The sequence below is a fragment of the Scardinius erythrophthalmus genome, assembly GCF_964197995.2.
Source record: "Scardinius erythrophthalmus genome assembly, chromosome: 4".
Taxonomy (NCBI): Eukaryota; Metazoa; Chordata; class Actinopteri; order Cypriniformes; family Leuciscidae; genus Scardinius; species Scardinius erythrophthalmus.
Window position 1 is genome coordinate 13,185,503 of NC_138224.1, and position 262,158 is coordinate 13,447,660.

The 262,158-nt window shown below is 38.5% G+C and overlaps 13 protein-coding genes across 26 annotated transcripts in view; 8 read left to right on the forward strand and 5 right to left on the reverse strand.

The window, feature by feature from the left end:
• Positions 1 to 399: 399 nt before the first annotated feature.
• On the forward strand, positions 400 to 6,919 carry dnai7 (dynein axonemal intermediate chain 7; the record flags this gene model as incomplete). Its single annotated transcript, XM_081362639.1, has 16 exons — positions 400 to 444; positions 716 to 733; positions 1,032 to 1,119; positions 1,204 to 1,295; positions 1,442 to 1,546; positions 1,633 to 1,770; positions 3,106 to 3,240; positions 3,325 to 3,428; positions 3,503 to 3,800; positions 3,886 to 3,994; positions 4,806 to 4,969; positions 5,061 to 5,235; positions 5,352 to 5,566; positions 6,149 to 6,307; positions 6,427 to 6,540; positions 6,644 to 6,919. The coding sequence occupies 16 exons, from the start codon at positions 400 to 402 to the stop codon at positions 6,917 to 6,919; spliced, it is 2,235 nt and encodes a 744-aa protein (XP_081218765.1).
• A 1,137-nt stretch (positions 6,920 to 8,056) lies between these two features.
• On the reverse strand, positions 8,057 to 32,544 carry lrmp (lymphoid-restricted membrane protein). 6 transcript variants are annotated; one of them, XM_081362858.1, is made up of 38 exons: positions 32,279 to 32,494; positions 31,085 to 31,737; positions 30,875 to 30,985; positions 29,007 to 29,187; positions 28,504 to 28,562; positions 28,223 to 28,298; positions 24,957 to 25,115; positions 24,736 to 24,853; positions 24,421 to 24,471; positions 24,220 to 24,297; positions 24,067 to 24,123; positions 23,784 to 23,843; positions 23,437 to 23,501; positions 23,196 to 23,289; positions 22,557 to 22,694; positions 22,270 to 22,371; positions 21,664 to 21,815; positions 20,382 to 20,493; positions 19,499 to 19,823; positions 18,890 to 18,942; positions 18,195 to 18,282; positions 17,842 to 17,992; positions 17,332 to 17,410; positions 14,501 to 14,547; positions 14,269 to 14,351; positions 13,320 to 13,516; positions 13,033 to 13,108; positions 12,885 to 12,942; positions 12,743 to 12,770; positions 12,180 to 12,320; positions 11,819 to 11,953; positions 11,578 to 11,722; positions 11,448 to 11,491; positions 11,298 to 11,366; positions 11,165 to 11,217; positions 10,775 to 10,861; positions 10,498 to 10,617; positions 8,057 to 8,938 (listed from the first exon to the last, which is right to left on the reverse strand). In XM_081362858.1, the coding sequence occupies exons 2-38, from the start codon at positions 31,704 to 31,706 to the stop codon at positions 8,680 to 8,682; spliced, it is 4,473 nt and encodes a 1,490-aa protein (XP_081218984.1). In that variant the 5' UTR covers positions 31,707 to 31,737; positions 32,279 to 32,494; the 3' UTR covers positions 8,057 to 8,679. The 6 variants fall into 6 exon arrangements, with proteins under 6 accessions (XP_081218984.1, XP_081218985.1, XP_081218986.1 ...); XM_081362859.1 differs by lacking the exon at positions 10,498 to 10,617 and having other exon boundaries at positions 32,485 to 32,541; XM_081362860.1 differs by lacking the exon at positions 10,498 to 10,617.
• A 5,388-nt stretch (positions 32,545 to 37,932) lies between these two features.
• On the forward strand, positions 37,933 to 43,117 carry bcat1 (branched chain amino-acid transaminase 1, cytosolic). The gene is made up of 9 exons (XM_081363135.1): positions 37,933 to 38,058; positions 38,160 to 38,270; positions 38,377 to 38,496; positions 39,456 to 39,616; positions 40,021 to 40,163; positions 40,499 to 40,584; positions 41,272 to 41,412; positions 41,583 to 41,657; positions 42,501 to 43,117. The coding sequence occupies exons 1-9, from the start codon at positions 37,948 to 37,950 to the stop codon at positions 42,537 to 42,539; spliced, it is 987 nt and encodes a 328-aa protein (XP_081219261.1). The 5' UTR covers positions 37,933 to 37,947; the 3' UTR covers positions 42,540 to 43,117.
• Positions 43,118 to 56,690: 13,573 nt separating this feature from the next.
• igf1 (insulin-like growth factor 1) lies at positions 56,691 to 69,273 on the forward strand. Its single transcript, XM_081364044.1, has 5 exons — positions 56,691 to 56,957; positions 58,221 to 58,380; positions 65,409 to 65,590; positions 65,820 to 65,855; positions 67,511 to 69,273. Exons 1-5 carry the CDS (start codon positions 56,910 to 56,912, stop codon positions 67,568 to 67,570), a joined length of 486 nt encoding a protein of 161 aa, XP_081220170.1. The 5' UTR covers positions 56,691 to 56,909; the 3' UTR covers positions 67,571 to 69,273.
• Positions 69,274 to 77,931: 8,658 nt separating this feature from the next.
• Positions 77,932 to 80,044, forward strand: pmch (pro-melanin-concentrating hormone; the record flags this gene model as incomplete). The annotated part of the gene is made up of 3 exons (XM_081362742.1): positions 77,932 to 78,180; positions 79,260 to 79,428; positions 79,995 to 80,044. 3 exons carry the CDS (start codon positions 77,932 to 77,934, stop codon positions 80,042 to 80,044), a joined length of 468 nt encoding a protein of 155 aa, XP_081218868.1.
• Positions 80,045 to 80,138: 94 nt separating this feature from the next.
• On the reverse strand, positions 80,139 to 95,224 carry parpbp (PARP1 binding protein). 2 transcript variants are annotated; one of them, XM_081363079.1, is made up of 11 exons: positions 94,986 to 95,224; positions 93,236 to 93,407; positions 92,020 to 92,253; positions 91,800 to 91,910; positions 89,473 to 89,643; positions 89,194 to 89,348; positions 86,892 to 87,069; positions 86,630 to 86,811; positions 85,840 to 85,921; positions 81,999 to 82,194; positions 80,139 to 80,881 (listed from the first exon to the last, which is right to left on the reverse strand). In XM_081363079.1, exons 2-11 carry the CDS (start codon positions 93,383 to 93,385, stop codon positions 80,577 to 80,579), a joined length of 1,764 nt encoding a protein of 587 aa, XP_081219205.1. In that variant the 5' UTR covers positions 93,386 to 93,407; positions 94,986 to 95,224; the 3' UTR covers positions 80,139 to 80,576. The 2 variants fall into 2 exon arrangements, with proteins under 2 accessions (XP_081219205.1, XP_081219206.1); XM_081363080.1 differs by lacking the exon at positions 94,986 to 95,224 and adding an exon at positions 93,630 to 93,730.
• On the forward strand, positions 93,803 to 109,792 carry nup37 (nucleoporin 37). 4 transcript variants are annotated; one of them, XM_081363081.1, is made up of 10 exons: positions 93,803 to 94,445; positions 94,839 to 95,047; positions 101,718 to 101,842; positions 103,168 to 103,240; positions 103,580 to 103,674; positions 108,558 to 108,648; positions 108,809 to 108,990; positions 109,296 to 109,346; positions 109,430 to 109,523; positions 109,602 to 109,792. In XM_081363081.1, the coding sequence occupies exons 2-10, from the start codon at positions 94,892 to 94,894 to the stop codon at positions 109,713 to 109,715; spliced, it is 981 nt and encodes a 326-aa protein (XP_081219207.1). In that variant the 5' UTR covers positions 93,803 to 94,445; positions 94,839 to 94,891; the 3' UTR covers positions 109,716 to 109,792. The 4 variants fall into 4 exon arrangements, with proteins under 4 accessions (XP_081219207.1, XP_081219208.1, XP_081219209.1 ...); XM_081363082.1 differs by having other exon boundaries at positions 94,319 to 94,445; positions 94,876 to 95,047; XM_081363083.1 differs by having other exon boundaries at positions 94,354 to 94,645.
• A 6,122-nt stretch (positions 109,793 to 115,914) lies between these two features.
• th2 (tyrosine hydroxylase 2) lies at positions 115,915 to 122,443 on the reverse strand (the record flags this gene model as incomplete). The annotated part of the gene is made up of 12 exons (XM_081363397.1): positions 115,915 to 116,277; positions 116,363 to 116,496; positions 116,878 to 116,973; positions 117,244 to 117,300; positions 117,434 to 117,503; positions 119,911 to 120,046; positions 120,141 to 120,286; positions 120,379 to 120,429; positions 120,835 to 120,902; positions 121,018 to 121,106; positions 121,207 to 121,384; positions 122,213 to 122,443. The coding sequence occupies 12 exons, from the start codon at positions 122,441 to 122,443 to the stop codon at positions 116,112 to 116,114; spliced, it is 1,422 nt and encodes a 473-aa protein (XP_081219523.1). The 3' UTR covers positions 115,915 to 116,111.
• Positions 122,444 to 123,067: 624 nt separating this feature from the next.
• Positions 123,068 to 139,637, reverse strand: pah (phenylalanine hydroxylase). The gene is made up of 13 exons (XM_081362720.1): positions 139,528 to 139,637; positions 138,271 to 138,387; positions 133,762 to 133,945; positions 131,274 to 131,362; positions 130,259 to 130,326; positions 128,555 to 128,751; positions 128,297 to 128,432; positions 128,110 to 128,179; positions 125,748 to 125,804; positions 125,522 to 125,617; positions 125,183 to 125,316; positions 124,981 to 125,096; positions 123,068 to 123,821 (listed from the first exon to the last, which is right to left on the reverse strand). The coding sequence occupies exons 1-13, from the start codon at positions 139,570 to 139,572 to the stop codon at positions 123,778 to 123,780; spliced, it is 1,353 nt and encodes a 450-aa protein (XP_081218846.1). The 5' UTR covers positions 139,573 to 139,637; the 3' UTR covers positions 123,068 to 123,777.
• A 4,328-nt stretch (positions 139,638 to 143,965) lies between these two features.
• Positions 143,966 to 145,757, forward strand: ascl1a (achaete-scute family bHLH transcription factor 1a). The gene is made up of 2 exons (XM_081362721.1): positions 143,966 to 144,823; positions 144,922 to 145,757. Exon 1 carries the CDS (start codon positions 144,220 to 144,222, stop codon positions 144,808 to 144,810), a length of 591 nt encoding a protein of 196 aa, XP_081218847.1. The 5' UTR covers positions 143,966 to 144,219; the 3' UTR covers positions 144,811 to 144,823; positions 144,922 to 145,757.
• A 69,096-nt stretch (positions 145,758 to 214,853) lies between these two features.
• Positions 214,854 to 223,390, forward strand: recql (RecQ helicase-like). 5 transcript variants are annotated; one of them, XM_081363675.1, is made up of 16 exons: positions 214,854 to 215,168; positions 215,657 to 215,707; positions 216,103 to 216,321; positions 216,555 to 216,734; positions 216,825 to 216,931; positions 217,020 to 217,218; positions 217,294 to 217,460; positions 217,552 to 217,627; positions 217,953 to 218,101; positions 218,189 to 218,306; positions 218,716 to 218,854; positions 219,749 to 219,840; positions 220,374 to 220,590; positions 220,668 to 220,794; positions 222,208 to 222,347; positions 222,701 to 223,390. In XM_081363675.1, exons 2-15 carry the CDS (start codon positions 215,692 to 215,694, stop codon positions 222,322 to 222,324), a joined length of 1,923 nt encoding a protein of 640 aa, XP_081219801.1. In that variant the 5' UTR covers positions 214,854 to 215,168; positions 215,657 to 215,691; the 3' UTR covers positions 222,325 to 222,347; positions 222,701 to 223,390. The 5 variants fall into 5 exon arrangements, with proteins under 5 accessions (XP_081219801.1, XP_081219800.1, XP_081219799.1 ...); XM_081363674.1 differs by having other exon boundaries at positions 215,078 to 215,168; positions 217,953 to 218,306; XM_081363673.1 differs by lacking the exon at positions 222,208 to 222,347 and having other exon boundaries at positions 215,078 to 215,168.
• Positions 223,391 to 223,766: 376 nt separating this feature from the next.
• itfg2 (integrin alpha FG-GAP repeat containing 2) lies at positions 223,767 to 238,875 on the forward strand. The gene is made up of 12 exons (XM_081363677.1): positions 223,767 to 224,042; positions 224,225 to 224,320; positions 224,405 to 224,446; positions 225,392 to 225,566; positions 225,651 to 225,790; positions 225,870 to 226,018; positions 226,108 to 226,202; positions 227,101 to 227,154; positions 227,460 to 227,551; positions 228,644 to 228,761; positions 236,985 to 237,158; positions 238,562 to 238,875. The coding sequence occupies exons 1-12, from the start codon at positions 223,947 to 223,949 to the stop codon at positions 238,639 to 238,641; spliced, it is 1,311 nt and encodes a 436-aa protein (XP_081219803.1). The 5' UTR covers positions 223,767 to 223,946; the 3' UTR covers positions 238,642 to 238,875.
• A 9,941-nt stretch (positions 238,876 to 248,816) lies between these two features.
• The window catches only part of nrip2 (nuclear receptor interacting protein 2), a 26,642-nt gene continuing 13,300 nt past the window's right edge, over positions 248,817 to 262,158 (reverse strand). The window contains exons 2-6 of the mRNA XM_081363579.1: positions 261,292 to 261,654; positions 255,909 to 255,991; positions 255,497 to 255,624; positions 254,510 to 254,562; positions 248,817 to 250,618 (exon numbers count right to left, since the gene is read on the reverse strand). Of these exons, the coding sequence (XP_081219705.1) occupies positions 250,499 to 250,618; positions 254,510 to 254,562; positions 255,497 to 255,624; positions 255,909 to 255,991; positions 261,292 to 261,654 (747 nt within the window). The 3' untranslated portion in view covers positions 248,817 to 250,498. The remainder of the gene's footprint in view (positions 250,619 to 254,509; positions 254,563 to 255,496; positions 255,625 to 255,908; positions 255,992 to 261,291; positions 261,655 to 262,158) is intronic.

Consider the following 262,158-nt stretch of genomic DNA (forward strand, 5'->3'; position numbering starts at 1 on the left):
CAGCATTTGTTATCAATAGTAAATTAGCTTGCCTAACAACAAAGTAGCGTAGCAAACATAGAGTAGCATTAATACCATCCATGTAGAGAAGATTCAAAAAGTCTTTGTGCTCAAAAAAACAAAGACGACAGACTCATCTTGTGCGCCATCTTGTGTGAAGAAGACAATACTACTGCTAAAGTCAAATTATTAAATGTGTCCAGGAGATGACAATATTGACAAGCTTTCATACAAGCTTAGTTTTTGCAAAATGAACAAAACTCTATTGGACTACTGTATCAGGACGTTGAGTACACTTTTAATGGTTGTTTGTAAGTTCTTCCCCATGATATTTGTATTTTTCTATCAGACGTTTCCCGCTTGTAAGTGATTGTTTTCTATCTCTCGTGCGCCATTGCCATGGTGACCAGACGCCTGCCTGCTACCCGAGAGCTTTTCAACATGGTAAGTCAAGGTTTCCCAATGTTTTTAAGAAAGAAAAAATGTTAAAGCAACAAAATATAAGCACATATGTGCTATAAAGTCTATGTTCAGTATATTAATAATGGCTGCTTATTTAATGAAACATAAAAAGCAAAAGCGAAGTGTCGAGACAAAATGTGAACTTAGCATTGACATATGTTAGCAATGCCTGTCTGATTTTATACTTACCTTTGACTTTTTGTCTGTGATGTTTTCCCTTTAATTCATTTATTTCTCATTTGTTCTTCTACAGCCACCAAAGGATGGAAAAGTATGTTTTTTTTTTTTTTTTGGAAATCTATATTTATAACAGCTTTCAAGCTCAAATTAGTTTTATTTTATTAACATTCTAAATGTGTTTTTTTTTGTCAGGTAGGCTTGTAGGTGTATTTTTAAAAATAAAATCTGTATAATAACATCTCTTCACTTACTAATTTGTTTTATTAGAAAGTTGTGTTAAACTATAATTGCAGCTATAAACTTTAAGCTGAAAAATTGTTTCATTAAAAAGGAAAGAAATAATTTGCTCACTTTACACAGCATAAATAACTTGCATCTTTTATATCCAGTCTGCAAAAAAGAAAGGAGGAAAAATCAGCAAGGCTGAGAGGGAGAGATTGCAGAGAGAGGCAGATGAACAAAGATTGAGAGAGGAAGGTATATCTGCAGCATTAAAGTAATTTAATTTTAAATTAGTTTTTTGATTGATAACAAATCTGTATACTTCGTTTTGTCCTGTAGAAGAAGCTCGTCTCGTTGCTGAACGTGAGGAGAATGAACGGCTGGAGAGGGAGCGAATAGAACAAGAGAAACAACAGCTACTTGAGTTAAAGGTCTGATGAACTTTCATTTGAACATTCACAGTTGTGTTGCAGACATTTACCTGCAGGCTTTAGTGCATATGCAGCTGTCTGTACTGATGGATTGTGTGTGACAAGTTTGGATGTAATGATTGATTAACGCCTGTCAATGTCCACAGGACAGAGAGCGCAGAGAGGACGAGCTGAATGAACTGCGGCACATTCTAGATGAGAATCACTCTGCAGTCACCACGTGGGAATCAGAATGCAGGAACAAAGCTAAGGTAAGACTCATGTAGCTTTATCTCAGGGTAATTCTGAGGCTACTAAAAGTGTGTTACAGGATGATTTGTTTTCTGGTATTTTCTAGTGGGAGCGTTACATGCGTTGCGACGGCAGTCCGGATCCAGCTGTGCAGCCGGAAATCAACTCCTTCATCAGTTTGTGGAGAGAAGACTCTGAAACCCAAATCGAGAAGGTCTTGGAAAACTGTGCTCTGGCTCTTCAGGTGAGACCAGCTCTCTGGATGTTTTATTTCCTTCTGGGAAATGATACAAAAGCTGATGAAATGTCAGACGTAAGGGCCGTTCACAACAAGGATGCAGAGGTGGCCTTTGCAAATCGGAGGCCCATTTCAAAGAAACAGGCCCCCCATCATTCAGTCAAACAATTTATTAAAAACACAAAAACAGACAATGTTCTAATGCTGCGTTCCAGACAGGTTTTTGAGCACGTAAATCACGACTTCAAACCACGACTCACGACTTTGTAGCGTTCCAGGCCAGTCACGCCAAACTACCATGATCAATGCTGTCAAGTTCAGGTTTACGTCACCTTAACATTTCCATGCGGCAATACACTTTCACGACATACTTATTGTTTCAGACACATAACATTGTAATACATAATCGTGTGTGTATTATTATCATTATTATTATATTATTATTAATTTGACTGCAACGTTATATTGTCCTAAAGTGTATTCTCACCGTGCACCTCCTGGAGAAACACTGCATCTGTAGGGGCTGCCATTGTTGTTTTGTATGGTTTCGCGTGCTATGTGACGTCAGAGCTCGTAACTGGGAGTACATCGATCTAGTACGATTTCACCGGTGGGAAGTAACGGGTTTGACTGCCGTTCCAGTGCACTTTCACGGGTATAAGGTTGGAAAAACACGGGTAAAAGGTTGCCTGGAACGCACCATAAGACTAAAATAAAAGTCACCTAACATTAACTTCTTGTTTATTGTATGAAATCAATAGGCTATCACATTTTGCAATTGTGCTGATATTCGAGAAAACAGCACTCTATAGCCTATCCTGTTATAAATATTAAAAACAAGAACTCATACAAGTACACAAGAATGCTAGGCAGTTCCATAGCAGTGGAATGAAATAAATGCAAGGTCTATACACAAGTTTTTTTAAACTTGCTTTAACTTAAGCGTCGCATTTTTTAGAATGTAGCGTCATGAGCGAGAGACATGAAAGCAATGGAACAATCAAACATGGAAAACAATGGAAAAGCAGCACAGTGGAATGCAAAAACATGTTATGTGTGAATGGCCCCTTAAAAAAAAGAGAATGTTACTGTCCATTGGTGTGGATCCTGCTTATCGTTATAGCAATCTTTATAGTTATCATTCTTTGGCCTTTACTGTACATTGAAACATGGGTATTTAGAGACCACAATGTAAGGGTGGGTTTTTGTGACTCACGCTATTAAGCAACTCACTTAACCACACAATCAACCACATTGCCCTGGCAACATTGTAGCATCATAGTGGTGAGTTTGCATAGGCATGTTTTCTTCAGAAAATCTAAAACAATTTCTTTTGGACAGTTGATAGACGAACTGGACTTCCTCTTGAGTGAGGGTCCTGAGCCATGCACTGCTCAACAGTATCAAGAAACAGTCATTTGTCTACAGAGTATCAACCTCTCCAAACTCAACCAGGCCACTGAGGAGCTACTTAAGGTGTGAGTTCTTCTAAGATCTTCCCATGCAGCTTACTTCTATTTCAACACATATTGGATATAATGTGTTTTGCTCCCCGTCCAGTTTGCAAATTCTAGTCCTGACATTGAGAGTGGCAACATGCAGACTGTAGTCCAGGACGACAATATTACTCTTTGTCTGTGGGCCAACCTCAACAAAAATCCAAGGTTTGTCAGTCTTCATGGTGAAATTTAGGCACTATTGTAGGATAAAGGAAATACTTGACAATCCATGTGTCCAGGTTTAAAGGTTACCGGTTCGAGGAGGTGGGTCTGGGTTTCGAGCTGCCGAAGCCTCTGGCTGTGAGTGACATCGCTGTTCGGATCCTTCACACACGCTATGACCACCTGTCCCACCACAGCGAGCGTGAACAGATCCAGAGGAGGAGATCCATGATGGAGGGCTTTCTCACTGGAGGGCCATCTGAGAGTGCTGCAGAGGTGCAAGATGGGAAGATAGAGGGAGAGGGAGATGAGGGAGAAAGCTCAAAGCAGGTGGAGGAAGAGAGCCGTTCAGTCAGATCAGAGAGCAGGAAGAGGGTGAGTGAGGCTTTGATCTTGTGCACACTACTTGTTTTCTAGTGGATTCTGCCGCTGACAATATTAATGTGTGTCCATGTGTCAGAGTGCTGTGAGTGTGATCTCATCTAAGGAGGGGAGGAAGAGCTCTTCAATCAAGCTGTTAGAGGAAGGAGAAAGTCAGATGGAGGGAATCGCTACAAGTTTAGAAGCTGGTTTGGTCCCTTCCATTTATCGTCTTTCACTTCCTGATTTTCCTCATTTCTTTCCTTCTTTTATTATATGAGGATGAAATCTTTATCACGTAAAAAAACTAAATATATCATTTGTATATAATTTATATAAATTGAATTGTTCCATATTTGAAAAAAAATGTACTTAAAGCTCCTGTTTAATAGTAAAAATATGCACATCAGAGTTATAATAATAACATATTAATGGGCCAAATGCAATGCGTTTAATATTATCAGACATAGCAGAATAATTATTTTTTTGTGGTTATTATTAATTATTATGTATGTGGACACTGCTGCCACGATTTTATAAAAGCAATAAACCACTGAAGGATGTTCATAGTCTACCTCACAAAAGCATGAATTGCATGTGACTGCGTGAGTTCGAGTTGAGATCTATATTAATATGTACATGCTATGCTATGTATGTTGCTTTGCATACAAAGCCTTAGTTACACTACGGAACTGTATTAAGTGGCAAATTATGTTTTTTTTCTAATTATTAATATTATTTAACTATGCTTTGCATGGCACCTTAAAACCCTGCTTACTTGTACTTGGGTATTAAAATTTTACCCAATAAAAATGTCAAATTATTTTGATGTTAGGATGATATCCAATTAATCATTGGTCAAAATGCTATACTACTTTTAATTAAATAAAAATAAAAACATACTGCAAGTTAATTTAGGCATCACAACAGTATAACAAAGTATGATGATGGAATTTAATTTTGAGATCTGCTAAAGATTACAGTGTGTTATTAAACTAATCTTTATTAAATTGTCTCTAGATCAAAATGGCTCCAACCCATCACAAGCTGAACTGGTGTTTGACAGTGCTGACATACATATAGTGGATCTGCAACAGTTCACACCCTTGGGCGGAGTCTTCTACTTTGATGTCTTCCATCTACCACCCCAGTCTCATATAGTGAAGGGCTGGGAAATGAGAGAGGTACATCTTGGGATGTAACCAGGGACACTCTGCAAGAGATCATAGAAAGTAATTTTCATTAATAATCATTTGCTGTTGTGCTTCTTCATAGTTGTTAGAGACCGGTCTCCAGGTGTTCCCCTATCCCACAGAGCAGAGCTCTACCTCAGTGAGGCTGGATGAACACAGTAGCACTGTTGTCTCATTGCCTGTAGAGGTCACTGTAGCTCTTCCTGACTCAATAATGTTTCTGGAGGGTCCACAAGTGGCACGCTGGGATCCCATCGGTGAACAATTTACACCACACGTACAGTATATGCAACAATAGATTTTATATTGTATACATTCATATCTTAATACAGTATTTTAACTCATGCTTGTAATTGCTCACCGTTTTCTGCAGGCCAACACTGGCGGACGGACTGCATCTCTGAGACAAATTATGATGCAGAGACCCGGAGCATCTCCTTTCAGATGAATGCATTCTATGCCTTCACATTACTACAAGAGTATTACGCTAATATGCCTTTCCAGTCATGGGAGCTGAGGCCTCTGGGCCAAGACTCAGCATTGTTCACAATCACTGGAGCTCTTACTGAAGTCAGCATCACCATCAAGGCAATAGAGGCCCTGTTCAATCATATCCAAGATATATAAAAACATGTGCCAAATTCTTAGAAATGTTCTCTTAGTATTTGTGTTGGTTTCAACTTAAAATTGTATAAAACAAGACAAAACTAGCATTAAATAATAAGTTAAAACAACTAAAAATCAAGATATTTCTTAGTATTTAGTTATTTTTAAAACAAATATACATATTTCTAGATATCCCTTATTATACTTATTTTGTATTTTCATCAAATATTTAAACTTTTTAAAAAATGTCCCCTACCTGTCTCTGCATGTTGATTCTACTACTTTAATTTGATTTGGAGGACAAAGTGTTTCAAATATTAACAAGAAGCAAAGTTGTTTTATTAAAATACATGCTTGTCACAGATGTTACATGACACAAAATTACTCCATGTATGAATTACATTACAATTACAGAAAAAAAGAATCCTGTCATTGAGACATTTAATTTAGCTAAGCCTTCATTTCAAGGCCATATTGTTTTCGATACATACTGAAGGCCCAAAAAAATGTTTTGCCCTCTGTGTGCAATCACCAGCACTGATCAATAGCTTTTTTGTTCCTCAGGGTAAGCAGTGTATGCTGCAAATGGAGGAGACAAAAGACCTGGATCATATTCTAGGGAAGTGGATGAGCCCCTCAGAACTGCAGAAGGCCATGAGGAGAGCTGGGATCAATATATTTGTGAATGAGTATTCAGACAAGTACGTCAGCATCAACTCAAAGGTAACAAAGGGGCTGAATTGCCTTGGACCCAATTCAGTAATTAACTGTTAAACAGACCAGTTATATCAAAACCCAGCTTTGAGCTTACTATATATTTTTATACATTTTCTCATTTTTAGGACCCATTAATAGAGCACACAGTGTATGAACAGATGGCCCTAATGTCCTCAGCTGTGGCTTTTTCCTGGAGCCGCTGGAACACACAATGCGGACAAGAGCACCTTGTTCTTCAGGTATGTTATACACACCTACAGTATAAATAGACTGAAGCCCTATTGAACTACTGTATATGTTCTTTTTAAGCAGGCAGTACCTCTAACCTTTTGACTCTGGTAGGCGTGTGAACAGCTGGAAGCGGTGCCAGTGGCTGAGGAGATGTGGTCTCTTTACTTGCTGGGTGCTCAGAGGAACCAGCATCTTAAGATGAAGGAGCATGACATCAGCTTCTCTGCTGAACTGGCCGAGGGCAGCGAGTTCCACTCCACCTTTCTGCACATGCTCAGACAGGACATGAGCATCGAGGGACAAGCTAGAGTCCGTCAGTCTCACTATCTCTACACAGACACCATACAGAGGCTCTTGTGTGCAACACGTGTCCTCACATATTCCTGAGATTAGAAAACACATCCAGGAACAGGCAACACACATGCACACTAATATCTAAAACATTTGACACCTGTTTTGAACTTGTGATAGTCATTGCAATATGTTGAGGATATGAAATTACACTCAGCATACTTCTCTTTATAACCAGCAAGTGGAGCCAAATGATCTTGAATGTTTCTGATACCAGCAAAAATATTAAGAAATATGTAAAAGAAATAAATATAAGATCTCAGATCACTGACCACTGGGCTAAATCATTGACGTTGAGGAAATGTTTATAGAATATAACATGTGAATATAAACTCCCTATAATAAAGTAAATTTTAATCAAATTGATTTTAAATAAAGAAATTACAAAAAGGAGATAAAGTAATAAAATTCTGAAAGGGCATTAAGATTAAGATATTTTTAGCAGTGTGAATGTACACTGAACAAAATTATAAACGCAAAACTTTTGTTTTTGCCCCCATTTTCATGAAGTTCAAAGATCTAAGACTTTTTCTATGTACACCTTAGGCCTATTTCTCTCAAATACTGTTCACAAATCTGTCTAAATTGGTGTTAGTGAGCACTTCTCCTTTGCCAAGATAATCCATCCACCTCACAGGTGTGGCATATCAAGATGCTGATTAGACAGCATGATTATTGCACAGGTGTGCCTTAGGCTGGCCACAATAAAAGGCCACTCTAAAATGTGAAGTTTGTGCCGAAAACCAGTCAGTATCTGGTGTGACCACCATTTGCCTATAATATATATATATATATATATATATATATATATATATATATATATATATATATATATATATATAAACTTAAATGCTTAATTCTTACAGGAATACGGTCACAATGCAAAAACATCCTTAAAAACAAGCTTCATAAATATAAATTATATTAAAATATATATATTATATCTTAGATACAGCATCTTTTGATTTGGGGCTGAAACATGACTCTGACATGTTTTGGTGAGATTCTCCCAAATAAGATTAATAGATTGTTATACTCATGTTGAATTATGTACTATTTGTAGGGCATACAACAAGTAGGACATACCCAAATGTGAGTATTACATGTAACAGACTGACTGAAGCCACATGATCCATTTAGCTTGTTTTCCTGCAATAAATAGTGATATTATTTGGATCAGTTTCTTTTATTGTGCAAAGTTTCTCTCCCCCCCTCTTTGGAACATACAAAAGTGAACATTAAACAAACACCAAACCAACAGCTTAATAAGGTTAAAAATTATGTGTTTGTAACAATTAATAATATGGGGAAAACAATCTACTGCATAAAACTGTAAAACAATAAGTTAACAAAAAGAAAAAAAAAATATTTTTTTAAAATCTCAATACTCTTTCAAACTTCCCATAAAAATACACTGATCAATTTCAAAATGTTTTAAAAAAAAGTCAGCCTTTTCGGGCAACCTATATATAATGTCCGACATTCACACTGTTGCAGTCTGCTCATCTCACTCCAATCCAAATATTCACTGTGTGATTGGCTGGCACTGAGTGTCTCATATAAATGCCTACAACATACATGGCCAACACAAAGGTTTGTGTACACAGCATCCAAGCAGTCTGCAGTTTTCAGCGTATCTCTCTCAAGATGCCCACATTTCTCTTTACCTTCAGTAAGTAATGATCACAAAGAGTTCTGTTAGAAGGACAGGCAGCAGTGTTGCATCACAGCTAGTGTAGCCGGAGGAGTTTCTGAATGTCAGGACCGGCTACTCCAGCCTTGCAGATGCCCAGGTGTCACACAGGGGGCTGGGCGTTGTGCCTCAGCCCAGTATAGGGCCACAGAAGCTGCTGGATGGTCATCCAGGAGTCCCCGGTGCCCACAGGTGCTGCATCTACTGCAGGCTGTAACATCAGGCTTGCCAAGAGGGCCAGTAGAACAGCTAGAACTACAAACAAGGCCACCCAAATCCAAATGCCCCTGGTGCCTCTGGACACTGCAGGCCGCCCCTCTATCAGACTGGGTGGAGCGTGATCTGTTGGGCTGGGGCTGGGACTGGGATGGAGAGTGAAAGAAATGTTTAAAGAAAAGTACAAAAGCATACCTTCAACAAAAAGAAGCAAGGCGTTTTCTTATGCTAAACCAGGAAAGAGCAAGTAAAATGTTCATGGTATTGTAATTAGCTGCAGAACACTTTAAACAGTAGATATCTTTAGGCCAGTAAAATACTCTGTACAAGCAATGAACAGCAACCATTTCATTCATTAGGAATCAATAACACATGAAATTGAGCTGCTTTAGCTAGAAGCGTTTACATACACATACTTGTATAGAGTATGTTCTGAGCCTTATTATTAGAAAATGTACAAAGCAGGTCATAAAAAGCAACAAATTCTATTAAAAAAAAGTCAGTCTGAATGGGTGAGACGGCTGAGGCGACCTGAAGAGAATAAGTTGAACATTTAAAGGAATGTGAAAACCGACAGCTGTTGCTGAAAGCAATGTTTTACCAAGCACATGATAAACAAGATAAATATGAATGTTCTGTGAGAGACCGATACTTATAAAAGGTCAGGCCGGGTAGTCTGCCAACACTTTAACATGTTGAGTTCAGCCAATAATTGACTGGCCGATTAACAGAAGCAGTTTCAAAATATACCAGCTAGGTCAATTTCTTGACTTTCATTCTTGAATTTTGAAAAGTGTTTTATTGCTTTTCATATTTTTATATTATATATACACACTGCACTTAAAAAGTTTGGAGTCTCTTATGCTCACAAAGATCAAATATATAGTAAAAATAGTAAGATAGTAAAATATTATTACAATTTAAAATAACTTTTCTATTTTAAATTATTAGATGTAATTTATTCCTGTGATCAAAGTTAAATTTTCAGCATCATTACTCCAGTCTTCAGTGTCACATGATCCAACAAAAAACAATCTAATATGCTGCTTTGATGTCCAAGAGACATTTCTTATTATCAGTTTTGAAACCAGTTGTGCTGATTAATATTTTTGTGAAAATCAAGTTCATAGTAACAATTTATTTGAAATAGAAATCTTTTTAACATTATAAGAGCATGTTTTACAGTCATTTTAAATCAATTTAATGCATTTAATGCATAAAAAAAATCTTACTGACCCCAAACTTTTGAACAGTAGTATACATACATAAATATATCCAACCTTATCTCTAATTATCGGTCTACCACTCATCCTGTTTTCAAGAAAATACCCCAGAGAATGTCAGCACACAACTGTGGGATCAAAGTACACTGGCAAATTTGCAAATGCCCACAACTGTCCACCAATGTGGAGAAAAAAATATTTCCGAGAACTTTGTCTTCTCTCTGAAACCACAGGTTGGCTGATTAGATTACTTGCTGCAAACCGAAGCAGAAGACATGCAGTGTGTCATAATGTGTGTTAAAGATATGCAAAGCTAACGAACATTACGGGTGTCCAGAGTCCATTCAGAACATGAAGTTACTTTCCTAGCTTAGCTGTAAGAGCAAAAGGCAGTGACATTATTGACAGAAACCCCTCAATTTGTAGTAGATAATGCCTGGATGCTGAAGCAGAGAAATAATGGATGCGGAAGATACACTAACGTCTTAGTTGGCATTATGAAGGAGGTGATTTTGATGCCTAGTTCTGTTAGGCTAGTCCTTCTTTCCGCTTGTTCCTCTTTCTGCTCCTCCTCTGAGTGAGAGTCTGTTTCATATCCATACCTGTGCAAAGTTTACACTGTACTGACCCATCTTGGCTCAAGGTCTCCATTTTGGGTCTGCATGACAACTTTTTGATGGCACATTTGCTTTATGATTTTAACATGAAATCGCTGCAAAAGACGAACGGTACACAACAGTTCTTCACGCGTGACCTTACCTATTCATCAGAGTGGGCTCGTCAATGTCAGCCCAAGTACCAGAGCTAACGAAGCGCTTTAGAGGTGGCCTCTTGGCTGTCATGATCCTGTAAAGCGGTTGACACACAGCCATGACATCCTTTCTCGTAGTGCAAAGAAGTGTAGAAGTTTATAAAAACAATCGGCATGCAACTCCAGTAGAGGTCATGGGTTCGATTTCCAGAGAACATACTGATAAGTGTGTAATTTCAATGCACTTTAGGTAGCTTTTTAATAAAAGTGTCTGCCAAATGAATAAATGTTGCTCTGAGAAGTCTTGGGTCACAATAACCCTTGTTTTGGGGGACAAAGTTAAAGGCTGTTGTGTTTTGTGGACCATGCAATCTCAAAAACAGCATCTGTACACTTACCATGGTGACCGACGAGAAAGTCTCTCGACCTCAGCCTCTGCCATGTCTTTGGGCTGTGAATTAGAAACCTCTGTTTATTCAGATGTTCCACTTCTCTCTAACAAAAACATCTCAAAAGCACTGGACTACCCACCATGTCAAAATGAGTCTGTCCTCCAACGCTGCGGGGAATAGTAGCTATACTGATGCGTCGGCTAGTGGTCTAGGGACAAAACACAAATATCAGTAAACTCTACAAGCTGATCCATGATTTTAACATGGTGTGTTTTGTTCTAAAACTCACTTTGAACATGTTTGAGGCTGACTGCTTCTTGTTTCTAAAATCATCTGCAAGTATAAAATAAATCCCATGTGACACAAAAGAGACTGGTATTATTACTTTTTTTATTATAATTATTTTTGTAGTGACTAACCCCTCTCAGAGGACCCAAATGGCCTCTCGTTCGGTGTGAGGTTCTCCCTGAGCTCCAACAGCTCTGCATGCTCCTTGGTGTACATCCTCCTCAAATTCTCCACATGCTGAATCATCACCTCCACCGTTTTACCCACTCTGGTCTCCTATACATGCAAGGAAGCAGAAATGTAAACAAGCAAGCTTCGTTGCTAACTTTGGCTTTAGTGGGCTATTTCAACACTCTGGTTCAACACACAAACCTGATGAATGGCCCCAAGCATCTCTGAACGGCTAGACACTCTGGTCATGGACTGGATGAGGATCTCAAGGTTCTTCTGCAGACGATGAATGATCTCCATGGACTGGTTATCCTCCTCACACCGTGGGATCAGGGCCTATAAAACAAAACACAATGTAATATTAAAGCTAATTCAAACGGGAATTTATATCATATTTGGGAAGAAATTACACTTCCATAATAATTTTCTGTTGGGAGCTGAAAATTCATTGTGCCGAGCATAAGACTATTTGCTAACATTGACAAAATAGACTGCCTCTAAATGTATTTTCTAAAGAATAAAAATGATTTTATGCCTGCAGAAAAAAGACAAAATCACAGACCTGCAGTAGACCTTTACAACTGTTCACTTCTTTGCGGACATTCTCCTCAGCCAGGTCCCGTGAGCGTTCCTCCAGGCGTAGCCTCTTCTCCAGGGTGAAGATGTCACATTTGAAGCCCAGAGAGAGACGGTGGAACTCCGCCTGGAGGAGAGCACACAGTAAACACTTTAAAAACGGTTTATGCTTTTGCAAATATTTTTGCTTATTCACTAGATTAGAATGTAGTTCAGGTCTGTTTAAAACATATACCATTATAAAAATTCTGCCGAACTCCTTGAAATTTCCCGCCACAACTATTATAAATGCGTAAAAAGGCGTTTAGATGTGGGTCTAGTTATGAGCTACCAATGTAAATTAAGATACAAAAATACCTTCAACATAACACTGCCATTTGATCTGAAGTCATCAATAATTACTATTATGTATTTGTTAATGACGTGTAGCTGTCGGCATATTCTCCTAAGGTATATTATTTATATCACTTTTTATTTTAAAAAATATATACATTTTCACACTCTACACATTGACATGGGACTGGATAAAAAAAAAAAAAAACACCTTACCTCAATTTCTTTGTCACTTGTCAACAGGCTGCAGATGAAATGCACATTTCAGATTAATGGGAACATGAATACGTCAAGTGAATCATGCTTGAATCAGATTAAAAATGTATGGATATCAATTCAGTACACAAAGCATTATAACCTGTTCTTGTCATCTTTGGTGGAATCGCTGGCATTTTCAGAGATGACAGATGTGTCACCTGAGGGCGGAGGAGGAGATTGACATTGAGGAAAGACAAGATAATATCTTAAGTAGAACTGGATGAGAAAGATAGTTTATCAACAGGCACCTTTTTCTGTGGCCACTGAAGGCTCATCGTCCTCCTGAGCTTTTTGTTCCTCAATGGCTTCCATACTGCGCACTTCCTGTAAGAGAAGGCATGTCAACTTCAGCACATTTACTACAGTAGTTTACACTGGGCATCAGATGGCATACTATAAATGTTGATTAATAAGATCACAAACCTCTTGTGTAATTAAAAGTATTTCATGAAAGTATCTGGAACAGCAGGTAGGACTGCATTCACCTGACTACATTTTGTTTAGTTAAATACATGCTGGTGAGAGTGGCTCTTACCTTCTTGAGCTTGTTCCTTAGATTCGAGGGGTCTTTTTTGGAGCCTTGTGCATCAGGAACTGTGGGAAGATTTCCTTCACTGGCAGCAGAGCCAAAGGTTATGTCTTTTGCTTTTTCAGAAGGACCCTTTGATGAGTCAGGTGAGGCTGTTGAGTTTGATTCAGATGTGACCACTGTCCTTTTACTGTCTGTCTTGTCTAAAAAGGAATAAAGAAAGGAGAAGGGACATTTATCATTAATTGTATCATTTAGAGACATTTAGAGAGAGAGAGAGAGAGAGAGAGAGAGAGAGAGAGGAGAGAGAGAGAGAGAGAAGAGAGAGAAGAGAGAGAAGAGAGAGAGAGAGAGAGAGAGAGAGAGAGAGAATTCATTTTAATTTAGCAATTTTTCTCTTCTTTTCTTTTTTCTTTTAAATATTTCTATTTAGCTTTAGGTTATATTTCATTTTTAGTTTTAGTCCTTCAATTTAAAACTTATTTCTGTTAGTTGCCAAGGCAATATTTCTAGTTAAGTTTGTTTTATAATATTTATATTTTAAGCTAGTGTTATTAGAGGTTCTTTATTGGTTGGTCACAATACCACATTTATTTAAAAAGCAAAATATAAATTTAAAAATGAACATTGGCATGCATTCTTCAAGTATTGGTCAATTATTTGCACATTGCTTCAGGTTTTCTAACTAAACATCCAAGTAACAGTCAGTAATGAAAACAAATAAATGAAAAACAGTTGTAGGGTTTCTCTTTATCTTGTCAGTATTGCTCAACAATTAATTTTAACATCAAAAATAGGTAATGGCAAATCTGTCTTTACATTAACAGACTTGGATGCCAAAATGATTAGCTTCTCGGTACTATTCTGTTCTATCTTTTTTTGTATTAAATTGATGCTGAAATACGGATGCATGTGACATCCTTACTTCATGCGTCAACAGGGAACTTCCTCCTACCTGGTGAGTTAACCCCAGTTGATGTCACCTCCACTGCCTCTGGCATGGCCTCCTCTTCCTCTGCTACTGGCAATAAGAGACTTCTAAACAAATAAATAACAATAAACAATACAACAATTATTTAAGATATGCATTTTACAACACTAACACACTCAGACCACCGATCTCTGCGATTCAAGTGCATAATAAATGTACTGAAAAATAATACATTTCATAAAGAGGAAATACTCACTTGTCCGATTTTGCAGACACTTTAGAAAGCTGTCCCTCGCTCAGTCTCTATAGGTGACAACAGCATGACATTATGACCAGTGACACTCTGAGCAGCAATATACATACATATACACTTGTGAAAACCACTATCTTGTGCAAATAAGAATCGTACATGCACACAGTTCCATACCTGTCCCATGACATGGCAGATGAAATATAAGAGCTACACTCTGCTTTACAGAGAGAGAAGTGCTAGATACTTACATAATGTGTATGAGAGCTCTACAGCTGGCAGGGAAAGAGAGAGAGGATGGTAAAGACAGGAAGAGAGGGAGAGGGAGTGACAGAAAGAGAGGGAGGGGGAGAGCACTTGTACTGGCAGAGTTCATTGAAGTGGGAGTGAAAAAGTGCTATACTTGTTCCAAACATACTGATGAAAATCCACACACAAAGCCTGGGCAACATATTTTATCTATCAAGTTCATTAACCAGAAGCAAGATAACAATCAAACAACCAACAAATAACAACAAAAAATGGTTGCAGGTCTGTTCCGGTTGAGTCACAGTTACCGAGGAAGAAACAAATGCATAATTTATTGGTTAGTTGAAAAGTTAGAATAGAAAAATAATTAGGTTTATGAAAAGATTTCCATATGAAAATAATGACGTCAGAGGCTGAGCACCCAATCTGTCATTTAGTAGAAGCTAGCCAAATTAGGCAGATCGCACTTGATGTCCAGTCAAATATCTAGGTACTGAATCAAAAACCAGTTTGGGTATGTCATTTCTGGGGATTTTTCAAAAGTGGGGTTGCAGCTTAACAGGTTAAAGGAGAACTCCGGTCAATTTTAACATTGAGCTCATTTTTTTGTAAATTTGGAGTGCTGTCAATACAGAGAACAACGACAAAAATCGGTGTTGCCTACACCGAGTTATTCTATTTTTAAAATTTGCACCCTGTTGACTTCAATGGGGCAAGTACTAAACCTGCTTTTAGCCTCTTAACATCCTTGATGTGTCATAACAAGTGCACAGAAAATGTGAGTGATTCCTTCTGAGTGAACACGAGTGGATCTGACTGCAGTAGATGTGAAAGAAATGTATAAAAATGATGTTATTTAAGCCAGCGCAAATACCTGTTTACATCCTGTTTTTCGGTTGAAGTCCAAAGTAGTCGATTGCCGAGTTCACGCGCATAGGTTTAGTTACCTATGATCACGCGCGTGAACTCGGCAATTGATTACTGTGGACTTCAACCGAAAAACAGGATGTAAACAGGTATTTCCGCTGGCTTAAATAACATCATTTTTATTCATATCTTTCACATCTACTGCAGTCAGATCCACTCGTGTTCACTCAGAAGGAATCACTCACATTTTCTGTGCACTTGTAATGACACATCAAGGATGTTAAGAGGCTAAAAGCAGGTTTAGTACTTGCCCTATTGAAGTCAACAAGGTGCAAATTTTAAAAATAGAATAACTCGGTGTTGGCACCACCGATTTTTGTAGTTGTTCTCTGTATTGACAGCACTCCAAATGTACAATAAAATGAGCTCAATGTTAAAATTGACCAGAGTTGTCCTTTAAGAACCACTTATATACACTACAGTTCAAAAGTTTGGGGTCGATAATACTTGTTCCATGTTTTTATAAGAAGGCTCTTATGCTTACCTGACTGCATTTATTTGATCAAAAGTACAGTAACATTGTGAGATATATATATAAAAAAAAATCTGATTTCTGAGGGGTCATGTGACAGAAGTATGGCTGGAGAATGGCTGCTGTTTATACACACACATATATACATATATATTGACAATGTTGAAGACGGTTGTGCTGCTTACTATTTTTTGTGGAAACCATTATCATTTTGTTTCAGAATTCTTTGATGAATGGAATGTTCAAAAGAACAGCATTTATTTGAAATAGAAATCTTTTGTAACATTATAAAGGTCGTTATGGCAATTTATCATCAATTTACTAAGCATTCTTGACTAAGATTATTAATGTCTTTCAAAAACAAGAGAATATTACTGACCACAAACGTTTGAACAGTAGTGAAAAGCAGCCAGCTTTTCTGTATTCAGGCAGGACTTGAATACGAGGCTTTTCCATAAAACCATACCGGACTAATATTAGCTATAGGACCTTCTATTTCTCTTACTTGCACTAATACTGTATGCTACAGTACATATTCATAGAGGTCTAACACTGCCCACTCTCTATGAACTGAAAAGCAGAAAAGCCCTCAGATGAAGTGCAGATTATTTTGGTAGCACTCCAATTTCACCTGAATATCTCCCATCTTATCATTATAAGTTAACAAATTCCACGAGACAGAGTCAACAATGAGGCAATTAGTACAGTGCATATATCAGAGAATAATGCTTGGCTTTGCAGGTTAATAAAATAGTTCGCATCTGTCTCTGGACAAACAAGCAGGCAAATTACACTTACAAAACTACGCTGTCAGATGACAGATGCTTATATAAAATTGCAAAGCAGCTCACACAAAGCAATTCTAAACACAGAAAGCCCAAGAACATCACATCGATAAGAGAGTGGGCACATCCTCTCATGAGCAGTAATTCCTGCTTACCGCCATCCAGAACCCTCTCAATCGGCCAACTGCGGTCTTTCCTTTACGGCACAACAGAAATGTAAGCCTAGCTACTCTCTCACTACACTGGACTGATAAACAGGAAGTCTTTAGCAATTGAACATGACAAGAGAAAAGGGCAAAACTACAAAGTAAGAGAAACACAAAAGGGGAAGTGAAAGAAATGGCTGGCTGCGTTACAAACGCAACAAGTTTCCCCATTGGTTTCCTCAGCTTCCTCACACTGACCTGCGAGTCACTCATGTCAGCTGTGGCGGCCGCACGTTCTGCCTCACGTCCTCCGTTTGTGGCTGCAAACTGCTGGGTCCTGACCCAGGAGAAAAGAAAAAGGTTTTACCAAATTGGTCGGTTTTTTTCGTTTTTTGTTTTTTTAGGATGCAGCTGCTCTCAGTAAGTGCAACATTGGTACGTACACTCCATCAGTGTGTAGACAGGGCGTCTGTGCGAGCCTGGCCACACAGGTGCATGGTGAGCATGCAAAGCGAGACTCTGTCAGTAGTAATAACTCCTTAATAAGTCTACACAAAACAGCCCAACACACAGGAAGAGGACACGCATTTGACTAGCAAATGTGATCTTTGGGTGTGTGGGAGGCATTTCGAATAAAAGTAGACCATAATTTCTTTTTTGTGAATCATTAACTAGCACTTCATAGCAGTGCGCCAGAGAAAATCCACAAACAAATGCTGATGTATGGAAATTGTATGTGCACAATAAAAGGGTGCGGGGTACCCTCACCTTCCCGTAATGGAATCACCAACTTCAGGCTGGCCCGCGGAGACAGATACCATCTCAGAGGTCACAAAAGAGGAAAGTTCAGTAGATGAAACGAGATCTTTGACTGAGGTCACCTGTTCAAGGGATGTCTCGGAGCTCAAAGATGGGTCATCTGAAGTGAGAGTGGTAGAAGTGTGTGAGGACATACAATATTCAATAAAATAAAGTCACCTTGATATAAAAGTTTTAATTTTGTGTAATGAAAATCATTTAATTCAATTCAAATGACAAATGAAATATATTTCACTAATGTATGTTACTAAAATAATAGTGAGCATTAAGCAGAGAAGGACAGTGAGAGGAAGAGCTCTTACCAGCACACTGACTGTGGGTGTGAGGCAGAGGAGCAGCCTGCCCGTGGGCGTCCTCAGGCCCAATGCATTCTGGGAGTCTGTCTTCCTCCTGCAGCAGCCAGGAAAAGATTCAGAAGGCCAGTGAAAATCAAGAGAGAGAGAACGACTCCCCAAAGACGACATATTGTCTTTGGATACTTTTAAATGATGGGCGAAAATCCACACTTCAGACATTTGCAATGCAAATTGTGACAAGTTTATTCAGGTGTGATGTGCAACACTGTCAATGTGTGTCTGTGAGTGTACACTTGTTCTAAGTGTCATCCAATTTCCCGCTAGCACTTAGGAAGCAGCATTCCCTAGTTAAACTCCATCCCCCTGACAGCAGTCAGTCACATGTTTGACCATGCCAAACACTAATTGTCCATGACATCAAAAAGAACAATGCAGCTTGGCAAGCCTAACAGATCACAAGGTCACTAAAAAAATGTGTTTTTTAATTTCATGGTCAGGCACTCTGAAAAAGCTTTTTTTAAACCAAATGTATGAAACGCTTTGAACTTGTATATATAAATGTGCATATAATGGTTAATCTGGCATCACTGCATCATAAGATATGATCACAAGAATGATAACATATTTACACAATTATTTAATTTTCTGGTAGTTTGTAAAGAGGGATTATGGGAAATGAAGATGAGAAAACACAAATCTACCTTTAGAGATGTGCAAGGCCTCTGTATTCCCCCCACACCCTTAAATGGAGTTTCTGAAAGAGAGAGAGAAAATGGCATTTTCTAGTCATGTCATGTGTAGTATGAAATGACCCGTCTCTGATGGTTAGTCGGCAGTCATGCGGCGAAGGATGTGGAGAGAATAAGGTCACATAGTTTGTACTACTGACCAAAGATGGCAGAACAAGTGGAGAAGAAAAGCCAAAAAAAGGTCTGACCCTGCTTTTCCAGCTTGGGTTTAAGATTCAGGGATGGCTGCCTGCCCTGTGTGACTAGGGATTAAGGAAGGATTATATAGCCTGACGAATCTGACGGAGGCCTGTTGTCCTCTAGATGTGACCATTTCCACTAGACAACTATGAAGTCTCACACTACGAGACTAATTGAGATCACAGATTCACATCCAAAACTATTCTTCTTTAGAGGAAAACCCTATCATTTAGGTCTGTTTCTCCATTTTACCATTTATAAAACCTTCTTTATCTTGCAATTTCAGACGGTAACTTTAAAACTTCTTCAGAATCTTGTTTTCAAACTAAACTGAATCCTACTATGGGAAAAATAACCCTTGCTAATTAACAAATTTCTCACCTTGAGATTCGTCGTCAGTGCTGTCATCTGGTAGAATCGTCTGAGAAATTGTGAAGTCTCTTTGTAGCTCTTCGGTTTCTACTCCAGAATCCTGTGTTGCTTCACCTTCTTCGGCAGTCCTTATCGTGATCGTCTCCTTGTCCCTCACAGACTCTGTGTGCTCCTCCTCTTCTTCCTCCTGTTTCAGGGCCTGTAGTTCCTCTTCATCACAACAGAGCTCCTGAAGCATCTCCTGGTTAGGTCCGCGCTCTTGTAAAGGAGGTGACTCAGACAGCACATATTCCTCATCCCGTTCAAGAGAGGGGCCATCCAGCTCTTCCACAACCTGAAGATACACAAGTCACATGTCATCAGGTGGTGATAAAAGCTCTACACAAACACTATAATAAAACTAGGTGGGCTTCCCCAGCCTACCTTTTGGAGCCTTTGGAACAATATGCATTGTAATACATACAAATAAAGTGGATTGGAAAATAATAAAAGTGAACCAAACTCAAGACATGTGGCAAGTTCTAAACATAAGAACATTGTGGGGTAGTTGGTAAACGGCATTTAATCTCTTGAGATAGGTTCAAGAAGAAGTCAAGATTCAAACTGGCTCACAAACCACACTTGCCGCCTACACACAAAGCTCCAGGCATCTTGTAATGAGACTGTAAAAGTACCCATCTGTGATCTGCAGATTCTCGCAAAAAAAAAAAAAAAAAAATTATATATATATATATATATATATATATATATATATATATATATATATATATATATATATATTTCTTTTTTTCCCAAGGCTGAATCTAAATCTGTCATGAGTTTTAAAGCCTACATATGCTGAAGCATATGCAGGCAGTGAAAGTGAAAGCAATTGTTTGATGAGCCTCAATACCTGCTGTAGGTGATCCGGTGTTTGGCTGCTGGCCTCTCTGCTGTCCAGCGGAGCCTTTAGTCGGTCGAGTTCCTCTCGCAACTGCTGCTTCTGGTTCTCTTGTTCTTGTACCCTAAAAAGGCAGAATTCACAAAAATCCAAAGATCGTCTTTCCCCAACTAAACACAGTAAAATACAACTTATGCACTAAAGAATAATGTGACACAAAAACACAATTATTCTGGTTACTGAAAAGCACTGCACATGAGACAATGTTAGTAAAAAGATAAAGAAGAGACTGTAGATGGTTCGCACTCTGAAAAACTAGACAAAGTCTTTAACAAAAAAAATCAATTATTTTAATAGAGCAAGAGCAGACGTTTCAGCCATCCAGCTATTCTCAATGCTCATAATCAGATAAAAAAAGAATCATATCTTGACTCCTGTATTCAAAGCCTATTTGTGAGGTGCCTAAAGTTTCTACTATTACACAGACCAAACTAGATTTCATAGCAGCCTGAAAACATTCTAATAAGCACCATCCCCACAAATCCTCAGTACAAGTCTGAACTGTTCACAAGTCCTTCAAAAGCGAAAGTCGGACATACTATACCCAATCCGCAGGCCCAAGCAGTGTCCCATTGCTCCTTTACCCCAATCTTAGAGCACCACTAGACGGTGCAACACCCTAACTTCCCTGGCTTCTCACAACAGCCTTTGCCTTTTATTCACACTACGCTGAGTGCCATAGCCTTGAAAACAGTGTTATGTCAGATGAGACACCAATGAACCAAAAACAGCTTGAGGGGGGTCAACCAGAACAGCCCCTTGACAAATGCTTTCAGAGACATTCACACAGACATGGACTAAATTGGTAAAGCCTTGCTCCATAATCCTTCCACTGCCTAGAATGGGGTGATGTTTCAATCTGAATATACTAAAAAAAAATTTTTTTTAAAGTGCACTTACATATGCATTAAAATAATTGCTATTTGCAATCTAAAGGCTTCCATAGTCTGTTAACTGTATGATCAAGCTGGTGTTTTGTACTACCAATATCCACTGATAAAATCAAAATCTAAGTCTAAATTAAAGGGATAGTTAAATTCTGTCATCATTTATTCACCCTCAAGTTGTTCCAAACCTGTATTGCGTATCCGTTTCAAAATTCCAGATCACAAAGATTTCTATTTCTAAGATTTCTAACGGTAAATGTGAGTAGAAAATACAGAGAAAAAAAACTAATATTATTTATTAAGATAGCTAATGAAAACCATCTCTGCTACCGACTCAGTCCACTCACTTGACAGACAGGTGCAGGATCTCAGTACGAGAACGTCGCATGTTGCTGGCCATCTTCAGAAGCTCCCTCTCTAGAGAGTCTGTGTACTGGTCCAGTTGCTCCAGACTGCGGGTCCAGTCACTCCTCCTCTGCTCAAACTGCACCTCCAGGCCCTGCAGCAGTTCACAAGATCAACAAAAAAAAAAAAATACAATAGACAGTGTACCATTAAGTCATTAATACCAGCTAAATCATACTGAATGTGAAAAAAAATATCAGTTTCATTAAAGACCTCTTAAGGAGAGTCACAGAGTTACTCTGACCCGACACACTACCCCTGTGCATCGTGGGAATTGGAGTGAGAGAAATATTGGCCTATATAGTTGACCACCAGGGACTGCACGTAATGATGCGGTCCGCTGAATACACACAATAAGAGTGATCATGTCCAGCCAGGCAGTTATGCAATGTGGTAGATAAAGGCTCAGATAAGGGAAAATGAGTACTTGTATAATTTTCAAGAGCCAATGTGGATCTCTATATAATGGTATCATGATTAGTTATTTACATACTGCATGTGCATAACTTTTTTTTTTATACAGTCCGATTTGGCTGAAATCCTTTCACCTGTATCTTGAGGTTAGTGTTGGCCTCCTGAGTTTCACTGTTCTCTGTAAGGCCTCTGAATGCTGTGAGAAAGGACACGCCGACTTCCTTAAACTCCCTCTTCTGGAACGATTCATGTTTGATACACTGTGAACATTCTATATCATTATGGACCAAGATCATACAAAACTAAATTCAGGTGTCTGGTGATGGAGAGCTGGCAAAATTAACCCCAGATTAACTGTGCAGGTGAGGGTTTGCTGTAAAACTGTGTGTGTGTGATGGCTGGTTAGTTTGGTTTAGTTTACCAGTCTGCTAGTCAGAGTTTTGAACTCCAGAGACAGCTGCTCCGGAGTCGGGCCTTGGAGGAGCAGCAGAACCTCACGATCTAGAGTCTCATCCAGAGAAGATGTAAAACAGACAGAGGATGACAGATGCTCCAAACCCTACACAAACACACACACACACACACACACACACACACTTAATGTCAGCAATGTGTAATACATTTTATGTCAATATATTCAATTATTAAATATATTATATATATTTTTTAAATATTATTTCTATTTATTGAATAAAATACAATTTAATACAATACATTTTCAAACATATAGAGAAAATTTTTTTTTTTTTTTTTTTGTGTGTGTGTTAAGTTATCACCAATTACGATTATGAAATACTCCACAGACAAAAAGATAATAAAAAAGAAACTTGTGAAATAAAGCACATGTAGACAGACTCATTGTAAAGCCTGAAGTTTGGTTTAAAGCAAAAAGAGGGTGTGGATTACTGAGTGCACACTGTGGCAGTGGAGTGGGAGAGAGTGGGCGGACAGAGAACAGCACATGAGTGCTGGTGGGAGTGGAGAGAAAGAAACACTCCAAATCATGGACGGGACAAAGACCAACAAGGGAATAGCAAACACACAAAAAAACACTACAAACCTCCACGGGATTCTGTGCCAGTGCCAACTCTGTCTGAAGAGAGCCTGAACTCATCTGATTGAGTCTGTAGGCCACAGAGAGAGAGAGACCCGGGCTGCAAACCCATACACACACAGTTAGAGGAACATGTGAAGGAACTGCTGAAGTTTGTATAATGAAGTATAATGTATCCCACTAATAAGCTCAACTAAAGCTAATATTTTCATTGACATGGGTTATGTGCACTTCATAGAGCTCTTACATTGTCATATCAGGCTGCATCATCTGCATTTGACTCTCCAGTTTGTTTTTGTCTGCTCTCAGCAGCTGAAGTAAGCAAAATGAACATACACAATTCAATACAACACTCTGGAATAAATTATTTCGCTCACACCGATTATCATATGCACACTTGCTTATCTAGAAATATTTTTTAGGTTTTGAGGTCCCTAAAATGCTTGTGTGTAGAACTACTTTCTTAAACCACTGATTCAGCATCCTGTCTGTGTGCGCGTGTGCGCGTGTGCGCGTGTGTGTGCCCATGTGTGAGAGAGAGATAGAGATAGAGATAGAGAGAGAGAGATAGAGAGAGATAGAGAGAGAGATCACCTCTGTAACTGAGGAATACTCCACAATGGCCACCTTCAGTTCATCTATCCGTTTATTTTTCTGGAGGAGAAAGAGTTCTACTATAATAATGGACAATAAAATTTAACATGATTGCAGGTTGTATAAACATACCAAATTAATAATGGTGACACTAAATGATTCTTAGTAATGACTAAAGCAAAGCCTCAATTCTTCTATAAAGTTATTCAAACGACTTCATTTGTCCGTTAAGATTGACGTTTCATTTCAAACTTTGTTTTCGCGATACGCAAGATGGACTGACCTCCTGAATTATCGACTCCTTGTCAGCCAAAATAGCATCAAATGAATGAACTTGGACCTGTGGGTGTAAGAAAGCATTTACCAATGACAGAGCTAAATGCTTATTTTAGCATAAAAGACCAAGCAGGAGTAAGTAAAATAAAAAAGGGCCTACCTGAAGGTCAGCATTCAGGTCACAGAGGTCACCCATCTTTTTCTGAAGCTCCTCTGCCTCCAGTGTGACTTTCATGTTCTTAATGTGGGTTGAAGGAGAAATGTGAAGGAAGGAAGACAGACAAATAAAATGGAATTATAGATGAGTGAGGATCATTAAGTGAGACTACTTAAATTAATGTGTAGATATATAGGGCCATACTTCCTCTTGTAGATCAGCAATCTTGGATATGAGACTCTGGTTTTCCCGTTCCTGTGGGAAGCCAGAACAAAGGGTTAAAAATGTGTTCATGTTTGTTCTAATAATATATAATGTCAATGTCAATATTACCAGTGTGATAGTGTTCATCTGGCAACCAGATTTGTTTACTCTGAATGATTTAATATCCTTGGGGTATGTAATATTACTAGCCATCTAATTAGAAGCATTATCTGTTTGCACTAGTTTATGAAAGTCTCATAACTTGGCTTCTTAACATCTGAGCTGCCATCAAGGTGAGAGGGTCTTGTGCCTCACCATCTGCTTTCTTTGAGCTGAGGCCTGAGCTCGACTCTCTTCTGAAGAGGTCAGGCTGAGCTTCATCTCCTCAACTTCCTCTTTAAGCATATTCTCCTTCTGTAATAACTGCTGCCCCCTGCAGGATCAAAAATAAGGGACGGGAGTGAAGAGGTGAGAATTGATGATGATGAAGGGATTTGATCTTTCAGAGGTTAAGATAAGCAAGACAAAGTCAGTACATTTTAGCTTGTGCTTTGAGGTCTTCATTTTCCTCGATGAGTTTCTGGTTGGTGTCTTCCATGTTTTCAACCGTCTGCTTCAGTTTACGAACCTCTTCCTGCAGCTTTTGGTTATTTAGTTGCAGATCTGCCACACAGAAGACCAGATCTGATGTCTCCCTGTACAATACAAACACAAAATAATTCAGAATGCATATTTATGTACTTAAATATAATATATATTCAATCAGCTTTATATTTAGATTTCCAACTTTTGTATAAATAAGCATTTAAGCATAAGCCTTTAAAGATCAAAAGGTTTTTAAGATCATGAAAATCAAATCGATTCAAGTGTGCCCAAAGATTTGATTGATACAGTTGATACAGTCTCACAAACAACATGAGCACTACTGTTAACTATGAGGCGCCACGTAGGATTTAAATCAAACTTCGCTTATCAATACATACATAACACACGTGCATATACACCTATAAATTACTCGCATATACATGTATACTATTGGATGTTCAAAATACATATATGAAATACACGTGCACACTAATATGAAATCCATACCAATACATATTATGTTAGTAATGAATGCATATACACTTGTGAATAACTTGCATATACATATAAACTTGACGCACGCATACACCTATAAATACTCGCATATACATATAAACTTCCATGCATATACACCTATAAACACTCGCACATACATATAAACTTCCATGCATATACACCTATAAACACTCGCACATACATATAAACTTCCATGCATATACACCTATAAACACTCGCATATACATATAAACTTCCATGCATATACACCTATAAACACTCGCATATACATATAAACTTCCATGCATATACACCTATAAACACTCGCATATACATATAAACTCGATGCGCGCATACACATCCATAAAACACTCGCGCATACATATAAAATAAAACGTGGATGCATGCTTTGTGTAGGCTATATATGCGAGTGATTTCATATGTGGATGTGCGTGAACTTTTCAGTGTAAAAGGAAGGCATTTCAGTGTAAAAGGAAGTCATTTGTGCGTACACGGAATTAACCTGCCTTTTTGATAGTTTGTTTTCCAATTTGAAATGAAATAAGCATAAACGAGAAAACGGCCTTTATTCGATTTTTTCGTAAAAAAAAAAAAAAAAAGCCTAAAGCCTCTTACGTTGTTGATTTATATTCCAAACAAGAATTCGACAGCTCGCAATGTTTTTCTTACAAAAACCTCATCATTTTGCAGGACAATTGTCTACTACAGTATACAACACAGATTGAAGGGTGCCAATAATTCTGTGGTGATATACAACATGCTTTAAGAAAAGTTTATTTCCATCACACTGTAAAGTGTTTTTAGATATTATAGATTACATATACCAAAGATTTTACATATAAACTGGGTCAGCATACTGTTAATTACAGTTAGAGTACCATGGGAAGTAGGGGTGCTGATGTGACCCCTGGAGTGGAGCCCATATAAAGAAATATGGTTGGGGATAAAAGTTCACACAAACAAAACCAAAAAACTGTGGTGTTTAGCCTATAGGCATACATATTACGTGTGTTTGTTTTTATTTATGCAGTATTATAAAATACCCATATTATAACAAATAAATATATTTTGGAAATTGCCCTTTAAAACGAAAGCTCAGTTTGTGGTTCACAATTACTTGATTAAAAACAACACAAACAATAAAACAAAGACAAAGTCACTTAGATTAAACACTTTTTTATTGATTTTTTTGTTAACAGAAGTTATATCTAGCACCTTTAATTGCCTTCGCCGTCCTGTCAATCATCTGTCTCATTCTCGCGGGTCGCAGATATGATTACAGTTTCAGTAAAACTGTATTTCACCATCATCGGTACCCACCCTCAGCAATCGCATTACAGTATTTGCAATCACCATCCCGTTTCAAAACGGAGCGTCTAAAAGAAAAGTTCTGACTGCTGCCTGAACATTGGTCAGTGAGCCTCTCCCGCTCGGCGCTGTCAAGCGCAGCTTCACCACACAGATTTAACTCCGCACAGCTAAATAAAACAGGCTGGTGGCAGACTAATAATTAATATCTCTGATGTAAAGATTTCTGTGAAACGCGTAAAGTTGCACAGAAGAAAGCCCAATAGGACCTGCCCTGTACAGTTTAAGAATCTGTAGCCATAGTAGAGGACTCTTATTTTGTAGAACAGACCCGAGCAACAACTGATGACGTCACATGCTCAGACTTGCTTGACCAATCGGCAGAAGGGGGCGTGTCAGGCCGCCCACATGTGGAAAACTAATTTTGAAGTAATTTGTTCGTTTTTTGCCTGAGAACTAAAAAAATGAAAAATCAAGCCGAAATCTCATTTTTTTCGTTTTTTTTTTTTTTTAACGAAAAAACGAATAAAGGGGCCGTTTTCTCGTTTATGCTTATTTCATTTCAAATTGGAAAACAAACTATCAAAATGACACAAATGACTTTTACACTGAAATGCCTTCCGGTTACACTGAAATGCCTTCCTTTTACACTGAAATGCCTTCCGGTTACACTGAAATGCCTTCCGTTTGCACTGAAAAGTTCACGCACATACACATATGAAATCACTCGCATATACATATATACACAAAGCACACATCCACGTTATGTATGCGCGAGTGTTTTATGGATGTGTATGCGCGCATCGAGTTTATATGTATGTGCAAGTGTTTATAGGTGTATATGCATGGAAGTTTATATGTATATGCGAGTGTTTATAGGTGTATATGCATGGAAGTTTATATGTATGTGCGAGTGTTTATAGGTGTATATGCATGGAAGTTTATATGTATGTGCGAGTGTTTATAGGTGTATATGCATGGAAGTTTGTATGTATGTGCGAGTGTTTATAGGTGTATATGCATGGAAGTTTATATGTATATGCGAGTGTTTATATGTTTATATGCATGGAAGTTTATATATGTATATGCGAGTATTTATAGGTGTATGCGTGCGTCAAGTTTATATGTATATGCAAGTTATTCACAAGTGTATATGCATTCATGACTAACATAATATGTATTGGTATGGATTTCAGATTAGTGTGCACGTGTATTTCATATATGTATTTTGAACATCCAATAGTATACATGTATATGCGAGTAATTTATAGGTGTATGTGTGCACGTGTGTTATGTATGTATTGATAAGCGAAGTTTGATTTAAATCCTACGTGGCGCCTCATAGTTAACGCTTTATCTCTCATAAACAAACAACTCGCACTCCTAAACTTACAGGTCAGCTCTGGAGGCTTCCCCCCCAAATGCTTCTAGACTACCTGAGGTCATATTCAGTAGAGCAGATCTCCTAGCTAAAGGAAACAAGAGGTGATTGAAACAAACTCATAATAATAAAAAACACACATACATACATACATACATATGTGTGTGTGTGTGTGTGTGTGTGTGTGTGTGTGTGTGTGTGTGTGTGTGTGTGTGTGTGTGTGTGTGTGTGTGTGTGTGTGTGTAACATATCAACAACATGAGCATTCTGATAAACTCTTAAGAAAATCTCACCTGATAAACTGTCCCGTAGTTTAAATGATTCCTGTTGGGTGTCATTCTTTGAGTCCGTCCTAAATGAAAAGGGGAAATTTGAGTTGGATTTTTATCTCCAAAAAAAAACTGTCATGGGGAAAATTTTACGAAGAAAGTAAAGGCCATTTGATCAAAACTGATTGTGGATTGATAGCAGACTGATGAAAATCTGCAATGTGTCTTTGGTGGGGTTGGCAATATCTACAAAAGGCATAGCCTACCGCATAAAGTTGTTGGCAACTGACCAAAACATTCAGCAAAATGAACAGGAGTTCAACAACCAGCATATTTCTTGTTTTTTTGTCCTGTGCAATATTTTCCCAACCTTTTTTGGCACTGCTCTATCAATAAGGCTAAAACACCCCTTCATGGACACAAAACCAGAAATGTGCAGTTATAAAATTTAACACTACTATTAATATTATTAAAATGGCCATTATTACAGTAATTCACTGTTCTAAATCATGAGCATGTCTTCATACCCCTGGTTGCGACAGTCATCAATCCACTCCTTCATGATGGCATGGAACGTGTCCTGGTCTATGGAGATGTCCTTGTGCTCTGGGTCCAGCATATTGCAGAGCTCCTCTAGTCCGCTGTCCTCTGAACTGCGGCAGGTGGTGTGTCTCAAGAAGTCCACAATGTGCGATACATAAACCTTACCTGCAACAGAGGACTCTGTGTTACTATGGTTACAGTGGCTAGAGTCACAGAAGACCTGGGTCTTGTCAGATGCCATCCCAGCAAGAAAGTTTGCAAATCAACACCTACTTGTTCTGAGTCACCATGATCGTGTGTCTGAACATATCAAAGCTGTATATATAAAAGTCCACCGCTATCAGCGTTTTTAACAGGTTGTAAAAAAAAAAAAAAAAAAAACTTTTTGCATTCATTTACACAGCAAAAAGCATTCATGAGAAGAATGGCTGTAAATAAAAAACGCTTTTGTTCTCTTTTAGCTTATCGGTCTGATCACCACAAACAGCACATAAGGTCAGAGACATCATGAGGAGAGAGCAGGACTTCTTTGAGGACAGATCAGAAGGCCTTTGCCTCCAAGCATGAATGCTGAAAAGCTCTTAGAGGTTACTTTAGTTTAAATAAAACAAAACCACAGGCATTTTAATGTTATTCCTTAGCAGGTTGTAAAGCTGACTAATATCTGTGAAACAGGGGGGAGCAGTAAAAGTCCACTAAATATCAAAGCACGGTTGTCTTCAATGCACAATTCTGGTATTTATGTGAGCACATTAGTGAAATTTCATGTGCAAAAAAATTATGTTTTTATATTTCTGTTGAAATCACTTAGGCTAAGACCACCTGTGGTGAAAATCAAGTTTTTAATGTGTATATGTCTATGTGGTGTTTTTAATATGCTTTAAGACAAACCATGTACAAAATCATAAGTCAACACCATTGCTGAGTTTTTTCTCTTTATAACTGCAATGAACCAAAGACAGTCTCAAAAACGGTTTGAAATCGCTGGTGTTTCTGACTACCTTGTAACCAATCACGTCAACGTGTGATCGTCAGAGTGGATCTCAGAGCTGGTGTGAGGTGGGGCTAATTTGCATATTCATAGAACCTCATACACTAAATGAGTTACATTCAAGCTATTTTAAGGCCTAAAGAAATCATTTAAGAAAAAGTAATTTTGGTGGGCTTAGGGGATAACAAATATGAACTACAGGTGGACTTTAAAGGTGCATTAAGCAGGTCTCTGAGTTTTTGCAGAACTATGCCCCCTCTGGCGGCAAGCGAAACTGCAACCAGAGGTGTGCACGCTCACGGACAAAAGTTTTCTTTTTTTTATCTTACGTGGAGTTTGCGTTGGTGTTTGAAATGAACTATAAGCAGGTCTCTTACAATCCATCTTCTACGGAGAATGCCGGCGAATACACAAACCTGCCAGGCATAGCTATGTGAGCGTGCCGTGAACGCGCATGACGTCACGCCCAGTCTAAAATTCCGGCCCGAATCCCTCTTATTTATTTTACTTTACAGGATTATAGAGACAATCTCAGTGATCAGAGAAGGGCTCATTCAGCCCATCAGGCAATTGTTTAAGCATGTATGGATTAGAAAACGGGTATTTTTAACATGAAAAGTTGCTTAATGCACCTTTAAGCTGTGTGGGCTATTGGATAATATTAAACAACAGGAAAATAAATATTTAGGCAAAGTTTACCAAACTTGCATTGAAGCTTGGCAACATTCAGTCAATTCCAGACTGATAAAGTCAAGTCCTGGCCTTAATTTTCTTGTTAAATATCTTGTTACACAAATTACGTTAGTAAATGGGTTTAAAAAAAAAAAACTGTACTAAACAGTCCCAAACAGATGTAAATACCTCTGCATTGTGTGTCACAGGCCTGAAAAATGGTGTCCAACAGGTCTTCCTCGCATATCAGACTGACCTCAGCCATGCTCTCCTTCTTGGGCTCAGAGGGACACAGAGATCCTGTTCAAAACCAATGAAAAGACAAAAAAACAGTTAGCGCTACTAACAAAACATTTACGAAATTAAAAAGAGAATAAAAAAAAAGAGGTGGTTCATTACCCTCGCCCAGTGAAAGTCTCTTGACCACAAGGGCCGGGTAAGTCAGTTCACCATCCATGTTAGAAATATCAGAAGAGAAGTTCAGGTTATACGAGAACAAGCCGGGAGTTGGGATCTTCGAAGTCTTCACCTCCGTGTCGGGCCCCTCTAGCAGGGTTTGTGTGGAGTAGCGTGGGGTAAAGTTGAAGTAATTGTCCCCAGTCTGGGCTGCTGGGGTGGAGCAGTTGCGCCGAAATGGCCGGCTGTACGTTGATGAGGTTCTCCTCTCCCCAAGCGTGCCTAACGTGCCCAGCGTGCTGGTGATGGTATAGGTGGCATTGGCAGGGGTGATGGGAGCACGAGGGGTGTTGGAGGAAGACCCCAGTCCGGGGGAAGCTGTGGGGGTCCGCATGTCCGCAGAGGAATCGCAGTCAGTCTCTCCGTCCGGTCGGACAGTACGCTTCTTCAGGATGGCCTCCAGGTTGAAGCGCTGCCCCGAGTGAGGGCTGTCGTAGCTGCTAGACTGAAACTTAGGAATTTGAAAGGGTGAGTTAACCTCTTGATCTCGCCGCTTGATGGTCTGCAGCCTGCGGCAGATGCTGTCCCTGGGGTTGTGCCGTCTCGGAGTCACTCCAACATCCATTTAGGAGTGGGAAAAGAGAGAAAGCCTCAATCTACAGGAGGGATATGAGTTAATTAGTTCAAAGCTTAAAACAGAGTGAATAGTATTTGGCAGGTCATGTGATCTCAAAATGGTTATATATATATATATATATATATATATATATATATATATATATATATATATATATATATATATAGTTTAATACATGTCAATCACGTCCACACAAACATGTATAGATAGATAGATAGATAGATAGATAGATAGATAGATAGATAGATAGATAGATAGATAGATAGATAGATAGATAGATAGATAGATAGATAGATAGATAGATACACAAAACACATAAAAGATTGTTAATAAACTGATTTATGAATGTATCGTTACAATATACAATACCAATGTTTCATACATTTTTAACGGTCACTAACGTTACGTTTTTTGTTTTTTTTTTCTGGATGACGTCTTAATGTTGTAAAAAACGGCCATCAGTAAAAACCTAACACACTTATGTTAAATTTTTCCTAAGTATGATCTCGTGGATAAAAACATAACTATCAAAAACAGACAAGCAAAAAAAGCAAACCAACCTGTCAAAATCCGACTATTCGGGAATCCAACAACAACATGTAAACTTTATATAACGTACAAACCGAGAAACGCAAACCGTTTCTGTCACTTTTAAGGTGAAAATAAAGGCCACCTTCAATTTCATGTGGTGTCTCTGTTATCTTTTGAGGGCATTTATACGTGACAATCAAATATTGGAAAGCTAATGTTGAAAAACCAAACACACCTGAATCAGTTCAAATGTTGCCGCCGCGGTCGGTTCACAAATAAGTGCGTCAGAAGCGTCACACAGCTGATCGAAGGCCGTATTAAAATCTGCGGCGCACTGACACCGTGCGTCCAATGATGGAACTGCAACTGACAGAGGCTGAATAACAGAGCATTGATTCCTCATATTTTCACTTAAATTAATGGGCCTATTATTAAAAATGTAATCAAGTAAACGCATATTTAACGTATGCTATATAAATATATATTATAGATATAACAATTACTGTGCCTTTATTAAAAATGTAGAATCCAATAAACGCATTACATAAGATCCTATATATGTGCACCACGTGCATATAGTATAGATGTAACTAAATTAGACCCATGGAAACCTATTTATTGTCAGTTCAGGTATTCTGCATTCCCCCCTCTGCCAATGCCATGCATAATGACAAAGAGGTGTTAAAAAAAGTGCTGTTTTGTTGCAGGTTGCAATTGAGTACCTTGGGAGAAATAATAGATCATTAAAAAAGGGGTCCATTACCCCAGGGGACTTCAGTACCCTATCCTGTGCCGTGTTTAAATATATTAATGTCCATGTTCACTTTCAACTACCAATAATTTCCCATATTTTCTACCAAAAGTTTTTTTCTCAGTTCACACAATCAAAAGAATTTCTAATGGTGGCACATACATGCATTTCTATACTTCTTCTTTTCTTTTCTTTTCTTTTTTTTAAACATGCTTTGTTTGTTTTGGCACACTGGCTATGATATGGTGTGATCTGTAAGAGGTTTACAGACGGCGCACATTCATCATGGCGAGCGTTGCATCAGCCACGAGCGCAACATCATCTCATTCTTACAAGGTAAAAGAGCGCGCGCATTCATTAGCGTTTCAACCTTCAAGTGTCTGATAAATATGTTTAAACCCCGTCATATTTTACATACAACCGCCGCCGCGTATGACTGAAAATGCTCGCTCGGTGGGCATGCACTTTAAACGAGAGATTAACAAAAATCTCTCTGTCTTTCGCATTTTCAACGCATTATTCTGTATTGTATTGAAATAAATAACAACGCAGGAGTATATTTTGTTACATAGAAAATATGTCATGTTATATAACGTAGCCTATGTAGCCTATTTTCTCTACTGGTTATATGCATGCGTTCGTCAGATGCACGTTGTGGTTACGCGCATGATGCCGTCTATTGATAGGCATACGTCACTGGACTAGGCTCATAATAACCATAGCTCATAACATGGGGAAGCAAAGTCCTCTCTAATGGTTTTTATTTTAGTCAAATATAAAAATATGTTCCAGTTACATTTGATGATTTACAGGTTAAAGGCACTTACCTTACGCTATCAATAATAAGCTATTACGATTTTTGTATTCATTTTTTTTTTTTGGGGGGGGGGGTTCTTCTTCTTTTTACCGTGGTTGATATATAAAAACTCTTTCAAGCACATTTATATGTTAATTGTTCCTTGGCTATTGTTTTAACGGTCGCGTGCTTTTCAGACCATTAAGCAACAAATCTTCTGTAAACATTGCAAGTGAAGGACACATGGAGGTGCGCCTTTGATTCAGTCCATCTGATTGGTCACTAAAAACGACTCACTCACTCAGATCATTTTTATTTTTCAACTCAAGCCACTTTAAGTTCATTCATTTCATGACGGAACGTGATGATGTCTGAGTGGGTGAGTTCATCAGGGGTGTAAAGCATAGGCCTACTTCATTGTAGCTAACTTGTTAAGGTAATATTTTGGTGGAGATTTTAGTGGAGCAGGGGTATATTTTAAAAATGCTTTTACTCCTTACAGTTTAATTTAGACCTCCAAAGTAAAAGGTCAAATTTAGAAGGTCATCATGACTTTCTAACTTTATTATTACACATAAGCATTATTTTGTAGGCTAATTAACTTGAGTAGGCCTATTATTGAAACTGAATGCTTGTATTCTTGCTCAATACATTTCTAAGGCAAAAATTATACTTTTTAGTTTTTACTCATTAGTTTAGACCTCCAAAGTCCAAATGACACTTTGTATTTCAACAAAAACAACGTTTCGTTCTTGTGAGGAAACATCTTATTCACACAGCCCAGTCTTTGATGAAGTTATAATTATGCATGTTGCTGAAGACTGGGTTTGCCATTTTTCTATAAACAGCTATACTAATTATAAAGGTCTCGGTTTCAGTTTCAGGACAGAGGTCAGGACATTCTTGTCGTCTTCACTTCTTCAGTCTGTTTTCCAAGCTTTTTAGTTTCACTAAAGTATGTTAGTATGTAGTAGTAAAGTTCAGTATGTATGGTTTTAGCTGGATATTTAGATTTTTAAATAGAATTACATTTTGATGTAAGTATATGTAATTATCCATACTTACAGTTGTTTTTATATCTCAGCTCTTATCAGATATATGTAGTAGTATGCATCACATGCATACTCAATTATAATAAGACATGAAGATGACTCAGTTAATCTTAAGAATTATGTGATATACTAGATATTTTGTAAGGGCATGAAAATGAAAGACCAACATTGATCATTCTGGTTTAGAGAAGCCCTTAAATTAACATTCCTTTACTTTTTAAGGCGTTCCTTTACTTTTTAAGGCAGGCCTATTTAAAGTGCCAGAGAACTTTAGAAATGTATCATATTGGAAATTAAATAATCTGATTGCATATCCCAGCTTTAACTATGCTTATGCTTATTATATTTTAATACATGTTGAATGTTTGTTTCCTTTTAGGAGCTTGAGAATAATCTGGCTGACAATGCCTCTAGCTTTAAGGTATGGTATACTATACACATATTACAGATTGCCATACTGTAAAATACAGCACTTGCCTTAAACATGGTGTCCAGTGGCTTCATTCTGATGTTTGATTGATACTCTACACAGTTAGAAACTCTCCTCCTCCTCAGTCAAATCTTGATTCCTCAGATAAATCCACTTTTGTTCTGGTGTTATGGTCGTATCAGTGTCCACATACTGTTTCTAAAACGTTCTCAACATAGCAAAGGAGCATTTTGAGTCCGAGTGTCTTGTGTTGGATTGTGGTAGACCTCTTTCATAGATGGCATATTTTGGCTTTCATGACTCCAAAATGTGACCTTGGACCCCTCTTTTTGGCAGTTAGCAGAAGGGCCCTTGCTCTTCCAAGAGGTCCCGTGCTGAGTAAAACAGAATCCAGTCTCTCAGATCACTGTAAGCCCTGTCAATCAAGCTTGGCTTGGCTTTGGACATGCCCTCTGTCTCTACCTTTCTCTGACTCAGGTGGTGATTAAGGTCTTTTCAACACATGCTAAATCACACCATTGCCTTAAAGACAACATGGAATTGTCTGATATCTGCAATCATGCCTCAGGCTCACATAAGGAGTCCATTTTTGGATGAGAGAATATCTCATTTTAAAACAGTATATTGTAACTTTGGGTCAGTTTTTTCTCTATGTTACAATTAATGGGGAGTGAAGATTCCAAGCTTCAAAATGGAAATGATACAACTTCAAAATGTGCTACATTTTAAACTCTTTAAAGTCATATGTGACCCCTGGACCACAAAACCAGTCACATGGCTACATTTTTTTAAATTGAGATTTATACATCACCTGAAAGCTGAATAAATAAGCTTTTCATTGATGTATGGTTAGGATAGGACAATATTTGGCCGAGATACAACTATTGTTGTGAAAATCTGGAATCTGAGGGTGCAAAAAAATCGTAACATTGAGAAAATTGCCTTTAAAGTTGTCCATTTATGTTCGCGATTGTGCTGCATTCACTCACAAAAATAAATGTTTTCTATATTTACGATAGGAAATTTACAAAATATCTTCATGGAGCATGATCTTTACTTAATATCCGAATGATTTTTGCCATAAAAGAAAAATCGATAATTTTGACCAATACAAAATATACCTTGCAACATGTGACTGGTTTTGTGATCCAGGGTCACATATAATAGCTGTGTGTGTGGAACAGATTGAAATTTAAGTCAGTGAGTTGAACTTGAACAAATCATTCAATCCAGATCAGTTGATTTAATGAAAGTCCACGAATCAGGCATTTATATTTTAAATAGGGCACACTTGAAATATACGGTATGATACTGAGATATTTGCATCCTTGCTCAAGTCCCTATTCATTGTAATTGCTTGGGAAAGAGCAACAAGTACATTCTGCAGAATGTCTCTTTTTTGTGTTTAAGAGACTAATTAATTGCTCGAAAAAATATGAGATTGGTGGAAATTTATATCTCGATGCATTTTGCATTCAACACTGCACTCACTTTGTTCACAAAAGTCAAAGAGTTTTTCTCAATCTCTTATCATTTCCATCACTAGGTCTGCGTTTTTGGAAAAGTTTTCCAAGCGAACACAAAAGTGAACCCAAATTTTTTTTTTTAAATGCGACAGTTTTGAAAGTGAACACAAAAGCATTGAAATATAATTTTGTCCTCCAATCTCATATCTTTTCCATCATCATGTGCTCACTGGGGCTCTGTATGATGGATCGCACTGACATTTTTGGGCGGACTATTTCTTTGAGACTGCATGCTCTTAATTTAATCATTTCAAGAGCACATAGCATTAGTTGAATATCAGATGTCATTAAACAGAAATAAGTGTTTGTCTATTGATGAGGATAATCGCATTTAAGCCTCTTGAAGGGACTGAGGACTGTAGTGGATGAGGTCACACAAGACACTGAAGGCGGTGAATTGATGATGGCCACACTGCAGCTCTCACTACAGTGTAAACTAAACGAAATGATAGATTTTCAAGAAAGCAATGTGTCTTATTCTAAGTAAAAGTACTAATTAGACCTGAAAACACTGTCATCGATGACAAGCACTTCTGTTGACCATTATAAATCCGCCACATGATTGCTCTCCAGACTCAGCTGAGATTACAGACAGTTGTTCAATTGGATCTAGCATATTTATAGTCAGGTACTCACAAAGCACTCATAAACTGAGGTGTCAGACAGCACAGTCTTCATATTAGCACTGATTTACGAGTCAGCACCTTGAAAATGAAGCACCTCAGATATGCATTGTCTCAAGAGCTGATATTATTTAAATTGATAGTCCATGAATTAGACAGATGTCCAAAACTGCAGGACAGATAGACAGACAGACAGACAGACAGACAGAGAGAGATAGATAGATAGATAGATAGATAGATAGATAGATAGATAGATAGATAGATAGATAGATAGTTAGTGCATTTCCGTCAGGGAGAGAGATCCATAGAACTAAATAGAGGGATAGAGGGATGGCTTTCACAGACTGACCCTGTTCTGTGTCTGTACAAAGGTCTTGGTTGGTGTATTATGTCATCTGATGCTGATTATTTTTGGCCGCATTCTGTTTAGGCCGCAGACACAGTGACACAGTTAGCAAAGACCCATAAGCCAAAACCTGATCTGAATGGCCTGATGTTTGGGACTGTTTTCACTGACCACATGCTGACCATCGAGTGGAGTCTTGAGGAAGGCTGGCAAAAGCCGCATATCCAGCCTTTTGGGAACCTGTCCATACATCCAGGCTGTTCTGCCTTGCATTACGCTATACAGGTGTGTCCTCGTCATCTGTGTGGTTAGACATCAAATAAAATCATTTGACTTCCACGCCTATTTATGATTTATGTTAAAATGTAAATGCGTACTGTGTGCAGCTTTTTGAGGGTATGAAGGCGTACCGGGGGCCAGATAACAAAGTGCGCCTCTTCAGACCCATGATGAACATGAAGCGGATGCAGAAGTCCGCCCACAGGGCCTGTCTGCCTGTAAGATCGACATCTCTCCCCTTTTTACTCCATCACATTCAGTATATAATTACGATAGTGACACTAAACTGCAGTTCTGTTTCTCAATTTCTTTGTTTATCTGTAGAGTTTTGATGGTGCAGAGTTGTTGGAGTGCATCAGGAAGTTGGTGGAGGTGGATCAGGACTGGGTTCCTAACTCAGACTCAGCCAGTTTGTACATCCGCCCCACCTTCCTGGGCACAGAGGTTATAGCTACACAAAACCACCATTCTTGCAATAAACTCATTATTTTCAGATTTTCATTTCTTGTATATTTTAAATATACTAAGGTCTGAACATGCATTTATGATTTTTTTCCATTTAAAATGGAGTCTAAAAGGAAAAGTGTTAATTATGTCAATCAGAACACAAATATACAAGATTTATTATTTATTTGTTAATGAATTCTGCTTAATATACCTGATTATAGTTAATTAATATCTAAAATAAATAATGATATTTATTTATTTTATTTATTTGCTCTCATAGTATAACACTTGTTTAAGTTTGCTCATACATTTGTGTATTTATTTATGTATTTTTATTCTGTTGCTCTGACAATATTTTGCCACAATACAAAAATTATACATTTATTTAAATTATGTACTTTTTTTAATTTAACCCCAAAAAATGACAAAAGTATTGGAATGTAAAATAATAATTTATTGAATATAATGATTTTATCATTTTAACTGCTGGTAATTTAGTGTAATATTATACTGTAAAAAAATATAACTACAACGCCATAATATATGTTCATGGATATAAATCTATGCAGTGTTGGGGTAGTAACGCATTTCAAGTAACTTGAGTTATGTAATCGGATTACTTTTTTCAAGTAACTAGTAAAGTTTACAACAAAATTTCATAATAAAGTAACACAAGTTACTTTGTTTTCCCATTATTGATTGAGAGCTCTCTTGTCCCCATGTTGGGAAAAATCAGGAGTAACGTAACGCATTACTTTTCTTAAAAAGTAACTAAGTAACATGATTAGTTACTTTTTAAGGGAGTAACGCAATATTGTAATGCATTACTTTTCAAAGTAACTTTCCCCAACACTGAATCCATGACAGCTATAAATTCAAAAACCTATACATTTGCATTACATGAACACATGAAGGCTTGTAACCAATATTCTCTTTACATATGCATGTGTGAACAGCCCACCCTTGGTGTGAAGAAGCCCTCTAGTGCATTGCTGTTCGTCATCCTCAGTCCTGTGGGCTCTTACTTCAGCACAGGAGCTAAACCAGTGTCTCTGTGGGCCGACTCTAAATACATCCGAGCTTGGAGAGGAGGGACAGGAGACTGCAAGATGGGAGGGTAAGCAACTCAACAAGAGATATTTCACTGTTTGTTTGTGTGTCTACATGACTCAGTATTTTACTACAAAACACTCATTCATAAATGAATGAGGAGCACTGTTGCACACTCATTGGCACGTTCTTACCCTTGAACCAAATCCTGTAAGCTTGGTTTAATTTTGAAAGCCTCATAGTAAACTTTCGGATTTGTGTGTGCTAATAGCCACGTTTTAAGTCTGTGATATTTGGCTCACGTGGCTCAAAACTTCTCACATGAGAACAGAACTACAGTAGTTTTAGCAATGCAGCCAGTGCTTTAACAGCCTCTGAAGGGAGGATGATGCAACGGGACAATATGGTTTTGCAAGGTGAAGATCTCCGATTGTGAAGAAGATACGATGTGTGAAACCTGCATTTTTTTAGGAACTATGGAGCATCTATCTATGCCCAGTATGAGGCAGTGGATTACGGCTGTCAGCAGGTTCTGTGGCTTTATGGGGACAACCATCAGATCACAGAGGTCGGCACCATGAACCTTTTCCTCTACTGGATCAATGAGAAAGGAGGTGATGACTGTTGATAATCAAACATTTGTGAAAAGTTACTCTTTCACTCTGTGTTTTGATAGATTGTGTATGTATATTTGCTTTAACAGGCAATATAGAGTATGCGGAAGTCAAAGTATATGGAGCTCAATGTAAATTTGCAGGACCTTCAAAAGGCTACAAATCAATAAGGATTTATATTCTCATTCTCTTGCTTGGTGCAGATCACTAAAGACCTCTAGTGGTCAAAAGGAAAGCGACAATTCAAAACAACTTTGCCATGTGTTTATAAGAGACACAAATGTTATTTAAGCAAACCTTTAGAATGGAAAACCTATGGATTTTTTTTTTTCCAGAGGAGGAGCTTGCAACACCACCTCTAGATGGCATAATTCTGCCAGGCGTTACACGGCAAAGCATCCTAGAACTTGCTCGCAAATGGGTAAAAACTGTCAAAACCATACTGTCAGATACAAAATGTGCAAAAATGTATCTTCAAGGGTACAACAGCTTGTCACTGGGGTGGGGAATTATTACCTTTAAAAAGGGACCACTTTGTACCTTATCTACCATTAAAATGTGCATATTAGTACCTTAGACTAGTAATATCTACCCTACTATGAACCTTTTAGGGGTAAATAAAAGGTAATACAGTATAAAGTTAATAAGGCGCAAAAATAAGCTATAAAGTTGTCTCTTTAAGGGTACTGCACCAGTGAAATGCTGTTGTACCGTTAAAGGTGTCACAGCCATAATTGGAGAGTTGTGAGGCAGGATCTAAGCACAGCAGTCACTTTATTCACTATTTAATCAGACCAATCAGCACACAGGAGAACAGGACTAACACAACCAAATTAACATAGACGCGAACAGACAAAAAACAACTGAGGGCTATTTATACACAGGTTAAGGGAAGGGAGAAAACAAGGAGCAGGTGAAATTAATCAGTTAACAAATGAGTAACCATAGAAACAAATGGGAACATACTTAGAAACCAAAACAAGAACTAACACATGAAAAATAGAATCACGTGATAAAAGTTATTTTTGCATATATTTTTTATTCTTTTTTGTGTTTTTGTCTTGCATATGCTTGGTTCAAATTGTTTGTTTTTCATTTTTATGAACAGGGTGAGTTTAAAGTGTCCGAGCGCTATTTGACCATGGCCAATCTTCAGCAGGCTTTGGAGGAAAACCGAGTGAGAGAGATGTTTGGTTCTGGAACAGCTTGTGTCGTTAGTCCAGTTGGCAGGATCTTATATCAGGGAGAGGTGAGTTTAGTTTGTTTTGGATGGTAAGAGCACCGCACGCTAGTTCATTATCAAAATATGTAGGCGAATGAACAGATATCCACTTCTGGGTCAAAAACTAGGCCAATTTTCTTTTCTTTTTTGCTAAGATTTTCCACATGTTTTTCTTATACTAATCTTCTACCCATTAGAATCTACATATTCCATGTGAGGGAAGCCTCCCTCCACTTGCCTCCAGACTGTTAAAGGAGCTCACAGATATTCAGGTAAGACACCACACACACACACACACACACACACACACACACACACACACACACACACACACACACACACACACACACACACACACACACACACACACACACACACACACACACACACACACACACACTGCAATGTTTTATAGCCCTATATAATGTATACTGTTTAGTAATCAGTACTGCACAGGTAAAACATATCTCCTCTCTGGATATGTCTTGAGCTGCATTGTTGATAACACTTTCTTCAACTTAGCTTAATGACCTGAATGAAAAGCAAAATAAAAAACAGTGAAATCAGTGAAATAGAAATAAAGCAAAATAGATTGTCATTCAGTGTTATATTAACTGGAAAACAAATACATTCATACTTGGTTAGTTTAGAAATTGTGTCTTTTCAATTCAATTTTCAATTATTTTACTGCCATGCATGGGGATATTTTGTTTAGATTTTTCCTGTAGTTTGCAGTTTATTTATTTATTCCTTCATTCAGTCTGCATAATATACCTGTTAATATTTAAGTAATATATAATATTAATAATAATAACATATAATAATATAAATATTTGCATATTTTTTAAGTTTTCTCATACATACTAACCCATAGATTTTTGTTCATTTGTTGTGCTGGTCATCATGAACCACCCAAAAAATGGTGGCTAAGAATTGGGATATTTTTGTTTTTTTAGGTTTTTAATTTAATGTATTCTCGCAAACAACTCTTAACAAGAATAATAATTTAAAAAAATGAACCCCACTTTTCTATACCCCCATCCCAACCCACGTGGGACAAATAGAATTATGAGGTTTTGTGTGTGATATTTTGTAACATATTTGCCTTGTTGCAGTATGGACGGACCCCCAGTGACTGGTCTTGCGTCGTATAAAGGAACCTCACTGTTGTCAACGTACACAAGCTCTTCAACACATTTTAAGACATGCACATTATACAACAAAAGCTTTATTTGTGGATACATGGAACAATTACCTGCCACGTAGATGTATTTTTGGTTTTGAACAAAGTTTACCAGCTAACTAAAATCTAGACTAGCAATATTGTGTTGCTCTTTATGAGACTACACCACTCAGATGCCTCTATATGGTCACATTTTCTCAATACAGTTTATTCTAATAATCAGTAATAAGCAAATAACAGTTCGTGACCAGCTGTTTCATTAATAATATAGCTGAGGTGTATGAGATATTTCCTCACTGTATAGTTTATTGATGCTGTTGATAATATGATAATATGCCATTTCTGTCGTATTGCACAAGCTCTTTAAATTTCTGAAAGACATTTATAGATATTTTAAGGGAGTGTGTTTTTGTGGTAGAACTTTATTTTTTAAAGAAATTTCAATGTTTAATGTGTATACCACCAAGAAATGTTTATGTTGTAATGTTTAATAGCTGATAATAGTGATTATTACAGATATTGTGTTTAAAACTCTTCCAGTCTATGTGCACAAGCTTAGAGTTTTATTATATTTGATGGAGAACATTTTTGCACCGTTCTCAAAAAAGGGAACCTTAAAATCCACATTATATTTGTTTGTAGATGCTTGTATGATCAAACAAACTGATCCCTCATTTAATATGAAATATACATTAGATTTTAACAGTTACATAAGCACAACTATATGATAGACATTTAGAGATGCGTAATATTATAGATATAGTATTGAGTATTTTGTGATGTGAAACCAGAAATATATATATAACATGAATGCATCATAATATTTGTTTGTTTGTTTAATATACCTGATAATATTTAATTAATGTATAAAATAATAATAACATTTAATAAAATATATTTATAATAATATTTATATAATATAATAAAAAACACTTGCATGTTTATTTTATTTTATTTGCTTTCATATTGTGGAACACTTGGTTAAGTTTGTTCATACATTACTGTTTCATATACCATTCTTTTTTCTAAGCAAGTGCATTATGAGTGTGTGTATATAGTTCACCCATATATGAGGGAGAAAAGTGCTGGGACTGTATTGTGAAGATACATGAGAGAGTTTGAGCTCCTCTCAATCACACTTTTTTTTGCTACTCTGTCTTGTGAACACACTTTACACACATTCATCATTATTTAGCATGCCCTATAGTTACCTTAGACTTCATTAATGCCTCTCTTCCTCATACACATAACATGACATGAAAATAATATATCCTCTTTAAGTAGCCTAGTACACATCTCACATTTCAGAAAATAAGTTCTCAAATTCCTTTCTATATATGCTGTTTTTCCTTAGTATAACTCTCCTCCTTTTAAATTGCTTTTAATCACTATAAGTATCGATATATAAATTAAGTGTCTTGGACTTGGTTGAGGGAAACTTCTCAGATAAAGTTAGCATAGACGGTAGTAAGGTAATTAGAGTTGAAGTAGCCTACCAGAAAATGTGGCTGTAAAATTTGGTCAGGTAAAATGCGACTAAATAATTATTTTTATTTTTGCAATGTGTAACGTTTTTTCAACTAAATGGGTATTACAATTTGTCAGAGACATTAGTCAGGTGTAAATCATTAAATCACTGATAGTAGCAAAAAGGAAGGCATTGCAATTGTGATTTCCTCCTTTTTTCTCTTTGTTTCTGTCCGTCTTTTCAGCTCAATAATTGTATAATCATTTAATGAAGATGACGTCTATAATAATAATAATTAAATAATAATAATAAGAAGAAGAAGAAATAAGAAAGATGCAGTACCATCTTTCTGCACAAGATGGCGTAATATAACAAATGTTGTAAAGCGCTAATGATTGTCTAGTGGATTTCATCCATTCCTATTAATCATATTTATAGGCATGCATGCAGTGAGGTGCTAGTGAGCAGGTGTGTGTATATATATATATATATATATATATATATATATATATATATATATATATATATATATATATATATATATATATATATATATATATATATATATATATATATATATATATATATATATATATAGCTAAATAAATAAATATATATAGCCTATATATATATAGTAAAATAAATAAATTGGTAGGGACTTCCCGGTGGGCACTTCAACCTGAATGCACACAGACTCATGGGGACTTGTGTCACAGTGGGGACCTAAATAGAGGTCCCCATGGGTACACAAGCTTATAAATCATACAGAATGAGTTTTTTTGGAAATGTAAAAATGCAGAACGTTTTCTGTGATGGGTAGGTGTAGGGGTAGGGGTAGTGTAAGGAGATAGAATATACCGTTTGTACAGTATAAAAACCATTAAGTCTATGGAGAGTCCCCACAAAGATAGTGAACCTGTGTGTGTGTGTGTGTGTGTGTGTGTGTGTGTGTGTGTGTGTGTGTGTGTGTGTGTGTGTGTGTGTGTGTGTGTGTGAGAGAGAGAGAGAGAGAGAGAGAGAGAGTGATGTTTCACTTTGTCGTTTGTCATCTAGAATAAAACATTATTTCAAGTGAAAAAAAAAAATATATATATATATATATATATTATGCAAATTAAGACCGAATTCTTGTTTGCCAGTAAAATTGACTATAGACTTTAGCCTTAATAGCCTCCACTAACCTCCAAGATGGCTCTGGTTTATGGTTACATAAAAAATGTGAAGCTGGTTTCAGTGACCTTAATCATTCTCGAACTGTGAAATAATGCTCTTGCCTTTAGAAAAGGAGACAGAAATCAAAATGGACCTGAAGGAGACTTGATCCAGAGCGTGCTGCGGGATCAGATCACTTTTTTAAGCAGAAGCATATTGATTTATATGGAGCTGTAATTGCTACAATATGTTCTGGATGACTCCCCCATAATTGAGGCCTGGCAAAGACGCACTCCTGGAAATGCCCAGTGCCAGGCAGCGGGTAAAGAGACACCCCACCCAATCCCCTGTGCCAGCAAGAGGGGAGAGCATCCCCAACCCTGCCCCATCTTCATTTACGGCAGAGGTTTCCCTGTTCACATGGTTCAGTGAGCATCTACTCATATGATAAAGGGCAAGAATTTGGCAGTGTTTGTAAAAGCTGAAACTTGCAGTCCATTGATAAGATTGTACTTTCATTGCACCTTACAAAGCTGGCATGGGTTTGTTATAATGGCCTGTGCTTTCTTGTTGCACTATATAATGAACATAAAAACTAGTAGATACTGTACAGTAGTTTTCATTAATAATCAAGTGGTGACAAAATTAAATAAAAAATGCACCAAATTAATATTAGGCTAATAAAATAATATTAAATAATACAAATATTTTCTAAACAAGTTCAATGGGATGCATATTAGCTACATAAAATTAATATGCCTATTTATTTTATTTTTATTTTGTTTTTCCAAATGTTCCTATATGAACAGATTTGCGGTTTATTTTGCAATTAGTATCAGTGAAGTGTTTCTTATTTTCTTTTTCTTTCCGAAGATAGCGACACACACATCGACATTAAGCTTGGGTGTGGAAAAATCAAGTCAAACGTTTTACACAGATGACATTCCCAGGCGGGACCCACCATGACTTTGTTCTTAATGTATGAAATAGTGGTAAGAAGTTTCCCATAAACCTTTTGATTTCACCACTTTCTAACATGGAAACCCAACATGGACGTCAGTCGGAGGAGGATTTTTAAACAGACTCAAAACTTGATACCGCATAGCAACACTGAATGGCAAAACATAACATTTGACTGATGACAGTTTGATAACACATCATGAAATAAGCTACAAGAGAAACAAATCATTGCACAAAGACACAAACTCTCTTTCTCTCTGTCTCACCCACTCAGAGGCTTCCATTTTATGAAATTCCAACAAGAAAGCATTGTGTCCAGTTTTTATTAATGGTAGCTGACAGATGATGGCAGTCCTTGTCTCGCATGCTAAATGAAGGACCGCGTTTACACAAATGTCAATGCATTATGGAAATGGATCGTATTGAGTTACTTAATCAGAAAGGTCCTTTGTGTTGTGTGTATAGATGCCTGGTGGAAAGACATTTCACATATTACAGGAATAATCAACTTAATTAGCAATACGTGCATTTTGAATCCATTATTTTTTTACACAATTGTATTATTCATATATGTATTATTCGCTTTAAAAAGTACAACTGAGAGATATTCTCCACAAAATATGGTAACATTTCAAGCATTGTGGGATGCCATTTTGCACCCTGTAGGCTTTACCGTTAACAACAACACATAGGCCTATATAATCAACTGATATAAATCGATGAAATATCTTGTTGAACACAGTTTTCTTGTATTGATGCATTTCCTGTTTAAACTAGAAGTGTGATTTGCTAGTTTGGCTGCAGGTGGTATTAGGGGGCGGGGCATTCTCATTCTAGAAAACATTTGATTGGATAAAAATCTGTGTAGTACAACATGAGTCATCAACATCAAAACTTTCTAGTGTTGCGAGCACCCACTGCACCGCATATTATTGCATCTAAATGGTTCAGGGCCAACATGAAATGCTCCTCCTTCAGATTATTTGATATTGTTCCTGAATGAAGCAGCGGGCACCACCATCTCAACATCTACTCAGCAGGCTAGGCAGGTTGAGCCAGACAGATAACACTGACAGGCATTGTCTCTATAGAGTCTGAAGGGGGGGGGGGGGCTTTTTTCATGGTCAGTGGGTTCACACAGACGGGCAGGCAGACGGCTCCAAAGAAGAGCAAGCTGGCAGAGGTACAGTGAATTTAAGTGCTGCCCAGTGCGGAGCAAGGAGAGAGAGAAGGTCAGCCCACTGCACCAGACTTGCTTAGACACACAGCAAGGCATCAGCACAAAACCCACTGTATTACTTTACATGTAGCCGTCTCACAGTACTGGGGGGGTTGGGGGGGAGAGGGAGGGGTAAGTCATTCATTCTGTAAATACGATCTTGTGGCTTGAACTCAGCTTACTGTTACTCTCCATTCACAGCTGTTGTGGAGAAGAACCACATTCAAAGGGTTTATCCTTAAGTACTTCTAGTGATTGCGTGACTTCTCTCAAATGATACATGGCTGTGCATATAAAGTAGGCCTACAATACAAAAAAAAAGAGATCTCTCCAACTAAAAAATGTTCGGTGACTGAGTCCATCTAAAATTTCTAGTTGGCTTAAACATGCACTCATGCAGTTTTTTGGTTGATGTTGTGCTTGCAAATATAACATTCGTATTGGAATTATTTAAGCCTACTTGATATTGACACCTGGTGGAGTGAATGTAGAAGTCACCCATGCCATTGCAGAAATGTTCGATTCAAAGCCACAAAATACCATAATAGTATGCAAGTAGTATTCAGCTAGTCATGTGATTTCAAAATTGCCACCTCCTCAAGGTGACCTGCTCCATGTAAATTGAAATACCTTTCTCATCTCATGTTAATGTTCACGATTTTAAACATATTATTCAATAGTGCTATTCTATAATGTACTTTAAAATACTTAAGTGCGAACTGAATGTAATGATTTAATGTTAATTCAATGAAAATATATTATAGCTTAAATTTAAATGAAATGCAATTAGCTGAATTTAAGAATTAGAATTTTAGTACATCTTTATATGATATTTCATGTACTGACAAGTATTTATGGTAAACTAAAATAAACTTTAATGCCATTTCTATTAAAACTCGAATGTGATGTATTTAAATATATTTGTAATTACACATTTGTAATGATGAAGTTGCAATTTTGTTCTTTTAAAACATATTAACTTAATATCAAATAACACACTACATTTAAAATTATAATTAATTTAGTCAACCCATCAAAATAAGGGATGAATAACTTCTTTAAAGTATGACAAAAAATATTAAAACAAAACGATTTAAAATGTACTTTAAAGTAAAACGTTAAAGTGACTTTTTTAATAATGTACTTAAGTGTGTTAAGATAGTCATGAAAGTGTACTCTCTTTAAGTAGACTTTTTATTTTGTTGATATTATATTATCTGCAAGTAAAGTAAATACTTTTAAAGGAGAACTCCGGTCAATTTTAACATTAAGCTCATTTTTTTGTAAATTTGGAGTGCTGTCAGTACAGAGAACAACGACAAAAATCGGTGTTGCCTACACCGTGTTATCCTCTTTTTAAAATTTGCACCCTGTTGACTTCAATGGGGCAAGTTTTAAACCTGCTTTTAGCCTCTTAACATCCTTTATGTGTCATTACAAGTGCACAGGTCATGTGAGTGATTCCTTCGGGGTGAACGCGGGTTAATCTGACTGCAGTAGATGTGAAAGATATGAATAAAAATGATGTTTATTCAGCCAGCGCACATACCTGTATTTTCTTCCTGTTTTCGGTCAAAGGCCACAGTAGTCGATTGTCGAGTTCACGCGCGTGATCATAGGTACTAAACCTATGCGCGTGAACTCGACAATCGATTACTGTGGACTTCGACCGAAAACAGGAAGAAAATACAGGTATGTGCGCTGGCTGAATAAACATCATTTTTATTCATATCTTTCACATCTACTGCAGTCAGATTAACCCGCGTTCACCCTGAAGGAATCACTCACATTGGCTGTGCACTTGTAATGACACATCAAGGATGTTAAGAGGCTAAAAGCAGGTTTAAAACTTGCCCCATTGAAGTCAACAGGGTGCAAATTTTAAAAAGAGGATAACACTGTGTAGGCAACACCGATTCTTGTCGTTGTTCTCTGTACTGACAGCACTCCAAATTTACAAAAAAATGAGCTCAATGTTAAAATTGACCGGAGTTCTCCTTTAAGATTTGAAGTGCAGATTCAAGTGCACTTCTTTTTCAGAAGGATGGGATTTGAACCCATGACCTTGCCAATAGCACCATGCTGTCACAGTGTCTGGTTTGTGTTCCCTGGGTAACCACTAGATGTCCTCCTTCCCCACGGTGTCTGTCACTTTCTGAACTACATTCCCCACGATCCTTGTTTCTTCATTGCACTCAGCTGTCCCTTGTCATTAATCAATGCACTCAGCCAATTCCCCATTAGCATTGTCATTTCCCTGTGTATATAACCCTGTCTGTTTTAGTATGTGTCATGGAGTCCTTGTATTTATCACGCCACTTTAGTGTCTGTTTCTAGTCTGCTCTTGTCTTTTGTTTTTGGATTGCTATATTGGAATTTGACCCATGTCTGGATTTGACTACTGATTTTGGATTTCCCTTTAATAAATACTTACTGCTATTGGATCTCCCTGTTTCCCGTGTGTGGTATCGTGACAGAAGGACTCCGTCATGTCAAGATCCAGCGGTAAGAATGTTCGTGGCTCCTCTCCGACCATCGAGAGAAGGAATTCAGGACCCAAGGAAAGACCTCCACGAATGAACATCTTCCAGTGTTTCGCGCTATGGGCCCAGCAGACGGAGGAGATCAAGATGGCCAAATCCCTCGAGTCTCGGTCCATCAGGAGGGAACCATCTTTTGAGGGAACCCGTCTGGCCAGATTTTCTGGTACCCGTGGTGGCCACAGAAGAGGAGGTTCTAGAGGCGACATCCAGCACCACTCTCCGCCTCGGTCTCTCATCGACCCTGAGCCGGTGATGATCGACCCAGAGCCCTCTCTGTTGGTCTCCGGACAAAATGGCCGAACCGGTGTCTCTCGGACAAGATGGCAGAGCCAGTGTCTCCGGACAAGAGGGCCGAACCAGTGTCTCCGGACAAGACGGCCGAACCAGTGTCTCCGGACAAGACGGCCGAACCAGTGTCTCCGGACAAGACGGCCGAACCAGTGTCTCCGGACAAGACGGCCCAACCAGTGTCTCCGGACAAGACGGCCCAACCAGTGTCCCCGGACAAGAAGGCCGAATCAGTGTCTTCGGACAAGAGGGCCGATCCAGTGTCTCCGGACAAGATGGCCGAGCCAGTGTCTGTTCCTGAGCTGGTGTCTGTTCCTGAACCGGTGGTGTCTGTTCCTGAGCCGGTGTTCCTGAGCCGGTGGTGTCTGTTCCAGTTCCTGAGCCGGTGGTGTCTGTTCCAGTTCCTGAGCCGGTGGTGTCTGTTCCAGTTCCTGAGCCGGTGGTGTCTGTTCCAGTTCCTGAGCCGGTGAAACTGAGCCGTTGTCTGTTCCAGTTCCTGTGCCGTGGCCGCCCGAGGGGTCGTCTCCGCCGTGGCCGCCCGATGGACTGTGGTCTCCGCCGTGGCCGCCCGAGGGGTCGTCTCCGCCGTGGCCGCCCGATGGACTGTGGTCTCCGCCCTGGCCGCCCGATGGACTGTCGTCTCCGCCCTGGCCGCCCGATGGACTGTCGTCTCCGTCCTGGCCGCCAGATGAACTGTCACTCCCTGTCCCCGTTTCCCTCCATGGACCTGGCCCCCCATCCCTCCCCCTGATCCTCCACCAGTCCACCTCCCGCCTGGACTCTTGTTTTGTCTGTCACGTCTTGGAGCGTCTGGTAGCCGCTCCTTAGAGGGGGGGTTCGGTCACAGTGTCTGGTTTGTGTTCCCTGGGTAACCACTAGATGTCCTCCTTCCCCACGGTGTCTGTCACTTTCTGAACTACATTCCTAACGATCCTTGTTTCTTCATTGCACTCAGCTGTCCCTTGTCATTAATCATTGCACTCAGCCAATTCCCCATTAGCATTGTCATTTCCCTGTGTATATAACCCTGTCTGTTTTAGTATGTGTCACGGAGTCCTTGTATTTATCACGCCACTTCAGTGTCTGTTTCTAGTCTGCTCTTGTCTTTTGTTTTTGGATTGCTATATTGGAATTTGACCCATGCCTGGATTTGACTACTGATTTTGGATTTCCCTTTAATAAATACTTACTGCTATTGGATCTCCCTGTTTCCCGTGTGTGGTATCGTGACATGCTTTTTCAGGAACACCATGGTACTGCAATGTCACCATTGTCAGCTTAGCTGAGAAGTCCTTTAAGGCAGTGGTTCCCAAACCTGTCCTGAAGGCCCCCCAACACTGCACGTTTTCTTTGTCTCCCTACTCAAACACACCTGATTCAACTCATCAGCTCATTATCACATGGGTTAATTGAGCTGATGAGTTGAATCAGGTGTGTTTGATTAGGGAGACAAAGAAAACGTGCAGTGTTGGGGGGCCTTCAGGACAGGTTTGGGAACCACTGCTTTAAGGGACTCACCGTTCATTTGGCTTTGCTGAAGAGTAAATCTGTAAAGAGTTTTGCAATGTTCTTTTCATCCTGTACATACTAATTATGACCGCCGCTAGCGTAGCTAGCGAAAGCGGTCATATAGGGATTGTCAAAGTTTTTTTTTTTTTTTTTTTTCGTCACCTTATTGAATTTTTCGTCAACGATACCAGGGACACCGAAGCACCGGGGAACATGAAATTTGGTGGGCATGTAGCCCCACTAGACTTCTAAGGAAAAATTTCGTTTGGTCCCCGGGGGCCACTCCCCCCCCCGCGCTGGGCCCCCCCAAACCCAAAAAAATGCAGTTTTTCCTAAATAACTACCTGAACCGTGGCACCGAGGAAGAAGAAATTTTTATGGTATGTTGGTCTAATAGACTTTTACGGAAAAATTTCGTTTGGTCCCCGGGGGCCACTTCCCCCCCCGCGCTGGGGCCCCCGTAAATTTTTCGTCAACGATACCAGGGACACCGAAGCACCGGGGAACATGAAATTTGGTGGGCATGTAGCCCCACTAGACTTCTAAGGAAAAATTTCGTTTGGTCCCCGGGGGCCACTCCCCCCCCGCGCTGGGCCCCCCCAAACCCAAAAAATGCAGTTTTTCCTAAATAACTACTTTAACCGTGGCACCGAGGATGAAGACATTTTTATGGTATGTTGGTCTACTAGACTTTTACGGAAAAATTTCGTTTGGTCCCCGGGGGCCACTTCCCCCCCCGCGCTGGGGCCCCCGTAAATTTTTCGTCAACGATACCAGGGACACCGAAGCACCGGGGAACATGAAATTTAGTGGGCATGTAGCCCCACTAGACTTCTAAGGAAAAATTTCGTTTGGTCCCCGGGGGCCACTCCCCCCCTGCGCTGGGCCCCCCCAAACCCAAAAAAATGCAGTTTTTCCTAAATAACTACCTGAACCGTGGCACCGAGGATGAAGAAATTTTTATGGTATGTTGGTCTACTAGACTTTTACGGAAAAATTTCGTTTGGTCCCCGGGGGCCACTTCCCCCCCGCGCTGGGGCCCCCGTAAATTTTTCGTCAACGATACCAGGGACACCGAAGCACCGGGGAACATGAAATTTGGTGGGCATGTAGCCCCACTAGACTTCTGAGGAAAAATTTCATTTGGTCCCCGGGGGCCACTCCCCCCCCGCGCTGGGCCCCCCCAAACCCAAAAAAATGCAGTTTTTCCTAAATAACTACCTGAACCGTGGCACCGAGGATGAAGACATTTTTATGGTATGTTGGTCTACTAGACTTTTACGGAAAAATTTCGTTTGGTCCCCGGGGGCCACTTCCCCCCCCGCGCTGGGGCCCCCGTAAATTTTTCGTCAACGATACCAGGGACACCGAAGCACCGGGGAACATGAAATTTGGTGGGCATGTAGCCCCACTAGACTTCTACGGAAAAATTTCATTTGGTCCCCGGGGGCCACTCCCCCCCCCGCGCTGGGCCCCCCCAAACCCAGAAAAATGCAGGTTTCCTAAATAACTACCTGAACCGTGGCACCGAGGATGAAGAAATTTTTATGGTATGTTGGTCTACTAGACTTTTACGGAAAAATTTCGTTTGGTCCCCGGGGGCCACTCCCCCCCCCCCGCGCTGGGGCCCCCGTACCAAAAAAATGCAGTTTTTCCTAAATAACTACCTGAACCGTGGCACCGAGGATGAAGAATTTTTTTATGGTATGTTGGTCTACTAGACTTTTACGGAAAAATTTCGTTTGGTCCCCGGGGGCCACTCCCCCCCCGCGCTGGGCCCCCCCAAACCCAAAAAAATGCATTTTTTCCTAAATAACTACCTGAACCGTGGCACCAAGGATGAAGAAATTTTTATGGTCTGTAGGTCTACTAGACTTTTACGGAAAAATTTCGTTTGGTCCCCGGGGGCCACTTCCCCCCCCTGCGCTGGGGCCCCCGTAAAATTTTTCGTCAACGATACCAGGGACACCGAAACACCGGGGAACATGAAATTTGGTGGGCATGTAGCCCCACTAGACTTCTACGGAAAAATTTCTTTTGGTCCCCGGGGGCCACCCCCCCCCCCCCAAACCCAAAAAAATGCAGTTTTTCCTAAATAACTACCTGAACCGTGGCACCGAGGATGAAGAAATTTTATGGTATGTTGCTCTTAAGGGCCCACATCAACCTAGCCCATAATCACTCATTTGTGATTTGCGCCCCTCACATAAAAAAGGAAAATGCAATATTATTCTGCTTTTATTGCCCCTATCTTCAGTGGAGATGTTCAGAACTGCACCATATTTCATGTGTATGATTAACTTGACATCCTCTGGGGGCATCCTCTGCTAAGTTTTGTAGAATTTCATCCATGGGGGGGTATAAAATAAATTCATTTATGTGCACATTTAGTGACTGTACACTCATCGGCCTGTAGATGGTGCTGTTGAGCGAAGGGTTGCTGGTTTAGGATGATACTGTCACACACACACATGCAGGAATACAAACAAACGCAAGCATGCACACACACTGACATCCACACGCACAGACACACACCCATACACACACATACAAATCCACATGCACAGACACACACACACACAAACACACACGCGCACACATGTACGCACACATACATACACGCACAGACACACACACACACACACACACACACACACACACACACACACACACACACACACACACACACAGACACACACATACACACACACACACACAGACACACACACACACACACACACAGACAGACATGCACATACTATTAATTTTTTTAGGTATATACATAAACACACAATACAGCCAAATTACTCCACGTCATTTATTTTTGTGGAAAGCCAGTGCAGGCCTGAGCGGCGGTCATATTTTGTACCGCGATGCGGTACATCTAGTTAGATTCATTATCCACTGTTGCTCAGCAAATATAGGCCTATGGAGTTTTTAACAGAATATAAGAGGTTGACTCAGCATAATAACTTTATATATAAACTTTATGGCATTAAACAAGTTTTCTATTTTGTTACAATTTCATTTCATGCCACATGCCATGGCTAAATCTACCTTGATTTCTTTTCTTCAGGCTGCAAGGGTCAGATCAACTCTCCATGTGCCATATTGTAGCAATGGTCTTTCAACAACATCGCTAACCACTGAACTAAACCTTATACTGCTGGCCGACCGATTGCCGACACCATCAGTGATCATTGTTCTTTGATGAAAACAGCAAGGGAAAAACATCACAGACATGTCTGTGCCAGTCAAACTCATTTGCCCAGTGAACACTGACCACACACAGCAGGAGGTTATTGGGTGGTTTCAAAAAGCTTCCAGAATCAGTAATTCTGGCCATCTGTTAACATGTCCTTCCACATTGACTACTGTGTCCCCTCTAACCACTTTTCTGTGAGCGTGTGAGAGAGACTGTACTATGTAAGCACTTCTATTGGCTCATCGTGCAAACTATGAGATGGTATTAGTGGAGAGAAATCTTCTCCCAAGTCTCAGTGAAAGCAATGTCTGTTCATTGAAGCAATGAGAGAGCTCATTCCTCTGAGGTCAGCCAGACCGTACTTTGACAAAACTTACCCAAGAAGCCAGGCTAAGCATCAATCATCTAGACAGGAGTTATATCAAATAAATAGTCGACAACCCCTTTTCCACGGATAATGTTATTGCAGTGTTTTAAACATGTATGCGCTGATGAGTGTGGATAATGTGGTTCAGTTTCAAAATCATATCAGATCATTTTATTGTCACATCACAGCAATGGTAGATGAAAGTATTTGGAGCATATTCCAAAAATAATGCAGTGGTGTAGTGACAGATATCAGACTGGAATATGCACAATGCGTAAGTAGACCGATAATCGGTTTGAACTGATATTTTTTGTTACACTTTATGGCTTTACGTGCGTTACTGTTCCAACATTACTTTGAAAACAACTGTGTTTCTATAATAAAAGCTCCTTATTTAATGGCCGAAAAACTTTACATAGATGTGATAACTGTAAAAAAATTAAATGATCAATGAGTTATGACAACATATGCTTTTACATTGCTTTAACTCATCAAAATAAGTTTTATGTAATTTAAGTTGAAATTACTTAAACATTCAAGTTAATTGTACTTAAAATTTTAGCAAAAGCATACTTAATATTAAGCGAGTATATATTCTAAATGTATTAATCTTTTTTATAATTATTTGCAATGATTGATCTATTTATAATAGTGTCAAGAAGTAAAAATAAAATGACATTTAATAAAACAATAAATTTTGCATATCGGTAATGGAAATGGCATAAATTAAGTGAGATGTGTGCGCCATGCTGAGATTAATATGAAGAAGCGATTTTCAGTTTCAGAATAAAAAAAGTTACAAAATAGAGTTTATTGCATTTAAATAGAGGCGCGCGAAAAAAATCGTTTGTCAGGAGGAAATCATCGGTAAAAAGCGCGAGCTCTTTAGGATTATCGGATTCAAATTGACAAAAATAATGCCATTACCACTTTTAGATTTACATTTTATAAATACTGTATAGCCTATAACAAGAACTTTTATTTTTAAAATATGTTAGTAACGCTTAGTAATCGAGTCCCGAAAATAATCTGAGCGCAGAAATTACTTTGAAAAAGTTAACCCTCTTTAAATGTATAGCATAATGCATACACTGCCATGTATGTCTGCTGGGAATATAGTGATGAAAAAGACACCGTCCAAATTACGCATGGGAGTGACTCTAAATTCAACTTCTGTCTCTTTCTGAAAACACACCACTTTCTCTGTCTCTTTCTGAAAACACACCACTTTCTCTAACTCTCCTATTCGTTTTCGTTCTGCAATGCAATCGTTTCTGATCTGTTAGTAAGTCCTAGAAAGATCCAAATTCAAGCCTATTCTAAGAAACAGATGACGTTATTTGACAGGGTGCCCAAAATCCTTAATGAGTAACTTAGCAAGAGGAGAAGGCAAATGCTGCCCCAGCTGTTTCCTGTTGAAAATGTCTCTGTAATGTAGATAAATGTGAGGGATTTTCTCTCCGAATCCGTCTCCCGTTCGCTAAATCTCACTTCTCCACAACGAGCCTGCGCAATGGAACAAAGTCGGAATATTGAGATGTGACATTGCCCGCATCTCATCCTCTTTCTCGCTTTTTAATGACTTCAAACAAGTTCATTTTTGCTGGGCTTTTGCTGGAGACCCAAGGGGATGTCTAGCGGTCATTTCTTCCAGGGGCATTGGTGTGATGCCTTTAAGGTAACTTAACCTATTTCCTTTGAAAGCAAATAGGCAGCTTAGACTAACCATTATTGATTTCTCAGTGAAACAATAGCCATTGATATAGACTGAATGATATTTGAAGACAATTTGCACTCAATTTTAAATGTGATAAATGATCAATCTGCATCTTTACGCAATTTGCATGACATTAGACATGTGCATGCACAAGTATTTCACATTAAAGATCTGACAGCTGTGTTATGGCAAACTTTTGAGACTTACGACAGATTGCGTGATGTGTATGGTGAGTCATATCATGATGCACCAGGGAGTACATTTGCGCAGTGCACAAGTCACCAACTTGTAGGCTATATCACGACCCTTAAAAGTTAATATTGCTGAGTTGACACGAATCAGGGCTTTGGCAGAAGGTTTTGCAGCATAGCTACTTGTGCGTTGTGTGTTTGCGCATTATATTCTCTTTATAATGTAAAGTGCTTCCTCTCTGGGTTTGGCGGCTTTGCAGCTTTCCAGTTCCAATCTTTTATCCAAGCAACCCAAAAATGCATGGTTTACAAAAGCGCTCTTCTTTTACCGGACAACTGGGTTCAAGCAGCAGTATCCTATTGGCACGGGCGAGAACTAGGCGCTTCAAAGCGCGCGCTGGAGCGCATTCGTGGAGAAGTGCCTCGTAATAACGTGCTCTGTTTTTAGCGAGATTGTGTGCAGATAGAGGTGGGACAATTGACTTGTAAAGCCACCACAGAAACGAGGTTATAAAGCTGACTGGGAGACACTATTCAGTAAAGGCAAGAGCGCAAAAGTAGCTATCCTAGATGTATAGACAGGTGCATTGAACAGTTCAACTTTAGTTTGCATGGAATCGTGTTTTTGTGTGTCATTCTTCTTATGAGCAATGAGCTGAAGTTGTTTTTAGGATCCTCAATATCCAGGCACATGTCTCTGCAGGCTATTTGATATGCAAAAGCAGATTTTAGAAACATGAATGAGAGTAACATCTGTGCAGATGGATAGATAGATAGATAGATAGATAGATAGATAGATAGATAGATAGATAGATAGATAGATAGATAGATAGATAGATAGATAGATAGATAGATAGATAGATAGATAGATAGATAGATAGATAGATAGATAGATAGATAAAAGAAGACATCAGTAAGTAAAATAAAAACAATAAATATATAAATAAAAAGCCAATAAAATGTACATTTTCTTTAATCATGTTTCAGTGCATAGATCTAATGTATTTCTGGTTCATCTCTCTCTGGGATGCAGTGTACCATGCGCTGTCTCTCGTGCACCCACACCCTCTCACTGGTGCTGTGCGTACTCGCGTTGACTCCCGCGACACTGGAGGCGGGGCCGGAGACGCTGTGCGGGGCGGAGCTTGTAGACACGCTGCAGTTTGTGTGTGGAGACAGGGGCTTTTATTTCAGTAAGTGCACATTTTATTTATTCATCAACTGCTCTTCTCTCTCTCTCTCTCTCTCTCTCTCTCTCCATGCACTAATGCGCCACTCATAAATAAGAAAAGCATCAGTTTTCATGTCTTGCTGTCCAATTTCCCCAAATTTTTCGTCCTTTCTGCTTTTGCTGTTTTTGTCTGTTATATTGGATAGAAAGTTAACAATACCCTAAATTGACACTAGGCTACATGTCAATGCAAGTTTCTGGTCTGCACGATCAATCAGTGCTTGTTATTCTAAATATAAATGTTTATAAGCTTTCATCAAAATATATTGAATATATAATTACATTGCTCCACCTCTAAAATGACTTTCCTAATCACCTGACATCACAAATCCCTCACTTTTCAAACATTCCCATCAACCACATGCATTCTGGTATATGTAACATCCATTTTCTCAAAGGGGAAACAAATGAATTATCCTTTTTCACCCTGAAATACATATGTCATTATGTATGTAATGTGAATGCTGCTTCACTTTAGATGGTTGTAAGGTGAGCAGTTGCAATGCCAAGAGGCAGCTGAAAGAAATGCTCTGACTGATGCTTGTGTATTGCATTTAAAGAAGATCAGCCAGCTGCTTTGCCCACAAAATGAGGTTGCTGGAATTTGGCAGACACGAGTAGGCAGGGCAAATGAATGTAGTGCACATCTTATTTCCAACTGAGTAGAGGACTACCCAAAGAAAACCATTTTGAATCCTAGACTTAAATCTCTTTTTTTTTTCCACAACCCATGAGAGTTGCTGACTCTTGAGTTGTCCCAATCAGCAGAAGGCAGAGAGAGTTCTGTTACACTTTGTTCATACACTTTTGAGCATGCAATTAAATTCAAATTTATTTCAATTATTTATTAGTCAATTTGTTTAACAGGATGATCTATTTTGATTCCTAAGTGTGTTTAGTGCTGTAGGATTAAAGGGATTTTCACCCAGAAATTTGGATTGTCATTACTTAATGACTCATTTGGATTTTTTTCCTGTGGTGCACAAAATAAGATATTTAGTTATAAAATAAAAAATTAGTTATTAACAGAAAATCTCATCTTCAGCCTCAAGATATGATACATGGGATAACTTTCCTATCATTTCAATGTTTATTCAAGGGTGAATCAACATCATGGTTCAATGTTGAATTACTGTGAATTTTGTTCAGATTCTGCAGTTCAACTGAACTTTGATATCGCAACATTGTTTCATTGTTGATTTATATGCATTTTGTTAACCTTTTTACAACATTTAGCATTAAACATTCTTTCAACATTGAAAAAAATGCTACATAGTTGTACAACTAACATTACTTCTACCACATTTCAGTGTTGAAGGTCGGTCACATGCTGGCTGGTGTTTTTTGCATCCCGTTAAACAACATGAAATATGCAGAATAACATGACGCAATGACTTTCATTTTTGAGTGAACTATCTTTTTAAGGCCAGGTTGCTTGAAAAAACTCAAACCGGATAACTATTTTGCAACGTCCACTCAGCAGCAGTAACTGGATCAGAAACTGTTTCTAATTTTAGACTATTTCTGAAAAATCAATTGCCCTGTCTATGACATTTGATTTCAGCTGCCCAAATGAGACCAGTTCCTTCACATTGTGCAGCTATGCTGTTTTAAAGTTTTCCACATATATTGTTATCTGTTTGAATTACCTGATGAGATATTTACGATGTGCAAATGGCTCGAGAAAGTATGTGAGTCTCAGGCCACTGATGAGGACGTAAGAAGTGATTATTTTGACAAGTGGACAGAACCCACTGATTCTAAGGAGACACATTTTATTCACTTAAAGCGAAGCAAGATTGTACTTCAAGTTAGAGTTGACATTTTAAGTTTCCAGTCAACAACATTTGAGCTTTTAGTGGTCACAAAGGAGCTGGCTGGATCGCTCATGGCTGTCAATGGACGTGTTTGTTTTGTCAGTACAGAGCCCAAAATAAATATGTTTATGCTAATCTGAACTTTCCGTGAAATTATTGCATCAGCGTGACAGATTCGGTGAAGAGCAAATAGACGATTTTATACAGATCATTTGACTTTGACCTAGTATGTAATATAAAACTTAAAGGAATTTCTTGTGGGCCCCAACAACCCCAACTTTCTAACACTTATTATATTGGATATCATTAGTAATATAATTAAAGTTACTTTTAAACATACTGGCATCAAACACATGAACCCATAAACAAACTGGATTCATCTAAGCAGCAAGCAGCATTGTGTTCAGTGACACAGTGTCCGGCGATTGTTCAGTGCAACCCTATTCACCAGTTCCCTGGTCACTACCAGACCAGTGCAGGAACTCCACTCACATTTCAATACTTCAGATTGTATCATCTTGATATAAAGGTGAAATACTACTCATGGAATTTTTTTTTATTATTGAAACCAAATGTGGTCTTGAAGACATCGAAAAGAGGAAGACGCAGAAGCAAAGGAAGAAGAAACTGACAGTGTAGTCAGTTTTTCCAACTGTTAGCCTGACCTAGAAATCCTCGGTTGTCGTTGAAATGCCTCAGCCGCAGTCTCATCCCAGATTGTCTTCGGTTCTAAGGGGTTATTGGAGAGGAGCGGGACTCCGGAACGAGGGAGGTATGCTGGAACACATCATCCTGCTTATTACAAAGGGCACTTCGTGGCCAGACGTGTTTGTGCTGACATAAAAGCTGCCCTTTCCCTCCGTGGTCATTCAACTGTGTAGTCATCATTTGCAGCAAAGCACCTCTGACGTCTGCCAACAGCCTGAGCGCGTACCTCGTGATGCATTCCCATTCCCGAGACACAAACACACCGGGAACGTGGAAAGTTTTGGCTCAGTATACGCAGTAAAATCACAATTTGTCAAGTTTACATAATCGTTGGACACCAAAAACTTTGCGTATTTGGATGACCGGCATTGGTGTTTTTGTGCCCTCAACTTGCAAATATGATCATTCCAACATTATTAAGCATTGTTAATCAATCAATGAGGAAAGATTGCAGGTGACCGCCACTCAGTAGTAAAGTTTGCAAAACAGAATGGACGTTCTGTCACGAACGTCAGTGATAGGACTACTTTTCAGTTTTGTTTGTCTGGTTTCATTATATTTGAAGCAGCTGGAGAGAAGAACACATCAACAGCACACAGTCAGGCTTGGCTCTTGTCCTAGAGCAGCACCAGATTATAGGGGATTACAGGATGATCAGGATGCCCCCTGCCCCCTCCTGCTCCGTTGTTCTACTGGACTTAAACACGTTGCAGAGGGCACTGTGTATTCTATGGCCAGCACTTTTTGGGTGAGAAGAAGTTGTTGTTTTTTAATCACAAAGCCTGATATTCAAGCTTTGGCTGTGTCTGATTTACTAGAGACACTTCTTACCAAAGCTAAGCATCCATCAAGACTACATCTGGATTTCTGAGCCAAGAGGATTTTAAATGCAACTTTCTAAAAAAAAAAAAAAAAAAAAAAAAAAAAGCTTATAAATCTCTCAGTATGCTATATTATGACCAAATATTGGATTCAATCTTTTTTGTCAACTTGTTTTCTTTTAATTTGATCAGGTTTTGTATTTATTTTTGGAACTGATTGATCGTAGGCCTCATTGATCTGAGCTTATGCACCCCAGTTTTTGTGTGAAAAAAGCAGAATTTGTGGATTATTTTGACAATATTCAATAAAATATGAAAAAAAATGCACTGTTTATCACACTAAGGTGCTTTAATGTTTAACCAGGAAGTTTGTATTGAAATGCTTTTATCTTGTACAAAATGGCACAAATTCACACTTTTGAAGTTCCCGGTCAAAAATGACCAGCCTACAAAAAATTGCTTATCAATCTTTCAATCACCAAATATTGGATTCAACGTTTTTGTCAACTTGTTTTCTTTCAATTACGATAGTTTTCGTATTTATTTTTTGAAACTGACTACATTGTAGGCCTCATTGATCTGAGCTTGAATTGGTCAAAAATTATGGGAGAAATCGAAAATAAGAGAAGCATCCAGTGTTCAGAAGCATGTTCATCATGTTTATATTCACATATGCACTACTGTACATGTGTACTTGCAAAGATAAAGGCGTGTGTGGATACAGTACATGCACTCGCGCCACTGCGCACAAACACACGTTCATGTACACAAACAAACTATTTTGAGAATTATAGGCTTTCTTTTTCACAGAGATCATAAGATCATTAACTTTGTTATCCTCAGAACAATGAGGCTCAGATTGAATTTGTCAAAACAAGTTGACAAAGATTGAATTTGGAATATTTGGTGATAATATAGTATAACGATGGGGAAAACCACAATATCTTTTTATCTAACATTTAAATAGACAACAACAACATTGATAGGCCTATATCAGCACAATAGCCTGGTTAGAACATTTAAAAGCTTTTTGACATGAAACAGTAAAACGTTACTTGGCAGTTGACAACCTTTAAACACCACAAACAGTTCATATTCAGTCCTTAATGCCTGCAAGAGCTAACAACTCTTTGTATAGTAAACAGTGGCAAAAAGAGCCAGGAAGAAAAAAAATTGGAAGGAAACTACATCTTGCAATAAACTCTTTGTGGTGCCATTGATAAAGAGGTAGTTTCCAGAACTATAGCAGCTTTCATAGTCCCCTGTGAACAGTAAACTTCCTGACACTATGCAGGCAGCAGCTCCAAGAACTCCCTGTTCTTCAATAACCTTAGCATGGCTATAAAAGTCAGCTTCTTTCCAGCGGTGCTCCTCATTGGAATGTACACGTCCTGATGCGCCTGTTTAGTTGGAAGCAAAGGTGTTAACCCAAAAGTGTGGGAACACAAACGTTTGTTCTTTTGCAACACTGAAATAGACGGCACATTGATCACTGTGATGGAGATATGCTTTCCAAAGGTGTTTCACAATGTTGTGAATGGGTTGATGGTTTTACTGGGGGAGGGGATGGAAGACTGTCAGCTGAGCCGATAGATAATCTATCCAACATTGCAAAAGTCTTCAATAAATGCATGACCTAATCTGTGGACAATTTATATGGAAAATGAAAAACATACAAGATTATTATCTGCTCGTCATACTGATAAAAAGAACAAAACATGAAAACAGATTTGCAGACCAGTGCTGGATCATGGCTGATCAATAATACCTTATTTTAGGATTACAACTTTGACCTCTTAAAATTCAGCACTTCAAATCTCTGAAAACCTATTTAAACCGATTACACTGCATTATAAGAGCTGCTTTTGTTGTTTATTGCACCTGTTGGACCGCCACTCAATGGATTTCATGAAGGGTCATATGAGCTATTTTGAGGAAAACAGCAGATGTTAATTTTTTTTTTTTTTGAAAATTAGAAAAATCATCCAGAAAACCATTTTACCGGTTTGTGAAAACCTGACGGATTGCTTTACAGCAAGATAATTCTGTGTGTGTTTGTGTTTTATATGGCCACATAATCCACAAATAGAAAAGAACCCCTGAATCTGAGAGGAAAATGTAATATTTAGTTCAATATGTCAACAATAACAAACGATGAGAGATTCTTGCATTTTGTAACTGTACAAGTCAAAAGCCTGGTGTTCAAAAATAATCTGGGCATTATTGCAGGCACAAAAACACTGACAAAATAGTGTCAGATAATAATAATATTTTTTGATTATACTCAATAACTGAAATCTAATTAAAAATCTAAAAAAGGACATCAAGTGTCCAATTGAGTGTGCAAACAATTCTACAACTAACAGTGTCCTACATAAAACTTAACTGTATTTGAATATAACAGCGCCCCCTATTCTCCCCAACATGTTCGGCACCCAAGAGTCATGCAGTCTGCAGGGATGCATGTTTGTCAGAATTAGAGCACCTCTCTTTCCAAAACAACACTGTCAGAGTGCAGCAAGTGCAAAGCAAAAGTTAATGCATTTTGTCAGCACTGGCAGCCCTGCAAGCCAAGAGCTATTAACTCTGAAAGGGAAAGGCATTTCCTTCTTGTAAATGCCATATTAAATTATTATTATTATTTAATTTGGTAACTGGGAAAAGCCTATATTGCCCTATGTAAGTGGTGACTTGTAAATGGAGAGTGGGATATTTTTTTAAGGCCACCGTGATTTGGCGACAAAGAAACTAACTAAGTCAGGTGTCTGAGTGCTACCTTTAACATAAATCTGTTGTTTGGGATCAGACAACCCAAATCCCGAATTCTACGCGTTAAGTAGCCCAACCTCATCGTTAAACATAATGTCTAGGACATTTTATAATAGTGCATTGACCTCATTTGCAGCACACAAAATTTTATACCCATGAGGCAGTTTCATTTTCATGTTCTTTCACATGGGTAATTATCACCTAGTTCAGCAGTGACATTAACAAGCACACAGGGGAAAGTTCACGGTTCATCCTGGTCTACTAGGAACATTGTTATTCTCATAAGTGGTGCTGAGCAGGGAATTTTTCTCCTTAGGTTGATTTGACCCCCTCAAGGGCCGAACCTGGCCTCCCAGCTAGTTTAAGATATCAGGTTTTAAACTGCAAAACGTGATATTCTAAACATTTATGTCAGTGTGACCTCCTTTTAACTAGGAGGCTTGCCAAGAAGGGTCCACTCTGTGCAAAGTGATACCCTGTAAATTCATGTCATTAACACGTCCATATATCTGAAGAATCACAGCTACGGTCTGGCTGCTACACTAAGCTATTATAGCTCTCATGACCGGGCTCTTAGCCACAGGTTACAACCGTAAGTTTTTGAGATTTAGCGTTTCAGAGCATGACCTTGCGGGCTGTAATTGTTCCTCATGAGCTGGTGCCACGCCAATAATAAAATGGATAAAGGGCTTGAACTCGATGTGATGACAGGCTTTTATTTAACGTGCCTTAGATAGGACTTTAAACTCGCCATTAAGTGCGGATCCTCCCTCACAGTGAAGATTTACAGGAGGGCTTGCGCTTTTCTTATGTGTATCAGATGTTCTCGCCATACAGAAGGCTATTTCTTAATGTTATTCCTATGCATCCAACAGGCAAACCAACAGGATATGGGCCTAGTTCGAGACGGTCGCACAACCGCGGCATTGTTGACGAATGCTGCTTTCAGAGCTGCGAACTGCGGCGCCTTGAGATGTACTGTGCACCTGTGAAAACCGGCAAAACTCCACGATCCCTACGAGCGCAACGGCACACGGACATCACCAGGACAGCAAAGGTGTGTAGCCACGCTTGTGATGTCAAAAGTGACCCTTTGCTAAGCTTCACCTCCTTGGTTATTTGTCATTTGTACCATTATTGTACCATTGGTCAGCACCATTTTTAAGGTGGGGCTTAGCGAAGGGGACAGATAGTAACAATTTATGAATATATAATGCTGATGCAACATCAGTTGACTAATTTGGTTGATATTAGGTCATAACTGTACTGATTGTGTTCCCTTGCAGAAACCTATATCTGGACATAGCCACTCTTCCTGTAAGGTAAGTCTTCCCTCAGTCTGAGAGCGAGCCGTAATTAACAGCGCTGGGTATGTGCATGAGAGTGCTTGAATTATAACAACGTTCAAGTTTAGTGCATTTTTATTGAGGCTGTAAAATTCTGTCATAGACTCACTCTAATGTTGTTCCAAACCTGTATGACTTTCCTATTTTTGTGGTAAACACATTGCAAAAAATATTTTGCAGTGTATTTGTCTTGCTTTCCAGTACAAATATTGAAACATTATCAAGGTATATTTACTAGAAATGCAAAACAACATAAGATATCATTTCAAGTCTTATGTTCTGAAAACCTGATCAAAATTAATGAGTTTTTTTCTTAAAACAAGAAAAAATATCTGTCAATAGAGTAAGAAATACTGTAAAACTGTTTTCACCCCAATTTAGTTGGTTTTTATTTACCCAGATATTTGGCAGATATTTTGTTTTAAGCATAAATTCACTTAAATTAAATGTATATGGATTTAAGAATGTGTAGATACTTGTACTGGAAAACAAGAGAAACACTAAGATTTGTTTTCCAGTGCAAAAGACGTATTTTTAAGCTCTAAAATTACACACTCACAGACAGACAGACACTCACACACACACACACCTCTGAAGTACCATAAAGTGGTTCAAAACTCATACTATTCGTTCTTCTAAAGCCATTACAACAGCGTTGTGTGAAAAACAGACCAAAATATAAGCTATTCTTTGCTGAAAATCGTGACATCCGCCCTAAATTTTGTGTAAATGAAATTGCAATATCCAAACTAATTATTTTGAGTTAGATCTTGAATTACATCCATTGATCCATAAATTCAATGATCCAGTTATCCAGCTGTTACCAGCTCATGGCGGGAAAGATCAGTGAATAATGACTTAAACTTTGCTATTATATGGCTTCAGAAGACTTGTAATAGCACATAAGTTATATGGACCACTTTTATGATACTTTCACAATTGCACGGAACAGAGCAACCGACACATTTTACAAAATGTCTTCTTTTGTGGTCCACTCAAGAAAGAAAGTCATACGGTCTTGAAACGGGTGAGTAAATGATGACAGAAATGACATTTTTTGTTGAGCTACCCCTTTACGTCATCTCAGAACAGAGCGAATAATGGTAGTACATTGCTACATACTAAGGAAAAAGCAGCTCTTCCCTCACTCCCGCTGCCCAAATGTGGGCCATCCTTTTAAGTGCTTTCAGTTGTCCTCTCTCGAAAAAGAAAACCATTAGCAAGTGAACTGCCTAAGTGGTTTTTGTGGTAGACCTGCATACGCTCTCCGCAGACATATTTCTGCACCCATACGTAATGCGCTGGAAGCCGAGTCTAAGGTCACCTTAGAAGTCTGCACGCTGAGTTCAGAGTCTGGACCCTCATGCCGGCCTTTCTCCTCCACTCCCTGCGTGCGGTTTCATTCCCAGCTTAGCTTTCGTGAATTACACTTATTAATCTTGCTGCGGTGAAAGCTTTGATGTGTTGCTTTGACAGTAGATTTCCTCGGCATTATGAAATAACACTACGTTCACCAAACAGCTGTGTTGTTACGGGCAGCGACAGCCGTTCTGCTCTCCTTGGTTCGGCTTTTTGCGTTACTTCTCATCATCTGAACCGACATTTACTGGCTTTCTCTTTCTTATTTTCAGGAGGTTAATCAGAAGAACTCAAGCCGAGGAAACACAGGGGGCAGAAACTATCGCATGTAGAGGACAGCGGGGGGAACGGCTAAGAGAGACAAGCGAAACTGTCGGATAGTGGAAAACGGGATGAAAGAAAGACTGGTCTTCCAGGGACGTGCTCCACTGTAAAAAAAAAAAAAAGAAGAAAAAAAGAAAAAAAAGAATTACTGAATATCTGATGATTTCCATGCACTGCACCATTCTATACTGGGGGAAAATACTAAATTAGCTGCTATAAAGAGTCAAATAATAACTGTTTATCCTCCTTGTGTGAACGGTTGCACATAATGGATGCCGAAATCTTTTTAAAGTGGCAAAAAAATGTGTCAGAGCCCTATAAATTGGCCCTTCTCTAGTTCGCAGCACCTATTAAATGTCCATATTCCACTGAATTCTGATGGATGGCCAATGGAACAGAAGTAATAGGTGACTATTGATGCCCCCCACACATTAAGTTACTTATAATTCTTATCACAATCTGGATCTAGTGGAAGAAAGCTGTAATATTTTTATCTCAAAAACAATTTTTTTGCAGGCAAACGTGCTGCCTTTATGCGAAATGTTAGAAGCTCCGCTGCCAAGAGAGGAGTTCGCAGTGAGATCATGGACTGTGTTGACAAGAAAGGCTGTCTAGACAGTTTATACCAGATGAAACCCTTGCAAATCTGAAGTACGGCTGCACAGAAAGATGACGTTTAAAATACAAATCACTTTTTTCTTATTTGATTCATTGTGCAAGACCAGATCAAGAGGGATTATACAAAAGCCTTATGCAAATGCGCTGAGGTGCTCTAGAGAACACATTTAGGAATGATAGAACATGACCTACATCCTGCAAAACACCTTGTGTGTTTTTTTTGTGTTTTTTTTAATTGTGTGTGAGGGATCTTTGCTTCTTTTTTAAGTAATTTTAACTGCATGGTTTACCTTCATTAGAAAATGGGAGGTGAAAGCCATTCACTCGTACAGTTATTCCGCATGCATTTACACCAGTGTATCAGCACTCACAGGAAAGACAGAGGGAAGACAACAGAAACATAAAAATTACTAGCAATTGTAAGGTATGAATATCAATAAGAACATAATCTGGCTAAGCAACTACTTTTCACCAAACAGGAAGTTGCAGGTTTGCATCTTTATGGTGAAAGACTGGTGACATAAGCCGGACTGCAACTCATAGCTGTATTAAAGGGATATTTCACCCAAAAAGTTAAATTATGTCATTCTTTATACTCATTTTACATTACCCTCTCATGGTTTAACTTCCAATATAATAATTAGGAAAATGCAACTTTTAGCATAATACAACTTTATGGCCCACAATGTGACCATTTCTAACAAAAAGTTCTCACAATTAACTTTTTTTTCTCTGAAGCGCAAATGTGAATCTATAAAGGTAACTTTTCAACGACTTGCATTTCTGCATTTCACACCTAAAAAATACAGGAATTGTGTTTTATCATGTTCATTTTGTCCATTTTGGAGCTTTATAGGAGTGCAACAGTTGGGTTCCGGAAGTAAAAACTCCATTAATTTTCTCCATAGGGAAATTGATTTTTAACAATAACTTATAAACCTTTTAAAGACAGCCTTACTGTGAGCTATGAGGATGTTAATCGATAGTATTTGCTTTTGTTAAAGCCATCAGCCCGCATTATTTCAGCTAGGTTTGAAAATAATCGTTTAACAGTGGTATTTGTGTTGAAAAACTACATTTGCCACGACACTGTAAAAAAAAAAAAAAAACTCCACCAATCAGAGAGTCAGAATAAGCAAAACGTGCCAAAAGATCTCTTTAGCTTCACCCACTCCCATGAAGTACTGCGAATGACATAATCGATGCATATTTTGCAATAAATGTAAAATATATTGTTATCAATTTCTTAATTATATTTGTCAATTTTTAATTCGATTATGCTGTTCGCAATGCTTTAGGGATTGTAGTTCTTTCCCTTAATAAAGCCGTTAAGTAAAGGCCGATTTTCAAATACTTTTTTGCTTTTTTGCATAACGTAGTGTTACGATTTACCTCGTAGCTGGTTGGCTTGGTTAATGACTTACAACGCTTTAACAAAGACTTTTTTGAAATCCCTATAGAAATGATTGAAAAAAATACTTCCGGAACCAACGCCGCTGAAAAAGTGAACAGGTGCTGTTGCACTCCATAGACAGGGTCACTATCATTATACAGCAAAAACCGGTTTTAGCAAATATTCAGAATTTGTGTTTTTGGGTGAACTATCCCACTACTAACCACTTTAAGTGGCTGTCAGAGGGGTCGCTGAGTGTTTTCGCAGTCCCTCTGCATGGTGTTTTCCTCTTTTCTGAACCCATCGGATCATGTCAACCCACACTGTTTACTCTGTATCTATATTAAACCTATATTAACCTTTGCATTCTCTAACCATAATCATATGTGATGGCATCATATAGCGGAACCATATAAAAGATCAACCCACTGTATAATGGTGCTATTTTGTAGTTTGTTACTTGCAGGGGTTGGCTGAAAACATAGGTGACGGCTTGAGAAGCTCAATGTTGGAAGTCTTCCCTTTTGCACAGCCTTGTGGCCACCATTGTAATAATATTCTTTTATTTTTAAGCTATTTCAATAAGGTAACAGTGTAAGCGAGAGAAAGTATTTTTGTGAGCGCTGTGAATGCATGGAAAAAAGAAAAATGTGGCCCGAGATGGTTAATTGCTGTTTTTGTTTTCTCTACGATTTTTAAATTATTCATATTTTTGAAACATAATGTCCCTATGCCAAATAACTTGACAGAGTACTGTGAACTGCAAATCTCCAACATTACCAAGATTTTGTCCATCACAATGTAGCTTTTCATGCGCACTACATTCATTTTGACATCCTGGCACTGATTCTACAGCTTAAGTATTTGTAACTGGCAAGGAAATGGGGCAAAACTGTCTTCAGTGTAATATAGAGACGAGAAAGACTCTCTCCCCTTGAGTAATAATAGAGTTACAGTACAGTTCAACCAGCTAGCAACAGTGTAATTTGGCTAACACTGTATTCAGGACCGTTGGTTTTCTTTTCACCTGCCTGTGTTTTTACTTATCGATATGCCTAAGGAGGTTTAATAGGAAAATTGGACCAAAATTATTTAAATTACACCAGTGCAATGAAGAAAGGTTATGTTTTAAATAACAGCACATTAGCCATCTGACGATAAATCATCTACAGTGTACACAAGATGGATGCCATGTTCAAAAAGGCAACTATCTATTTTTTGACAACCTCAATTTGTGTCTTAAAGTGTTTGTACTTTTGAACTCTGCGGCTTTTGTTTTAAAAGTGTGTATATCTTCTCAATCAGCATTAAGAAACAATAGAACAATGTAGAATCATATGCAATTGCCACCCAGAATATCGATGTAATGTGCACAAGTTATCTGATTGTAATAGACCTCCGGCAAAAGGTCCTCACAAAATACCAAAGACTTTGGTTTGTTGGTTATAGCTTTGTAGCTAATATCATGGGCAGCACTGAAGAAACTTCTTGAATCTTTAATTAGGCACATTAAGGAACATATTGTTACAGAAATATCATGCTTATTTTGAAGTGGTTCTGTTTCCTCATAAATACAATGGAGGATTTAAGACTGCTGCGGCGATTCGCGCCACTTTGCTTGTGTTTGATAGTTTTCATCAGAACATGTCTACATAAATCCAGACAGATGGATGGAATGACAAATATTAGAGGATTCTGGGCATTGATCATTAAAGCATTTTTTTTTTTTTTTTTGGATTGTGAGGCTTTCATTACTGGTGCTCAATTGCTTTCTGTATAAAATATGAAAATACTGACAGATTGTTCACCATTCCTGCTGAATAAACCACTTGTCAATACCTGAAGTCTCAGAGTGATTATAATGACAGAAACTATACATTTGCATTTCTTTATGAAACAGGAAGTCTGGGCAGGACTTGAATAGTCAATAAAATGTTAGTTACATAACAGCCACAAATGCAGATTTGCTGGCCGGTTTCAGGCAGGATGGGCTTTTCCTTATAGAGCATTTGATTGGACAAGAAGTTTGTTAGTGCAGGATGAGTCATCAATTTTTTAGCTGGTTTTCCCTAAAGAGAAAAACTTTTTTTTTTTTTTTTACTCAAAGCTAACACAAATGAAGCTCCAAAAATTTAGATTTCAAAAAGTCTTTCAAGCAGAGAAAGCAATGTTCTTGCCCCTTGCGAAGCACCTTGGATTCCAAAAAGTGATGAAGGTGTAACATTTGCCAAATCGTACATTAATGCCCTAAAACTGCACATTAGCCGCATGACAAAGTGATACTTCCTAAAATATGTAGTTCCGCCAAGACAAACAAATCAAGCAGTGGCTGTACTGACAAGACGGCTGCACATTCAGCTCTTTCTAGGAGGTACTCAGTGACGGGACAAAGCTTCTTGGTTGCTGTCAGCACTTTTTAATGGATATATAGTGGAACAATCAAGCCTTTTAATAAATAAATTGGCCACCTGGCTTACGTTCAGCAGACATAATTTGAAATGTGGAGCAGGCGGCTGGCAGGCGTTGTCTCAATGTTATTTTGAATCTTAATTTCATCCATTTTTCTTTGTAATACCAAATCAATTATGCCCAATTAGACAAATTACTGTCTGCAAATAGTTCTGGATTCTCGGCAAAACCAGAGAAACCATTGAATAACCTTTCTAGAATTGTAATAGATTATCCAAACCTGACTTGGTGTATGCTACCTCCAACTTGGTCTGCACAAAAAATACATTACAAACATCTGCTAATTACATGTCATTTTACACCTTTGTTAAAGGGAAAGATCAATCATTTACTCAAGCTGATGCCATTTCAAACCCAACAGAATGTTCGCACTACTCTTTTCAATATGGTGAAGCTAAATGGTGACCAGATCTCCACAATGTCATAAAAAGTGGCATAAAAGTACAGTAAAGGAGGCAACAAATTATGTATTTGCTCTCTTTAAAAAAAAAAAAAAAACAATAAAATAGGATTGTGCAAAAAGTCAGCCAAGAACATAAACAATCAGTAGATACTGCACGTCCAAACCGCACTCCATGAACACACTTTTAATCCTATTAAATCTTGCAATGTTCCAATGACATTCTAGTCTATATGACAACAGCAATGTACACTTCTCACACGTACAACATGCCAGTACCACCATTCCATATGCCATCCAGCAATGTTAACCAAAGACAGCTGTTTGAAGGCAGCAGCTTCCCATCTGCTGGTCAAGTTCAGAGGGATTCTAGCTAAAAAGCAAGCTTGTGTATTTCCCCCAGACCAGGCCTACTGTAGCTCTCAGAGTGCCGAGTGCATCTAAGGACACGGTTCCTGGACCTAACCCTGAAACTGAAGCTTCGAGCTCATTCATCTTACGTGTGCTATTGTCTTTTCAATGACCTTGTGGTCTAATTCAGTTCTTTCTCCCATTCCCAAACTTCCCCACAGTAGTTTCTGAAGAAATATAATTAATGTAGGGCTGAAAAGGCTTCTTTTTTTTTCACTGCTAATGGATACAAGGCATCAGTTAGCCTGCTGGAATGGCTGGTGCATGAAGATTTGCAAAAATACATTATTAATTTAAGTATTTTTAAGGGAGCAGCAACTATTTAAACAGTCTTGACAGACTGGGCACCCCAGGGCACATCTGGCAGCTTTACAATATGGGCTTGAACAGCCATCGATGAAACGCATTTATTCCAAACACCATGTGTTCAGAAATAATAATCAGAATCAGGTGTGTAATAGAACTTGACTGCTTTGTGTTGTTTTGATTACCAAATACATAAGTGACAGAATGCCATTTCCACAATTAAGCACAAGCTGTAACACTTTCTAACAAACGCAGCTTTGCAGGTGATGAAAGGAGGATGAATACAAGGAAAACAGATGTTCTGTTGTGTTATCGAATGTCATACAGCATAACTTTCCCTGGTAAATGCAGTACAATGCATAAATGGCGGTGGTCTATTGAAGTCCAGAAATAACAGCAGTTCTCTCATATTCGTTCATGGCGTCTCTTCCTGTATGTTTATTTGCAGTACATAACACATATCCTGGCATTTAAAAAGACAACATAACATTAAAATCAACCCACTTTACTTTCTTAATACCAGTGCTGTTACGGCTAACTAAAACTAAAATCGTTTTTGTTAAGTGAAATAAAGCTGCTTAAACATTTTTTCAGTAGGCAACATTTTCAATTTCCATTTAAGTTGAAGTACTAAAACCACTAAATCTTAAATAAAAATCAATTAAATGTGAATAGAAAATAGAAAAACTAATAAAAATGACAAAAATCACAAAGAATTACTAAAAATACTAATTCAAAATATTAATAAATGCTGTGATAGTACATAAATAAACACAAACTTTCTCTGCCTTTAAAATTACTTTTCCACTGACCAAACAAGTGGATCATAAAAAAAACCCCAAAAAACTCCAATGGTCTAACAATCAAAATTCCGTTTGGTTCCACTTGTGGCCGAAAATGACACACTTCTAACCCACTTTTCACAGCCCACTGTGCACGATCCAATCCTGATGCATAAAATTAAGTCCCACCTTACATTGTTTCATGCTGCATGTGTTGCATCACTAAATTTAAAAGCATTGCAAAAGCCATTTCATATATGAGTATTACTGTAATGCCACAGAATAACATCCACTGATAATCAAAACCAAACTCTTCTTAGGTCTCCAGTCATCATTCAACACTACACGTATACACAAGGTAGCAGGCGACATCCACACCCCTACACACTCCCTTTCACCCTCTACCTCTAGATCGCTCCCTCGGTCAGCAGTGGAAATTCACTGGGAGCTGATTGTGGCAAGAGAGTGTTGGCTCAGCTGCGAGCTTTAAGAACCCATGATGTCAGACACATATTTTCCTTGGAGAGTTTCTCATCAGCTGCATTGTTCCTGGAAACCATGGTCTGTTCTCTGGGCAACAAAGAAGCCAACCCCATCTCGGTCCACCATGGTCCCGCTTGAGCCCCCATTGGCCCCTCCAGCCCTGAACCCATCATTTACTACACCACCAAACAACAGACGAGTAAAGAAAATAATCTGGTAATACGATCAATGGGGAGAGCATCTTGGAATCGTGACCGTAAATTCTCCTGGTTTCCCAAAGGATGATCAAAAGCCGCTTTTTAACATCTTTGGAAAATGAAAATGTATGGTTTGTGAAGACGTGCGTAACAAAATAGGACAGAGTAACATGCCCGGTCTTTTTGGCATCCGTTGGGAAATATGGCGATGATACTGGTGATGTCATCAAGTCAAGTGTCCCTGTTGACCACAAGATGCATTTGACCACTTTACAGCAGTGCCCCCTGATATGAGAAGCAAAGGAACTAAATGTCCCCATGAGATGCTCCCTGACAAAGTGCTTGGTTCATCGGTCCCACTGCTTAAATCTTTCAGTCCATTTCCGCAGTTTTTTTTTTTTTTTTTTTTTGCATTATTTAAACTCATCACACAGCTCCAGTTCTTTTGAAGAATTAATGCTTTTCCTCGAAGCATCCACATGTGATTTTTAATTCAAACCGGCAATGAGTGGAATATCTTTGAGTCAGCGGCCATAATTGTACGTAACTTTATCCCACATGAAAAAAAACACAAAAAACTGTCATTCAGACCACTCTCTCTTTTCCATTACTGGGTATTTCGGCTGCCAATTCTGGAGTGGATACCTGATCCATCAATGGCAAAGACCATGAGGTGAGAGATGGGGCGAGATGGGGCTGTGGCGGGATCCAGGGCCAAAAGTGTGATTCTCTGTAACAGCAAAAAATAGCCAAAATTCTGATGTCATTATATATCTTGTGTCATCTCTGGTAATTCCCATGCAAAATATTCAGAGGACACAAATGGATTTCCATTAGAGTGCAACGCTTAAATTACAGGATGTTCAAGTCTCCAGTTTTGTGGCAAAAGGATAGATTTGCAAAGGAGCAAATCAAAAGTCACAGTCAGTCTGTACTCCCAGAGTACATACTACAAAATGCAAAGAGCTTTTGCAGTAGTACGAAATTGGATAGCGGACATAATACTTTTAGAAAGCTGACATGTCCCGCAGTTTGATGTGCTAAATGCCATCTAAAACTATTTTAAACTATTAAACTAGGGATGGGGGAACCAGTCACAGCACCAAAAATATAAATTTTAACCTAAAATCTTCTGGTTGATGTTGAAATAAATGATTACACTGCAATGTTCAGACAAATACTGAAGAAAATTAAATTAAAATACTCATTATCACTTTAATTTTCATTATAATTCGCACAACTTTTGCCAACATTAATCATGACTGAATCGCTCTAGTTAATGCATTTAATAAAGATTACCTCTATGCTAACTGTGACTGTAGCTAACATTTCAGTTACGCTGAGGTCGAAGGTTCAAAAACCTGGCAAAAAAATTAAGCTAGACCACAAATGTACACCATGTTTCACCATGGTGGCAATTGAGGCATGAAAGGAGATCTACGAATGTTAGCATGAAATTGCACACCAGAACATTAGATTATTGTTGTGAGGGCAATTAAAGGTGGGAAGAGGTAGCTCTGAAGGGTGAGACACATCAGAAAGTGGAGTGGCAACAGAGAAAGAGAGGTTAGAATAACAGAGCGTCAAACTATGAAGTTCAGTTGTACTCTTGCTGGAACAGCAGTGTCTCCATAGACCAGTTGAGTCCTTCAGTAGAGGCTCTCTCACTCCAACACAAATACTCACTAAATAAAGGCTGAGTGTTCCAAGTAAAATCACTTCAGCTGAGTTCAATAACTATTATTCATGTCCCATTTCTTCTTGCATGTGCAACAGCCTCCATGATATTAATAAGGAAAGCCCTCATGTTTTCATAAGAACTGAAGAGGAGCCTTGGAGAGCAATGCAAACACACCTCTGATTTCTTATGAAGTACCCTATAGGACTCCAGGCTGTGACTAAAACAACTAAAGTGACAAAAAAAAGATTGTGTACGTCCAAATGTGGTTTCGTCAGATAGTTACCATCTTGTGAGGTGCCATTACAGCTTGAAAGAAGGCTGTTTCTTGTGAGCCCTGATGATCTTTTCACGAGCAAATGACTCTTATTAGTCGTTTCTTTTAATGAGTCAATCAAAAAGATAGAAGTCTTAAGCGGTGTCTGAAATCGCCCGCATAATTTTTAGGTATGAATTTTGAAGGCGAAAAGACGTTATTTCAATAGAAATCTGCACGATCTGGAATTTCTTGTGAGGGCGAAACATTTTCACATGCATATTTTGCAAGTTTTTCCAAGAAAATTCACTGCATTGATCAACAGAAAGCTGCTTGGTTTGAATGAAAGTGATTTCTGTGTGAGCAGTGCTTCATGCACTATGACTTCACTATTGACAATGGGCCTTTTTTTGCTGGCGAAACGTCACTAATGTGAACATACATACAGTGCACTTTTCACACTGCGCTTAACCTAGTGTTATTGTCGTTGTAAACCACTTTTAATCCCGGATAGAGGAACGTTTTACATTTGTAATTTAGAAGGGGGGATATCACCCATTGCTGCCATTATTATGCCTTTCTTATTGAAAGATATTGTCTAGAAGGTAGGATTGAACAGTGCATATATCTTAGGGATCTTAACACCAACCTACCTCTCACATCGTTCTTCAGAATGTCTCTCTCAGTAAATTGGTCCTTTAAAGAAGGCCACCAATATAAGCCTCCTTTCTTAGAGAGGTCAAAGTTCTACCTATGATGAAATTACATATAATCCAGCACTGACCTACAAACAAAAAAAAGGACAGGAAGATATTAGACAATACCATGAGGAGGCGGTACCAAGGGAATTGAAAATATCTGATGGATGATGATGTCTCAACAGGCATTCTCCCTTCTTTGAAGCTCATTTCTTTCATATTGTAAATGTTTGTAGCAGATTACTACTACTGCTTTTAGATATTATACAAAATGTGACCTCAGTGCACAATCTCCGACCCACTGAATGAGCTTGAAGAACAAAGTATGGTAGGGGTGCAAAAGTCATAGTGGGAGGGGATGCCCTTTTCTCCAGATTTACAATGAAATGTGATTTGGCTTTTTACAAAAAGTCACAGTAGGGTCTTTTAGAAGAAAACAAAAACATTAAAAAGATAATCCTCGTATCTTCCCTGTGGATGGTCGTCAACCTCTTTATGTCAAGGTGAACCACTTTCACCAAAGAAGAGCCATGGAAGTCATCAGTACCTCAAATAATAGATCAAAATGGCCAACTCATCATCATCAGACACTATAAAAGCACACATTTGCTCCTTAGGAGGACATGCGAGTGCAAAGTCAGGTTCCTGCAAGCAAATCAACCATCATCGCCCAAGATCATGGCATCTTCCTACATGCTCATGTTTGCACTTGCACTTTTAGTTGAGTTGAATACTCACTCAACAATGGCTCTGCCCAAAGTTATGATGGATGAAGAACGCACAGACCAAGATAGACTGGCATCGATAGCAGGAGAAGACGATATAAGTGAAATAGGACCTGATGGGCAGCTCACCTACAGAAGACACCCCATCATAGAAGGCAGACTGGTGGATGAAGACGGGACAAAACGCATCTTCATACTTGCTGTAAGTGTTTGCATGTCAATTTAATGTTCAATTTGTTTCACGTCAGACCAGCCTCATCCCTTAACATTTTTAAATCTGCTTTGAATTTTTTTTTATTCCTTAGCTTTTAACTACCTTTTAAAAATATACGCAAGATTTTAGGGGGCAGTTATGTACACTGTAAAGCACTTTGGTTAAACTCCTGTTGTTTTTAATAAATAAAGAGTTGACAAACAAAGGCCCGGTTTCACGGACAGGGCTTAGATTAAGTCAGGATTAGACCTTAGTTCAATTAGGGCATTCAAGTAGCTTTTATAAACGTGCCTTAGAAAAAAAAAACATTACTGGTGTGCATCTTGAGACAAAACAGTGGTACTGACATATTTTAAGATATGTCAGTACAAGTTGCTTTCAGTTAAAACAGCTCAAACTTGCATTTTAGTCGGGGACTAGACTCAAGCCTTGTCTGTGAAACAAGTGAAAATTGCATGTTTTTTTTCAAGATTGTATTTGCCAACACTTGCACATTTACATGCACTTTACAAGTTTGGTTTCAGTCCATTTAAAGCAATGATTTACCTTTAAGAAATCGTACCAATTTGATTTTGCTGGCATCATAGGAGTCAGGTGGCCTTTCCATGGGTATCTAACAGAGCTTTCACAATTCAAGGTTGAATCGTCCTCACATTGCTACAATTATCAGTGCAGTAATGGAACAGTCGGAGAGGACTATGGGAAGGACACGGTCACAAGAGGGGAAATGGAATCTATGGATAAAAGGGCCCATGGTGATATTGTAAAAATTGGCTAAGCGAGGCATGGGAAACTTTGTCGCAATTTGACATTTCTTCCATGTGGGGCTCCATGCACTGGATTTGCTCCAGTAGTTTGGGAGCAGTTATGGAGAGGGATCTTGAGGCTGCCCTTGGGCGTGTGTTGTTCAAATTAACTTAAACATCTCCATGTGTGGTTTCAGACTTTGATTCTCCAGAAAAAAAATGCCTGTAGAGGGAGCAGTGTTTTGAGTTAGGCTGCTTCTGTTCAAGTGGTTGTCCCACGTTCAGATGTGTTTTTTTTAATGCATTTCCCTTTTCCATCAGGACACAGGAATGAAAGGGTCTCCTGGGAGGGAAGCAAACCTTGCCTTTTCGAGAAACTTCCCTGTACTGTCGCCACGTGGGATGGATCATGCTCTGGATGGATTCAACATGAGGGATGAGCGACGTAGCGTGGATGATGTCATTCCTGTGGGCAGGAGGGACATAGACAGTAAGCAATGCCAAGTTTCTTATCTTCTTCCTCTCCACTGGTGAGATATTTTTACCTAGCCATGAAAGTAGTCTGAAATTGAATAGTATGAAAGTGCTTTTGAAGCAATTCTTAAGTTTTTAAATAATTGTCTGTATATGATAAAAAAAAAAAAAAAAAAAAAAAAAAAAAGTTTCACCTGGTGATAGACTGGCCATCCATCTAGTGGTTCCCACCCCTGGTCCTGAAGTACCCCCAACACTGCACATTTTTGATGTCTCTCTTATCGGACACATACATCTGAAGTCTTGGAGTCAAAGCCACTTGTCAAAACCTGACATCCAACTAATGAAAAACAATATAGATTACCAGAAATAGAGCCAGACTAAGATGGTTTTTGGTCTTATATGGTTTAAGCTGGCCTGAAAAGTGATCAAAACCCCTCTAAAACTAGCAAAACAGATCAACAAACAAGCTTACCGGTAGGTTATTTATTTGTCAGTAGAGAATATACCCATGAGTAAACAAGTTGTCTTCCAGTTATATTTAATACTAAATTTGTTTTGCTCTTCCTGTTCTTTTCACAGTGCTGAGGTGCATGATAGGACGAGTATACAGGCCCTGCTGGAAAGCTTGAAAACAGAGCAGCTGACAAAGCATCTGCATGATTTTCCCAGATCTCCCTTGATCCTTCAAGATACTCTAAATATAATGATGACAAACATACTTGTATGATTTTAAAGAACGGAAATAAAAATTTATTAAAATCTGCAAATGATGGGTCGTGTTTAAGGAAAACAGAAAGTATACATTATAAAAAAGTACTCCAGTCACACAATCATCAATTAAAATGATACAGTTCAATCTCTGCCAACTCAATCTTCTCCCTTAAGTCTCGAACATGCCCACAAACAAATATATACACACACCCTGTCAGTATCTGCAGAAGAGTTCCCTGACTCATGTTGATGTGATTTGGTTTTTATTAAAGGGATAGTGAAAGCATTTAAAGGGATATTTCATGGAAAAAATAAAAAGTTTGAAATAAATGAGGGTGTAAATGACCAGTTTCAGATGAACTATCCCCCTTAAATGCATTTAGACTACCAATAAATTAAATATGTGCTTGTTGCCAAAACAGCATCATCAATAAGAGATCATGGAGTAAATTATAGTCTGAAAAATCCAGTCAGTTTGCCCTGACCAGCAATGAGCTTCTTGCCGGCAGCTTTACTGCTCCTTTTCCCCAGGCCTCCAGCGGGAGCCTTGGCAGGGGGTCTTTTCTGAGGGGGCTGGTTCTCTTCTTTTCCATGCTCAGCGCACTCTCTATTGGCAAGCTTTCTTTTCGAGGTCCCGGTTGCTCTTCGGAGCTGTTCTGGCTGGGTCCCCTTCCCACCTGCTTGCTTCCAGGCATTTCCACTATGTTCCCCCAGAGCGGATTGGCCGGGACCTTCACACCTCAAGTTAGTGGCCTCTGGGTCCACATCCACAGAAAAACAAGGGGGACAAAAGAAAAACATTGGAATTTGAGAATAAGGTGAAACAATGAGCAGGAATAAAAAAAAGAGGGAGGGCTGAGGACGGAAGGGTAGAAAAGGTTATGATGAAATTGCTGACGTTAGTCTGCACTTTAACAGGCGGTGTGTTTATTTTACAGTGCTGAAGCTGAACATTTGTCATGTAACCTGGTGGAGCAAAGCCCGCGTTCCCACAAAAAAGCAAGCGAGGGGGGAAGAGAAGCGTGTGCTCTCAGGGTTTTTACAACAGATGTGGGGGCGGCCAGGTTTTATGGGATGGGGAATCGTTTAAAGGTTGATCTTAAGTACCAGTCCCCAAGCAGGGACTGGGCAGGGATCGAGGCCTGGGCTGTGGAGGTGGACCTGGGCATCTTTCCGACTGTGTGGCGTCAGAAAAGGGGAGCACTTCTGCGTGTGTGCGCAGTGAACAGACCAAGCATGAAGGTTATTCAGTACACTTAGAACTGAGCCCCCTTTTGTTAAAGAAAAAGAAAAAAAACATTGGTCTCACTTTAGATTAGGGTCCATTTCTCACTAACTACAACTTTTGCCTCAAACTCCTAATTACTGCTTGTTAATAGTTAGTAAGGTAGCTGTTAAATTTAGGTATTAGGTAGGATTAAGGGATGTAGAATATGGTCATGCAGAAGGCGGCAATAATATGTGCTTTATAAGTACTAATAAACAGCCAAAGTCATAGTAATATGCATGCTAATAAGCAACTAGTTAATAGTGAGAATTGGACCCTAAACTAAAGTGTTCCCAAAAAAAATACATGAATACAAAATGACTTGAATAGATTTCTTGCTTTTACTCTAATTCTAGAGAGCCTTTGATAAGACATGAGTCTGTGGCATGCAGGAGTCAATATCAGTATGATCAATATTTTTTTCGCCAGAATCGCCACCGTTTCTCAGAAGAGAAATCCTACAGATTTTAACATCTAATATTTAATTTTGTCAACTTTTAAGAGGACACAACAGCATCTACATGGTCTCAAAGCTAATACACAACGACTAAGAGTGACAAAACTACTTTTTGACAATGGCATCTTTAGCTTTGCAGAGACACTACCTTTGAGTCTGTTGTCCATCTCAGGGGAGTCACACTCTTCCTCCACAGATGCATGTAAAGCGATGGTTCGTTTGGGTGCAGGGTGCGCACAGGTGGGAAGTTGACTAGCACTTGGAAACTCCAACACCCGGTTGAGGGGCTGCTCATTGTCCTTGTACGTACACGCAAACTGAGAGCGGATGGTTGGCCGCACAACCTGAGTGGGGGAAAAGTGTTAAAATGGTCAATAAATATACATTTTCAGTTAGTGTTGAGTTTCAAAAAACGTGAACTGCTTATTCTCATGCATGTGTATACTGTATATAAAATAATATTTAACAAATGCTACTCAGTGCTATATTGCCAAGAATATTCAAATCGTCACAAAACCAAGCGTTTAAGTTTGCAAGACATGAATATGGTCAACGAAAGATGTATGACACAGTGGCACTGCAGCACTGGTCCGATAGGACAAATAACATTCCCATCAACTACCCAGAAACTCTCTCACACTGGCCTCTGGTCATCAGATCGGCCTTATTATTCAGCCCTGCTGATACAACATGGGTGGAAATGACCACATCTAAAATCTTACGAGAAAGAATACAAAAAAAGATAAATATTGCGGTCCGGAGGCCGTGAGGAGCATGAAATAAGGAAATGGTAGCTTTAACAGGCGTAGTGAACCTCTAAGGTCTCAAGGGTCTCAGAGAAGCGCTGATCCACCGCTTTCAGGGCCTTTGATCCATCCCTGCTAAGGATTATCAGGATTCAAGGCTCTCTCCCTTTAGGCTAGCCGGCCGCAGTAGGAGAGTGGAATTCAGCAAAGTAAAAAAATAAAAAAATACTGCAGGCATAGTTGGGTGGGACTGCAAAGCGTAGAGAAAACGGGGCAGTGGGTGTATGTGGGGGGGGGAATCAAAGCTTGAGTGCAGCTTTTCAAAGCACTTCTCAAAAGAGCACCTAAAACAACAGTATTGCTCAGACTGGGTGCTTTCGTATGGGAGGCTTATATGGTACGTTGGGCAGCCCTGACTGCACGCCAACAGAGAGCCCAAGAAAAACTGCAACAGGCTGGGTCCACCAGCTACTTCCTCTGATATGAACGTCATCATTAAGCCTTCAATAAGATGAGGGGTGTGTCTGCGTGTTTGTGAAGCATACAATGAAATGACGCATGATTGAATAACACCTGCCCTGGGAAAAACCCGAGGAGCCAGCTGACACAGCACTAGTAGCACAGCAGTAAGATTAAAGGAATAGTTCTCTTAAAAATGAAAAATTGTTTCAAACCTGTATGAATTTCTTTCTTCTGCTGAACACAAAAGATAATATTTTGAAGAATGTCGGTAACCAGACAGTTGATGGACCCCATTGACTTCCATAGTAGGAAAAAAAAAAAATACTATAGAAGTCAACGGGGTTCATCAAGTGTCTGCTTTTAAGTGAACTATTCCTTTAAGTTCCCATTTACACATGAAATTAACGTTGAATCAACATTGAGACATATTGTTATAATATAGAGACATTATTGTTAACATAGCACTGTGCATCGAAGCACTGTGATTAGTTAGAGGGGAAGGTCTCTGATTTTAAACTACTCATCGTGTTCCTGTATGTTGAAAAAAAGTAAATTATTTTTATTGCTACAACTATTATTATTGCTACAACTATTATTATTATTATTATTATTATAAACAAAAGTTTATGAAGTAGAATTAATTTACATTCAATTCAATAAGACATAATATAAGATATTTATATCCAGGGTGTTTCCCTGCCTTCAGCCCACAATGCTGGAATAGGATCCAGCCTCCCTGTGACTACATAGGATAAGCATGTTGGAGAATGCATTTTTTATTATTAGTATAATAAATAAATTCCTATTCAGAATAGCCTTTTTTACCATTATTATAATTGATTCTACTTTTAGAGTTTATTAAATAATATTTTTATTTAATATATAATATTAATTTTTAGTTTGTCTTATATCCAGGGTTTGTACAGATAACGTAAAAATAAATTCCAGGACTCTTAAGGACTTTAAGCACTATTTTTTTGGTTTTCAAGGACTACAACCAGAGATCTCACTTTTCAAACAATTTCTTTTTAATTATCTTTCAAATTATATAAAAAAAAGAAGGTAAATAGACAAATGAAAAAACACCAATAAAACAAAATGGAACAAATAAAGTGCAGCACATGCAATGACTGTGGTAACTTTAACCATTGCAATGACACTATGACAAAGATATTGATTTGATTGAATATTGATTGAAATATTAGATATTGATTGAAACCTGTCTCATATACTTGGATATTATTATGAGCAATATTATGCTCATAGCCATGTGAAATGGCTATATATCGATATCAGACAGGCTGCAGCATTAATTTTGCATGAAAAGATTGTTTAATCGATAAAATTAAACCCAAATGAACATATATTGTCTTTCAATAATTCAAGCACCTTTACATAAATATGGCTGTTTTCAAGTGTTTTCCAGGACTTAAATTTCAAAAAGTCAAATTCAAGTACTTCAAGCACTTTAAGCACAAACCCTGAATATCAAATTGCAGGTATTTTTTCTCCCCAAAATTTTCCACATCACAAAACATATGTGAAACCATTTACACCTGTACTTAGACAATCCACTTGAGATTGGGTAACTTGATGCAGATCTTAATACGAGAGTTCTGTTTTGAGCGCATTTTTAAATGGACATGTGCAGCTGGAGATGTGCTAACTTTATGTAAAAAATTACTATCAACTTTTTTTATGTATAATACTGGCCCTCAAAGTACCGACTCTGGGGTTCATTACGTGTTCATTAAACCTTACTACATAACTGTACTCAAAATGATCTCTCTCTGCAGTCGTACTGCTGGAGGAACCTCTTGATCTCTCCCTGTGCCAATCAACGTCAGTTTGTGATGAAACTATAGGAGTACGACTGGATAAAGTCATTCTGCAGACAACAGGAAACAATAACCTTTCAAGTTTCCCTTGCTAGCGGAGTAACGCCACTGATATGGCATGTTCAAAGTGAAATTGATGCAGAAAGCTTCCGCCCGTCCAGTTCAGGAAGCGGTGAGCTGCCCGGGGACCATTACCACTCACTAACACAGGAAGGCGGCCAGAAAGTGGAGGTCTAAAGAGACATCTGCTAGTGCAATCAAATAAAGAAGCCTTTTAACAAAATGTGCCTTGCATACATGTTCACAGAGCGCTCACCACTTCTTGGTTGGTGAAGATGCCCAGTCCTTAAAAAAAATTTAAAGTGCCATTCATCACCACATTTAAAACGTGTTAGCAACCCAGTGACTAGTTAAAGTTGGTTTCAGAAACAAGCCTCTTTGACAGGCATCATTTAGTTCCTATTCAGGCAGTTGTTTCATATTAAGGGATTTATTCCTTTCAAGAACTTTATGACCAAATAGTAAAATAAATCCTTACAAGGCCAGAAGACAATCCTAAATTTTTAGCACATGCAAATATAATCTTTCTTCTCACAGCCCTCCAAGACCATTTTAAATGTTTTCTGGATAAGATAGGCTTGAAGTGTGTGAGTGCGCATCACTGCCAGAGGTTATTGGTTCAAGTCTGGAGTGTACTGTACTACACTAAATTTCACACTCAGTGGTTGTTTTTATATAACAGGAAACCCCCTGCAAAAGCACCATGCATAAAAAACAGCTGTAGTGTATAAATTTGCACATTACAAAACGGAGGAAGCAGATGATATAGCTCGTGAACGTGCATTACTTGCTGTCTGTTTTTAAAATCAAGTGTCACATTCAATTGTTGTTTGACCGCTATTTGAGACCAGGGTCTCTGCTCACAACCTCAATGATTCTTTACCTTGGACTTGATCTGTTCTTGTTGGTTCAAGACGCGGTTCCGTAAAGGTTTTGGAGAAGATCCCGTAGGAGCTTCTGGAGATCTATAGGCACAAATTGGAACGAGAACAAGTTGAATAACTGAAGAATAAAACGAGGTGTTGAAATGCAAATGAAAATACGACATAAAAATAAATAACTGAAACAAACAACAGTTTTAATTAGTCCAATTAACACAAATTAACTTTTTTGCCACACCTGTTAAAAGGAGAGTTAAACAGATCAAATAGACAGGAACTATCTACCAACTCTACAACAACTGTATTTTTGCATCTTTAAAGAAAACAGCAACAACAATACTAATTAAACCTTTTTTTAATTTTAGAATCCATTTTTGACATCAACTACTGGCCTGGCATGCATAATACAGTGTTTTTAGTCATTTTCGCAAGGGAATGGGGATCATTTTGATTAGTGAAAATGAAAGTGACATGTGAAGGCCAATGGTAAATTTTTCCTCTGCATTTAACCCATCCAAGTTAGTGCACACACATTAGGAGTAGTGAGTAGTGAACACACTCGTGGATACACACACCTAGAGCAGTGGGCAACCTTTTTTGCTGTGGTGCCCGGGGAGCGATTGGGGGCTAGGTGCCTTGCTCAAGGGCATCTCAGTCATTTCCTGCCAGTATTAAGAATTGAACCCACAACCTTTGGGTTACTAGTGCGACTCTCTAACCATTAGGCCACGACTGCTCATAATATTTTTAGATCATTGCCTTGTAATCGTACCGTCAAAGGGTGTAACTCACTTGTACAGAGTAAGAAGACAAGCTCCAGCGCTGCCATTAAGAATCGCATGATCTTCAGAAAGCAGTTCCGCCTTGTTCCTGCAGGGCGGGGCTAGTGCCTCTTCATCCAAAAGGGCCATCAGAACCTTAACGGTCTCTCGGCCCCCATAGGCAGTAGAGTGGTTAATAGCATGCGCTTTGGGCTAAAAAGTAAACATTGTGTCTTACTAATATTGCTGGTTTGGAGAGATTCAGAAAATAGAGTACATCAACTATGTTTTACCCTGGCTGGACTAATTCCTGTGTCAACCACTGACTGAGTCTGCGTGGTGTGTATTTGGCTGATCCTTTCCTTGAGACTTTTGGCGGTATCCTCTGCTGCAAGGTATACTGAGTCTCCACCACTGCGGCCTTTGACCAAAGCAGCTCTGATACTAGACACCAGCTTGGATCCAGCTTCTCTGTTTGAGACAAGACAGACAATTAACAGAAACCAGCCTTTCCAAATTTCACCAATCCTAAACGTGCAGTCACAAACAAGGAGAGAACTCTCCTTTGGGCAGTTTAGTTGGCAAATCAACAAGAAGCTGCAAGGTTTAACCTTTTAATCAACGATTTTCCATGACTACTTTTTTTGTTGCAATTACTAGATTTAAAAAAAAAAAAACTAATTGCTAATGAATCTTACAAACCAATTTGTCAACTGGTTTTGCTTTAAAAACAAACACTCACAAACAACTATGGCTTGCAAGTTGAATTCTACATTAACATCTATAATTGCATAAATATGCAATAAATAATTTTTCAATATATTAATAATTGTTAACAAGCTATTATTATTTGCACTACTTAACAAGCGCAGATCATAACTTTAAAAAAGAAAACGTTTCAATGACTTCTCTAGGCCTTTAAGAAATAAGGTTTTCAGATTTTCCATGACTGTCAAACTCTTGAATATTAATTATTTGTTATATAAAGACATTTATTGCAGAATTGATTAAAATCTAGTGTGACCACTCTATAACTCATGTAAAAATGTGGTCTAGGAGGGTCCAAGAGGTTTTTGTGCCAGACCAGTGCTATTGCTGTACTCCACCTCACTTTGTGTGTGAATATATGAACAGATTAATAAATGTAAACATTTGGGCTGCAGCAGGAAAGAGGCCGCCCTGAATCCCTGACCTTGCTTTTGTGAAAGGGAATTACAGTAACAGAATCATCTGGGAAAACAGATGTTAGCTGTACGAGAGACCCCGATTCCCCCGTAAGGAGTGTTTGTGTGTGGTAATACAGTACTCCATAAGGTGCTGGGAGGTGGGGAACTGCACAGGCAGGGTAGCAGGCCGATGAAAGACCCCTTTTGGCGCAGCGCTCGCACTCGCTCATCAGAGGAGAGAGACGTGCCGGTGAACAGGACCACATGCAGCAGGTTCAAGGCACTTCCATCAAAAATGAAGTTGATGCACATGATGCAGTGCAAGGAAATGATCTTGCGTCCTTTCTGAATAACTCAATCATCTACACTATTCAGCTCCATGTGTTGTGCTGCCAAATGTCTAGTGGAGATTTGCTCAGACGTTTTGAAGTGCAAGTTATCATTGCAGAATCTCAGCGTTATGACGTTTAATCAGGGTTATCAAACTAAGGTGGGACAAGTCGCCAGTTGCTGTTCGGAACAACACACTTTGATGTTCTTCAGATAAACATGCTTGAACAATTCAGGCAATTTCATTAATACGGGTGCAGACGTCATTAAATGTTGCGTTTGAGAGAAGAGGAACATGCATCGATAGATCGACGAGAGGATCTATCGTTTTCAAGATAGGAGGAGACCAACAGATCTACAAATACAGATAGCAGGAACATTTTCTTTGGGCCAAGCAATGTGATACAAAATCTGTAGAAATCAAAGGCTTCTATTCTCTCATTTGGGGTTGTGCACTAATGATAGAGGGATGCAAAGGAAGTCAAGGCCAGGTCATGACATTCCTTGCTACTGATTCAAAGCAATGGCTATTAGAATAGTATACCTCTCATACTACTGCTGCAGTTAGTATACAGAATGTACGACGTGCAACACACAGGGTGCCAATTTTCTGTATGCAAATTGTATCTGCCAAAAAGAGCAATATACAACAGGTATTGTTTCATGGCATGGAATAATGTATCCCATGATGCAGTGCACTCAAACTGACCTGCCATTTCTAGTGTGATAGATTAACAGAAATTAATACCAGTCATTGTTGGCTTTACAAGTACTCAGACATTTTACACAAAATTGGGGGATTATTATGCATAGGCAACATTATGTCATCAACAGTGTGAAGTCATGTGAGCAACTAGAAACTTTATGGAATAATGCCCTAATTCTTTACTTAATATTATAATTATAATAATCATGTTCAAATAAATGAAATAAATGTTGATATGTATATATATATAGCCCAATTTTCAATAGTAAGGTAGTTCCATTCTGAACACAGCAAATGTCTTGAGTCTACATTGCAGCTGTAGATATTTGCCAATGTTGGACATACAGTTCCTACAGAGTTCCTATTCAGGCCAAATAGGGCATGAAAGCGTACCTTGGATTGGGGGTTTCTCCTAAAATGTCTTGACACTGGTCGACAAAATTGAGAAATTCCGATAAACCCTTAATGTGCTTCCTTAAGGGGTGAGACTCAGGTGGGGCGTACCCCTTTCCTCCCAGCTGTATGGCCCTGACAAACGATGTCACTGTCTGAACACACAAGAAGGCAATTAATCAGCATTCACATTAGGCTTAAAAAGATGTGTAGTTGAACAAAAATGTGTGCAATTGTGAATTTATCTATTTGAAAAAGTACAAGTCATTGCAAATTCACCAAGAAAAGAGACGAGGCGTTGTTGCATGCAGCATGCCTCAGGTCAGTAAAGGCGATGTGGCCCAGGGAGCGATTAGGGTTGTCCAGGGTGTACACGAGGGCCAGGTCATTCTTACAGTTCACCAGAAGGCCCAAATAAGAACAGAAAACTCTCCTGACAACTCTCTGTATCTGAAAGAAAAGTTGAACAACAACCATTTGCGATAATTGGTATTGTAATTAATTGAAAGAGTGAATGGTTTGTTTTTTTAACAGGAACAGTTCATACTCTTCCGTTCTGCAATACTGATGAGTCAGTTAGCGGACTTGGACTCATGTTGTATAGAGGACGGGCTTTTTCCACAACCCCTTAAGCTTAAACAGGCCAGGCTCATAAACTTCATCACCCCCAGTATTACAGTGGCAAAGCCCAGCGTCTACTCGCACATAAATCAGAGCCCAGCAGAGCAGCTGTGAACAGAACTGGGCAAGAGTAGCAGTAGTTTCAACACACTATACAAAGTGTTTTTAAAACATCCTGTTCTCATTTCTCGATTCTGAATGATATGGTATTCACGTTCTTCTGAATAAGAGACATCCCCGGGTGTTTAATTTAACAGGAAACAAAAGGGAGAATGAGAGCCAGGAAAAGAAAACTAGAGTAAGATCTTGACATCAGTCAGAAGTGCCAGAATCAACATTAATTAATTAACCCTTTGTTGAGCTTCACCTTTCTTAGTTGCTGTTACTAGGTCCAATAGCTTTAAAACGTTCCATAGGATAGTGATGTGGATTATTTAGTGCCAATTATGCCAGTTAATTGTTCATATTTGGCTTTTTTTTTTTTAAGGTTATTGGACAATAATATACCCATCCATCTAATGGGAGTTAGGTACATTTCAAAGCAGGTCAGCCATTTCAAAAGTGTATACACTCACCTAAAGGATTATTAGGAACACCTGTTCAATTTCTCATTAATCCAATTATCTAATCAACCAATCACATGGCAGTTGCCTCAATGCATTTAGGGGGTGTGGTCCTGGTCAAGACAATCTCCTGAACTCCAAACTGAATGTCAGAATGGGAAAGAAAGGTGATTTAAGCAATTTTGAGCGTGGCATGGTTGTTGGTGCCAGACGGACCGGTCTGAGTATTTCACAATCTGCTCAGTTACTGGGATTTTCACGCACAACCATTTCTAGGGTTTACAAAGAATGGTGTGAAAAGGGAAAAACATCCAGTATGCGGCAGTCCTGTGGGCGAAAATGCCTTGTTGATGCTAGAGGTCAGAAGAGAATGGGCCGACTGATTCAAGCTGATAGAAGAGCAACTTTGACTGAAATAACCACTCGTTACAACCGAGGTATGCAGCAAAGCATTTGTGAAGCCACAACACGCACAACCTTGAGGCGGATGGGCTACAACAGCAGAAGACCCCACCGGGTACCACTCATCTCCACTACAAATAGGAAAAAGAGGCTACCAAAATTGGACAGTCGAAGACTGGAAAAATGTTGCCTGGTCTGATGAGTCTCGATTTCTGTTGAGACATTCAGATGGTAGAGTCAGAATTTGGCGTAAACAGAATGAGAACATGGATCCATCATGCCTTGTTACCACTGTGCAGGCTGGTGGTGGTGGTGTAATGGTGTGGGGAATGTTTTCTTGGCACACTTTAGGCCCCTTAGTGCCAATTGGGCATCGTTTAAATGCCACGGCCTACCTGAGCATTGTTTCTGACCATGTCCATCCCTTTATGACCACCATGTACCCATCCTCTGATGGCTACTTCCAGCAGGATAATGCACCATGTCACAAAGCTCGAATCATTTCAAATTGGTTTCTTGAACATGACAATGAGTTCACTGTACTAAAATGGCCTCCACAGTCACCAGATCTCAACCCAATAGAGCATCTTTGGGATGTGGTGGAACGGGAGCTTCGTGCCCTGGATGTGCATCCCTTAAATCTCCATCAACTGCAAGATGCTATCCTATCAATATGGGCCAACATTTCTAAAGAATGCTTTCAGCACCTTGTTGAATCAATGCCACGTAGAATTAAGGCAGTTCTGAAGGCGAAAGGGGGTCAAACACAGTATTAGTATGGTGTTCCTAATAATCCTTTAGGTGAGTGTATATAAATAATTGTGTGTATAAACCGTAAATAAATGTTAAATAAATATACTTATAAATGAATATACAGTTTTAAAGTGTCAGAATTAGGTGTATTTAATATTCAATAAAGTATTTTTTCCCCATTTTTTTATGAAATAATTTTACTTAAGTAAATAGAGACAGAAATGTTAATCATCTTGATTTTCTCAAGTTTAATACTTCCCCGGTTACCTGTGGACTGCAGATTCCAGCCTTGTTAGATGGAGTTGCGGGACACACAGGAAAAGATTCCATTTTTTCCACACTCTCCTTTTCGCCAATGAGAAACTGAAACAGTTGCATCTAGATATCGAGATAAGACCGCAGATTAAAGAATACACCACAGGTTAAAGTTCTTTCGGAAAGACGACTGAAAGAATAACCAAATCTGGGGCCCGCTGGCAGCACTCACCGCAGTAAGAGGCTCCTCAGGGTCCTCATTTATCCGAAGCTCCTTGAACATAATGAAGACGTCAATCAAGTCCACAGTATTTGTGCGTTTCAAAAAGCAGTCATACTCTTTTCGAATGAGGTCATAGTTTTGTGGAAGAGGGATATCGTTGTGGGATAGCTGGAGCTTATCCAGAAGGAAGTATTTCCAGGCAGCCAAGACTTCACTCAAAGCAACACCAAAGTCCCCATACTCCTGTCAGGAGAAGAGCAAACACAGGGACAAGCATATTACGCACAACCGATCCACAGAAAATGTACAGATACGGAACAAAATGTATGATTCAAACTTGCGTGACTCCTTTTCTTTTCTTTCTATTACTACATGTATAAAACTGAATTTTCAACATCCATTACTCCAGTTTTAGTGTCAAATGATCCTCAAATTATTCTAATCTGGTAATTTGCAGCTCAAGAAAGATTTCTTATTATTATCAACAGTTGTGCTGCTTAAAGGGATAGTTCACCCAAAAATGAAAATTCTGTCATTAATTACTCACCATCATGTCATTCCAAACCTGTAAGATGTTTGTTCATCGTCAGAACACAAATGAAGATATTTTAATGAAATGTTCAATGTTTATATGTGAATAAAAGCCTACATTTATTCGGTTCATCATATAAAGCGATCGAGTCTCTTTAGAAGATTTGGATTAAACCGCTCAATTCATATGAATTCATTTTACACTCCATTTATGAACTTATTGAAGCGTCAAAGTGGTACTTGTGTAGCCATCTATGGAGGGACAGAAATCGCTCAGATATCATGAAAAAGATCTTCATTTGTGTTCCGAAGATTAACAAAAGTCTTACGGGTTTGGAACAACATGAGGGTGAGTAAATGACAGGATTTTTTTTTTTTTTTTCAGGACTCTTTAATCGGTAGTATAAAATCAAAAGAATAGCATTTATTTAAAATCACTTTTTTGTAACATTATAAATATCTTTACTGTCACTTGATCAATGTAATGTATCCATACTGACTAAAAGTATTAACTTCTTTTAAAATCTTACTCTGGCCACAAATGTTTGAAAGGTAGTTGTACATGCTTTTACAGACCTGAGATCCAAAACTTTCATGCTTGGTGACTAAAATAATTATTCACAAAAAGTAATAACCAAGATTCTAAAGATGTGGACTAAGTCTTCAAACCAAGTTCCTAACAATGCAACATTACCTGCTTGTTGACCCCTGCCATAGCAAGTTGTAGGACCATCAGCATCCCATCAGCCCCTTGGATGGTGGTCCTCTCAGAGTCCAACACCCTGTGACACTCTCTTCTGAAAACCCTGGTCATTGTTCTCAGGCTTTCCTCCATAACCACCATTATTCAGTCTTTACAAAAAGTACTACGGGGTCAGAAAATTGAGCAGGTCAGCAATGTAATGATTATGAGCAGACGGCAGAACATATACATGCAACCCAGCCACACCTCACATAGCTTTCCAACTCTACTTCTGAGCTAAAACAGAAAGTCCAAAGACATCAAGCAAATCACAATAATAGTCAGGAACAAAAGCCCTTTGCACTTTATTAGGAACAGAACCTTCAAACCTCGTAAGTCAACTTACCAACACTGATATTATTAAGACGCGTCCGAGATCTCTAATGTGAAACATATGGGAAAACAGACGCCAGCAAATAAGTTATTATAAACTGGTGCGCTGCCTGTAAATTTAAATCCACATGCCAGAACGTCTGAACCAATCACAGAGCGCGATGTGTTGTTGGCCCCGCCCCCGTCAAACAGGAAGTCAAAAGCGCAACGGAACAGTACCGTATGTTTTCTTTCAAACCGACATGTGTATCATTGTTGACAATAAAATAAATAATATAACTCATAATAGCGATGTGGAAGAATATGAGAGCTACTGCCACCGCTAAAAACAGGACATTTCCCCTGGGCTATAAATCGGAGTAAATTATTCTTTTTACAGTCTATGTCCAGACCCAAATGATTTCATTTCAGTCCAGACTCTAGAGAAATCAACAAACACTCCTATACATCTTACTGGAACTAAACTAAAGCATTAATCAGTACGTTTTACACTTGTTTATATCGTTTGTACATTTTATTAAGCATTTCCACAATAATAAGATCAGTAAAACATTTAGAATGTACAATTATTTATGTTAACAACAAAATATAAATAAAGTTGTGCAGGGGTACAAAAAAAATTTAAAGAAGTGGATTAATACATCTTTTTTCTAATGAGCCAAAAAATTTCATGATATTTCTATGGGCTTGCGTCATGATTACGTCACTAACCTGGAAGAAAACAAACGCGATCACGTGACCAGAAAGCGCGCTGAAAACAATCACCGCATGTGTTTCATGCTCCAGCGCTCACTTATTCGACCAGACGATCTTCATAAAGTTATCCCAGGTTTGTCGTATAAAGCTTTAATATTTATTTTCATGCGCATGAATCGTCTAGACTCGTTACACATCAGTGTGCTGTCTCTCTCTGATCTGAAAGAAGTGTAGTTCACACTCACAACTTCGACAGTGAAAGTGTGTGGAGAGCGTAAATAAATAGGAACGTTAATGTATTTATTACTATTAACGTTACATAACATGAATGAGGTACAGTAGAGATTAAGTTCTAGAGTTTATTATACAAATATATTTGAAGCCATATTTTTTAAAATGAGTTTCTACACAGCACACATTTCATCCTATTACAGCACATTAGATATATTGTAATACTTAGTGAACTTTTGTTAACCATTTCCTCCAAATAAAATGCATTTTTTCCCCCTTGTTATTTATCGTTTAGAAAGGAAAAGTAACTCCTTTTCATCCAAATAATAAAGATTCGTTTGATGGAAGATGCCAGATGATACAGTTCGCTCTGCAACCTACACAGTGCCCTGCGAGGACTATGTTCATGTAGTGGAGTTCAGTCCATATGACTGTGGCTCACCTGCGTCTCTCCTGGCGTATGGAGGAAACCAGTATGTGGTCGTGGGCACTTATCGTTTTAAGGTAAGAACAGTTGTCCACCAGACTGATCAATCTGTGACAAGGCCACTCTAAAATCTATAACCTTCCTCGAGATCTACCTCACTATAATCCATCTCCAGCACACCTGTCTGTGATTTGAACATTGATGAACCAGTTCAGGTGTATTTGATCACAGGTGGGACAAAACACCCTAAATACAATTCAAGATAACTAATATTTAATACTATATAGGGTGGATAGTATGCGGATGCAAGGTGAACAAAAGCACAAGGAGATTTGCTGACAAAAGTAAACAGCTGTGCTTACATGTAATTGTGTATACTGACAAAATATTTTGCTGCCAACTATAAGTTGCATATCGAATTTAAATGTCATTATTTTATATTGGACGTTTGGGGAAAAAAAAACTCTTAAAGCAGCTTTTAAAAGTATTATGCGTTATGTTCATTCATCACACTTGAAATTAAAGGGATAGTTCAACCAAAAATGAAAGTTCTGTCAGTAATTACTCACCCTCATGTCGTTCTAAACCCGTAAGACTTTTGTTCATCTTCGGAACATAAATGAAGATCTTTTTGATAAAATCTGAGAGCTTTCTGTCCCTCCATTGACAGCTACGCAACTACCACTTAGACACTTCAAAAAGATCATAAAGAGATTGTAAAACTAATCTATATGAATTGAGTAGTTTATTCAAATTTTTTCTGAAGAGACATCATCACTTTATATCAGGGGTCACCAAACTTTTTTCTCTGGGGGCCACATTATCGTTCCTGACTGTGATGGGGGGCCGGGGCCAGGTCAGCTATATAACATAGAATTGTGACCCAGACCAAAATGACCACCAGCAGGCCTTATTGTGTAGTAGAGATTACTAGCCTGGCACAGCCATCCCCACTACTATATCCACACTACTATATCAATACTAGTGGTTTGCAAAAGTTGTAATCGAGTCTTCACACTTTGTTTTATTTAAAGTTATTCTTCACAAATAATCGTTGGTCCACTGTTCTTTGAAAACTCTGCACTCACTTTTAGGGGTGGAACGGTACACAGAAGTCACGGTTCGGTTCATACCTCGGTTCAGACATCACGGTTGGGTACAATGAAGGCAAAAGCAAAACAAAAATGCAGAAGGCTTGTGCATGTCTCAGGCTGGACCACCAAAAGAAAAATAAATGTCTTAAGCCTTGTATTTTTTAAAAATAAGTTTTATTAATAAAGTAAAGGCATAGAACCAGTTTATTTGTAGTGCACTGGCAATAGTTTTATATAATTAGTTCATTAATTCAATTAATAAAAATACCTTGATATGTTTGGTAACGTTAATTGTATCTGAATTAATTGAAAATGAATCTGCTACATTTCAGATTAATATATTTGTTTTCCTTAAAAATGTAATTCACAGTAACTTAAACACTTTGCAGTTTGAATGATGTCCGGCATAAACGAAATGACGGAGTATGTTTTTATGTTTCCACTGTTCGATCGCGGCTGCGCCACACACACACACACACACACACACACACACACACACACACACACACACACACACACACACACACACATATATAAGTAAACACTTTACGACTTTTCGATCGCGCCCACACCTCTCTCTCGACATATTCCAGCATAGCAATCTTTACACCGCAGCCTGCTTCAGAGCTAAGGCGGAGCTACAGATTAGGTGTCCCCGCGTATCTAACAGTAGTTCCGCATTACATTAATTAAATTGCACGCAACTTTTATTTATTTTTATACCATGTATTCTCCGTGTAAATGTATGCACCAAACTGTGACGCCCGTACCATGACGTACCGTCCATGACGACTTTTGGGGATTGCCTCATAGGGCCGATTCAAGTAATGGGGGGCAGAGGGGCTGGGGGGCCAGTCAAAGGGGGGTGGTGGGCCTGAGTCGGCCCGCGGGCCTTAGTTTGGTGACCCCTGCTTTATATGATGAACAGATTGAATTTAGGCTTTCACATATAAACATTTACCAACTCGCACACAATTTATGGTAAACTGAAGCTCAAGCATGTTTGCTTGACGTGCGAGAACCAATGATATCCATTCTCGTGTGTTATACCATGGTCTGGGTGAATACTCGATTCTGATTGGCTGCAGGGTGTCCGTTAAAAAGTGATAATGTACACCTAGGAAAGGCGTCCCGTCAATTTGCCTGATGACAGTTCTAAATGATTGCGCTGGCTCAAACTCACTGATCAACTGCTGCGGTCGGGTCGCTGTGGCCACGTTGCTTGGCAACGCCTGTATACGGGAGATATTAAATAGTGCGCTCGACTTAAATAAAAACACTGTCAGGGACTTTTTCGCTGTATGTCGCTAGTCTCTGTATTGTGAGTCGCTTGTGGGCGTTCGTAGTGCTGTTGCTCTAATGCTATTGGTAGACTGCACGTCTGGCCATATCTATACAAAATACCATCACAAGTGATATATACAACTATATCATTTTAATTTGACTAGGAATTATGCTCAAAATAATTCAAAGTAACAGTATGCTGTTGGGAGAGCGTTTTTATATTACCACAGCAGTGTTCAGTGGATTAAATCATTTAAAGGTGCTCTAAGTGATGTAGGGTGACGTCACTTCTTGTTGACGTCTGAAGTATTGTCAAACAAAACGGAGGCTAGCTAGACCCTCCCTCCTCATCTGTGCACTAACCCCCCAAACCCCACCCCCAAATCATTCATGTCGGTTATTGGCTGGAACAGTTTGTTATGTTTCGTGGTGCGGGTTAGCCCAGTTTGTTTTTGTTGCCGTTTGTGGAGCCTGGGCTGTCTACAGAGAGTTTTACAGTGTGTTCAGGGGACAGGCAGCTAGCGGATAGTGAGCAGTTGTTTGCTGTATGTGACAAAAAATGTTTTGGCCTAAAAAACGTGTGACATCGCTTAGAGCACCTTTAACGTTACGAAAAGAATCAATTTTCTTGACCCTAATAGCAAAGTCCTTTTAGGCAAGTCGTGCCACTCGGCCGCCATCTTGGCAACGCCTCCGGGCAGCTATTTCGGACTAACAAGACCAGGGTCCTATCTAAATGAATGGGCAGAGAGTCAGAACTGCACTTTCACTGGTCACTGGGACATAAAAACTGCATGTATAGAAACGGCAGTAAAATATGATAAAAATCGCTGAAAAAGTTTGATGACTTTGCCCCAAAATAAGGTTTAAAATGCCTTTTTCCCCCACAGGTTATACCTTTACTACGCATGCGCAAGGGTTCATGTTCAGGACACCAAACTTCATTTATGTCTCTATCCAGAATGCCGGTGTTGTGCCAAGCACTTAAACAATTATATGTATTTAAATGTCTGAAACCTAAAATAAACATTATGTGGTTAAAACACTGAACAGTTGTGATAGAGCCTATGACAAGCGCTGAGCGCGTCCGTCTTTGGCTCAGCGCCAGCCACAGCGCGAAAGCACAGGTTGAATATGGCAGTTATGTCACGTCACTGTACATTCGCTCCTTAGTGGTCAGCTGCTGACTGTTAAAAGCAGATGATTGGCTTTCCAGCGGGAGGGGCGGGACATGTGCATACAACCGCCATCTTTGCCGTTACGGGTTTTCCTTATATAGTTGTATTGAGGATTGAGGAAGTGGCATGTCTCATATAAATTGTCTCTGCTAATAGTCAACATAATGCAGCGGAAACTGTAAAATGAACTGCAGCAGTGCTAAAATTGCATCATGAAATTACAACACTCGAACTATAAATGTATGAATTAAACTTTAAACTTTTCTTTTCCATGCATCATTTTAATTATATTCATGTATGTGGTTACAGTCAAATCATATAAAACAGTGAAATCGCACTCGAACTCTTCTGTCTTGCCTGCACTCGAGACGTGAGCTCCACTGAATGTATTCTTTCTTATTGGTTGTTGCTCGTGAAATTCGCTTCTCATTTGCATAAAGTTGACATTTCTGAACGCTTGACACGCCCACATTCTGTCGCCAACGGTCACTGTCGCCGGAAGTCGCCAGCGTTCCATTGAAAGGAATGGGATTGTGTTGCTTTGTCGCTGCGTGTCGCTGGCGGTGTGAACAGGGATTTACGCAGCACGTTTGAGCTTCCGCAAGAGGTTTGTTCTTGCGCGTCAAGCAGGTTCGGTTGAGCTTCTGTTTATGTTCGCTGGTCGATGTTTATATGTGAATAAAATCCTAAATTCAATCTGTTCATCATATAAAGCGATTGAGTCTCTTCAGATAATTTGGACTAAACTGCTCAATTCATATGGATTAATTTTACAATCTCTTTATGAGCTTTTTGAAGCATCAAAGTGGTAGATGCGTAGCTGTCAATGGAGGGACAGAAATCAGTCAGATTTCATAAAAAAAAGATGAACGAAAGTCTTACGGGTTTACTTTGGAGCGACATGAGGGTGAGTAATTAATGACAGAATTTTCCTTTTTGGGTGAACTATCCCTTTAAAGGTCAATTCGAATACATTTCTGGGAGTTATGGGATATAGTATTGTATACTATACTTTTTTGGCAAAAGTAGTAGGTTGTCTAGGGTTTGTAGACACTCAGAAATTGCATAATCGCTGCATTCTTCCCTTTAATATAGTTGGCAAAAAGCAGTGTGTGAAAATAGTATGTCCGAATTTACAGTATTCATAAAACAGTGTTTGCATGTAATGGACGGTTTACTATCGTATGAGGCCACTGGATAGGCAGTGAAGCCATGCTGTAGGTCACATGATGATTGTAGTTAGGGTTGGGCGGTATTACGGTAATATCGGATACCGCGGGATCTTAAAATAGCACCGGTATCAGTTTCAATACCGTCATTACCGGCACTTATATAGCCTATAATATATATAATTTATTTATTGGCTAAAAAATGCTTATGTGTGGTTGCAGTTTGGCAATATTTCTGGTTCCAACCGAATGAGAAGGGAGAGGCGGTAAATACTGATGAGGCAATTTGTAAATTGTTCCATAAAAAGGTGACCGCGAGAGATGTAAACACCTCTAACCTAATGTCGCATCTCCGAAACTACCACCCACTCACTGCTGCCAGGATGCATTTTGTTCTCGAGTTCATTAAATAAGCGCGTTGTTTCGTATTGGTTAAAATATTATAATGTTATTTTTTCCATCTTTCTTGATTATGAAAAGTGAACAGCACAAATAAGATGGGATGCATCGGGAGTCAGACGATTTGACCACTTCAATAAATTTCGTTTTGTAAAAGGCCTCTTTAAAACGAATTTCGTTTTGTATAAATTCTATCTTAATTTTAATAAATTTTTCATCAACCAATTGCCTATATATTTAATATAATCATGACATGATGGGCGATGGCATGCCGCGGTCACTTTAACCGAAACTTGGAGATGGCGATCGTCAATTTCTTTAAACAAAACAATTCAAAACGAAAAGAAATATAGGGTAGCCTACTCTCTGATTAATCCATGATGTGCATTTCTCTCTATGGCGTTCACAGAGATGGCGATCGTCAATTTCTCAAAACGAAAAGACAAAGGCCACTCTGATTATTTAATCCATGATGTGCATTTCTCTCTAGGCGCGTTCATACGGAGATGTGATCATCAATTTCAGCAAACGAAACCATACAAACCGAAAAGAAATAGACTAGCCTACTCTCTGTAATCCATGATGTGCATTTCTCTCTATCGTTCACTATGGAGATGGTGATCGTCAATTTCTTTAAACGAAACAATTCAAAACGAAAAGAAATATAGTCTGATTAATCAATGATGTGCATTTCTCTCTATATGCGCGCTCACTACAGAGATGGCGATCGTCAACTTCCACCTTTACAGAAAAGTTTTATTAAAAATCAAATGGACACGCGTCACCGGATTACAAAGGCACTTCTTGCTTGTTGCACGCACACAGTATTATGTTGAATAATGGTGGGCTCGGGCTCATAATAACAGTTAATGCCGTCGACCGGACTCAGACACAACGTGCACGGCTTGATTTTTTTTTTTTTTTTTTTGCCCGATCTGGCATTCAGTTTCTGAACTGTGTAGGCACAAACCAACAGTTTGGTGACGCCGTCTGAGCCCATTATGTCATCATTTTTAATTAGTCACGGTAATACCGTATACCCCGGTAAAATTGGGAGGGGGTTTGACGGTATCAAAATTCGAATACCGCCCAAGCCTAATTGTAGTACAGGGTGGGGCATTTATATGGATACACCGTAATAACATGGAAATGGTTGGTGATATTAAAGTCCTGTTTGTGGCACATTAGTATATGTCATGGTCACCACCCATCTTGAGGAGTTTGCCCCCTCACATATACTAATGTGCCACAAACAGGACTTTAATATCACCAACCATTCCCATGTTATTACGGTGTATCCATATAAATGGCCCACCCTGTACATCTGGATTGCATTCAAACTATAGACATTCATACTACATAAAATATTATACTTTTTAACTGTGGCAAAGTAAATGCTTGAAGTACCTACTCAGCGAGTATGTGATTTCAGATGCTGCCAAAGTACATTGTATGCATCCTAGAGAAATAGTATACTGTTCCGAATGTAACCATTCATATCTATCTATAAAAGAAAACGCTCTTTCTACCAGGATGGTACCTAGCCAACAGATCTAGTATTGTCTGCATTGACACTACATTTGAGTGATGGTGCCCACAGCCTAGCGATTTGTATTTGTGCAGGAGGAAGACACAGAGGTCGAGGGTGTAGAGTTCACCTCTTTGCAAGTATTCATGCATGGAGTACGCGTGGATGCCATCGCATGGAGCCCTGAAACCCGTCTGGACAAGCTCCCACCGGTCATCAGGTACGGCTTTGAACATGTACTGCTTATTTATGCAGGGGTGAAACCGAATGAGACTGATAGATTATAATGTGACTTTGTGTTTGTAATAGAAGATGTGGAATTATGATGATCTATGGAAGGAGCACAGGTCTTGATGCCACACACCATACAGTTTTTCATCTACAGCCGGGTTCATTCTCTTCATTAGAGGCTCAGACACAGCATATGATAATTGATTTATTTTACCGCACAAATCCTGATATTCTTTTAAATGTTAAGATAAATATGCTTTCTCTGTATTGCGCTATTGAATTTCCCTTCCTAATTGATGTCTGAGTCAATTGCGATATTTGAGAGTTGAGATATTTTACCACACATGCACAAACATACTCATTTTTGTTCAAATAAATGTACTTTCTCAGAATGTTTTTATCACTGAGAGACCCATTTTCCAGGGATCAATTAATTACCAAGATTTGTATGTTCATGTCAAGCAGTGGAAAGTGTCTGTCACAGCTTTAGTTTGATCTGGTTTGTATCAAGAATTTAATAAGATGTTGTCAGTCTGACATGTCCTTCCTTAAGCTGTGAACTTGGGAGTGTTCTGCTCCCGGTGGGGAAGTTTCCTGTAGCTTTAGCAGCATGGGAAGGGCAGAGTTATTTCCTGGCCATGCTGTGGTCAGAGCGGAAGGTGTAGCGTGCTTAACTGTGTGCACTGCCCCTTATTTGGGTTTATTTTCTTCTTCATTGTAGGTGTACCTCTTGGGAATGGAGTACTAGAGATCTTATTAATGTTTCCTGGACGTGTGGGTTGACAGAGGTTATTGACTGGTTGACTGCCTGTACTGCTGGCATGTAAATGATTGGTATCGTTGTGATGTTACGCCATCTGCGCAACAATCTAGCCAAAGACAACTCGCAAATGAACATGTTGATAGAACTTTGTGATTGTAATTGGACCTTTCATGGCAAGAACTCATGTGATTCTTATTTGTTTGAGGATGTAAGAAGATTTTGTGTCTGTGTGTGGTATTGTAACATTAAAATGTGCGTGCGATTCTCTAACTGAAAGTGTTTTTCTTGTCAGAGGTGAGTTAGTGTAATTGTGTGAATAATTACTGCTCCTGATTAGTGGCAGAGCTGTTTTATTGGGTTTGGTTGGATTTTTGAACAGACAAATGTGAAAATGGCGTGATGAAATTCTGACTTCAGTTGTATGTCTTTAACATTTTTAATCTCTCCAGTGTTTTATCTTCTGACTGTGGTTTATTACACACCCACATACATGATGGTGGCTAAATGCAGTGTTAAAAAAAAAAAAAAAAAAAATTGTGCTCCTGTTTCAGGCTTTGCACCACAGCGGCAGACAAAAAAATCAGGCTGTGGACATCCAATCTCCAAAACAACTGTGATGTAAAGGTAGCTCTTTCTTGTTGAAAATTCCCAATATATTAGCAATGATAAAATTACACAATGTGTCAGTATCAAAATGATTTGATTTGAAATTTGATTCATTTCCATGAATCAGTACAAAAGGTCTGAATTGATTCAAATGAAAAATCAATTGAACTACCCATGAGCATCATCACTCAAGGTTCACAAATATTATCAAAAGGCTGAAAAATATCAATATATATAATGTCAAAATGTTGACTGTGCACCCATCTATCTATACGGAAAAGTTTGTTTTTGTCCTTGGCTGACTGTTCACTGTATGAATGTTGTATTCCAATTTTTTTGATTTCTTGTGTTGCCTAGTTGATGGAAGGCCACACCAGCTACATCAATCATCTAGTGTTTGAGCCTGCAGAAGGAAAGCAAATAGCCTCTGTCAGCGATGACCACACTTGCAGGTTAGTTGCACTTTAGTCCGAGTGTATGAGTGTGAGAAAGTGAAAATATATATGTGTGAGTGTGTTCTGTTCTCTGTTAATGATGCAGAAAGTCTTGACCAAATTTCCACACTGAAACCCAACACTAAACACAACATGGCTCGCCGTTGCTCTGCGTAAGCGTCAACCGCCACTTGCTCGCACAGTTTTTCTAAGTAATTGGTTAAACGTGGAAATCCAATCAGTAGCCATGGCTTTTCCTCTCCACGGCCACAGTTAACGAGCTTCTTGAATGTGGCCCCACCAATCAGCCACTGAGGTAAGTGCGGTTTCCTGGCAGTCAGAGGTAATGTAAGAGAGCACTCCTGGAGTCTCGGGTCTTCCCTTTTGCGTCAGAACCATGTAACTGACACACCTGGATGTTGTAGTGCTGTGGCCTGCCACAACTCTTTAGTCTTCCCAGCTTGCAAACCTTAATGGCTTCAAGGTGGATGAGGACCAAGACGGTAGTTTTCCTTATAGAGATCCAAATTTCAGCAACTGGATCCTTTATGCAGACCTTGCCATGACAGTTTTATGGTATACGTCTTAAAGTTTGGATGGTGTAACCATGCTTTCTCAACATGATCAGGTGATTTTGCAATTTCTGTGCCATTGCCTTGTAGATATTACATCCTTTGTTTGATATTAACCATCATCTTCCCCATCAGGTCTGTGCTGGGATCAGCATGCTTGAAGCTCTGCTCTAAATCCAGTGCATTTCTTGGTGCACACAGCGCCTGTGTCAGCATGTGAACCCATGTTAGCACTGACCCATTGCGCTGTGATAATGTTTTCATACACTCATCATAGGGGTGGTGCGCCATTGCGAATAAGAGTGCTCTAGGTCCATCGCTCTTCTCGCAGCTGTTTTATTGATGTTGGTGGGGCTTCAGGCTGTGATGAAAGGAGGAATCGCTGATCTTTATCACAGTAGGAGATGAGACCGTTTCAGTTTTCAGCTTCAGCAATAATGGGCTTCTTCTCTGCTGGATCCTGGATGTGCTGAAACCCCTTTTGTAATCCCTAACACCCCTAAGACTGGCCCAGGGAGAAGCAGCTTATTATTTTGATTAAATAGTAACCATTTCTTATGAATAAATCATGGCCCACCCGACAGCACAGTAAGGTGCAAACCACTGCAGTTACCATATATTACTAATCCTGAACTGCCAGCTCAAATGAGAGATTTGATATCGTGATTTGAGATTTGGTGTCTCGTTGTGGTCATGCTCGCAAGGAAAACAGACAAATGTTACCCATTGTGCCCCCCATACTTTACACATGCCCATCAGAATTTAGAGGCAGATAGTTGATATATGTTGCTTTGGTCAGTAGATTTTGTGTCAGAGTGTGTTTGGTTGGAGAGGAGAGGGGCCACTGAAGGGATCGAAGCAGGAAACATCCGCCGTAAGCCTCAGTCTCCCTCTCCTGTGGAGCCAGAGAAAACAGTAGAGCGCTCCATCTGCAGAAAGATTTAAATTCTGTCACGTTGAGAAAAAATGGGACGCAGGAGGAACAGCGAGGTGGAACAAGAGAAAGATCAGGTTAATGTTAGAGAAAGAGTGAACCTTTTCCAGTCAGGCCACACAAATGGCTTTTGATACAAATCTGGCTTTCAGCTGGAATGTTTTTGCATGTGTGACACTTTCCCTGCTGAAAATATCAACTTTTCTATTCAGCAGCATATGTTTGGGATGCTGGTCCCCTGCATGGGATGCTAGTATGGTCGTGTGTGTCCATACAATGCATGGGATGCTAGTATGGTCGTGTGTGTCCATACAATGGTTCTTAACTTGCTTATCCAGCAAGCCTCAGTTGGTCTGCAGCAGTGCAGCCTTATCTGAAAACATTGAAATGCATTGTTCTTTTCAGCAGAGTTGTTCCTTCACGTAAGTTCACATAAGCTTTATCTTTCCTGCCTTTTAAGATATCGCCATTGAGGATGAATTAACCACCTCAATTATAGAATCGCCTCAAAATCAAGCAGTTTCAGATCTCCTCTAGTGTTACGTGTGTGTGTGTGCTGAGAAAAGAGTGCAGCTTGTTTCCTTTGATTACTGTTGGGAGTGCAGGTCACACAAGGAAATGCTGAGTTGACAGAGTTCACTGTTGGAGAATTATGACAGATAATGCAAGGAGTGTTCTGTTATATAGAAACATCGTTTTATCCAAAATAGAACATCAGAAGTAACTTATTGAAACCTAGGTAGCAACTTCACTTGAAAAACATGTAATGGGCACAGGAGATTTGACTACAAATAAGACAGGTGGGTTGGAGCAGGCTGGAGTTAAACTGCAGGAAGATGCTCCTCCAGAAGCAGGTCTTGACAAACCCGCAATAGAGTTTGGCTTTACTATGCTGCTAAACTGATGACACATAACTTCTCATCTAAGAAGGATACATTTGGTGCTGTCTTAGAATTTTCTAGATGCAAGCCAAGGTATCTTGGAAGGCATCAAAATGTTGCTGCTTACGGTTTGGTACCACCTTTCAAAGGTGCATGTGATGCCTTAAAAGACTGTCTATACTGTCAGAAGAAATGTGCAAAAATTTTACCTTTAGAGGTACAACAACTTGTTACTGGGGCAGTACTCCTAAAGAGCCACATTTGTACTTTCTATACCCCAAAAGGGTGCATATTAGTACCTTAGAATATGTACCCTAAATGTAGTAATATGCACTCTTATGGTACTACTATGAACCAGCTTACTAGGTTTTGAAACCAATCCATTATGTGAGTCTGGTGACGATGGCTGTTTTCAGGCTAGTTTTGTCCTCTAGGTTCTGTGTGAGGTTTTAAACTTTTCATACCCTCCATGATTGATTCAATTATACTAGACCACAAAAAAGTCTCATTTTGGCTGCTGAGAGCACCTGAACGTAAACAAAACTTCTAACACTGTTGTTTTAAACAGGTCAGGTCTGAACTGTTATTCACATCATATTTGACAAGGAATTAGCCACTGACCTGGTCACCACCATAAATGTTTGTTTCAACAGTTCTTAACTCAATTTCAGCATTTCTCACCCCTGCCCCATCCTAAAAATCACATCACACGCTCCGCTCAGCTTCCCGGTTGTGCAGTGTGGGAAAACACAGACAAGCCAGACAGACCCTCCCCTTGTTTTCCCTCTTAGATCTTCCGTGACTTCAAACACTTCCATCTCTTTCAACTCGTATTGTACATGGCTGTTGCGTGTTATCCCACAATGCTGCGTCAGTCATTGAAGAGCCTTACGCAATAGTAGCAGTATATTGTTTGTGATGCTTCCCACTTTTTTGTGTGCTTAGTGTCTTAATCCTCATTTGGCTTTGTCAGGGTTGTAGAGAGCTGACTTTTCGCCGCTTTGAATACCCTGGCGATAGTCAGGGCTGGCGGTTTTGGTTTTGCGTGCAATTGAACTCTTGCTTGGCAAGGGGTTCTGAGTAAATGGGTTTTAACCATGTTTGTGTGGTGTGGTCTGAAACCTCACTCAAATGAGCTTGATCAGAGCAGAGATGCCCCAGACGCAGGGAGACAGTTCAGGAGTTCTTGGCAAATGTGTTGGACAGAGCTTAGGTGCTTACAAAGACCCCTGTCTGGGAGCTGTTGAGCATGAGGCATGTCCTCCAAGTACCGCCCAGCTGAAGATATTAATCTACCCAACTGCATGGTTGACATTCAGACAGGCTTTGGAGTGCTTTTGGCCTTAATTTGATGAAGACTTCTCAATGACCTCATCATCAACTAAGCGGTTGTGCGTCTTTCCTATTAATGGAGGGCTTCTTTTTTTCCCTCTTTCTCTTCCCCCATGCTTTCCCAGAAAACCTCCACAGTTCTAACTCATTTGAGGGAAATTGTGGTTCTCTTCATTCGGGCCTCTGTGATGTGGTAAACCCAAGATCTGATCTCCAGTGAAACCATCCAGAATCTGATCTCCAGTCTTCTCCGTCCAGATGATTTATTGCGTCTGCTTGCAGGCCTCTTGCTGTACCATTACTTGCCCTAGCGTGCCTTCACAAACTTTGAGAAGCAGATTTGGAGTGAAAGTCTTCTGTGCCTGGGAAGAAAAGGCTGGGAGGTATTGGCAATCCTGCTTCTCACTGGAACTCAAGTTCAGCTGCAGGAAAGGGTTCCTGTAGTTCAACTGGTTGAGCATGGTGCTAACAACTCTGAGGTCATTAGGTTTGATTCCCAAGGTACACGCATACTGATGATAATATAGCCCTGAATGATAATATATCACTACTGTCTACTCATCTATTGGTTGAAATATATTGAATCTATTGAAGTTGTATTCAAACTCTGTAGTCTTATGTCATCCTGTTGTTTTATTTTAGGTTAGTGGTTTATGGTTTTGCATTGCCGGGAAGTTATTTTTAGCATCTGGCTTTTTTTCTGTGCCTAATTGAGCTCTTATTATGATTATGCTGCTTTTGATTAGTGTCCTGGTTCTGACAGTTCTTTTTTTAGTTTGTGTATGCCTTTGAAAGGGTAAGAACACATGAGGACAGGGGTGATGTAATAACCCATTTATGGCCTCAGTCTTTTTTCCTGTTGCTGGCCCATTTCCTTTGTCACGGTGACCTCCGATTTTATTGCGCCACTTATAATTTGGATTAGTTTGTGAATTTCTTAACACAATGGACACTAAAATAGGGAAAAAATTAAGGAACATCCACAAAGTTAAAAGTGCACATGATTTGTTTCACTCCCTAGTAGTTTTTCCAGAGATTTTGTTTTGACTATCAAGTACTATCTTTTGGCCATCATTCAGAATGAACCATGTGGACAGCTGTAACATAATTCACCACAAAATCTATCTCTGCATTTTGTATTGTATTTACCTGAAAATTATGTTGTTGCTTTCCTTCCTGAAGAGTGTGGGACCTTGATGGCAATGAAACCACTTCATTCAGACTGCGTTCCCCCGGTGTAAGCGTCTGTTGGCACCCCGAGGACATCTGTAAGGTCAGAAATAAAAGTCTTGTAGAGAACTAATGTTCACTTTTATTTCATAGCATTCAAACACTCAAATTTGATTTTGAATCCCAGATTTTCAGCTCGGTTTCAGACTTAAGGATTCCACTGTATACCAAAATAAATCAATATATATCTTCATTTGTTACAGTTGATGGTGGCGGAGAAGAAAGGCACTATACGGTTCTATGACCTTGTTACACAACATGCCATTCTGTCTCTGGACAGCGGGCAGATGCCACTCATGTCAGCTGACTGGTGTCTCACAAACACTATTAAGGTTGGAGCTGTGGTGTCCAATGATTGGGTGATCTGGGACATTACCCGCTCCAGGTAAACACAACTTTGTCTCTGTGGTCAACGTCATTGTTCAAAGTGTGTTGTGTTTTTGCAGTGAGTTACTTTTAAAGCAGATTTTAAATTTCTTGTGCGGTCAGCATGACCCAGGCATAGTCTACTATCTCCCCTGTTCTACTTAATTTAGTTTATCTTCCTGAGAATCAAGATTTCAAGTCTTACGTGAGCTCCTCCACACTAAATCACCATAACAACATTCAAATGAGCAGTTTTTTGGACCAGCTGTAATGTAGGAGTGAATTAAACTGTCTGTAAATGATACTGATGTGTTTTGCCTGTAGTTATCCACTTGAGAAGAGGCCAGCTCATGTTGGGAAGGCGAGACATTTCAGGTACATTTTTACTAAAGATCAGATCATTCATTATTTGTTGGACTGCGTTCGTGACTATAATGCCGGTGGCCTCTCTTCTACAGATGGTCAAGGGCAAATGAGAATCTTTTCGCAACCACAGGCTATCCAGGAAAAATAAACAGTCAGTTATTGGTGCATCACCTGGGCCATCCACAGGTTTGTAAAATGACGTACTTGTTTGTTTATGTGTTACCTACCTACCTCAAGCCTTATGGTACACAATTGTCATTGCAGCCTGTGATGATTGGTTCGGCGTCTGTGGGGGCTGGTCTAAGCTGGCATAAGACCCTACCTCTTTGCGTTGTCGGTGGGGATCGAAAGCTGTTCTTCTGGATGACGGAGATGTAACCTGGATAGAATTCAACTGGAGAGTTTTTCTGTTATGCTTTTTCAATAAATAAAGTCATATTTTTCATGCGCTGTCACTGTACTTACTCCACTGTGTCTTATTTTATAGGTCACTTGGGTTAGAACTCAGACTAACAATTGTGGGAAATGAGACACTTTTCCCTCTCCCCAATTTTTTCCCCTTTTTCTGCGAAGCATTGTATCAGTGTTTTTGGTGTGGTGTTCTGCCAAGCTGGCTTAAAGTTGAGCCAAAGGTCGCCAAACGGCAGGAGCTGGCAGTTTTCATTGCAGAACGATTGAGTGTGAGAAGAAAAAAACTCTGTACAGGTGCTCATATAGACTGTCTCACTGACTCCACCAGGATAATAATATGCAGTCCCATTCCTTACACTACAGGGGAACTTCCTCCACTCGGCCGTGACGCATGTGTGGTGGGGGAGATAGACGCAATGCTATTTGTGCTTCAACAGTTGAACCCTGAAGTTGAAGACAAGCATGGGAAACTGTAGTGCAAGGGGAACACAAGACGACGTGAGCCGTGCTTTTCCAAGAAAAACACAGTAGACTCTCAAAGGGGAGTACAAGGGTTCTCTCAGGTCAGTTGTGTGGGTAGGTAGGAAGGTGTGAGGCCAAAAGGTAGGGTCAATGACAAATAAGAACACACTAAAAAAATGAGTTTTAGATTGTTTTCATGTATTTTCAAAGTTTTTTTAAATATGCTCTCTATTTATGTTGGTTTTATTCTTATACCTTAAATGTATTTAAAGTATTATTTACAAATACCATTAATTATTAATTCATAAATCATTACATTTTTGGAGAATCGCACCTCATGACAATAAATGCAGAGTTCTGTCATGAAACTGGATGGCACAGGCAAATAGGGCTGCGTTCCAGTCCACTTTTAGACACGCACTTGCGAACTTCCCTAAGCACTTCCCCTCGGGGGAATCCCTGCCGCCATTTTGAAGTGTGTTCCACTTCATGAAGTGGACGAGGGAAGTTTATAGGCTATGGACAGACCCTTGCTCCCTCGATTTTGACCGCGGGAGCGAGTCTACTTCATATGTACACTCCAGGCAGCTCCATATAACACAATGCAACACGATTGTGACATCAACGCATATTGTGTTTAATTTACCCCACCACAAACAACTCTGATATATATATTTTTATTTTTATTGTATTTAAACAACTCCTAAATACACACATATACACATATATAATGCTGCGTTAAACAATTTTGTAAGGGAAAAAAATAAATAATAAATCAACCCCATAGTGATCATTCTAAGTGATCAAGGGCTTAGCACATTCCAATTCAGCCTATTGCAAAGGTTCCGCCAGTAGTTGGCACTCATTCAACGTAAGCAATGACGTACATCCGAGTGAACGAGACAGAGTGAAGGGCATGACAATTTTGGACTGGAACGCAGCCCGGGTCTTTAACTCAATCTGCTTGCAATCATATCATTTTCTATTGGGCACAGCTGATTGGTTCCTGCTGTATCAGTAGCCAATGATCTCTCTGCTCAACCTTCAAATACTTGGTCAGCATTTGCTGTTGCAGTTGCAACGTGCTTTTGGAAACCCTCCACCTTCCCCAGCTCCACCTGTATAGATCTGCTATGAGTAATTCATGTACAGCAGCAGCATGTCTTGCTCACAGCAGTGTGTCCTGTATGTATTAACAGTAGCAAGTCCTGTGCTTGCTCTGCAGCAGCAGCTTAGCAGATCTGTTCTGCCAAGACCATATCAACATTGTCATATTCATTACCATGCCTAACACTCTGAGACTTGTCATGCATAACATTATTTTAAGAGACTTATTGACAACTGAGGGGCTGTAGGGGTCCTCTATGATAAAATTTCCTTTTTTTCTGCATGCACCTCATGACTAACAAATTGAAGCACTTTTGGTGAAGAAGTGTAGCAACCCTGGAGAAGTTTTCCATGTGAGATTTTGCATGTGCTCCATTTGTAACAGTAGGGCATATTGTGCCTAGGTGTTAAGGTGTGATTGAAACGGGTACATAAAGAAGGGGGAGAAATGAACCTACACTCTTTCAAGCCCGAAAGACAAGCCTGTATGATTCTTGGAGTCTAGAAGCACACCACCATCCGCAATCATAACATGCTACTGCTCTCCTGGTCTGCTGGCTTTGTTTGAATAAGTTCAATGTGGTCTGAAACAAGGCTTTGGTAGCACTGAACGTGGCTGGTGCTGGACCAGCTGCATATAGCTTGGAGAAATCAATGTCAGCCTCTTCCACATATTCTCACACAAGATACACTATTCCAAAGGATACAATAACTTTCTGAAAGAGAATTGAGAAATTCTTTAAAAAAAAACTCAAATGATTTTTTAGGAAATATAAAACAGTAAATGATCACCTTTCGAAAATCTACTTTAAATTATCAATATTAACCCAAGACTGCCATCTGGTGGCTAGTAAAATTACACTTAGTAGTGAGGGCTGTGCTAGAATTCTTTGAATATTCCTTTTTAATCAAAATCAGAGCATTAGAGTATGCATCATATAGGAAAGAATCAGTTTTTTCTTTGGAATATTTTAGTCATCCTGTGTCAGGAAAGATGGCACTACAGAGGCAGTGTTGTGATAGAGTACACTTCGGCATTTCTTCCAGCAGATGCTCTCTGTCATTAAGAATAAAGCCTACGCAAGCCCTCCTTCAAAGGATTAATGCCTTAAGCCTTCAAAGTTGGCGAGTAGTTTTAATGACTAAAAAAATCACCATGATCAAAGCAGCTCCAACCAACTTGAGAGCTTCCGCATGGCTCGAAGGCATAATCCTATTCACTACTTAAGACAAAGCGAAAAGAACAAAAGGAAGGAGTGCTCTTTTTGATTCCAGGAGATAATGTAATTTCATGAGGGCTCTCCTGGATAAAATCTGTTGAGGACCAGACTTGTGGTTTCACTTTCTTTGTTTGTATAACCAATGGCTGAAAAGTAGTTGAACAGTGATGTATACCAATGGGAATTGTACATTTTACAATTCTGGTTCCCCTTTCAGTTCTTGAAATCATTCTGCTTCTGCTTCATGGGAGTGGGTGGGTGCTAAACAGTTATTTTTGTGCAATTTGTTTGTCATAATACTATTAGATTAGAGCTTTTGTCAGTATTTTGGTATATTACCAAAATGCATTGGTAATGTTTTTAAAAATAAATAAAAAATGTGCGTGTGCATATCCAAATCCCAGAATTTTTGACCAGCGAGGTCTCCATCATGCACTGATTTTTTCCCCCACCAAGAATTCTGCTGTTGAATGATTATTTACAAAAATAAGTTAAAATAATGTGGGCTGATGGCTTCAGCAACAGCATATACCAACAATTAACACCCTTAATTGTTATAAATAACCCTCACAGTAGGTCTGTCTTTAAAGATTTCTAAGTTAGCATTCAAAATCAATTCCCCTATGGAGAAAATGAATGGAATTACTTCTGAAACCCGTTTGTTGCATTCAATAATGCCCACAATATTACCAAATAGAAATGTCTGTTCTGATGTGACGTAATAAGCATTTGGGATTTGAATTTCACTGGAACCATCAGTGGTTATCGTATTGCTATGGCAATGCACATTTGTTTTGTACGTAATGGATTCAGATCCAAGCTATGGTTTTCAGAGGGATTTGTGGGTTGGGTTGAGCGCCGTGTAAAATGAGATACGAGAGACGATTAAGTGCTTGAATTTGGTTTATGAAAGCAGATGTCTGCTTCTCTCCTCTCTCCCAGATTTATTACATTATTTGCCTGACAAACTCTCTCTCTCTCTCTCTGATTCGTTTTATTCAGCATGTTCAAGGCAAACAAAGGCCAGCCAGCTAATAGAACCTCATTTACCCCTGAACTCAATGAATTCCAGGACAGAGTGACCTGGTTGCTCACTTTGTGGTTTCTCCTAGAGGATGATTTGGTCTGTGCTTGGGCCATTGGGGACAAATATGCTGTGACCTGGTAGCCTAATCTATTAGTATGAATAGAACAGTTGCGTAGTTGTTCCAACCTCCATCTGTAGTGCAACCACAAGCTGCCAATCTGTTAAAAGTTGGGCTTAGACACAGTCTCTTTTCCTGCTAGAGCCAAAGCAGTTAAGATGATTCATTTTATGATGCTCAAAAGGGAAATATGAATAATTAATTATAACTTCTATATTTGGATCAGTTAATAGCATTTACTTGATCTGAGTTAATATTACAATCAATTAATCTGTTCAATCCATCCAGCCAACTGATCATCTATCAACTCTCAGAAAGGATATTTTCCATGACCACAGGAAAACACTTCTTTCTTAGCATGTAGCTGTGATTGCATCGTTAAAGTGATGTTGATTTACACACAGTGACCAGAATCAACTCACATGCACAAAAGTTTTATTTAACTAAATCACAAACACATAACTAATCTAAACAAACTCATCCACACAAATCGCGCATAGGCTAGCCTACATGTGTAAAATGAAAAGTGAAAGGGAATGAAACTGGAAACAGAAACCGGAGATGAAGCTATAGGAAAGAGTTATTTAACCATCTGAACAGAACTTGTGTTAGTTTGACTCTGTTGTGGTTGATGAAGTTACACATGGCTTGATGTGTTAAAGCCTGGTGAGGTCCCACACGAACAGCAACCAGAAGTCGCAGAGAAGGGTAGTAAGAGAGGGGGAGGTCACTGTGCGGATTCTCTGCAACCCACACAGGGGTCACACCTTTCAAGTTCGGCCTGACCAATGAGAAAGGTGCAGTTTTCAAGCGGGAAAAGTTTCTTTGTTTGAAAGCTGACTCATTTGAATGATTGGAGTAAGCAGGCAGTTTGTGTTAGCCTAGATATCTAGACGCACCCTAGCGGTAGCAAAATTTATTTTGCAGCCAGGGTAGTCTAGCAACTCTCCCTTGACTTTCGGGGCTGTAAAAACCTAAATTGGGTCAGGCCAATCACGTCGTGTATAGAGTAGGCGGGGCGGGATTAACATAATGACGACAGAGTTGCGACGGTTCCCTGCTACTTGAAAACAAAGAATGGCGGCTGCTGCTGGAGAACAGTCTTTCGAATCGGCTTTGGCCGCGACTCTGGAGGACTTGGAGTTAAGTTTTTCTTTGAGAAAAGAGCAAAGAATGGCACTTAAGTCATTCTTAAAAAAAGAAGATGTGTTCGTAGTTTTGCCGGCCAGATTCAAAAGTTGAATCTATCAACTAACGTTAGCTCCGCTTTGGGGAAAACGCTCTGGTTGGTTGAAGCGCTGTCCTATTGCGTGCAGAGGGAATTTGAAAGACAGCCGTTTATCCCGCCCCTCGGATTGAGCCGTGTCTATGGTGAGTTGCCAGACCTAACATCTTGATGTAGGCTAAGTTTGTGTCCCTTTATGCTCTGATTAATATAACAAGACATAGCATGCTATGAAGTGATGTACACCAATGTGTATGGCATGAAATGAGGATTATTTTGATAGGAAGGTGGTATAGAGATGAGGTTACATTAACTAGTGGTTCTATCATAAAGCATGCATAAAACAGTATACAGTACAACAAAAGACACTATATAAGACAGTAATAATCATACACACCATGTCCTGGAGATATGCATGCTCCTTTACAGAAGGTTTTCTATGAATGAATGGGGAAGAGTCCTTTTTTAATAGGCATGATGTTTGTTTCAATAGGAAAATGTGAGAGTGGGTGAGAATTAGCTCTTTCACATTTCTTTTTGTCGTAAATGGCTTCCGTGCTTGGGTGTTATTTGCTCTTCGGGGGTTGTACACAGATCTCTAACACATATTTTGCCTTTTGGGGCGAGGGGGTTTGCTGGATTATTCATTAAAGTAATGGTTTCAGACGGTGTGCAGCTGTGAAAGATGAATTTTGTGGAAATTGATGAGTAACTGTCTTTCCCTTAGTAACATCTGCATTTGATCTGTTTTTACTGAACTGGAAAACTGTGGCATGAGGTTTGACAGTTTGTCAGAGCATTTCTCTCTCACCTCTTTATATTCACCACAGTGAAGGAGAAAGCATGTCTCTGTCTCAACCTCACCAGTGTCACAGTGAGCACAGACCCGTACTTCCTTTGGCAACCATGTCTGTGTCTGCCTTTTTCTAATACCAGACTTCAGAATTCAGTTTCTACAGTGTCTTGTCAAAATTTTGCATATTCACATTACACTACATAGCAGTAGTCAAAATAAATATATTTATTGTTTTTGTAAACCAAACTGTCCATTACATACATAACAGGGTGACACTGACACATATACACACATACACACATACACACATTTAAACTCCGGGACTCATATCCAATAAAATCTGCAGTATTCATATTCATAAAGAAAGGGTTTCCTAGTTGTTGTTGGTGATAGATCACCCACGCTGGTTTATTTCTGTCCCAGCCTCTCCAAGGCTTTATGTAAGATCTTCAGGTCATCCCTCATCTGCCCTAAAGCATTCTGGATCTTAGAAGGCTCATCCAGGACCTCCATGCTGCAAGTGTAGGGATCATATCTAATGGAAAAGGGCTTCTGTATTGTAGATGAATATTGCCTGTGGAACGACAGCAATAGCAGTCAGTAATGATAACCTCCATGAAGAGATCTACAGATCATCTGAAAAACAAACAAACACCCACCTCAGCTTGTGTTTGGCATCCTCAAAGCTCTCGGACACGAAGTAAACGGGCTGATATGACTGGTCCTGGTATGGTTGGACTGCAGTCTCAGCTGGGTTGAATGACTTATATTGGGGCTCATTAGAAAGGGCGTACTGGTAAAATGGTAAAAAACACAATTCATTATATTATTTAATTTTCAAATAAATGCTGCAGCACGGCTGTCAACATTGATAATAATAAGAACTGTTTTTCGAGCACCAAATCAGCATATTAGAATGATTTCTGAAGGATCACGTGACACTGAAGGATGGAGTAGTGATGTTGGAAAACTGCCATTCCTGTGCTATCACAGGAATAAATTACACTTTGAAATATATAACTGAACTAAATAGATAACTGCAATAATATTTCACAATATTACTGTTTTCACTGTGTTCTGGTAAACATAAGACTGCATATAGTTAGGGTCGTAATGAGTGCATCAAGAGTAAACATACAAGCAAGCAAAGAAACAAATAAATCAATTGTCTTACCAAAAGTTCTCCATAGGAGGACAGAAGTCCGGCCCCATAGGCCTTCACTGTTCCGTTTTGCTTGCAGAGGCCAAACTCCACTGTAAACCAGTACAGCTGTGTGTGAAGTTTAGAGAAATTTAGACTTTTGTTAGGCTACACATACAAACATGTATACACATACATACAGGAAACTAAATAAAAAATGGTTAATATAAATGGCTGGCTTTGAGATTTCATTCAAAGACAGAATATTTATAGATAATGGCCTTTTAATCAGTTCTTGAATTTGTCATTTGAATGAAGCAACACAAGGGGGCACTAAAGACTTGCTTTAATACATTATTCTTCAAAGTATTCTCCCTCTGAATATTTCCATGTACTCACAGTGGACAGTTTCTCAATATCCTCATCTGATGCTCCAAGTGAGGCAAGGCCAATCTCCTGCAGGGTAAAAGATTCAGTGTCAAATACAAATTGTTATTCAGTATTGAGAGGTTGGAGATTCCAATAAGACCTTTCTGTACTAAACTAACTTAAATGAATGAATGTAGTATGGACATTTTCATTGAATTACCTGTGAAAACTGAGCAAATTCGTTGTCTGCAAGCATAGGGATATGTCCAAGTAGCTCATGGCAGCAGTCACTGTTGACATTAAAATTGAGTTATTTAAAATATCAATAGTGTACATTAAAGGGGACCTATTATGCCCTTTTTCAAAGTCTTAATTTTGTTTTTGGGGTCTACTAGAAAAGTTTTTAATGCTTGAATGTTTAAAAAAGACAATTTTTCTCGACAAAGTATACATTGCTGCATGCACCTCTCTTCCCAGTCTGTCAGTAACGCTCTATTTAGTTCTGGGGCCGTATTCACAAAGCATTTTATCTTACCACTAGGAGTACTCCTAAATCGCACTAAAAGATTTTAGCTAGGAGTTTTCTCTTAAAAGTTATTCACAACGCCTTTCAGACCTACTCCTAGTAAAGAAAAATCACAACTCCTAAACTAAGAGTGAGTCTTCGTTGCTATGGATGACGTCATTACTCATGCACGAGCTTGACTGAAGTGACCACCTTGATTGGCTGATGATTGTAACGCGGGAATGATTCCAAACACCTCCCCTACGATGATGAGTGACAGGTGACAGGTCTGAGAATGCGTGCGCTACACAAGTAGCGCGAAGGATGAATAACTAAATAAATAGCCTAAATGAATAAAGAGTAAGGCAAAACAAATAGCCTAGTAGCCTAATGAAACATATGGATTGATGCAATATCTTTGCAACATTATTGAATTAATCTGTCACTATATGTCTCTGCCTACGTTTGCAAAGAGAAGAACATTTTAATTTGATTCACAATGAAACGTTACAATTAGTTTACATGCAATGAGTAGCCTAGTTTTGGTTGTTGTTGGTGGCGTTATTGCATCCCTAGTTATGCCTACAATGCAAAATTGTTCCCTCGCGATTGGAAGCTCCTGTAGCCGCCGCATACGCATTTCAAAACATCGCAACGTGAAATGCCACAAAAAGTGGTTTGTTAATAGGTCTTAGTGAGTTAGGAGTCCTCTCGACTTCTTTTAAGCTGTCCCAGGCTTAGGAGCTACTTTTAGGGCTAAAATGCTTCGTGAATTACTCTTAGTGAAAAAAATTAGGAGTCCTAAAGTTAGGAGTGACACGCCCATTATTTTTAGGAGTTGCTCCTAAATTCGCCAGTTAGGAGCTACTTTTAGCCTTAAAATTCTTTGTGAATAAGGCCCCAGGGCCCCTATTCATAAAGATTCTAAGAATCCTCTCAGAAAACTCTTAATTTAGCTTAAAAACTTTTACGTAGGAGTCTTAGCTTAAGAGCGATTCGGGACCGATCTGAGAGCAACTCTGAGTAAGGAAAAGACAAAAACCTTTATCTTAGTAAGAAGGCGGGGTTGACCCCGTTGCTATGTATGACACAATCTTTTGAAGACTGTGATTGGTTGGTTGTCCAAGAAGGGGAAAAAAGTGATTTTATAGGGTCTATTCTAAGCCTCCACTTTGAAATTACATGCGTAATTTTTCCTATTTGACCGTTCTCACACACACACATTATATATATAAATCCTTATTTTATTAACCATGCTGTTGATTTCCTATAAGGTATTTGCTTGGCTTAGAATGATAAAAATTGTTCCACTCTTTCCAGTTACACTGATTGCTGGCATGTCTATTTAAATGGTGGTTTGAATGTTGGTTTTAATGTATCAAACATGGAATTTTCCGAGTTGCCAAATATCGTAATGTAGTGATTACTTTCATTTCTGGCGCTATGGCATTTCTGCGCTGTGTCGGAGATATTAGCGTGTCTCTAAAAAGATCAGTCACAAACATGATCCCTGCATGATCTAATCTAAAGCGTCTTATTAACTCACTGTCATCCATTGTCTGCAACACATTTCTTCTCCTTCTTCGTCTTTCTGCCATTTTCTCCTCTGCTAAAGAAACTCTTAAGCCTCTTAAAAGTCCTCGTCCGTGCTCCTAACAATTTTGACCTTAAGACCTCTTTTAAGGGTTAAGATGCTTTCTGAATTACTTTTTTCTTTACTAGGATTTTTTCTTTAAATTTAAGAGTAAACGCCCACATTTCTAAGAATTTTCTTAGAATTTTGTCACTAGGAGCTACTCTTTGCATTAAGATTCTTTATGAATACGGGCCCAGGTGTTTATGAAGACCCTCCTTCCAAAAAGCACAATGTGTTCTGATTGGTCGGTTGGATCAGTGTGTTGTGATTGGTCAACCGCTGAGTGTGTTTCGGGAATGTCAAGGCCCTTACCATAACTGCATGTTTCAAAACTCAACCCGGCCTCTTCCCTTTTTTCTGTGTATGCTTTTGCCGGGAATTATTTAAATGAGGAATATTGTGACGTGTACGTTCCTGGAAGAAAACTCAAGACTGCAATCGAGGCGTTTCAGGGAGTTCAGAAACATTACACAGTAAAGAGAGTTCAAAAAGTAAAAAAAAAAAAGCATAATAGGACCCCTTTAAAAAGTTTTGCAAAATGTGTCACTGTACATACGGTTCAGGGGAATGCATGGGAGCTGAAGGGTGACGAATGTACTGGGTGCACTGGAACACCCGGAATGCTAGACTGGCAAGGAAGTCCCGAGCAGAGAGCAGCCCTGCCACTGGCCGCAATTGAAACCCTGTCCTCTCTAAACAAAAGCACACACAGACACAGAACATGGTTCAAATGTAAATCGCAGTTTGAACTTTTTGCACAGAAATGAAATAAGCAGGCCTGTTTACCTTTGAGAAAAGCAGACACCTCTCCGAGCTGAGGGATCTTGTCTTCCCCATACAAACATTCACTCTCCAGTTGGCCCAGGGCTTCTAGAAACTGTCCGCAGGCATGACTGGGGTACAGACTGCTCAGGGTCCTGTAGACCTCCCTCCTGCCTCATCACAAAAAGCGCTCTTAGAATCATGCAGTCGTACATAGAGTTAAAGTAATGACTGCAATCAAACTCTTAATAGGAAAACCAACCAAGTTGCAATCTCTTCTGGAGTGTAAACCACTACAGGTAAAGGGTCACCACTACAATGACAAAAGAAAGATCTTTTTTTTTCTTCTTCCTAAAATATATTTACATAGTTGATGATTGAAGTTCATGCATTAATTACATAGAATGTAATTGTAAAATGTAAAATGTGCATTCTGCTAATTAATCAGATTTTTTTTTAAATAAAAATTTATTAATGTATAATTTAAATAATGTATACATTACTGTAAACGTCAATTACTAACTTATTATTATTACTATTATTATTATTATAAAATGTGCATTGTGCTAACTAATCATATATTATTTTACTCATATATATATTATATTTGAGTAAAATAATCTATGATTAGTTAGCACAATGCACATTTTATAATAATGCACGATGCACATAATTATTGTTATTATTATTTTCAGATAAAATAATTCATATTACTTACTGCTTATAGTTGAAAGCCAGAGCAGAAATTAATTCTCTTCGTTTTCTGTATTCTGGATCGCTGAATCCCTGAATAATATAGTATTACAGTTGATCTGAATAACGCTCAAGTAGAACTAGGATTATAAAATCTGATCATAAATAATTTCCTGTTTTAAAAACAGCATCACTGTTGTTCACTTACAGGATGGTCCTGGTCCAGATCAGGGTCATATTTTGTTATCAGATGATTGCATTTGTCCAAGTCAGAAATCTTCTTTGGAAACCAGGGAACTATAGGATCAAAATAAAATAATGTTATTTTTTTATATTTATTATTGAAAATACATTTCTTCTGGTGTCATATGCAATACAGAATAGCTAAATCACCAACTTTTTTCCTCTTGCACTATTCGCACTTCATCAGCAACTCTTTTTAAGGAGTTGATGAAAATGTCAGTGTCGGAGCAGTGCACTTCACATCTCATGAAGAACTCCAGATCCTCTCCAGCGCTCCTCTTCGTCTTCCTGCTCGGCCGACTCTCCAGATGAAGGAGCTTGGCTTCGAAAGTCTAAGTTGCAAAAACCAGACACAACATTTGTAGCATGTATAAACACTAGAAATAACAGTTTTAAGTTTTATGTGTTTGTTTCCAATTTTTGAATTAAAATTAATGTGGGGTGGTAATGGGATAATTATGGAGTAGAACATTATGTTTGATTACCACAATAAATTCATGCACAGAACTTAAAATGTCCATGTTTTCTATTGGTGTTAGGTAACATTTTATTTTAAGGTGACAGTTACACTAAAATTGTATGCAGTGTTGCTTTAGAAGAACCATTTTGGTTTCCCCATGGACATTTCAGTGAACGGTTCTTAAAAGAACCATTTTTTTCTTAGTGTGAAGAACACTTTAAAAATCTAAAGAACTTTTTTTTTTTTTTACTATAAAGAAGCTTTTGTGCAATGGAAAGGGATGCTGAAGATTCTTCATGGAACCACAGATGCCAATCAAGAACCTTTATTTTTAAGAGTGTACATGTTACTATAGTAATAACAGTAAAAATGCATAATTAAAGTAACTAACCCTAAACCAAACCCAAACTTTAACACTATACTATAGTAAGTAGTACAAGTTAATCAGTATACTCAGTACTAATTTGTGTAATTACACTGTAACAACGTAAAATGAACCGTTTTTGTTTTTCACATTAAATAGCTTGGTTTTTAAACTTCCTTATTTGCAACAAAATAACAAAACTGTTAATATTATAGTATGGAATATTAATCTAGATAGCTATAAGTTTAAGACACACAATGTGGAACATCGTTACAGGCGTTGTTTTGTGTGTTGCAACACTTGTGATTAATGAATAAAAAATAACTAAGTACGTACCTCAAAGACTTTGCCAGCCTTGAAAAAGCCTGCGTTTTTCTCATTTTTGAGAGCAAAGAGGAGGTTGAGAGTGACTTTGCCGCTCTTGTCCTCCTCAAACACGAAGCTGTCCCCGCAGCGCGAGGGCCCCGGAGATGACGAGCCGCTCTCTCTGTCGCGACGCGCGTCCTCTATCAGACTGCGCTTTCTGCCGCCCAGCGGGATATTCTGCACTATACTGTCCGTCTTCATCGACTCTTAGGGGAACAACTGACCACTATATCTAAAATAAATATATCCAATTAATCGTTGTGTTGACACTAAATGAGTTCAAATCTACCCAAATGCGGAGAAAACTCTATGTTCACTGTGGGGCCACAGCCTTGCGATTTATATCGTGCGGGACTTTATGTAAATGTGTTGCGCAAATGCACGTCTGATTTTATGCTGAGATGCGTCATTTGTCTTTTATTTTACGGGCACCAAATAGGCTAAGAGCCGTGACACGTGACATTTCACAGGTGCTTCACAGCCATAAGCGACAAATTACATAAACTAAACGCTATTTTGTGAAAGGTCAGAACTAAATGAGTCTTTATTGGAAATATATAAATATATCTTGTTTTTAGGGTCCTAAATGATGGGGCATTGAGATCGTGCTGCTCTCCAAGGTACTGAAACGGACTATGCTGTGCGCATGCTTATTCACGTGTTAATGCTATATAAATAATAATAATAATAATAAATTAATTATTATTGGCCTCCATAATAAATTATATACAAAATTAGTAGTAGTAGTAGTAGTGTAGTAGCCCATCTTAATAATACAAATACTACTAACAATAACAATAATAAAAGAAAGACATACTCATTTTTAATAATAACAACATAACTTTTATTCTTTTATTTTTAAATACATTTGACAATGCATGCATAACATTTAAGTCACAGATAAATGCAGTATGCTGAATTGCGTCACAGTCAAGCGAAACTGCAAATTATTAAGCTTTGGTTTAATAAAACATATGAACGCATGTAAAAATAAAAGCACTCCCGCCAAATCGTCCCGGCAAAATGCATTGGCTCAACAAGCCTTTGATCATGTGATTCATTAATTGAGGGTTTGGAAAAATTACAGCAACATTGTGCGACAACAAGAATCAACAGCTGAAGCAAAATGCTGGACGGTAGGCAATCTGTATTTCTGTATACGATTAAACTATTCTAAAATAGTCTAGTAATGTATCATATATAAAATAACAATATTGCGAGATGCGCGCCTCAGAATGCCTGAAGCTTTTTGGTATTTACATGCGATTTGTTTTACATTTTTCGTGTTATTTCGTTATCTGAGGGATAAATACGAGGTGCCTATATATGCTGACTTCAAAAATTAGGCTATAAATATTGTCTACATGCAATACATAATGACTAATTTAATATTTAATAGCATGCTCTCTCTGTCACAGCTTGATTAGCAAAACTATATATAGAGGTGATGTTAGAATGAGCCTAAAAAGCAATATATAAGATGCTTATGAAGCTTTCTTTGATTTTCCAGCATTTCTTCTTTACTCCCCATCGTTTCACTCCATCTTCCGCAGAGCATTGCAGAGGATTGAGATCTCACCTGAAAAAAAAAAATAAATAAAAATAAATTAATTTGTGAATTAAATTCAAACGTGCACATATTAACATAGCAAATAAGGCTACAAAAAAAAAAAAAAATTCCTGGTCGAACAACAAAACCTGTGCAAAAGACTTTCTAAAGGGGGGTTACATTTTCTACCTAAACTTAAAAATACAGTTTTATTGCTGTTTATATGTGGTGCTGGTGTTCCTTGCACTTTGCACTTTGAATTTCACTATGGGTGAAGAAAATTAAGTTAAAACTCTGAATTCTGAATTTAAATATAAAATTAAAATTAGTATAAATTATTGTGACAAACTAAATGTTTCGAAACGAATATGTTATGAAATAATGCCATAAAAAGTTGTACAGCTCTGTAAAAAATCTCAACTCATTATATATTTTTTTGTATGGGCTTTTTTGAGTTTTTACTTACTCCCAAAAGTTGAGATAACTTTTTTTATTTTCTCAATTCAAATACATTGGACAAACCAATTGGATAAACACAGTAAATTAAGTTTAGTATATATATATATATATATATATGAAGAGTTCAGATGCAAAAGCCTCTAAGTGCCATCTGAAAATTTCTTCTAGAATGATCATTTTTATCAAGCTCGTATATTTAAGTTCAGTAATTTCACTTAAAAGACAATAGGTCATTTTCATTGCCATTTAAGTGAAATTAATGAACTTAAATATACAAGCTTCATAAAAATGATCATTCTAGAAGAATTTTCAGATGGCACTTAGAGGCTTTTGCATCTGAACTCTTCATATATATATATATATATATATATATATATATATATATATATATATATATATATATATATATATATTTTTTTTTACAGTGAGTGCTGATCTGACCCTTAAACATGCTTTGTGGATGTTAACTAATGTATTCAGTTTGACTTGATACTAAATAGATAATTTTTTACTTTAATTGTACCAGTTAGTTTCTTTGTTACAATTTCTGATAACACATTTTTACAGTGTACTTTAAAAAAAAAAAAGTAGAATCCCCATCCCCAACTCTGCTCATTCTTATTTACATTCAGTACAGAATTTCTACTGAAGATCCTGATTTGACTTAATTCCTTCTTGTCTAATTATGGGGAGGACACAGTTTAAGAGATCCATAATACAGAAGACGCACCACTGATGCTGTCAGCCAGGTCCTTCAGCTGCTGTGCGTTGTCCAGCACCTCAATGCTCTGTGTGTAGGGATTGTAGTGCACAGTGAAAGGTCTGGGAATGGTAGCAGCAAATTTCCTGTAATAAACAAATGCACATAGATAACTGTAAAAAGAACTCTGAGAGAAAGACCGATTTTGTTGATTTAATTGCAGTCACTTTACCTGACTTTTTCTTTGGCGTCCTCGAAACTTTCAGCCACAAAGTAAACTGGCTGGAACTCTGTAATGGGATACTTCTGCAGGCAGGTCTTCTCTGGATCGAAGGGCTGAAGTTTGGGCTTGTCTGTTAAACAGTACTGCAAGACAGTAGAATAACATCTACATTTCAGTCTGATCTCCACTATGGCTATATTTTTGTGCATCTGTGTATCACTCCCCTATACCATTAAAAAAACATTCTCTAAAAGCTCACAGCGATAACCCAGTTTACATTGTTAAGTTAGACCCTATAAGAGCACAGGGCATGAACCAGGAAGAAGTAGAAAGGCACCACATAAGCACCTGCAGTTCGCCATAAGATGAGAGCAGACCTGCACCGTAAGCCTTAACTTCATTCCCTTGCTTGCACAGACCAAATTCCACAGTGAACCAGTAGACCTATAAATAATAATAGTAAAAAACATTTTATAATCATGGAGTCCTCTCGAGAGAGCCAAATGTAACGTGTGGTCTTATAACTTGGCCTCAGTTAAAATGTGGAAAATAATTATTTTTAATCTATACTTACTGTGGCCAGCTTCTCTATGAACTCATCAGGGGCGCCCAGAGAAGCAATTCCGATTTCCTGATCAGACCGAAAACATCACACTTAGATATCATGACACTGATAAAATAAACATTTAAAATATAAAGTATCAAGCAGATATTTTATACGCACCTAATTCTATGGAAGCTTATTTTCGTCACAGAATAAAAATATAAAAATGGAAACTCAGAAGAGTCAGAGTTGTGTAACAAAACAGTTACTATTTACTCTTATATAGAAATATACAATACTGTTGGTCAAGAGTAGGGTGACCATACGTCCTGTTTAACCAAGGAAATTTCTGGCCAGGATTTCGAGATCGCCCAAAATGCCCGGGGATTTGGCTTTTGCTTTCTACAGTCATTATTCATTATGTTTACATTATTACATTATTTGACACTGACAAATACGTGCCAGCTTTGCAGGTCATGCATTCTGCTTCACACGGATCCCGATCGAGACGAAAACACAGGAATTTTGCTAAAACGCAAATCAACCGATCACTTGTTTACCGTGCATGTAAACACTACATTCAGATTCACCAATCGGAATTAATTCAGTCCTATTGAATCAAAAGGTGTGCATGTAAACAAAATAAATGGCAACCAATGCAAAAGCCGAATCCCGGATATTTTGGGCGATCTCGAAATCCCGGCCGGACATGTCCTGGAAAAAGAGGACGTATGGTCACCCTAGTCAAGAGTATGTTACGACATATGTCAGTAGGCTATATAATAAATTCACTTAATAAATTTAGGTCATTGATAATATTGTCAGCAAGTTGTTGTAAAAGATGGAAATAAAAGAGCTGGATCTATTTGCAAGCTGCTTTCTTTAATCAAAATAAAAACAGGGGACACAGAACTACATCTATACACTGACGAGATCTGATAAACACTGAACCAAACACAGGGCTATAAAACACAGGGACATACTAGGGACTAAGGCCCTGTTTTTATGTACATGGTTATTTTGAAAAAATGGAGACATTTCCCTTTGTTTGTGCCCTTCGTTTACACGCAAACGGAGAATTCGCCTCTGAAAACGATTCTATCTAAAAATTTTGGAAAACTTCGTTTGCACGTTTGCATGTAAACTGAGAAAAACTGAGTTTTAGGCAGCTGACGTCACAGTATGCGACAGAACATGCACCTGCGTCAAAAGTGCGACCAGAAAGAGTTGTTGTTGTTGCTATTTTCTGGATTCTGATTGGCTAACGTGAGCTTGAGCTTCTCGTTACACTGCCACCTACAGGTTTGGCATGCTCGTGACGGCGTATATACACGGGTTCGTGTAAACGAACACTTTTCTGAAAACTGACAGGAGTGCACGATGTTACTTTTGAAAACGGAGAGGGTGAAATGCCCGTTTATGAAAATAGCCGGCCACGTGTAAACGTAGCCTAAATTAGATATTTAAAGGAGAACTCCGGTCAATTTTAACATTGAGCTCATTTTTTTGTAAATTTGGAGTGCTGTCAGTACAGAGAACAACGACAAAAATCGGTGTTGCCTACACCGTGTTATCCTCTTTTTAAAATTTGCACCCTGTTGACTTCAATGGGGCAAGTTTTAAACCTGCTTTTAGCCTCTTAACATCCTTGATGTGTCATTACAAGTGCACAGCTAATGTGAGTGATTCCTTCAGAGTGAACACGAGTGAATCTGACTGCAGTAGATGTGAAAAATATGAATAAAAATGAAGTTAATTCGGCCAGCGTTCTGTTTTCGGTCGAAGTCCATAGTAATCGATTGTCGAGTTCACGCGTGTGATCATAGGTAACTAAACATATGCGCGTGAACTCGACAAACGATTACTATGGACTTCGACCGAAAACAGGATGTAAACACAGGTATTTGCGCTGGCCGAATTAACTTCATTTTTATTCACATTTTTCACATCTACTGCAGTCAGATTCACCCGTGTTAACTCTAAAGGAATCACTCACATTGGCTGGGCACTTGTAATGACACATCAAGGATGTTAAGAGGCTAAAAGCAGGTTTAAAACTTGCCCCATTGAAGTCAACAGGGTGCAAATTTTAAAAAGAGGATAACACGTTGTAGGCAACACCGATTTTTGTCGTTGTTCTCTGTACTGACAGCACTCCAAATTTACCAATTTTTTTTTAAATTGACCGGAGTTCTCCTTTAACAAGACACAGGTGTAACACATGAGCGCAAATCAAAAACCATGGCAATTGATGAACAAAGACAAAGGAAACTGAACTGGGAACAGTGCAAAAGTAACTGAAACCAAATCCAGAACAGGCGTAACATTATTATATTATAATATTATATTATATTATTGTACAGTTACATTAAAGCATGTAATGATATCAAACCTGTGAGAACTGGGCAAAACTTGGGTCGGCAAACAGTGGGACATGACCCAGCAGCTCATGACAGATGTCCCTGAGGAAATAAATACATATTTTAGCCACTGTATAATTACCAGTATTTCCTATGATCACTTTTCACATTTATTTCACAGATAGAGATTTGTAACAGCTTCTTGGTATGTATACTCACGGTTCAGGTGTGTACATGGGTTTGGAGTTATGGCGAATGTACTGGGTGGAGTGAAACACTCGGAAGGCGAGACCAGCTAAGAAGTCACGTGAGGAGAGGAGACCGGCCACGGGACGCAGACGGAAACCAGTGGATGCTGAGAAATCAACAAAGGGTGAGATATGTAGGGTACAGTTCAAACTATTTTATTATATTTTACATACTAAATCCTCCTTTTTACATTCCCTTCAAGCCAGCTCTACTGTAAGATGATCTTACACTGCAGGTAGCGTGAGATGTCCTCTAGCTGCGGGATGTTGTCCTCACGGTACCCGCAGTACTTCTCCAGCAGTGGAAAAGCACGGTTGTGTTCACGGCAGGCATGTGTGGGGTACAGAGTCTTCAGCTCTCGAAAAACCATCCCCCACGTGGCCTTCTCTTCAGCCGTGTATTCAACTTGTGGAATAATCTGTCCGCTAACAGAGGAGAGAGAGATGCTTAGCTCATGTTTAGGACACAATGTGTTCAAATACTTTTGTCGGAACTGTATCATGATGAATTCTATTATTTAAAACCTAACAAACTTTTGCTTTGCTTGTATTTTTAAACTAAGATATTTTGTTTTATAATACAAAAACACTTATAATGTTTTATCCATCCCAAAACCCAAAAATGAAAGTTCAAAATGTCTTAGTGTCTTAGTATTTTGTTGTTTTGGACCCTATGACATTGTATAAACACAAGCATCTTTTATGTTCCCCAGAATAAATGAACTAATATATGTTTGGGACAACATGACGGTGAGTAAATAATGTCAATATTCAACAATATTACTGATCTGACTGCACTGACACCATTGTATGAGAACTGAACTGAGCTGGATGATGTTTTCTCCAGATCTGCTGTATAGATATATGAACTAAATGAATAACTAATGATTTGGTAACACTTTACAATAAGGTTCATTAGTTAACGTATTAACTAACATGAACTCACAATGAGCAATACATTTGTTATAGTATTTATTAATCTTTGTTAATGTTAGTTAATACAAATCCAGCTGTTCATTGTTTGTTCATGTTAGTTCACAGTGCATTAACTAATGTTAACAAATACAACCTTTGATATTAATAATGTATTAGTAAATGTTGAAATTAATATTAACTAAGATTAATAAATGCTGTAGAAGTATTGTTCATTCTCAGGTCATGTTAACTAAGGTAGTTAACGAATTTTAACTAATGAACCTATTTTTACAACAGAAATGAATCATTGTTTTGCCAAAACAAACTTTGCTGCATTATTTTCCTGTTATCACTGTAAAGCAGCTTTGAAACAATCTGTATTGTAAAATGCGCTTTATAAATAAAGGTGACTTGACTTAACACGACATGACAGAATTTTCATTTTTGGGTGAACTGTCCCTTTAAGATTCCAAATGCGTGTTGGGTTCCATTGTATTTTTTATATACCAAAACAGCACTAAAACAGGGGTGTAGCTAACTAAACAAACAAACAAGTGTTGTTCACATATTATAGTAGCACAGTTTGTGCTTAATGCAGTGTAATCAGATTTTAGCCTTTAAAATGTTGTAAGTAACTGAAATCAGGGTACGTCAACACACTAAGCATACATGAGCTTGCACGTCTTATCTGTGTGAGAATAAGTTTAGGAGTGATGAGTGGTGTTATTATTGATGGAGCGTGTATGTAAATGTGAGCTTCCTCAGGGGGCGTAGCATTCAACGCTCCTGCCCTTTGTAGTGGCCGTGTGAATAATGCATCTCAATTATGATGACAAAGCTCCCGGCGCTCCGGACTGCGCTGAGACCCTGTAATTTAGCCCTTTTGTTAGGCAGTAGGAGTAATTTTCCATAGAAAGCACAACAAAACAACAGGGAAAGCGACAGAGGTGGGGACAATCCCTGTTGCCTATGGGAAAGTGAGGGAGAGAGAGAAAAGAACGGTGAGGGCAATAGTTACTGTCTGTAGTTGTAGGCAATGTCAGCAAATTCCTTCCTCCTGGCACGGTACACGGGGTCCGTAAAGCCCTGTGAATGAGAGCGACGTTAGGGTGTGTGATCTGGGATCGCAAAGTGGATCTATGGCTAGTTCTGATCTCTCAGTAGCCTTTGACAGTATTACTCAGTCTGATGCAGAAGACTCATTCAAATGAAGCCTTTGTAGAGTGTTTGCTGCTCATGATGAATGCATTTCAGTTTAATGACGGCTAGAAAGGGGCAATTATTTATAATTACAGGGGCTCAATTAAAGCGATGACATCAATTTGAGGGCCCCCGTCCGTTTCCATTAGAATAGAGAGTGATGCAGATCCTGACTGTGGGCTTTTAGCGTCGCATGGACCACGCGTCAACAAAAATACACCCACACACGCATGCGTTTGAAATAAAAATGAAGACGTTCCTCTCACGTCACTTTCGCTCTTTTCTCTGATCATACAGACGGTCACTTCAAAAACAGACAACACACACACACACACACACACACACACACACACACACACACACACACACACACACACACACACACACACACACACACACACACACACACACACACACACACACACACACACACACACACACACACACACACACACACACACACACACACACACACACACACTGTTGTGTTTTCATGTTATATGGGGACTTTCCATAGACATGATGACTTTTATACTGTACAATATGTATCTTTTACACTAACCCCTATCCCTAAACCTACCTATAACAGAAAACTCTGCATTTTTACATTTTCAAAAAACGTCACTCATTGTGATTTATAAGCTGTTTTCCTCATAGGGACCAAAACATTTCCCTACAAGGTCAAGGATTTTGGATATTGCCATCTTTGTGGCATAATGTAGGGTTTACAAGGGTTTACCAGGCCACACACACACACACACACACACACACACACACACACACACACACACACACACACACACACACACACACACACACACACAGTGTCTTACAGGATGGTCTGCATCCAGCTCGGACCCGTAACTGAGAATCTGATTGGCAAAGCGGTCCATGTCCTGGATGACATTGGGGAACCATGGAACTTTAGATGAGAGGGGGAAAAAAGAAGAGTGTTAATTAAAGGAATATTCAATGCGAGTTAAGCTCTATTGATATCACCCTTGTGAAAAAGAAGCACACTTTAGCACATTATAAATAATAATTTAGATGGAAATAATATACTTGTACTTGTAAGTGCGAACTGAATGTAATGTTTTTGGACACTTAATTGCACGCTAATAATTGTAAATTATTAAATTAATTGTAATTTCATCATTCATTACCTATTTTCTTTTAAATATGGTTGAAATGTACTCCTCAATGTAATGACAGGTAAACTAAATGACAATTTACTGTCATTTCTACTGAAACTTGTATGTCATGTATTTAAATATATTTGTTATTACGGTAACACTTTACAATAAGGTTTCATTACTTAACATTAGTTATTAGTAAACATGAACTAATAATGAACTGCACATCTACAGCATTTATTAATGCTAATTTCAACATTTACTAATACATTATTAAAATCAAAACATTAGTTCATGCACTGTGAAGTAACATGAACACACAATGAGCAGCTGTATTTATTAACTAACCTTAACAAATATTAACAAACACAGTAACAAATGTATTGCTCATAGTTAATACATTAACTAATGTTAACAAATAAAACCTTATTGTAAAGTGTTACTGTATCACAGTTGTAATGATGAAATTGCACAGTCCTTTAAAATATATTAACTTTAAATGTAAGATCAAATAACAAACTACAGTTAAAATTATAATCAAGTCATTTACATTTGCTTTAGTATGTTAGTCAACACATCAAAATAAGTGTACTTCTAAGCACACAACAAAAGGTTTTTAAAACTTTGACTTTGTTACAAAGTGCACTTATGTACAGTGGGAGTTTTTCCCCATTAAAATGACATTATCTCCTTTTAAAAATATATTTTCAATACAATTAAGTGCACTTCTTTTCACAAGGGTATAGTAATGCACTTACAATGGAAGTCTATGGGGCAAGGCACTGCACAAGACTCAAAATATTATACATGCTAATGTAAGAAGAGTTGAAATTACTGATTATTCGTAACTATCCCCAAATATTCCCATTGGAATCATGGGAGTAACATTTATCCACCTAGAACACTAGTCGCACTACTAAAAAAGACAATTTAGACACCTTTACACTTAAAATAACACACATTTCTGTATAGATGAAGTTTGAGAAAATTAAGCGGTCTTCCTCTTATAATCCTCCAGGCCCGTTCACACCAAGCACTATAAAGATAACGATAAAGATAACTATATATGCGTCCACACCAACGACCGATAACGGTCTTTTAAGCACGCGCGCGCCCGGATGATCCAGATCCATTTTAAATGCGCGAGACCTTTAAATTAGAATGGATTCTGATTGGCTGTCAGTGTTTTATCGTTCGACAGCTGGAAAAAAATCGTTCTGAAAGTGATCCCAACGATATCGTTCCTCATATCTTTATCGTTATAGTTGTGGTGTGAACTCTGTTATTCTTTAATATGGAGAACGATTTTTTGAATTATATCTTTATCGTTATCTTTATAGTTATCGTCCTTGGTGTGAACGGGCCTTTACTCCCCAAAGACTTTCATTCAAATTCCTGATTTCGGTTTCAATGAGATCTATAGTGTTTCCATTCTATGAGTTTTTATTAAATTGAGATTAATTAACTAAGTTGTGGATATGTGAACTTGCTAATATTGATTGGTCGCTAACATCGGCATGCTAACAGAGATGGATGACACAGTAGTAAACAGAAAGCATTGTGTGGAGAATGAGCCAGTCTAGGCTATGAGGCTAAATCTCGCTCTACAGTAGAGCTGTGTATCGTCTAGATTTATGACAGTTAAACTCTTTGGAGGTCCAGCCATCAGCACATAGTTCAACAGTGAGCCTGAGGCGTTCTGAACAAAAGGCCAACAACTGAAGACCCTGACTGGTTTTCTTCATCGGCCATAAATATTCATAAATGTCCCTGCTCTGTGTTTTCTTATTGTATAGAGGGGGAAATTGTGATGGGTCTGTTGGTCTGTCAGTCTTTGTTTTGAACTTTGACCCCCACCCTGCTGAACTGACTCTTGGAGTGAGACAAGACATTTCAGTCCATCTCTATGAGTCTGTTTGTCCTCAAAAACTAAACTAATGTAATTCTGGAAACAACCATAAGAGAGGCTGAGAGCAAGGGTCTTTGCCATCCATCTGCACAATGACATTTATGTGCGATTACAACATGTGTTCTATTTCTGTTCCTCTTAATCTATACTATCCTATTCTCGCTCCCTCATTTGCTCTCTCGTTGTGTTTCTCTCTGACCTCAAAATGCCTTAACAGCTTCTCTTTTTTTCACATTGGGAGCGATGAGTTATTCTATATACTGTTGCCCTGTGTCTCACCTGTGTCTTTCTGTTTGTTGCGAGACAACTCATGAACTTGGCCACTGATTTGTGTGCGCAGTTTGTCAACAACTTCTTCCATTCCTTTACTGGAGGCTTGATCCACACTGATGAAGAACTCATATTCTTCTTTGTTCTTGCGTGATGGACGGGACTCAATGTGGGTCAGGTTAATTCCTTTCTCCTGCAAAATACAGACAATATGTTTATATATAAATGTTTCATTGTATTAAATAATTTAAAATGATTCAATGTGCTATATTAAAATATATATAAAAATAAATATATATATATATATATATATATATATAATCAAATATTTATTAACTCTAATTTATATTACAATCAAGGGAAGTTTTTTCATATTTACTCCTGTTTTAGGATGTTTGAAAATCTGACAGTTGATTTTCCGTAATTTTTTAGTCACAATCAAATTGTATAGTCTTTCTTCAAACAGAGAATAAACACTAGGTGGCACTCCAAGCTAGTCCATCTAAGGCAAAAACAACTAATTAAAAATGTGTAAGAAGAACCACAAACATGACATGATTAAGAGTGTTTGATAGGCTTCTGTGTGTGGTCTTCTCTTTTCATAATTAACTTGGCATTTAGTAAATGACTGTAATGCATCAGTAACCGCACTGTACTAAACTACGCACACACACACACACACACGCACGCACGCACGCACGCACACACACACACACACACACACAATGTTGGTGCACTCCATGACATTCAGTTTCAATTCTGTACAAACTGTATATTCTATCCCCCTGCACTAACCCCTACCCCTAAACCTACCCATCACAGAAAACTTTCTGCATTTTTACATTTTTAATAGAAAATTGTTTAGTATGTTACTATTTTTAGTAACATGTTTAGTTTTTAGTAACTATGTTTAGTATGTATGTTGGTAGGACTACCAGTGTAATACCCATGTCATTATACAAACTTGTGTCTTCATAAATCATATAAACAAGCACACACACACACACACACACACACACACACACACACACACACACACACACACACACACACACACACACACACACACACACACACACACACACACACACACACACACACACACACACACACACACACACACACACACACACACACACGGGGACATTCCACTGACTTGTTTTATACAAACTGTGTTTTCCATACCCAAACCACAGAAAACTTCTTGCATTTTTAGATTTTCCAAAAAAAAAAAAAAGATCACTTAGTGTGATTTATCAGCTGTTTACCTCATGGGGACCAAAACATTTCTCCACAAGACATTTTGTCCCAATAACAAAGATTTACCAGGAAAAAAAAAACATTTGATAAATTACATCACAAACACACACACACACACACACACACACACACACACACACACACACACACACACACACACACACACACACACACACACACACACACAAACTTGCGCGCGCACACACACACACACACACACACACACACACACACACACACACACACACACACACACACACACGACATACACATTTTGGCAGCAACTGGGACTGACTTGTGCAGCTTTTCTTCAGCCAATAGGAGTGAGGGTGTGTTTGCCCTGTTTCAGCCTAAATGTGTTTGTATTTATGTGTTTTTATGCACACAGAGGGAGGACACTCATTGACGTTTACCATAGGCCCGTAGCGAAGGCGGATGGGGTTTACAATGCCTTGGACCCTCTCTGGTCCTTTTTCATTTAAAATATTTCCCCTCCCTTTCCATGTGGTACTGATTGAGTCCATATGAATCTACATCCTTTACCACTCAAAACACAACACAGCAGAGAATTGGCGCATTATTTTTCTGCATGGTTGGCATTTTTTTTGCAGTGCTGAGGTATTATAACTTTGTCCAGTATGTCAACAGGCTCAGTCAGAACATTTGTTGTATTCGTGCTGTTTTTTGTTTTGTTTTGTTTTTTACATGTATAATGCCACAAAGCCCCTGTTGATATTTGGTCCACATAAAATAGTTGATTATACATGCTAGTCTATTTGTGGTTATTTCTGGTTTGTGTTTTTGTCCTAACAATCTAAAATATAAGGATATTATAATATTAATTAACAGTATAATTGGTATTGTATTAATTAATAATGAATAGGCTTCTGCACAGCATTATATTATTAATTATGAATAAATTGTCCGATATGTTGCTCGAACTGGAAAGTTAATTCGGAAAAATAACTATTATTCACTATAACTATAACCAACCAATCACTCTTTCATAAAGCACCCTTTCCCCTCACAGCAACTTCAATGTGGGCGCAGGAAATTACTTTTACTTATAGGTCAAAAGTGTGCGAAAATTGAGGGTGGAGTAGGGGGTGTTTTAAGGGGGTGGAGTAGGATGGTACAGAAGAACCAATCAGAAGCCACAGGTCAAGCTTTTATCTTTATAGTAGCATTAGGGGGTGCAAGTTTGGCCCATATCCATTATTGACTTGCACGAAAGCACAGAGAATATTCTAGGCTTTCAGGATTCTAGAGTTTCAGGAAAGCACTGCATGTATTGGCATGCAAAATCTTGTGTGCACACACAATAATAATAATACTTTGGACCAACTTACTCTAATTTGTTAATTTTTCTCACATTATATTTTATATTTATATAAATTTTGATTTAACATTAATCATAAATGTTAATTTTCCCAAAGACAAAAACATTCATATAAAGTAAAATGATTAATTATTACAAAGACCACCGTACTTATCCAATTTATTCTCTTCAGACATAAGCCAAAATGTCAGTGTAGGCCAATATATTCATATTTTGGCATTTTACAATTTAATTCCTCTAAATTATCTATAAAGGATTTTCACTTGAGACAAAGCTAAAAAACATTTTGTTCATTTAATTTACTCTACTTGCTATAATAAAGACAACTTCAAAAGACCTTAATGTTTAATTGTGATGTCTTATTAAAATATACTGTATATTGTTGTTTAAAAAAAATTCCAGAACAATGAATAAAAGTCAAGCGAAAAATACTATTTAAAATGTTTTTTTTCTATGTAGAGCATTATTCGCTTTTAAAAAAGAAAACATGCTATAACTAGATTTAGACCACCTATTTAAAAATGCACTTTAAAGAAATTACACAGTTGTTTCAGTTTTTTCATTGTGCTTTCGTAGTTATAATTTCTTTAAATACACTCAGTCAATAAAACCTGCCATCTACTTGGGAATACGCTTCATTGCACGTAGGCAGAAGAAAAGTCAACATGCAAAAACAAAGTATACTGAACTTTGATACAAGTAGGGAAGACTTTGGAGATGATTCAAGGAATCTTGGCATTCTTACAGGACACAGGCACTGTGTGCATGTCCACATGTGTTCGTATGTTGTGATACCTGAATGCAAAGTTTAATTGTTGATTCCTATCAATAAGTGTCTGAGTGTTTATCCTACAAAAAGAAGAAAATAGGAAAAATACCTTTTGAAAAGCTTTTGGACCCCTAAAGGATCTATATTAGAACCTCAAAGGTACACATTGACACCCAGCAGAAGTAACAAGCAGATGTAACCCTTAGGTACTACTTTCTTCTGATTGTGAGTCTGGGTGTAAAATCCTTTCATCTCATCAAAACACAATTCTGCTTGATATTATTGATTTTTCTATGTGCTTGAAAAGTTCGCTGTGGACAGGTCATGTTTGTTCACAATGTCCTTAAGCTTTGTCTCTGCCTATTATTGCTATTATTATTCTCAGAAAAAAGGGACAGGGCTGTCACTGGGGCAGTACCCTATGGTACAAAAACTAAAAGTTACTAATATGTACCTTTGAGGTACTAATATGTATTATTTAGGTAATATTCAGGTAATAATATGTAATATGTATAAACTTAGGGTACTGCCCCAGTAACAGCTCTGTGCCTTTATTTTCTGAACTCATACTAAGGAGTACAGTATATTATACAAAACAAAACTTCAGTGTCAGTTGACTACATCTACATTTCTTTGATCAAAAATACAATACAATACTGATATTGTGCAATAAATAATAATAACTGCTTTCTATTTGAATATATTTTTAATAATTCTGTGATGGTAAAGCTGAATTTTCAGCATCATTACTCCAGTCTTCAGTGTCACATGATCCTTTCAGATCCTTCATTCTGCTCAAGAAAACGTTATACTACACACACTAACATCATTTTAACAATACAAAGCTGGTTGAAAATCTGCAAATTTGTCCTTTAATATGTCATGGTGTTGTGAGGTCAATATTTCCTTGCTGTTTTATGAACTGATGGCGTGTCATAAACTTCTTTAACCCAGCTGAATGTACATAATGTGCACAGTATTGCCTAATACGCCACAAATACGTCCTGTTCAGTGTTTTGCATTTCTGTCCCACTATCATTCCACTGACCTTGACCCTCGTGTTTTGCCTTTAGATAAACGCAAGTGTATATAAGCGAGAGAAAGAGAGAGAGAAAATGGAGAGATTTGTCATATGTGTCAGGATACTAACCTCAAATAGTTTCAGAGCTTTTACAAGAGCGCCAACCTCCTCTTTCAGAGAGAAGATCCAGGACACCACTCCTGATTTGTTTAATGCTTCTTCCAGGTAGGATGAGGTCAGAGAGCCCTGTTAAACAAGCAGATCGAGACACTCACACAGTTGCACTCTTCATCATCAACATACATCAAATGAGTGCCGAACCATGATTTAAAATGACATTTTTTAGGGCTTTGCACTTGTTTTATTTGATCAGCATCCACATTTATTTATTTTGTCCTTGAAAAGAATATTAGTTCATCTTTCCCATAGTGCCAACGGACACAGAATGACCCGTCTCTGCTTGTGTATATATTTTATTTCTTTTTTTTTAAAGATGCATCCGTGTCTGTTACACATTAGCAGCTAAACTACTGATGACTAACTTTCAAGGCACACTCACCTTTCTAAGTAATTGGAAATTAATGTAAAAATAAATGCAAATAATGTTTGCTTCAATGTCAGTAGGTTTGTGTATGTTTATAAGTAGGTGTATAATTATCTTACCATTGCATAATCCTAATGTTGCTTCAAAAGTAGTAGTAGTAGTAGTGTGTGTGTGGGTGTGTGTGTGTGTGTGTGTGTGTGTGTGTGTGTGTGTGTGTGTGTGTGAGAGCAGAAGGACTTTAAAACTCATGACCAAAGTCACACTCACATTCCTGTGAACCCACATTCCTTTGAATCAAAATGTTGATGATTTCATAACTCAAAATTAAACAAACATTAAAGCAATTACTGTATTATTGACTAATGTTTCTGATATTTCATAACTTTCAATCCATAATATTCTTTCAAGTACAATATGCACCTTGAGGCACCAAATTATACCTTAAAATAAAAATAAAACAATGTATTATTGACTTATTTGAGAGCATCAGATTAATATTACTGATTGCTTAAAATATGATCCGTTTTAACACATGTAGTTACTGTTCCACTGGACTTTCAATGGATGCTACACTAAGCTTGCCTTTGTTTTGTGGTCTGGAGAGAAATTTCCAGTCAGGTCTGACAATAATAAGTGAGTTAGACTGTCATTGACAAAATATAGATCCACACAGAATTTACACTTTTACAATTCTAAGCTTCAACCAAGTAAGCATGTCTTTTTTCTTGTTTTGTTTTTCCTCTAATGTTGGGGAAGTGCTATAATAAATACATTATTTAAAATAATACAGCAACATAATCATAATAATAGTCTAGAATATATAAAAATAGAAAGTTGTTCACCTTTCTCTCCGGTTCCCCGTTCATGTGCTTGAGACCTGCGTCCATTCTTGCTTCAGTCCTCAGGTGGTGTTGATTTGTTGGATGCTTCTGTAAACTTTGTACAACCCATCCAAAACTCCATCGATTTAAAAGTACCACGTGACACCACACCCCCTGAACGGCCCGTGTGCCTGTCACGCGACGAGTTGCCCATAAACCGCGGGGATGTTTGGAGAATATCCAGTGGGAACGACTTTTCAGGGGGAGTTTTGGATGAGGATGAAGTTCAAAGTCAGCATTTCGTAACGATTACTTTGCCCTTTTGCTTCTCTTCTTGCTGTAATAAGTGTATTACATAATTGATTTAATAATTAATAAAATTAGAAGGGATTGAGTTTTCAAGATTGGAAAAACTGACGCAGCATCCCGTTATAAATGATAAAAAACTATCTGTAGGCTACATTGGTGTTCTGTTTATGACCACGAGATGGCGCCAAGTTAATTGAGTCCAGCAGGTGAAGGAACGTGTTTATCCAATACGAGAAAGACACTGATTTTAGGGATGTCTACTTAATAAGAGGATTTATTGCATATAAGTTATATAGCACCGTCAATTATGTAAAATACTTTCTAAAACCAACACTAATGTCTTGGTTATATATTTATAATGTAGCTAGTAGCTACTTGTCATGTTTTGTCGACGTATCGCATAGGCCTAACGTTACTAGTCCTACTGTTGGATACATCCTCGTGTCGTGTCTGTTTGATGTCAGGTAAAATACACTTCTAACTTACTAATAATGTAAATTTTGTGGTTATCGAAATGCTTTCCAAACACTAGAGAAATATATAGGTCTAACTTACTTGTAAGTTAAAAAAGAATATGGCATGCCGTTTATAGTTTATACCTAACCCCCACCCATCAATCTTTTCATTTGTCTTATTGATACCTGTCTGTCTGCCACACACACACACACACACACACACACACACACACACACACACACACACACACACACACACACACACGTACGTATCTGGTTTGCTATCTTTGTGGGGACTCTCCATAGACGTAATGTTTTTTTTATACTGTACAAACTGTATATTCTATTCTAACTGTATTTTATATACTCCTAAACATACCCATCACAGAAAACTTTTTACATTTAAAAAAAAAAACTCATTCTGTATGATTTATAAGCTTGTTTTCTCATGGTGTCAAAAGGCATTTATTTGTCATTTGCACAGTTAACACTGGGGAAAAGTGGGCATTGAAATGCTTTGACATTAACTGGACCATACAACACACACACACACACACACACACACACACACACACACACACACACACACACACACACACACAGAGAGAGAGAGTAGTGTGTGTACACAGTACACACAGTAGACTTCACCAGTAGATGGCAGTAGGTGTCTGTACCATTTACCAGCCATTATGTTAACTCCACTGTTCAATATAAAGAAGGCTAATAGCCTATATATTGTACATGGGCGCACCATTTAAATAGCTAAAGATAATTAGACCTAGACTAAATGTACAAAAATCGTACCAATACAATCAGTCCAATACAAAAACACTATTAATTTCATCAGCCTACTACCTCAGAAATTGATGTTAGAATAACATGTGATGACTGAATAGGATATGGGAATATTGCATTAGCTATATTTACACAGGAGATGTAGGACCATGACCAAACTACCTGATCTATTTAGTGCTGAAGTCCTCAGAAATTACACAACAGCAGGCAAAGACTCTTCTTGAATGAACATCTGGACACAGTTATTACCCTTCAACACCTGCAGATGTTTTCAGGTAGGGTAAGTTTAGCATACAGTGTCCCTCACTCTGTATAGAAATGTTATCACAAAAACACATCAAGGTATGGTGGTAGTTAATGCACATATTCAAGCTAAGTGAAATGAATGAATGGCTGATATGACCAAAACATCTGGCCTTTGTCTTATATTGTTAAGGGGAGTTAAAAGTTTGTTTACTTCAAGGGGCCTACATAGAAAACATGCTTTTAAAAAGAAAAATGCCACTTTGCTGCAATTATGCATTTTTACATAAAAATGTAGTAAAAGTTGCTGCCTTAAATTTTTAAGTACAATCAACTTGGATGTTTAGGTCATTTCAACTTGAATTACATTCAACTTATTTTGATGAGTTAAAGCAATTTAAAAACATGTTGTCATTACTTATTTACCATATAATTGTTTACAGTGTACATATAAGATGAATACTGGTAAGGTTTCTGATCACTTTCTGATCATTTTCGCAGTTGTTTTAGAGTATGATACCAAATAATTTAGCCCCCAAAACCCTTAAAATCAAACGTTGTTTGTGGTTCCATGAAGAACCTTAAACATCCATATATCATTCCATTTTACAAACCGTTCTTTATAGTGGAAACAAAAGGATCTTTAGATAATTCAAATCTGTTCTGTTCATTTAAAGGTTCTTTGAGGAACCCAAAATGTTCATGCAAAAACTCCCTTTTTGCTCCAAATAACTGTTCATAAACTTGTAGATCCTCTATACTGTGACAGTGTGTTTTATAGGATTAGCTTATGTACGTATGTGCAGTAAACATCGTGTTGCCTACATTATACTGTCTCTGCATGACTGCAGTGTATCGCGCGCTGCAGACTTTCATGCGCGTGCACATGGGTGTGAAGCACGCGCGCGCATTTAACAAGGAATCATCGGTGTTCGGTTCTTTCACGAATATGATATGACCGTTTCATTTACTTCAACATGCTCTCATCCAGAAATAGCAGCGCATAAACGCCACGCATCTGCTCCAAATAGCAGCAATGAATAGTCATTGAAGCGATAAAAACAACAATTACAACTTTACAATGTAGTTTTAACAGCTTACAAATTGAAATATAATCCTGCATATCAAACCCGGGGATATAGGAGAAAACAAATGGCTTTGTATGGAGTTGTTTTGTTTTTATTATTTTACAGCATTTCTCCGAGTGCAGAGGTGTTTCAATAGAAGTTCAGACGCCCAGATGTCATATTAATTATTACACCCGGGAATGACTGGAACCTTCCCTGAGCCTAGAGTATCATGAAAGAAAGAGGGGCTTACAAAACGCTAATTGGACTCTGCAAATGCACTGACAGAGCATGGTGGATATGTTTCAGAGAGTCCCAGCCGGAGTGAATAGAACCCACGCTTCTTTTCTAAACGCCCTTGCTGCTCTAAAAAAGGAGAAGGGGGGGAAAAAGAGAGAGGGAGAGAAAAGAAAGTTGGAGGGGGCTGGGTGCTTGAATGCTGGCCTGATCTTGAATGCCTCAGCCAACTAAGAGAAATTACACAATTTATTGCACCCCCTCCCTCTCCACTCCACATGCATCGCGCGCGCACACAACACCGGCGCAGGCAAAGTCATTCAAACAAAGTTGGTTGAAAGTAATGTGCCATTATCATGCTATGAATGAAGCGAAATTAATCGAGAGATATAATGCAAGTAAATAGAGTGAATAAATTGTCGGGAGCTTTTCTTAACGCGCGTCCTCAAAATAACCCATTCGTTCCGCCTTTCCAACTGTGATGATTTCTTATAATGACTGGCCAAATTCATCTTGCTCTGATTCCCTAAAGATTCTCTCTCTATATATGGAGCAATATTATGTGGCTGTAACGCGTTAACAATGTAACCGTTACCGTGACAGGCGTGAATTCATAACTAAACTATACATTTGAGTCCAGTGAAAGCAAAGTGCTTTGAATGAAGTTTGTTCGCCTCTGAATGGATGTGAACAAGTGGGTCTTATTCTCAACAGCAGTTACAAATTGTTTACTATCATACGCCCAAAAATGTTGAAAGTAAATGTTCTTGATTTCAAACACCTTGAAACCATCTGTCCTCCAAACTACATTTGCTATTTTTCCCGTAAATGTCAGGGCAAGTTGTCAAATATGTTTGAAATGTTAATTTGTTATCATTGATGCCAGTAGCTAGGCTATTTGATGGCCAAAACAATAGTTTGATAGTTTTCTCTCCTTATAGGCCAAATTTTCTATGAATTGTTTTGTTTCTAAACTATTTTTCCTGATAGGTAATGACAGGTTATATTCAGCCATTATCATAAAAGCCTAAAATTTGAACAAATTCATGAACCTTCGAGTGTATATTTAGCTGTAAATACACTACAGTCCATCGTCTCCGTAAACATGCTCGATTATTTTTTTCTCAAGCTTTGTCCGTGTTTTAACATTATTAATCGCCAGTTTAATGACGCGTTTCTCAATTAAGCGCCATCATGAAAAATCGAAATGCGCTCTTGTTTAATTTTACAAGGTCACGGGGTGCCTTCATTGCAGCTCGAAGTTAAGTGTGTGCGTGTGTTTGTTCCCCGAGAAACACTTGTCATAACCGAAAAACACCTCTAGTCATTCTTTACGAGAAGTTGTTTACTCAGTGGCAGGAGCGGCACGCGCCTGGCGTACGCAAAGCAAGCGCATCTCAGGGGGCGTGGTCAGGAGAACGCGCGGCGGGCCGTCGGCGTATTGAAAAGGCCGCGCTGTTTCCATCTCCTAACTCAGAACAGGTCGAGAGTCCGGAGCACCCCTGCCCATTGAAGCCACACGTGAACGCCACGAGCAAGACGCACGGCCACTGGGCAGTCCAAAGAAACTTTTGTGCTTTCCCTCGCTCTTTTTTCCCATCCGCGAAATGGACATCACTGCCAAGATGGAAATAAGCGTAAACCAGCAGCAGTTCATGGCACCTGCCTGCTTTTTTGCCTCGCAGAGCATCCAACTCAGTCCGACCGACAGCCAGTGCAGCAACAAGTCCGCATCAAAGCAGGCGAAGAGGCAGCGCTCGTCCTCCCCGGAGCTGCTCCGGTGCAAAAGGAGGCTCAACTTCGCCGGCTTCGGGTACAGCTTGCCGCAGCAGCAGCCGCACGCGGTGGCCAGGCGGAACGAGAGAGAACGCAACCGGGTAAAGCTGGTGAACAACGGCTTTGCTACTCTTCGCGAACACGTTCCCAACGGAGCGGCGAACAAGAAGATGAGCAAAGTGGAGACGCTGCGCTCGGCTGTGGAGTACATCCGCGCGCTCCAGCAGCTCCTGGACGAGCATGACGCGGTGAGCGCGGCGTTCCAGTCGGGCGTCCTGTCACCCACCATCTCCCAGAACTACACGAATGACATGAACTCTATGGCCGGTTCTCCCGTGTCCTCTTACTCTTCAGATGAGGGCTCCTACGACCCTCTGAGTCCAGAAGAACAAGAGCTCCTGGACTTCACCAACTGGTTTTGAACGTTCGTGAAAGGTTCGTATGAATCAAAACATCATTTTTGCAGCTCTTGCTGCGCTTTTACTATTTTGTTGTTCATGCAAGATATTCACCATGACATGTTCTCTTTCTAGGAAACGCATAAAAATCGCAGCACTCACTTGGGAGGAACTCGGATGTCCTCCAAGAACACAGCACTGCGTTTGCGCTGCAGTCCGGTTCGGATAGACTCGAATCCACACCCAGAGATGGCCCATGCATACCGGCAAACCACGGATCCCGAGTGTCAAAGAGCCAAAGGACTAAAAGGGAAGAGCGGGAGACCAGTCCTTCCAGCGCATTCGCCCAAGAAATCTATTTTAAAATGACTTTCCACGACACTGTGGAAATATAAACAACAATAAGCAAACGTTGTTCTTTACCTATGCTAATGTAATCAAAGAAGGTTTGCCTTGATAGACCCCCTTCACAACTCTAATATGCTTCCAACTTGGCGAATTTTATTATATGAAGTTCTATTTGTATAAAATGTTTTTTTTTAAATATATTAAGCTATTTTTGTATGTAAGAGATTTATAGATGTTTTTGTACACATTCATTTTAATATGTATATATTTTTGATCTATAGCTTGCCGTAAATTGCTCATTACCTCTCGCTTATTCAGACTTATAGTCTCAAATGCATCGCAGCTGGCAATTCCCTTTACGGTTGTGGGGGTCTTAGAGGAGTGTAATACTCAAGAGTTTAAATTTCAACACCAACGTGTCTTATTTAATAGGAATTATAATTGCAATTGTAATATGACTCGAAGTGATCAAAGGTTATGCAGCTATTGTCCAAACGGAGGTGTTTTGTGTCTCCACACTGTTCCACTTTGCCTTTACAATGCTGGGGTTTGCATCTTTCAGAAAATAAGAATATGCCTTATCTCCATATTTTCTACAGTTTAGTCTCATAATAAAAGTTTCTAAAAGAAAAATGTTTTCTTGAGTTTGCTTGTGTACTGCAACCTATTATCTTGTTGATTACTGAAAGCAATTTTATAAGAACGCAATCAAGTGTCAAGTGTAGATTTTCGTTGCACATTTTCTTTTTTATGGGCAACAAAAGTGATAAGCCTGCTAAGCCTCGGCAGTCTGCCTGTTGTCAGGCAGGAGGAGACGTGACCAGCATACTGGACCGTTTCACAGACTGCATGCGCTCATAATGAATGCCAATTTGGAGAAGACAGCACTTTTGGAAAATAAACATATTGTTGGCTCACCCTACTAACACTTTTGTGGGTGAGAATGGCAGAGAGAGCATACAGGAACAAGTACTCTCATGAGAGTGTGTAAACATAAGATGGCTATTTGCTTTAATTATTGTTAATAATGATAAAAACAGTGTTTTACTTAAAACGAGGGAATACGATTGTTAAAATACTGAGAAATATATTCGACTTTAGTGGACGCACATGGCATGATGGTTCTTAATATATTTTTTATATAATAAAATATTTCTTAAGAAAAAAGTATTTATATATATTATGGTTTTCGTATTTTCCCTAAAATTATCAGCCTTTTAATATTTTTCTTTTTCTTTCTTTTAGTTTACAGTGTGGACAGTTACACCACCTAGGGCATTTTAACTCTTGGCGCATCAAAAATATCAAAATAACTTTTCATTCAGAAATTGTGAAAATGTTATTCATATTCAAGTCATTTTCTATTGCAAATCTCCTAAAACACGAGCGTGACGTCACTGACCCAAAATACAAACGTATTTAGTAAAACACGTTTGTTAAGTTTACACATAAATAACTCGCAGTCGTGAAGTTTAAAAAACAGTCGTGGAGTCTGACAGGTAAAGTGTGTGTGCGCGCGGGGCGGGCGCGTGCCTGCTGTAATGAATTGCAAGGCTCTGTTCGCGTGTGTGGCGCTCGAGTGGAGTCGGCTGAAGGCGCGTGTGCCTTTCTGACAACAGCGCGCGACACGCACTCAACAACTGCCCCTTTAAAAACACGGCGTCTGGAAGCGAGTGCTGTAGGCTATACAAGATCGAGGCAGGTGTTGAAGAAGAAAAAAAGCATGTCCCAGACGAAAGTAGCGCAAGCATTGTTTAGGGTAGGCCTGAGACGAAGTAGCCTACCCCAGCTTATCAATCAGCCAAAGTTTTACTCTTATCTTAGATTCAAAACAATGTTCTTATTTGTAATTAGCTCGACCAGACAGGTTCGTAGCTAGTGGGCTGAAGTTGGGAATAAACTCTCATGGCAATTCGTATCTATTTTACATTTTGGCGTATTGGCTAATTCGTATAAAACCGTATCTCGTTCTTACGTTTTCGTACGATCCACTTAGGGTGGACCTTCATGCTTACATAGTTTTCTTTCTAAAAAATCGTACTATTCCGTACGATTCACTTTAGATTGATATGGAACTGTCACATCGTAAAATAGTTATATGTTTTGTCATGAGATATGTCCAGAGAAGTCACAAATGTATTTACATTTTGTTTTAAAACAGACCAAGTTAGTTGTCCCAGAATTCCCTGCGACTGTGACCCTACTTCTATGACATGTTAAACCACCATCCAAAATGGATGGGTCTGAACTGTCAAGTCTAGCTTGGGAAATCAATTTTTGCACTTTATCCATCAGTCGCTTGACCGAGCATCGTCTTATTGCAGCGTACTGGACCCATTTGTCAGTTACATTTCAATAGATAGAGCTTCATACCTATCTGGTGTGAAATTAATTTGGGGAAGAGAGGCAATTCTTTTTTTCCCCTTTGAGTCCTTAAAAAATCAATGAATCAGGATCTCTGAGATCGATGAAACACATTTTCCACTTGATTTTCTGGCTTCTTGTGTCTGTCGCTGAAAGATAAGCCGGGAAAACATAATAAATGATGGCTTCCATCCAATAAGTTTGTTCAAGGACATTGTTTTATTAAGAGACATTGCAGAAATCATTACTAACTGTTGGTTTAGTTTACTTAATAGTGGCTGCCTTAAATGTTTAAGTACAATCAACTTGGATGTTTCAGTGATTAAGTCATTAAGTAAACTTAAATCACATTAAACTGACTTTAAAGGAGAACTCCGGTCAATTTTAACATTGAGCTCATTTTTTTGTACATTTGGAGTGCTGTCAATACAGAGAACAACGACAAAAATCAGTGTTGCCTACACCGAGTTATTCTATTTTTAAAATTTGCACCCTGTTGACTTCAATTGGGCAAGTACTAAACCTGCTTTTAGCCTCTTAACATCCTTGATGTGTCATTACAAGTGCACAGAAAATGTGAGTGATTCCTTCTGAGTGAACACGAGTGAATCTGACTGCAGTAGATGTGAAAGAAATGTATAAAAATGATGTTATTTCAGCCAGCGCAAATACCTTTGTTTACATCCTGTTTTCGGGTGAAGTCCAAAGTAGTCGATTGCCGAGTTCACGCGCGTGATCATAGGTACTAAACCTATGCGCGTGAACTCGGCAATCGACTACTTTGGACTTCACCCGAAAACAGGATGTAAACAAAGGTATTTGCGCTGGCTTAAATAACATCATTTTTATACATTTCTTTCACATCTACTGCAGTCAGATCCAAACGTGTTCACTCAGAAGGAATCACTCACATTTTCTGTGCACTTGTAATGACACATCAAGGATGTTAAGAGGCTAAAAGCAGGTTTAGTACTTGCCCTATTGAAGTCAACAGGGTGCAAATTTTAAAAATAGAATAACTCGGTGTAGGCAACACCGATTTTTGTCGTTGTTCTCTGTATTGACAGCACTCCAAATGTACAAAAAAATGAGCTCAATGTTAAAATTGACCGGAGTTCTCCTTTAAAAAAATGAATTGTGTATAACATAAAAAGTTTAAAATTGCAGAGCTTATTTCCATGAGTTAAAGCAATGTAAAAACACATGTTAACATTTACTGAATAATTGTTGGTTTGCTGGAGTAAAGCTGCAAAATAATCTAAATTTGTTTAGTTTCCCCCCCCCACAACTAAACACACACAGAAAGCAATGGAAATGTCTTGCTTAAACTTTTCAGTTCACCTGTTGTGAATGCGCTTTGTGTCTAACCTGAAAATTCAAACCACCAATTCCCTTTACAAACTATTCATGCTCAATCTGAACTGTGTCCAAGGGAACGGTAGCAAGCAACACAGTGTGTGTAGTTGTGCGCACAGCCCATTGGAGCCTGTCCGCGTGTCCATCCCTTTGTGGCAGAATGTTGCCTCCTCATTATGCCATGCCTGAATAGAACGGGAGCGGCAGCATGTAACCCACACTGATTAGTGATCCGGGCCCCTCTGATGTTCTCCCTGTTGAAATTCATGGGGACTTCTTGTTATCACTCCTCTCCAGCCTCCTTTCATTCTCTTTGAAAGTGCTGCCATCCTTGCCTCTCAACTTCTTCAACAGACTTTGTAAATCTAAAGACGCAGACTGTTAGACAGCACTCACTTCCTCATGAGTGCCCAGAGAGCTTTTCACAACTGTCCAATCTCAAACAGAGGACTGCGGTCATTTCTTTAGGCTAAATGAGACCGGTCGTTCTCAGTTTTTCTCGCTACCTCGATCCTTTTCAGTTTTTCCCCCTCTCTCCCCTTTCTTATACAAATGCTCACTTTTGTTATGTCTGAATGTGACGGTGCTCTCCATGCTTGTCAAAGCTCTTCTGTCCTCTTTCCCCATGAGTCCTAGTTATGGTGAGTGATTATCAGTGATGATAGGATGTTTGACGACCATGTTTGCACAAACTTTTCGCTCTCTGTACACCAAATTGTGAATTACATTTAATAAAGCCTCTTGCCTGCATGAAATATGAACTGCTCGACTGAGGCCCTGAAGAGTGCAGAGCAAACAGTGTTTCAGTACCACAGACAGCACTCCTCTATGTTCAGCATTGACGACTCTGGCCACTGATGCAGTCTTTTGCAGTAAATGAAATCCATGGCCTGTTTTTCATGAAACAGAGTGAAGTTTTTTCATTTTGACAACACATTCAGTCAGTGTTAACCTTTTTTTTTTTTTTTTGGAGAGTTATTGACATGGATGATGAAAGAATAATTAACAAAGCATTGTTGTTGGTCACTTTTATTGATGCAGGTTAAAAGACACTTAAACAATCATTTTGATCAGAACTTGTTTCCGTATTTATTACTTCTGTACTAAGTGCTGATTTTTAGCAGCGGAACACTATAACAAATTTGATTACTCTTAATTGTTTCTTCTTCACCAGTTGCCCTACCTGTATTCACTTTATATAATATAATATAATATAATATAATATAATATAATATAATATAATATAATATAATATAATATAATATAATATAATATAATATAATATAATATAATATAAAGAAATATTTATTGAGCACCAAATCAGCATATTAGAATGATTTCTGAAGGATCAACATACACTGAAGACTGGAGTAATGATGTTGAAAATTCAGCTTTGACAACACAATAATAAATTACATTTTAAAATATATTCAAGTAGAAACAATTATTTTAAATTGTAATAATATTTAACAGTTTTTTTTACTGTATTTTTTTTTTTTAATAAATGCAGCTGTGGTGAGCCTAAGAACGACTTTCAAAAACAAAATAAATCTTACCAACCCTAAACTTATATATATATATGTTCAGTTTTTAATATTTTGCACTGGAGTTAATATGACATAACCGTTGGTGCAAACAGTTCTTGTTGATACCATCACAGGTTACTGGAGTCATCGAAGGGGTTGGCGATCACCGAGTTGTGGATGAGGATGAAGAGAGGCAGGTGAGCAAGGAAGTCGAGAAGGTCAAGGGAGCGCAGATTGCGAAGTTCCCGTCTTACCGACGCCTCGTGCTCCGGCCTGATGCCCCCTGCCTTGAGCTCCACTAGGAGTTGCTCTGCCTCAATGCAGCCCTCTGGCGCCCCAGCACCCCCTGTCTGGGCCTCCAGTAAGAACAGGAACAACTGCTGTAGAACATGCATGCACACTCAGGTTAGTACAACAGCATCAGTGTATTTAATGTCAGATCTTACGACACTTACATTAGGCATGCAGGTGCGCTGGATTTCAATATGAATATTCTGGATTTATTTTGATTAATTAGGTTTTATTTTGAGTGCTTTACTGTTGCAGATGTACTTGCACTCCTGGGCCAAAAAAAGAAGAAAAAGGGCCAAGCCCAAAATGGCTAAATACTAATCTTTTAAAAATTATTGTTCAGGAAATTAGCAAAATTTAAGCAAATGCACTAATTAAAAAGCCATTGCTGTCTCAGAGATACATCAAATAAAGAATGAAGACTTGGAAGAATATGGGAAGTTGTGTGTGGAGTGATGAATCACAGTGAAACACGAGTTGCAGAGAAGTGTCTTTGAGAATTTTTTTTAACAATGCATCTCTACCACAGTGAAGCATGGAGAAAGAGGTGTCATTGTGTGTGGAGCCTTCTTAGCTGCTGGTAATGGTGAGCTACTTCACTGTGAAAAGTCATTTAATGCTTTGGAGTACAGGAGAATATTTCAGAATGTCTTGCTTCACACAAATAAAAAGTTGTTATCTAAAGAGGAATGATCAGATGTTACTTTTCAACAAGACAATGCTCCTGCCCAAACTGCAAAGACAACCAAGAAGTGGCTTGAGAACAAGTCCATCAGGCTCCTGTCAGAGTCCAGATTTAAACCCTATAGTGAATATTTGGTCTCACATTAAACTCAAACAACTGTTTGAAACCATTAACATTGAGTGGAACAACACTGACTCTCCTTCCTGTAAAAAACTGTTTGCAAGTTTACATGGCTTAAACATTCACAGAAAAATGAAGGCTATTCCGTATTTGTGCAATTCTTGTTAATGATCTGACCAGGGATTTGAGATTAAAATGTTGAAGACCATTAACAGACTACTAAATATTTTGCCATTTTTGGTTTGGCCCTTTTTTTGTGTCTAGAAGTGTAGTACTACCAAAATAAAATGAAATAAAAACTTTTTAATCAACTCTAATCAAGGTATTTTCCTGGGCTTTAACTTGTGGTACATAGCAGCACGAGTCTATACATATAACCCTCCGTTCACATGTACAAATCCATTGTGAGTGAATACATTCATTTGCCCCGAGTCATCACCTATTGCACACTTCTGGATAGTCAGGGCACTGATGTCGCTATAACCTCTATGTTTGTGTGAGAGAGTGAAAGCGTATGCTGGGTTCACACGTGTGCCAAAGGGGGCTCAAATTACAGCGGCCTTTTCCTACTCTTCTGTGAGCGCACCTGTTTGCACAGTTAAATGCATCCGAGGTAATGACTAAAAGTGAGTGTATGTGTGTGTGTCCTGTAATCCCCTGGCAAAGTGCCCACTCCTCTCTCCTCTCCCTCGATAACAATTCAAGCCCAGCTCACTCTGTAATTAGCCTCCCCTCTCCACCTAACCCCTAGACCAGGCAGGGGCTCAGTTTCCCCAGCCTCCGCCATCAACTTTTATGTCTCTACGCTTTTCAGCAGCCGGCCCTTTCTGTTCAATGGGTCTGGTCGGGTCTTTCCACTGAATGGCCACCTTATACCTCTGCTTTATCCGAGATGAGCAGTATGTCTTTGCTTGATTACAGAGCACGCTGCACTGGATGTACACTGACGGCCACTTTAATGAGATTACAGCCTGTAATCCATGAATACGAGGGAGGGGGAAAGGCTGAAGGAAAAATGAGAGAAAATGCCATTTCTCTTTTTTACTCTGCCTCTCAATGAACATGCAAGGTGCTTGACGGAAACAGCTAGTTTTACTAAGCCCGCGTTTGAGTTGGCCTTTAAAGTGTTTTATGGTCTCCATTTCACTGTAATTAGTTCCTACTGAGAGAGGGAGAGGGAGAAAGAGGGACAGAATTGCCAAATGAACAAGAACAGTTTGCTATGAAGCAAGTATGACAGATGACAATAAATATCATTATTGTCAATAGAAAACAAACCTTGGCTTTATAAAGCTTCATCTCCAGAGATTTGAAATCCATCTTGCTGACGAGGGAGCGCATGAAATCACTGTGAATCAAAAGAGAAGTCTCTGAGATTTTTGATATTTGATCAAATTATATATATATATATATATATATATATATAAATAAATAAATTATGAGAATAAAAAAAAGATAAAAATTTATCAGAGGTCGATGGGGTTATGCAAGGATATCTGGTAAATGTTAGCATATTTTGGCGGGTACTTTTTCCAGAGAAATCATGTGGCACATTGTTTTGGGTGGGGGTGAGGGGGGCAATGATGCTAAAGTGTTCTGAGCCCATTGTGGTTGCTCATTATGGCCTGTCCCCTAAAACAATGATCTCGGACACAGGGCCAACCCGCCACTATAACGGATAAATAAAACCCTGCACCAGTGTGAGGAGGGTGTTTAGGGGACACGCTCTGGAGCAATGTGACCAATACACTGGGATAATTGCTCAGAGGCAGCGCCTATTCAGTCGGGATAGAACTCCACTGTCCAGCGTGTGGCACAACGATGGTCATCCCTGTGCTAACGAGCCCCTCCGTTCAGAGAGCATGCTGGGAGGAGAATAGCTTCTGGTACGCCACCCTCAGACAAACCGCTATTGGCCCGTTCATTCGGGCTTGCGGTGAGACAGGGGGTTTGATGGGAATGAGGGGAGACAGGCCAGCTAATGATCATTAATTGCACTTGGTTTGCAGAAAAAGAGCCCAAACTGCACCGTGGATAATAGCCGGGGCAAAAGAGAGCGCACCAGAGACAGAGAGGAGGATAATAGCAGCTCTAACCCATTTCTATTGTTGCGCCCCATCACCGCGGACCTCGTGCTTACGTAATTGCCAAAGTTTTGGCGGTTCTTTGGCGGTTTGCAAGATATGGTTGGATTTTGGAGGGGGGCAGACGGGTGACCCACTTAAAGTTTGGGTGGAGTTGTTTTGACAAGCAGGTTTTGGCGGTAAGTGTGTTTATGTTTTGGACTGGGTCAGAGAGTGCAAGAGAGAGAGAGAGGCGGGATGCTAAAGGAGGTCGGTTCAGGTTTCCCTCCGTTTTTTCATTCTGAATTGGTGCAGTGAGTCACGCATTGACTCGCAGGGTTGAATCAGTCCAATTAAGCCATAGATTTACTGTTCTCGTCACTGGAACTGAACCTGTGGACACTCAGGCCACACGCAGCCCACCCAGGACGATTCTACCTTCCAACCCACAAAAATCACACAGGTGGATGAAAACACGTTGTTTTTAGGGATTGCTGCTGCTAATATCAGCCTCTGTATGGTAATACAGGGTTTAATCACATGACCAGCTCCAGGAGAAAGTGCCAAAGCACTGACAGATGGCGAGAGCAAAAGGTGACAGGAGAGATTTTGGACATTCATGCAAAAAACAAGCAGTCGGACTGGATTTTGTCATTCTACGAGGGTTATTACCAGTGTAATGAGTGAACATGGGTGTATATCAGCTAATGAATGGGGTCAAATCCATATCAGGGTTCAGAAGAGGTTGATGGAAAAGGTTAAAGCACATAAATGTCCCTATTGTGTTCATTCCAAAGAAACAGCCTTGTTCCTTTTCATTTGTTGCATTTGTCCACTAGCATAGGGAAAGGCATCGCTCACATGCTCAAAGAGCAATGCCGTAAATCAGCGTAGAGGCGTGACCCCAAATCCCCTCGCACACATAACCCAAGAAACCCAGAATGGGCCCCTGCGTTGAGTGGAAGCTGTTAAAGATCCTAAAAAACAGTGAGCAGGAATGAAAGAGCCTGTGTGTGGGAATCTCTGGCATATGGGCTGTAGTGTAGCATCACAGCCAAATGCCCCCAAACCCTCATCACAGTAATGGACTTCAACACGACACACGACCGCCCAGGCTGTCATGGGTCACCCTTGAATCGCATGGCAGGAAGACAAGTGCTGGTGTGCAGGGACATTGTGTTGTATTATTGTAAAATTGGACGGTATAGGTGCTACAAACGGATACACACAATTGTCGGTCCTCCATGTGCTCCTACACACAAACACTCATGAACTACCCATCCTTATTTATGGAAGGTCAGTGACTCCTCTTCTAATGCTATTGTGTGTGTTGAATGCTTGGCCTGTCGACTCACTCTAATGTGGCTATTTTCTGGGCCAGACTGGCCACTACAGCAAACAGGCGCAGATCCGTAAGGCCTTCTGTCACTCTGAAATCAACCAGCTCCAGAATCTGAGAACAGATCATACACTTATTTAAATACATATAAATATATATTTAAAATATTATTTTTCAATGCAAACACAACACAACTTTCTATCTTAATTGTTTTATTTTTATTATATTTTTATTTTTATTTTATTATATATAAAACATAATAGTAATAATAGTATTAACAATCAGAATAAATACAATTTTATTATTTCATTTTTATATATAAATTTATTATAGATAAATGAAACATTATCTAAATAGTTGTTTTTTTTTTTTTTAGAAAAACAGCCAGTTACTGAATTTTGATTAAAAGAGATGTTTAGCAATCATGTCAGTAGTAATTAATTAAATCAAAATGATCAAATGATGCAGAAGAGTCTCACAACCAGGCTTATATTCAGTTGTATGGTGTAGACAACTTTGTTTGGTGTAGATAAGGGCCCTGCAAGATGAGGAATTCTACTATGCAAACTACGTTCGGCACAGATTTTCAGGGTGTGTTTGCGCTGTTACTTTGATTTGCATGAATCCTTTATTGAATCGGGTGCTAAAATAATACAGACAGTACATGCAAATAAAATGCGCCATCAGCAGCCCCAAATCATTTTTAGTGAATTGCCTCCAGACATTGAGGTAAAAAAAGAAAGACAGGCAGATCATATATTTTTCTGTGAAGGCAGCGTTCACCCTGTACACATATATTTCCTCTTCTTCAGTCAGAAGTTCTGGGGGAATGATCTCTTTCAGGGCAAGTAGCACTTGGATACAGCTCAGATAACCATCTCCATCGCTATCAGCCTGCAGGCAGAGTATACAGTTAAAGACAGTTGATTACTGTCATTACCAATATGAAAATGAGCAAAACAGTTCTTTTTGATGAGAAAATTGTGTGATTTTCTTTTACTCACGGCCTCAAAAGCCCTTTTGTACACTGACAGCTTCTCCTGATTGAGGATGCAGTACTTTGCCAGAAAATCGACTGCAAAACAAGCACAAAAATGTATTAAAATGTAGGTTACAATCTACAATACACAACAGTTAACTTGAACTATGATCCATTTACAGCATTTATACATTTGTATACACATACACATATATTGTTTAACTATTATATATTGTTTATACAATATATATATATATATATATATATATATATATATATATATATATATATATATATATATTACTATTAAATACAGGTAAATTAACTAACAAATACAACCTTATTTTAAAGTGTTGCCAAAAACGTGCATACAGAAGTTACATTTATTGCTAAATGTGGATTTACCATGGTATGAATTTTAGTTTTCTAGAAAGTTTAAGTTTAGTCTAGAGTGAAAGGAAAAAGAGAGAGTCTACTAAAGATTATGATTTAGGCCTAAATATGTGAGTCAGAAACTCTATTACAATCAACTATAGATGCACACTAGTTTGGGGTCTGTAAGATTTTTTAATGTTTTTTAAAGAAGTCTCTTATGTTCACCAAAGCTGCATTTATAACCAAAAACACACAAAACAGTAATATTGTGAAATATTATTGCAATTTAAAATAACTGTTTTCTTTGAATATATTTTCAAATGTATTTTTTCCTGTGAAATTTTCGGCATCATTACTCCAGACTTTAGTGTCACACGATCCTTCAGAAATCATTCTAATATGATGATTAGATGCTCAAGAAACTTTATGCATGATTGTCAATGTTGAAAACAGTTGGTCTGCTTGATTAATACAAAGTTCAGAACAGCATTTATTTGAAATAGAAATCTTTTGTAACACTGCAAATGTCTTTACTGTCACTTTTGATCAATTTAATGCTGCCTTGCTAAATAAAAGTATTAATAAAAAATAAAAAAAAAACATCTAGCCTGAAGAACAACACCATAGAAAATCTAAAGCCATGTATTTGACTATTTACCATCAATTGAGTCCAACCACATAATGAAGCATTAAGTACAGGGAAAGGCAGAAACTCAACCATTTGGCCACAGAGGGACAGACAGATGGGAATGACTCAGATGAGTTAGGAAAAGAGGATCAGAACAGGAAAGTTAAAAAGAAAAAGAAGGAAAAGGGAGGAAAGAAATCTGTGGAGAGCTCATTTAAGCTTCTGCCACTCCAATACATGAAACAAACGAGAATGATGGACAGAATCCACTGAATAATGGATCTATTCATCAGCGAGGCAGAAGAATAGGGAGGAAAGAGTTGATATCAGTGTGGATTTAAAGCACTGGGCCCAATGAGCTGCGGCCTGCTCACAGGGGTCCGATTCAATCTGCCATTTATCAGCTTACCCCTAATCAAACCCGGGCCTTGCATGGCCTCTTCCATTCTCATGCAAAGTGTTACATTCGCATGTAGTCAAGTTGACTTGTTAAGGCCTGATTGATCAAAACCTCTCGGTCCAGGGACGCACATCTGTTTGCAAATAACTGCGGCTAGCGAGAGCTCTGGTGTCACCCCGGTCCCTCGGCAGCGTTTGGATTTAGCTTCAAATCTGAAACAGTGATCTGTTCGGATCATTGAACTGATCTGTATTCACTGACTCTCTCTTTATCTGCACTCATCTGTCTCAGATGCTCCCAAGACACTGAATCTGCTGGCCTGGTCCTGCTGCCACTGTCTAGATCTGATCTGTCTGGGTCGCACATGTGTATTGGTCTGGATTTTCACTATATGAGACATGCAGCTAGGACACTTTTAGAAGTGTGTGTTCTACATGTCTACTAAAATATGTCTGGCCCATGGAAAAAAGCATGCTTGATGCAGCCAGAGTTGTGACATGTCCCAGCCGTGTTTCCCCTATCTACCCCAATTTCCTGTTTATGTCCATTGACTTGTTCACTTTTTTAGTCTTGTTGTCCAGTAAAAATAAGCATACATGTTTTTAGATATTATTTATTTACCCAATTCACATTTGTTTGTTTCATTTATTTATTTGCTTATTTTATATATTTTCTTTATACTTTATTTATTTATCCAGTTCACTTTGCTTAAACCTAATTTATTTATTTTTGTGTTTTACTATTTTTCTTTTAAGCTTGTTTGTTTATTTACCAGTGCATATTTTTAAGCTTAAACTTAATTTATTTATTTTTGCCCATTTTCATTTTTCAAACCATCCATCCATCTATCTATCTATGCTCTTGCCATTTTTTCTTTTTTAGTATAAACATAGATTTATACTTAAAACAAGAAAAATATTTTCCAATGAGGCAAGGAAAATAAACTTAGTCTAAAAGTTTTAGGCATATCAGTTTTAATTTGTTATCACTTAGTAAAATATTAAGCATATATACATATTTATTTACGCCTGAACCACTTTCTGACTGTCTGTAATTCCACCAAATTCCTTATTTTACCTCCTCCTGAGGCCTTTGAATTTCACTATAGTCCCCTGTTAAACTCCACTATAGATGTCTTTTAGACCCCACCAGAGTGCTGCATCCCAGCTCAGGCCACCGGTCCACTCAGAGATTTGTGGCTCATGGTGTGTGTGTGTGTGTGTGTGTGTGTGTGTGTGTGTTTTGGGGGGGCTCTATGCCATGGAATCAAGGGAACAAAAGGTGCAGTGGAGTGAGAGATTGAGGGAGGAAGCACAGGCAAACGTGCGGGAAGGGGGATGGAGGGGGCACAAAGCTCCTGGGCTAACGCCTCCCGCCTGATAGCCTTATCTGATTCTGCTTCAGCGGCTGATGGCTTTTTTTTCCACCCTGGGCTTTGCTGCACACAGGTTTGGCCCTTTGGTGTGAAGCCTAGCAGAAAATGTTAATCAAGAGAAGAAGTCTTAAAAAAAGAGGTGGAGAGAGAGAGAGAGAGAGAGAGAGAAAGTGAGATTGCAAGAACAGAACTTCTCTCGTAATCTGTAATGGGAGTGACGGCAATTCAGTAGCAAATGGAAGCCAGGGAAAAAGGGAAGTGTGACAGGGGTGACGAGAGCCGGGCGACGTGCACCCCGTCAACCACATTTGCACGTTTGTGCTTTGTTGCTCTCTTTTTTTTTTTTTTGACAGAGTCACTCCTCTACGAGGGCTGCCGGCCTCAAGCCGGAATCATTCTATGCAAAAGGCTGAAGACGCCATAGAAAACTGCAGTCACATCCCATTTAACACTCACTCTTCAGGACAGAACTTCACAGCTGTTTCACTGCAATGCACTGATTGCACGTCCTTTCACGTCTATAGCCAATGAATAATGGATGTTTATTTTTGCTATTCAGTGTACAGTTATTTCTTACTGTCTTAGAACATATAGGCTCAACGTTTTAACTTTTCTTTCTTTTGCCTTAAAATAAGTTTGTCATGAAGGCCAATGATGCTACATTCTGACACACATACAAACACGCATTCCCGCTCAAAAATAACACTATCATCCATACACAGAGACTCATTGTGCTTTATGGGGGTCGTTTTGTACCCGTGTTTGTTTGTGTTCTATATTTAATCCTGTAGCTTAATTGTTTATGTTCATCATCATTCAGAAAGACTCCCTTACATAGTTTACTAATAAGGTCAAACTGAATCTGCAGACTATGGCCTCTTTTCTCAGATTGGGGTTGCTCTACATACAGTAAATGTCAAATAATGACAGTAGCTATCAAAAACGTGCTAACGGTCAAACCAAGAAAACTGTAGCAACTATAAGCACTTTCAGCCTTTTGGATTTTTAGAAAATAAACTTTCTTAAAGCACATTTCATGATTGCTATTTTATTTGTCTACTAACAATGTCCAACAGTGGACATACATGCAGAACTATTTTGTTTCATGAACATTTCCACCACAGTGTCATTTCCACCATATATTGTGTATATATTGTGTTTAATTCTGGGGGAAATATTTTTTTTTTAAGGGTTGGGGGGGGGGGATGGAGGGCTCTTTTGCCTTGCCAATGCTAATTTCATAGTTTTTTCTGCATCTTAAATGCATACAAATAAATAATATTTTCACACCTAAATTTACATAGTTAAGTGTCATTGAAACATGAACAAGTGATATTTCCCCGTTTTTGTTTTTCGTCTCAAGCTCTCTGCTGTCACTGTTTCCTTTTGATAAAACTTTATTAGGGCCATTGTTTTTGTATATGATGGAAATGATGCCAAAACCGTCAGGCAGTCGTTTTTTTTTGTGTGTGTGTGTGTGTGTGTGTGTGTGTGTGTGTATGTGAGTGTGTAAAAATTTGTACCTTTGTTAAATTACATTTATTTTAATAAATACTCAAAGGGTTTATAACTTTAAATAAAGTAATTCTTTTTTTATGATGGATCTTCATAATCTAATGTCTAGGTCTGGAACAAGGATACAACAAAGTCTATAATTTTTTCATATAGCCTAGCAAAAAAAGAAAGAAAAAAGATTCTATTACAACCTCTGAAAGATAAAAAGTGCCTGTAGTTGCTACATCTTTGACACTTAATGGTTTCCATCTTAAAGAGATATAAGGTCCTAAAAGTATTTGGTCAGCTGAGACTCACTTCAAAAAGTATGAATTTGATTGCATTGATTAAAATGATCAAAATAAAATGGCATTCACAGTATTTAATAGAAATATACCACAAACCAATCTTTCAAACAAAACATTTCAGAAAAATAAATTTGTTAGGTTTAGGTCTCAAATTATTTATTTATATATATATGTGTGTGTGTGTGTGCACCACAGCCTATACCCCACACACATTGTATGCCACGTGCGGGCCACTGTGGTGCTGACCCAACTGACAAATAACTTACACGGGCTGTCCAACTCTCTGCTGTGCTCCTTGATTTTTAAAAATTTGGCACTGTACTTTGGTCCCTTTGAACAAGTGCAGGGGGGAAATTTTGGCAGACCTCTCGAAGCAAGCTTTGTTGTTGGCCGCCGGACACTTGGCTCCGCCCCTTTACTGCCCATTAAAAGGAGGGGTGAAAAACAAACAAAGACACACACAGGCAACACACTCCTCCTGCTGGCTGCATGCCATGCACTCTCAAACACACATACACACAGACCACAATCCCTCACAAACCACTACACCCTGATCTCTACTGATAACTCCACAAAGGGCAAATCATCTGTTATAACTTATCTACAACGATAACCCCACAATGGCCAAATCATCTGCTATTATTGCCACCGCTCTCCTTGACATTGTCCCTTTATTAAGGGCATTGTGGAAAAGCCCACTCTGTTTGGATGCCGCATAATAGAGTCTTTGACAGGTTCACTTCTCTCCCTCTCGCTGTGAGCTTTGAAAACAGCGAGCATATTCCATGCTTCGTGCTTGTCAATAGCGGGACTGTTTGTTTGCCTAGTCACTCTGAGCTAATAGTAAACACACACAGCTACTCCATCCTTTAGCACTGCGCAAATAGCACTTACATAAAGCCACTGTACCACTAACACACACATATATACACACACTTTCTGGCCTTTCAGGATGCTGAGCTTTTGAAGAAGCCATTCATCAGTGAGAAAACAACAAATGAGCCACATAGTCAGCCTCCTACATGGTCTGAACACTAACCACTGGCAGACTTGCAAACAAGCAGGGTGGGGCAGTTTCAGGTCTACCAGGTGTTCCCCTTCAATGCTAACATTTATCTGAGATCTCCACTTTCTCCAAGTGACCAACATAGATAAGGGCTATGTTTGGAATAGCATTCTACTCATACTATTTTTACAGAATGCAGTGTGTACAACTGTGTGCAGTATGCAAACGTTCTGCATCCAGAATCACACTGTTAGAGTATGTAGTGGACATTGTATGTTCTATAAAGTATATGTAGTATGAATACAGTTCTGAACAAAACAGCTATTGCACTCTTCTCTAATATTTACATATGTTCTGACTCCTCTCCTGTAACCTCATGGGACATCCCATTGGATGTGCACTTCAGAAACACATCGTAAATAGTAGGCCATCCAAGTACTGTATCTTTTGCCTACAGTATTTAATGAATACTGCACAATCAGACACAACTCATTTGACATACTGCTTTTGGTATACTATAGTGAAGTATGCATACATTTGGATTTATAAATAAGGCTATGATCAAAATATCATATTCTCATATTATATCTGCAGTATATACTGTATATAGTGTGCACAGTAAACACATTTTCTGTATGCATGAAATACCCAGAGGTGGACAAAGTACACAACTTCCTTACTTGAGTGAAAGTATAGATACTACAGGTCAAATATTACTCTGTTACAAGTAAAAGTTGTAAAGACCTATTTTTACTTAAGTAAAAGTACAGAAGTACTCGTTTTTAAAAGTACTTAGTATCAAAAGTAAAAAGTAAATGTCAATGCATTGTTTTATTATTGTTGCATTGTTGTATGTAATACTTAAAGTACCGTATGCCTCTGAATCTATGCCTGCATACCTACCCTCATATCAATATCACATTTATTTCTAGAACACAGTTCCAGTAGTGGGATTGAATGTGAGATTGAATAAGTGCACTCAATAACGTCCACAATGGTTTCGGACACCCAAATGGCTGTTCCCTCAAATACTGCCCTATTTAAAGTTTTTTGGCTTTTCGTATGAATATGTTAGCCTTACTGTTATCTATAAGCTAGTGTGCTCCAAAAAAGTGACAAAATTCGCATTTAGAAGACCAAAACCAACGTTGAAAATGAAAATCAGGTTTATGTCAGAATCCAATGTCAGATTGACGTTGATCTCCAACGTTGGACAGACATTGTTTTGTGGTTGAAAATGAAAATCGGGTTGACGTCAGAAACCAACATCAGTCGGGTTCTGACGTCAACCCGACTTTTATTTTCAATCAATATCCAACGTCAATCTGACGTCAGGTTCTGATGTCAACCCGACTTTCATTTCCAACCAAAATGCAATCCCTGCAACCAAAATCATCCACTGACTGATGTTACTTTCTACTCAAGGACCTTGACAGAATTGTAGTGGAGTAAAAAGTACGATATTTGTCTTTAAAATGTAGTGAAGTTAAAGTAAAAAGTTTCCAGAAAAAATAATACACAACTATAGATACTCAAAAAGTGTACTTAAGTACAGTACTCAAGTAAATGTAATTTGTTACTGTCCACCTCTGGAAATACCTGGAATCCTACTTCACTTGGCCATGAGTCTAGCATACAGAAGTGCACACTGCATGGAACACTGTGTCTCACTGCAATGCACTCAACACATCAGCAATTTTGTGGGCAAAAAAAGGTCCATTGTCTATTGTCAATAGCATAACAAATTGTCAATTTCAACCCAAGCACCTTTTTGTTGGTCATTGCAGAGAATTCACATGAAAATGAGTTTAATCTGGATAGGAACTTTATCGCCTTCTCACGAAACTCCCAATCGTATACGGATTCTCATAATGACTGTATTTCGGCATATTTTTAAATGGTAAAATAAGGGTACAGATTAATACAACATGACTTGAACTAAAACAAGAGCCTTTTTTTTTTACTAAAATGAGGAAACAAATTAATATGTTATACAATATCTATTGTTTTTTCTTCATCACATCACGTGAAATATAATAATTCACTTTTTTTTTACGCTAGAAGCCACACACTGATTTTAAACGTGAGGTCAGATGAAAATAATGTATTTGAATTTCACATACTTAAAAAAAAAAAAAAATAGTAAGCAATATATACAGTACTGTCCAGTATGTAGTATGCTAGTATTCTATTCTGAATGCAACCATGAACACAGTGAAAAAACAGTGAGTGTTTTAAAAAAAAAAAACTTTATATACAGCCAAACACTGAATACCTGCTGCAGGTAGGGGCCATAGAAAGGGAAACCACAAAAACTGAGAGGAAAGAAGGGGAAAACTGAAAGAAAAGGAAAGGCCAGACCTATTTTGGGACACTTGTCATTTGTGCTTTGATGTTCTGGTCAGTATGGAGAGAGTGGGTACGAATCATGTCCAATTAGGGCTTTTGAGCCCCTAATGAGGAGCCACACTCACACGTGTCTGAGAGGCCTCACACATATTCATACACACAATTTATGGTGAATGCAGTCTCGTTCTGAGGGAATCCTATAGGAATAATTGGTACAGGAGAACAAGGGAAATGTAGAGTCATTCTGAAACATTAACATTTTCAGCACTTTTCTCTTTACTTTCTCCCTTTCAAACTCCTCTCACTTTCATCCACATACACACAAAGAGCAACACTCATCTCTGATGTGAGCGACAGCTGCATGCTTCCTCCTCTTGTGCTTGATTAGGAGCTGAAGGGACCTGTCCAATCAGGCCTATTCACACAATACCCCCGCATTCACACAAGCCCCGTGACCTCCCGTGACCCTGCTGGGGCTCCGCCCCTTCACCTTGACCTTCAGTACACACCCTCTCTCTCCTCAGCACTCCAAACCGCATATCCAATCATGAAAATGGCCAGCAAATTGGGACCATTGGCGTAGATTGGCAGAACGGCACTCGAAAGCGCAGCTAATTAAAAAATCAAGTGCAAAGCTCCGAGCTCAAAACTAAACAAGAGATGGTGGGACGAATGGAGTGTGTACACAGTGTCAAATTACAGCGGTGGGGTTCTCTGTTTGAATGCTGTGAGCGTTTTTGTTGTCCTTAAAATGAAAATGGTGGCCTACTGAAAGGACCTTATCAATCATCAGTTTAAATTGCCAGTTCACGATGGCAGATTGGTAATAAGCGACTTGGAAATTATGTCATAATACATTCACCTTATTAGTCTGCGAATTCAGAGTTGTTTTCATATGGATTTGTACTTACAGTCCTCAAACTTGGCGCAAGGGCTCTGATGAGTGGGCTCTGTCAGGTCTTTTCCATCCCGCAGTTTGGAGTAAATCTCCAGGGCTTGATTCTTCCTCGCCTCTGTCTTCTTGATCTCCTTCTTCCTCTTCCTCTTCTCTCGGAGTCTGTCGGACCTGTTCCTGTGCCTTTCAGCTTGGTCACTCCTCTCTGGGCACTGCAGGACCAGGATGGTCCCCTCGTTTGCTGAGTTTTCTTTAATTTAGCAGACATTAATATAAATGAATAATAAAATTTAAATCAATTTAAAAATAAATATAAATTGTTCACAGAATTAATTTCTTATAATATAATTGAATTATATAATCATATAATATATTGCATTTAAAAAAAAATAATAATAATTTTGAAACAAAAATATATGAAGAATTGTTTGTATATCTCACTTAAAAAAATGGCTGCAAAGTGAAAAAAATAATTGTGATTTCCTGCTAATCTTTAGAAAGCAGAATGCAATAGTAATAATGGAAAATTCATCAAATGTTCGATTTCTTTGAAATTTCTTTTAGACTTATTTATAATTATTTACAGATCCCAATAGCACACCCTGGGGGTCTCAGACCCCAAACCCCTGCTTTATGGCCCAGGAAAGGGCTACGCTGACCTTTAATATTATGTTTTCTTCTAAATGCTGCTTCTAATCTACAATTAATTTTGTGCATTTTGAAACATATGCAACAGTGATAGAATTAGATGTATTTGTTTAATTTATCAACGTGTGAGACCACAAACAATGCTTTTCTTCTTTTTTGTACCTTTACATGGCTTTTTCTGTGAATCGGATACCAATGGGTTGTCTGTGGCAGAATTCTCAAATGTTCCCCTTAACTCTTTAATTCAAAATGTACTTATTCTGTTTCCTTCCTCCTTTACACTTCATAATCACATTTTCTGTCCTTCCTCAAAGACACCATTTAAAAGCAAAATGCTCTCTTGAGAGACCTGGAGGTCTGTTAATTTACCAGCGGTCCCAAATTAGCAGCTTTCATTAGAACTCATTGAGAAGTCCTCACAAAGCACTTCCTGCGTTTAGAGACACAAAGAGTGAGATCGATTAGCACTGAATCTGTGGGGGTTTCTGGATTGTGTGTTCTTCAGCATTTAAATCTAAAACACTGGACTGTGATGTGGCTTTGTGCAACAGTGTGAGAGAGAGGAGAACAGGAAAATCAGCTCTCGTTCTCATTAACAAAACTGCACATGAATTCCAGGGGTCAGTTTGTTATTTATTCAACCTCATGTTTCTACATTTGCAATTACAGAATGGGCTAGTTAATGCACAATAGTAAATGTCTTTGAGAGAGTGGTTCTCAACTGGTTGGTTGAGATCCAGAAATGGGCTGCAAGTCTGTTCAGTGTTATAGACAGCAAGGTAAAACAATGCTAAATGCAATTAATAAAATGCAACTAATCATAGTTGTGCAAAGTCAGCTCATTTGCTGCAAATATTTGGTTTGTGTCATCTAAAATGTATTTTAAAAAGTGATCAGTTGACATAACTTTAAAAAAGTGAGGAAACCCGTTGCCTTAAAATTATTAAGTAAACCAACTTCATGCGTAATTGAAAAAATGAAGTTATGTGAACTTGACAATTCCACGTAACTTGACAAAACCAACGTAAATTTACTTAATAATTTTAAGGCAACCAGTTTCCTCACTTTTTTAAGTTAAGTCAACTGATCTCTTTTTACAGTGATGAATTAATGTGCTACAGAGATTAATATTTTTATTTCAAAATAATTCTATAAAAAATATTACACTATTAAATTACAATAATATGTTAATAACGACAATACTAAAAACTATTATAAAATGTACATGTTTAATATTCCAGTTTATCAATTGCATAGATTTTAAGGACATTTTTTGTTTACTTTATACCGAATAATTATTTTTTTTTATTTACAGAATAAACTATTATTATTTATCGGGATTAAACACAGTTCGGATATTGTTGATAAGAGCAGGTGTCTATCTCATTTCTGATCATATAGGCTAATGCTGCTTTGGATTTCTCACCTTGACAGATGCCAATACATCACGCTCAGCCTTTAATGGTGTGAAAACACCAGCCATATTTTATGGTTTTGCAAAACGAGCAAATGAGACGTGGAAATGGACAGTTAAGCACTTGCTCAGCTCTAAAAATGGGCCGTAATGGATCTGTGATCAGCTCTGTGCAACGTGAGAATACTGACAACAAGGCACCTTTGCATAAATCCTGCAAGGGCAAACGGGTTTACATAGTTTATGATTCATAGTTTATGATCCACAGACTGTTGGTCCTTGTAATCTAAGCAAGCAGACTGCTGCAGCCCAAACTTGATGTTGGAAAGTTTTCTGTTTATGCAAATTTTAAAATCAGCCAATCATGGAAGACATTTGTTGTTTTTATTTTTAAAAAAAGAAAAGAAAAAGAAGAATGAAGATAAATGCTTGCAAGTCTTCACACGTGAGATCAGAGAATGTCAGGTTCTACTTCCCATGGGAAAGCACATTTTATTGATTATTGCTCTAAAATAACATAGTGAAACCACATTTGAATTGTTAATTCTACCTTTCTGGCCAATTTTAATTACACAGATTTAAATACTTTATACTTTGATTCAAAAAGACTGCATGGAATGATCTACTAAATCAATACATTTTGAGTCAACATACGATTCAGAATGAGCACTGTATGTTTCTAAAAGCTAGGTGTATTTTTTTTTTTTTTTAGTGGATTAAACATCTCTAGACCCTGACCGTTGTGTGAAATCAAGTTTCACAGGGTAATTTGCGAAACTCAACTAATTCCATTCAGCACGGCCTATCTCTCCCTGTAAAACCTCCTTTTCTTACACTGCCTAATCCTCCAATGCAGAACAGTGATTACTGAACGGTCAAAGCTGGAAACAAGGCACTGACCTGCTTAGAAACCATCTTAAACCCACACACGCCAGGTTACCATACCAACTGGCCGGCCTGAAAGAGACAGATAGCTGGATTTGGCTGAGAGTGGCAGAGTCAAATCCTACATCTAGCCCTCCCCTGGTGCTCACAAGGCCATAGAAGACAAAACACAAACCACCCCTGGTCCGCCCTGGTTAACACACACCCTGCCCACCCTCCCATTTGGAAATCCGAGCATCCAGCGCACCAGAAAGAAGCAAGAAGGTCGACCGTGTATCTCTTTCTTTGTGTGTTTGAGAAAGGGATGAGCGTCAACAGCACAATCGGACGGCAAGAGGCTTTCAGCAGTGCCACCCAAAGCCATTCTCCTCCATCTTTTGGCAGAATAAAGGGAGGGGTGGAGGAAAAAGGGAAAATCCCTCCTTGATTATTATTCATGGTACTGATTATCCTATCTGGATCTTCAGTTTCCCAACACGTCATTCCATTCCAGCAGCGCTGACAAGTGCCAATCAAAGAGTCGGTATCCGGGTCTCAGCGCTGTCCAAACGATTGAGGATTTGGCAAACAATGGCTTCCGAGCCCTCTGTGACAGTGAGAGAGAGACAATGGTGGCAAAGTGACTGTGTCAGTGTGTGGTCCTGTTTTAGGGTGAAACGATCCTGCTCCGAACACGGCTAATCTCTCCTTCCCCATCTCTTTCATTCACGCCCTTAATCTGTTGGCCAGTGCCTGGTGTCTTCCAGAACAATCCTCCTTGGTCAGTCTGGTTTAGGCCCTTGTTTTTGTCCGGGATGATGGCACATTCATGTCCCTCTGTGACATCTTTAGTTTCAGCTGAATGCTAAAGACTATAATGAACACTTTCAGGGGTCACCCGAGTGACCAGGAGAAAAGCAATAGTAGCCATTCCGTCACAAAAAGGGATTAGGACACCTATGAATACATGAGTCAGTAGGACAAAGGAGTGGTCAGGGAGCCGAAACTGGTGGGAATCGGGACCGTGTCATGTGTCATTTTGTGCAGTGACCGAAACACCTTCATTAGTGTGTGCGAATCATGATTTGAAAATGAATAGTTTCTTCAAGCGGATGAATAATTAATGGTGTCTTGCAGAACCAACACACATCGTATTATTTTTATAAGAAAAAAGCTAAACAAATTTAAATAGGACTAAACCACACATAAATAAGCAGATTATGTCATTATTGATTGCTTTAACCCTGTAAAGCCTGACATATTAAATAATAGTCTGATATATACAGTATTAAATGGTTAATATTACCTTTAATTGTAAAAGTTAATTGTACCTTTAGATAAAATCTAAAATAAAAAATATTTAAATCAAATTTGATGGCTTTTATGGTTCACATAGTGTGATATAGGAGAATATGGAGCTCATACTCAGGGAGGAAAGAACAGGCCCAAACTGAGCAGAAATATGCCGTTAAGTGCAGTTGCTGAAATTTTGGAGACGTCTTAGTAAGATGATATTTAAATGCTTGGTTTTATGATCATAGCACTGTAGCTTTTATTGCGCAGGGCAAAACATATAATGCAATAAGTAAACGTTTGTTAAAAGCCTATTTTATCATATTTGATACACAGATTTTAACATGATTTTCCAAAAAAAAAAAACAATTATGTATGGATAATCAAGAAAATCTAAGTTGCTTCGGTCCAGTAAGTTTTCATCTTGAAATGTTACTAACATTTCAAGCAGAGCAAAAAGACATGTGTACTACGACCTGAAGAGGGATGTTTTTAGAATTATACTAAAAATCCTTTACTTGCTAAAAAGTATAAACTATCATAATGCAACCGAAGGCATGTAGTAGATTGTGTACAGCAGATATTTCAGCAACATTTTGAACGTTTATAATTTAAAGGCATCATTTCATCACCCTGTCTTTCCAAACCTGTATGACTTTGTTTCTGCTATGAAACACAAAAAGAAGATATTTTGAAGAACTGTATATTTATCCATATAATGAAAGTAATCGGGGTCTGAAACAACATTGGACACCACTGACCTTTATTATATGAACAAAGAAAGTCATACAGATTTGGAATTACATGAGGGTGAGTAAATGATGAAAGAATTAAAACATTTTGGTGAACCATCCCTTTAACTTTAGCAGCTTTGATGGTAAGTAATGTGCTTTCTTCTTTCATTTCTCCAACTTTCCTCTATAAAATTGAGACTTTTAAGAGGTTTTTGCTTATTTTTGAGTTCCAATCAGTGATAATCCACATGGTATTCTCAGCAGGAAGCTTTAATCTCATGTCGACAGCTTTAGACACATTGAGGCCTCTTCAATACATACTGGCCCTGGGATGACCTCGCACTGACCCCACACTGACCCTCTCCCCAGGAGTGACCATGTCTTTGGACTTTGAGGAGGGCCGTTGTGCTCAGACACTCCCACCATCTCCTAGGTTACATGAGTAACATCTCTTTTGAGGTGAATTATTTTATTTGCCCCTCTTGGTGAAAGAACTGAACCTAAGGTCCCTTATTTTTTTTTTCTGGTAAGTCTTAAATGACTAACCCAGGCTTTAGGTGTTGGGTCTAAATAAAAAATGGGAATTTTTAGTCAATACCATATTGGTGTTGTAGTAAAATACCACTCACCTGTCAGCAAAGCACTGGGAGAGAGTGGCGACAAATAGAGCGGGACATCTTCATCTTGCAACTCGCAACCTTGGGGTGAAACAGGAAAAACGTTTTTTTACAGATTAAGAGCCTCAAAAATTCACAGAATTGACGAAAGAAAAATCAGATTTTAAGTCTTTTATGTTTTTGCACTTTCAGTGCTGGGTTGCGGCCGGAAGGGCATCTACCATAAAACGTGCTAAATTGGCTATGTGTGTGTTGTTTTTTTTTGTTGTTGTTTTTTTTTTAGCTTAACGCCTGGTCACCACCTACTTTCATTGTATGGAAAAGAGCAGCGTTATAAGACCTTCATGGGCACAGAAGTAAAAGACGTATGGGTTTGAAATGACTTGAAGATGAGTAAAAGATTACATTTTTGTAATGTTTTAACTGAACTGACTCTTTAAGCACTTCAAAAGACTAAGGGAATTAGTCTTTTAAATGTCATTGAGATTAAGAACAGGGTTGTTTTGTGGGGCAACATTGTGCCCTGCATATATGCCAGTCTGAGCCGCTAATGGAGGAAGGCGACTGATTGAGTAACATGGAACATTACTTCCTCAACACAATGACGGATGTTGGTCATTAACGCTATTCTTCAAAGCTATGACACATGCTTCACCACAATGTCATATCTGAATTGGCTTGAGTTGGATATTTCAATTCTGGTTAAGGTTGCATCATGAGAGGTAGAATGAGAGTAGGCTACATTATGGAAGCAGACTCTTAATTTTCTTTCTAGGCACTTATTTAATTTATGTACATAAGATGGCCACACATAGAAGACAGGCCTGGCATCAGGCAGCTGCCTCTCAGAGGGATTATGTGGCTTAACTGTACCAGAGGCACAAGGATACCAAACACTGGCCTGGCAGCGATGAGAGCTCCATGGAGTGGCACCTTAGGCCAGTTGCATAAACATACAGTTGCCAGTATGTTAATACTGTTTCTTAAGAATTAGTCTGACCAACCAGTTAGTCAAGGGGTAATTCAAATTTGACCAATCTACTTTTTCATGTAACTGTCTGTCATAAAAACATTTATAACAAGTCTTAAACAGAAAAAAAACGAGATGACTAACTTGTAAGACTAGTTTATGTAACCGGCCATTTTACTCTGTACACTCTCAGCACATGCAGGTATTCACCCCTCAGGTGGACATTATGAAAGGTGTGTTATACCACTCACATGCTGGAAATTAGAGCTTACAGGTCTGTGTCTGAAAGCTGTTAAATATGATCACATATGTATTCAGCATGTTTATTCATGATCAAATCGGTTTAATATTTTGATGAATGTTTAAGGGAATATTCTGGGTTCAATGCAAGCTGAATAATATAATTTGCAGCATAATGTTGATTACTACAAAAAAATATTATTTTGACTCTCTCGTACTCTTAAAAAACAAGAAAAACAAAAAAACGGAGGTTAAGGAGAGGCAATTTATATAATCACTTACACAAAACTTTTGATTATTTTTTTTAAATAAATGCTGTTCTTTTAAACTTCTACTCATCAACGAATCCTAAAAAAAATTATCACAGTTTCCACAAAATTATTAACTAGACGAAATGTGTCTTGAGCACAAAATCAGCATATTAGACTGATTTCTGAAGGATCGTGTGACACTGAAGACTAAATTACATTTAAAAAAATACATTTGAAAAAGAAAACAGTTTTTAACTATTTTAATGATAATACATTTCTGCAACATTACTGTTTTCACTCTATTGAAAACAGCAAGGGCAAGCATAAGAGACTTCTTTCAAAATCATTCAAAAACATCTTACCAGCCCCTAACCTTTAGCGTACATTACAGTTTTTTTTATTCGCTTTGGTACTATTTTCACAAGTTAGGTGTACATTTTCCAAACTCTTAGTGCTAATATCACAACAGATCATCAAAAGTGCACTTTTTTCAAACATTTCATTATGTTTTCAATTGTGTTAGCACAATACACAAAATCACAAAGTATCCTTTTCACAACACAAAATAAGTGTTTCATCTACATACATGTTTCATTCACAGTAACTGCCTTTCATAAAGCTCTTACTACCAAACTTTTGATTTGCATCTCTTCTTGTTCAGTTTAATACATTTGTCTATTATTTAATCCAACTGATCTTAATGGTTAATCAATGAATCATTTGGTACACCTATAGATTTCAATAGATATTGATTCTATATACAGTTTCTATAGAACTTGTTTGCAATTTCTGATATGGAAAACCAAATGTAATGAATTATTTTTACATAAGTGATTTATAGATAATAACCTCCATCATGTTCAAAGTGTGTGAACACGCATGTGTGTGTGTGTCTGTGAGAGAGAGAAAGATACAGAGAAATTTGCCATTTGTGCAAATACTGTAAAGCAGAATAGAGTATAAGGGAGAGGAAACAGTCAATGACTGTAAAACATTAGATCGATCAGAGAAGCATCAGTAGAAGGGAGACAGATGGCATCAAATACAGCATTTTACATTACAGTATGTATGCCATGTGATACTGTAAACATGGTAGAGATATGGTAGTTAGATTACTGTTACTCACCCTTCATCTGTAAAGGTCCACTACAGTATATTCAGTCAAATAGTCAAACTCATTTACTGTATTCATTGCCAGCAAACTCTGTTCTAGCACAGAACATCATGGCTGTGCTTCATCACACCTTTTGATAACACACTGGATAGATACTATTACAAACATGGATAAAATTACATAAGTCAGGTTATGCATGTGTATTTTCTAATGTGGCATAGCCTGTTTTACTGTAATTAATTCAGCAACAACGGTGATTTGAAACATGTATCTTGCATTGTTTGCTGTTGGATGAACTGATTGTTAAAAGTACTAAATGGAAAGAAGATCACACTGTTGTGTTTCTGTGATTAAACCAAATGTTCTCATTACATATTACAATAATCTTGTGTTTGAAACGATGATTATGTGGACTGAAAACATGTGCAACTGACTGAAAGCATTACATCAGGTTTTGAAAGAATGACTCGCTGTGTTACAAGTGTGATCGGTTTGGATTTTTGTACTAAGAGTTTTGAAAATGTACACATTACTTGTGAAAATAGTACCAAAGCGAATAAAAAAAACTGTAATTCTTCTGTTAAAAGCGGTGTTTTATTTGATCTGTAAAGCTGTTTAAATCATCCTTTTTTACAGTTGTTATGGTTTACGACGTTAAGATTTAAAGTTGTAAAATTGGATATAACTTTACACAGAAAATAGTAAGTAATTTTTAACATGCATATTGTTTAGTTTTTGTGGCTATACGTTTGAAACAGTGAGTACACTGTAAAAAAATTATATGATCAATAAGTTATGACATTATGACACAGCTCATCAAAATAACTTTTTTTTATGTTATACAGGATTCAACTCATTTTTTAAGTCAGTTTAATGTGATTTAAGTTGAAATATCCAAGTTGATTTTATTTAAAAAATTTAAGGCAGAAACTTTGTTTTAAAGTCTATTTAACTGTTTCTGGATTTGCCACATTCACTTCCGCAGTAAATGCCTCACTGAACTTAATGTACTGAACCTGGAACATTCATCAAAGCAAACCATATAATTGATTTTTTCAAATGAAAAAAAATCTTGATATCAGCAGTGAAAGGGTTTGGACACGATGTGAGCATCGATATCATTTCCATCTGTGTCAGATGTCATTTCTCAACTGTTAACAAATCAGTTACGTGTATGGTGGTGTGAGTGATGGTGCAACTTGGTCCTCACAGGTGGGTTTCTTTCGGTTCTTAGAGCTGCTCTCAGACACTCTTGAGCTGACAGAACAAGAGGATGATGTCCTTGATCCACTCTCCACACTGATGGGCTAAAAGCACCAAAATTAACACACAAACAGGTCAACACAAGCAGTACAGAAGTGTATAACCACCAAATGTGAACGTGTGTGTTTGCGGCCATGGCCGTGCTAAGTGTGGGCCCCGCTGTGCTGCAAAGAAGCGATGGCCTGAACAGTAATCAGTCCTGGGGAAAATCTATTGTACAAGAACTTAATTGACAGCAGCTTACAACACATTCATGTTTCGCCACCATACCCCTCCCCTCGCCTTCCTCCTCCCTTCATAAAAGAAAGATTAATGCCTCCATCCCTTTGCACCTGCATCAAGTGTTTTGTGTCCTCGTACCCCTCGCTGACACTGTTTACCTCCTAAACCTTGCCCTCTGGCCCCACTGTGGCACATCCATGCCCTAAAATCCAGCCCCCTTATCAGCGTGGCAAGTCAGAGGAGCCCAACTTCCTTGCGGCTGCACCTTTTTCTTGTCCGTATTGACTGATTAGCCCCACACCTGCCACCCAGCAGCAAGCAGAAATCCCCCAGTCGCCTCCATACAGAAACGACAGTCATAAAGTCGCTTGTAGATTCCTCTGTGTGTGTTGAAATGGTTTTATGAGCAAGGTACTCACCCCAGGGCACTTTCTGTGTCCCTTGAAAGTTGCCAAAGAATCTTGGCCGCTGTTTCTGTCACTTAATGGTTTGCGGTTATCCAAGACTGCAAATAGATACACGCACGCTTGAAAACAACAGCCATATTTACAAGTGCAAAAGAAATACATGAAGAGGGACGATAGTGAGTGATTAATGTCTTGCATTTGACATGACTGAAGGTCTATAATCCTTCTGCAAATACTGATAGAAATGGTGCCTCACAAACCTGTAGCAGCACCTGTCTAGTCATGGAGCATGCCAGGTGCAGACACACCTAGCGAGGAGCCTGGCCTCCACGCGCTGCCGTGCGTGTTTGTGCCAGACTTTAGAAACACATTAACACTATTTCAAAACACATCCCATCAAGATTGCACCCAGATCTGATCCGGCACACGTGGGCTTCCTTTGTAGTGCTTTTATCTGTGGATTGCTCCTGAACAATGCACAATAGCCGCATCGCAGGATCAAGTCCTGATAGGGGGGCCATCGCGACCAGACGTGTGGATGAACTGAGGTTTTGGGTTAATGATAAACTTGACCCGTTTTTTATCTTGATTAATATGACTTTTTCATAACTCCATAAAGCTTTTTTTGGAGGAGCAACAAACCGCTACATCTTTATGGCTTCAGTTAAGGACTTGTAGCCGCGCGCCCTGGAACAGATGAGAGGCATGCCGGCTTTGGTTCAAAGGTAACGGCAATGGGGTCACACACACACACACACACACACACACACACACACACAGACAAATACTAAAAACATTACTCTCAAGGCCGGCCAACAATCGGCACACCCGTAACGTTATTCCCCGACGCCCTTTCCTTTACACAGCACAATTGCCAAATTTCCCCAACTCAAATCAACCGTTCCTCTTGGAATTTTTTTCCCCCTCCTAACTGTTATTTTTCAGAGTTATTTAAAGGCAATCAAGGAGCTGTTGCTCGTGAATGTAAACATCACAATCTGATGTGAGGTGACGGGGAAAGATAGCAGGGCCCAATGCGTCTGCCTTTTTACGCGCAAATACGCGCAGAGACAGGCAAGCTTATACGTGCTCACACCCACACACAAACGGACGCACACATCTACCGCTACGCTGGACAGGTGCTTGGCAGCTTGCTATATGATATGTAATGTACCTGTGGACTGATAATATCGGGGAATGCCCGAGCTCCAGACTCTAAGGCCAGGTTCATACTCCTCCCCGTCCGGAGTGCAACACCATTCGGGGCTTGGGATGGAACCAGGGCTTTCAGATCCTTTTCGGTCCAATAGTAAAAGCTGCACGCGGGACAAAGATCCCAGATCACCTGAATCACATCCCACAGTCAGTGCCGCAAGTCCAGGGCTCAGATCTGTGGAAAAATAGAAAGGATAGGCATATCAGCCATAGCTAATTTGATGTGAATGTGAAATAAAAGCACTTTCGTTGACTTGTTTTTAGTGAAAATTGAATTAAAGATAATTAATAATTAATGGACGATAAATTAATAAAACTTAAAGATTTTTCTGTAAAATCAGTGATAAATTGGAAGAGTGATTTAATTGAACATGTAACCGTGGTGTTTTTTTTTAAATATAGGCTCTGGTTGAACAAAATAATATTGGAATTAATATTCTTATATATAATATATATAATATTATATAATTTATTTATATAAAATATATTTCAAATATATGTAATAATATTTTAATGATTATTCATATGCATGTATCAAAAATGACCATAAAGTTTATGAAGATCACATTTTTCTAACAATTTTTCCCCTTTGTTCCATATGACTGCTTTTTGAGGAAACTTGTTGGATGTATATACTATATATTATATATTACTGTATATTACTATAATGGCTAATGCCATTATAGGCTAATGCCCAGTTTTTTTTAAGTTACATTTACTGTAGTACCAATAAGTCTAGAATAAATACATAACATAACAGAATAGAATAGAATAGAATAGAATAGAATAGAATAGAATAGAATAGAATAGAATAGAATAGAATATTCAGGGCTTCAAGAGTTGAACTACTTAAATGTTTTTCATATAAGTTTAAAAATAAACAGATGATTGTGAACGTGTGAACTGTTCCCATGTCTGAAATCTATGTACTAGGCTTGCCTTTCTTTTTTTCTTTTTTTCCTTCTTCTTTTTTAAGAGGGTTAAGGATCACACTTTCATCATGTCCCATAAGGGGCAACATTTTCACAGTTTATTAACACTATAGTTTAGAAAATGGTAATAAAATATGACAAGAACTCAAGAGTTATCAAATCAGTGGATATTCCAGTGGTTTCGGCCACCCTTCTTTTAGACTGTCTCACAAATTAAGTTGAATAGCTGTCAGCTGTTAAATTTAAGTGCACAATTAGATAATACCAATTCAGGTCAACAAATTACCAAGCAATGCTTAATTTTGTCTATGGTGTAAAAAGGTCACATTAGCAATTAAAGAAAAAACACTTAAGCAAAACATGGTCAGGTCAAAGTGTCTTAATAATTTTTGGTCCCAAATTTTTATAAATTTTACTGGTAGTCCACTGTATGAAGAATTTTTGGGTATAATATGCCAGTTTACTTTATTTTGCTATCCTCACTTACATAATTGAACTATAGTGTCCTGCACCCACTAGTAAAACAATATCAAAAATGATATCTGGTGTAATTTTTGGTTTGACTGTATATGCTAGTTTTCTGAGACACATGTGAGATTGCTCACTTTTCCAAGGATAAAAATCTAATAAATGGGAGTATTAAACAAAATAGTTCATCTGATTTGAGTCTAGGAGGAACTAAACTGAGATATCAGAGACATCTCATTTGAGATTTTCGATTACTATAGGTCAGCCTGTGTAAAGTTTGTTCACTAATGCATATAACACCTCTTCATCTTTACTGAAGAAAAGACTCACTAACTCTTTAAGATATCAAAGCCTAGTTTTTAAACCTGGTCTAACACTGCCACCCAGATAGAAACTGTCTTTATGTCATCTTTAAGAATGACCTGAAATGGCCAGTTTGCCGTAAAACACCCAAAACATTTGTAAAACATTTCTAAAGAAGAAAAAAACTACTGACAATTAGTCCATATGGATTTGTACATCATGACATGCATTACAGTTGCTGGTGTCTATGCAGCTGAACATTGTGGATTACAAACACATGTAAGTCGTCCAGAGGGAGCTAGAAATGTGAGAGGGTCAGGTCAGGAGTGAGGTCACAGACACCCGGAAACACTTAACACCTCGCCAAGAGTCAGGAGGAAATCCTAAGGGGAAAAATTCACTTAGGTAATGTTTCTGACCACATGTCCTCCTCCCTGATCCTTTTTATGACCTGAGGGAGGAGCAAGACTGGAGGAAAAGCATAAAGGGGAAGGCTGGGCCATTTGTGGGCCAGCACATCCCTGTTCTTCGAGAAACATATTGGGCAATGAGAATTGTCTTTGGAGGCGAAGAGGTCAACCTCTGCACTCCCGAAAACGTTCCAGATCATTTGAAACATTTGGGGATGGAGGGTCCATTCCCCTGGGGACACGTTGCCCCGGGACAGCATAGCTGCTCCCTGGTTCAGTTTGCCTGGCACATGCATTGCTCTCAGCAAGCAGAGGTTGCTTTCTGCCCATAAGAGGAGACTTCTGGTCAGTTTGTACAGTTGTCTCGACCTGAGCCCGCCCAGGCGGTTTATAGAGGACACTACTGTCGTGTTGTCCATACGGACCAGGACATGGTGACCTGTCAAACGTGGTAGGAAGGTTTTGAGGGCCAGCAAAACCGCCAGCATTTCTAGGCAGTTGATATGCAATGGTCCTCCGTGCTCATCCAAGAGCCGGAGGCCGGTTAGCCCTCGCACAGAGCACCCCATCCTGTGTTGGAGGCATCGGTGGTGACTACCATTCGTCTCAAGACTATCCCCAAGCTCACCCCTGACTCGCAGAGACTGGGTTTCAACCAGGGGGCCAGGGCTCTGGTGCAGCCGTGGTTTACCCTGATATAAAGATGGCCTGAGCGTCATTCTTGGGGGAGAACCTGTGGTTTCAGCCAGTACTGCAGGGGGCGCATGTGTAGCATACCCAGCGGAAGTACCGATGATACGGAGGCCATGAGGCCTAGCATCATCTGAAAGGTTCTGAGGGGTCTCTTGGTCCCCACTCTGAACAAGAGTGCGAGCCGCTGAATAGCCAGAGAGCGTTCGTTCGATAGCCACGCCCTCATTGGGGCTGAGTCTATAACTGCACCCAGGAAGGAGATCCTCTGACTGGGAAGCAGAGAGCTCTTGGCTGTATTTATTTAGTCCTAGGCATTCTAAATGGCTGAGGAGCACAGATCTGTGAGAGTTCAGTTCCGCTTCCGACTGGGCCAGAATGAGCCAGTCGTCGAGGTAGTTCAAGATGCGTATTGACATTTGTCTCAAAGGGGAAAGTGCTGCATCCATGCACTTGGTAAAAGTGCGTGGGGCCAGAGATAGCCCAAACTGTAGGACTGTATACTGGTAAGCCGCCCCCTCGAACGCAAATCTCAAGAATGGTCTGTGACGGGGGATTATTTGGATATGAAAGAAAGCGTCTTTCAGATCCATTGAGAATAACGAATCCATTGGGCGAACCTGCGTGAGGATTTGTTTCAGACATCTTGAAAGGCCGTTTGATAAGGGCTTTGTTCAGATATCTGAGATCTAGGATAGGCCTGAGGTCAGCGTCTTTTTTGGGAACAAGGAAGTAGCGACTGTAAAAGCCTGACTCGCTGTGGGCTGGTGGCACTGCCTCTATAGCCCCTTTTTCCAGTAAGCTCATCACTTCGGCCCGGAGGACGTGAGACACGTTGCTTTTCACCGAAGTATGGATTATGCCCGTGAAGCGGGGTGGATTGCGAGTGAATTGGAGTGAATAGCCTTGTTCTACTGTGTTCATAACCCATCTTGACACACCATGGATTGCTTTCCATGCCTCGACCCGGTTGGCTATTGGTTTTAAAGATTCGAGTGGCTGCGTGCTGCATTTGAGCAGGGAGTCGACCCTCATGTGGTTTGGAAGAGGAAAAGTGCTATTTTGCCGAGTATTTTTGTTTTTTATTGTGTTCGCCATAACAGCGGTCGATTGCAAGGGGGCGTAAACTTGAATGGGCCCACTGCTTGCATTCACAACATTTGCTCCATTGGCCAGAACTGAACAGGGCGTTTGGAGGAACACTCGGGCCCTTCACTCTTCCTGCTTTGCAGTTCAGGACTGCTTCTTTGGTTCAGGGTCCAGCGTAATCCTAGGCCAGGTTCCCTGACGCTTAGGTGGGAAGCGTTTTGCCTGACTGAAGTGCTGCCATTGCTCAGGCGCTGGGTGAGGCTGAGTAGCTGCAGGCGCTGGTTTCGTTTGCAGTTGAATCGGCGTGGGCTTTTGGCGACTCGAAGCTGCAGAGCTGCAGTGTTTCGACAGGAAGTGTCGTATTGCCTGCGATGGCTTCTGTGCTGCTGTGAAGCGCTCAGAGAATCCGTCAACCGTGGGGCCAAAGAGACCAGTGGAGGAGATGGGAGAATCTAAGAAGGTGGTTCTGTCCGCGTCTTTGATCTCCGTTAAGTTAAGCCATAAGTTGCGCTCCAGCACCACTAAGCTGGTCATGGCTCTGTCGATGGCCTGGGCGGTGGCTTTCGTGGCACGCAGGGCCAGGTCTGTGGTGCTACAGAGGTCACGAAAAGCTTCTGGGTCTGGTCCAGACTCGTCCATGGAGCGGAGGAGTTTAGCCTGGAAAACTTGGAGGACCGCCATCCAGTGGAGGGTGGAGCCTGCCTGGCCAGAGGATGCATAAGCCCTACCCACGAGGCCCTGAGGTCTTCCTGTAGGGCTTGGATGGATGAGTCACTTTGGATTTCCATCTGATGGCCGTGGGTGGGCAGAGATGTGGGTCTTCCGGGGGGGCAGTTTCTCATAGCCCTTTTCCTCGGCGCCGTCAATGTTCGAGAGCGCTGCTGAGGTGGAAAGTCATAGGCAGGCAGAGTAGGGGGCACGCCAAGACTTGGTCAGTTCCTCGTGAACTTCTGGAAAGAACAGTGTGGATCTCTGCAAGGGGCCTGTTGGCGCCCTGGCAGGAACCATTCGTCCAGGCGGCTGCGTGTTGGCTCCTCAGGCGAGGCCCAGTCGAGACAGAGCTCATTGACTGCTCTAGATAGGACGCGGATCAGCTCGGCGTCAATTCCAGCTCTGGAGTCTCTGCATTGCTTAAAAGGCAAGGGGGCGGGATCGACTCGGCTCGACTCTGTGAGAGTGGCGTCCGCGCGGGCATTGCCCAGGCACGCAACGCACTCACTGTGACCGTCCTCGTCTTGCAGAGGGGCTCTGTATTTGCCACAGACGTGGCGCAACATTTGCAACAACGTCGCTGCTCTTCTAGAAAAATAGAAAAAGAGTAAGTCTCAGCACTATGCTAGCTGTGCAGTAGCACTGCGTTATTATATAAAAGGCTTCAGTATTCCGAGAAAAATTAGTTTTCCCATAGCGTATAGCTATGCAATACGACTGACCGTTTGAAAGGGAACGGTATATTCAGTCCCCTAAACCTACCCACCACAGAAAAAAAAACTTTTTCCATTTTTCCATTTTCATATGATTTTTAAGCTGTTTTCCTCATTGGGACCAAATAAATGTCCACAAGGTCAAAAATTACTGGTATTACTATCCTTGTGGGGATGTTTGGTCCCCATATTGTAGGGAATACCAGGTACACAGCAATAATCCTCAGGGCAGAGTGAAGACAGTGTCCAAGGATTAAGTTTCTGACAACAACAAACAGATTTGAAAAAAAGTCTGCAGGGCAACGTATGAGACAATGGTTAGGCAGGTTAGCACACTGGTTAATGAAGTTTACACAGCGGCAATTGATTTTAATCTCTTCGACGTTACAATATTTGAGTTTTTCCACACCTGACTGGACTTATTTACGAGTGGCCATTTCTGTTGAAACAGAGAGTAAATGAGTATGGCATGTTGAACCAGTATGCAAGCTTTAAAACAAACATGCTTATCTGTGCCATCCCCCTCGTTTACAATTAGCATATACAATAATCTGATTACTTGGAACAACTTTTAAATATTGAGCAATTTCTGTGTGTTACAGAAAAGTCAATGGATGAAATTTGTCATTATGGAGAGCCTATGTTTAATGGGAAGCATCAACATTATAATTGCTCATATTTAGGGTTGGGGATTTAAAGAACCAAAAAGAGCTACCAGAAATATAAAAAAAAAACATTACTGTATATATGTATATAAATATATATATATATATATATATATATATATATATATATATATATATATATATATATATATATATATATATATATACTATACACTACCATTCAAAAGATTAGAATCGGTAAGATTTTTTAAAGAAATGAATACTTTACAAACACAAAATATTTCTATTTCAAATAAATGCTATAATTTTGAACTTTCTATTATTCAAAAAAACATAAAAAAAAAATTATCAAAGTTTTCACAACATATTAGATTGATTTCTGAGGGATCATGTGACATTGAATACTGTAGTAAGAGCTGCTAGAAAATTCAGCTTTGCCATCACAGGAATACATTTATTTAATCTTTAATCACTTCTATTTGCATAGTGAAATGACAATATAAAAAGTTTCTGTTTGGATTGAGTCCAATATTACCTGTGGTAGGTGAGGATCGGTCAGTTTGACTCCCGGGTGGGTGGTCTGGGGACACACAGGAACTTGAGCGAGGGGCCAGATCATCCAGCTCAGCAAAAATATCAGACTGGGACCCGTTGGACTGGGAGTCAGGGGTCCCTTCCATTTTACACTGCGCTGAAATGGCCCAAACACATAATGTGTGTAAATACAAATGCAATATACTGTGTAAACATCTCTCTATAGACTCTTTTCAGGAATTTGCATTTTATTGCAATGAACGTTTTGACCTATTTCCTCAGCTGTCATACCAGCTTACGGTTTTATTATGCCCCGGGCTGAAGGACCTCCATGAGCTAAACAACAACCAGCATCACACCCTACCCTGCAGCACTGTCTCAGTTCCTCAGAATTACTTTTGTCCTATAGCTTCTGTGGTAAACGTATAAACAGATGCAGTCTTTTAAAATGCTGAGTGCCTTGTAATAACTTTGTTCTTTAACGCTACAAGTCGCTTGTGTACACAACTTTATTTTGTAATTTTCATATTCTATTCTTAGACTATATATATATATATATATATATATATATATATATATATATATATATATATATATATATATATATATATATATATATATACAAACAAGGCCTTTCAACCAAGCCTTCCATATTCACTTGCACAGACACACATACACACGGCTATTGTAGGCAGGCCTCGGCTTACCACTCACACGCACAATAGAGGGACTTGACTCGACACTTCAAAGCATATTGGTGCTGTCAAGCTTGCCGTCATCTTCAGCCAAGTGCTTCTTGAGATGGTATATGCGAATGTAAGGGAGTGCACATGGATTTTGTGTACACCAGCCTATAGGTTGGATGAAGGCAGCATCACAAATCTTGAGGTAAAATGCCACTGAAAGGTGACAGAAAAGCCCTGATAATCAAAATGTTTGTGCAAAAATGCCCCATTGTGAATTTCTGTTTTTTTTTTCTTATTATTTTGTTATCTATCAATTACCTACAGTGTTTACTATTCCATGAAAGACCTACTTAAGTGTTTATTGGCTTATAGCTGTCTAATATCTTTATTTGCTGTCTCAAGGGTGAATGTTGTTCATTATGTGGCTAATATGTATGGAAGCTTCCTTTCCGCCTCACAGTAAATATATATATATATATATATATATATATATATATATATATATATATATATATATATATATATATATATATATATATATATATATATATATATATATATATATATGTATATATATATATATATATATATATATGTATATATATATATATATATATATATATATATATAGCCTATATATAAATTTATTTTATTTATATTTGTAAGACAGTTTAGAATAAACATATACCTTTTTGTGTAATAAAAAAAAGTCGCAATTGCAAGAATGATATACAGTAAATGTTAGATATACGCTAAACTTCAAAAGTTTGATGTTGTTAAGTGTTTTTTTATATAAAAAAAGTCTCTTATGCTGACAAAGCCTGCATTCATTTATATAAATGTCCTTAAATGTCAGTTGTCAATTTTGATCAATTTAATGCATCCTTGCAGAATAAAAGTAGCCTATTGTATTTTAGCTTTGACCTTGTTACACTCCATATGACCCCAAGCCTTTGTGTGACACTCCTTGCTAAACAATCAGAAATCAGATGTAAAAGAAGTTTCATCCTTATTCAAGTCAACATTTGAAAGTAGACAATTATTAAAAATTTTTTTTTGCAGAAATAGAAGGACATTTCTGACACCGGTGGAAGGTGTTATGAAAAAGTGTATTTGCCTGATCATAAAGGTTGTGTGTGTATGTTTAAATGGTTGAGTCAGAATGTTTAGTGGCAAATTCTCTTTAGTTAGTGTGAAATTCATATGTGTCTCAACTTTTTTTTTTACTTTCCCTCTCTGGCCAAATGGTATGGAGAGTGTCAGGGCCAGGCAGTGTGTGTGTGGTGGGGGGTCTCAGTGAGGCCTGGGGGTCCCGCTCATTGTCAAGGACAGTTACACTCTTGAGATGGGACTGAAAAGGTCGCCGTAGGGTTGGCCACTGACTGCTGGACCATAGAATGGGGGGTGACAGAAAGCGGGGCGTTTTTTTTTTTTTTTTTTTAAATACTAGACTACCCTAGACTAGCCTAGTGTTGTATACACACAACCACACACACAAGTTGGGAAAAGGTCACTGATACCCCCACCCCACCCAAGTGTAATTTTCTGTCCTTCTGTTGCATTTCATTTCCCGCTAAACCGCAGCTTCACTATCATATCAGTGATATATTTTTCTGTCTGGCCCCATGAATTGGTAAACAAGGCACAGATTGTCACTATCATTTCTCTGAAAAAAAAGAGAGAAAAGACGAAGAAATCTCTCTGCAAATTCTGAATTGTTTGCTCTCTTTCATGAACTCTCAGTTTGAGTCAGATGTCAGTGGCCCGACTCTTTTTCCTGACTGGACGGTAAATTAGCGCATCTAAGAGATACGCATTGTAGCCGAGGCTCACTCACTGTTCACCCGTCAGAGAGGCGGCGGTCAGCTTGGATTTATGACCGCCGCTCCACACGTCTGCTTTTCAGGGAGCAGAGAGAATAGAGAGAGAAAAGAGGAAGAAAGAAGGGAACGCGGGAGGCTGAAGCTAAGAGGGAAGAACACGCCGCAGCCGGCATCACCGCAACCCTCCCTCATCCCCCCACAACATCCCCCATTGTAAAGGCCTTGGCCGCTTTGAACTGTGGAATCAAACGGTACCAGCCTGATTCCCTATCAAAAGAACCCCCTCGCTTTCCCTCTGCTTTCAGTAAAGAAGAGAAGAGAAAAGCTCCTTGCCATATTTATGACTTAGTCCCTCTTTAGAGAAAGCTGAAGCTCATGGTCATGATGTAGGACTTTGATTTTCTTTTGTTCTCTTTCATGTTTGAGGTACGGTGAATGTTCAGTTCTATTTGGCCCAACTGACCCCCAGCGTGTGTGCATGAATACACAAGAGTCAGTCTAATAAAGCGCACAGTGTCTGTAGGTGTGTGTGTGTGTGTGTGTGTGTATGAGATCAGATTTTGCCATTCTTTCAGGAATGTAATCTCTGAAAATATCTCAGAAGAATAACAAACATTGAGTCATGTTCATTCACAGACTAACCTTAATTCATATCTAAAAATGGCAAATGCATTATAATGCAAAAAAAAAAAACTTTTACAGTAAACATTTGCTAAACATCAAAACACAATATTAAGTTTTACACAATTCTTAATAACTGACAATTTTCTGAACTGCTTCTTGTTATTATGAAGTAGTCATTATAGTTTATGTTATAGTCATTATAGTTTATAGCTTATATTTAGAACAATAATGTTTATATCCCATTAAAACTCACCTTGCAGTTCATCTTCCTGAGGCATAATGGGAGGAAGCACAGGCCAAAGGTTCCATTCTGACTGACTATCTGCTGCTGAGCAATCAAGCTTTTGAGACTGAATGCTCAGGCCAGACTGGCTGGATCCAAGGCGTTCATGCAGGCTTTCATCTGTGGACCATTGGGCGGCTGAGGTTTGCCGTGATTTAGGAGTTTTGGAGATGTAAATTGGAGTGTCTGGCAAGCAAGTGGAAGGTGTTTCTTGTTTGCAGGACTTGAGAGATCTGGAGAGACGTGCTTGAAGGACGTCCATTTGTGAGTTGGCCTGGCTGCAACTTCCTGCAGAGCTGATGTGAAGCTCGGGGAGAGAAGTAGAGCAGCCCTTTTGATAATCATTATTCTGGTTGAGGTCATAAGCATGATTATCTTCATCATCGGTGCTATTATCAGCATAATGGTCAACACTGAAGTTCACTGTTATCATAAAGAGAGTGCAGAGATAAGTCAATTAAGGATTCATTGCACCATTTGCATTAAGTCAGTATAAGGAGAACTGATACCTGACAAGGCGTCTGAGAAGCTACTGTTCAAGTCTGTGCTACGGCTGAATTGGCTGGAGGAAGGGCGGCTGAAATCAGAAAGAGAATTTGGGGTCACAGAGGATGTTGGGGTGCCTGGAGTGATTGGGGTATTTGGGGTTCTTTGGGTGCCTGGAGTGGTTGGGGTGGCTGGAATGCTGGGGGTTGTCGGGGTAGATATTGGGGTCGTTGGTGTCATTGTCTCTTCTTCAGCCATTTCATGGTGCCCTTGATTCAGATCTTGTGGAGCAGAGCATGCATCTTCTTCCTCATCTGTCAGCTGGAAGTGTGTATTGGGGGTTTGGGATCTCTGAGGTTCATCAACAAACTTGAGAGTCAGAGAAGGACTTGCTGGGGGTGCTGAAGAAGTAGGGGATCCGGGTACATGGGGCAGAAACACATTGGATTTATTACTGGAATTATCCATGTTTTGGTGCCTCCTGACATCTGGGGAAAGAAGAGGTTGAAATGAACGTGAATATAAGGTCAACCCATCTCTAAGGTGTAGCAGAGGTTCAGGGCAGGGAGGTTCAACTCTGCAGGATGGTGGTCCCTTTGGGGCAGGATTGGACAACCCTGTCCAAAGGAGAGATTACATCTGGGTCAAGGTTATTGTTGCACTGGAGAGTGAGGTTTGGGGAATCTTTACTCAAAAATGCAAATGAGAAAGTGCATCACTAATGCACAAGAGCAGAAATCCTTCACTAAACAAACCATAGCGTAGCACAGAGCACCCAGACTGCAGCTGTCTCATGTAGAGATGAACAAGACACACTCAAACACACACTCACATACATCCACACACAGGCTTAATGACAGGCATTGTTCGGGGCATACACAAAAAGAGGTCCTGAATAATTAACATGGGGGTCCTGCATGAGGGTCAGGCGGAAAGCGTATTCATCATCATTTACAGCTAAAAAGGAGAGGAGAGAGGCAAAGGCCACCCAGCCCAATAGCTGACGCTGCCCTACTCCACTGAGCCTCAGAGCAAACAGTCTTTTGCCTGTTGCGGGCCCCTAGTTCCTAACAAGGGCCCCGGACACCCCCCTTCCCCTCGAAAGCTCTGCCCCTCTGCAGGAGCAGCTGTCCGGTTCCCAGCTCAGAATGCAGAGTGACTCTAAGATATGATAATTACCACTTGCGACCACTATATGAAGGAACTCATTCTCATAATTGGGATTAGAAACCCCATATAGCTAATTATGGATGCAATGACAGCAAACCAAACAAATGAGCCAAGCCCCACTCTTTCTTCGATGGCCCTTGATGCTGATGCCTGCTGGGAGAGATTTTAACAGACTGTTCTGTTGCAGTATTCCTTTCTGGGCTTTCTCTTGCTGATGGAACCACAATGAAAAACATGATGTTTTGGTGAAGATGTCTTATTACAGAGGAGTGTGGCTAAAATTAACAGAGTTTGGGACTAAATATTTTTGGGTGGGCCCCATATCCACTGGGCTTATTGAGTATGTGCTATAAAAGAACCTTAGTGGGTCCCACAAAAAATCTAATTCAAGGAATCTATCTATCATTGCCTGTCTGTCTGTCTGTCTATATCTATCTATCTATCTATCTATCTATCTATCTATCTATCTATCTATCTATCTATCTATCTATCTATCTATCTATCTATCTATCTATCTATCTATCTATCTATCTATCTATCTATCTATCTATCTATCTATCTATCTATCTATCTATCTATCATCTATCTATCTATCATTGCCCATCTCTATCTATCTATCTATCTATCTATCTATCTATCTATCTATCTATCTATCTATCTATCTATCTATCTATCTATCTATCTATCTATCTATCTATCTAACTATCTATCTATCTATCTATCTATCTATCTATCTATCTATCTATCTATCTATCTATCTATCTATCTATCTATCTATCTATCTATCTATCTATCTATCTATCTATCTATCTATCTATCTATCATTGCACATCTCTATCTATCTATCTATCTATCTATCTATCTATCTATCTATCTATCTATCTATCTATCTATCTATCTATCTATCTATCTATCTATCTATCTATCTATCTATCTATCTATCTATCTATCTGTCTGTCTGTCTGTCTGTCTGTCTGTCTGTCTGTCTGTCCATATGTCTATCCTTCTATCTATCATCTATAAACCTTTTTGTTTTTTAAACTGTATGCAAGGTTTGTTATGATAAATGATTAAAAAAAATTATAGTTAAAATTTTTTAATATAAATATACATTTTTGTCTAAATTTAGATTCAAATGTAGGAATTGATTCTTAATTGAAGAAAAACAATCTCAACCAAACTTTGAATGCTGCACAGCCCTGCCAGGTCGAAAGCTTCATGCTGTGGAGATTTGTGTTGTTTTTGGCCATGGAATTAACGGGAAAAACATTCACTAATAAACCAACCATCTCTGGCTCTTGTCCCTTATCGTATGCTGTCCCCCAGGCCAGTATGGTGTGAGTCCCCCCAGCAGGGGCCTGTGTTGAAGCAGACCAGAGGCCCCTACACAATACGCTCTTGTTCCACTCAGTCTGTGTCACTGAGGAGTCAGAGGACAGAACAGCGAGAAAAAAGGATTGAGTGAGAGGAAAGAGAAAAAGTGAGAGAGAGGCTGGAAAGCACATAGCTGCACTGCTGTTCTTTCAATACCATTGCCTAGTCCATCTGTCACAGTCTCACACACACACACACACACACACGCACACACACACACACACACAATGTATGTGTGTGAACGACATGTGTCATATCGCACTGTTGTGGCCTCGCCCCCCTACTCTCTCCTTGGGGAGCTAAAGGCAGGTCGGGGTTGATTGTTAGAGTCTCTGAGCACCATATGGCTGTATAATTAGTTTTGGCCTGTGATGTAGAGTAATGCTCCCATCTCTGTTGACTCCCAAGCTCGCTCTGAAAGACAGGGTCCTGATGCACGTTAATGACCAATCCTGCCCAAATACCTTCACACCACAGTAGAGGCCTAATGGATGTATCAAGCCACCAGGAGGGCGGCGCCATAGTAAACACACAAAATATGTGCATAATGGATAAATGACATTTATTCAGATTCATACTTTAAATTTCAGACCATTTTGTTTAATTTGAGCAAAAATGAAAAAGCATGGTTGGGTTGTGAGTGTGTTTTGATAAGGAAGATCATTTCAATACTGAATGACAATTACTGTTATTCAATACGAATCATTTTTCTTAAAGGAACACGCCGACTTTTTGGGACTTTAGCTTATTCACCGTATCCCCCAGAATTAGATAAGTCCATACATACCTTTTTCATCTCTGTGCGTGCCGTAACTCTGTCTGACGCACCCACCGCTAGCCTAGCTTGAGCTTAAACCTGTGATTTGTATTACAGCGTGTACAAATAACAAGGTCACATGAGACACAGCCATTTTCTAACAGTATACATACTGGGAACTACATTCTCAGAAGGCGAAGCACTGCTACTTGGGCGGAGTGATTTGCTCACAGAACCTGAGAAGCCCCGTGGTGAGGAGCAGAGAGTTCGCTCAGAGTTGGAGTAAATCACTCCGCAGAAGTAGCAGTGCTTCGCCTTCTGAGAATATTGTTCCCAGTATGTATACTGTTAGAAGATGGCTGTGTCTCATGTGACCTTGTTATTTGTACACGCTGTAATACAAATCACAACATGTAAATAGGAAAATGTTGGCGTTATTTTGTCACTTATTGGGAGCAGTATGCTAGCTGGAGCCGTTTACCTCCAGTCTTTGTGCTAAGCTAAGCTAGCGGTGGGTGCGTCAGACAGAGTTACGGCACACACGGAGATGAAAAAGGTATGTATGGACTTATCTAACTCTGGGGGATACGGTGAATAAGCTAAACTCCCAAAAAGTCGGGGTGTTCCTTTAATATAAATAAGGGGTTAAGTGATATTAAAATTATAATAATGATAAGCCAATAATTATTGTCATATTATGGTCAAAAATAGATAAATAGCCAATATTACATTTTCATACAATTTTGTGTAAATAAATTTAAAAATGAATAAAGCAATAAAAACTAAAATTGTGAATTTAGGCAAATTTAGGCATCACAACATTATAATGTACGATATGAAAAATGTATGTTCATTTTGAGATTGGCTAAAGAAATAAGCATTTAGATACTGATGATGGCAAAATAATCTAAATGGTGAAATCAGCATGCACAATTAAACATTCAGTATCGTCCGATAATGGTAATTAAAAAATATTAAATAACAGAATGATAACTGATATATCATGTGTATCAATGTCCTTCCTTTTCATTTTTATTGTAGCAAGGGTACTTTGTTAAAGTTTGCTTGCATTTAAGTGATGGCAGTTAACCGGGATGAAAAAAATATTAGTAAAAGGACTTTATAACAGTACTAACCTGGCCATATTTGAGGTTGTGGAGCACTCAGGCTCTGCTGTTGTTGTTTTTGCCCCACACGATTAGGGCCTGGTCTGGAGTGCACGTCTAGGAAATGTGGGGTTCTAAAATTGACAGGACAGGCCTCCATATGAGCATGAAAGCGAGAACACAAGGATGGTTCCCTTGTGTTCGCGCTTTCATTCTCACGCTTGATAGCCTGAAAAGATACAAAAAAGGCAACAAAAAAAGGTTATGTTCATTGTATTAATTAATAAAATAACATTTGGAAAGTTACTGCATTGGTTCAGCCTTGCTTTGAATAAGTACCTCTCTGTAGTGCCCCCTAGTGTTGACTCATTGAAACAATTATTCAATATTGCCTGTGATATTCATTCATGATATTCACATACATTTAGCATTCTTTCTGCAGGGCTAGCATGGTCTTTCCCGCAATTAAGTTACTGAATTTGGAAAAACAAGAAAGCAAGAAGCAGCAGTTTGTCATTATTGATATTTAGAAGGGTTAACTAACTTGTCCTTTGATCAGCTAACAAACATACCTGCATTCCTGGGCTAATTCACACATAACAAACACATACAGTAACATGTAAATTCTCACAGAAATTTGAATAGTATCTTAGTAATTATGCTGTGTTTTTGTGTGTGCCTGCACATTTTCTCTTTGCTTTGTGAAACCAGATGCGTGCCACACTGCTTATAACCTGTCAGAGAGCAAGTTTTAACCTGTCCAGTGCCACAGGGCAATGTTAACAAGCACAAATACACACACGTCTTGATGTCTTTATCCCTTTTGAATTGACTGACAGTAAACAATTGCTGAGTAAACATTCTATGTCTGAGCTGACAATGTTATCAAAGGGGACATGTGCTCCCTGTTCCCTGCGTTATTGGAGCTCAGAGCAGTGGCCCAAAACCATTTTACACTCTCTCTCTGACACTAATGAAGCCTCTCCTCTGATACAAACAGATATTCCTCACCTTTTATCTCCCTTCAATCATTCTTTCATTCATTCGATCTCTCTTTCTGTCCTCCTGTCCCAACACATCTGTTTTAAATGCCTAAAAAGGATCCCTATGCCATTAACTTTTTTTAAATGTTGTTGAGGTTAGTGAAACCTTTATGTTTAGGATAACTTAAAGCCCATAATTGCACTAACAGCACAAATGATTTGAAAAAATAAATAAATATTTTTTTTTAAATTGTTTTTTTTTTTTATATAAATATTAGCCCAAAAATGTGTGATTAAATATTAATATGACTATAATAACAAAAATAATAATAATGCATTGTATTCTATTATTACTAAATAAAATATTAAGCAAAATAAGAAATATTACTATTGTAATATTTCACTGTAAAATAAAAAAACAAGTATTTAAGACTATAATAATGATAATAATTGTTGTTATATTTGTTGTAGTTATTAATAATAAATAAATACACTTATTTTATTATTACTAAAAACAAAAATACTAAACCAAATAAGAAATAATAATTTTATTTTTGCACATGTTGCATTCCCAAATGTTATAAGCAACCCAAACTCAGAGCAGATGCAAAAATGAGTTTGTGTGGAGCAAGATTTAGTGTGAACCGAGACACTAAAAACACCGGATCATGAGATGTTCGCGTTTCACAAATTTTATTATTTGATAATCCACGCTAAGTCTTTTATTCTGATTAATCATGGAACCGATACTTACAATTGTTTTCCCAAAGCATTAAACTTTTGCATGTAATTCGTCTCACACTCTACTACCTCAAACTGTGTGGCTTGTTGAAATGAGGTGCAAATTGTGTGTGAATTTGGCCTGGCATATGATAAACTGAACAGAAATGCAGAGTTACATTGAAGCTATGCATATCTAGTGAACTTTTGGCACACTCTAATATAGTGTAGTTGAGTTTTACTCATTTAGAAATTGGGCCTTATTAGACTGCCCACATCCCTAAACATCCCCAAAACAAACTGTCAGGTTAGTGTGCATCATCTCTGACGCCAGCGTTCATGAAAGCGAAGCATTTACTTGCAGAAGCTGTTTAGACTCCTCTGAAAGTGGCATTGTATATTAAACGCTGAGTGTCTTTGACCTTGTAATGGTGTTTGTAGCCCCATGTCGGGCCTGAGGGTCCTCTGCTCCAGTGTGTGGGCTCTTCAGAGGCCTACAGGAAATTACATGACCCCCTGGCGTCAGGCGGCCCGCACTGCGACACACACATGCACAACCGCCTGTACTAATGTCATTAACCTTGTGTGTTCATGCCGGACGGCCTTCTGACGGAGATGGGCAAGCGCACGCATCGTGAATGTAGGGAGTCTGTAAACCAGAGTCCCAGATGGCCCGCACCAAGAAGAGGCCTGCATACACTCCTCAGTCCCTTCACAAACACACGTACATACACACACACGCACGCTTAATAGCACTGCCTCTGTGTGAACCCTCCGCCGGGGGGAGGCATGGTGATTGTGGGCCAAACAGAAGTGTGTCTCTGTGCCTCTGTCTGCAGGGGAACAGAGGATTCCTCTCAAAAAGGCCTGACGTCTAAGAAAGCCAGGCTTAGCACTAACAAGGTTAAACCCTGCTGAAAAAGAGTGACTTTTTCAATCAACCAGATTTGTGTTTCTGCCTGCGCCGTAATTAGCTTTGCTCTGGGACGGGGGGATGAGGAAGAGAGGAGCGGAGGAGAGGAGGGGAAGAGATGACAGTGGGAAGCATTGTGGAGACTCTAGGATTGGGAGGACCAAATCTGATTAGCCGCTCGTGTCAGAAGCCAGGCTCAGATACAGCTTAGCATTCTGAGCAACTTTCTACTTTCTGTCCCGGCAGACAATGAGGCTACTTTTTCAATCTCCTCTATTTCTCTTCACCCCTTCACCTTCTCTTTTAAACTTTTTGCCCTGTCCAAAACTGCTTTCCCCATGGCCATCCCGCAGAATACAGAGCAAGCAACCGTGAATGTTCATAAAGTATATAGGCCTATATATGAATATGACTACATTTAGTCCAATCAAGTCGCACCTTCCGCATAGCATTTGCATGAAAAATAAAAATGATGTCATAATTTACTCACCCTCATGTTGACACTCAACTTATATGTCTTTTTCTCAGAGGAAAATAGCTGGATTTATTATCAAAATATCAAATGTCAAATGCTCATGTTGATCATTGGCTGTGAATTGCAATTTAGCTTTGATTATTCAAAGCTACTGTTCAAAAGTTTGTGGTCAATAAGATTTTAATGATTATGCAGTAGGAATGCATTTATACGGATCGAACGAGACAGTCAAAGCATTTACAGTGTTACAAAAGATTTCTATTTCAAATGAATGCTGTTCTTTTTGACTTTCTATTCATCAAAGAATCCTGATGTAAAAATGTATCACGGTTTCCACAAAAATATTAAGCAGCAACTGTTTTCAATATTGAAAGTCAGAATTGCGTGAAATAAAGTCGCAATTGCGTGTTATAAAGTCAGAATTGCGAGATATAAAGTCAGAATTGCGTGAAATAAAGTCAGAATTCTGACTTTTTTTCTCGCAATTGCGAGTTTATATCTCGCAATTCTGACATATTTTCTCACAATTGTGAGATATAAACTCACAATTGTGAGATATAAAGTCCAATTCTAAGGAAAAAAAAGACGGACTTTTTTTTTTCTTCACATAATAATTTATATCTCACAATTCTGACTTTATAACACACAATTGCGACTTTATATCGTGCAATTCTGACTTTATATCTCAGAATTGTGACTTTATATCCCGCGATTGCGACTTTATATCTCAGAATTGTGACTTTATTTCTCACAATTCTGACTTCATATCTCACAATTCTGAGAAAAAAAGTCACAATTCTGATTTGATATATCACAATTGTGAGGAAAAAAAGTCAGAATTGTGAGATAAAAAGTCGCAATTATTATTATTTATTTATTATTCAGTGGCGGAAACAAGCTTCCATCGAAAATTCAGCTTTGCCGTTACAGGAATATAGCAATAAGCCCCGCGAAGCCGTGTTTTACAGTGGATTTAGAACAGCTAAGGGGCGTTGTTTAGTCACGACGCGGAGTGGAGTAAAGTTATTTTATTTATTCATAAAATAAACACCAGCAACAAAAAAATATGTAAGGGATAATGTATAGCGAGGCGGCTGTTATAGCGAATAACAACCCCGACAGGCTGAACGGGTCTTGAATCAGCCTGAAGGGGTTGTTATTCGCTATAACAACCGCCTTGCTATACATTATCCCTTACATATTTTTTTCAATCACAAATGGCAGTAGTGCAGTAAAGTAATTCGGCCACAGGTGTATGTTTGTTGAGTAATTTACAACGGCTTCGAACGCGGCTCAACCAATTAGAATCAGGGACTGGAACTATCCGTTTTATAAATATATATTTTAAAAAATCTAATTTTTTATTAACTATATACAGCCTTGGTGAGCGTAGAGACTTCTTTATAAAAAATAAAAATAAAAAAATAAAAATTGTAATTCTTACCAAACCCAAACTTTTAGTGTATAGCCTATTATTAGGTCAGAATTTGAACACTAGTCCCTGCACTACACATAACATTATTCTAACTTTTTTTTTTTTCTTCTCTTTCCAAAGCCATCAATTTAGAGATGCACCTCTATTAAAATTCTGGTCAATACAGATTGAGCCAATACTTAATGTAATGTTATGCCTGATATTATAGAATTCTATAATATTTTGTCTAAAAAAAAAATAAAAAAAAAATAATAATAATTGTTTAAATGCTACAAGGCGTTATTTTTGCTTATTAAGCTGAAATAGTAAAAATAGTACTTGAATGTAAAAAAATCAACTTTCAACTCCAAACAATATGTCTCACTGATCCAGAGTCAGAATTTAGCCTCTTATTGAGTTTTAACACAGACATGCCATTGTCTCCCCATCGGATGCCTGTATAGTTTGAATGCCGCTTGCCTTCCTGTGGCCACCCTCTTTCTTATGAACACAAAAATGAAAGACCAGCTCCACTCGCTGTTAAAAAAGGACGTCATACCGAACAGAATGCTACCCAAACCAAAGCATAAATTACAGTGTAAACAGCAGTGTTTGTCTGCGGAGCGAGGCGGGCCCATGAGTGTGTTTGCCCACCTGTGCATGTGTCATCGTTTGGGCGTACAGTATTCAGGTCGCTGACGGCACTCGTGATGTCGTCTCAGTGGCGACAATGTCCATGGAGACCGTGAGGTATGAAGCCAATGGGTGGGTTAATCGTCTCTTGTTCTCAATAGATGTTTGGACTGGGACGGCCCCGTAAAGTTCAGAGGGTTTGAATACGGAGATGCGCCCAGTGTTTTATAGCATATACCGAGGTGATCCAGAGGGCAGAAAAAGTGTGTGTGCCAGCGTGGGTATGCGCTTTTGTGTTTAGCAAAGCATAAGTGTTTATTCATACTTGTGGGCTTTGGCTGATTGTGTGTAGCGGTACGATTTAAAGATGTAAATTAGTCAGTAAGAGGCTGGTGGATCTTTGTCTTTTTTTTTTTCTTGTTTGTTTAACCAGAGGCCAAGACAGGAAGCCAGCCCACACAACTCGCTGTCCCCATGGAAACCTCTCTGTTGCCTGTGGCACATTCACAGTCTCTTTAAAGACGGAGACAGTGAGGTGGATGGGCAAAGGCCATCAGTGCATATGTGTTTCCAAGCGATAGTGTTTGTTTATAAGAGTCAGATTTGAATATTAGTCATGCCTTATTTGATAATGTCAATGTGCGGCATGCTAAATCAATTGGAACTGTGCCTTGATGAAGTGTAATTACTCGTGTCAGTCTCGTGTCTACTGGTGTCCTGAAACAAGTACTCACTGTATGATGCTGTCCTCTGTTCCACAGGACGGCTTGTCTCACAAAGCAGAAGTAATATGATGGTGCCTGGGGGACAGAAAACCGGTTTAGATAGGACTGATATTGACAGTAATTAGGTATGTTTGCTGAGACAAACATGTTTCTATTATTAATTATACTGTGGGTTATGGTGTTGTTCTGGGCATAACTCATTCCTGCATCATTTGTGCTATGGACATAAATCCTAAATCAAGCCTGGTGGCTTTTACTTTCAGGTGCCAGGTATATATATATATATACCATTCAAATGTTTGGGGTTAGTAAGATTCTTTAAAGTTTTTGAAAGTCTCTTATGCTCACCAAGACTGCATTTATTTGACCAAAACTTCAAAAGAACAGCATTTATTTAGAAATCTTATGTAACAATAAGAAGGTCAATTTTGATCAATTTATTGTGTCCTTGTTGAATAAAAGTATATATTTTTTTTAATTCCTGACCCCAAACTTTTGAAGAACTTTTTTAATTATTCTGTTTTTTTTATTGTCACTGTTATATATATATATATATATATAAAGTAAATTATTAAAAGATCTGCAAAATATTGTTTTACCTTGATAATATCAGCATATCTATTATTTAAATATGAACCTGAAAATAAGCATTCTCAATTAAACAAATGTATTTGTTGTTTTAAAAAAAAGAAATACTGTTAAACATAATAAATTATAATCTTAAATTGACATCTTAACTTTGTCAGACTCAGGCCTAAAAATACATACTGTAAATCTTTTTTCAAATTTTCTCAAATTCTACACAGACCCTCTAACACCCTCTTGCATCCCCATGCGGAAGTTTGAAAACCTGTGTTTTAGTGATCAGACTTTTGATTTCCACCTGTCTGACAATGAAATGAAAGAAAAATGCATTGGCTCTTTTGGGCCAGCAAGGAATAACCACCCAGAACATTCTAGCGACAGCGTACTGTAGCAACATGCTAAAAACCCATCCAAACACCTTGCTTAGCAACACCCTGACAACCATCTACAACACCCTAGCATTGTGGGCAGACAATTTTACACAGGCAAGCATTAAAAACGAAGGAAAAAAAAATTGATGTTGGGACACATTTGTCGAAATGATCTTCAATGTTTCTTAATCTCCTCAGAGTTTGTGCACAGACACTGGCTAAATTAACATGAACACACCACACACACACACACACGCACACACACACACACACACACACACACACACACACACACACACACACACGCACACACTGATTCATAGACCTCCTTCTCAGAATGTCAATTGAACCTCTGTCTTTGCCTGAGAGCTGTGATGCATCTCAATGGTGAATACCCACTACTGCACCAGCCTTTCTGAAGAGTTCATCAAGCTCTCATCAGCTATCTTAGCCTTTAGCTGTGATACAACTAGCCTGTGGGGGTCTCAGCTCCATCGCTCAGCTCTCTTTTTCTTTTCACTCACTCCTTGGACACTCTCATCTATCTGACCTGTGGCCCAGGGCTCCAGCAGAGACTCATCCATCACCATCCCTCTGTCTATCCCTGTCCCTGTTCACTGAGGTCACGTATCTCGCTCCTCTAAGGTCATCAGTCTTACTGTGGCAGATGCCAGAGCTTCTGAGTCAGCTCCAGCCTGGCAGCCTGGTGGTTTTTCCTCTCTTTCACAGTGGTCGCACACTGGGGCAGGGAATTGTGCAATCTGAAGCCACCAGCCCACCTGTGGGTGGGACCAAAGGAAGAATATTGAACGCCTGCTTGAACCTGTCCATTGAGGAGCATTAGGAAAATCACTATTGACAGGTTGTGGCATTGTTCTCTAAAAGCTTCAGGATGGGACCGGTTTAAAGTTTTGTTTAGGATCTTTTTTAAATGAAACATCCACATTCAAAGCCTGTGGCCTGCGCACCTGACCACCACACAGATTTAACGCGTGACAAGGCTAGTTCCATTGAAGCTTTAGGATACATATTATTAGTTGAGATGCAAATTTTTATCCAACAAAAATTTGATTAATTCATGGTTTTTCCCCTTTTGAAAGCGGTGCGTTGTGAAATCTGAAATTAGTTCACGATTCGATCCAGTTATTTTGGACAGATTCATAATTATTCATAACAAAAATAGGTTGAAGACGTAAGATGTAACCGAAAATTAAATAAAGGAATAATAATAAAATATATAATTTGTACTATTGTACTATTTGTACTATTTGTACTATAAAAAAATACAAATAAAAAAAACTTTATGACTTTACAATCACAGTCTTAAAAATTATCAAACATTTACTGATCCGATAAAAAAGAATAATATTACAGTAAACTAACACAAACAAATATTAAGTAGACTGTTAAATAGATTTACAGATTTGAATGTCATGTGACTGAAAATTTACTAAACCAATAATTAAAATATAAATAAAGTCTGTCATGTACCAGGGAAAAATGACCATCTTAAAGCTATGCAGAGAATTATGTCATAGAATTAAAGTAATTAATTAATGTGATAAACTACTACAATTATCCCAGAAATAATATAGCATTTTGTTAAAAACAACAACAGCAGTTAACTTTGCTCAAATGGATACACATAATTATGAATAACGAAAAAAATATGCATGTGTAATCTGTGATGACCTCTGTAACATATTTCTATCATTCTAACACTTCTAATTATTGGTCTTACCATCTTTATAGCATTTGAATTACTTCCAGACTAGAGCTGTGAATCAAAACGGTGTCGTAGAGTTAGAAATGACTCTTGCCTGCCTCTGAACATTACTGCAGACCGTATTTAATGTCTCTCACAGATAATTATGCTCTTCACTTAATCGACTGCTGGATGCTGCACAATGCCTAAATCCCGTAGCTGAATTGCGGCCTCTTAGAGCACAATAACCTGCCTTCTCCCTAATTACACCTTAAAACTGAATTCAAGTATGTTTGGATCCATATGGGTGATCCAAAGTTAGAAGAGCACAGAGATTTGGGAGACACAGAGGACAATAGAAACCAGAAGGAAATAGTGCTTGTGCTGTTGTGAATAACAACAGTAATATTTAGTCTTCGCAGATTGGCAAAGGGACAGACAAGACCAGCAGACTAATGAGACCGTAAGACTCATTAAAAGTCACAACACCACAGACTGCGTTTAAACATCAGGGCAGCTTGGGTGAACAACAGCCTTGATTAGATGTCATATTCATGTCGTAATCCAACACCCTACCTTAGAGGTCTCAGGGTGATGGTCTTATTTCAATCAGTGATCTCGAGCAAACATAAGCAGGTCTGTACAGAGGGAGTCAGCCCACACCATTCTGATCTCCTCTCTGAACTTCTCATCATTGAGATCTGTAATGAAATTGGACAGGCATTATTGGTGTTTTTTGTATCCCATCGTCCAATTCACCAGATGAGATTAGGCCAATTCCAGGCAGATGGGCTTTCCATTGCCTCAGTGTCTCAGGGGCGCAGCAGAGCCCCTGTCCTTTGGGCTTTTCCTGTGAGGGAGGCTGTTTACCATTGCATCACAGACGGAGGCCAGACAGGAAATGCTCCTCCACTAGTCCAGGGACACAGGAAATGTGAAGCTTGTCAATAACAAGTAGGTGGAAGAAGGAAGATCAAATTACTTGATGCACTAATAAGCAAAGTGGTCCTTTCTTCTCCTTCCTTGGCTTGTGCATCTGTCTGCATCTTGCATATTTTCCAATTATTACAAACTGTCTTACATAAGATTTAATTCATGTTTATGGACGATCATTGAAGCGTTGAGTCAGGTACAAGATGATCACTCTGCTTTGGTCATTTTGTCAGAAAGGGCTGCAACAGCTTGTCACTTGGGTAGTAGCATGAAAGGGACAACTATGTACCTACTGTATTTACCCCTAAAAGGTTCATAGAAATACATTAAAGGATTACTTCATCGCTGGGAAATATGCACCTTTTAGGGGTAGATAAGGTTAAAAGTTGTCCTTTTAAGGGTACTTCCCAAGTGGCAAGCTGTTGTACCCCTAAGGGTAGCATTTTTACACAGTTTTTTCTAAAAATGTGCTGTTGCTGAGAGATGAACAGTGAGTTGAGATGGAGGACCTACGGTCGTTGTAGAAAAAGAGGCTGGGAAGCGAGACAGATTTCCCAATCTGATCAATTTGACTAGCAGTTTGATTTGACAAGCTCTTGATGCAATTTCTGAACAGCAGGGCAGGAAACATTAATACAGGGCACATTATGAAAATATTAAAGTGCCCCTATTAGTTTATTTCTTGCTCCATCCTTTATCTTTACTCAAAGTAGTAAGAATGACAGACAATCTGCATTAATAGACACAGTTTTAGGTAATAGTGTGACCCACAGCTGCTTTGCAGAACAAAGATACATCAATATTTAATCATACTTACATTCTTGTGATTCTAAGGAGCAAGTTGCATGTATCACAAATGTATCTTCTAGTGGCGTAGAACCATTACGCAGTGGGATTTGAAATTCGAATACAAACAACTCGTTTAGGCGGTTCAGAGTCGATTCTTTCTTTTGGGAGACAATAACTTTATTCATCGTGCACTTTCGACTTACAACTTTGCAGAACGTTTACATTTACATTTAACAGCTATTACACACTGCATGAAAGGGAACATTCGAAAAACCATAATAGGGGCACATTCATTTTAAAAATTAACAACAGTGTGCAAACGACACAGTTTAGAGAATTGGCAGTGATGTGCAGGATGTAAAGCTCTGTACAAACACATTGTCACAGAAAATAGAGTAAAAGGATTTTAAGAATCGTTATCGAGAAATTGTTGCATAGCTTTTGCAGTTGATTCTTCAACAATCCTTGGGATGTTGAAAAAATAAAAATTCCGTCATCTTTTAGTCACCGAAGTTTTTTACGAAACACAGAAGAAGACATTTTTAATGACACCTGAGAGATTTCTGTCTCTCCATTGTTCATCATGTAAAGGGATTGTGTCTCTTCAGAAGACTTTATACCGCTCGATTCATATTGTTAAGACTGCATCACTCTAAACAACGCAACGGCAACAACAGCATAGTCATTTAGCCTAGAAAGGCGAAGTATTCAGTCACAATTGAGTTGATATAACAGATAACTGTCTAAGCTTAAAAAGCAATCTCTGACAAACCACATTACACAGACGTCCGCAACAAGAGAATTACCAAGCTAATACACAACAAACACACACCCTTACATCATCCACACACAATCTTACAACACAGAACATCAATCAAATCACAAAGGCACCACGAACACGAGGAAATCCTTTTTCCCCCAAAACAATGAGGTCTCCAAACTGCAACCCTATTAATACTCTACAAAAGGAGCAGGCCTTGATCCCCAGCATGGAGGAGACCGGTGTAAAACACATACACAAAACCAACGGCCCACTGCCGCTCGCCGGGTCAGCTATGATGAGCCATGAATGTAACCGTCCAACCAATCTGGCTTAATAGTGTCTATCCTCGCCACCTTTGCAGAGCCAATGGTGTGTGTACGTGTTGACTCGGGGGGTCAGAGGGGCTCCACAGATCCTGTGACCCCGAAAGGAGACCAGAGAATCAGAAGCGGACCCCCACAGTCAGGACAGAGCCTTCTTTATGCCCTAATCTGCTAGCATCAGAGATCAATATGGTTAGTGGTACTGCTACAATAGCAGTAGCAGGAGTTAGCACCTTGCCCAATTTCTGAGGCTCTCTGGGGGGGCATAAAGCTGAGGTTTGCCGTGCCCGCCACTGACCTCTGGCACAGCCACACCCCAGCAGCTAACCTGCTTAACATTCATTAACATTCAACCTGGGCAGATGCTCCGATTTCAGGCCTGCTGTCGTCTTCTCTCTTGTCCCTGCTTCCTCATCCTCTCAATAGGGAGTCGATTCGAAGTGCTTTTTCATTTCTAAAGCAGAGATCAGAGATCCACTGACAGGCCGAGCTTAATGTTATCCTTGCTAAAGGATTTTGAAAAACCCTGGTGTGATGGAGACTCACCGTATTTCTCCAGAGCTGGGGTCTGGAGCTAAGATGCCATGCCTTGCTGTTGACACGTCTCCCAGGGTGACCGATACAGGGTTGAATGCCTCTGACAGATTGGGGTTTCCAGCTGTAAATGTGCCGTTTAGGTACTTCCTCAGTTGTCAACATGTTAGGTTTTCTGTAATGCAACTTTTTTACACTCAAGCTCCAAGTTCTTGCCGTTTATTTGGACAGAATGAGCTGTCTTGGCTTCTGTTGTCCGGCAGCTATGTTGGTCTAGCTCTCTGGAATGACAGGTTCAAGAGCTCATTGCTTCTGTTAATAATTATACTAAACCAGCCAGGTGAGTCATCTTTTTCGAAAATTAAGAATTGTACACCCACAAGCCCAAAACAGTGGACAGCAGCGGCAGGCATGGGGCTTTTCAGAGTGCGGAAAAAATAGGCAAGATCAGGTTCTGTCCTGCTGCATGCATAAATCTGCCATCTTGCTTAATTACATTACTGAGGATTTACAGAGTCGTTTTAAGGAAACCACACACACTATCAGTACCACAAATCAAAGCTCATTAGTGGGAATGTGTGTGAGTGTGTGTTTCCCCTCGTGTATGTCAGTGGGACTGCTGTCTATCTGCCGTTTTAATCATATCTCATTAGTGTGAGAGGATTGAAGTTGTCTTATGCTCGTTCACTCTTTAGCTAGAGCCAAAAAATCAGGGGAAATATTAACCAAATGTGAGCTTGTTGCCCTGGTGACATACTAGAAATGTCAACAGTATGCAAACATATAAACTTTTCTGTTTTTGGTTGCTTACAAGAAAGAGAAAAATCACCAGGAAAACAATTAGAATTAGAGTCAATGACCTAAGTTATGTCCATGATAAATAAATGGAAAAGTATTTAAAAAATCTAGATTAAAGACATACATTTAAAAAAAGTTACTCTTTGTATTCATGTTGGTGCCATTTAAAGTTTAAATATACGTTTAAATAAGTAAAATTAATATACACTAACCTAAAGGATTATTAGGAACACCATACTAATACTGTGTTTGACCCCCTTTCGCCTTCAGAACTGCCTTAATTCTACGTGGCACTGATTCAACAAGGTGCTGAAAGCATTCTTTAGAAATGTTGGCCCATATTGATAGGATAGCATCTTGCAGTTGATGGAGATTTGTGGAATGCACATCCAGGGCACGAAGCTCCCGTTCCACCACATCCCAAAGATGCTCTATTGGGTTGAGATCTGGTGACTGTGGAGGCCATTTTAGTACAGTGAACTCATTGTCATGTTCAAGAAACCAATTTGAAATGATTCAGGCTTTGTGACATGGTGCATTATCCTGCTGGAAGTAGCCATCAGAGGATGGGTACATGGTGGTCATAAAGGGATGGACATGGTCAGAAACAATGCTCAGGTAGGCCGTGGCATTTAAACGATGGCCAATTGGCACTAAGGGGCCCAAAGTGTGCCAAGAAAACATCCCCCACACCATTACACCACCACCACCAGCCTGCACAGTGGTAACAAGGCATGATGGATCCATGTTCTCATTCTATTTACACCAAATTCTGACTCTACCATCTGAATGTCTCAACAGAAATCGAGACTCATCAGACCAGGCAACATTTTTTCAGTCTTCAACTGTCCAATTTTGGTGAGCTTGTGCAAATTGTAGCCTCTTTTTCCTATTTGTAGTGGAGATGAGTGGTACCCGGTGGGGTCTTCTGCTGTTGTAGCCCATCCGCCTCAAGGTTGTGCGTGTTGTGGCTTCACAAATGCTTTGCTGCATACCTCGGTTGTAACGAGTGGTTATTTCAGTCAAAGTTGCTCTTCTATCAGCTTGACTCAGTCGGCCCATTCTCCTCTGACCTCTAGCATCAACAAGGCATTTTTGCCCACAGGACTAGCGCATACTGGATGTTTTTCCCTTTTCACACCATTCTTTGTAAACCCTAGAAATGGTTGTGCATGAAAATCCCAGTAACTGAGCAGATTGTGAAATACTCAGACCGGTCCGTCTGGCACCAACAACCATGCCACGCTCAAAATTGCTTAAATCACCTTTCTTTCCCATTCTGACATTTAGTTTGGAGTTCAGGAGATTGTCTTGACCAGGACCACACCCCTAAATGCATTGAAGCAACTGCCATGTGATTGGTTGATTAGATAATTGCATTAATGAGAAATTGAACAGGTGTTCCTAATAATCCTTTAGGTGAGTGTATATTCATTGCACCCAATGAATACACATCCTATTTTTTTTTCTTAATTCTAGGTATATATATATATATATTTTTAAATAAATCTAATTACCATGCTAAAAGATATTTCCTTAATAATGTTTTTGATTTGATTTGGAGTACTTTTTTTCTCAAATGTAAATTTCTTTATCATGGTATCAGGACAGATGTGTGATTCTTAGAAAGTGTGATCCTGTTTTCAAAATTGGTACAAGATTGTTGCAAGCCATATAGCGTGATCCAGATGCAACAAAGTCAGTTGCTAAGACACTGGCAGAAAAATGCTTTGTCAGACAAATGGTAAAGAGAGAAAAGCAACTTCTAGCTATCTAATGGCTCTATAGTTGTTGCCCTTCATTTGTAGAGAAATAACCTAACGAATCTAAGAATGAAATAGGAAAACGAATCAGTGATAAGTGTTATCAAGCTTTGAACCTAAATTCAACCAATCCTGGAATGTGAATAAAGACTTTGAAATATGCATCCTAGAATCATATGAAAGCCAAGTCAATGTTTTTAGTGAATAAGATAGCCATTCTGCCAGGTATTGTTAGCTTAAAAGCTGTGGGACAAAAGCTGGTGGTTCTGGGCTTATCCCATCTCAGCAGGACACCCGAACCCCCTGTGGGACTAACTCACTCTAGTCCTAAACTTCATCTCAGCCTGAGAGCCCACACTGGGCCGTTATACACTCATTCCATCAATCTGTCAAACCAGAACAGACACATGCAGTACAATAAGGCCTCCCTGCATCTCTGCATTAACATTCCCTCTTCACAATATGGTCCTTGCGACACTATATTGGTGGAGTTACTTCCACCCCACTGAGCGATGTTGCTTGGGAAAAATGGTTGTGGCAAATATCTCGACCTCTGCTCTCTGAGCCCATAATGTGCCATTATAGGAATATTGGACCCAGGTCCAATAACATCTTGATTAACAAAGATTAGGAAAGATTAGGTTGTTGTGCCTCGCTGACCTAAGAGTTCTCAGGCAGCGTTTGCGCATTATACCTACCGAAACTGATTCCAGGCAGGATTCTTCTGGGCATCATTACAGAGATGACCAAGCTAATATTTAATTACTGCAATACTTTTTTTTTGTTGTTGTTGTTGCTAGGATTCAAGTCAAAGGTGAAAAAAATGGGCAAAAATATTCAATACTGACAGCCAACCACAAATTTCAAAATCAATTTTAGCCTTCAGTTTAACCAGAAATATTCAATTAAAAGGGACAGTTCAACAAAAATGTCTTCACCCAAAATCTGTCATCATGTTATTCCACAGCTGTATGACTTTCTTTCTTCAGCAGAACTCATTAGAACATATTTTGAAAAATTTTGGCAACCAAAAAAAAGAGAGTATAATATCTTAATATCTATAATATCAAAATTTCTTCTTTAATGTTCAGAAACAAAGTCATACAGTGTTGAAACGACATGAGGGTGAGTAAATGATGGCTGAATTATCATTTTTCGGTAAATTATGCTTTTAGAAACAGATTTTTTAAAAAGTGGAAAACCACTGTTTTTGAGAATGTAAAGGAAGGCTATGTCGCTATTAGCATGCATGCTACATGAAAACATTGTTTAAAAGCATTTAGCTTGCAAAAAATGACAAAAACTGATCAAATATATGCATTAAACATCTGAAAAGAGATGTTAGCCGTGTTATTGAGTGTTTACAGATTTGTGAGCGCATGTATGACTGAGAGGCGCAGCTAATTGAGAGAGCGTACAGAGGCGAGAAACTGCGAACATCCAAACAATATCTGGACTCGGGCCTGTACTCACTCCTGGACAGACTATTCACCCCATCTACAAGTAAAGAAGAAAAGAGAACTCCAAACTCTCTATAAAGCCCTTTCAGTAGTGATTTGTTATTCTCCTCTTTCCCCCCTTACTCTCCTAAACAGTGAAAAGAAAAAGAAAAAAAAAATGTGGGATGGGGCTTTTGTGGGAGGAGGCCTGAATAAATTGTACATACTCAAGGCAGCGTACATAGTGATTGCCGCTTCCCCTAAAACTTTCTTTTCTCTCTTTCGCTCATTCGCTCCCCTTCTTTTTTTTCAGAAAACACTTTCCTTGCTGAATGGGCACCTATTAGTGACTCCATTATGGAGGCAGAGCACTTCAATGGCTCCTGGCTGTGAGGCTGTATGGCAAAGCCTCAGGCTCTGCGTAGCCCACCCCGAACAGCGTCCCGCGGTCCACACTCACTGTATTGATAGGTAGACGCAGTGTGGAGTTGGTTGATGTGTGCGAATTGGGAGGGGAGGGGTGGGCTGGGGGGGTCTCTCATCCTCTTTTTTGTGATCTCCAGGTGCTTTGGGAGAAAGTGTGGCTTTTAAAGAGGGAGAGAGAAAGTAGAAAAAAAGTTAGAGGTTGTGCATTGTGCTGTGCTTTCCACACTAGTCACTTAAAACCAGAATGCAATGTTCAACATGCATTAGCTGATCTCCATAATAATCCCTCCCAACCCCGCTGTACACACACTAACATACACATATACAGCATTTCCCAGCCCCCAAAATACACGTTTGGCCTGGGGTAAATCACGCACATTATGCACTGCACTGAAAGAAGGTAACTCCTATAGGTTCCTTGTAGGTAATTAGTTGCCTGTAGACATATAGTTTCTTGGATTCAACATAAAGATGCGCTCGTCAAGCTGTTTCACAGAGAATTTAATTTACTATTATATCTTGTTAATTAGGGCTGAGAGTCAATCCCAAAAATAATTGATTCTTAAACTTAAGTGTTCATCTAATATTTTTATTGATTTTTTATTTTATTTTAGCTGTATTTCAATGAACAAAATAGATTTTTAATAGTTTAAGTTTTAGTTAACAATAACAACACTGGAAAAGCCTTAAGAGATAGAGGGAGTAATGAAATCTGATTCAGTTCACCAAAGAGACTTCACACTTATTCATTTGGTGACTCTTCTCATCACTACTCTAGTGGTGAAGAATGAATATTATAAGTCAACAGATTCATTCAAAAACAGTTCTCTTCTGAATTTAAAGTTCATTTTAACAAGATCTTGACATAAATACATACTATCAATAGGATAAAGTAAATAGGTGTAAGTTATTTTGCACGGTTTATTATAAGTTCTCACCTCTGTTTTTTCTTAAGAATTGAAAAATGTATTTATTCTATTCTTAAAGCATGTATATAAAGTTTGTTTAATACTCACACACACACACACACACACACACACACACACACACACACACACACACACACACACCCACACACCTATATATATATCTTATACAAATAATAATTTATTTAATTATATAAATTAATGTATATTATAATGTTATTATATTATAAAAAGTTACAGTATTTTTTTTTTCTTTTGAAATGGATTTTTTTTACTGTATCAAACAAAAACAAAAATCCTCTCTTGTGTCTTTTTTACATAACTCTCTAAAATTAATTTAAAAAGTCAGCCAAACATGTCAATGTTCTCCATATCTCTTTACTCAGAACCTGATTGTGGTTTCAGAATCAGTATCTCTACTAAATAATAATCCATCTATACAGCATTGTGTTCTGCATCTATCTCATATGCGCGTGGCATGGAGAAAGCTGGCATTTCTTCAGTGTGCCTGTGATGAAAGGGGAGCGCATTAGTGTTGTGTGTGAGTATGATCATGGTTTTGTGATTAGGGTAGTGTTGTGGTGTGTGTATGTGTGTGTGTGTGTGTGTGTGTGTGTGTGTGTGTGTGTGTGTGTGTGTGCTTGCTATAAAGGAATGGAGAGGGGGGGTGGGGAGTGCTGTGTGTATATTTTGAGGAAGTCTCTATATGAGAGTTCAAATGTGTGTGTGTGTGTGTGTGTGTGTGTGTGTGTGTGTGTGTGTGTGTGTGTGTGTGTGTGTGTGTGTGTGTGTGTGTGTGTGTGTGTGTGTGTGTGTGTGTGTGTGTGTGTGTGTGTGTGTGTGTGGTTTAGGAGAGAGACTAGAGTTTAGAAAGAAAAGCTCTATGTTGAGTATGGAGTTATTGTTTAGCCATGCTTACCTCCACGGGGAACCATCTGCTCCCTGTCAATGCGTCACCTGCTCGTCTGAGCCGTCTCCAAGGAAACGGGGGGAGGAGGATTAGGAGAGGTTAGGCCTCTGAAGGGAGGGCCCATCCGGGAATAAGGAGGAGGTTGCCCCGGGAAACATCTAAAAGGAACTTGAAAAATGTCACCCTCTGCTGGTGAAATTACATGCAGAGGTTATTGCCAGGCCCATGCCGGCTGATGTGCACCAGGGGGCATTGCTTGTTGAAATACTGGGGTTGCATGATGTCACAGTTGCAAAGCACATAATTACCAGGTGTTGATTGATAATTATGTCTGTCTTTGATCAGAGTTTCCTAAAGGTTATATATCGGTGAGGACAAGCTAGGATAGACCATTAGACAGTACACACAAATGTCTTTGTGTTTGTGCATTTCAGGAGTTGTGTCACTGTAAGAAGCCTATCATATCACAGAGCTGTAATAAACAGACACAGCTCCCTTGCATTCAGACCAGAGTCAAAGCAAACAGTCTGAAGCCTTGCGTGGGAGAGACCACGATTCAACTACTGGATCGGATTATTACAAACACACACTAGATCCATTTCAGCTGTCAGTCAATCTCATGTCTCTTTCATTCTATCTGTCATTATCATTCCACGGTCTACCTGTCTGTCGTTCTATCTCTATTGTTTTGTTTGGCTATATATCCATCTGTCTATCATGCAGCGTTCTATCTACCAAACTGTCAATACTTTTATATTCTGTCTGTCTATTTTGTTGTTTATCTGTATTAATCCACAATCTATCAGTTGTTCCATCCATCCATCTATTAAATGTTACAAATTAAATACAAAATTGGCTCTATTCCACAGAAATCCATTTTGACTCATCCTTCAGTGTGTAAAAGGAAACTATTCAGTTTAAAAAAACAATAGAGGTATATGGGACAACATAGATTGCCCCATAGATATCCATTATAAGTGGATTTCTGTCAACACATTTTGTGCCGTATATGTTTTCATTTTCACAAACTGAATTTGAACAAAACAAAATAGTTTTCTTTGATAATTGACAGCATGTCACAGATACTATATATAGAGGTCAAGTTGAATTTAACCCAGAGCATCCCTTTAACTTTAGCTTTCAAATCTAATCTCAACACAGAAATGTTGTTGCTCTTATCCTGCTTAGATTTGATTTAAGGATTAAGGGTGTGAAACCACCCCTGCCCAGTCACACTTGAACACTCACCTGGAGACAATCAGGGATCCGAGGGGACTGTTTGAGTGACAGGAGAAAGTGACTGCAGTGTGCTGAGAAAACATGCCTTTGTGTTTGCTCAAGAGAGGATGGAGTGCCGTCCCTGGCCACCAAGCCATGTTCAGCAACCCACGTCCCTTCACTGCTGGGCTCATCAGGTAGCTGTCGCACTGAGCGCTCTCTAATACCCAGGGGAGCGTTTCGTCTCTCATTCTGTGGGCTGATTGTTACGCAGACTGGCCACAGAAGTGCTGCTGTTTCCTGTTAACATTCACGCCCTGAGGCTAGTAAACTCTGAATCTTATCTCTCCTACCGTCTCATGCCTGAACCAACGTTGTTACTTTCAAACTATACACAACTGAATAGAATAGGGTCTTGGGATAGATTCTAAGCTTCTTGTTTTTGCTGTTAAACATGAAACGCTTTTGCCGACATGGTTACGCTATCCAGAATTTTTTAAATCTGTCTTAATGTATAACTGAGAATAATGAATTTCACTGTGATATTTCTTTTATACAAGTTCAATCAACAAAAAGTTAATATTGAGAAACAAATTATTTTCAATTAGTCTATTTTTGCTCTGCCAATGAAAATAGTTCTAAAACAAAAGCAGAAAGTGCTGCAAGTCTCCAAGTAGTAGTTATGTTTCATTCCTTAGTGAATCAGTTTTTTTATGAATGAATCAATGACTCATTTAAAAAGATTGTGGCTGAATTTATATAGCAAACTAGAATTTTGCATTTTTGCCATATCTTTATAATAAAAGTAGTATGCTATTCCATATTCAGTCAGTCATTTGTTTCTTGATGAATGACAGTGTTTTTAAACAAATCAGTTGAGTGAATCAATGACTCACTGAATATGAAATTGCAGACGAACACTCTTGTTATTTCTTGCAGTAATATTAATATGCTATTCTGAATTTAGCACTTGTTTCTCTGAAGAATGAACTACTGTTTTTAAACGAATCAGAGTGAATCAATGATTCGGTTAAAAGACAGTCTTGTTATTTCTTATAGTAAGATTTTTATGCTATTCTGAATTCAGCAAGTCACTTGTTTCGTTGAATGAATCAGTATTTTTGAACAAATCGGTTGAGTGAATGATTAAATGGCTCACTAATCAAGGGGATCTTTCCTGAATGAGTCAGTTTTTAAACAAATCAGCTGACATAATGATTAAATAACTCACTCATTGAATCAATTGTTGAATGAATTGGTTCATTCAATGACTCTCATAAATTCACTTGTCGCCACCTATGCAATGTACCCTGCAGAAAGAGTCAGTGAAAAACACAACTAATGCACAGACTGACAGCCTGTCTGGAATAAATACAGACACGCAGAGTGATGCAAACAGTAAAAGCATTGTTATCAGCACCCATCCAGTCAAATTTAAGGAAGGGAACAAGTTGAGATTCAGTGAAGATTCAGTGATAGAGCTCTGAAAATTAAAGTAAATATAGTATTATTATTTTGGGGGGAAATAGTTTTAAAGAACATTTTGGGGCAACTTTCCATTGATTTCCCCAGCTTGATATAAGCTTTATCCAACAACATGTAGCTATGTGTCATGCTATTCCACAAAACCACTTGTGTCTGCAGAAAATGTGCTTGATTTTTTTTTTTTTCTCTTAAAAGTTTTGTTCATCTTCATTAGCATTCCCTCTCTTCCTCTCTTCTGCGTGGCCTCTGGGTGAGTGTGATCCTGGGAGAGAGGCTGTCAGGGCCACGTGTAGTGGGGGGGCACTGCGCTGAGTGTAAAATTTGATTAAGCGGTGGGCGAGCGTGTCCGAGCGTGGCTGTTGTGTGGACCAGCTCGCACGGCTGTGGGTTCCCAGCATGCCGTTTGGAGGTTAAGTGCCGCAGAAAAGACTCTCATTATCCCGAGTGAGAACTGCCCATGTGGCTGCCCGCTCGACCCGCCGCTCTCTCTCTCTCTTTCCTTCTCTCCATGTCCCTCTCTGTCACTCCCTCACTCATTCATCCTTCCTTCTCGAGCTGAACCGCTGAAAGCCTCCAAAACGTTTCATTCACTTTCCCTTGACCCCTTTCGGCCCCCCTTTCCTCCGCTGTCTCTCTCTAGTCTTTATGTGTAAGAAAAGAACTGGTACAATAGCAGAGGAAGGGCCAGAGCAGATTCTTCAGCACCCCTGTGGACTCTGAGCCGAGAGCTGTGAGACAATCCACATGTGGAGCATGTGCACAGGAGTTGTTCCTTGTCCATCAGTCAAAACAGAGTCCACTCAGTTCCTCTAACAGTCTTCCTCTCAATGAAGAGAGTTACGAACGCACAGCTCTACTGTCCCTTATTAAGACAATCATGTTGATTTTACTTAAAATGGGGGATTTGAACAAACCTCTAACTCTAAGTATTACATTTTGGCACTTGAACATGAATGATATCTCAAATTGTTTCAGAAAGTTATGTTATAATAACTTTACTACCTTTCTAAGTGATCAGACTTACTGATTTCTTTTAACCCGGTAGAAAAGTGAAAAATCCCTACTTAACTCATCATCACTTTATAAGGTTCAATTTGTTAACATTATGGTACTTAATGCATTAACTATCAATGAACAACATTTTTTACAGCATTTTACAATCATCTTAATTATTTAATAATCTAAATCATAAAATACTATTCAGGGTTCATTTATGTGTGTTCATAATTAATGTACATTTATACTGAAAAATTATACACTGCTACCGTTCAAAAGTGTTGGGTTGGTAAGGTTTTTAAATGTTTTTGAAAGAAGGCTGCATTTATTTGATCAAAAATACAGTAAAAACTGTAAAATTATGGAATATTATTACACCCCCTTTCATCTCAGGTGTATTTAAAGCCTGTAAAACGGGCTTTATCTTCCAACGTACTGCGCTGTCATTAGGAGCAAAGCTCAAATTCAGCGCACCAATGACAATTCGCTTCATTTTTCATTTAACGTTGCGGTTCAGATCATTAGAAGGGGGATTTTTTTCTAAAGCAATGCTTAAATGTCACAGAGCACATCTGCTCAGGCCGAGGAACTTGTGAGAACAGATCCTCAGTGTTGGACTTCCATTGCCGTTCTCAATGCTGGTGTACATTCATACGCCTCAAATATAGACACGCAATTGTCTGTTATTAATGACATTTGATTACACTGTACCCGAAAGTATATTTAATGGAAAAATAAGTGTTGCATTGACTGCATGTAACAGCTGAGCCTTGAGCTGAAAACAGTGAAGTCGCCAGAAAGGGATATTTAGGACTTAGTCTCTCAAAGGAAAGCATATTGCTGTATTTTTTATTAAAGTACTGCCCTTTGTTGCAAGTTTGAGGAAGGAAAGTTTCTTTGTTCACTTACTGGCTCATGAAAATGTCTTAAAGGCATTTGTGTGATGCATATGGAACACATCTTGCCTTAATCACCAGTGCTCTTGAAAGCAGGTAATCCAGTCCAGTGTGCTTCTACAGTGAAAAGCGAAAGCCAGGCATTACTGTAACGTTTGCTGAAACATGGAATCATTACACAAATAATAAAACCACATTTATACCTAAATGATTGCCTAAGTAAATGTATAAAAATGCAGCCCAATTCCCACATGGAGTTAATAATGTAGGCTACATTTTTATACTGTTTGTTACTTTTCATTTACGTTGACTGCATGTTAGTGTAAATGGAACAGAGCGGAAATACCCTCTTGAAAAGCAGGGCAGAGTGAAGAACAAATTTTTTCAGGTTCTATGGATCTGGACAAGCAAGTGAAACTATTTCTTGTTATATAACAGCCTCTTGTGGAGATTGTTGTCATTGCAGCTGAATTTTCATCAACCAAAATTTGAAAGAATTAAATGTTTAAAACTGTGATAGTTCAGACAAGTTAAGAAAACAATGCAAATATCACAAATGATGGAAAACCTTCGTTCCAGAACTCCTGCAACACTATATAGGACTAACTGAAGACGGATGGATGATTAATTGTATTAGTAAAACACATTGGCATGACTTAATTCGTTTATCCTCAGTTGCTTTGGCTATTTTTTTTAAACAGCTTTAACATTTTCTAAACCACAATTCATTAAATGCAGTAACTCTCTCAAAACATTCATGTTTCAAACAATCATGCTTCAAAACCTGGCCAATACCACCAAAATGAAAACCTTTTTTTTTTTTTTCTTTTCTTTTTCATTGTGTGATATACATTGTGTGTTATATAAAAAACTTTTTGTTGACACTGACTGCTCATTATACTATGCAAGAACTTCAGTTTTGTCTAGCTGAATGCTATTGCGTATCACAGAGCTTTTAGATACAAAACCTCTGTAATGGTTTACTAGGATAGAATATGCACAAGAAAAGGAAAGATGTATTAAAGAGTTTGCATATGTTATTATACGCCTTACTTTAAAGTTAATGATGATGAGGATGATTAATGGCACTCTTGCTCACTCTGGTCCAGTTTTCGATATCAAAACTAGGAAATAGTGGAAGACCAATGATAACATGACTTGAAGCATGCAGTGCTATTTTCACCACATGAAAGAGGTCAAACCAGTGGAAATGCTGAGAATTCTAATACAATTCTGTATCCACAACATCCACTGTTTGACATTGTTGGTAAACCAATTAAATAAACTAGTACACATGTAAAAAGAGTGTTGAAGTGTGTGTAGTGTTTTCAGGATTTTAATGTCTACAGTCCACAGCACCAAACATTTTATTGACTTTTATTATGAAAAATAAAACCCACTTCCTGGTCTCCAATGTTTAACAGTCTTGAAGGTGTCTATAATTTGCAATGCATTTCTTACATAAAACCATTGTACTACCCCCAGTAAATCATCCTTGAAATGCATAAATAACTACATTTAGTTTAATCAGTATTTGTGATACGATAACCGTAGGTTTATTTTTTCTTTTGCACAAGACTCTTGTCTCGTCTGAACTCTTGTATTTCCATGTCCGTGATTGGTCAGTTTCCCGATTAATTGTCGCGTGGGGCAACGGGGACTTCATCTGGTGCAAACAAGAGAAAGTGAAAATAAAGCAGAGAGCTTATGATCACTCAGCGGTGAGTTAGCAGAAATGCGTTTTGATGTGTTATTCATAACATAATATAAATTCTGTTGAACATGGCGCGCTTCTGAACACGTTTTTGTCGTACAAAAATATGACGTATTTCATCTATTATCCAATGCAACACTAATAATCATACAAGCGTCATGCAAAATTGTTTAATAATGGTGAAGATGGCCTGTGTAAAATGGTTGGCAGGTCTAACGGTAATTGTCTTAATATTTTGTTCAAAGACTCGATATTATTGAAATGATGCATCTATTACGAGTTTTTATTTTCTTTTTATAATAATAATTTTAATCTTGTTTCCCAGTAAAACATTTGTAAACATCTTTTAAACCACATTTATTAAAAAAAAAACACTAAATTTGGTTTGTTTATGCTTTTAAACAAGAATGAAAAGTTTCCAGTGACCAAATCTTCTTTATTTAGATTTTCTACTGTCACACTATGCAAAAAATACTGATTAACTCTCTCTTACAGTCATCATAATCTGTGCCTTTGAAGAACTGTATAAAATGGCAAATAGTACTGGTAAGTATCTCTTCTGCATTATATATGTGTGTGTGTGTGTGTGTGTGTGTGTGTGTGTGTGTGTGTGTGTGTGTGTGTGTGTGTGTGTGTGAAAAGTGTGCATGTGAGTGGACGAATTAGACTGTCAGGATGTGTATTATTATTCCCTTGAGGAGTGAGGCAGGTAAGCACACTGGTGTGACTTTCATCATTATATCTCTGTGAAGCTCGGCTCATTAGAGATGTAGAGGTGAGAGACACTGGGAATTATGCAGCAGTCCTTCCTGGAATCCTGGAAAAACTGCTTTGTGTAGAAAACGAGTGCATGGACGAGCATAGCATACACGCTCCCTAATAAATGCGTACAAGTTTAGTATCTTCGAGATTGAGACTAAAGAAAGTCCTTTTCTTTGCAGAAGATGCTCAAGCAGAACTGGACTCCGTGGAAGCAGAGTTAGAGATGGTGGAACTGCAGATCTCTGAGCTGCTGGAGAAACAGACAAAGCTGAACTCCAGGAAAAACAAACTCCTGAAGATCCTGGATGGAGCCTGCAGCTCGGCACAGCCCTCCGGATCCAGCAAAGCTCCTAAACCCTCATTCAGCAAACAGGACCTACAGCACTATGAGGAGTCAGGTATCGCTCATTTTCAAATAAATTATATTTACAGTACTTTTCACATATTGTTCCAAAGCAGCTTTAAACTAAAAGTGACTGTTGCAAATAAAAAATTAGGATGCATTAATTTAATCAAAATCAGTCTAGCCACATAGTATTTAATGTTAAATGCTCTGTTTTACTAAAGGAAGTTGAACTACAGAGATGTAATGGGTTATCTACATTATTTTTGTTTGTTGCTCTGTCATCAGATTTCTCATGGTCTAAAGAAGTTCAGGCGAAGCTGTGTAGTGTGTTCCAGCTCTCCAAATTTCGTCCCCTGCAACAGGCGGCCATCAACCTTAGCATGTCAGGGAAAGACCTTTTCCTGGTAATGCCCACCGGAAGAGGGAAAAGCCTGTGTTACCAACTTCCAGCTCTCTGCTCTAAGGGTTTGTGCTTTCATAGACATTTTGGTAGATGAAGAACATATTTTGAATGCTTTGATGTGAATTCCTGTGCATGTCTTTGTGTGGTCGCAGGTTTTACGTTAGTTATCGCCCCGCTGGTGTCTCTGATGGAGGATCAGCTGATGTCTCTGAAGTCCAATAATGTCTCGGCGGTAACTCTTAATGCCTCCAGTACAAAGGTACGGTATGACAGATGTACTTTGTACATCTCTGTAGATCTAGAGTTTTGATTCACGTTCAGGTGCTGATATTCATGTGCATCTGCAGGAGGACTCTAAGCAGGTCCTGGCAGGGATGATAGATAAAAACAGCCCCTTCAAGTTGCTCTATGTAACCCCAGAGAAAATTGCCAAGAGCAAACTACTGATGTCCAAACTCGAAAAGGCCTATAACATGGGTCTGCTGGCACGCATCGCTGTGGATGAAGTTCACTGCTGTAGTCAGTGGGGGCATGACTTCAGACCAGGTGAGATTTTTCATCATCCAGGCTGAGTAAAGCTTCTAACCCATAATTTAATTCCTACTTAATTCCTTTTCTTAGATTACAAGCTCCTGGGTATCCTAAAGCGCCAGTTCCCCAATGTCCCATTGGTCGGACTGACTGCCACCGCAACCAGCAACGTTCTTAAAGATTGCCAGAAGATACTATGTGTTCAGGAACCCATCACTCTGACAGCACCGTTCAACAGACCAAACCTTTACTACGAGGTTTGCAAATCATTGCATTCTTCTCTTGATGTCACTGCTAGAAGAGTGCCGAATAAGCAGATTAGAGTAATTTGTCATCTTACTTCTACAGGTTTGTTTTAAAGATAACGTAGACTGTACCGACCAAATTGCAGCATTGATCAAGGGAAGATACAAAAACCAGTCCGGTAAATCAATTCAATTGCTATCAGTAAATGGCCCTTCACACCAAGGATATAAAGTTTTAATAATTGTTCTAATTCGATGAGAATCACAGCTGTATTGATAAAAACAAAATTCCAGCTGATGAACAATATAAACATTGACAACTAATCAGAGCTTGAGAATTTAAAGTGGCAGTTGGTATAACAGCAGTGTGTGCTTAGATTAAACATATCGTTATTGTGTTTTATGATTTATCATTGTTGTGAACGGGCCTTAATGCTCTGCAAATTATTCACCATTTATTCAAAAACTACTTAAGAAAATAAGTGTAAAAAATTGTATTTGCAGGAATCGTGTATGTGTTCTCCCAAAAGGATGCAGAAGTTGTGGCTACAGACCTGCAGAAGAAGGATATTCTTGCTAAGCCGTACCACGCCAACATGGAGCCTTCAGATAAATCTCTGGTGCATCAGCGGTGGTCCTCCAAGAAGATCCAGGTTACACCTGCAGACTTGCTGTTGTTGTCGCCTGTTTTGTTTTTTTGTAATGTTCCCTCATGTTATCTTATTTTTGTGTTTGTGCAGGTGGTCGTTGCCACTGTGGCTTTTGGAATGGGCATTGACAAGGCTGATGTCCGATTTGTTATCCATCACACCATCAGCAAATCTATTGAAAATTATTATCAGGAGAGTGGACGTGCAGGTAGGAATCATATTTTCTAAACTTTTTTAAATCTTTTTTCTTCTTATTTCTTTCTTATTGTAAATAAATCATCCATGCAAATGTTTTTTGAGCTCGTAATTTTTTATCAAAATGTCATAGCTCAATCTTGCTGTAAAATGACAGACTCCTCTCTGGTCACGTATGCTGTATGGCTTTTAGTCTGCTTAAATCCCGCCCCTTTCTTACAGTCAGGGTTAGTCAACTGCAATGTCACATTTAGATCTACCTTCATCCAATCAACAACCGATGGATGCCAATGAAGTTCATGCCTTATATTTTTCTTTTTTGATAATCTGTTTCACACAGACGTGTCAAAATTCGAAAGAAATGGTCTGTTGCTACTTCTGTTACACCTTGACTTTTTTTCTTTACTTTTTATTTTTTCCAGGAAGGGATGATGGCCCAGCAGATTGTATTGTGTTCTTTGGGTTTATGGATATCTTCAGAGTAAGCACAATGGTTGTGATGGAGAATACTGGGCAGCAGAAGCTAAAGAATATGATAGCATATTGCCAAAATGTGGACAGGTGAGTCAAAATACACAGGATTTTCAGAATACCAATGACTTGGCTCCTGGTTTTTGTTTCTAAATTTAGATTTTTCAGTTTGTGAAACATTGTTCTGTGTTTTCTCTTCTTTTCAGGATTACTCTATATTGTTTATAGTGACAGGAAGATCAGTTTATTTAACTCTTTTGTATCCTCTTGTTTAGCAAAATGAACTAACCTTTATTCAAGTAATTTCATTCATTTGAACTGAGTTTTTAAAATGTTAAATTCCAAATTCCCTGTACACATTCAAAGGCACATCTTTTAGCATGTTCCAAATGAGGAATTAATGCAGCCAAAGATAAATTATGAAACGCATGATTAGTTCACCTCCTGAGTCTTTCATTTTTTGTCATGTGACAGACGCATTGAACAACCCATTACTAATGCCTTATATGTTAACTCCATGTGGCCTGTTAGTTTTATCAGTGCTTCTTACACCTGTCCTGGCGACCCCCTCCCCCTCCCCCACTGCACACTTGGGTTGTGTCTGGAAAAATTAGGCACCTGACTTGTTGCCTCGCTGCCTTATCGGGCATTGACTTTATAGGCAGCGTTTGCGCATGAAAGGCGTAATGGTTGAATGATCTACAAAAAAATTGAGCAAGCTTTTGTGACAGCCAATCAAATATTTAATAAAACATACATTTACACTCAAACTGACCACCAACCGCAACGTTCAGGTGTAATTTTTATTTAGCTTAACTGTCACAGATTGGATAGGACAGGATATCAAAAGGAATGAAGGATACATTATGCTGCCTTCAAAAATCGTTCAGATGAGACCGGAAGTTAGTTATATGACTTGATTTAAGGGTTGTATGGAATTAAATGGTTTTTTTTTTAAGACAAGACTCTTATGTGTGTGCATAGGTGTCGTCGTGCTATGATGGCCATTCATTTTGACGAAGTTTGGAATGATGAAGAGTGCAACCAAATGTGCGACGTCTGTCGTCACGGCAATGGTAAAGCGTTTCTTACCTACCTTAATGTGCTTGTACATTTACTGTTGCTTGGTGAATTTTCACTGTCGACATCCAGTGATTTTAATAGGAGTCCAACCTACAATTGGGAATATAGTTTGAGGATGAAAGATTTCCCAGTGGGTTCAGTTGGTCACACAAATTTACTGTGTTGACCAATAGATGGCTGCTTGGTTTGAAAGTGACGTCTGTGTGAGCTGTGATTCATTTATATACACCAGGGGCGCCCAATCCTGTTCCTGGAGATCTACCTACCTGCAGAGATAAGATCCAACAGTCCTGTCTGTAATTATCAAGTGCTCCTGGGTCCTGTGGATCTTAATTAGCTGGTTTAGGTGTGTTTGATCAGGGTTGGAGCTAAACTTTGCAGGAAGATACATCTCCAGGAGCAGGACTGGGCACCCCTGATCTACACAATAGACAGTTGACCATTTGCTCGGACAATTTCGCCTAATGTGACCCCACCTTAACTCAAATCAGGCCAATTATGCAATGGGTGATGGTTCTTTTTTCAGACTACATCACAATGGACATCACCCAGCATGCTCGAGACGTTGTTGAGGTAGTAGAAATGGCCAGCTCTATGGATGAAAAACTAACCCCTCTGAAAGTCTGCGAGGCTTGGATGGGCAAAGGGCCCGCTAAGCGGCGCAAAACGATAAAGGTCACGTCCTTGTCACGCTTGGAGGTGGAGTCCATTATCACCCACCTTTTGTTGCATGACTACTTCAGGTACTTTGACAGATTATGAACTATTTCCTTTCCATTTTTATATTTATTCTCTAACTCTTTTCTTTTTTATACATAAGTGAGGACTTTAGCTTCACTCCCTACACAACCTACTTCTACTTGAAGTTGGGCCGTAAGGCATCTCTCTTGAAGAACGGCGGTCACTCAATCACTATGAAGATGAGGAGAGTGGTGTCACCTGCTACCGTAAGACAGTCAACAAAATCAGCAGGCATTTTTTATATTTCAAGTAGCAAGTAGTCCTGTTTTTTTTTTCTAGCAAATTCTAGATTTAAACTTTTCCTAATGGTTGTTTGATTAATACTTTCCTGAACCTCTTTCAATGGTGACGATTGGCCAGATTAATTTCAAACTAATTATTTTGTTACTTTTTGCTACATGACTGTAATACAAATATTTATTGTATTTGCTCCATTTCAATTGGAAGTTTTGCTTAATTTAGTGTTGTGTATCAAACTTCAGATTATATTTATTGAATCTGGCCTTTGGTCTCTGCTCTGTAGTATTTACTGAGCTTTTTTGTTTATCTTATTTTATTGTACCTCTTCCAGTCTTATTGTGTTTCAGGTAGATGCCATCATAGTGTTTGAGGGGAGCATCACAGTTCACTTAGTTAACACGCTGTTTTACCCAGTAACTAACACGTTCATAAAGTGTTTGTGTAGCTTAGTAATTTCATCACCAAACTTCAAATAGTTAGCAATCAAATTAAGCAAAATGTTTCCACCCAATTAGTTTAGGTCAGTAAAACTAAAATAAAGTTCGTTCAAACAAATGTTTTTGTTAAACCAACAAGTCTTTCTCTTTACTGAAAAACATAAAACATTTATTTTAATAATGTACTCCCAATGCAGTCCCATGCAATACATGGTGGGAACTACAGATCCACTGCCCAGTTAGTTGTTAACAAAACATTATGTATGTAGTTCCAACACAAACAGTTTAATTTAGCTTCCATTTTACAAATTTAAGTGGATTGAACAATGAAATTAATTTGTGACACAATGTTCATGAATTGTCTTGCATTAGCTCATTTTAACAAAGTAAAATGACATGCATGTCTTGAACATTTTGTCACTTGTTTTCTTGTTTTATCCACTTAAATTTGCTAATTCAATTTGAACAAGCTGCAAAAATCTTTTTATTTGATTCTAATTTAAGTTGGCTGTGTCAAAGATCATACTGAATCCTTAAATTCTCTAATCAAAATCGTTTGAGTGGTATGTGATTTCTGTGCCTTGTTGAGAAGAATATTGTCTCGGAAAATTTAAGGATTTCAGAAGATCAGTGTGGTCCAGTTGATGCAAAAACAAATTGGACTTCCTCTCAGTTTATGCATTTACCACCCTCTAAACATCCCTTTCCCAGCAGTCATAGTGGAATTGGATCATCTACAAACAGTGGCCCAACATGTAATACAAGCATTTTCCCATCACGAGTGAAACCTCTTCAGTTGGAGGTGTCACTTCAGCTACATGGTCCCTCTTTGAACATGCAGTAACCCCTTTTATTTCTTGTGTTCCTACAGTTTATAGTGACCACTCATCCAAATGATTTTTAAGACCCCGACAGGTAAAGAACTGTTGTGCCGCCCCACAGGTAAAGAAAGTGTCAGAAAGTGCCGGGGACAAAAGTAGTGCCAAAGTAGAAGGAAAAAGACCGGCTGACAGTGGCTACAAAAAATCAGTGGCCAAGAAAGTCAAGACTCTTCCCTAGTCCGTAAGGAGAAGAAAGCAAAAGTACAGTTCACTTACTCCATATTGTCAAAAGCATGTAGACATTGCCTAAGAACATTTAAGCGTTTAATGATGGAAACATCTACCACTTTTCTTCCTGCTTGTGCTCATGTTTTACAAGTGTCACCTATCATGCATGATGTTTATTGCACCCCAGAGTTTACATCAAACCTCATTTTTCATTTCTTTGCTATGAAATCATCTTAAAATCTTTAATTTATTGTGTCCGCAAGTAGTGTTTTGATGTGCATGGAGTTTTGTAGCTAACCATAGCCAATAGCCTTACCATAGCTCTGCATTCATCTTAAAGACAGACCTACTAATTTTAATAAATCTCATTTCTTCTCTTTCCTCAGGATGATCATGCAGTTGATTCACAAGAGGAAGCAGAGACTGCATTGATTGATGTGTCCAATATAGCCATTGAGGGACATAACAAAACTAAAATCTTTAAGAATCACCAAAACATAGAGAAGAAACTCGCTCAAAACCACATTGAAAGTCTTCCTTCAGAAGCTAGCGAGTATGTAAAGCCAACCCCCAAATTTGAGGTTGATGTCGAGGTCAACCTCGTAAAAGAACAGGACTGTGCAAGTGAAGAAGAAAAGGGTCTTAAAAACGACCCCGCCCAGCAATCTTTATCACAAAAAAGGAGGCGAAACCCACTGCCAACTCAGAACCTGGTTAGCACTCCCTCTGAGCTATCTATCGTCTCTTCGGGTTCCGTGGAGGAACTACACCATCTGCGCAGTTACTATAACAAACAGTTAAGAAGAATTAACTACATTTCCCAAGAGCACTTGCAAAGCTCCCAGCCTGGGATGCTGACTTGCATGAGGGAGCCCTTCAAAAGCCTCCGTTTCCCTTCGAGGACGACCATATCCAGAGGTGCCAGGAATTTATGGACTCGTGTTAGTATGAGGAGAAAGCTCATACAGTGAATTATGTTTCCTTTCTGTTCTGTAAACCTGGCCTACATTTTTCAATAGTTTAAAAATGTAAATGATCTTTTTGTTAAATAAACTTATTTGTATGAATCTGACTAGACCTTATGGTGTTGGTTAAATTTTTTTTTTTATTACTTTTTTAGGAGAAAAACAGGCAATTATAACTGCTGTGGTGGTAAGACAAAACTCTATAAAAAATGTGGTGATAAATTTAGCCTTATTTTTCCACATCTTTTAAACAACCGTGATTGGTTGGCAATTTCATAAAACTTTTTAGGGGATTTTACAGGGTTTTTTTTTTTTCGTTTGTTTTTTATGTAAGCTGTGATACATTGTTTTCAGAATTATTTGCTGTTCAGAAGAACAACATTTATTTGAAATAGGAATATTTTGTTACATTATTAAATCTACTATTATTTTTGATCAATTGAATGCATCATTGCTGTATAAATATACATTTCTTTAGTGTATGCATGGGGGACTCTTATAAAGTACCGTTTCCTCGGACTTTTATTTTGAAACAACGAAGCCCAAACAGATCATGTGCATTTGTTTGTACTGGATGCAACTCCAAGGTGTATCTGAAATATGAGTGTTTTTACTGCTGTTTAATACATTTTAATCGTTAGTCTGCAGTGTGTATAGTTGAAGGGTCATGCGCTCGGTAAGTTATGTGCAGCGCGTGAGTTTAGACTTCACAGGAACACTCTTTCCTCACGCCATTTGTCTTGGAGATGCAGATAATGACTCTGTAAGTAACAAAAGTCTGTGTGTATAGAATGTGTATGGTAGACAGAAGTGAGTTTATGACACGGTGTATCATAATATCTGCCAGGTCTTATGGCTGGTGTGTATCGCTGTCATATTTAATAGTGTATCTGTTACAGTAGCTAAGTTTTCTGTGCATGAAGTTAACCAGATGTTTTTCTGCAGTTGAATGAGCTGGTGGTGGGTGACACTAGTGGGAAGTTGTACATCTATAAAAATGATGACTGTAAGCCGTGGATCACGCGAACATGTATTGGCATGGTGAGGAGTTCACTTTACTGATGTACATGGTTGAATAGTGATGAATGAATGTATTTGAATCAATCAAGCTGTTTTTATTCACAGTTAACATGTGTTGGAGTGGGAGATGTTTGCAACAAAGGAAGGGTAAGATTATCTTTCTCTGTCTTCCTCCCTTACAAAAAGTGCCTGTTATGGTATCAAATAATAATACCATGATGTTGAACTTTTACCTTATTCAATCATGTACCATGGTATTTACATAGTAATCCAAGATAATTAAAATTATATCATCATTGTACTATGTCCACAAACCATGATATATGACAGTTTCCTACAATATTTTGTCTTTGAAGGGACTAAAACATGCTAAACGGTAAGCAGTAGACATACAAATTTTCAATTAACATATATATATTTTCAATTAACATATATATATATATATATATATATATATATATGTTAATTGAAAATATATATATGTTAATTGAAAATTTGTTTGTCTACTGCTTACCGTTTAGCATGTTTTTAGTCCCTTATATATGTATATATATCTCCCACTCCATATATATATATATATATATATATATATATATATATATATATATATATATATATATATATATATATATATACATACACACACATATTTAACAGAATACAGTATTTTTAATGTATAAATAATATTATTGTTATATATGTGTGTGGGTGTTTTATTTATGGTAAATACATTATTATTTAATATATAATATTCATATATACTAATTAATATTAATTATAATTTATTTATTTTTAAATGTTATATGTGTAAGGATTTTTAGTAAAACCTTATAACTTTATTTCCAAGTAAATGCATAAATATTAATTGTTATATATTACATAACAACTTATCAATTAATGATACTTTTTACATATTATTTTGTATTATTATTTATTTTACTTTTTTTGGCCATAAGCTCTCCAGATTCACTATTCATGGTTCAAAAAACATTGTCGTACCATGGTACATTTTAATAAAATAAAAATCACAAATCTTATATAAGTCTTTCATTGCGTCACATTTGTAACATGACTTTCTTTCTGCTCTGTCAGAACTTTGTTGTGGCGGTGGGTGCGGAGGGCTGGTTTCACCTGTTTGATATCAGTGCTTCTGCAGCCAAGTCAGACTCCTCAAGTCAGCAGGACGGCTCGCTTGGTGAAGAACAGAAGCCCAGTTACACCCAGCACATCCCCGCCAATACCAAAGCCATGCTCATCAGTGATATCGGTGAGGAGTTTGCATATGACATGCTCAAAGATCTTTAAACCTTTTTAAGTCATGAGAATATTGAAGTGTTTTGTGGCATTTAAGATGGAGACGGGCGCTGTGAGCTTGTCGTCGGCTACACGGACCGGGTGGTGCGGGCCTTCAGGTGGGAGGAACCTTCTGATGCTTCAGATGTGAGCTCTGGTCAGCTGGTCTTACTGAAGAAATGGCTTCTGGAGGGTCAGGTACTGATTTAGATGCACCAAACGTCAGGCCAACGTGAAGTCAAACTACTATTACAGTCTTTTTATCTGCTTTCACCAGGTTGACAGTCTCTCAGTTAACCCAAGTCCAGAAGGTCTCCCTGAGCTCATGGTGTCTCAGCCTGGCTGTGGCTATGCTATTCTGACGTGCTCTTGGACACAAGAGGGCGCTGCAGGACCTGGGGATGAAAACACGGCATCTCCTTGCAAGTGAGAGAATCACAGCGAGGTACTAAATAATTCAAAACATATCCAAAACTGAATTTGGGAGTAATTCAGCATGTGCTGTGTGTACCCAGGGAGGGTTCTTCCAGAGACGTTGTCCTTCATCTTACCTCCGGACGCATCCATAACAAGAACGTGTCCACTCATTTGATTGGTAGCATTTGCAGAGGTACTGAGAGAGCATGCTCACACACATTTAGATTGAATACTGCACATGCAGCACACATATCCTTACAAAATTTGCATTTGTATAGTATGACTCAATAATAAGTCACTAGTAGTTCAGATTTTTACTAGCTCTCCCAAGATTTTCACTGGCTCACCACCACAAAAACAAATTATCAGTTTAATGGGATTGAATGATATTTGATGTATGATTTAACTTTGCTATCTAACACTTGCTTAAATTTTATGTAATATGTTTTACTCTGTCTATTACAATGTGTAATGATTTCTAAATTCACTTGTAGGATTTAAAACAATTGATAACTTGTAGTACTTTATTTTTTAGTTTATTTACACAATATAATAAAGGATTTTAATATTGGCCATTTATTGCTTATTGGCAGTAACATTAAAATTATAATCAAATTATAAATAAAGTATTTTTAATAAATAAATGTTATTTTAATTAAAATAATAAAGTTTACATATAATATTTAGATTATTTTAATAAAATGTTCAAAGCAAAAATTGTGTATATAATATATTTATATTAAAATTGTTATTTGTAGTTAATAACAAAATAATAATCAAATTATATATATTTTTATTTTTAATAAAAAAATACATTTATTTATTTACTTGGTTATTTTCTAATTATTTATTAATGTATTATTTTAATAAACATTTATTTTTAAAATATAGTATATATATGAAAATGTATTTATATAATAATGTTTATTTAAAAAAAATGTGCATTAGTATATTTATATTAAAATGTAATTATAGCTATTATATCATGTATAAAAGTTGTTGTAATATTAGTCCATCGCTAATCACAAATCATTCTCAGAATTGAACAAACAAACAAATCTAATGACATGACTTATTTCTGTTTTCTGCAGGTTCTAAGGATGATTCGTCTAAAGGTGGCTTGTTTGCTCTTTGCACTCTAGACGGTGAGTGTCTGATTAGTCCACTTCATTATTTGATGTAGTAGAGAAAACATGAGCCGAGCACATGTGTTTTCTCTGTTCACTCTGTTCTTCGGTCACTCTGGGCTCAGGTGTGTATAAAGATTGGCTTTTTACTCTAAAAGTGCAGGCTTGTTCTTCACGTCAGTCTCCATGGCCACTCATTTACACAGTACAAATTCAAACCTGATTGTTCGGACAGCAGTGGACTGATGTTATTGGTTAGCTGTTGTTGTTGTTTTTCATTAGCTGCTGTTGTTGCTGTTTTTCATTGAATGGTGGTCTTCCAGGAACGCTGAAGCTCATGGACAGCTCTGAGAAGCTCTTGTGGTCTGTGCAGGTGGACCACCAGCTTTTTGCCCTCCAGAAGCTGGATGTCACTGTAAGTCTGAGTGTACAGTGGCCCCCAAAAACTATTTAAGTGCATATAGACCAATTTTCAGTTGGTAAACATGGTGACGTTTTTGTGTGGGCGGAGCTTAGGTGGTGGCAGAACGAGCCCTCTGGCCGCTTCACTAACGTAGGTTTGCAAGTTTTGTTAGCTTGTTTTTTTAATAATGACTGGAGAAAATCCGATTTTATCTTAATGTGCAAGGTTATTCACTGTCCAGGACCGCGATTGTTATTTGCAAAAGTTAATTTTAACAGACATCCCAGATTGGCTGACCATACACGCAGTCAATGAATGGACGATCTGACAGGATTAACATTAACGTTAGTCTCCGGTTGAGTGGACTGACTTCTACACCTACCCGATAGAGAAACTGAGCGTAAACAGAAACTGAGGGCATATAAATCTTTAGATGCCTATAACTTTAATGGCCACGTACAAGACTTGTGTGGTAGCCTATCCGATCCGCAGTTCTGCCTGGCCAGCGCCACGGCCACCAGACACAAAGACGACAATGTAAGTGACATTACGGTGCAATTTTAACGAATGCGATTAAATAAAAATTCCAGATACAGCATATTCATTTTTTAACTATGTATTTATTTCGATTACCCTTTTTTACCAGGTTCTTCAAAAAGTAGTCACAATCAATCAAAACTATGTATAAAATCATAGATGATTCACAAAAAATCACAATCATTTAGAAAACATTATGCGATAAAATTTCAAATTGGAGCCTGTACTCCGTTGATTCTTGTACCCAACAACACAACAAGATGACATTTAATAATAATAATAATAATTTAAGCTCCTTATAATGAGCCGAATATGTGCTTGTTTGTATTGGCCGCTCTTCCTTTTGCCACCAGCTAACGCCGTGACGTAACTGTGACGTCGGCTTGAAATTGGTCTATACAGTGTATATAATTTAATAACATAAAATATCAAACCATCTGCAAAGAAATGATACTAGAACTTTTCTATGTTCATGTTTCAGAGATTTTTGACTACCAGAAAATGCACCAAAAAAGTGCTCTACCTGATGTGTATTAGAGTTTGGTGTGTTTTTGTACATGTGTTAAGGGCGATGAGAGAGAGGAAGTGGTGGCCTGTGCCTGGGACGGCCAGACTTACATCATCGATCATATGCGTATGGTGGTCCGATTCCAGTTTGATGAAAATGTGAATGCATTCTGTGCGGGTGAGCTTCTCTTATAGTCTCTATCAGTATCAAGATGAATCTTATCATTTTTCGTCAAGAACATGTTCGGAACACATTCACCCAAAAAAAAAAAAAAATAAGTAAAAAAAAAAAAAAAAAAGTTTTTTTTTTGGGGGGGGGGGGATTTGTTCCGAATATATAAAATATGTCATATTTTGCTTTAAGAAAATGTTTTCCATTCTGATATTATTTTCATGACAATTAAATTCAAAGCATATTTCCCCCCAAATTCTCATTACTCTAATTAAAAAACATCTCATTCTTTAAAAAAAAAGATTGCATTGTTGTTACACTTTACAGCATGATCAAATCCTTGTTTAATATTGGCCAAACACCATTTTCCCCCCGGATTCTGCATTCTGCATTCAAATGTCCGCTTGGCCACTTCCGTAGGATGCCACAGCCACTGTAATTTCTGAACATGTGGACATCAAAACATGCAAATTCAGAGCATGGGTTTAAACTTTTATTTTGAAATCATGAGCAACAATTTCATATATGTGACCCTGGATCACAAAACCAGTCACAAGTTGCACAGGTATATTTGTGGCAATAGCCAACAATACATTGTATGGGTCAAAATTATACATTTTCCTTTTATGCCAAAAATCATTCAGATATTAAGTAAAGATCATGTTCCATGAAGATATTTTGTAAATTTTCTACCGTAAATATATAAAACATTTATTTTTGTGAAAAAATCGCGAAAATAAATGGACAACTTTAAAGGCCATTTTTCTCATGTTTCGATTTTTTTTGCACCCTCAGATTCCAGAATTTCAAATAGTTGTATCTCGGCCAAATATTGACCTTTCCTAACAAACTATACATCAATAGAAAGCTTATTTATTTCCAAAAATTTACCCATATTGTGGTCCAGGGTCTCATATTTAGAAGTCTATCTATCTATCTATCTATCTATCTATCTATCTGTCTGTCTGTCTGTCTGTCTGTCTGTCTGTCTGTCTGTCTGTCTGTCTGTCTGTCTGTCTGTCTGTCTGTCTATTTATCAAAGATAAAAAGACTATTTTCCTTTTAATATTAATTTATGGTAGTAGAAGGATCTGCAGGGTTTCATTTCTATACCTGTCTCTCTCATTTCTGCTTGCATCTTCCTGTTCCTTTTATCACCTTTTTTTCTCTCTTTCTTTCATCGCAGTGCACATTGGTGAAGTATTGAAACTGTTGCATTAGGAGAATTAAATTGCTAGATGTGATGCACACAAAAGCGTCATGACTTGCATTCATGTTGACATTGAAAGACCGCTGACTCATGTACAACAAAGCCTCACACAGTACGTGTAATGTTTATCAGCTCATACACCTGTGTCTTCATTTTCTTCTGGTGAAAATGCAGAGAGCAAATGTGGAGGGAGTGTGCGCTCATTAAAATTCAGCCCCAGTCTCTGTGAGTCTGCTGTATGATGGGAATGTCACGGAGAGGTGCTGCTCTTACACTCAAAGTCTCTCTGGAGAAAAACATATTCTAATGCTAAAGAGATCAGACGTCATGTGAAACATTATGTGGTCTTGTCTATACAGCACCAGTGAATTCCTGATCAGTGATTTCCATTCGAAGGTGTAAACAAAAACGCAGAGGTGTAATTTGATTTAATAAGCATTCATTCAAGCTTATCAGCTTGAAAAGTGTTGATCGATGTTTTTATAGTAGCAGTTATAGTAAACAGAGCCTTTGCATACATTTACATATTTGAAACCATGGTTTGTGTCCAATTTAAACTAGTATCTGGTGGTAACTCAAATACCTTTAAATGAATTAGACTACCACACAATTCACAATTCATGTTTTATGTTATATTGTCATGTCTCCGTGATTTCTGGTAAGGAACAGTGTAACCTTAACATTTCTTTTCTTTACATTACATGTAGGCAACAAGTTACTGGGATACTTATTATGACCGCCGCTAGCGAAAGCGGTCATATAGGGATTGTCAAAGTTTTTTTTTTTTTTTTTTCCCGTCACCTTACTGAATTTTTCGTCAGGGACACCGAAACACCGGGGAACATGAAATTTGGTGGGCATGTAGCCCCACTAGACTTCTAAGGAAAAATTTCGTTTGGTCCCCGGGGGCCACTCCCCCCCCGCGCTGGGCCCCCCCAAACCCCAAAAAATGCAGTTTTTCCTAAATAACTACCTGAACCGTGGCACCGAGGATGAAGAAATTTTTATGGTATGTTGGTCTACTAGACTTTTACGGAAAAATTTCATTTGGTCCCCGGGGGCCACTTCCCCCCCCCGCGCTGGGGCCCCTGTAAATTTTTCGTTAACGATACCAGGGACACCGAAGCACCTGGGAACATGAAATTTGGTGGGCATGTAGCCCCACTAGACTTCTAAGGAAAAATTTTGTTTGGTCCCCGGGGGCCACTCCCCCCCCGCGGTGGGCCCCCCCAAACCCCAAAAAATGCAGTTTTTCCTAAATAACTACCTGAACCGTGGCACCGAGGATGAAGAAATTTTTATGGTATGTTGGTCTACTAGACTTTTACGGAAAAATTTCATTTGGTCCCCGGGGGCCACTTCCCCCCCGCGCTGGGGCCCCTGTAAATTTTTCGTCAACGATACCAGGGACACCGAAGCACCGGGGAACATGAAATTTGGTGGGCATGTAACCCCACTAGACTTCTAAGGAAAAATTTCGTTTGGTCCCCGGGGGCCACTCCCCCCCCGCGCAGGTCCCCCCCAAACCCCAAAAAATGCAGTTTTTCCTAAATAACTACCTGAACCGTGGCACCGAGGATGAAGAAATTTTTATGGTATGTTGGTCTACTAGACTTTTACGGAAAAATTTCGTTTGGTCCCCGGGGGCCACTTCCCCCCAGCGCTGGGGCCCCCGTAAATTTTTCGTCAACAATACCAGGGACACCGAAGCACCGGGGAACATGAAATTTGGTGGGCATGTAGCCCCACTAGACTTCTAAGGAAAAATTTCGTTTGGTCCCCGGGGGCCACTCCCCCCCCGCGCTTGGCCCCCCCAAACCCAAAAAAATGCAGTTTTTCCTAAATAACTACCTGAACCATGGCACCGAGGATGAAGAAATTTTTATGGTATGTTGGTCTACTAGACTTTTACGGAAAAATTTCGTTTGGTCCCCGGGGGCCACTTCCCCCCAGCGCTGGGGCCCCCGTAAATTTTTCGTCAACGATACCAGGGACACCGAAGCACCGGGGAACATGAAATTTGGTGGGCATGTAGCCCCACTAGACTTCTAAGGAAAAATTTCGTTTGGTCCCCGGGGGCCACTCCCCCCCCGCGCTGGGCCCCCCCAAACCCCAAAAAATGCAGTTTTTCCTAAATAACTACCTGAACCGTGGCACCGAGGATGAAGAAATTTTTATGGTATGTTGGTCTACTAGACTTTTACGGAAAAATTTCGTTTGGTCCCCGGGGGCCACTTCCCCCCCCCGCGCTGGGGCCCCCGTAAATTTTTCGTCAACGATACCAGGGACACCGAAGCACCGGGGAACATGAAATTTGGTGGCCATTTAGCCCCACTAGACTTCTAAGGAAAAATTTCGTTTGGTCCCCGGGGGCCACTCCCCCCCCCGGGCTGGGCCCCCCCAAACCCAAAAAAATGCAGTTTTTCCTAAATAACTACCTGAACCGTGGCACCGAGGATGAAGAAATTTTTATGGTATGTTGGTCTACTAGACTTTTAGGGAAAAATTTCATTTGGTCCCCGGGGGCCACTTCCCCCCCCCCCGCGCTGGGGCCCCCGTAAATTTTTTGTCAACGATACCAGGGACACTGAAGCACCGGGGAACATGAAATTTGGTGGGCATGTAGCCCCACTAGACTTCTAAGGAAAAATTTCGTTTGGTCCCCGGGGGCCACTCCCCCCCCGCGCTGGGCCCCCCAAACCCAAAAAAATGCAGTTTTTCCTAAATAACTACCTGAACCGTGGCACCGAGGATGAAGAAATTTTTATGGTATGTTGGTCTACTAGACTTTTACGGAAAAATTTCGTTTGGTCCCCGGGGGCCACTTCCCCCCCTGAGCTTGGGCCCCCGTAAATTTTTCGTCAACGATACCAGGGACACCGAAGCACCGGGGAACATGAAATTTGGTGGGCATGTAGCCCCACTAGACTTCTACGGAAAAATTTCGTTTGGTCCCCGGGGGCCACTCCCCCCCCCCCCCCCCGCGCTGGGCCCCCCCAAACCCAAAAAAATGCAGTTTTTCCTAAATAACTACCTGAACCGTGGCAACGAGGATGAAGAAATTTTTATGGTATGTTGCTCTTAAGGGCCCACATCAACCTAGCCCATAATCACTCATTTGTGATTTGCGCCCCTCCCATAAAAAATGAAAATGCAATATTATTCTGCTTTAATTGCCCCTATCTTCAGTGGAGATGTTCAGAACTGCACCATATTTCATGTGTATGATTAACTTGACATCCTCTGGGGGTATCCTCTGCTAAGTTTTGTAGAATTTCATCCATGGGGGGGTATAAAATAAATTCATTTATGTGCACATTTAGTGACTGTACACTCATCGGCCTGTAGATGGTGCTGTTGAGCGAAGGGTTGCTGGTTTAGGATGATACTGTCACACACACACATGCAGGAATACAAAGAAACGCAAGCATGCACACACACTGACATCCACACGCACAGACACACACCCATACACACACATACAAATCCACATGCACAGACACACACACACAAACACACACGCGCACACATGTACGCACACATACATACACGCACAGACACACACACACACACACACACAGACACACACATACACAAACACACACACACATACACACACACACACACACACACACACACACAGACAGACATGCACATACTATTACTTTTTTTAGGTATATACATAAACACGCAATACAGCCAAATTACTCCACGTCATTTATTTTTGTGGCAAGCCAGTGCAGGCCTGAGCGGCGGTCATATTTTGTACCGCGATGCGGTACATCTAGTTCATTTATATATTTATTATTTTATTTTGAATACATGTAAATATTTTATATATAATATAACATATATTTTGTTTGTTTGCTTATTTTATTAATTAATTACATTTTGAGCTACAACTCCGCTAGAAGATCTAGTCACTAATATGTAAACTAAGGTTACTAGTTGGTCTCTATGGGTGCTGCACAGAAACGTCATAAACAGATGTTTGACTTCATAACTGTTACCATAGAATTTACTTAAACAGGGCTAAAATCAGGGTTCGAAATGAGGGGGGTCTGGGGGGGTCCCGGACCCTCCATAAGTCATTAGGGACCCCCCATAAGAATTTATTTTTGGATTTTGGGGGGTCCCCAACAAATATATTTTAACATTAAAATGATTGTGAAAATTATAGGTCTTTAGTGACGTTTTATATTTATAACAGTGATTAATTTATTTCCTAGCGCGAGGCAGCAATCAGGGCAGCTGTTAGCCGAGTGAGTTCCTATACAGCGTCACAGATTGTTGTTGTGGTGCTCCCGCAGATATGTGCTGTAGCTGAACGCGGCAAAACGAAACAAAGAGTGAAATCCTGAATGAAAATCCTGTAAGTGCTTCGATTATATTTATATCTCCATAATTGATTATAGTAAAATATTAGGAGTTCGAGTTCCTATATCAAAAGTTGCATTAACTAGATACCCAGTGTAATGATTAGAAGAGTACGTTTGTCAACGTTTCTTGCTATCTGTAACGTTATGTGTATGAAGCCAAATGATCTGCCAGCTAACAGCAGACTATGGAAGCTTGTTTCCGCCACAGAGTGAAAAATAAAAAAGGTAATTGCGACTTTTTAATCTCACAATTCTGACTTTTTTTTCTCACAATTGCGAGTTTACATCTCACAATTCTGACTTTTTATCTCAGAATTACGTGATATAAAGTCGCAATTGCAGGTTATAAAGTCAGAATTGCGTGATATAAAGTTGCAATTGTGTGTTAAGTCAAAATTGCGTGATATAAAGTCGCAATTGCGTGTTATAAAGTCAGAATTATGAGATATAAATTCGCAATTGCGAGAAATATACTTGAAATTCTGACTTTTTTTCCTCAGAATTGCATTTATATCTCGCAATTCTGACTTTATAATACGCAATTGGGAGATATAAAGTCAGAATTGCATGATATAAAGTCGCAATTGTGAGATAAACTATTCTGAGGTAAAAAAAAGTCCGTCTTTTTTTCCTTATTGGAGTTTATATCTCACAATTGTTAGTTTATATCTCACAATTCTGAGAAAAGATGTCAGAATTGCGAGATATAAACTCGCAATTATGTGTTATAAAGTCAGAATTGCATGATATAGCCTGAAGTCGCAATTGCGAGAAAAAAAGTCAGAATTCTGACTTTATTTCACGCAATTCTTACTTTATATCTCGCAATTCTGAGAAATAAAGTCAGAATTGCGAGATGTAAACTTGCAATTGTGATATAAAAAGTCGCAATTTTCTTTTAAAATGTTTTATTCTGTGGCGGAAACAAGCTTCCATAGCAGACCTAGCAGCTAGACTAGTTATTCAAAGCTAGCTTAACAACCTATACTTGTACAGTCAGTGATTACGAAAGATAACCAGGTCTGTGAGTTGATTAAAGTGAATGTGATTTGAGCATAAATGAGTATATACATGAGAGCTTGGTAAGCTATCTATGAAGCTAATATTATTTTTCTTAATTTAGAATCCTGCATCATGGAGAGAAAAAGAACTTGTAACTTTGTTGCTCCAGAGTTAGAGGTTTACCTGTTAGATTATAGCCCCTTCTCCAGACACCACTACAATACTGGGCCTAGCCCAAACCATGAAAAACATCCCAAGACCATTATCCCACCTTCAACATTGGTCCATATAATTTTGCCTACAGTATATAGTGTAGCAAGGTAGTCTTCAGAATTTTTAATAATTTAATAATTTAATCTTAGGGGACCCCCCAAGAGTCCTAAGTCATTTCGAACCCTGGCTAAAATGCTGTATTGACCAATCACAATCCAGTTCAACGGCTATCCATTTTATAAAATCGAAAATATTGAAACAATATTTGCTATTATTGTCTTAATCATGTTAACAGCATTAAATTACTAACTGATTGATAATTTGTTATGTAACAATGATATACATTTGTTACTTTATTATACAGTACCAGTCAAAAGTTTGGAAACGTTACTATTTTTAATGTTTTTGAAAGAAGTCTTTCATGCTCATCAAGCCTGCAGTTAAAAAAAAAAAAAACAGTAATATTATGAAATATTATTATAATTTAAAATAATGGTTCTCTTTTTTAATATACTTTAAAATGTAATTAATTTTTTTGATGCAAAGCTGAATTTTCATCAGCAAGTACTCCAGTCTTATGATCCTTCAGAAATCATTCTAATATGCTGATTTATGATCAATGTTGGAAACAGTTGTGCTGCTTAATATTTTTTTTATAACCTGAGATACTTTTTTCAGGATTATTTGATGAATAAAAAGTTAAAAAGAACTGTATTTATTTAGAATAGAAATCTTTGTAACAATATACACTACCGTTCAAAAGTTTGGGAAAAATAACTCTTTTTTTTTTTTTTTTAAGAAATTAGTACTTTAATTCAACAAGGATGCGTTAAAATAATAAAAGGTGATGGTAACGATTTATATTGTTAGAAATGTTTTTATTTTGAATAAATGCTGTTTTTATGAATAAATGCTGTTAACGTTTTACTCAATGAATCCTGAAAAAAAGTATTCCAAAAAAATATATTAAACAGCACAACTGTTTCCATCATTGATAATAACTGAGTATCAAATCATCATATTAGAATGATTTCTGAAGGATCATAAGACACCAAAGACTGGAGTACTTGCTGATGAAAATTCAGCTTTGCATCACAAAAATAAATTACATTTTAAAGTATATTAAAAAAGAGAACCATTATTTTAAATTGTAATAATATTTCATAATATTACTGTTTTTTTGTTTGTTTTTTTAACTGCAGGCTTGAGTGAGACTTCTTTCAAAAACATTAAAAATAGTAATGTTTCCAAACTTTTGACTGGTACTGTATATAGAGGTAGTTTTTTTAATATAAACAAATACATTATTTATTAGATAATGTAATAATTTACACATTTATAATTTTTTATTAAATGTTCATTTTTACATTTAGTAATATAGTCTGTAATGTGTCCTTTTTGTCACGTTCCTGTTTCCTCCATTAGGTCAGTATGCATGTAAGGATGGGAGGAACAGCCCCTGCCTGGTCTATGTGAGCTTTAACCATAAGATCTATGTGTACTGGAGAGTGGAGCTGGAGAGGATGGAGCCCACCAACCTTCTGAGTGTGCTGGAAGAGAGACCCGAGTATCCAGACCTGCTTCACAGACTGGGAGTGGGTGAGTGGACATCTGTGTGTGTGTGTGTGTGTGTGTGTGTGTGTGTGTGTGTGTGTGTGTGTGTGTGTGTGTGTGTGTGTGTGTGTGTGTGTGATTGTTTGTAGAGCTCAACATTGCCCACAGTCACCATCTGGAGGAGCAGGGGAAAAGATTGGATGTATAGGCAAGATCAAGTTTCTGAATGCATTTATAACTGAGCATGACTTTACATTATGAGTAATAAGCACTCATCAGGAAAGCATATGGCAAAATATATCTATGAAACTCTGATTAAGTTATGATGGCCAATATGCAAGTTTTTTTAATTCCAATCTAGAATTGTACGGTGTAAAATTGATTTTTCTGTTTTGACTGGTGAAAAAATAACCCCTGCAACAAATCCTGTTCTTCTGAAAGTGTTTTCATGCTAATTCCACCACAGAGGCTGAAGAGACTCTTGAAGTCGTGTTCTTGCGCCCCGTCATTTCAATTTCTTGGGACGCGGCATAATTTTGCCGGCGTATTCAAAAGTGTTTGACTGGGCCAAGGGGGGGTCAGGTCATTCTGCTCACTCAGACTCCTGCCACATGCACAGTTGTTAATGAAAAGCCAGCTTGACTTCCTGGGGCCACTGTTAATTATTCATCCTCTGAGTCTGATGAGCTCCCACAACGTGATTTTCAAAGCGCGATTAGCTAACCGTGCCACGGGACGCAGCCGCAATGAACTCCTGCAGGTGAGAGGAATCACGAAAGATGGAGAGCTATATACCATTAGTGATGTTTGTAGGATATAAGTGGAGATTTATACCAAATGAGGCTTTTAAACCCGAAGTGTTCACCAATAAATGTCACTGAATATTTAACAAATGTATTTTTTTCTTGTTAGAAACCGCTTTTAATTCTAGGTTAATGACTGACGCCTTTTTAATTCCCTATGGGAAAATGTAAAAGATGAGGGTCGAAATTTCAGTTAGTGGATTGGATGGTTTGTTTTAGTTGAATTTTACTTTATATAAAATGACTATTTTATGCAAATATATTAAAAAAGAATATTTAAAAAAGCATTAGAGGCATGAATTAATAAGCAAGGCTTTTTGGAGCTCTGATGCCCCTAACCTCCCACAATTCGTTTCTTGCCACTCTTAGTTTCCAAAATATCTTACATGAGTCTGAAGTGGATTCTGACAACAGCAAGGGCTCCTTTCGTACCCATTTTTGAATTTATAATTCATTTACACAATGCCTTTGGCCCGTTTCTGTGCACAACACACACACACACACACACACACAAGCATGCTTGAAATAAGCTTTTGTTTTTTTGCACACAGTCTTCAGTGTTTTACATTCTGCAGGAAAGCAGAGAATAATCACCATATAAAAGAATAAAAACTATATGGGTGTGTTTGTTTGTGCACCTTACAGATATCAGTGACACTGTAGCGGTTCGGAAACTCATTGGAGACGTGCTCTACAAGAACATACCGAAAGACGGCACAGAGTGAATCACGACTCTCAAACACAGATCTTCATTTCTGTAAATAGACTTTTAATAAAACTACATCAGGATGTTTCCTTTGTGTCTATGCCTGTCATTTGCTGCTATTGCTTTTCAGTCGGTTCACTCGTCACAGTTTCTTTTCTGATCATTAGGAGCCGTTTTTTTGACCATGAGGCTCTATTGAAATTGGTGGAATATATGAATCATTCCTATTGCAGCTCATTTTTATACCCCCTTCACCATTTATTTTTATATATATATATATATAATTAGTTTTTTAACTTATATGTACGAGCTTGATAAAAATGCTCATTCTATAAGAAAATTTCAGATGGCACTTAGAGGCTTTTGCATCTGAACTCTTCATATATATATATATATATATATATATATACTTTTATATACATATACTTTATATTGATTTAAAAATCGCTTCTTGTTATAAATGTAGCTTATTGTATTCTTTTTAATATACTCTTTATATATTATTATTATTATTATTTTACAGTACTATGCTAAAAAATACCTTCTTGCTATATAATAATTATTCAACTACTTATTCAATATCACTTGTTATTCTTGTAATATTCCATAATAACAAAATCCTGTTCTTTAGTGACATCATCCTACAGGAAGTGTCATCATTCTGATAAGAAAACAACAGCACAAACATCTATATTTTGTGGTATTAGTTGGTTTGTTTCACTTTAAAAGATTCTATAAAATAACAGAAATCATTTTTATATGAACAAAATTTGAAGATGCTCAAAACATATTACTTTTGAACTTTGGCACCTTCATATAAGCTAATTCTCAGTCCCTCACTGTGAAATGGATAACTTAAGCTTTTTAATTTTAGTTTCCACCTGGTTAAATTTTGTAAATAATTATTAAAGTTTAAATGTCTGAGCTTGTTTCGGAAAGTCTGGTGAAGTACTTTAACACAAGCATGTTAATTTGTATAAAAAGTTACAGATTTCAAAAAGTACTTTGTAACAGGAATGACTCGAATAGTTTTAGTTTGCGTGGTATCGATTATTACTGAGACGTGTTGAAGTCCAGGTGAAGAGTAATGGCTAGGAATAGAGAAAAAGGCATCAGGGAAAGACTGGAATCCTAGGGGGCTTCTCATTTCTTATTTGTGCATCCTCGTTTCCTTTCCGTGCGCCTTTGCTCCACACCTTTAGGATGCGAGGGAATGATAAACCTGTGTATCCTCGCTCATGACTCCTCAGGAAGCTTCCTCACTCCTTGTTCCTCTCCTCCTCGCAGTGCAATACAATCGGTTTCCAGGTCACGGGCTGGAGGACGGAGGAAACGAGGAAGCATCAATTTGAGTTCTGAGAAGCATTCCTTGTGTCTGAAATGTAGGAGAAGCCCAGGGGGAGGATTCCGTGTCCCACCACCTGCTCTGAGCCTGTGGAGCTTCATGCATTATCGATGGATTATGGAGATACTTTGCTTTCGGGAGTGCAGGAGGACACATTGATTTCAGGGTTTGTGTGTGTTTGTGTACTTCAGAGCAAGAGCAATGTTTGGCTCAGGTGTCATCATGCATTATGGGGTTTCTTGCTGCTGAGGAGGGAGGACACATTGAAGTGTGTCCGTGTCTGCAAATTCAGTTGTACTGAAACACTGTCAGTCCCCTGTGTGTCTGTCTGCCCTTGAGGCGTTTCTGAGCTCTGCATTGCCGTTCACCGCAGAACACTGGGGATATAGTTGTTCTCCAGACACAGCTTATGTACTCAGTGAACACAAACATCACTTTACCCTTTCAAGTGTTCACATGCTGGCATTCAATAACTGGGAATCTTGTGAAGGTGAACAAAACAGATTACTGAAGTCAGTAAATGCTAAACGTAATGTGTTGTTTTGGCTTTTTCCAAGTCAGACTGGGCTTTTTGGATTTCTCCCTTAAAAGATATGTACAAAAACATGATTCTCTCAAAGCTAAAAAAGAAATGATATCTTATATCATGTTATAAATAAAAAGTAATAAATTACAAATAATAATAGTAGTAATAATAATAATAAAACACAATTTTTCAACTTATAATTAATATACTTTTTCTCTTTGAGTGAAAGGGTACCAAAAAAAAGCAAACCGTATTTAGCTGCTTTCCCCAAACACTGGTCTTGTGCGGTTATTATTTTAGTATTATTTATATACTGTTATATTATTTATTAATATTTTGAATTAGCTTTTATTTTGGTATTTTCTGTTTTTATTTTAGTAATAATGTAACATGCTTTTGTAATTTTTATCTATTTTTTAAATTTCAATTTAAAATTTTTTTTTACTCATTTTAGTTCTTCAAATTATTGTACAAGGCAACATATCTACTTTCCTTTTATGTTTTTCATCAAATATTTTATTTCAGCCTGGTTTCAGTTACTGAAAACGATTTTTAGTTTCAGTTTTAGGATATGTTTACATGACAACGATATGCTTAAAATGGAGACGTTTTTCCTTCGAGTTTTCCGCATACAGACGACACCATTGTCAAAACGATCCCCATTCACATGGATCCGCGAAAACAACTAAAAACGCTGTATTCTGCTGCCAGACTATTAGATGGCGATGAAACACTATTGATTGAACACTAAATACGTGTTTTTGTTGTTTACACGGAGTCCGTTTTCAAAAACTTGCACCTTGAAACACGTTTTCAAAAGTTTACTTTTTCAGGCACAAAATGGAGTTGTCGTGTAAATGAACGGCTAAAACGCATAAAAGTCTTCCGTTTTTAGTTGAAAACGGTGTCATGTAAACAGTCTCTTAACAATAACACTGGTCTTGTGTTTCAAAATGGCAGCCCCCATACGGTGACCCATGCTGTGTAAAATAAAACATATTTTTCTCAAGTACTATTAATTTCTTTGTTTGAAACGTTTTTTAGTTAGGAAGAAATTAATGTGTGCCTTATCTAATAGTGTTATGTTATAAAAGTCTACTGTTATTAATATAGTTTGAGCAATATGACAGCAGTTCACTGACTGGAATTTAGCTTGATCCCTCAGCAAACCCAAAAAGCCATGCACAAAATGATTTGCCCTTAAAAGTGCAGAGTAGAATAAAGACACTGAACGGTCAGCACTCTCGTCAGTCTTATCACACTTCCTGTTTTACCGTAAATGGGCACAGTAACCATCAGAGAAACCAACTCCTCAGGGTCACACTGTGGATTTAGTGGCGTTGTGTGCCATATTATTGATAGTTTTTAGTCATAAGGAAACATTCATTTTGACGTGTCTTACTGGCACTTTGACTTTCTGACCCATATCTAAATGGGCTGTGCATTTGCTTAATTCCATGTGAACTGAACTTGTTGCCAGGCTGTAAGAAAACATTGCGAAAAAAAACTAGCTGATGTGAAGCCAGCAGAAAGCTGACCCTGAGAACAGACCTCCCTTGGGAATCTCTACAGCCAAAATATGAAAGATGGTTCAGCTCTGTTTGTTTGTGCTGCAGACTTTAGCAGTGGGTCTGTGTTTTAGTATTAAAAGTCTCAGGTGTTACTGACTGTAAAAGCAAAGATCACCTGTCATTGGCACTGAGAATCCTTTATCATTATTATGTCTCAATCCCTTGTTCGATATCAAGTGTACTTACTAGGAAGTTTCTAGGCCTGTTTCTTTGTCAAAATAGTTCTAGTTCGCTGAAACATTTCATAGAATTTCCCAGAATGCATCATTAAAACCAGTGAGCATCTGCTGCATGCTATATTTATGAACCAGTGTAACAAACAATGTTGTCATTGTTTGTGACACTGGTTCACTGTCTGAAAGAACTGTCTGAAAGAACAGCTGGCTGTTTTTATTTTGTTTATTTCACTGGCTGAAATAACTTTTAAAGGGTACTCAATTATTCATTACCTTTAGAAATCCAAAATTAGTTTGATGTACATTGTATGAACTGTGTTATTACGATAATTATTGTCTTTTTAATTGTTACATACATTTAATAGTATATAACCAACACTGTAGATTGCAAAATTAAACTTTTTTTTACATTTTTGTTAGCTTATGTTTTTCTGGCTAACCGCACAGTATACATTGCCTACTTAGCACACCGTTAACCGTTAGCATGTTAGCTTAGCCTATACCAGAGAATGTCTAATAAGGGGAGAAGTTCCACTCTCAGTAAACTTCCGGCTTCTGAACTGGTTGCAGTTCCACTCTGGTTCAATATGAGGGCGCTCACAGGACGAGATGCAAAGAAATTACACATTGCTGGGTGTTAAGATTTTTTAGAGTCACTTATTTGCTTTAAAAAGTCTTTTAAAATGTCAATGACGTCATACACATCGTACGACCAGAGATACTGCTTTACGGCAATCCTTCAGTCACTTTGGTGCTTTCGCACTCTGCACTTTCTTTTCTCTCGGGGCATCGACAACACAGCTGACACAGGTAAATACACGTGCTAGAAGAGTTTTTGTTTTGTTTGTTTCTGGTCCCGCTTCGGATGCCACGATGCCATCAAGCGGTATCTCTGGTCATAATCACTCCTTCACTGACCAATCAGCATTCATTAGCGGAATGCTAGCGTGTTATGGGCCACAACAACTCAACCTGTAAGAAATCGAAAGGACATAAGTACTCGTTCATTCAACTTTCGACCTATAACCCATGTTGAACTTGCAAAACCTATAATCAAATCTGAGATTTCTCAACGGCAATCGGGTGAAAGAGACAAATTTAGCCGTCTAGCTCCATAGACTCCCATTCATTTTGCACTCATGTGCGATCGCCCCCAGTGGAACTCTGGTAGAACTACAACCAAAATTTGGTACAATAGCACTTAATAGGGAGTGGCCAGGCTCTCCGTAGACAGGCTCTGCCTATACCCTCAGCAAATGCTCAAATCAGACTGTTAGCTTAGCCTATATCCTGCACAGATTTTAAAATTAGCCTGTTAGCTTAGCCTATATCCTGCGCAAAAGTTTATATTAGCCTGTTATCTTATTTTTGTTTGATCAGGCATTTCAAACTGCTACACCCTAGTGTCCTAGGTGGACTAAACTCCAGTGGACAAATTATTCATGGTCAAATATTGCTGTCTTCTCATGTCTCTCGGTCTCATGTCGATTGGCTGTTTCACAATGTCTGTGATCGAAACTCCTTAGTCTGTGCGAGATGCAACTCTTTTGAAAGTGTTTTTGTGTGAATTTCATCACACAGGCTGAAGAGACTATTGTACCACATACACGTCATTTCAATTTTTCGGGGGCACAGCACAATTTGTTTTCCTTTCTAAACCATTTGAGTGGGTCAAAGGGGGTCAGAGAAGATTTCTTAGCAAAGATATATTGAATGCACCTGGGAAGCTCCAGGAAATGAAGAGAGAAAAAAATGTAGGCTGTCTTCTCACTGCTCTCCAAAACTGAGCGACAGAATCGGTTAAGCTAGTAATTCAGACACAGCTGAGTTGAAGACTATGGCAACTGACAGCCTGGACCCGAGCTCTCTAGAGGCCATTCGGCCTTTTTGCACCCGAGGACTTGTGTATGTGCAAGTGTGTCTTCTTGTGTTTGTGTTAATGCGGATGGCGTGTGTAATGCATCAAGGTTAATTGCATCAATGAGCGCTTGCTGTCTGGGGTGCTTGAATGTGACTCATGCTATGTAAATGATTGTTTGTAATTTCAATTTTGCATGGTCTTATGGCTCATCAGCATACACATGCTCATTTACTATGGATTATTGAAATGCAAATGTGGTCTTTAGTAATTCATCAGGTTAAAAAATTAAACCAGAAACCCTAGGATTATGTTAACCCAGGGTACACGATTGTGTCAAAATCCCAAATGTGTGTCTTGCATGATATCAGCATTGGCTAAATGACTGGAACTCATCTTACCTTAACCCTCTATTCGTATTTTGGTCACATTAAGGTTATTTACTTTATCTTCAGTTAACCCAGTTCCCATGTGCAATAGAGAAGCGCTTAATTAATACCGCTGGCCTCTTACAACCCATCACTTATGATTGTGGTGAGAAGGGAGTGAATCATAAAAGATTATGCCTCTTCAAATCCCTGTGACTAATGCCTGCGCCTGTCTTCCTCCCTTGCATCCGTGCTCCTTCTCATGTGGAGACAGAGAGGGATTCCAGCCTGTTGATTGACAGTGAGGCGTCAAGATTCCCCACGCGCCGGCTTTCTCGTTCTCTGTTTCCAGCCATTTTTTTAATGGACACTTAACTTCTCTAGTGCTGGTCCTAATAGTCCCTCATTCCATCATCTCATCAGCCCCCTCAGAGGCGCTCCTGTCGATGGAAACACAAATGGCAGTTTTAATAAGCCCCTATGTTTATCCCGCTGGCAGCGGGGTTTCCGTTTAATGCAGTCCTCTGTGGTGGTTCCTCATTGGCTTGTGCCATTAGAGGTGCAAAGCTCATTAGATCTTGATATTAAACACCGCTGTGGTCCTTCCGCTGTGTTCTGCCCTTAGCCGTGTTCATTACGGACAGGAAGATGCCCCTTTCCTCTTTATTCCTCATTCGCTCCATGTTGGACTTGCCGTGCATGTGAGTCTTTTCCTCTAATCAATGCTTCTCTTTCCACCTACACACCCGAGGTGGATTTTGCCCGATCCGACAAGGATTTAGGGTCGAGAAGGGGCTGGCAGATTGCTCACACAAGGTTCTGTTTATTTCTGTTCTTTTCTATGAAGGTGTCAATCAAAGCTTGACCCCTAAACCCACCTGTGTGCTGTAAGGGAGCTCATTCCCTGCCTGTTAGTCTCATACATCTGCTGCACTCCCACTGGATTTCTTATTCACACTTCAGATAACAGCCATACAAAAAGTGTCCTGTCTGTTGTCCGTTCAGTAAATAAATAAGCATGTTACTAAAATTTGATTCATCTGAGGAGCGGTACAGAAGAATCTTGGCTTGTATGGAAACAATATACTGTATATAGTTTATTTTAAATGATATATATATATACAGTATACACTCGCCGGCTGCATTATTAGGTACATCTAATCACATGGCAGCAACCCAATGCATTTAGCCATATAGAGATGGCCAAGATGACCTGCTAAAATCCAAACTGTGCATCATAATGGGGACGAAAGGTGACTTTGAATGTGCCATGGTTGTTGGTGCCAGACGGGCTGGTCTGAGTATTTCAAAAACTGCTGATCCACTGGGATTTTCATGCACAACCATCTCCAGGGTTTAAGGCAGGGTTTCTCAAACTCTGTCCTGGAGGGCCACTGTCCTGCACAGTTTAGCTCCAACCCTGATCAAACACACCTAGCTGTGAGTTTCTAGTGATCCTGAAGACATTGATTAGCTTGCTCAGGTGTGATCAGGGTTGGAGCTAAACTGTGCAGGACAGTGGCCCTCCAGGACCGAGTTTGTGAAACCCTGGTTTAAGGAGAATGGTCAGAAAAAGAAAATATCCTGTGAGCGGCAGTTCTGTGGGTGAAAATGCCTTGTTGAAGCCAGAGGTCAGAGGAGAATGGCCAGACTTGTTCGAGCTGATAGAAAGGCAAAACTAGCTGCGTTACAATTACCCTTCAAATTGCTTAAATTGAAATCGAGAAATGAAAATACGCCCAATGGAAACACGTAAATTTTGCAAAAACTCCCATACATCCCAAAAAAGTTTTTACACTTGCATGAGGCAATTCGAAAAATAAATATTTCGCAAAACTGCAATGGAAACAGTTTTTTCGCATTTACAGGTCAACTGGCATACGTAAACGTCACATGATCGTTCTTTAAAAGATAGCGCGGTATGTTTTGACAGAAGACGAGACAGAGTTCTTTATTAAACTCATAAAAGACAAAGGAATTACGGGTATACTGGATTCTAAACAAGAAATACCCAAATTTATCAAGACCTTGAAGCAGAAACGAGGGAGAAGAGCTTCCAGAAGTTCCTCATACGTGGCCGCTCCCAAGTATAAGGGGCTTTCCTTGGCGTTAATGCTTGGATAACATGCCTACGTCTCCTACGATTAAAAATAATGGCTAGTGCGGTGGCTGCGATATACGTAAACCTACCCACAACCGTCGGCATGATTTTTGGAATGACTTATCGTGAGAGAAAAAAATTATGTTCTGGTCGCATAACATTGGTTAAAGGAACACTCCACCGTTTTTTGAAATAGGGCTTATTCACCTTCTTTCCTACATTTAGATAGGTGGGCAAATGCATTTTTGTCTCAGTTTTTCTCATTGTTTTAATTTGACAGGGTCGGCGCTAGCTTAGCTTAGCATAATGAATGGAATCCTTTGTTGCCAGCTAGCATGTCCTGAGTAAAAGTAATATATACACTGTAAAAAATTTGTAACCCTCCCAAATCAAAAATTTCAAGTGACCGATAACATCTAAATTTTTCAATTGGCCCAAGTGAATTTCTGTAAATTTCATTTTATAATTTACAGAATTTCACTTGGGCCAATTGAAAAATGTAGATGTTATCGGTCACTTGAAATTTTTGATTTGGGAGGGTTACAATTTTTTTACAGTGTAAAAAAAAAAAAACACCTAATTACTTCTTGTGGCCTGCGTATTCACAACAGGTACAAATAGCGATGCAGATTAACACTAGGCGGTTTCCTAGGCAGATATTGACTTATGACTTATAGCAGAAGCACTGCTACTTGGGTGTGATATCTCTGCGCCCAAGTAGCAGTGCTTCGCCTGTGCTTCACCCTAATATAGTCCTTAATATATAAGTCAATATCTGCCTAGGAAATTGCCTAGTGTTAATCTGCATCGCTATTTGTACCTGTTGTGAATACGCAGGCCACAAGAAGTAATTAGGTGGGTTTTTTATTTTTTATATTAATTTTACTCAGGACATGCTAGCTGGCAACAAAGGATTCCATTCATTATGCTAAGCTAAGCTAGCGCCAACCCTGTCAAACTAAAACAATGCATGCACTGAGACAAAAATGCATTTGCCCACCTATCTAAATGTAGGAAAGAAGGTGAATAAGCCCTATTTCAAAAAACGGTGGAGTGTTCCTTTAATGGAAACGTCGTCATTTCGCAATAAACGATCGTCACAACCGAGGTATTAAGAAGAGTACAGTAAGCTAAGAAGCTACAATTCACACAGGGTCAACAAATCAAACAGCTGAAGATTGGAAAAATGTTGCCTGGCCTGATGAGTCTGCCGTGTCGATGATTTCTGCTGCATATATATTTAAATTAATTCAGATCTTTGCAGGTGTTTGCATACACAATCATTCTTCCTGCAAGATTTTGCAGATACTCATTCGTCTTGCAAAATTAGCAAGCGTGTCAATCCCTAACACTACGTGTCATTGCTGTTCTGTAAATCTGCAAAAAAATATTATTGCGCAGATACAATGAGATGTCTTTTAAAACTGTGACAGGATGTGGCATGTGCACTGAGTCAGAAGAAAACGCCACAGGCCCCCCGTTGCACAGTGGGTTATGAAGCAGTAGCACAGCCCATCTCTGTGTGAGCAACGGCTGAAAAAAAGAAGCATTTTCTACTCTTCTGTGTGGCACTGAGGCTTTACAGGGTTATCTGTTACGCTCAAGTCATCATTGGATGTGACAGAAAGACATGGGGCACAGCGTGCGACACGGCCATTTACAGATGAATAGAGTGTTATACATCATTGCTATCTTGTCGTGCTGTAGCAAATGTGGTTATAAAGTGATTTGATGTTGAATTTCATTTCTTTTCTCCCTGAAAAACCACAAAAAAGGCATTCACAATGCATTTTACTTCCATAATGCAACATATCTAAATGAAACTGCAAAATATTGTAGGGAGAGATTTGCTTTACAAGTCTGGATTTGATTGGATTGAAGTGAATTATAGATGCTGTGATATCATTGGCTGTAATGGATAATATTATTTTACCCCTGCCAAGCGGCTTGTTGCATTATTGCAGGAAAGAACAGTTGTTTCAGAGCCTGGAACGTTGTTATATGTTCATGAATTATTATTTTTATGACTTTGTCTGTTCACAATGAATGCAAAAAAAAAAAAAACTAGTGTGACGCAACACAAGCCAATCGAAACATATTTAATGTTAAATACAATGAGATTTCCACGATTTCCACAAGAATGCTACCTACAAGAATGCTACCTTTCGCATTGAAAACCGTTTAGAACACTATATATGTAATTTTAAAACTATATATTAGAATATCTTTTCTTTGCTTTTTCAAAGTATGGATTTAATGGTTTTTAGACTGCAACAAAATGAGCAATTCTTGTCTTGGCTGTGTTTCCACTCTTCATGCTGGAGCAGCCTGCCCTCAGTGGAGGGTCAATGATGTCATCCCATGTTGCTCTGAATGGTTGTGGGAACATCTTTTCCCTCCATCATCAGATGCAAGAAGCTTAAAATAGGTTGTTGACTGCCCTGGGCAAATCAACATTAAGATCACGTGAACCTCTGTGTGGAACCTTCAAGTGAGTGAGGAGCAACACAGTGTTTTCGTTGCTTTTGCCAGCAGTAGCGCAGGTGTTTTTTAACATGGGTTTGAGATTCTCAGGACGTTTGTTACGAGATCTGTGCATTGATGAAGACCAGATACCTTTATAGCCAGAATACATATTTATTTTGTTTAGGCAGAGAAAATACTGTTCAGAGAAAAGGAAACCAAAAAACACCAAAAATAAACTGTTTTTTTTTCCCTCATACATTTGGCCCTCAACACAGAAAGAAAGAAGAACAAATATATGGACATCCTTCACTGAAAGGTCATCCATAGTGTTAAAAGGCTGGATGATCTGGGTTATTAACCATTGTGTGCCAACAATTTAATTATCCCCACCCTTTAGAGTGAGTTTGTGTGGGACATAGATGCCCTTTGGGTCATCGGTTGGCATTTTAGTGGGAGATTTTGGCTGTACTAAGACAGTCTAGTTGTGCTTATGAGCGGAAAAACAGAGCAATGAGCAAGGCGTAGGACGTGGAGAAAAGCCTCCGGTCATGAGGACAAGCTGAGCAGCAACTGAACAGGGTTTCTAGAAACTGGGCTCTAGAAGAGGAGAATTTAACTGTTCTAAAAGAAAACGCATGCAGGTGATACACACTCCGACGTACCAAAAGCAGAAAAATACAAATGGAAAAGTCCATGCAGATGAAGTGTTTTGCTTGGTTTGGGGGTCATTGAGTGAGATTGCAGCCCAAGGACTCAATTAACATTTAATTGGGCTAGCTAAAGTCCTTCTTATCATCTGAGGGCAGATTTGACTTTCTAAAGGGAAATGAGGTTTGAAAACACAGTCTTTGTTAAGTTAAAGGCAGTTTCGGGTGAGAACTTTCTAGCTAAATTTGTGGTTTTTGTGAAAGAAACTTTCCGATTAGTTTTTTTTTTTTTGACACAGTTAAAAGTATAAAATCAGGTTTTTGGATTGTTTAGGAGATTGTGAAGTATCTCGTCAACTCTCAGCTACTGTAACGTACAAGAATATAATTTACTTGTATTGTAATTAAAATCACCACTTATAGAATATTACTCATCAGTCTTCAAACATTAATTCAATTTCTTACAGATTAACCACAAGCCCCTTTTGTCATTTTGATAAAGGCAATTTTAACATGTCAGAACACAACCTTCCTCCTCCTGAGCTTTATTACATTTAATCAAAACTAATTCAGCACAGCAAATAATAAAAAAAAAATCATAGTTGGCAGATTTCTGTAAATAGCACAGAAACAAACAATGAATAATAAAGAAGGAAAGATGCGAGAGAGAGAGAGAGAGAGAGAGAGAGGAGAGAGGCCCGTCTATGTTGATCTGGCACAAGGGAACACTACAGACCAGATGCAGGCGTCCTTCCGTCAACTTCCTCTCTGATTACATGGGTACGGTCATGGCGGTTGTTGGGCACGTAGGTTCGAGGTCACATGTTTTTGTTGTTGTCATGGTGATGGCACTGGCTGCAAGCGGGTGGATCCAGGAAGGGAAGCTCCTGCTCTGTGTCGTGGAGACGGAGCACTCTGGAGTTCAGGTCCACACAGCACTGGGAGTAGAGAGCAGATCATTGCATCACATCTGGTGTATTATACTACTTATTATATTGACTTCTCATTGACACAGTTGTTGCCTTTTCTGACTGATCAGACTTACAATTTTTTTTCTTTCCAGCCTTGTGGAGGTGTAAAATTTTGTCTCTGGTGTCTTTGGACAGCCCTTTGGTCTTGGCCATGTTAGTAGTTGGATTCTTACTGATTGTAGGGGGTGGACAGGTGTCTTTATGCAGCTAACGACCTCAAACAGGTGCATCTAATTTAGGATAATAAATGGAGTGGAGGTGTACATTTTAAAGGCAGACTAACAGGTCTTTGAGGGTCAGAATTCTAGCTGATAGACAGGTGTTCAAATACTTATTTGCAGCTGTATCATACAAATAAATAGTTAAAAAATCATACATTGTGATTTCTGGATTCTTTTTTTTAGATTATGTCTCTCACAGTGGACATGCACCTACGATGACAATTTCAGACCCCTCCATGATTTCTAAGTGGGAGAACTTGCAAAATAGCAGGGTGTTCAAATACTTATTTTCCTCACTGTATCTATCTATCTGTCTATCTATTGTTCTGTCTGCCATCCTATCCAGAATTCTGTCTGTCTGTTCTATCGTTTTATACAGCGGGGGAAATAAGTATTGAACACGTCATCATTTTTCTCAGTAAATATATTTCCAAAGGTGCTATTGACATGAAATGTTCACCAGATGTTGGTAACAACCCAAGTAAGCCATACATACAAAGAAACAAACAACAATAAGTTCAGAACTTAAGTTATGTGTAATAATGTGAAATGACACAGGGAAAAAGTATTGAACACATGAAGAAAGGGAGGTGCAAAAAGGCATGGAAAGCCAAGACAACTGCTGAAAACTTACAGTAATTAAAAAGCAATCCAGCCCTCTGTCAGTGGAAATTAATAACAGCTGGTTCAGTCCCAAATGATGGCCTACAAAAAGGTCTCATTGCCAAGGTGTCACACAAGACACATCTCATGATTGGTAAAAGCAAAGAGCTGTCTCAAGACCTTAAAACATAATGATGGCATTGGTTATAGGCGCCATTCTAAGCTTCTGAATGGTCCAGTGAGCACTTTTGGGGCCATAATATGGAAGTGGAAAGACAATAATTTCACCATAAATTTGCCTCGACCAGTGCTCCTCGCAAGATTTCTGATAGAGGAGTGAAAAGAATAATCAGAAGAGTTGTCCAAGAGCCAAGGATCACTTGTGGAGAGCTTCAAAAAGACCTGCAGATAGCAGGTACTGTTGTCTCAAAGAAAACAGTAAGTAATGCACTCCACCGCCATGGCCTGTATGCACGCTCACCACGCAAGACTCCATTACTGAAAAAAAAGCATGTTGAAGCTCATTTAAAGTTTGCTGCACAACATTTGGAAAAGCCAGTGAAATACTGGGAGAATATAGTGTGATCACATGAGAGCAAAACTGAACTGTTCGGATGCCATAATACACACCATATTTGGAGGAGAAATGGCAGTGCACATTACCCTAAAAACACCATACAACTTGGTGTTGGCTCTTGGACAACTTTTCTGATTATTCTTTTCACTCCTCTATCAGAAATCTTGCGAGGAGCACTGGTCGAGGCAAATTTATGGTGAAATTATTGTCTTTCCACTTCCGTATTATGGCCCCAAAAGTGCTCACTGGACCATTCAGAAGCTTAGAATGGCGCCTATAACCAATGCCATCATTATGTTTTAAGGTCTTGAGACAGCTCTTCGCTTTTACCCATCATGAGATGTGTCTTGTGTGACACCTTGGCAATGAGACCTTTTTGTAGGCCATCATTTGGGACTGAACCAGCTGTTATTAATTTCCACTGACAGGGGGCTGGATTGCTTTTTAATTACTGTAAGTTTTCAGCAGTTGTCTTGGCTTTCCATGCCTTTTTGCGCCTCCCTTTCTTCATGTGTTCAATACTTTTTCCCTGTGTCATTTCACATTATTACACATAACTTAATTTCTGAACTTATTTTTGTTTGTTTCTTTGTATGTATGGCTTACTTGGGTTGTTACCAACATCTGGTGAAAATTTCATGTCAATAGCACCTTTGGAAATATATTTACTGAGAAATATGATGACGTGTTCAATACTTACTTCCCCCGCTGTACGTCTGTCTGACGTTCAATCTGTTATTCTATCTTTTGTTCTATCTATTGTTCTATACATCTGTCTGTCGTTCAATCTGTCTTTTTATTCTATCTATCATTCTGTCTATCTGTTTGCCTGCCCTAGCAACAAATGATGACACCTTAGCAGCTGCTTAGTAATCAGCATCAAAGTTAATTTTCTATTTTTAGATACTTTATGATAAGAATTATGAGCAAGGACATTTCAAGACGCAGTAACTACGTCAGCACTGGAACTGAGAAAAATGCAGGCTTTGTTTGCCACTCTACATGTAACAGTCTGAAGAGCATATATTCCAGGTGAAAAGAGTGGCTAAAAACTAGGTTTAGTTTAATTCTCCTTTTTATTGTCTTCACAGGTCCGCGTTGGTTTCAGGGATCCTTCTCCTTGCATACATTATCTTTTTCTTCTGACAAGAATAGTATTTGCATATACTTATAGAGATACTGTCCACGTCCTCCACACTTTCATCCTCTAGCTCTCTCTCACATTCCCTTTTCTCGCTCCCACTGTCATACTTTAAAAAGGATTTTCTCTTCTTTTAATAGCATTTATCTTCCTCCTCAGAACTCATGTAAACACCAAAGGGGAATTTTTCCCTGGCATTTTAAATAACCATATTCAGGGTAAATATTTAGATATATGATCAAAAAATAACTCCCCCATCATGTACAAAGCTACTTAGTGTCAGAAACCATCTAACATAGCCTCAAAACTCCTTTGCTTCTTGTTTTTGGACGTATTTCATAATATGATTTGCATCACGTTATGTCTGTGATGATTTCAGCATGCTTATTTTTCACAGTTCAATTGTTAAAAATCAGCTGGTAGAGCATTGCACGAAAGCACATACTACTACTGATAAAATAGATACTTTGAATGCAATGTAACTTTTGATCATCTAAATAAGTTGCTTTACTAAATAATGTGATTTTTATCAAAAAAACTCAAATCAAAATTGACAAACTATGATTATAAGCTTGTAATTTGGTATTATTAGGTCTCATTTAAATGAATGATGATGTGATCTAGATCAAACTGGGAGCAATGGAAAAGGTTGAGATGAAAAAGTAGTGTAAAATTAACATTGTAAACATTATTCATTATAAATAATATTATTAAGGGTATGTTAACAAGTTACAGAATTTCTCAACATTTATAAATATTTTATTCTATCGACAGCAATAGTTTTGCAAAAAATATGTAGAGAATTTCACACGTTTATATATATATATATATATATATATATATATATATATATATATATATATATATAAACGTGTGAAATTCTCTACATATTTTTTGTTTATATATATATATATATATATATATATATATATATATATATATATATAAACGTGTGAAATTCTCTACATATTTTTTGCAAAACTATTGCTGTATATATATATATATATATATATATATATATATATATAATTTTTTTTTTTTTTTTTTTTACAGTATAAATTGGTTCTTATACACGAAAATATACACAAGGGAATCATCATATTTGGGGGTCAGAAGCATTAAAAAGTTTGCAACATCTAATCTAGATGACCAACACGATTTGCAATAGCAGAAGCAATTGATTTTCAAAAATACTTAAATGCATGCATTTAAAACTCAAACTGAAAATACAAAACTTTTAAAAGCCAGAGACGCGTGGATTAGAAATCCTGCCACTCTAGACTCTGAAGATAAGGTTTAATAAACGCAGGGCTTACTTTGAGTTCCAGCAGAGTCTGTAGACCCAGACACACCTCAAACGTGGCATCCTCTGTGAACAGACGAGAAGTGAGACTCAAAATGTGGGAGGCAAAAAGCGAATATCTAATGATGTGAGCATCATTTTATTATTTGTGACCCTGGACCACAAAACCAGTCATATGGGTCAATTTTTTGAAATTGAGATTTATACATCACATGAAAGCTGAATAAATAAGCTTTCCATTGATGTATAGTTTGTTAGTAAAGGACAATATTTGTCCGAGATACAAAAAATCGAAACATGAGAAAAATGGCCTTTAAAGTTGTCCATTTATGTTCGCGATTGTGCTGCATTCACTCACAAAAATAAATATTTTATATATTTACGGTAGGAAATGTACAAAATATCTTCATGGGGCATGATCTTTACTTAATAGCCTAATTATTTTTGTCATAAAAGAAAAATCAATCATTTTGACCCATAGAGTATACCTGTGCTACTTGTGACTGGTTTTGTGATCCAGGGTCACATTTCTCCAAATAGAAGAGCACATGAGGTGGCTTGATAAAACTGACATCATTGGTATAGCTTTATTATAAATCTGTATGCAATGCATGCACGAAACACGACCGGCACCGTGCCCGAGTCATGTACTCTTCTGTTATGTAATTCCTCTGTGCTGCCCACATGTCTTTGTTCAAGCATTCCCATACTGAACTGGAAAAGGTCAGTGACTTACTCTGAAAGCTGTATGCAAATACAAGCTGAAGACATTTATATTAAAATCCCTTTTCACACTTTCATAAGACTTTTCTCTTTGCATTAAACTTATATTTAGATATGACCGGTTGAAACCGGTTCTGTTAAGGAGAATGGCCTGGATGTCTCTCAGCTATTCTGTATTCTGTCAAATCTATCAAACATTTTATAAACAGCTGAATGGTGCCATGTTTTTTCTTTTTTTATGCAATAGGAAGTGACTGGAAAAACTTTGAAATCTGACCTATGACCTGGGCAGTGCATTGAACTCTTTCTCTGCCCAGCTGCAGGTGCAGGGACTTCACTGTCTCCACTGTTGAATCACTGAGTGGCTGCTTGTCTCGAGGTTTGTCGTCATGGTTGGTTTTCAGTCTGCCATAAATACAAGCATTTCATATATTTTATTAAGAATAAGTAAACCCAATTATGGGGACAAAATGACAACATTGCCCCGCAAAGATGGCAATATCTAAAATCCTTGTCCTTGTGGGGACTTATCATATAAATCATATTAAAAAATCGTTCGTTTTATGTGATGGGTTTAGGGTGTAGGGTTAGTCTCTAAGGGGATAGAATATACAGTTTGTACAGTATAAAAACCATTATGTCTATGGAAAGTCCCACCAAAGTGCTGTGTGTGTGTAAAATAAACTTACCCCAGTCGTCTGCAGCATGTTTTAGAGATGTGGTTGTGTTGGCACCCTGTGTTTATGGATAACATCACCTCTGCATCTCCACACTGCAAAATCAAATAAAAATTCTTCACTCAGATGAATTCCCTGATAATATAATCTTTTTCCCTTGTGATTGCTTTTTTCACGCTTTTCATGTGACAGGCGTTAAATAGCAGAACACATTATCAGTCAACAGACTAACAACGTTCTCAGTCTGCAAACTAGTTTCACACAGACGCCAAGCTGAAACACTACAGTATGTTGAAGAACAGATATTAGCTCTTGCTCTTTTAAAGAGACAATGCCAGGTTTTGTTTTTGCAGTGTGTGACAGTATCAGGATTGATAGTTTAGCAGCGTCTGAGGATAATAGTCCTGGTTAATAATGGACTGACACTGTCAAAGGTACTTTGTGGAAGCTCCTGTCGTTTCGCTTCAGTGAGTCAGTTTATTCTCAGTCTGTCCTTTAACCTGAAATTCCATCAGCGCTTGCAGAATTCAGAGCTCATCAGATGAACAGTGACCCTGTGCTTTTGCAGCATTCGCTGTTTGGAAGGTCTAAGTGCCTGTTCATGCTGCTTGCTTGACATTTATGTGTAAATAATTAGTTCTGTATTAGCAGAATTAGTGGATTGTTTTTTAACTTATTAGCCATACGTTTGTTTCCTGATGGATTCTTCCACACGTTTTGGGTCAAACCACATTTGTGTAAACAGTAACTTTAGCAATGAATACAATAGCTTACTCCATATGTGTTATTTCTGGCATTTTTCTTAATAGATCAGCACAAAAAACGATGACATTTTTTTATTTTTTTTTTTATTTTTTGCTTCTTTTTTTTTCATACATCCTATGTGCAAATATGCACATGTTGTGTGAAAAAAAGACAAAGTATAAATATGAAAATAGTACCTTTTATGTCTTTTTTTTTCAAACAAAATGTGCATGTTTGCACAGGAAGAATGAATATTCAAATATATTTTAGTTTATATATTTCATTTGTAGTGGAGATATTATGGTAACCCTTTACAATAAGGTCCCGTTACTTGACGTTAGTTAATGCATCATCTACACTGTAAAAAATGATCAATAAGTTATGACAACATATGTTTTTACATTGCTTTAACGCATCAAATTAAGTTAAGAAATTTTCAACTTTTTTTATGTTATAGCAGATTCAACTCATTTAAGTCAATTGAATTTCATTTAAGTTGAAACGACTTAAACATCCAAGTTGATTGTGCTTAAAAATTTAAGGCAGCAACTTTTTTACAGTGTAACATAAACTAACAATGAGCAATACATTTAGTACAGTATGTGAAGAGTTCAGATGCAAAAGCCTCTAAGTTGCATCTGAAATTTTCTTCTAGAATGATAATTTTTATCAGGCTTGTATATTTAAGTTCAGTAATTTCACTTAAATGACAATTAATAGGTTATTTTTATTGCCATTTAAGGGAAATTGCTGAACTTAAATATACAAGCCTGATAAAAATGATCATTCTATAAGAAAATTTCAGATGGCACTTAGAGGCTTTTGCATCTGAACTCTTCATATATTAATCTTTGTTAACCTTAAGTAATAAAACTTCAACTGTGCATTGTTAGTTAGCTCAGGTCCTTTAAATAATATTAACAGATACAACCTAGATTTTAATAATGTATTAGTAAATTTTGAAAAAATTCTAATTTACTAACATTAATAAATGCTTTAGAAATACTTTCCATTGTTAGTTCAAGTTAACTAATGTAGTTAATTAATGTAGTGTAATGGAGTGTAACTGCAAAAATATATTTTTTAAACACCTGAAGTGTCGTTGCTGTTACATCATAACTCCCTCTTAGAAAAAGTATATACCATTTAATTTAATATTTTTGTATTTATTTTTTTACTCTCCAAGAACAAGTATGTTACCATGATTTTGCACAGTAAATCAAAAAGTGTTTGACTTGATTTAATCTGGATTCAAGTATTTCAGAGAGCTGAGTAATAATAAAAAGAATACCATTTGGTTATTAAACAACTACAATATTTAATAAGTAACACATTATTTATTAAATAATACTTTTTTATTATTATTATATGATATTATAAACAAGTGTCGTGGGAAGAGGAAGCCTCAGCTGAGATATTTCGAGGGATTTGGAACCTGTTTTTGGCATATGGTCTCTCAGCATGCATGAGGACTTAAAGACAATATGGCTCCACCTACACACAGCTAAAGCGTTGTTAAGCTTTTGCTTTTACTCTTCGCCTGGTTGTTAACTGCACAGTTAATGAGTGAGGGATGAGGTCTGCGTCAGCACTGTTCCACCGTTAAAGATAAATAAGTGGATGAGAGCTTTGTTGCAGCCTCTTTGAGTTTCCTGTCACTCAAGGTGAGCTGTCACCCCCGCAACTTTCCTACCACATAAAAGGTGGGACACACCATCTCTCGCACCAGTGCGTCAGTCTCTCATTGTGCACATACGGGGGGGCCGTTGAGCCCCTCTCGCACATTGTTCCGACCCCACTAGTATGTTCCACAAACACTTGCAGGCTTCCTTGCATTGTTTCTTCCTCTGCTAGCTTTCTAGTGCTGTGTTGAAAGTGTTTTGGTTGCAATGCGAGAGGGTCTGAATAAAACACATTGAGGTGGAAACACACCATACGAGGCCAACTGTGACTTTTGGATGTGTGTCAGGTTGTGTACGTCTTCATTAGTTTATCAGTGTCTTTCCTCGCACTCAAACTCGGTGGGATGCTTCCATTGTGAGCTGTGTTATGTCTTTATTTGATTGCCACTATTACAAATGTGTGTATAAGTGTGCATTGGTGCATGTGCAATACATTTATAATGATGCTCTGCGTGGAGCAATATCGTGCTTGACTTGCTGCCTCAAACTGAAACGTATCTTTCCAGAAGAGGAGGCATGAACCAGTACCCGCTGCCCCACTTATCCGGCTGTTCATTACCCAAGCTTTAATTAGACGCTGATGGTTTTGTTCCGTCTTTCAGTTCACCTATGACAATACAACTGCATGTGTTTTCCAGAACATTCACTTTATTCGGAATGCACGTGTGATCTGGAACATTGAAATGAGAATTTACATTCATTTAACTTAAATCCGAGCCTTATTACACTGCTTTTTGGAATACTTCATTATGATTGGTCGGTCGTATGTTTTGTATAATGACCCAGCAATTGTGTATCACTTAGTGGTATCTTTCCTAAAATGAGAATACTATACAATTGGGTAACATTTTTAATATTAGGTGTCATTAAATAACAATGAACAAATTTAACAGTATTTATTAATCGAGGTTAATGTTACTGTAAGAAAAAGTTGCTGCCTTCAATTTTTAAGTACAATCAACTTGGATGTTTAAGTCATTTCAACTTAAATTACATTAAACTGACTTATTGAACGTATTTTGATGAGTTAAGGCAATGTAAAAACATATGTTGTCATAACTTATTGATCATGTCATTTTTTACAGTGTATTATTGTTCATTCATTGTTGTTCATTATACATTAAATATATTTAAAATTGGTAAATTATAAACTTTTAAAAATAGTATTTATAACCTTGATTCATTTGTTTGATTTGAATTTGTTTGATTGATGCTAATAATGCAAGTAATTTAATTTTAATGTCAAATCAATTAATTTTAAAATGTCAAATTATTAATTTGTTAATTATTTTTAAGTATAAATAAATAATGTGCAGTCAGCTGGTCATTATGGCAAATTAAACTCTGTTAACTGTGTATTTTGCCTTCATTATTATTACCATGCTGTGAGCTGGACAAGCTAATATCACATCAGGTAACATCACATTTTCACAGGCATTTTCATGATTGCCTAATTTGAGTTCAGTGGTCCATTGATTGGTCTTGTTGTTCTTGAATTGTCAGCTGACATGTGTTGGCAGAGGAAATTAGCTGCTCTTTGGTTCACATCCAACCCTGTGGTTTAATCTGCTTTAATTTAGGGTCTATTTTTACCGCGCTCAATCACTACATGAATGGAGGGTGATGGAGAGGGGGTCTTGTGAGATTGGCCATTTTGATGATGTTCAGTCTGCTCTATAGCAAAACAGAGAACCTTTTAATGGAAATGGATGGTGCTGGAAAACCTTGAAACATCAGAGACATTTAGAATAGTTATTTTCAGACCTGTGGAAATAATTAAAAAATAATTTAAAAAGTGTAAAATTATTTTTTTCCCCCAGTAGTCTGAACTGAACTGAAATGAATTTAAAAGAATACTGATTTTTTTTAGTTGTTTAGTTACCTCAAACAAATGGAGAAGTTATGGAAATTAGTTTTTAAAAATGTATATATTTTCAGTTTTCAGTTCATGTTCAGTAACTTCGAATGACTGGAGAAGTCATTGAAATTCATGAGCTAATTCTGTTCCGTTCTCATATACATTACCATTCAAAAGTTTGGGGTCAGCAAGATTTTAATGTTTTTATTCAGCAAAGAAACATTAAATTGATCAAAAGTGACAGTAAAGGCATTTATTGTCAGGGTAATGTTGTTCAATGTTCTTGTGTTTTCATTCATGTGCCATAGACTTGTGTTTCCTTTTAGTTTAGTCTTGTTAATTCACTTGTTAGTTGCCTTAGTTACTAATGAGTTTCACCTGTGTCTAGTTTGCCTTTATTTGTCCCCTGTATATTTAGCCCTGTGTTTCAGTTGTTCCCTATCAGTTGAAAGATATGTGTAGAAAGATTTATATTTTTAAATAAATGATGTTCTATCTATTCCTCAAAGAATCCAGCACAATTGATTTCAACATTGATAATAATAATACATGTTTCTTAATATGCAAATCAGAATATTAGAATGATTTCAGAAGGATCATGTGACTGAAGACTGGAGTAATACTGAAAATTCAACTTTGCCATCACAGGGAAAAAAATACATAGAAAAATATATTAAGTTAGTTATTTAACTGTATTTAATTGTTTTTACTGTATTTTATCAAATAAATGTAGCCTTGGTGATCAAGAAACTTTGTACCGACCCCAAACTTTTGAACGGTATTGTATCTTATAGTTCCTTGTGTCTTATGTATGAGTTTTTGTCATATTGGTCAGATAGATGTTATGTCACCATACAATGAGTCACTTGCGCACCAGTTTCGTCATCTCTGTTATAAACTTTGCATGTGGTGTTTTACTGTTTTCGGCTTTTTAAATGCATACTGGCCCTCTAAAACCCTCTCAAACCCCACCGTCAAGAACAATCGACTGCGAGGAAAATAAAACCATGAGTCATAGGGAGCCAGAGCTTGTGTATGTCATTACAGCAAGCTGTTATCGCTTCTATTATGGGCACAGACAGCTCAGCTCTGCTCATCTGTGAATGCCTACCTTACACTGGACCACTAGAGCTGAGAGGGAGGATGCTCTCTCGCCCTCTTTTAGACCTTTCTTCCTCTCGTCTCCCATTTTGTCTTTCTGTTTGGACTCTGTCTTCCCTCCTGCATCGCTGCTGTCCCCTTCATATTCATTATCCGCATCTTCGTCAGATCGAAGGCTCTTCTCGCTCTCCTCTGGAGACTCCCTCTCCTCCGTGGAGTCATCCACCGTGCTCTCGCTCTTCTCCTCTGGCTCTCCGCCCTCTTTGCTGTCTGCCAGGGGTGAGCGAACAAGAGATGGGATGTCCCGGGCCTCTCCACGCAAACGTGGAATGTTGCCCTCCATGAGGCGTCGCTGCACGATGCTGTGGGGCTGCTGTATGGGGCACACAGGAATAAGGGATGTCATTCATTGCTATGGCTCTGCAGCAGGCAAATTTGTCTAATAATGAAATGATTATATTTAATTTAATTTAATTAAATATTTTATGTATAATTAAATGTTAAATTGAAATTATGCACAATATAAATAGTACTTTAAGTTATATTATATTAAATTAAACATTTAATTAAATTATTGTCATGTGACTAAAGTATTAGATACTATGCTTGAAATGTTTATCATTGCAAAATGCATTTCATGAATACTGGTGTTCTACTTCGAACGTACTGTAGCCCACGATATTTTTCATATCAGTAAGACTGCTAGGGAAAAACTAATTTCCTATTTTTGACAAACTCATTTCTTTCAATAGGATCCTCATGCATTATAATGAACTACCAGTGGAGCTATTTTGTAGAATGATATTTTGCTGAGCACTTTGACGATACATGTTAATTGTTTTTCCCTGTTTTTCCCTTTTACATTGCTGCGGTTTGA

Coding starts and splice junctions, on each gene's coding strand:
- recql (XM_081363671.1), top strand. Junction 216,932..217,019: donor TTAATGCCTCCAGTACAAAG/GTACGGTATGAC, acceptor GTGCATCTGCAG/GAGGACTCTAAGCAGGTCCT. Junction 220,591..220,667: donor TTGTTGCATGACTACTTCAG/GTACTTTGACAG, acceptor TTTATACATAAG/TGAGGACTTTAGCTTCACTC.
- ascl1a (XM_081362721.1), top strand. CDS start 144,220: ATGGACATCACTGCCAAGATGGAAATAAGCGTAAACCAGCAGCAGTTC.
- pah (XM_081362720.1), bottom strand. CDS start 139,572: ATGGACGCAGGTCTCAAGCACATGAACGGGGAACCGGAGAGAAAG. Junction 128,433..128,554: donor CATCTCACGCTACCTGCAGT/GTAAGATCATCT, acceptor TTGATTTCTCAG/CATCCACTGGTTTCCGTCTG. Junction 123,822..124,980: donor CCTGGCTGACAGCATCAGTG/GTGCGTCTTCTG, acceptor TTTTTTTTTCAG/GTGAGATCTCAATCCTCTGC.
- lrmp (XM_081362858.1), bottom strand. CDS start 31,706: ATGGATGTTGGAGTGACTCCGAGACGGCACAACCCCAGGGACAGCATC. Junction 17,993..18,194: donor CACCCACAGTCAGTGTGCTG/GTAAGAGCTCTT, acceptor CTCTCACTTCAG/ATGACCCATCTTTGAGCTCC. Junction 11,723..11,818: donor TGCTTGGGGCCATTCATCAG/GTTTGTGTGTTG, acceptor TTGCATGTATAG/GAGACCAGAGTGGGTAAAAC.
- parpbp (XM_081363079.1), bottom strand. CDS start 93,385: ATGGTGGTTATGGAGGAAAGCCTGAGAACAATGACCAGGGTTTTCAGA. Junction 89,644..91,799: donor CTGGAATCTGCAGTCCACAG/GTAACCGGGGAA, acceptor CTTTTCTTTCAG/ATACAGAGAGTTGTCAGGAG. Junction 89,349..89,472: donor ACGCCTCGTCTCTTTTCTTG/GTGAATTTGCAA, acceptor TTGTGTGTTCAG/ACAGTGACATCGTTTGTCAG.
- nup37 (XM_081363081.1), top strand. CDS start 94,892: ATGCCAGATGATACAGTTCGCTCTGCAACCTACACAGTGCCCTGCGAG. Junction 101,843..103,167: donor AAGCTCCCACCGGTCATCAG/GTACGGCTTTGA, acceptor CTCCTGTTTCAG/GCTTTGCACCACAGCGGCAG. Junction 109,347..109,429: donor GGGAAGGCGAGACATTTCAG/GTACATTTTTAC, acceptor TCTCTTCTACAG/ATGGTCAAGGGCAAATGAGA.
- igf1 (XM_081364044.1), top strand. CDS start 56,910: ATGTCTAGCGGTCATTTCTTCCAGGGGCATTGGTGTGATGCCTTTAAG. Junction 56,958..58,220: donor ATTGGTGTGATGCCTTTAAG/GTAACTTAACCT, acceptor TCTGGGATGCAG/TGTACCATGCGCTGTCTCTC. Junction 65,856..67,510: donor ATAGCCACTCTTCCTGTAAG/GTAAGTCTTCCC, acceptor TCTTATTTTCAG/GAGGTTAATCAGAAGAACTC.
- itfg2 (XM_081363677.1), top strand. CDS start 223,947: ATGCGCTCGGTAAGTTATGTGCAGCGCGTGAGTTTAGACTTCACAGGA. Junction 226,203..227,100: donor GATTGGTAGCATTTGCAGAG/GTACTGAGAGAG, acceptor TGTTTTCTGCAG/GTTCTAAGGATGATTCGTCT. Junction 227,552..228,643: donor TCCAGAAGCTGGATGTCACT/GTAAGTCTGAGT, acceptor ACATGTGTTAAG/GGCGATGAGAGAGAGGAAGT.
- bcat1 (XM_081363135.1), top strand. CDS start 37,948: ATGCTGACCATCGAGTGGAGTCTTGAGGAAGGCTGGCAAAAGCCGCAT. Junction 38,497..39,455: donor CCACCTTCCTGGGCACAGAG/GTTATAGCTACA, acceptor ATGTGTGAACAG/CCCACCCTTGGTGTGAAGAA. Junction 39,617..40,020: donor GGAGACTGCAAGATGGGAGG/GTAAGCAACTCA, acceptor GCATTTTTTTAG/GAACTATGGAGCATCTATCT.